General features: G+C 32.4%; 20 protein-coding genes, 1 non-coding gene and 2 pseudogenes across 50 annotated transcripts; 12 read left to right on the forward strand and 11 right to left on the reverse strand.

The window, feature by feature from the left end:
• Nucleotides 1–8,523: 8,523 nt before the first annotated feature.
• Nucleotides 8,524–11,894, reverse strand: LOC101257626 (uncharacterized). 18 transcript variants are annotated; one of them, XM_069293677.1, is made up of 4 exons: nucleotides 11,528–11,868; nucleotides 10,187–10,288; nucleotides 9,014–10,087; nucleotides 8,524–8,721 (listed from the first exon to the last, which is right to left on the reverse strand). In XM_069293677.1, exons 3-4 carry the CDS (start codon nucleotides 9,926–9,928, stop codon nucleotides 8,716–8,718), a joined length of 921 nt encoding a protein of 306 aa, XP_069149778.1. In that variant the 5' UTR covers nucleotides 9,929–10,087; nucleotides 10,187–10,288; nucleotides 11,528–11,868; the 3' UTR covers nucleotides 8,524–8,715. The 18 variants fall into 18 exon arrangements, with proteins under 18 accessions (XP_069149778.1, XP_010316696.1, XP_010316694.1 ...); XM_010318394.4 differs by having other exon boundaries at nucleotides 9,026–10,087; nucleotides 10,187–10,292; nucleotides 11,528–11,857; XM_010318392.4 differs by having other exon boundaries at nucleotides 10,187–10,292; nucleotides 11,528–11,857.
• Nucleotides 11,895–13,967: 2,073 nt separating this feature from the next.
• On the forward strand, nucleotides 13,968–26,553 carry MST2 (thiosulfate sulfurtransferase). Of its 2 annotated transcripts, none has more exons than NM_001320009.1 (12): nucleotides 13,968–14,045; nucleotides 14,679–14,866; nucleotides 15,187–15,246; nucleotides 15,432–15,494; nucleotides 15,740–15,864; nucleotides 15,946–16,102; nucleotides 16,942–17,001; nucleotides 17,683–17,741; nucleotides 22,521–22,602; nucleotides 25,418–25,481; nucleotides 25,987–26,054; nucleotides 26,187–26,553. In NM_001320009.1, the coding sequence occupies exons 2-12, from the start codon at nucleotides 14,750–14,752 to the stop codon at nucleotides 26,286–26,288; spliced, it is 957 nt and encodes a 318-aa protein (NP_001306938.1). In that variant the 5' UTR covers nucleotides 13,968–14,045; nucleotides 14,679–14,749; the 3' UTR covers nucleotides 26,289–26,553. The 2 variants fall into 2 exon arrangements, with proteins under 2 accessions (NP_001306938.1, NP_001306937.1); NM_001320008.1 differs by lacking the exon at nucleotides 13,968–14,045 and adding an exon at nucleotides 14,092–14,417.
• A 1,573-nt stretch (nucleotides 26,554–28,126) lies between these two features.
• On the forward strand, nucleotides 28,127–43,985 carry LOC101256833 (ATP-dependent zinc metalloprotease FTSH 12, chloroplastic). Its single transcript, XM_004232762.5, has 19 exons — nucleotides 28,127–28,729; nucleotides 28,805–28,989; nucleotides 29,821–30,041; nucleotides 30,943–31,220; nucleotides 31,595–31,672; nucleotides 31,763–32,005; nucleotides 32,099–32,239; nucleotides 32,324–32,491; nucleotides 33,709–33,821; nucleotides 34,484–34,700; nucleotides 36,055–36,126; nucleotides 37,140–37,259; nucleotides 37,342–37,458; nucleotides 37,553–37,729; nucleotides 38,469–38,588; nucleotides 38,697–38,771; nucleotides 39,449–39,556; nucleotides 43,138–43,218; nucleotides 43,570–43,985. Exons 1-19 carry the CDS (start codon nucleotides 28,328–28,330, stop codon nucleotides 43,645–43,647), a joined length of 2,994 nt encoding a protein of 997 aa, XP_004232810.1. The 5' UTR covers nucleotides 28,127–28,327; the 3' UTR covers nucleotides 43,648–43,985.
• Nucleotides 35,249–35,707, reverse strand: LOC104645988 (histone H2B.3-like; annotated as a pseudogene).
• A 10,961-nt stretch (nucleotides 43,986–54,946) lies between the features above and the next one.
• Nucleotides 54,947–56,431, forward strand: LOC101267966 (uncharacterized; annotated as a pseudogene).
• A 1,343-nt stretch (nucleotides 56,432–57,774) lies between these two features.
• On the reverse strand, nucleotides 57,775–68,850 carry LOC101256546 (B3 domain-containing protein Os07g0563300). Of its 4 annotated transcripts, none has more exons than XM_004232761.5 (13): nucleotides 68,417–68,850; nucleotides 66,362–66,443; nucleotides 66,097–66,195; nucleotides 64,626–64,953; nucleotides 64,155–64,500; nucleotides 63,858–63,954; nucleotides 61,949–62,123; nucleotides 61,610–61,689; nucleotides 60,914–61,297; nucleotides 60,330–60,385; nucleotides 60,112–60,225; nucleotides 59,173–59,243; nucleotides 57,775–59,045 (listed from the first exon to the last, which is right to left on the reverse strand). In XM_004232761.5, the coding sequence occupies exons 1-13, from the start codon at nucleotides 68,542–68,544 to the stop codon at nucleotides 58,012–58,014; spliced, it is 2,994 nt and encodes a 997-aa protein (XP_004232809.1). In that variant the 5' UTR covers nucleotides 68,545–68,850; the 3' UTR covers nucleotides 57,775–58,011. The 4 variants fall into 4 exon arrangements, with proteins under 4 accessions (XP_004232809.1, XP_069149789.1, XP_010316688.1 ...); XM_069293688.1 differs by having other exon boundaries at nucleotides 60,330–60,382; nucleotides 64,626–64,905; nucleotides 68,417–68,847; XM_010318386.4 differs by having other exon boundaries at nucleotides 64,626–64,905; nucleotides 68,417–68,846.
• Nucleotides 68,851–72,235: 3,385 nt separating this feature from the next.
• Nucleotides 72,236–79,313, reverse strand: LOC101256244 (sphingosine kinase 2). 2 transcript variants are annotated; one of them, XM_004232760.5, is made up of 10 exons: nucleotides 78,799–79,313; nucleotides 77,652–77,774; nucleotides 77,455–77,555; nucleotides 76,521–76,593; nucleotides 76,008–76,094; nucleotides 75,817–75,894; nucleotides 75,616–75,686; nucleotides 74,825–75,091; nucleotides 73,095–73,217; nucleotides 72,236–72,640 (listed from the first exon to the last, which is right to left on the reverse strand). In XM_004232760.5, the coding sequence occupies exons 1-10, from the start codon at nucleotides 79,112–79,114 to the stop codon at nucleotides 72,446–72,448; spliced, it is 1,434 nt and encodes a 477-aa protein (XP_004232808.1). In that variant the 5' UTR covers nucleotides 79,115–79,313; the 3' UTR covers nucleotides 72,236–72,445. The 2 variants fall into 2 exon arrangements, with proteins under 2 accessions (XP_004232808.1, XP_010316686.1); XM_010318384.4 differs by having other exon boundaries at nucleotides 76,521–76,596; nucleotides 78,799–79,307.
• Nucleotides 79,314–82,556: 3,243 nt separating this feature from the next.
• On the forward strand, nucleotides 82,557–89,740 carry LOC101255950 (calmodulin-binding protein 60 B). Its single transcript, XM_004232759.5, has 8 exons — nucleotides 82,557–82,978; nucleotides 84,102–84,177; nucleotides 85,023–85,081; nucleotides 85,962–86,455; nucleotides 86,542–86,702; nucleotides 86,798–87,001; nucleotides 87,809–88,046; nucleotides 88,645–89,740. The coding sequence occupies exons 1-8, from the start codon at nucleotides 82,890–82,892 to the stop codon at nucleotides 89,187–89,189; spliced, it is 1,866 nt and encodes a 621-aa protein (XP_004232807.1). The 5' UTR covers nucleotides 82,557–82,889; the 3' UTR covers nucleotides 89,190–89,740.
• A 217-nt stretch (nucleotides 89,741–89,957) lies between these two features.
• On the reverse strand, nucleotides 89,958–103,783 carry LOC101255653 (anaphase-promoting complex subunit 4). Of its 2 annotated transcripts, XM_004232758.5 has the most exons (19): nucleotides 103,592–103,783; nucleotides 103,396–103,507; nucleotides 102,857–102,948; nucleotides 101,887–101,964; nucleotides 100,903–101,142; nucleotides 100,693–100,773; nucleotides 100,098–100,240; nucleotides 97,766–97,926; nucleotides 97,578–97,678; nucleotides 97,421–97,495; nucleotides 96,343–96,522; nucleotides 95,596–95,675; nucleotides 95,377–95,475; nucleotides 94,208–94,312; nucleotides 91,955–92,093; nucleotides 91,248–91,472; nucleotides 91,002–91,154; nucleotides 90,699–90,780; nucleotides 89,958–90,249 (listed from the first exon to the last, which is right to left on the reverse strand). In XM_004232758.5, the coding sequence occupies exons 1-19, from the start codon at nucleotides 103,658–103,660 to the stop codon at nucleotides 90,155–90,157; spliced, it is 2,310 nt and encodes a 769-aa protein (XP_004232806.1). In that variant the 5' UTR covers nucleotides 103,661–103,783; the 3' UTR covers nucleotides 89,958–90,154. The 2 variants fall into 2 exon arrangements, with proteins under 2 accessions (XP_004232806.1, XP_019067862.1); XM_019212317.3 differs by having other exon boundaries at nucleotides 97,578–97,926; nucleotides 103,592–103,762.
• Nucleotides 103,784–104,774: 991 nt separating this feature from the next.
• On the reverse strand, nucleotides 104,775–111,447 carry LOC101255357 (uncharacterized). Its single transcript, XM_004232757.5, has 7 exons — nucleotides 111,231–111,447; nucleotides 109,965–110,025; nucleotides 108,202–108,320; nucleotides 105,848–105,981; nucleotides 105,558–105,708; nucleotides 105,304–105,463; nucleotides 104,775–105,228 (listed from the first exon to the last, which is right to left on the reverse strand). Exons 2-7 carry the CDS (start codon nucleotides 109,975–109,977, stop codon nucleotides 105,137–105,139), a joined length of 669 nt encoding a protein of 222 aa, XP_004232805.1. The 5' UTR covers nucleotides 109,978–110,025; nucleotides 111,231–111,447; the 3' UTR covers nucleotides 104,775–105,136.
• Nucleotides 111,448–119,080: 7,633 nt separating this feature from the next.
• On the forward strand, nucleotides 119,081–121,734 carry LOC101267679 (myosin-3-like). 2 transcript variants are annotated; one of them, XM_004233771.5, is made up of 6 exons: nucleotides 119,081–119,702; nucleotides 120,119–120,251; nucleotides 120,379–120,522; nucleotides 120,606–120,721; nucleotides 120,812–121,000; nucleotides 121,095–121,734. In XM_004233771.5, exons 1-6 carry the CDS (start codon nucleotides 119,436–119,438, stop codon nucleotides 121,518–121,520), a joined length of 1,275 nt encoding a protein of 424 aa, XP_004233819.1. In that variant the 5' UTR covers nucleotides 119,081–119,435; the 3' UTR covers nucleotides 121,521–121,734. The 2 variants fall into 2 exon arrangements, with proteins under 2 accessions (XP_004233819.1, XP_010316685.1); XM_010318383.4 differs by having other exon boundaries at nucleotides 119,272–119,702; nucleotides 120,140–120,251.
• A 158-nt stretch (nucleotides 121,735–121,892) lies between these two features.
• TRNAD-GUC (transfer RNA aspartic acid (anticodon GUC)) lies at nucleotides 121,893–121,964 on the reverse strand. The gene has a single exon. It is a non-coding gene; the product is annotated as a tRNA-Asp (tRNA).
• Nucleotides 121,965–126,882: 4,918 nt separating this feature from the next.
• Nucleotides 126,883–130,413, forward strand: LOC101255054 (F-box protein At5g03100-like). Its single transcript, XM_004232756.4, has 3 exons — nucleotides 126,883–128,019; nucleotides 129,485–129,655; nucleotides 129,909–130,413. Exons 1-3 carry the CDS (start codon nucleotides 127,000–127,002, stop codon nucleotides 130,224–130,226), a joined length of 1,509 nt encoding a protein of 502 aa, XP_004232804.2. The 5' UTR covers nucleotides 126,883–126,999; the 3' UTR covers nucleotides 130,227–130,413.
• Nucleotides 130,414–131,073: 660 nt separating this feature from the next.
• On the forward strand, nucleotides 131,074–134,004 carry LOC101254556 (putative F-box protein At1g49610). Of its 2 annotated transcripts, XM_069293689.1 has the most exons (3): nucleotides 131,074–132,172; nucleotides 132,836–133,012; nucleotides 133,559–134,004. In XM_069293689.1, the coding sequence occupies exons 1-3, from the start codon at nucleotides 131,270–131,272 to the stop codon at nucleotides 133,871–133,873; spliced, it is 1,395 nt and encodes a 464-aa protein (XP_069149790.1). In that variant the 5' UTR covers nucleotides 131,074–131,269; the 3' UTR covers nucleotides 133,874–134,004. The 2 variants fall into 2 exon arrangements, with proteins under 2 accessions (XP_069149790.1, XP_010316683.1); XM_010318381.4 differs by lacking the exon at nucleotides 132,836–133,012 and having other exon boundaries at nucleotides 131,166–132,172.
• A 1,929-nt stretch (nucleotides 134,005–135,933) lies between these two features.
• Nucleotides 135,934–140,988, forward strand: LOC101254050 (bifunctional riboflavin kinase/FMN phosphatase). Of its 2 annotated transcripts, none has more exons than XM_004232752.5 (11): nucleotides 135,934–136,084; nucleotides 136,723–136,811; nucleotides 137,409–137,595; nucleotides 138,508–138,638; nucleotides 138,766–138,835; nucleotides 138,927–138,992; nucleotides 139,541–139,695; nucleotides 139,781–139,876; nucleotides 140,155–140,306; nucleotides 140,384–140,467; nucleotides 140,543–140,988. In XM_004232752.5, the coding sequence occupies exons 2-11, from the start codon at nucleotides 136,736–136,738 to the stop codon at nucleotides 140,681–140,683; spliced, it is 1,158 nt and encodes a 385-aa protein (XP_004232800.1). In that variant the 5' UTR covers nucleotides 135,934–136,084; nucleotides 136,723–136,735; the 3' UTR covers nucleotides 140,684–140,988. The 2 variants fall into 2 exon arrangements, with proteins under 2 accessions (XP_004232800.1, XP_004232801.1); XM_004232753.5 differs by having other exon boundaries at nucleotides 135,947–136,084; nucleotides 136,702–136,811.
• Nucleotides 140,989–141,038: 50 nt separating this feature from the next.
• On the forward strand, nucleotides 141,039–148,100 carry LOC101253742 (uncharacterized). The gene is made up of 14 exons (XM_004232751.5): nucleotides 141,039–141,658; nucleotides 141,761–141,823; nucleotides 142,311–142,366; nucleotides 142,547–142,627; nucleotides 142,709–142,782; nucleotides 142,936–143,018; nucleotides 143,486–143,592; nucleotides 143,866–144,008; nucleotides 144,103–144,150; nucleotides 146,452–146,504; nucleotides 146,918–147,002; nucleotides 147,087–147,153; nucleotides 147,239–147,349; nucleotides 147,670–148,100. Exons 1-14 carry the CDS (start codon nucleotides 141,435–141,437, stop codon nucleotides 147,801–147,803), a joined length of 1,329 nt encoding a protein of 442 aa, XP_004232799.1. The 5' UTR covers nucleotides 141,039–141,434; the 3' UTR covers nucleotides 147,804–148,100.
• An 8,737-nt stretch (nucleotides 148,101–156,837) lies between these two features.
• Nucleotides 156,838–161,916, reverse strand: LOC101253444 (uncharacterized). Its single transcript, XM_004232750.5, has 5 exons — nucleotides 161,567–161,916; nucleotides 161,295–161,443; nucleotides 158,359–158,520; nucleotides 157,515–157,630; nucleotides 156,838–157,161 (listed from the first exon to the last, which is right to left on the reverse strand). The coding sequence occupies exons 1-5, from the start codon at nucleotides 161,748–161,750 to the stop codon at nucleotides 157,134–157,136; spliced, it is 639 nt and encodes a 212-aa protein (XP_004232798.1). The 5' UTR covers nucleotides 161,751–161,916; the 3' UTR covers nucleotides 156,838–157,133.
• Nucleotides 161,917–166,198: 4,282 nt separating this feature from the next.
• On the reverse strand, nucleotides 166,199–172,132 carry LOC104645815 (uncharacterized). 2 transcript variants are annotated; one of them, XM_069293691.1, is made up of 8 exons: nucleotides 171,892–172,132; nucleotides 169,423–170,192; nucleotides 169,104–169,292; nucleotides 168,867–168,975; nucleotides 168,699–168,757; nucleotides 168,408–168,609; nucleotides 167,187–168,317; nucleotides 166,199–166,581 (listed from the first exon to the last, which is right to left on the reverse strand). In XM_069293691.1, the coding sequence occupies exons 1-8, from the start codon at nucleotides 172,037–172,039 to the stop codon at nucleotides 166,400–166,402; spliced, it is 2,790 nt and encodes a 929-aa protein (XP_069149792.1). In that variant the 5' UTR covers nucleotides 172,040–172,132; the 3' UTR covers nucleotides 166,199–166,399. The 2 variants fall into 2 exon arrangements, with proteins under 2 accessions (XP_069149792.1, XP_010316679.1); XM_010318377.4 differs by having other exon boundaries at nucleotides 166,199–166,602; nucleotides 171,892–172,126.
• A 4,126-nt stretch (nucleotides 172,133–176,258) lies between these two features.
• Nucleotides 176,259–177,521, reverse strand: LOC101267089 (F-box protein At1g61340). The gene is made up of 4 exons (XM_004233769.5): nucleotides 177,349–177,521; nucleotides 176,990–177,214; nucleotides 176,818–176,892; nucleotides 176,259–176,736 (listed from the first exon to the last, which is right to left on the reverse strand). Exons 2-4 carry the CDS (start codon nucleotides 177,173–177,175, stop codon nucleotides 176,500–176,502), a joined length of 498 nt encoding a protein of 165 aa, XP_004233817.1. The 5' UTR covers nucleotides 177,176–177,214; nucleotides 177,349–177,521; the 3' UTR covers nucleotides 176,259–176,499.
• Nucleotides 177,522–190,980: 13,459 nt separating this feature from the next.
• Nucleotides 190,981–194,052, forward strand: LOC101253150 (uncharacterized). Of its 3 annotated transcripts, none has more exons than XM_004232749.5 (3): nucleotides 190,981–191,490; nucleotides 191,659–192,545; nucleotides 193,937–194,052. In XM_004232749.5, the coding sequence occupies exons 2-3, from the start codon at nucleotides 191,775–191,777 to the stop codon at nucleotides 193,961–193,963; spliced, it is 798 nt and encodes a 265-aa protein (XP_004232797.2). In that variant the 5' UTR covers nucleotides 190,981–191,490; nucleotides 191,659–191,774; the 3' UTR covers nucleotides 193,964–194,052. The 3 variants fall into 3 exon arrangements, with proteins under 3 accessions (XP_004232797.2, XP_019067863.1, XP_025885183.1); XM_019212318.3 differs by having other exon boundaries at nucleotides 191,903–192,545; XM_026029398.2 differs by lacking the exon at nucleotides 190,981–191,490 and having other exon boundaries at nucleotides 191,497–192,545.
• A 482-nt stretch (nucleotides 194,053–194,534) lies between these two features.
• Nucleotides 194,535–195,659, forward strand: LOC104645814 (uncharacterized). The gene is made up of 2 exons (XM_010318374.4): nucleotides 194,535–195,180; nucleotides 195,528–195,659. The coding sequence occupies exons 1-2, from the start codon at nucleotides 194,535–194,537 to the stop codon at nucleotides 195,560–195,562; spliced, it is 681 nt and encodes a 226-aa protein (XP_010316676.1). The 3' UTR covers nucleotides 195,563–195,659.
• A 4,744-nt stretch (nucleotides 195,660–200,403) lies between these two features.
• On the forward strand, nucleotides 200,404–206,872 carry LOC101252838 (external alternative NAD(P)H-ubiquinone oxidoreductase B2, mitochondrial). Its single transcript, XM_004232748.5, has 11 exons — nucleotides 200,404–201,019; nucleotides 201,171–201,304; nucleotides 202,544–202,823; nucleotides 203,082–203,288; nucleotides 203,431–203,681; nucleotides 204,586–204,805; nucleotides 204,899–205,003; nucleotides 205,434–205,706; nucleotides 205,806–205,927; nucleotides 206,213–206,332; nucleotides 206,426–206,872. Exons 2-11 carry the CDS (start codon nucleotides 201,216–201,218, stop codon nucleotides 206,511–206,513), a joined length of 1,755 nt encoding a protein of 584 aa, XP_004232796.1. The 5' UTR covers nucleotides 200,404–201,019; nucleotides 201,171–201,215; the 3' UTR covers nucleotides 206,514–206,872.
• A 379-nt stretch (nucleotides 206,873–207,251) lies between these two features.
• On the reverse strand, nucleotides 207,252–208,938 carry LOC104645813 (heat stress transcription factor A-6a-like). The gene is made up of 2 exons (XM_010318373.4): nucleotides 208,386–208,938; nucleotides 207,252–208,294 (listed from the first exon to the last, which is right to left on the reverse strand). The coding sequence occupies exons 1-2, from the start codon at nucleotides 208,836–208,838 to the stop codon at nucleotides 207,503–207,505; spliced, it is 1,245 nt and encodes a 414-aa protein (XP_010316675.1). The 5' UTR covers nucleotides 208,839–208,938; the 3' UTR covers nucleotides 207,252–207,502.
• Nucleotides 208,939–217,469: the final 8,531 nt, after the last annotated feature.

Raw genomic sequence — 217,469 nt, forward strand, 5'->3', positions numbered from 1 at the left:
CCTCAATCATCACATTGTGTAGTATAATACATGTAGTCATTATATCAGGTTGCACTTTCTTTCTCTGAAAACGTGACGGTCTTGCAATAATTGCAAAACTCCGAATGCACGTTCCACATCTTTTCGACATGGTTCTTATTTCATTGCGAATACAATGGTGGTAGATGAAAATCTTCGATTTGAACATTTTTAGCTAGACATAAAAAATTACGGAAAAAAATGTTCATTTTAAACTCCAAAACGCGTTAATGGAGCATTTATGTGAACAACGTAATAATCTTGAAAGTTGGTATTTATGTAATGTTTGTATAATTATATTTCATTAATGATTTCACTTTTATTTGAATGGCTCATTAATTTGTATATTATATAATATTTATTTTTAATTTATGTTACTTAAAAATTCATAATAAAAAAGAATTTGATTTTTTTTTATATTACTTGAAAATTTTATGAAAGTGATTATTTTGGGGGAAAAAAAAGAATGAATGGATTTATATTATGAAATAAGAAAAATAAGAATGAAATAGAAATAATAATAAAATATTGAGAGAGAGAAATTCTTTTTAGAGAGTACATAAAAAATTGGGTTGAAATTGGTTGTCTAAAAAAATACAGAACTCTAAATTTAGAGAGTGAAACAAAGTGCAGTGTTGGAGATACCCACAATCCAATTCTCTATTTTACTCTCTAAAAAAGAATCATCTTGTTTCTCCTCAATATTATATTATTATTGTTCTTTTTTTCCCCCAAAGTAATCACCCTATATAATTTTCATGTAATACAAAATTATTATTTTTTTAAAAAAAATTTTATTTAGTATAAAATTATATTTATTTTGAATTTTAAAGAACAATTACGAAAAATTGAAAAAAAAATCAACAAGCACAACCGCAATTACAAACACAACACATTTCTCTAGATCATACACATAATTTTTTCTGAATATTGTTAAATTTGAAAAACCTATCGGATTACTAAATTATTGTTGTGATTTTAAAAATCATTTTGTTATGTATTGTATTGTTATCTTGTATTTAAATTATTATGTTATGTATTGTACTTTTAAATTAAAATTTTCATTCTAGCATTTAAATTTTGTGCATTCTTCATGGTGAAAATCAATAATGATAATAATATCAAATTATCTCTTAAAGTGACGAAAATTGAATATAAAATGTATTTAAAATATTGTTAATTCGGGATGAAAGTAGTATATACTAAATTATATATTTTTTAAACTGTTATATTATATTTAAAAAAGTTACAAACATTAGAAATCTAAATAATAGCTTTATACGAAAAATAATATGTTAGTTACAAATAATATAAATAATATTAAAATAATGAAAAAGTGAAATAGAGGGGTGAATATTCTTCAAATTTGAAGAACTACTATTCACCTCTTTATAAAATAAAAAAAATAGAATAGAGGCTTTTTAGAGAGTGGTTGGAGACCCAATTCTTTATTTTACTCTTCAAATATAGAAAATGGAGACTAAAATAGAGTGAGTTTGGAGATGGTCAAGTTCTTAAAACCTCTCAGACATTATAAGTCTTAGCTCGTTTCTATTTGTCTTGGTGTTGGATGAGTTGACGCATCATATCCTTAGAGAGGTGTCATGGTGAATGTTATTTGCAAATGACATGGTAGTGATTGACGAGACTCGCGGTGGAGTTGACGTTGCTCAAAGTTTGGACACGAATCGTAGAGTCTAATGAGTACGGATTGAGTGAGACCCAAATAAAGGGCTTATAGTGCAAGTTCAGTGATACGACACGAGATTGGCATAGATTTGAGACTTATTTTGATGTAAAACATTGATAAGTTATTTTATTTAATTGCTCTGATGAATGATGATAGACTAGGGTCATGTTCCCGGTCAGGGACAGAAACTAGGGTTAGGGATGGTAAGCAGGTTATGGGTTCTTCTGGGCTGAGAGAGAATGTTTGAGCTTTTGAATAATTTTATAATAGTTATGTTATTTCCTTTTAGTTATATCATACTTTTATTTTTATTTTATTTCTATTAGTTCTATCTTTTGTTATTCTTTTTTTAAGAAATGTTATTCGATTTATAAATTATGTTGAAAAGAAATTAAAGCTAAATTATATTATTTGATAAAAAATATTTATTCGAATTATGGAAAGATGCATTTAACATCTCAAAAAGAAGTATCTAAATTCATTCTTTCAATAAATTTGAGTTATTTCTTTTCAAAGCATATCAAGTAGACTTGATATATTTTCTTTATTAGTTTCCCTAATTTAAATACTAGAAAACCACTTAACGTAGATTTTTTTTAAAAGTTACTCATAAAACAACCATAATAATTTTAAGTAATCAGAAATCTTCTTTTTAAAGACTTTAAATTGCAAATCTAATATTGAGATTAACTAGTTAAAATTGCACTGACAATTTTTATCTTTGGAAATGTTATAGAGTATCTTCATATATTATTAGTATTTAAATAAAAAACAAATATAGTAATACGATAAGTTAAGTCGGTCCGTACAGTTGCAATGCGAAGATTAACCAATTTTTTAATATTTTAAATTTATTTTTAGTACTAAATACATATCATATTAAAAAAAAAAAAGGCAACTTTCACATATAGCAAACAAAAAATTCATATTTGTATGTTATAACAAACTTTTGTGTAATTGCGCTCCATAGCAAACATAAAACTGTTTAATTTGCTATACATATACAATTGTATAATTCGCTGGCCTATTTCGCTGCAATTGTATAATTTGTTTTGCATATAGTTGAATCGAATTAAAATGTATGTATATTGCATAATTATAAGTGTATAGCAAGAAGATATATGTTTTTTTCTCGCTTTATACAAAAACATAAACACAATATATACACTTCTGTTGTATAGAGCTAGAGAAAATTGTATTTCACTGCAATCGTATAATTCGCAATTGTATAATTCGTTGGCTTTTTTTGGCAATATTTGAAGTAAAATGTTTGTAAATTGTATAATTAAATTGTATAAAAGCGAGAGAGACGAGCGAGAATGGAGAGTGGCGAGCGAGATTTTTGGGAGAGAGACGCTGGCAAATTTTAGCTAATGTTTGCTATGGAGCACAATTAAATCAAACCCTAGCTATTCCATTTAATTTAGGTTATTAGTTTGCTATTATATACAATTTTCCCTAAAAAAATAAGGCAAATAAATTAAAACGAATAAAAAACGCTCTACGTAGGCAAAGGAAGTTGAACTGTGGAAGGAGGGCGGCAAACTGGCCCATTCACCGACTGACCTTAATTCCTCAACCTTCTTACTTCTAATAATACTTTATTCGTTCTGTTATAAAAGAACTTACTAAAATTAATATACTTAAAGAAGGAAAATTTAGGAAGTAATATATTTCATAAAAATGTATATATTGTATCAACATGTATAATGGCTATTTATAGCCATGACTTTTATTTACACATGTATCACTTTGTCCATTATTGGCCAAGTGATGTATTCTTTGGCCTATTATTGGCCAAGTGATGAGTTGCACAAGTGATGCAACTCATTCACTTGTTTGGAGCCCACGTGGCATGTTTTACAACACTCCCCCTTGTATGTCTATGTAAGTATATAGACATACATAATACGCATTACCTGCTGCCTCATTAAAAACCTTTCTAGGAAAACCCAGTGGGATAAAACCTAGACTAAGGAAAAAAGAGTACAGTGCGTATTTTACTCCCCCTAATAAAAATCACGATTTAGATGGTTAAGTTTTCGCATTCCAATTTTGTGAATCATCTTCTCAAGAGTTGAGGCTGGTAAAGATTTGGTAAATAAATCTGCTAGATTATCACTTGAACGAATTTGTCGCACATCAATAGCACCATTCTTCTGGAGATCATGTGTGAAGAACAATTTTGGTGAAATGTGTTTCGTTCTATCTCCTTTTATAAAGTCTCCTCTTAATTGAGCTATGCATGCAACATTGTCTTCAAAGAGTATTGTGGGTATCTTGACGTCACACTTCAAACCACATCTTTCTTTGATAAAATGTATTACTGATCTTAACCATACACATTCTCTACTTGCTTCATGAATGGCTATTATCTCAGCATGATTTGAAGAAGTAGCGACAATAGACTGTTTCGTAGATCGCCATGATATAGCAGTACCTCCGTATGTGAACAGATAGCCTGTTTGTGATCGAGCTTTATGTGGGTCAGATAAATAACCTGCATCTGCATGACCAAAAAGATCTGCACTACCTTTGTTAGAATAAAACAGACCCATATCACTAGTACCCCTTAGATGTCGCAACATATGTTTAACTCCATTCCAATGTCTTTGTGTAGGGGAAAAACTATATCTTGCTAATAAATTAACAGAAAATGCTATGTCGGGTCTCGTAGCATTAGCAAGATACATAAGTGCCCCAATTGCACTGAGATAAGGTACTTCTGGACCAAGAGGTTCCTCTTAAGGTCGAAATGGATCCTTACTCACTTCAAGTGATCGGATAACCATTGGAGTACTTGATGGATGTGCTTTGTCCATGTAAAGTCGTTTCAAGATTTTCTCAGTATAGGCAGATTGATGGATGAAGACCCTGTCTACTAAATATTCTATTTGTAGTCCAAGACAAATTTTTGTCTTTCCAAGGTCTTTCATCTCAAATTCTTTCTTTAGATATTCAATTGCCTTTTGAACCTTTTCTGGAGTTTTAATGAGATTAATGTCATCAACATAAACAACAAGAATAACACACCCCAATGTTGTTTTCTTAATAAATATACAATGACAAATGACATCGTTTATATAACCTTGTTTTATTAAGTACTCACTAAGGCGATTATACCACATGCACCCTGATTATTTTAAGTCATATAATGACTTTTGTAATCTGATTGAATACATTTCACGAGATTTTGAACTATATGCTTCAGGCATTTTAAGTCATTCCAGAACTTTCATATAAATTTCATTATCAAGTGAACCGTAAAGGTAAGTTGTAACCACATCCATTAGATGAATCTCAAGATTTTCATATACAACTAAGCCGATGAGATATCGAAAAGTTATTGCATCCATAACAGGTGAATATGTTTCTTCATAGTCGACACCGGGTCGTTGAGAGAATCCTTGTGCAACAAGGCGTGCCTTGTATCTTACATTCTCATTTCTCTCATTCCTTTTTCGTACAAAGACCCATTTATAGCCAATTGATTTAACATCACTAGGCGTTTGGACTACTGGTCCAAAAACCTCACGCTTAGCAAGTGAATTTAATTCTGATTGAATTGCTTCTTGCCATTTTGGCCAGTCACATCTTTGTCGACATTCTTTGACAGATAGAGGTTCAAGATTCTCATTTTCTTTCATAATGTTAAGTGCAACATCATATGCGAAAACATTATCCACTATGATTATCGATCTAAACTTATCTCATCACCTGTAGAACTTATTGAGAGTTCGTCATTTACTTGAGTCTCGGTTTCACTGATCTCTTCAGGAATATCAGGATTAATCAGATCTTGAATTTCTTCGTGAGATTCTTTTGTAGTGTCATTTTTTGTACTTCTTTTTCTAGGATTTTTATCTTTTGAACCCAATGGTCTACCACGCTTCAGGCGTATTTGTGATTTAGAAGCTACGATACTTGTAGATGGTCCTTTTGGGACGTCGATTCGGATAGGCACATTAACTGCAGGAATATGCGATTTTGTTATCCTTTTTGAATCAGTAAATGCGTCTGGCATTTGATTTGCTATGTTTTGCAAATGGATGATCTTCTGGACCTCTTGCTCACACACAAGTGAGCGTGGATCAAAATGAGATAATGATGAAACTTTCCATGCAATTTCACTTTTAAGTTTCTTTTTCTCTCCCCCTAATTGCAGAAAATTTGTTTCATCAAATCGACAATCTGCAAATCTTGCAGTGAATAAATCTCCCATCAATGGCTCAAGGTAGCGAATTATGGAGGGTGAATCGAACCCAACATATATGCCTAACCTTCTTTGAGGGCCCATCTTGGTGCGCTGAGGTGGTGCTACAGGCACATATACAACACATTCAAAAATTCGAAGATGAGCAATATTTGGTTCATGACCAAACACCAATTGTGATGGGGAGTATTTATTATAATGAGTCGGTCTGAGACGAACAAGTGATGCTGCATGTAAGATAGCATGACCCCAAACAGTAGTAGGCAACTCACTTTTCATAAGTAGAGTCTTGCTATCAATTGTAAGCATTTAATAAATGACTCAGCAAGGCCATTTTGAGTATGAACATGAGCTACAGGATGTTCAACTTTTATCCCTACCGATATGCAATAAGCATCAAAAGCTTGGGATGTAAATTCGCCAGCATTATCGAGGCGAATTGTCTTAATGGGATAATCTGGAAATTGCGCTCTTAATCGTATTATTTATGTCAATAATTTTGCAAACACCAGGTTGCGAGATGATAAGAGGCACACATGAGACCATCTTGAAGATGCGTTATATAGGTGAATAGGTCCACAAATATCCCCATGTATTCGTTCTAAAAATTGAGCGGATTCAATGTTAACCTTCATTGGTGATGACCTAGTAATCAATTTACCTTTGCAACAAGCAGCACATGAAAACTCATCATTTGTAAGAATCTCCAGGTTCTTTAATGGATGTCCATTTGAGTTTTCAATTATTTGTCTCATCATTATTGATCCAGGATGACCTATTCGGTCATGCCAAAGCACAAAAGTCTTTAAGTCAATAAACTTCTGGTTTACGATAGAATGTGCTTCAATCGTACTTATTTTTGCATAATATAGGCCAGAAGACGAAGTTGATAATTTCTCAAACACATATTTCTGGTCTGAGACAATCTTGGTAATACCAAGGTATTCAACATTCATTTCATTTATTGTCTCAACATGATATCCATTTCGGCGAAAATCTTTAAAACTTAACAGCTTTCTTGGGGATTTAGAAGAGAACAAAGCATCTTCTATGACGAATTTTGTTCCCTTAGGAAGAAATGTAGTAGCTCTTCCGGAGCCTTCTATTAAGTTTGAATTACCATAAATTGTAGTAACATTTGCTTTCTTCTAAGCAAGTAGGAGAAGTATTTCTCATCTTTGAATATGGCGTGCGTTGTTCCACCATCAATTACACAAATATCTTCATGATTGATCATTGAGGTATCCATATACTCTTCAAGATAAAAGATATAAACGAAATAAACATTATAATATTATTACTAAACAAAAACATTACACAACCTTTTAGTTATTTACAAGTCTAGGAAAACATATTCATGCTAGTTCATACAAACGACGAAAATGAAATATATTTACATTATCACAGATCCATTACCTATCAGGTGATCTATCTTTCCTTCGGGATTCTCAAAGAAATCCGCTACATCTAGATGCATGGGTTCAACAGTATCTTCCGAGATAAAGTTGGCTTCTGCGTTATTTTTCACCTCCTTCAGAGAAGCTTGATATAGCTCAACCATGTGCCTTGGTGTACGACAGGTACGTGACCAATGTCCTTTTCCTCCACATCGATAACATTTGTTGTCTGAATTTTTCTTCTGCACTACATCATGTTTTTCATTCTTCTTTTTACACTGCTGGTGTTGAAGGTTATTATTTAGTGCAAGACGATCACCATGATTGAAATTTCTTCCTCGACCACGACCACGACCACGACTGGGGTTACGACCCTTTTCACGCCTAGATTGGTGAAAATTTGTCGTATTTACTTCAGGAAATGACATAGAACCAGTAGGTCGACTTTCATGGTTTTTCATCAGTAAGTCATTATGTTGTTCAGCAACAAGGAAATGTGAAATTAATTCGAAATATTTTTTAAATCCCATTTCACAGTATTACTGCTGCAGAAGCATACTCGAGACAGGAAAAATGGAAAACGTTTTCTCCAGCATATCATGATCAGTTTGCACATGATCAATTTGGGGCCCACATGGCATGTGATGAGTTTGCACATGATCTCCAGACAAGTGAATGAGTTGCATCACTTGTGCAACTCATCACTTGGCCAATAATAGGCCAAAGGTGCACATCACTTGGCCAATAATGGCCAAAGTGATACATGTGTAAATAAAAGTCAAGGCTATAAATAGCCATTATGCATGTTGATACAATATATACATTTTTATGAAATATATTATTTCTTAAATTTTCCTTCTTTAAGTACATTAATTTTAGTAAGTTCTTTTATAACAAAAATAAAATTTTGAACTGTGAATTATTTACTTCATTATTCTACAATATAGATGTGCTAGAAACTGACAACTTTACTTTTACTACTCTATGAAAGTAACTTGAAATTGAATTGTTTGTTTCTAGTCTAAACAAGTTAGAGATGATTGTATGAATTCTTAGCGACCACATTCATAACAAATTTCAGGCCAACATCCAAGTTGAAGAAAGAATTGAATGTTTTGAACAAGGTTGAAGGTAAAAAAGAAGAAGATGATGTTCACCTATAGAGAGAACAAAATAATGTTGGTAGAAATTGTGAAGTGATGGTGTTAGAGAATTCCCAAGTTAGTACTACTGTTTATTCAAAATGAAACAGCTTCAAATGCAATGATTGTGGGCAGTTTAAGCCAAGAAGTTTGGTGTACTGATACAATGTTTTAACATAAAGTTAGCCCAAATGTCAAAAGATTAACAATGTTTTTGGCTGTGATGCTTATTGACAATTTTCAATTCCTGCCTCCTCACAACTGTTGCAGAAGATAGAGGACATATGGTTAGAAAAAATATACTTATGAATCAATGAAGCATTTGAGAATGAATTATAGTAGTTGAGTCATGATACACAGGAACTAATTGAAGTATAACTAGCAGATATCAAAACTAAAGCAGCATTTCTTCTTAGGAAACCAATAGTCATGTCATGGCACATCATTTTAAGACCTGCAGAGGACAATTTAGTGTGACATAAGACCGGTACCTAAAAAAGGAATACTGAGCATGTAGCACAATTGTCAACTGCATGTCATAGACAAGTTTTACCTCTTGCAGTACCTTTGAACCTTCATAAGAAAATAGCCGAGAAGCATTTGCGAAGCTTATCTCAGCAAGTTCTTCTTTTGTCAGCTCAAGTAATGATGCAACATAGGAGAGTACATGGTGAATGTTTGCAGGATGGTTATAGATTTCTTCTGCCTGTCGTTCATTGCCTTTGTCCTCCTCGGATGGATTTCCATCATTGATTCCTCCACTTGATGTTCCATCAGCTGATGAAGCTTCCTTCTCGATTAAATACAGAGAATCTGGATTGCTTAATTTTGGCAAAGCATCTGGTGCATCTGTCTCCAACAAGATCCTGTCCTTAGGAATTGACTTCAACATTTTCTTCGCCTTGCTTTCCTTCATGGACATAAGGAACCCAGAAAAGGAGAAGTAAGCACCAAGCTTAGCAAATTCAGGAACCATTTCAGCAGAGCCGAGGTAAGAGTGCAGGATGAAACCAGCAGGAACAGGCCCCGCAGATTTTAATAATTCAAGAAGATCCCCGAAAGCACGAACACAGTGTATGGATGCTGGTCTTTCCAACTCTTTGGCAAGTTGAAGCTGCTGTCGACAGACATCCACCTGATCAGCGAAATCAATCTTCCTTCCAAATGAACCTTTATCTAAACCAATCTCTCCAACTGCAGCAGCAGGAGTAGACTCCAAAAATCCTCTCAAGGTTTTCAGCCAATCAGGAGTTCTCTCAGTTATAAACCAGGGATGGAGCCCAAAATTTGGAACAATAGAAGGGTAGCGTTCACTCATTTCCTTTACCAAACGCCAATCTTTCTCTGACACGCCATTGACCGCAAAATGGACAACTCCTGTTTCAGTCGTGGTTTTGATAATTTTTGGGACCATATTAAAGATCCTTGGATCTTGGAGGTGACAATGAGAATCAAAGAGTTTCAGCATTATGGGTCTTAAAACTGCCAGACTCTTCTCTTCTTTTCTCTTGATACACTCTAAGTCGGTATTATACTGCTTATTCCTTGAACGAACCCTTAATGAAAGCTCACATGCTGGAGAAAGATAATGGTAACTGGAAGATGCTAGTGCAACACGGTCTCACAACTGTATGATAGATTAAGGTGTAACTAGCTTGTGTATGTATGAGAAGCAAATGACTTAAAGGAATCTGCACAAATCAAACGCTGAAATAAAATGAAGTACCTGTAACCACTCAGAACTCCAACAATTTCATAATACAACTCAAAAATCCAAATCCGTAAACCCATAAGAACACCACATTAAAGTTGGTCAGCCTTGTTAAACCTGACTGCATGCACGCAGCAAAATGAGAGTAACGCTTTGAGTTAAAGAAAAATACTTTCAAACAGGATAAGTGTTGCTTGGGAATTCTAATGTCTAACCAAGTCACTCTCTTGGCTATTTAGAGTCTTCTTAACAACCTAAAGTTGAACTGAAACAAATATGATTATGCCAAAAATGGAAGTTCATACACAAGGCTACACTCAACGTACATCTCTACAACCAATTTTTAGTCTTGAACCTCAAATAAGGAGCGTACACAATAAAACCAGTGAAATCGCAGTATGGTGAACCTGCAACTCAGGTGCTCATACTATTAGACATTGGGTATCAGCTTGAAGTAAATTATCTGAATGTTACCACTGGGTGGGCGGAATCAAAACGAAAAACATGACGAAACTATTTGATTTTCCAATTCCGATGGTCTTAAATTCATCATCAATAAATCAGGCTCGATTCTGAAACGACTCTTCCTCTTTCTTTAAACCAAAGTAGCCATTCTTCCTATTTCTAATTCCCGATAAAGTAAAAGTAATTCTTATTGATCTAAACACCAGAAAGAAGAAAACAAACCAATGAGAACAAGCAGAAAGAAGTAAGCAAGTTACAAACTGGATAAATAAACAGATAATATAAGTAGGAAAACAACATAAAGAGGACCAACAGATAAGCAATTTTCGCTAAAAGTTTACTCAACCACTATAAAAATGTCACTAGATGCAGCTCCCATTTTTTTGTATTTATTTATTTATGTTACTAACAAAGACACACATTTGTGGCAGAAGAGTTTCACGGATATCTAAGGATTACTAAACAGAGAACATAAGTCATACATTCACTCTATTTATCATCAGTTCATCACTAGTTTCAAGGATCTATCATAAACTGTCTCTCTACGTAGGGTGAGGTTTGCATGCATCCTACCCTCACCAGTGTATTAGTATGTTTTTGTTGTTGTAGTATTGTTAATCTTGAAAATCACGTTAAGCAAATCAGCTAGTCTCAATTTCCCTCTTATTTAGGGTTTAAGTGGAAGCTTAAAGCTGTGTTTACAACTTCTCAAACACCATCCTCCAAAGACATAATTTTGCAAAAAGCTACGCAACAAAGGCTTTCTTATCCCCATCACCATCTTCCTATCTGTTACATATGTCTGAGTAATAAAGATTGAATTTTTCAAACACCCATTAACTCCAATTACAAGAAATTTAAGAAATTTTCTTGGAATGAACAATTAAGTACCTGGAATATGAGCTCTGAAATTTGAGGGGTAATATACCAAAAAGAAAAGCTTCTCAATCCCCTTCACACTAAAATTCTCAGCGACAGCTCGAACCACATCTATTTCCTAGGGTTAACAAGGCTTTCGTGAATGTGCACCAATCGGTTTTGTACGATCTTATTTTAGCTGCTAATTTTTAATTTTCCCGATGGCAAGGAGATATTGGATATGATGTATCAAGAAATTGCCGATAGAATTTAAAAAAAATACAAGAAGATTCGATATCAAATATGATTTTACTATAGAGGAAGAAAAGAAGATTCGTAAAGACAACTCCTGGGCTTTTGAATGATTTTATTACATTAGTGTTATTTTTAATTTTTGTTCATTTTTTTCATTATTTTTTAATTAGATCAATATACTTAGATATATCCTATTTTATTTAATTATATCTTCTACTTTTTCTTTTATAGAATTGTTGTTTGATTTTATGAATTTATAAATTTGTTATGAGCAATTTTCACATATAGCAAACATAAAAGAATTATATTTATATGTTGTAGCTATAGTTTGCATAATTGTTTTTCATACCAATAGCCTCATCAATATGGGCTAAGACCTGTTGGGCCGATTTGGCCTAACTCGAGAATTAATAGGGTCGGACTAAGATTTTTGAAATTCATTTTAAAAAGGACAACTTTCACGTATAGCAAATAAAAAATTCATATTTGTATAATATAGCAAACTTTGCATAATTGCGCTCCATAGCAAACATAAAAACTGTATAATTCGCTATACATATACAAGTGTATAATTCGCTGGCCTAAATTGTATAATTCGCTGGCCTATTTCGCTGCAATTGTATAATTTGCTTTGCATATAGTTGAATCGAATTAAAATATATATATATTGCATAATTATAAGTGTATAGCAAGAAGATATATGTTTTTCTCGCTTTATACAAAAACAAAAACACAATATATACACTTCTGTTGTATAAAGCTAGAGAAAATTGTATAATTCGCAATTGTATAATTCGTTGGCCTTTTTCTCTGCAATTTTTGAAGTAAAATGTTTGTAAATTGTATAATTAAGTGTATAACACGAAGATATATATTTTTGCATGTGTATATACAATTTTCTCTCGCTTTATACAAAACAGAAACAGAATTATACACTTCTGTGTATAAAGCGAGAGAGGCGAGCGAGATTTCTGGGAGAGAGACGCTGGCAAATTTTTAGATAATGTTTGCTATGGAGCACAATTAAATCAAACCCTAGCTATTCCATTTAATTTAGGTTATTAGTTTGCTATTTTATACAATTTCCCCTTTTAAAAAAGGGCTTTTTAGCCCGCCCTGAATAAGTCTATTGATTTGTGAGGATTGAGAAATATCGGTAGGGCCACCCCGTAAATATAACATGATATTAAAATTTAAAATTAAAAAGAGTTCAAACTCAAAACAATTAGGTTAATATTTCTATTTAGATATTTATACTCTTACTTGAAAAAAAATTAATAAATATTATAAAAATAATTTATTTGTAAATTTGATTAAGTAATAACATATATATTATGTAATATTGTTTTGTTGATATTTATGATTTATTTTTAATTTAATTTAATAATTATATAAAAATAGTATTTTTTAAAAAATGAGCTGACTTGTGGGTTGGGCCGATCGTTTTCTGACCCACACCAAAAATGGTCTAGACCAGCCTGACCCGTAAATGTCAAAGTCTTTATGGGTTAGCTTGGATGGGATGAGTTAACCCATATTGACAGCTCTAATACCAAATTTTATGTTTGTCATAACTATTAATATGTATATTTCGCTATATATATATACACAAAAAAAGCAATTGTATAATCTGTTTTAATATACACATACAAAAGAATCAATTTGTATAATTTGTGTTTGTATAAAGTAAGAAAAAGAGAAAGACAAAAAAAAACTAGATAGTGAAAGACTGTATTCGTATAATATACGCATTTATATTTGTATATATAATTTTCTTTGACTTTATACAAACAAAACGCAATGTATACATTTTTGTTTGAATAAAGTGAGAGACGAGTAACAGTGGCGAACGAAATCTGGAAGAGTGGAGAGCGAGATCTTGGAAAGTGGCGAACAAGATATGGGAGAGAGGGAAAATAGATTCGTTTAATGGTCTTATAGATTCATGTCATGTGTACTATTTAATAATTTATGGTTGAGATTCTTTTTAATCATATACTCGTTAATTATAATAATAAAAACAGCAAAGCAATCAACTTTTTTATTTTTTAAAACTATCAAATAAAGTGATCCTTTTCAATTTTTTTATTTTTTTAACATATAAAATGAGACTGAGAAAGTATGTTTAGAAAAATCATAAATAGTAAAATTTATTTTACTAATATACCCTTTAAGAAACTTGCTTAAATCTTTACGAATTCATTTTTTTTAAAGAATTAATTGTAAGAATAAAAAGGGAATTGTAAAATATTAATTCTTTTTTTTCACTCCTCAATTTCTTCTCTCTGCTATCACCGTAAGTTCCCTATATCTCCTCCTTGATTTCCTTTCTCTGATTTCTATTCATTTTGATTTTGATTTGCATTTTTCTTCAATTATTTGAAACCAGATTTTACTGAAGTTGCAGATTTTGATTTTGTTGGATATTTTTGTTTCTCAATGCACAGTTCATTTGTTCTTGCTATCTCTCTTCTTACTATAAAAAATTTGTTACTTGTATACTTTCATGGCTTATCAAAGATTTAACTAACAATTTGATTGTTTGATTTTGACTTTGACACTGAGTTTAAGAAAACAAAGAGATTTTTGAATGTTGTGGGATCTTGTGGTTATGTGGGAAGTTCCAAAAAGGAAAATTGAAACTACACAAACAAATACGAATGGAGGGGTACATGTATTTGTTAATTTTTCATCTTTTGCAAGTTACAGTTTCATTAGTGGATAAAGCTTAAAATTTAAGATGTGGGTTTATTCCTCTTACTGGAAAGATTAAGATTAAGAGTTATTGGAATTTTAATGCATGGCAAAATTGTGATTTCTATGTGAAAACTCTTTATTAGCAGCATCAATTTCTGGGCTTGTATATTCTTGAATTTCATTTTCCTTGGGAAGTTGGCAAGAATGTTCATCATTTGCTTAATCCTTGCAGAGGAAACCATTTCGCTCGCTAGCAGCTCCAACTTACTAATCTACAAAGTTAAGGGTTATTTTACTCGTTGTATGGCTTCCTCAATGGTTGGGGCACAACCATCATTCTCAACACTAGCAATATCAACCAACGAACCTGTTGTTTCAGTTGACTGGCTCCATGCAAACATCAGAGACCCCGACTTAAAGGTTTCTGATCTTTTCAGTCTTAGCAGTCAAAATACTTGATAAAGAATAAGATGGTGATAGTATGGCCGTTATTACAACTGTCTAAACTACATTTGCTGCTCTAAATATTAAATCTGAAGTTGCATTTTTTGTTCACTCAACTCATGCCTATAAAAAGGACAATTCTTTTCCTTTTCTGTTCATTTCTATTTAGCAACACATTTGCACATGTTTTCTTTCTCTTCCAATTTTTCGGGTGGGGTGTGTGGTGCTGGTTGTATTATGTGAGGCATCTGTCAAATAGTACTGAGATTTTGTTTCTTTTTCCTATTCTTCTAAAGGTGTTAGATGCATCTTGGTACATGCCAGATGAGCAGAGAAATCCACTCCAGGAGTATCAGGTGCTGACTCCTGAGAAATTCTTTTCTGAATGACACTGCTTTATCTTGAATCACTGATTGCTTTCTAGAAAATATGTTCACAGATAAGCAATTTTCTTTTTCTCAGTCGCATTTATGGTAATTTTGTTCAACAGTCACTTTCATTCTGTTTTTCTGGTAGAATTTTCTAACTTCAACTAGAGCAGGTCGCTTGCATTCCTGGAGCACTATTCTTTGATATAGACGGAATAACTGATCGGACTACAAATGTGAGATATCTTCCCTGCTAAATTATTTCTCCTCTAGAAAGAGTGATTTTGCTCGACATAATCTTTGCAAATTACTAAACCTTCTCTGGTTTCAGTTTCTCTTCTTTGCAAATTATTTCTGTTTCATTTTTGTCCCATATATGTTTCTCCCTGTACTGTAATAGATGCTTCAGCTAGCCATCCTGCATGCTTTTGAGATAGATTTCATCATCTTTTATGATATAAAAGCTTTATTGATTTATCAGTTGCCACATATGTTGCCGTCTGAAGAAGCATTTGCAGCTGCTGTGTCTGCTCTTGGTATCAAGAACAAAGATGGGGTTGTTATATACGATGGCAAGGGCATTTTCAGTGCTGCCCGTGTTTGGTGGTGAGTTATTCAATTGATGATAAAAGGCGGTTAAGTTCATATTATGCAAAAGTGTCTAATCAATGGAATATGGGTAATCAGGATGTTTCGAGCTTTTGGACATGACAAAGTTTGGGTTTTGGATGGTGGCTTGCCAAGATGGCGTGCTTCAGGTTATGATGTCGAGTCACCTGGTGATGCCATTCTGAAAGCTAGTGTTGCCACTGAGGCAATTGAGAAAGTATACCAAGGACAGATGGTAAGATGAACATTTCTCAATTTCCTTTATCTCACTAAGCTTGTAGCCTTGTACATCTTTAAATAAAACAAGATTCCACAAGAATAGCACCTTTTGAAGCAATAGGGTGAGGTTCTCTAAGTTTTATTGTCTTCTCGGGACTTTTGCTGCATCGTTCCAAATAATGCTTAAGTAATGACTCTGTTGGTGCTTCTTGAATATCCGGAGGGCTCCACAGACTCATCTTGTTCATGTTATAACCGTTCATTATGTAAGGATGAACAACTTTTGTTTTTACCTCAAGTCAGACTATCTTAGATTCTTTTTCCCCTTAACCGATTTAAGAAATAATTCTCTCATTATGTTACTTAAATGAAAATCTATCCTTTTTATAAGTAAATTTACTGAAAAGTGAAAACAGTACCCAGGTGATGCAAAAATTACAGAGATGGACTTAAGAACTCCTAGTATATGCTTGAAGAGTCAATCAAGTCCATCATATTTGCTTGCTCCTTAATTGTATCCCCTCTGTTCCAAAAATACAAGTATTAAAGATAACTATACTTTACAAAAGTTTCAAGGAACTGTAGTTGTCTTCCATAGGATGCAGTGAATGATTTGATGTTTGACAAGTTCCCAATTCCTTAATTCTTTTTTTATTGGGGATGTATATGATGAAAATACCTTTTCAATCACACTTTGTCCACTTGGAATTTATGAATATAAAGTTGAAACATTAGTTTTTCTTGCTGTGTAGAACTTCTAGGTACATTTTCTTTCTCCCTCTCTTCGTATGTTCTGACGTTGTGCATTTAATGTTATATTGTTCAAATGTTTCTCTTAGAACCTTTAATGTGCAGGTTGGACCTTCTACCTTCCAGACCAAGTTTCAGCCTCATCTTGTCTGGAGTCTTGATCAGGTTGGTTTCCTTGATTGCTTTCTGCCGTACAACACTTGGTGGTGGTTGCATCTAGCCATGTATCATGAAGCTGATGGTAATGGCAAGGACTTTTTTTGGATTATTGACATTCAGGCGGTATTCAAAATCCAACTATTTAAAATTAGATTTTTTTTAAGAGAAAGGTAAGAGTAGTATTATGAAGTCTCCAGCACAAAGACTATGCTAGGAACAATATCTACTGTTCAAAAAGCAAAACAAAAGGTAAAACATGAACGACACTACAAGTGGACTGCAATTTAGTGGGTATTAGATTGTAAGTTTGTTGGTTGATATTTGTTACCCTTAGTGCAACTTTGTTCTGCAAAAATCTACCTCCGTTTCCCTGATTGACTGGTACAACTCTATGAAGTTTGTGAAGAAAATCTAGGAGGACTAGAACTATGACAATTGGAGGATGTTTTCTACAGAATATTTTGATCTGTTCGTGGATTCTGGTAATAGCTGCTCTTTGTGAAGGTTAATAGTTTGATGATTGTATGATAGTCCAATACTGGAAAAAAATGTGAACACAATCTTGTCACTTGACATAGGTCAGAAAGATTGGATCTTTCAATATATTCTCCATAAATGTATGTATTCTTATCAGAATACTTCTAGCTTGGCTATAGAAATGGAGATATGATTTCTGTATATTTTCAGGTTAAAAGGAACATTCAAGACCAGACATATCAGCATATAGATGCTCGATCCAAAGCTAGGTACTTCATCATGTCTGCAAACCCATATTTTAAAATGTGATTGACTAATATGCTAAGCTATTTGTTCAACAACACTCACATGATGAGGAGAGTAGATTTTATTTGTCAATTATCTTTTGAAGCAGTTATAACCCTTGTGAATTTACTTTTTAGATTTTACTTCTCCCTCCTAATTTATGCGACACATTAAGTCAGAAAATGTTTGGCACATGTTATGAATAATAGTGATGTTCAATTTGACCATTCTATACTCTTAAGAGTTCAACTTCAAACTCAAATAATGAGGTTATGCTTTCCTTTGCAACAGTTAGCTCTATAGCAAGTCAAATTGTCTTTGTGCCTTGTTAAATATGTCGTTTGATTAGAGAGTAATATCTTTTGGCATGTCTTGTCATCTATAGGGCCTTGTTGGATGCTTTCCTTACAAACAATTAGTTCAATATGCTAGTCAAAGAGAGGCTGCTGTCTTGTTGTATGGTTAGAAAGGTCGGAGTAATAAATTTTGGCACATCTTGGGATTTAGATAGTTAGATTGCCGTTATATGAATATGTATTTCTTTCTTATGCTACATTATCTTTAGGACATGTAGACAGAAACTTCTTCTCCTAAAGTGAAATGTTGGCATAGCCAACTTTAACATTTTGTAATGGCTGCAATTGATGTGCCTTAGTGAGCAGGAAAACTTAGATAAACATTATTAGTGGTTACCATCGAGAAAGGATGGAATCTGAAAATGTTGCAATTATATCTTTCCTGACAACTCTCAAGTTTACCACAGTCATGAAGTCATGAGTTATTAGGGACCACTCATTACATAATGTGTGAAAGGCTAATTGGGGTGCTTATATATTTTTTCTTTATACAACATAACGTGTGATCTGGAGAGGGTAGAGTGCACACAGACTTTATCCCTGCCTTGAGAAGGTAGATATGTTGTTTCCGATAGACCCTCGACTCATGTAAAACATTTCAAAGCAGTTTAAAAAGGGAAAACAATAGTAAAGTAGACATATCAAATAGGGAAAGCATTACTTAACATTCAAAAAAAGGAAAAGTAGCAATAGCAAAATAATGTGACAAACAAGGTACTAGAAATAACAGGCAGCAGTAGAAGTCACAGGGCTAGGAACTACGAGAACAGATACTAATACTACTAGAATGAGAGGAGAACAAGTACACTTCTCTACACTACCACCAAGCCTTTCCTGCAGGAATGCGAGACAATACTTAATTACCTACTAATATCTACCCTAATCCATGATTTCCATAATTTCTATTTAAAGTCATTCCTCGGTGAGCTAAAGATGCATCATGTTATGTCCAATAACCTCTCTCTAATACTTTTTTGGTCTACTTCTTCTTGAACCCAACATTGCCAACCTTTCACACCTCCTAAATAGAGTATTTGTGCATTTCCTCTTCACATGTCTTCATCATTTTAGCCTCGTTTCTCTTATCTTATCCACACGGGCCACTCCCATCTTGTTTTAGATGTTCTCATTCCTAATCTTATCTCTCTAAATATGCCCACACATCAAGCACAACATCTTCATTTTCGCACCTCACATCTTCTGGACACGTGAGTTCTTAACTGACCAACAATCTGCCCCATAAAACAGTAGGCCTAACTACCGCTCGATAGAACTTGCCTTTAAGTTTTGGTGGTGTATTTTTATCACACAAGACTCTAGAAGCGAGCCTCTATTTTGTCATTCAACACCAATACGAAGTGTGAGATCATCGTTGATGTCTCATTCTTTTGGATTAAACAACAATAACAACACACCCATTGTAATCCCATAAAGTAGGGTCAGGTAGAGTGTACGAAAACTTTACCCCTACCTTGGAGGTAGAGAATCTATTTCCAATAGATCCTCAGCTCAAGAAAAAATGGTTCAAAGTAGTATGAAATAGTAAATGACAGAAGTGAGAAACTATGACAAATCATTCTAAACAGTGGCTACAATTGAATAATACAACAATTGTTGAAGAGTCCCACATCAGATTAAAAAAGGACATGTGGTCTCTTTATAGGCTTGAGCAATCCTTCCTTTGAGCTAGCTTTTGGGGTTTGAGTTAAGCCCAAAACTTAATTTAACATGGTATCAAATCAGAATCCATCTCAATTAATGTTTACTGATGATAAGCCTATAAATTAGATTGTCCACACACCAGATGTCCAATCCTAGGCGAAGAGTCCCAAGAGCTATTCTTCATTTTCTTCCAGATCTCTAAATGTATTACCAAAACTAGGAGCTTATGTTGGTTCATAAGCGTCTCACCCGGGATGACTTTGTAGTCTTTACAAAGACCTTTATCAACTTTCTTAGGGGGAAAAATAGTCTATTTGTCTTGCCCAATGTACTGTGGAACTTACCAAGTTCTCCTCCTTATTTGAGAAACTCAAACTGGCTACCCCAACCTAAAGGCTCCTGCATAATCTAGAAGTGAGCCTTTTCTTTTTCCTGTTCCCGGAACCGAAACCTCTATGCACTTGTCATAGCCCCGTGGAGTTGACCCGATTTGTCCATTAAAATCTCCTCATACGGATAACTTCTCAGTGAACGATATATCTTCCATTACCTTGTCAAAATCAGTTCTTGTCCGTTTTGCCCAAGCCCGCTTGTGGTGTGCATGGACTAACGATGTTCAAAGTGGACCCTCCAATGACTAATTTAATCGTTATCATCTTGTCGTTGATTCTCCAAACCTCTACCACTTGCTCCCTTATTTCTCTATCTATTAAGAATCCTACTCCATTTGTATTACTCAAGACTACTAAGTACCAAAATTTGTACTTGTCCACATCTAACGCCTTAGTACCTACCCATATGGTCTCCTAGGCACTAGCTACACATCTTCCTCTTTTTGAGAATCTTCATTAGTTTATGGACTTCCCCATTAAAGTCCCTATGTTCCAAGACCCCAATCTCAGCCTAGAAGATCCCATAACCCACTTACCATCCCTGACCCTAGCCTCTGTCCCCGACTGAGAAAATAACTAATCAAGGGCTTACATCAAAATGAGCAGGAATCAATACTCAAGAGTAAAGACAGAGTAAGAATCCAAGGACCAAAGTCAATAAGGCAGGAGCTGAAGCACAATTGAGCAAGAATTTAAAGACGAGTACAACTAATAAGACAAGAATGGTAGCACTAACGGCTGAGAGAATTGTACACAAGAATTACTAGGGCAGGATCAAAGCACAAGCAAGCAAGGATCTAAAGGCAAGAATTTCTATAAGACAAGGATGATTTCACCCGAATACAAACCTTTGATATTTGGAACTTCTTCTCTTGGGGATGACCTGCTTATCAAGCCTCACTTCTACGCCAACCTCTTGTGTCTCATCACTGAACTTGCAGTATAAGCACTCCTTTGGGGTCCCACTCAACCTGGACCCTTTAGACTCTAAGATTCGTGTCCAAACTTCCAGCCTACTGTTAACTCCATTGCGTGTCTGGTCAATCAGTACTATGTCATTTGCCAATAACATTCACAATGGCACCTTTCCTTGGATATGACGTGTCAACTCATCCAACACCAACAACACAAATAGAAACAGGCTTAGAGCGGATCTCTGGTGCAACCCCATTATGACTTAGAAGTGTTCTAAGTCTTCTTCCAGTGTTCTTACCGGCTTGGCTATTGTACATGTTCTGAATCACTCTACTGTATGCCACCGATACACTTCTAACCTCCAAACACCTCCATAGAACCTCTCTTGGGACTTCATCATAAGTCTTTTCTAGGTCAATGAACACCACAGGTATGTCCTTATCCAAATGAGCCCATTAACTCTACAAAATGCAAAACCTCAACTTTTTCATGTAAGAAACTAAGATGCCTATGATGCCAAGTATAATCAGAATTTTTTACTATACTCTTCCAGATGTCACAGCTTGCGGACCCAGTTAAGAGCCATTTGATTGCTTGATATGCATTGACATGTATGTGCATAAGATTTAGAAAGAAAAACCACTTCTCTTTATATTTTAAGAATATTACTAGTTTCGTTCTTTGTGTGATGTCAAGGAGCAATTCTCACATTAACTTCTTTGTAGGATTTCTTCCCTTTGTGGTGTCAGTTCCTTGTTTACGAATAAATAAGGATTGATATATTCTGTTCATAGGTACTTGTATGATGATGGTCTAGGAAAAAATCATCTGTTCTAGAATAGTGTTTACAGGGTAGGGCATATTTACATTTTCAAGTTGTTTTGGTGAAGTTACGCTCTTAGTCATTATTATTTCAAGAACTGCAATTGTTTTGTATAGTCATTCCCGTTACGAGTGGCTTCTGTCCAAGAACGAGTAGTTGTGCATATCTTCTTTTCCCAATAAATTACAATACAAACACTGCTCTCTGCAGGTTTTGAGTTTAAAAAGCTATGTAAATGTGGTACCTATACTCTACATACTTAAGATATGATGTTGAGGAGAAATAGTTTTTTAATTTGGATATTTAAAGATGGGCGTAATCTTCCTCTATGAGCGAGACGCCATCCAAATCTTCCACTCCTTGGGCGAGGCCTTCTGTTCTATGAACACCCCATCACTGAATGATTCACTTTCAAATTCTCGCTGTAAATACCCGGTCGTAAAATTAGGAAAAAACTTTGACTAAGAAGAGGTAATAGAGGGAATAAATTTATCAACTGCAGCAAACTGAAGCAACTGTAATTGGTTAATGTGTAAATTTTCTAGAGTTCAAATGCAAGCTTAATTTTTTTCATAGAGTTAAGTTATCTGGATTTTTGTTTTGCAACTGTTTTAGGTTTGATGGTGTTGCACCAGAGCCTCGAAAAGGAATTAACAGTGGACATGTACCCGGGAGCAAGTGTATTCCTTTTCCACAGGTGAGGATCTGTGCATTGAAGAAAAAAAACGATTTTTCAATATTCTATGGCAGTTTTCCTGTTTCATCTCCTGTATAAAAACATTTCCTGCTTTCAAATGAAGATATGGTGAAGTATTTCTGTTTGAATAGGTTAAACTATTTGTCTCATATTTCCACTGTGCTTGATGCTCCTTGACCATGGATAATTTACTTCCAGTCATTGATATCATCTGGACTACCGAGTGCATGACAATATAAGTTTCTAACAGTTGACAATGATCAAAACCATGAGCTTGTACTAAGTTTGATGCATTTTGCTTAAAACCTTGTAACAGAATGTTAAGGCCCAAATTATGAAATTTCAATACTATGCCTCTCAGAGATGCAAGTCACAAAAATGAATGTGAAAATGCTCTCAGGCACAGTTATTGAGGTCAGAAAAGACTTGTTCTTTTCCAGCCGTTTGTAAAGTTTCTGGCATCTTTACAGTTATTCGTTAATCACATTCATCAGTTATTACTACAAAAATTGGTATAGATTCAACATGTGTGGGGAAGGTTTGGTTTGAATGGGTGGAATAAAACAGAAGGTTGATGTGCGGAGCTACTTTTAGTAGAAAAACCATGGAGTTATTGTGCTTTGTTTTATGGGAGGTATCAAGACATTCTGATATGCATGGCCGGAGATGGAAACTAAACGAACATCATTCAAGTTACTTTGTATACACTATTAAACGAATCTGGTTTAAGATTGATCCAACAGCCTATGCCAGTTAAAGTGATGGGGTAACAAATATTTCAATTAGGCTCAGTTTTATTTACCGAGTCCCAGCTCTTTAAACCAAACCATTTTACTATGGTCGGTTTATAATAAAATGGGACCAATCTTTGTGGAGATTGAAGCAAATAAATCAGTCCTTGGTAACTCCAAATGCAGCTCTGGAAAGAGAAAAACAGCAGGAGTTTTGAAAATTGGCATAATAGCTTACAGAAGATCAAGATGGATGCTTAGCTCTTTTCTATTTTTGGTGTAAACAAGATATTAACTAGGACAGAAAATATCTTTGATGTGCTAGATTGTTCATAGGTAGCAGTTTAGACTAAGACTATTTTATTCGAGAAAATGGTTTAGAACCCCCCTAATTTATATCTGAAATCTCAACTACACACTTATTCATTACGAAAGTCCCATTACACTATTTTAAAGTAGAATTATTTGCTCCCTGGATGATAATGTGGCAAGGTAAGTGTAGGACACTCTCTCAAAGAGAGTGAGAGGTAAAAATACTAATTAAAACTTTAGATTTTAAAAATATTTCTTAAATTTATATTATAATTTTTTTATTCTTCAAAAATCTTTTGTTTCTTTTTTTAAAAAAATTATTTTTTATGGTCTTTCTTCTTCTCTTTACCAAAGCTACATCGGCGGCGGTTCTGCTCCACCACCAAGTCGGCGCCCTCACCGACTCTAATCATTAAGTTAACTCTTTTTTTTCAAATCACAAATTTCTCACAGTTAGTGTGAAAAATTGACAAGAACTGAAAATCGAAATCGAAAGTCAAGAGGATCGAACTTTAAAGTTATTAATGGAGAAAAATTCATCAAGTTACAGATCCATCGATGGAGAAGAACTCATCAACAAAATCATTAGGTAACAAACCCATTTATGAAAAAGACCCAATAATCGAAATGAGTTGCTGAACATTGTTAAATTCTAGCTTCAATACAAATCATCAAAAATTTTCTTGTGCTCATAACTCCAATGAGGCTCGAAGAAGATGGTGGCAGTCATATAAAGTATCTCCAAATCTGAAAAATTTGTTGTCGAGATTAAAGAAAAAGATGAATGGAAAAGGAAAGTGAATCAAAGAAGAAGAGGAATGGAAAAAGGAAAGTGAAAGAGAAAGATGAAAATATAGATGAAAAAATATTGCAGCATAAAGTTTTTTTGTTTTTTTTTAAAAAATGGTTAGATTACGTGGCTGAGCGCATGAGATTCATTATTTCATATAAATCTGGTTGTGTTTTTAAGGGGTATATATTTTACTTTTAAAATGTTCTGGGGGGTAATAGAACTCCCGTAATGAATAAGTGTGTAGTTGGAATATCGGGTATAGTAGATTAGGGGGGTTTTAGACCATTTTCTCATTTTATTCTGTTATTTGTAAAACTTTTGAAGGGGAACTACACTGTTGTTATAGTATACCTGTGGATATATAGACTAAAGTTATCAGTTTAAAAAAAAAAAAGATTCCTTGTAAGAGAAGCAAGGATGGTAGTTATTTTTGGGTCCTTAGATGTAACACTCATATATTTGGTTTCCAGAACAATCTTTGATGATTTATATACTGATCTTGTTATATTCTCAAAAAAGAAAAAAAATCAACTCTTCTCTGGTCTTCCAAGAATCATTTTGGGCATATTGGCTCTTGGATCCTACACTGATGCCTTCGTCTGCCTGCAAAGATTCTTGAAAACTGAGGCATTCTCATCTCTTTGTCCCCTTATGCTTGACTTTGCGCCTAAGCCCTGGAAAACCTAGTGTGTGTAGTACCTGTTCAGTTTATTAGCTTCTATCTACTCTTTGATGATTTATGTAGAGACTATCTGGTTGAAGCTCTGAAATAACCTTGGGTAGTCATCATCATCAGTATGAGAGTGTGAAACAATAAATGAGCTTTACATGTTTTGCCTGTATTTCCTTGTTTCAAAGCTTAATCCCTACTGAGTAATTCCTAGATCAAGTTCTGTAGCTGTGATAGATTCAAATCTATTTTTTTTTTTTAAAAAAAATCAAATATTCAAATCTATATGTTTGTGGTGATTCTTATCAGATGTTGGATGGCTCACAGACACTCTTATCCCGTGAAGAGCTCGAGAAAAAATTTGGTCAAGAAGGTTAGAACTAGTCTCATTTTCTGAGCTAGAGTTTGGGCATGCTGCATTTCTGTGGTTTTGCTTTCCTGCTACCCCTAGCTTTGCTGAATGTTAGACTTCATAAAAACAGTGAGCCATGTGTTAAAAAGGTATGTTGTATGTGGCACGTTTAGGCCTGAAGCTACCATGGAGCTCAGGTTGGGAACTTAAGTGCAAGATCGTCATTGCAAAACATCCATGTCATTGCCTATAGGCAATTAGAGACCCCCTTTAAAAGGACAACACTAGGCAATAAATATAGTCAGCAAAGTGGAGGCTTAATTATTAACAAAATGTTTTCTGTAGTGATTTGGGTGCTCTTTAATCCCCAAATCACTACAGAAAACATTTTGTTAATAATTAAATCTCCACTTTGCTGACAATATTTATTGCTTGAATAATTCTTGTATAACCATGGAATGTATGTTATTTGAAAATGTCCTTGCTCTTTAGGTAACTAATCTAACAGTACATGGTTCTTTCGCAGGTATCTCTTTGGACAAGCCTATAGTTGCCTCTTGTGGCACAGGTGTAACTGCTTGCGTACTTGTCTTGGTCAGTTGAATCCTCTCTCTCTCTCATACAGCTTTCGCTTGTACTGTTGTACATTAATCTATGCCCAGTATTCATATGGCTATTCCATCGTCTCAAAAGAGGGATGAATTCAAAGTTCATTTATCTTTTTAGGGCCTCCATCGACTGGGGAAGACTGACATTCCAGTCTATGATGGTTCATGGACAGAATGGGCAACACAGCCAGATACACCTCTCTGCACATCTGAAAGATGAAGACGTTTGTATGGCCTGCCTAGTTTTTATGGGTGAGCAATGATGATTGTGAATCTAGATCTGGTTCCTTTTCTTAATGGTTAGTGCAACAACTTACATTGTATTGTTGAATGATAACAACGGAAAAATTTCTTCTCTGTTGTACAAAATGCCTTAATTTTACCTTCATTATATTTTTGGTTAGTGCAACAACTTCCATTAACTATACTTTGTACTAAAAAACACTCTTATGCTTGGATAAGTGAACTTAGAAAGGCCCCTGAAATCAAATGTATTCATGCGTTGTCCAGTTGGAGTTTATATTTGATGTGTCATTGAACATAAAACTACGCTATGCGTGATTATAAATATTTAGCGAAATAGATATTTGTATTTATACATATAATCATTTTTGGAACTTATAAATTGGCTGGTTGCACTTTTAAAACATTACAGATTATAACTATCTGTTATATTGTATTGTTCATTTAAATGTATGATTGTCTTCGTTTCTTTATACTGCTGATATATGTACTACTCGTAAAAATGCATACAACGAACCCAATATAATAAGTTACTTATGCATTATAGTTATGATAGATATATTTTCAAGATTAATTAACTATTCTATCAAGGGTATAATAGATAAAATGAAAAAGGGCTTAAAATAACCCTTAAAGTATTGGAAATCCATTTATTGGTTCCAAAATATCTTCTCGCCCATTTATTGGATTTAAAATACCCATGTCATTTACATTTTGGTTTAAAATTGACAATTTATGTAATGATTTTATATTTAAATTATTTAAATATTTTTTTTAAATACATGATGTTCAACTATTTGTTATAATTTAACTTATTAGTATAATTTATAAAACAACAGAAAAGCTACAACCAATGAAAAGCTACAACCAATTGAGTGTTTTTAGAATTTTGAGGTGAAAATATCTATAGTACTAAATTATCATATATTTAAGTGTCTAAATAAAAATTTACCGATAAAAAGTCTGACTATGTTCATCTTAATTATTCTTACGTCTCAATTATGTGATGTTACTTCATCGGTAACTTTTTTCTCAAAATAATATATTAAATGTTTTAAAACAAATCATAAATATTTATAAAATTATATTTTAAAAAAGTGCATGAATTATTTCGGGATGTATTACTTCTTTATTTTTAATCATAAATTTCTAATTCAATCTTGAAAGAGAATCGTATTGAAAGTCTCATCCTAAATAAGTGGCTCAACCTAAATTTAATTGGGGCTTAAATTCGGACTCGAATAATTTCGGATGTTATTTTTCAGAAATCTATATTTTCATCGTGTTTTAGTAGTGTTTATGAAGATTTTGATATTATAATTGGATTATTAGTTGGGTGGGGTTTAGTTAGCAATGAATGGGTAGTGTGTTGATTTATAAATTAAATTATAACCAATAATTGAACGTCAAGGATCTTAAAAAATATTTAAAGAGTTTAATTTTAAAACAATTAAATAAGTGGTCAATTTTGAACAAAAAAGTGTATAGGTATGAGAAGAGCATTTTGGAGCCAATAGGTAAATGAAGGGTAATTTTGTACCATTTTCAATACTTCAATGGTATTTTAGGCCATTTTTCGTAGATAAAATATGATAAGTTATGTATAAATTTTATAAAATGACAACTATTGTTGTTCAGCTATTTATAGAAAGAAATGACGTATAAAATGAGACGGAGGGAATAATATTTTGATAAAATTAAAAAGTGTTACTTATTATATGACAAAATAATAATAAAGTGTTACTTATTATATGACAAATAATAAATAAACGTAGAAGTTAAAATTTATAAAATTCATGATTTTAACTTGTAATTGGAACTGCTTTTAGCCGTAAGGAAAAAAAAAAGGTTTAAGAAAATCAAAGCCTGCAGATAAACCTCTATATAAAAAAAATTAACAAAACCCCAAAGCCCCATTCGGTTTTTCCGACGACCAAGACCGGCGACAATTCAGTTTTTCCGACGAGCAAGAGAGCCGAAACCGAAGCATTATCTTCGTATTCTCTAAGCTTCTCAATGCATCTAACCACTACTCCTCCTCCTCAACAGCTGAATTCAATACAATTATCTTCAAAACCCCTTTTACTCACATTGCCATTCAAATGCAGAAGGAAGTTTTCCCGTATAAGAAGACCTACCATTGTAGCTTCTTCTTCCAATACTAATAACAGTCCTGAAGGGTTTTCTTGGCTGCAACTTTCACAGTCCATTCGCCGTGGTTCCGAACGTTTCTTGAATCAATTGGAAGACTCTGTGAAGCAAGAGACGGGTTTTGATTTTAAGGATGTTAAAGTTAAAGTTGGGGAATTTTCAGGTCGAGCTGTTGATTCAGCCAAGAATGGCCAAGTTTTGCTGCAACGTTTTCAGTCTGAGTTGTTTCCTGAGTTCTTGAATTGGAACAAATTCGAGTCCTGGAAGGTGAATTTTCCCATTTCTTATTTGAGTTATTTGTATAACTTTGTGCTCACATTATCCTTTTTCCCCTTCCCCCAGGACGTCAAGAAATGGGATTCCAAAAGAGTTGGTGTATTCATTCTCTATATTATAGTTACGGTATGTTCTTGTCAAAAAATATATATGGCAATTCGAGCTCCTATTATTAATAGGGAAAGAAAAGAACTTACTGAGGCATACATGGAAGCATTGATTCCTGAACCTACTCCTGTTAATGTCAAAAGGTAAAACACAAATCAAACTGCTAACTGTTTTTATTTTTATTTTATGAATACTTGATACTCGGAGATTGATATGATGTCATTTTTTGATCAGTTTGAGGTGCATCTTGAATTGTCTACCTTTTCTTTTGATGATAAAGGTTTTTATTAATAAAAAACGAATAAAAAACTAAACCAGTTCCAAGGAAGTATTTGAGAAACATAAGATAGGAAACAGATTATGGCTGCAATGTCTTTGGAAATTCTTAAGTCACTTCGTAAGCATCCTTTAGTTTACCTAAAAAACTTGTAGGAATACTTATACCTATGAATGGTTTCAGCTTTTCTTTCAATACACCTACCATTTCATTTTTACATAACATCCACATGATACAAGCCGGGATAGTGTCTCGAATCTCCTTTGCTCCTTTCAGAGTCCTTACAGAAACAATCATGACCCCACTAATCCCCAGTGCACTGTACTTCCGACCTTTTCCAAAGTTTTTATATCTTGTGATGGATTGGGGGAATTTAAGAGGAGCAGTCTTTTCATATGACAAGACTTTTCCAAAGCACGTCCCATGATGGAGACAAATGATTCTCTGATATTTTAAGGATTTGATCAGACTCTTACTTGACCATTGAACTTTTCTTAGCTGGGGTAAAAGCTCAATATTTCTAGATTTTAGTTTGATCTGCACCATTATCCTAAAATCAAATCAATGCAGTTTTATGAGTAGGAGGAAACATTTACCCATGCCACCTTATGCAAGTATGTCTTGTTGCTTGATCCAATTAGTGATCTAAGATGTTTTGTAATCTCTCAACTCCTTTCTTGGACATGTATTCTTATAGATTCAAGAAAGGTTTGTGGAGGAAGACGACCCCCAAAGGTCTAAAGTTAAAGAAGTTCATTGAAGCAGCAGATGGAACTCTTATTCATGACAGTTCCTATGTTGGTGAAGATGCTTGGGCAGATGATTCTGGCAGTCATAATATGAAAGAGGTGATAGACCATGATAGTAGATTGAGAGTAGAGGATAAAGAGACTCTGAAAGAGAATCTTGGAATTTCAGGTGAGTTTTGTTATTAACCTTGCATTATTTTTAAGTACGTAACGATCCTCCTCCATCATTTTTCCTTCATTCTAAAAAAAAAAAAGACGCATGAGAATTTTATAGTAGTATCTTATCATCTTCGAATTTATTTTTATTTTAAAATGAATAAGCTGCACTCTGCAAGCTCATTTTTTATATTTTCTTGCTCCCCCTAGTAATGGTAAAACTTTTGAACGGGTGGACTTCTCCCCTTTTTTGGTTTGGGTGAAGGGGAGGGAGGATGTATATTTACCAGTATTCTAAAAGGTGAGTGAAATTGGTCGCTGTCCCATGTTTTTTCATAAGCAGGTTGAAAAGTTACTGCAAAGTCATGATACAAGTAGATGTGATGCCGTGTATCAGTTTGAGGGCATTTTGTTTTTCTGGTTTTCTAATAGCAGCTGGACAAAAGAACGCTCTTTGTTGTCACCGTTTAAGAAAACACGAGTTAGAAATTTTAAACTTCTATATATTAAATATGAAAACTATATTAAAAGTTAAAATTTTATTATATAGACTATCACATAAATAATTCAATAAGTTTACACTAACAAAATAATTTCATATATTATGTTAATGATAAGTTCCTTTCTGCTGCCTATTCCACTTTTATAGTTCTTGCATCCACTGGATGCTTTGTTATTAATAGTTTATTACAACTCTTACTTCATAAAAAAAATGATATATTACGTTAATTTTTTAAAAATGAATTTTGTTAAAAGTAAAAAATTAACAATTTTTTTACATAATTTACTTGCATCCACTGCAAAAAAATGAATTTTGTTAAATTATGTAAAAGAAAATCATTTTAAGTTGCCAAGTGAATCCAAATTATGTTAGTAGTCTATTTAAGCATTTCTTATCCTTTTTCTTTTTGCAGCTGAAAATCAGGATACGGGAGGAACATGGCGTGCAAGACTTCAAGAATGGCACAAAATTCTTAGGAAGGAGAAGATGGCAGAACAATTAGATTCAGTAAATGCGAGGTATGTGGTTGAATTTGACATGAAGGAAGTTGAGAACAGCCTTCGCAAAGATGTTGTTGAGAAGACAAGAGAAACTCAAGGAACCAGGGCATTGTGGATCTCGAAAAGATGGTGGAGATATCGCCCGAAACTTCCCTATACCTATTTTCTTCAAAAACTTGATACTTCTGAGGTAAATGTTTATCTTCTCACTTCTGTATCTCTTCATACTCAGATATGGTTGGTCCCTTCTGGTTCTAATGCTTCCAAGTGGAAATAAGTGTGGATGCTTTTAAATCTACAGTATTAATGAATACATGGTACATTTTAAGGATTGTACTTCAAGTTGTGGCATGGGTGACTTGATGCCACCCTATTCTTCATTCTTTTGAATGATGTTATAAGGGAAAATAGCAAAAGATAGATTTCTTAAAGAAAACAGTTTCCTTTTCTTGAACTCTAGCTGGAAACTAAAATTATCTTTTACATGTGGATCAAACTAATTTATTTTCTTTACTTGGATATGGACGCACTTCCAACTAGATTTACTGACTTAGTGTTCTGCAGGTGGCTGCTATAGTCTTCACAGAGGATCTGAAGAGAGTGTTTGTCACAATGAAAGAAGGATTCCCTCTTGAATATATTGTGCGTAAGACATATTAACCTTTCCAGAATAAAGTCATCACTGTTCCTGAACTCCTGACCTTTATACTGATTAATGTATTCTCTTCTCAGGTTGATATTCCACTAGATCCTTTCTTATTTGAGATGATATCAAGTTCTGGAGCTGAAGTAGATCTACTTCAGAAGCGGCAGATTCATTACTTTTTCAAAGTTCTTTTTGCTTTATTGCCTGGAATACTGATTTTGTGGTTTATAAGAGAATCTATGATGCTTCTGAACATCACGACAAATCGCCTCCTCTATAAGAAATATAAACAACTCTTCGATATGGCTTATGCTGAAAATTTTATTTTGGTAACTTTTCATCATCTAATACTAGTCTCTTTTATTTTTCTGAATATTTTGAATCTACAGTCACCTTTTAACTCCTATTCCTTGCCTACTTAGCCAGTTGGAGAAGTTGGTGAGACGAAATCGATGTATAAAGAAATAGTATTGGGAGGAGATGTTTGGGATCTTTTGGATGAATTGATGATTTATATGGGAAATCCAATGCAATATTATGAGAAAGATGTCAAATTTGTGCGGGTAAACTCAATGATCCTTTCCAGACGTGCTAAAACTATATACTATGTAAATCTTGTTCAGTATGATTCATTTAATGCACTGCAGGGTGTGCTTCTGTCTGGCCCCCCTGGAACAGGTAAAACACTGTTTGCTCGGACACTTGCAAAGGAAAGTGGGATGCCTTTTGTATTTGCTTCTGGTGCAGAGTTTACTGATAGTGAAAAGAGTGGTGCTGCACGAATCAATGAAATGTTTTCTGTTGCTAGGAGAAATGTAAGTCTACTTCTTCTAATAAAAAAATTGACATCATATAGGGATGGGAATGTTCCTCAAAGTAAAAAAATTGCATCTTATGATTTCTATACCGAAAGCAGCTACCAGTCAAATGTTAAAGGGGGTGGGGGGGGGGGGGGGGTAAGTCTCCAAGGAAACTTCTAAACCAGTAACAAATATTCAGTCTAACTCAAAACCAGAAACTTATTTTTGTCTAGTGTGCTTTTACGATGCATTAAGCATAAGTTACTTTAGCTGTTAGTCTTTTTTCAATTTATGTTAAACTCTTGGTCTCACTATTTGAAGTTTGAACCAAACACGAATAACCAGGTCTTGAGCATGCTGAGTAACTACTGGGGATGAAGTACAACAACAACAATCCAGTATATTCCCTCATGTGGAGTCTGTGGAGGGTCAGGTGTACGCAGATTCCTACCTTGAGGGGGTATAGAGGTTGTTTTCCGATATACCCTTGGTTCGAGAATAGTTTTGAAAGAAGAACAAGAGTAAAAATCAATGATGAGGATAATGAAGAAAGTAAAGCACTGAGAGTAAAATAGTGTAGATAACCAAAGTAAATGAAACATCACCAGTGTTTTGGAGAGTGAGAAGCGGAAAAGAGCGACAAGGGCTCGGCGTGAAGCAAAGCACACTTCTTTCAACTGAACTGCTATTCAATACAAAAATAAAGAAATATCAAATATGTTTTACTATCTTACCTAATTTGGCCCACTTCGTGCCCCAGAAGGTAGCACTTAATACGAAAATATTAGCCATGTGGGTGCATATACTGGCTGGTACTTCTTGCGGTAGCGGAAGCTATTTGTGTCTACTAAGATCGTAGATGTTTTGATACCATGTGAAAATAATTAAAAAACTTCTCATGAACTTGATTAACAAGGTACAAGAGGTGGTCCTTATAGGAGTATTAGGTTACATATAGTAAGAAGGTAATCGATCTCTATGCTGATAAGGTTAATAAATTCTATTTATTAAATACAATATATGCTAAGGTACCTTATAAATTTTTTAAAATGAATTTCCTTGGGTTGAGGCCCTTTTCCCAACCCTACTGCATTTATGACCGGTCTGCCTTTTTTTTTTAATGTACAAGAAACAAGATTATATGAATCTAGACACATATTTACTCGTAATTCAACAATTTACTTTTGCTAATTCAAGGGGATAAAATTTACATTCAGTTGTCCTCTTTGTAGGCTCCAGCTTTTGTATTTATAGATGAGATTGATGCTATTGCTGGAAGGCATGCAAGAAAGGATCCACGCAGGAAGGCAACATTTGAGGCTCTGATTTCTCAGCTTGACGGGGAGTGAGTATCGTAATCTCATTTCATGGATATAATACTCTTCTTTGCAATGAAAATTTCATATTGGAGAACACTATAGTACAGCTGTTTTTGATGAGATCTGATTCTAGAATCTTATTCTGCAGTCTGGTTGATATGGCTTCTCAAAGAAGAACATTTCCCTTTCTTCCCTACCCTGTCTACAATCTTTAGCCAGTGAAATCTTTTGCTGTTGAATTATGCATTTTTATATTATGAGGCAATGAAAAATCTTGTGAACTTTGGAGTCTTTTGCTCTTTTTGTCGAACTATGAACAAATATGAGTTAATGTGTCTTGGCAAATTGACTAACTTGCAGCACCTAACAGTTTAATTAATATGTGGACATCACTTTATAATGTCCTTTAAGTGTTGTTTCAAAGAAGAGAAAATATGACGCATGTTCTGTTTGCATCTTCTGTTACGAGTTAGCAATATTTTCTCATACTGGAAACGCCAAGATTTCTGTGATTATTTATTTTGGTATGTTTATCAAGTGTACTGCTAGAGATAGAAATTACAGTAACATGCCTAGCAAAAAAGATTACTCTAATATTCTAGAGAAGTATTGAAGGCAAAGCCATTTTTTCTCTCCTATATCCCTGTATGGTTGTGCAGCCAAGATAATAAAGGACTTGTTTGTGCAGGAAAGAAAAAACTGGTGTTGATAGGTTTTCACTAAGACAAGCTGTCATATTCATTTGTGCAACCAATCGGCCAGATGAACTGGACTTAGAATTTGTCCGCCCTGGACGTATTGACAGACGTGTGTATATTGGTTTACCAGATGCAAAGCAACGAGTGCAAATTTTTGGAGTTCACAGTGCTGGGAAACAGCTTTCCGAGGATATTGCCTTTGAGAAAGTAAATCACTTGCTTCATTACCCCTTTTTTTCCACTAATCCATTCATTCTTATTCATTACTGAGTCATTAAGTAATAAAAGCTACAAATGTAACATTTTTTTCAACCCAACAAAAGCACTACCCTTTAACTTGCCCAAAATCCAAACAACCCCAAACACCTGTCTAAGAACTAGTAAATTCGGCAACAGCCTTAGAGCGTGTTTGGTTTGACTTATTTTAGGTGCTTTTAAGATAAAATAGTTTTATAGCAGTTTTGGAGTGTTTGGATAAAATAAAAAAATGGTTTGGACTTGGGACTTCCATGTTGGATGTCTCAAGTTCGAAACCCCTTGCTAGCGAAAGAAAGGGGTTTGCCTTCTGGGTCGAGCTCGTCGCATCGGGCTTGCCTAGTGCTGGTTACCTCTCCTATGTAGTTTATTGCATAGGAGCGGGAGTTTTACCTTGTGCGGACCCAAAGGGTAGCGGCTGCGGGTTTCCCTTGTCATTAGAAAAAAAAAGTGCTTATAAGCACCTGTTTTAAGCCAAAATAACATAAATAACTTATGGCTTATAAGTCATAAGCCAAAAGCCAATCCAAACAGGCTCTTTGTCCTCTTAGTTCAGAAACATCATGTTTAGCCAACTCACCGGACAACAAAAGCCTAACAGCAGTCTGAATTTCCCTAGAAGTGATAGTAGGCTTCTTATTATACCTAGCCAATCTTGAAGACTCCTGAGCAAGCTTCTCAACTATATCATTGATGAAATTGTTCATGTTCCCCATAGTCTTGCTTGAAATATCAATATCTGGGTGAACTTGATTCAGCACCTTGAAAATGTAGATGTAAGTCTCAACAGTCAACACTCTTTTCATTGTCAGCACCACCAGCACCTGATTTCTTTGGTAACTTCTTCCCTGCCCTTGGATTCTTCTCTGCTGGTGCTTTTTCAGCCTTTCCTCCTCTGTTGCTGCTGGTTTCCTCTCTGCTGGATTTTTATCTGCTTTTTGTGCCAATGAAACAGAAATTCAGAATCTGAAAATGGGTTACTAAGAAAAGGGAAGTAAAAGATTCTTGGCTTGTGAAATGAGTTTGTCTTGGTGCTTCATTAGTTCTCATTGTTGGCTTGGGATCTCCTCTTCCAGTTGATTTGCTTGAATGTAAAATTACTTTCACGTTATATACAGCTTCTTTCAAGGGTTAGCAGCAACACTACTGCAGTGTAGTAACTGCACATGCCAAAAGCTAGTTGTTCCTTTCTTGTACTTAGTTGCTAGAAGACAATGATGTTCTTTTTGTTAGACTTAATGTATGCTCCATTTGGGCTCAGGTTTAGGAATTTGATTGTTGAACTGTATTCCTTGCACTTCTGCAGCTTGTCTTTCGTACAGTTGGATATTCTGGGGCAGACATAAGAAATCTAGTCAATGAAGCTGGAATAATGTCTGTAAGTTTGTTCTTTGTATTTTCCGTTGATATATAACGTCTCTACTCACTTTTGGAGCTTCATATTAGTTGACGGTTGACCTATTGTTTTCTTGACAAGTTCTGTTATCTTAAACAATGTATGTTATTGACAATTGACTTCAAATAATTAACATTGAGACTTGTAGAACACAACATACATTTTTTTCTTGTAAAAATGTATATTAGATTGCATATTTGAGATCATGTAATTAGCTTTTTGCTGTAACGGTAGACTTCACAGCATGATTTTCTTGGGAAAAAAAAAAGAAAATTTAATGGTGGATAGCGAGGAGTTTACCTTTTGGATCGAGCTCGTCGCATTGGGCCTGCCTAGTGCGGGTTAACTCTCTTGTGTGGTTTGCGAGTATTGCATAGGAGCAAGAGTTTTACCTTGTGTGCACCCAAAGAGTAGCGAGTGTAAGTTTCCCTTGACATCAAAAAATTAGGTGGTGGATAGGAAAACATAGAATATTTTAAGAGAAGTAAATGAGGCAAGCTTAGGTGGCTCCGACTGAAAGTTGTTGAGCAGATTCCTGGAAAGTAAACCAACGAGCTGTCACCACAAGTGCCTTTTAAAATCACCTTTCTTAATGATCAATTTATCTATAGCAGGGGAAAACACAAACCATAAAATTGATTAAAACATCTTCTCAGGCACCCTTATAACTTAAGTGCATGCATCGCCTAACCTCCACCTTAACTCCTCCATCACATACCAATATCAAACAGACACTGATAAATCCAAACTTCGACGACTGATTAAACTAATTAAAACTTAAAATATATGTGATATATGCTAACTACTGTCCTCATTAGGAATCATTATTATAAGATTAAGGCTCGGTTAATCCAAGTTGAAATAGGGTGTCTTTCCAGTTTCACTCTTTTTAAATAGGGTGTCTTATCACTTATGTATGGAGGGAAGATGTTTTCCTCAAGGACAATCATGTTTTCTGGCTTTCCATTTTCTTGAGAGTGGTAGCTTACATGCAGGTAAGAAAAGGACATTCTAAGATCAACCAGCAGGATATCGTCGATGTTTTGGACAAGCAATTGCTTGAGGGTATGGGTGTTCTACTGACAGAGGAAGAGCAGCAGAAGTGTGAGCAAAGTGTATGCAATCTTACCCTGTTGCTCCTAAAAAGAACAAGATGTATTGGTTTATTGTTTTGATCGATTTGAAAATTTGTAATAGGTATCTCGCGAAAAAAGACAACTGTTGGCAGTACATGAAGCTGGTCACATTGTGTTGGCGCACTTGTTCCCTCAGTTTGATTGGCATGCTTTTTCTCAGCTTCTACCTGGGGGCAAGGTGTATTATGTTTTCTGTGAACATAAGTTGTGTCATATTCATTCCAAGCTTTTGTTGACTCCAGTACTCAACTGTTGCTCGTTTGTCTGACCAGGAAACTGCTGTATCAGTTTTCTACCCTAGAGAAGATGTGGTTGATCAAGGTTATACAACCTTTGGCTACATGAAAATGCAAATGGTAGTAGCTCATGGCGGGCGCTGTGCCGAACGTATTGTATTTGGTGATGACATTACTGATGGAGGAGTAGATGATCTAGAAAAGATTACCAAGGTAGACACCATTTCTTCAAATGTTGCAACATCCAGTAGTGACCGATGAAGTACTCTTGATTTTACCCTTTGTTGTGTTGGTTGTGCTGGTAGCAAAACTATAGGGTGGTGGGGTAGTACATTTTATTGGCACATGAATGTTGTTGAATCTCACGTCAATGGTGGGATTGGGTACTTGGCCTCCTTATATGGTCTTGCAATCCACACCTCTTGAACTAGCTTATTGTGTTGAGTTAGGCCTAAGGTCAATTTCTTATCTTGGTATCAAATTCAGACCTATCCAAATTCTTGGTTTACATGATGTCGAGCACCCATTTATATTGTTTACGCTCCAGTTGGCAGGTCTGAGCATCGCAGTGGGTGGGGGGTGGGGATGTTGAATCCCACATAGGCGGTGGGATGGGGACTTGATCTACTTATATGGTCTTGGGAAATTCTCAGATCTTTAGCTAGTTTTTCGGGGTTGAATCACGCCGAAAGTCCATTTTGTACAAATGTTCTTGAGGTGTGGAGGAAGATAAAATTTAAGGTATTGAGGAAATTACAACATCATGAATGTGGATTATTATTAACAAAATCTTTGCTGGCCTTTTACATACCTACATATCTGTATGTTAGTACAAATGTGTGTATATATGCTAACTTTGCCTTGGCTGGCGTTAGTAGTGGGGAGGTGAAGAAGGGACAATTTTTGAGTATGTGATTGCTGTGAACTCAAATTTTTACTACTTCTATGCCAGATTGCTCGGGAAATGGTGATAAGTCCTAGAAACTCTAGGTTGGGCCTCACTTCTTTGACAAAAAAAATAGGATTGGGTGATCGACCTGACAATCCTGATGGTGAGATTATAAAATATAAGGTATGATTCCTTTGTGAAGCATGAACTGGCTTGGTTTAATGCTTTATATTTATTTTTCACAACATATTCTCGATTCACTAACTTGTTCACCTCCTTGGATGAATTCAGTGGGATGATCCTCATATAGTTCCTGCTGATATGACAGTTGAAGTTGCTGAGCTATTTACTCGTGAATTGACAAGGGTAACTCAAATGTCTTCTCTTATGGTTATATTTGGTTATTCCGGACAACAGATTTTGTTTCTACATTTGTAATCTTTCAAAGCATGAATTTTGCTTGCGGATATACTACTTGTACCACTTGTTAAATACATCAACAATTTACAGCTGTCTAGGTGTATGCAACCAGCCACCACCCTAGCCTCTCCGCACCATTTTTTAATTAACCAGAGTGTCTGGCCCAGCTAACTCTCCACTCCGACCTAAATAGGAAAGAAATAGAATCAAACCAGGCTTCTTGATTATACAATGCAAGTTTTGAAATTTCAAGTGCCATTGGCCTTCTTCCTATGTTCTTTGGTAATAACTTGTGGAAAGGTCATCTCAAATGGTTAATGATTGCGGTACTTCTTTTACATTAATCTAGTTTTCCTTTTTCTTTTTCTTTTTGCTTTATGGCTGATTTAAATCACACAATCTAAAGCTGTAGGTCTAACTTCAGTTTCATTCTATTGCCATCAAAATACTATTAACTGCCACAAAAAAAATTGAAAACTGGAGAGCACTACAAATTCAGAAGGAAGATAGCTGCTAGCTTATTTAGTTCCATGATGCAACTTTGAGTCATCAATCTGTTACAAGTAGTTCATCTTCTACTCTTTTGCAATATAAAAGATAATCTAACTTAATTTATATCACAGTATATTGATGAGACGGAAGAACTTGCAATGAGGGGGTTATTGGCCAACAGACATATACTGGACTTGATTTCCAATGAGCTTCTTGAACACTCAAGAATAACTGGATTGGTAAGATGAACCTGCAGTTGTATTCTCTACTCCGTTAAAAATATATATGGTTAGAAATGGAAATTTATGTTTTCACCTGCTTTTCACAAATCAACTTTTTATCTCACAACAAGCAATGTTCTTCAACCAAGTGCAATTACTTTGCCTATTCTTTTCATTATTATGAATGCACAGAGTTGTATGAGTTGAGGCCTCACCAACAAGTCAATTGTATGAGTCGTTACATGCTACTTATTTTCTGATTAGTTGAGGCCTTTACTTTCAACAGTTGCTGATATGCTAGATGTATCCAATCTTTAAAGCTTAGTTTCAGGAATAGTTCTCAAAATAATAAAAGACAATATAAAAATGGTGCATCTATAAAAACTTCAAACAGTAGAAATGGTGAAAAAAATTTAATGGAAATGTTATTTTTTTTTGTGAAATAAATGGTTTCAGAAATATTCTGTGAGCCTGCAAGCAGATTTTCACATGCAATCACGCCAGAATAGGATAAAAATAGGATGGTTGAAATGGAGAAAATCTACTGCAGAGTCATGCGACCAAAGGCTACCTACCAAATTGAAAGGTAGTTCTATAAACAGTACAAGACTACAATAATAACATACACATTGTAATTCCACAAGTGGGGTAGGGTAAATGTACACAGACCTTCCACCTACCTTTGTTGGGATAGAACAGTATAAGACTAACAATATCATATGGGAGCGAGTGTTGTGCTGCTAAAGTTTAAAATATTCACAAGATGAGTATTGCGAGATGCGTATGATAAGATAGATGAGCGGCATACAAGATTAGAAATCATAAACTTACCTAGATATATTGATGTCAAGGGGGTGAGGTTCCTCAGTGGTGAACATTGGCAAAATTGAGATGGGTGGAGTTGGCCAAATGGTGGATTAAGAGTGTTTGGGTGAAGAGAAAGACCAATTTGGTGGTTGGGGCTTATTTTCTGTTTTTTTTGCTTTTGGGAAGGAGAATAATGTTTTGGGGTGGATAAGCTAGAGAATTCTTATTTCAATAGATGGTATATCCAGGGAGGGTTACCTTTTTTGGCATTACTTGTGTTCAATAGGCACATTTTGCACATAAAGCGGTCTTCAATAGGTTACACCCTTAGTTGACGTGTCTAATTAAAAACATTTGACAAGTTCAGGGGGCTGTATATGTCATCTGCCTAAATAATATTTGAACTAGCATGAGTAGTCCAACAACTAGAAGGTATATTTTGATGCTGAAATTTCTGACTATGTTCATTGTAATTCAAATGTTTTATGATTGATGGTTGGTTTCGGGATTGAAATGTTAGATTTGAGGATGAAAATATCTGGCAGAAAAAGTTGGGAGTTGATTTCCTACTTGAGACACAAAAAATTTGACTGGACTTGGAAGTGCATATAGAATGATATCGCAAGCACAAGAAAATGTATATCACATTACCTCATGATAAAGTTTTAATGGACTCTGTCACTCGTGGTATACTTAGGGAGACAATTTATGGTGTCAAAAACAATTTGCTCAACTTTGTACCCCTTAGGGGTCGTTTGGTAGAGTGTATAAGAATAATGCAAAATAGAGTGCATTAGTAATGCTTGCATTAGTAGTGCTTGCATTATTAATACTTGCATTAGTTATACAAGCATTATTTCTTATACATGTTTAGTTTGATGTACTAGAATAACAAATCTTGCATAATTACTATTTGAAAATATATGTTTACAAAAATACCCTTCACACTTTATTTATTTATACACTTTCTTGCAAGCTGCAACAAAGTCATTTGCTAAAACATCATTAACTCCTCCTCTTCTTCTTCTTCTTCTTTTTCAAAAATAATATTAAATAGTTGTACTATTGAGTCATAATATTTTTGTGAAAAGTTGGAAAAGAATTTCTTTTATCAAATTTATCGCCACAATAGTAATTTTTCTTATTAAATTATGTTGAAATTAGATTATTATTTTTTTACAAAAAATATATCTAAGAGGCCATAAAGTCTATTAAAACACCAACAAATTAAAAGACAGAAAAATAGATGAAAATGAAAACACATAACAAAGAAATTAAAAGAAAAGAAAATGTTGGGAAATGTTTCAAAAAGGCTTTGAGGGTAGTTTTGTAATTATTAATTTAATGCAAGTTTTAAATATAATGCATTGCATAATATTTTTAGAAAAAAAAAATTGTTTAAAAAATACCCTCCTTAAATATGGTGGAAAGGATAAAAAAAGTTTTTAAGGCCAATTGTGTCTTTTATAATGTTAATGCATGCATTAGAACCCATTGCATTACTAATGCATAGAAATAGATGGCATTAGTAATACACTCTTTAATACACAATAGAGTGTATTACTAACACAAGCATTAGTTATGCATTGGCTAGAAAAGTGTACCAAACAAAGTACTACTAATACATCAAACTAATGCATGCATTATTTTCTCTAATACACTCTATCAAACGACCCCTTAGAGTATTGTCAGGCTTAGAAACTCCCCAATTCCCTAATGTAAACCATATTTACTGAAAAAAAACCTATTATAAACTATTTGTATGTTCATTTTTACAAAGGGAATCTCACATAGAATTTCTTGAAAAGAATGCGTAGTGGAGCAGTATATGAGCTACACAGGTTAGTTATAATTGAACTAGCAGAGAGAAGAACCTATGTAATACCTATCATTCACGACAGAATCAAATAAGAGATATGTGTATACACCAAATGCCACTTTTAACCAAACTTTCAAGGGCTCATGGACTTAATTTGGTTCAGAAGGATTTACTTGGAACGTCAAACGAAATGGTTCCTTTATATCTTGCTATATGTAGGAAGCTGTCAAGTGCCAGAGCATTGACAAATACTAGAGAGGATCTTCTTGATAGTTAGAAAAAGAGGATGCTATGACACAAAAGGAGCCTTAGTTGAGCGAACTCTTCATTGTTGATGCCGCACCCATCTCGGATTCTTCAAAAATACACTACTTTTGGCGAATTTGACACGCACCTATTCGCATTTTTGAAGAGTCCGAGCAACATAGAAAGGAGCTCATTGTAGTACTGATACTGAAACATACATGCCAATTAACATTCTTCATTGTCGCTCCTCAAGCTGTCAGACAGTGATAAATTCAAGATTGATAATAAATTTGAAACTTGAACAGGAGATTTAAAATGACTTGCAGACTTCGTTTAATTATCACTTGGTACCTCCACAGATGTTTAGAGTGGATAACCACCTTTTGATGAGCTAATATCAATTAGTTTAAGCCTTGATAAACTGTTTCAAATGCATATTTCAATTTGTTTCCACATTACCAAGATTCAGGAAACTGGTAGTTTTTCCAAGCAAAACATTGAACATTTTAACTCTTATCCTCTGGCAGCTTTATTTGGGCAATACTGCCTGGAATGGTAAAAATTTAACCATTTTGCCACCCGTAACCTATACTTATAGGTTTTTTTAGAACAGAGAATACCTGATAATTTTCATCAAAATCTCCAAGTGTACTCCCAGTTTGTTTAGCTTGTCTACATCTTTTGTTTGCATCCTTATTTCTGTTGACACCCTCTGTTGCTTCTTCAGGAAGTAGAAGACAAAATGAGAGGGTTACAGCCTGCCATGTTCGAAGATTTTGTGAAGCCTTTCCAAATAAACATGGAGGAGGTAATATAATATTTTCAGATTCTCAATCTTCATATTTACTTTCAAGAGATAATGTGAAGTCTTTATAACAATACCATTCTCTTTAGAAACGTGAGAATAGGGATAATATAGAATGTGTACAATGCAACCCAGTAATATGTCTGCTGTTATTTTTGTTTTAAACATCCTGTTGCTTTGCATGACGGGGATGGGGCTCTCAAAGTAGATTGTACGAGGCTTGTCGCGTGCTTTTGCTTAATGATCTGAGTCAGGGGCAACCTTCTTCCTTGTGAATATTTTTAGCTCGCAATCTCATGCAGATTTTGATTTTCTCAATTGTACTGTGCCTATAAAAATGTTTTAAATTCTCAGGAAGGACCATTGCCTCATAATGACCGTTTGAGTTATCAACCGCTGGACATTTATCCTGCGCCCCTCCACAGAAGTTAACATCAATGGTGGTTGTTTGAGTTTTCTGGTCAGACCGACATCGGAAGTTGCCTAGTAGTGAATGTTGAGGTTTAGAGACAATGTCCTTTTTCACATCAACTCTGACCAAAACCTTTGCAAACCAACAGAAAGGCTGCTTAGTAGATAGTAAGGTTGGGTTGCAAATGTTCCATTTTTTATTATTTAGGCACATTTTTGTTTCTTCTTTCCTTCTTTTGCTCTCTTTTCTTTTCCCTTAATTTATTTCATGGTTTAAATAGAGCAACTTTGTACAAGAAAGACCAATGAGAATCGAAAATGTAAAATTTGGCTATTTATATAAGTTAATGTTAAGTATATATTCATCCTCTCGATGTTCTCAAATGGAGTAGTAAATGTACAATACTATGACTTGTTTGAGTTATTCTCAATATTCTTATATCTATAGGTAAAAAGAAAAAAAAAACAAACTATTAAGCACATATGAGAGTCAACAAAGCTTAACTAACGAATTTGACACAACTTTGTGTAAAATCGGCTAGGTGAGCCACATGCATAGAATTTAAGTCCCACATGTAATTTCAGGGCATTTGTACGCCTTTCAAAACTTTCTTAAAATACACTACAAATAACTATCGAATAGTGAACCCATCAAATGAAGACATATTTATAAATAGAAATAATAATCAAGCAATATTAATGTTTGGTAAGAAAATATTAAGATCCATTGATAACGCTCAACTACGCACACATCATATAACCCAACATATGAGGTCGGGATTGTATCCCATGAGGAACATAAGTACATTTGTTTCTATAATAATATCTTACAAGTTATATTTGTGTCTTTAAAAAAACAAATTTCTGTTCTGCGTAAATTTGATTTCTAAGAATAAAAATTATAGATCAACTCGACAAAAATTTAAAGAGCAACTTTCACATATAGCAAACACAAAATTTATATTTGTATGCTATAGCAAAGTTTGCATAATTGCGCTTCATAACAAACATAAATATGTATATTTTGCTATACATATACAAAAAAAAAACAGTTGTATAATTCGTTATACATATACAAAGAAACCAATCGTATAATTCGTCATACATATACAAAGAAAGCAGTTGTATACAAATTAATTGTAAAATTTGTGTATGTAAAAAACGAGAAAGAGAGGAAAACAAAAGAAAATTAGGCAGAAGAATATTTGTATTGAATAATTATAAGTGTATAGGACAAAGATATATGTATTTGCATGTGTATATACAATTTTCTCTCGCTTTATACAAACGGAAACACAATTTATACACTTCGTTTCTGTTTGTATAAGCGATAGAGGTGAGGATGGAGATCAAGACATGGGAGAGTGGCGAGCTATATCTGGGAGAGGGGAGAGAGAGTAACGAAAATATATGTATATATACAATTTTTTTCTCTCTTTATACAAACATAAACACATGTTATACATTTGTGTTTATATAAAAGTAAGCAAGAGATGGAGCGAGAGAGGGAGAGTGGCGAGCGAGAGTTTGAGGGAGAGAAGTGACTGACAAACAGTTTGCTAAAAGGTACAATTAAATCAAAGTGTAGTTATAAAATTTAATTTAATTTATTAGTTTGTTATTATATATAATTTTCCGATATTAAAAAGCACAAACTCATTTGAAGGTCATACCTCAAAAGGCCGGCCCAAATGCTTTACAAGTGTCAACTCAAGCCCAAAGGTACACCGAGCCTCACAAAACGGCCCACTTTCAATATAGGCCCACATGCCTCTATCTCTTATTAAACTTTTATAATTCAGTATATATTACCAATTACACGAGATACTTTATCCATGAAACTGTATTTACTCTTTTTTTTCAAGATTTTTCATAGATTTGTAAGGTCTTTTTACTTGAATATTCGCAAAGAAATCTATTGATATTTGTAAGATTTTTTTACTTGAATAACTCAAATACTTTATATTTTTTTAAAATTTAATCCGATTAATGAAATTTGAGATGAAATTTATAATCTCAATAAGATGGATATATATCTCTATCACCCCCAACGCCACTATCTTCTTTTGTGACACATAGGGACCAAAAATTTTTAAAATAATTATTTTCATTTGGTAAAATTCGGTGAAACTTTTTCAAAACATTAACTTGGATAAAATTTTAAAAGTTTTGTTGTGAATTAAGTTATTGTAGTTCTCAAATTATCCTCCTTTGGGTCAAGGTCTTCAACACATGAGAAATAATATAATTAAAGCTACGTGATCGTATAGATGTTATAAAACATACATTAATTAAAATATTTAAAGAGTAAAGTATTCCGGAAATAATAGAATATAATTATGCAGCTACTTTGAATTTGATCTAAATGTTTACACTTTTAATTATGAATTTATTCAAGTATTATTGTTTGTTAGTCTGTCTTAATCCTCTTGTTGATTAAGTTTGACTCCAAATTAATCAAAAGAATGTTAACTAATTAAACTACACCCTTAATGATGCACTTATTTTATTCTTTTTTTCATTATTATGTATTCGCAATTCACTTGTTTAATTAATTCGAATTAGTTATACGACTAAGCATTTTCTTATTAAGAAGTACTCCATTCATTGTAGCTAATTTTATTTTATGTGCATGTCTTTAAATGATCGATAATTTAAGATCTTTCATGATTTGAAATTGTATAATATATGCTTCACATAAAGATACTTTGTGCACCAATGATATAAAAATTAGATATGCCATCAAATTATTTAGAAATTAATTTCTATTATAACATAGTTACGTAACAATAATTTGGTCAGAAAAAAAAATAAAATAAAATATATATATATATATATATATATATATATATTGTGTAAATAAATTAAATCATTTTTTTCAAATAGATTGCCTTTTTTGTTTTCTGTTAAGCTACTTCCACAATGTCACTTATGTGTAGTACATAATATACATGTATTTTTTAATTAATTTTTAGATCATTTTCCTCCCACTGCATTTAAAAATAATTATACTCTAAAAAGGAAATAGATGAATGAAAATAATTAAAATACGATCATTTAATTACTTCACCTAGTAGAGATAAATGACACAAATATTAATCAGCTTAGTCTACATTTTTTGAAGATAATGTGAATAAAAGTGAAATAAATTAATAGAGAGAACTAGAAGTTTACACGTAATTTCTCTTAAATTTCATTTATGAAATATCTTCAATAATCCCATAAAAATCAGCCAAAACCCAACTGTATTGTTATTCTCAGCAATTAATAAGAAATTGATGGTCTTGCTATTTTGACGTACGTTACATGACATGCATGGAGAAGAAACTAGAACCTGATATTTTAGTAACACTTTCGGAATAAAATAAGTAAGAATATTTTATGAGATTGTCTTATTTTGAGATAAAATAAATTTAGAGATTAATCAATATCTTAAATCAACTATGAGATAAAATTAATTTCAGAGTTTAATTATTTGACTTATTATTATCCTTATCTCACGTACCAGACGACTTCTACTCCATTGGGTCTGGCATAAATTTAGATTGTTTTTATTAATTTTTTAAATTTATTTCTTTTTTAAATGGTGGAATTGAAGTGGGAACATGGAGAAATAGAAAATTCCATTAAAAGATGGTCGTTATGTTAGTTGGCAATTATATAACTGACTAACTAATCCTCTTCATATTTTCTATCGTATCGTTATCTAACTTTTTTGTTTTTTTTTTCATTATCTAAACACAAATAAAGTCCACTAATGTGGCCCCAACAGTAAAACAAATCCACAATATCTTAACTCTTTCTTAATTTTTTTTAAAAAAAGAAAGAAATTACGTTGTAAAAATGAATAAATTAGTGTCAATATTCGATAGATAAAAGGACTCGTTATGATAAAAGATCGAGGTATAATATAATATAATATAAATAATCTAGTCATTCAAACAAGCATTAATAATTAATTTTGGAATTGAATTTGAAGATGATTAAACAGAGATCGAAAGATGGAATAGATTTTTATTGAAAAATTATATCATGAAAATAGAATAAAAATGATTTAATGTTTTATTTATATATTAGACGTTATGAGTAGTCAAAATGAGATATGTTAAGCCACAATTTATTGTCAACTATATATGTGGACTATATAATTGACATTTTAGTGTAACGTAAAAAGATTTGATAGTTATGTGTGTTGACATTTTTGGTTCACTCCACCGTCCACAAATTTACTATAATTATAAAAAAAGATAATAAAGGGGGGGATTTTTATTATCTTTTTGAAAAAGAAAACTCAAGGTAACAATATATCATTTACTTAGCTAATAAGTAACAAAAATCTATTTTTGATTTGTTATTTTAGAAAAAGTACTGGTACATGTGTAGATTTTTCAAACATCTCTTAACGGTCAATTGAGCCAAATACTTAATCTTAATGCAACTATGGAAGAATTTTAATTAGTAAATATATGAAAATTTTAACATAACACCTTCAAAATCCTTTTTTTCTTAATATATTATAATAAAATGATTAAATCAGCAACACAACAGCCACAACCACGTCCAAATGTGGGAAGTTTTCATTTTTCCTTTTAATTCTTCTAATAGTAAAATACCAATTACTTATTCCATCCGTTCAGTTTTACTTGTCACTTATTCTTAAAATATATTTTTTTATTTAATATTTTTGACATTTAAAAAAAGATAATTGCTTTTTTTCATATTTTATCCTTAGCATTAATTACTATTCTACATATCATTTTTTGAGACGCAATACTAAACATTAACTAGTACTTTAGTGGGATGATGTGGTAAAATAGAGGGAACCACATTATAAGACCACGGAAGTTCGAGCATTCGTTAATCTCGTATATATTTATATAAAAAAATTGAAATAATAATATAAAATTAAACAGCAAAAATCCAAACAAATAAAAATAAACAAAATAACAAATAAAAATAAACAGAAGCAGAAGCGTATATGCTATGGCACACATTAATTGAGGTGCAATTAAAAGGCATAAATCACGGCACTATAGTTTCAACATCAGCTTAGTCTACAATATAGAGATAAACTTTTTGGAACTTTAGAACTTTATGACATGAAAATTAAATAAATAGTCACAGCTAGAGAATATCTAGCTTTCACGGACGTGCATGGTACATTTTTCATTTATGATAGTTTCTTATTTTAGCCTAGTTTAAAACATACTACGTATATTAAATTCACAGTTAATAACTTTGATTTAAACTTTTGTATATATATATTTAAGAATAATTAAAAGAGTAGAGATACATGAGCTCGAACCTAATAAATCAAATGGTTATGAAGTTGTGAGTAAAAAATATTTCTAAAATAAGTTAATTGGGGAAAAGACTTTTATATTTAATAATAAGTAACTTTTTAAGATAAATAATTTTGTCAATTCAAATAATTCCATGTGAACAAAAATATAGAACAGAATTAATTAAGACTAATTTTGTCATGATTTCTATTTTTAGAGTCAAATAATAAAAATTTTGACTATTATTTTAAGATATATTTTTTCATCATATTAATATGCAAAAAATTGTAATGTATAGTACTTTTCATATAATTTTAGAATATCTAATTTTTTTATTTAAAATATCAAATTAATGTGATCTAATTTACCTTTAAAAATTAGTCAAATTAACTTTCGATAAGCGCAATATAAAAAATAATTCTGGACGGAGGGAGTACTATATTTGTCCTTTAATCTTCAATTCATATTATTGTCGTAGTGTCTTTTATTTATGCTACACTTATATATATAGTTCTTTTCACATTAGTTATTGTTTCATTTATGAATATTACATAAAGTAACATTATTATCTTGTCTCGCCAAATTATTGAAGAAGTCACATATTTGTTTGATGATCTTTTTATTGGTTAAATCAAAAAATTGAACTAGTAAGGACCAAAAATTAAAATATCTTATCAATTTGATTATTAGTTTGAGGTACCCTTCGGAGCAACCCAGTGATTTAGGCTTGGGACTTCCAGGTTGGAGGTCTCGATTCGAAATTCCATGCCAACAAAAGTAAAAATTTACCTATTGATCAAGCTCATCGCATCAGACTTGCCTAATACATGTTACTTCTCTTATGTGATTCAAATATTTTACTTTAAGAATTGATAGATGGGAGCTAGGTGGTCGTTATGTTAGTTGTGAAATTGGGATAATAAGTATATTCATTATCCATTAACACGTAAAAGTCTACAATAATATTTGGTGCTTCCCAACTGTAAAATAAAATTTATAATTAGACTCCTACTTCGTCTCCTTCCTAAGCTTTAAATAATTATATGAGCTATAGTTGAGATAATTATAAATACTTGAAGTTCAAATCTAACTCTCGTTCATAATAATGAGAAGAAAGAAAATAAATTTTACGTGTTTGGCTAATAAAAGAAATGACGTAACTTTTCTTTACCTCTCCCTCTTGTTTGTTTCGGAAATAAATGATTATACAAGTTATAGTTGAAATAGTTATAAAGATCTCAAGTTTAAATTCAATTACCGTTCATAATAATAAAGAAAATATTTTTTTACTATTAGATAGTAAAAGAGATAATGATAGTCTGAACGTATAAAGATGAACTACAATCTATTTGAATAATTAAATAAATAAAGTACATAATTTCAAAGAAATATAAATAATCAAACCGATTAGTTTAAAGCTCATATTGTCAAAGAAACTCGATAAATAAGCTCTTGTAAAATAAGTAACAAGATATTATACATAATTATGCCCCACCTAATTTTAATATGCTTTTATATTTACTGGTCACAATCTTCAGGGACCCAATATTAATTAAAATTACTATGTAACAAAAATATTACAGGTAGTTTTTCAGAATACCATTTATCTTCATTTTTTTTTTCAAAAAAAAAAAAGTTGAAAAAAAAGCTGTGGATTAAAGTAGAGGGAAAATTATCTGAATTATTATGTCAATCAACTTCAATTGTAGGTTCATGCATTTATTTATTTCTCCATTACTATAATTGCATTTCGAAACTTGTGGGACATTAGCAAAATCCTAATTAAGTATATTAGGAAATATAATTCTATCACCAACGAAATTGTATATCTTCTTTTTTTTTCTCGGTACATATAACTCAATTAGTTGGCTAGACTTTAAACTTTTGATTTTATGATTCTTTTTTTTATTATTATTATAATAAAAAAAATTATGTGACTAGGTGGCAGTTCCTGATTAAATGGACGGTACTAATTAATAAGGTGTGTTTTTTTTTCCTCAGCCAAATAATAAATGAAACTTCCTACTTTGCTTCTTTCGTATTTCCTCTATCGTCATAAGACAAAGCAAGATGAGTGATATATTTGACTAGTGTTTGTGAAGAACGCAAGCAAAGTTAAAGTTCAAGTTTATATAATAATATTTTTCTCATAGATATAAATATTTATAAATAATATTATACTTATTAATTATTTACGTCAAATAAAGCAACACATAATAATTGCAAATTAAAGTAAACCTAAATATTATTGAGGAATTTTCATAAATGATTTACAGCTTGGGCTTTATTAACATTGTTAAGTAAGTGATAAAAGTCTAACTGTTTAAGTAGACACGCATTATGAATATATATTTATTTGTTTCGTGCAAATATTGAATTTTTTCCCTAATAATTCATGTGTTAGAAATTTGAATCTAAAAGATATTGAACTATTCATGACCCCAACTCAACACGAACATCATTTTAATAAATTAATTTTATGAGTGAAAATAACATAAGAAATAAAATAACAAGGAATTTTTAGGTCATTTCTAATGCATTAAAGATATTTTTATCCAACTAGTAAAAGATAAATTTAAACCAATAAATCATTTCATATATATTACGAATATTTTTTTACTTTATTTTGTATATGATTTATCGATTAGGTGAAGTCTGCTCTATTTTAACCTTTGGCATAGAGTCATAGACGTAGAGTACGTAATCAGTACTGGCAAGGGGTAATTAATCATCAAATGATAATAATTAATGCATAAGACTTAGTACTAATGCTACATGTGTACATGTCTTAAGCATAAATTTGGTAAACTATATTTTGATTAGAGACTCTACACCTACTAATTATTCAGAAAAATCAAATATATGATAATTAATAAGATTCCTTGAGGAATTGATTATATGTATTGACTGGTTGATAGTCTAAATCAACACCTAATAATTCCTATTTTAACTTATAATGTATGTGCACTTTTAATATCTATCTTGTCGCTTATGTGATGTCAAATAATTATAAAATAATATTATCGGGGAAAGATTCTTTATTCTCGTACAATAATAAAAAAAAAATTAAAATCGAATAATTTAAATGTACATAATATATATTTGTGTGATTATATAATTTTAAAAACTTGTAATTATAAATATCTTTTAACATGATATTGTGTGGCTATAAAAATATATCTCACTAAGAAAAGATAAAAATTGTTATTTTCTTTGAATAGACTATTGGAAAAAAAAACAGTGTTAAATAAAAGAAACAAATACTAGTTAATCAATTCTCAACTGGACCCAAAAAAAATTCTTGCCACCTTAAAAATAGAATAAAGAACAGAGTAATTAAGCAATTAATCTTTGTAGGACCAAAAAGGTCATTTTCACTCTCTAGAGGGATAAGTTGTATATTTTATGTTATTTCCCTTCCCTTTTTGACAATCCTACACTTGGTGTAGGGCATATGAATAATTATTAATTAAAGGGATAATTTAGCAATTAAATTTTAATTTAACTATAGGTGAATTAATTAAAGGCTAACGACCCACGATTAATTAGATTCCCTAAATAAAACAATTAGTAACATGCTTTTATATTAAAAAATTTTACAATGAGATAATGATATTTCACATTCACTTACAATTCAAAATATGAACTTGCCTCCTACTAAACCCTCCATGGAAGTTTAGGATAAGGCAATCGTCACTCCATTCCAATCCCAAATTGAGGAAATTTGATGATCGAAGAAAAGTAGCAATCTTAGGAAAAAGGTAAATTGGTCGGCTATGAGGGTGTACCCCATTTATCGGGTCCACAATCCTAGTTGTGTTCGTGAATAGAAGGTACTCATAGGGTTAGACAAAACAGAAACAAAAATAAGATGAAATAGATAGAAAATAAAATTATTTGAGTTCATAAGAATTATTGTGTCCTCTTAAGAAATTTAATCCCCTCACTTGATCTGAGGTTATGGATTAATATTAATTTTTCTCAAGATAAAATGGATTAATCCTGTTAAAGAAATAGTGATATCTTAAACTTCAGCGAACTTAAAAACAACAACAAGTCAATATATGCAAAACGAAAAATGACTTCCTTTTATAGTCATTTTCAGCAAGAAATGTATCTGTTCAGAAAAATCTGCGTCTTTTGAAAAAAATAACAATTTTCACACAGACCCACCGAAGGGGTGACGATGACGACGCGAGGGAGCACCTAATTCTTAGCTCTTTAAGTAGTAAAGGAAGTATTTATGTATATAATGACAACAATTTACCTTTCTTTTGCCGATATGAGATAAATAACTTTTCATTTGCACTTTGCAAATGACCTTTTATTTTCTCTCCAAATTGGTTCCTTCACTTTTTCATATTCTCTCTTTTTTTTTCCATTCGCACTTTGCTAAACGCAACAATAATTTTAGCTCTAAAATTTAAACTTTTGAAATGTGAAATGTTACATCTCCCTCTAATTCAGGCTCACAACCAAATGATGTATGAATGGAGCTAGCGTGTAGTTCAACTGAACTTAATAGTTTTAATTCAAATTCTATATTTATCTTAACATATCTATTAAATATGTATGAAATATCAAATTAAAAACCTAACAATTTCATAAATTTAAAATTTAGATTTTAAAATTTTAAATTCTGACTTCATCTTCGCGACTGAGATAGAGATCGAAAGGGTCGGCAGATAGTGGATACAATGAGAGAATGTAGCCAACAGCGCAGCCATAGGGCCGGGCACGCTACAAAAGTTCCGCTACTAACGGTACTTAAATAGACCGTTATAAAGTGTGTATGTATGGCTGGCTGTCACTATTTTTTCCTAAATATTCAAAAAGTTGTTGACCCCTCAAAGAATAATAGTGTACCCTCAACTAAATTTACCTCACTTTTCCAGCAACTTTATATTTCTAGAAAGATTTTCTGCCACATCTGAGTTATATATATATACACTCGCATTCAGTTCACGCCAACACCACACAAACATTCAATTTATCTTAAATTATCGAATAAATGAAAAAAAATTTGATAGATATTATTTGAAGTTGAGCAAATCAATACTCAAATCGCAGGAGTAAATTAAAAAAAATCTAATATGTACGAGTTGTAGCCTTATGAGCTTTATTGAACTTAGACTAAAGAAAATCTCATCTAGGAAGAAAAATTAATTAAAATTATTCCTGGGATGCAATTTGCATCTTTTAAAAAATCCATTTATGTTGGAGTGATTTGGAAATGTGGCTTACTTATTTATTGTTTTCACACGAAACAATTCTAAAGTTGATTTTTGACCTTGAAAAGACTCGTCTACACTAATTTTTCTATTTTCTTTTTCACTAAAAAGCAATTATATTGACATTAAAAAGAAAGTCCAAATAAGTAACTCACCTTCATATAATGTTCAAGAAAAAAACGACCTAATAGGTATGATAATAGAAAATATATTTTAAGGGCAATGCTAAATGACAATAGAATTTGGCTAGAAAATTAATATTTTTTTAATTTAAAATAAATTAATTTTTTTAAAATTAAAAGACATTAATGATAAAAGGATATAAGTAAAATGTTATTCTGGCCATATTTCGTGGTCAAAAGAATTTTTTCTATACTTAAATACATGCATTAATTATTAATTTTACAGTTCAAACTCGAATTTATCTCACAGAAAAATAATTTTATTATTCTCTCTTTCAATAATTTGATATATTCTTTTGATTAATTAATAATAATTCAATTTTCAAACATCATTATCACTTTAAACTCAACCTAAAGATATCTAAAAGCTCATTATCAATACAAAAATTGACTGTTTTGTTAACCAAAAATATTTTTTTTTAAAATAATTTTCTGGGACATAAATATCATTTAAGTAACAGAGCGATTACTAAATACCTGTATATCAGCCAACACGTGGGCCAGCCCCCATCCTTCATAAGTGGCAACTCTTGCTCCAGCTCAGTTCAGAGATCAACGGTCCAGATTGCATCATAGCCTACAAACCGCGTCCCTTACCTTCCCACACTATTTATACTCCTCAATCCCCAACGCACTTTTCCATAACCAATCCACTTCACCTGATTCTTCCTTTACAGTACATCACTCACCGGAAAAAGCAAAGGTTATCGGAGAAAATGGCGAACAGTTTAATTCTATCCATTAAGGTTGTGCTAATATCAATTGGTGCAATTTCCTTAGCGATGGTAGCGAAAGCGTCGATTCCATTAATTTATCATGAGCTACCAGCAATTTGGAGTGTACTTATAGCTTGGCTTAAGCCTCCGTATCTCTACTTTGTTATCAATGCTATAATCCTCATAATTTTCGCCACTTCTCGCTCGTCCAACCATAAGGAGTACTCCAGCTCCGACGAACAATTACAACCGCTGATTACCGCTAGAACACCTCCGCAGTCAGATTTGATAGCGATTACTCAATCGGAGCTTCATTCAGTCCAAAGTGAAGTGAAGGTGTTTGAGGTGAAGCCTGTAGTGGTGGATGAACCGCAGGTGTTTGAGGTTAAGCCAGTACTGGTGAACGGCTCCGTCGTGGTTATGAATCATGAAGATGAAGATCACGATGATCCCGATGAAAGCGAAGCGATCGTGATTCCGAAATCAGTTGTTTCTCCGTTGCCGGAAATTGAATCTAAAAATGAGCTGCTTCTAATACCGGCGACGGAGAAACCTCTGGTTTCTTCCAGATTCGGTAACAGAAAACCTGCTGTGAAAATGAGTCCGGAAGGTACGTGAAAAGTATACACATTGTTACTACTTTCTTCGTCTCAATTTATGTTTGCACATTTAAAATTCAGTTCGAAACGGAGGCATCCATCACGCATTTTTCATCTTATTTCAATCGGTATAAGTTTTAAAACTAGATATTTTACAATTTCAGGGGTGAAGTCACTGAAAGTGTCCCGGTCGAAAAAGCCAGAGACATATGAAGAAATCAGACACCTTTCACATTCACGGGCGGCACGTGGCGGCCGTGGACGACGACGCTCCGGAGGAAAACGAAAATTCCACCACCTTTCCACCGCAGCACCACCACCAGAGGCGCGTGCTTAAGTCGGAGACTTTCAAGGACCGGACAAACTACGTCTCGCCGTCGTATTCACCGTCGCCGACGGCAGTGAAGATCCGGAAGGATCCGTCGCTGAGCTCCGACGACTTGAATCGGAAAGTGGAGGCGTTTATTAAGAAGTTTAATGAAGATATGAGATTACAGAGGCAACAGTCTATGCAGCAGTACATGGAGATGATTAACCGTGGAGTCTAAATTACTTAGTTTTACTAATTTTATTTTTAAAAAAATATTTTTTTTTCCTTTCAAGAAAAAAGGTTGACTAGAAAAAAAGAAAATCAATTTGTGACTTGTTTTTTTGTTTGATTTTTATAGTAAATAGCAAGTATAGGAAAGTTTTTATTGTATAGGAAGTATAGGAAAGCTTTAAATACAGAGAATTGTTCTTTTATTTGTTATAGTTTATTAAATGAAAAATATAGCAGTTACAGTTGTTATGAAAGGTGTATTTATTACTCTTTTCGTTTCACAAATAATGTCCTAGTTTGATTTGATACAGAGTTTAAAATATAAATAAGACATTTGATATTGTGGTCTTAAATTAAAGTTATTTCAAATATACAAAATTATCCTTTAATCTTGTGCTCTTAAACATGTCACATGGAAAGTCGAATTTAAAATGTTATTTAAAAAAAAAGTCATTTCTTTTTTAAATAGATTAAAAAAAATCATTCTTTTCTGAAATAGAAAAATAATATACAAAAGATATTTTTAAACTTCGTGATTTCATTATTGATATAAATTAACATGCGAAGACCATAATGGTATACAATTTAATTTATGACAATAAGTAGGGTATTTTTGTAATCAAAGTTACCCATTTACTTTTTTACCATAAAAATATATTTATACAACTAATTGTATACCACGATACATGAAAATAAAGCGCTAACAGATCTTGGATTTAAGTCTCTTCAGATAAAAAATTGCTTTTGTTAGGGAGCACTTTATCCTCAATTGAGATTTTTTAGAGTGAATTCAATTTTTTAAACAGACTTCTATATAGATATCGGACATCGTACATCGCATCATCAAGAAAAGGGGGACCAAAATGTATGACAAGTTACAACTAACATACTTGATTTAGTTTTCACAAAATAGAATTGTCGGTAGATTTGGATTAACCCTGGATTTTCCAACTTGCATATTGTCTCTAAAATCTTGGAGAGTCAAATTTTCCGGCACAGCTAAATAAAAAGAATATGGATAATAAAGTTAATGTCACGTTACATCACACACATATATGTAAAGAAAAAAAAAATTCTAATAAGAAAGAAAGAATTTGATGTATTTATCCTCACTTGTCATAATTATATTTTGAGGTAAAATCACATGATTAGACACACAAGTTGTAAGCTCAATTGGTTTACCTACTAATTTTGTGCTTCTTGTGTATTATAGGGATAGAAAATGCAACTATGCCATCATTATTATTTTTCCTTTGCAAAGTGATAGTAACTGACTGAATAATTTTATTTTAAAAAAAGTATTATATTGATGAAAACAGTCTTATATAATACGAATTCTAGTTTCTTGTAAGGCTTGAACAATACTTCTACCTTTTTTTATCTCTGTAGTTCTAATCAAGTCCTACAAGCTTTGAATCCCAAATGAGGTCCAACAAGCTTACAACCATATACACAATTGACAATACTCTTCTTTCTGTCACAAGGGGTTGCTCTTCAAGCACAATTTCAAGATTCAAATCCCCATTACTCTCCCAGAACTTGTGAGTCTCAGACATACTAAAACATAAAAAAGAAACAATCATATTTCTCACGAAGATTTAACTCCAAAACCTTTCCAGCCATTTATATAATAAATATGTAAGGCACCTCGCGGCCATTGCAAAATGCAACCTGTGGATTGCAGAAAGATTACATCAGTTGCTACTTGCTACGTCTATCTATGTACAATGCATGACGCCAGCAAAGCCAAAATGTACAAATTTCCATACACTGCGGAGTACCTCTGGTTTTTAATATAGCACAGCTAATTTAGGTGCCTCATGTAGGGAGCAACTTACTGGTCATTAGGTGCCAAAGATGCAGCAGCGCTTATGGGTAAAGGCCTATTATGATCTACATCAGCTTGATGACTACCACTAACAATAACACAATTACCCGGATTTGTCTCCCCAGCACCATCTCCATCTCTTTGGTTACCCACGGAACTTCCATTATCACAGTGCCTGACATATTGCTCAGCAGCACGTTTGATCATGCGCATCATGCTACCAGAATCAGAGCCTGGTGAAAGCTCGTCGTCCCTATCTGGCTTAGCATTCAGGTCAAATTCACCTTTAAATGGTGAAGCAGAAGATTTCTTCTCCTTAAGGCAATTGGGATCATCAACAGAAGATTTCCTCTCATCCACGTAGTTGGGATCATCAACAGCAGATTTCTTCTCATTCAGGCAGTTAGGATCATCAACAGAAGATTTCTTCTCATTCAGGATGTTGGGATCATCAACAGAAGATTCCTTCTCATTAAGGTAGCTGGGGTCATCAACAGAAGATATCTTCTCACTAAGGTAATTTGTGTCATCAACTGAAGATTTCTTCTCATCAAGGTAATTGGGATCCTCAACAGAAGATTTCTTCTCATTAAGGTAATTGGGATCAACAGAACCTTCAATGTTCAGCTCTTCATGCTGAGGGCTTGAATGCACTGCATCATCAATAGGTTCTTGAATGTCATCAGCATCAAGCAATTGCCCAGCTGATTGCGGCTGCAGCTTTTGACAAGTAGCTTCTGCTTCTTTCTCTGATAACTTTTTTTCACGCTTCATCATCAATGTTTTGAAACGACGCTTTACTGATTTACAGACGTTACAATCACATGATTGCTTGTGCTTAGGACCTTTTCCACTAGGGGGCTGGATGCAGACAATGCATGTACACCCAGGTCTATGACGTGGATGCTTAGTTGTGGCCTGTGGTGATGCTGGAAGGGTCTCTCCCTCTTCTAGGATAGCTAGATGAGCAAGGGCATCAAGCCCATCCAGAGTTTCAACCAAGTCCATTTCCTGTTTAGAAGCCTTCCTTTTCTTGGAAGCTGCAAAAGAATCATATAACTTCAGTAAACCTGAAGGACTTGCAATTCATTGTCAAGATGAGGCAGACACATAAGCACCGGTTCAATAGTGTAGAAATTTATGACCTACACGAGCAAGCACTTTTACCTTTATTAATATGAGGTAGTAGGTCCCTCAGATGATCTGCTGTTAATTCTTGAACTGCTGAGCACACAGACCTAAAAAGAAGAAAGATCATAACCCAAATACTCAAACTGCAATTGAATACTTGACTGAATTTCAGGAATTGTCAATACTTTTTTTTAAAAAAAGATTGATAACTTTGTGTATTTCTATCTATGATAAAGATCATTCAGGAATTGTCAATACTATTTTGGAGACAAACTTTTTTTTTTATCAGGATGGAAATGAACAGACGTTAGTTTATTTCTATTAAAGCAAAAGACAGCCAGATGTAACTTAAAGAAAACGAGAATCGTAGAAAATGGAAACTGACGAAGTTTTTTTTTTTCTAATGATGGAAACTCATATAATGCAGGCACAGGTGATGAAGGTGGTTCAAAGTTAACTTTCTGAAAGAATAGAAAATTGGAGAGAGAAGAAGAATGCTACAGAGTTGATTAAAGGGACAAACTGCTAAAAGAAAAGGGGAGAAACCAACCATAGAAAACCTCATCAGGTTGCCAATTCCAAATAGCAAGGTTCAGTTAGACTTTGGAAAGAAAAAGGATAAATTTGTGTCTGCAGGACAATTTTTAAAATGATTTTCAATATCTAATATCAGAAGCACATTTCAACAACAACAACCACATCTCCGGTGTAATCCCACAAGTAGGACTGGGGAGAGTAGAATGTTGCAGACCTTACTCCTACCTATGAAGCACATTTCATGAGGAGTAATTCACCAGTACAACCTTTTCTTCCACTGACAAGCTTGATTATTGAAGTTAGAGGTTTTGGCTTGTCCAGATTGCTTAATGCAATCCACTTCAGCATTTACACTAACAAAAGCATGTGCGCTTTCCTTCATGTATTCTATTGACATTTTAACTGCATCTTAGGTAGGTTAAAGAATTTCCATCATACCTCTCGGGGTCGCATGAGTTGTCTGAACAAGTCCATCTCGATGGAAGGTCAACATTGTCAGGAACTTTTCGCCACTTGAAACAGTCCTCACATTGTACCCACTGTATTTTTTCACTGATTCAATAAATAAGGCATCAGTAATTCATATTCAATGCATAATTTAACACATACCATATAGAGCTAGCTAGCTGTTAATAGTCAAGAGTATAACAGTTTACCCCAACTGATCCATATGAGGGATTGTGGGCCTTCCAATAATTGGCGCATCTTCCTGCTAAAGTGGAATAAGCGAGGATAAATAGAACGGAGTAATATCAGTAAAAAATATTACAAGGACTACCAACACTAACTGACAAGTCCTGAAAGAAGATTGAACACAATTCCCATGTTTCGGATATAGGCTAGAAAAGAGTTGCTGAGATATTTACAACCACTGAGAAAAGAATTTGCCAACAATAATCTCTCAAGAAAATTTAGATGGTAAAACAAGTTTGAAGATTAAAACTTAATTACAACTCAACTAAAGAAAAAAAGGCATCTTTATTTGAAAATGGAACTCATTGCTTAGTAAGAAGCGCGTCCTCATTGGAGATCCCATCCAATTGGTGCCATAATGGAACCTTCTAACGAGATGTGATTTACATTTCTGGTGGAAAGTTACAGCTACACATCTTCTGAATTGAAAAATTAAGGGTCCGCTAATGTACACCATAAATAATGCAATAATAAAGAAAACTGCTCTCACAATAAACTATATATCAGCAAGAATTGGTAGACAATAAAATGCTAAAGAGCATGATACCTCGTATTCTTCAAATTCACAGCCTTCTATCACAATTACTGTTGGAGCACCACTCGAAGGTGGACGCATCAACCCTTGGGCTTGCACCACTGTGACCTTCAGCTCTACCAAGTTGTCATTATCAATCCGCATGCGTTTCCTTTTCGAACCCATTGTGCTACCCTTCCTCTTACAACGAATAGGACGATTAGTTCCTAACGATTCATTAACCAAATCATCAGACATTTTAATTTCAGCCCTGGCACTTGTTGCGGCAACAAGAGTGGTTGATGAAGAGCCCTTTTTAGTAGAATTTGCCAGAACTTCTTCAGAGGACTTGGTATGTTTAGTACTGGCATTCCCATTTGTAGCAACACCATTACCGTTGCTGCAAGCTTCACTTCCCTGTTAATAGAAAACCAAGTAAGAAAAAAGGGAAGCCTGAATTCAACAGCTTTTTACAAAAGACGTGAGAACTTATACCTAATGAGCACCATGACTAATTGAGATGCAAAAAAGTGTTGAAATCAGAGAGAAACTACAGAAACAATTCCTATTGTTTTGTTATACCAATTTTGACATGCTTTTCTTGTAAGCCAAGATATACTATTCTCAGCGTATAGTTCTTAACTTATATTTCCAGATGACCCCATAGCTTGTAAATTAAGCAGTAAACTGGGTGCAAGGAAGCAACTACTTAGAAATGGGCAGGCAAACCTGATCTGCGGTAAGAATATTTGAGGCCTTTCTGCAACCCATGACCAACTTTCCTTCTGGTTCTATCCTACTGAATGTTACTGACAAAAAAAGAAATGCATCTAGTCAGCTTATAGAAAATTAAGAGAAAAAATAAAAGCCGACGATGTCTTACTGATATTACAAGACATGAAAGGTAGTTCAATAATTAGCTACCCAAACAATCGAAATATCAAATACGCCACTATGCTCTATTGAAAAAATCTCTCTCTAACGGTAATATTTTCCATCACCTTCCACACCAGATCCATTAAGGAAAATAAGCTGGAAAAGAACTAGCTAGGGAACAGATGAAATTACCTGTATCACCTGCTTGCAATTGCATAGACTGTATGCATGGAGTCACCCCTTCCAACACATACATACGACTGTTATTATTAGGCCAAAACCTAAACTGGAACATCCATTCCTTCCCTTTCAGATCTTGCATCTTGAGAGGCAACCCTTCTGGATTAGAAATTGGTGGAAAATAGGCCTTCATCACAGTAAAACTTCATTAGAATATAAAAGAAACATGTGAAATACCTTTCAATTAAAAGAGGGCAAATAAGCATAGATTACCCAATTATGAGATAATCCTCCAACAAATTTGATTAGTGAATTGTTAACTTGACCAGTTTATGAAAGGAGACACCAGAACTCCAACAGAGAATTGGTATTACGAGAGAATATCAAAAGGTAGGTACCCTCACCAACAATAATGAACTTTATTAGATTTATAAACTACAAATACATCTTATACCAACGCTAGCCCAAAGTGGATAAAAGTATTTCTTATTTCAAAGGCATGTTCCCAGGAGCCCTTCCTAGATTTTATTTTAATTTATTAAGAAATAAGATTTTATAAGCAACGATAAGGAAAATCACCTGCTTACACGTATACTGAGAAGTAGAAAACCTTACAAAACGATATTGGTTCTCTACGAATAATACCCTAGCTTCTATTCCTTCTGGGACCTCATGGTACACCAAAAGAAATAAAGAATAAGATGTTATCCCTCAAAATAAAGAATAAAATGTTATCCCTCAAGTGTATAAAATCTTCCTCTATAGATAAAAGGCTCTCGTGTTTTGATTTCTCTCCATACAAGTGCTAGGTGGAGTAACATCACATGGACTGCGTCTTAACTTCCGTCTTCTGAAGGCCCAGCCACATGATACTTCTTTGGCTGTACCTAGTTAAAAATCTTTAAATGCAAGCCCATCCCAGCACATTGGGATCATGAAAGACCCAATTTATCGATTTCTCCCCAGATTGCTTAAGTTAGAGGCTTAGAGCTATTGTGTCGCTATCCTTCTTTACTCTCTTAAGGCAAACCATAGAAAATCTCATTGAAAAGTTTCTCCTTCAGCTCTTCCTCCCTTCACTCACTACCCCTTTTACCTCTACTTAATCAATGTGATATATTTTTCTATTTGTCATGACCACCCCGTGAAAAGAAGTTGTACTCGGGTCCTCCTTTTCCAATCATTATTTTTTATTTTTTTGAAACCGGTAACTTGTATTCCTCAGCATTAAGGGCTATGCTGGCCAACAACACCCACGATTTTTATCTCCAACTAATCTCTTCAGCTAATGCAAAAGCAGGTAGCTCGCTTTTCAACTCTTCCTTCCCCTACTTTTCCCCCTTCCTCCAACTTCATTTTCTAGGTTATAGAGACACACAAGTTAACTAGATGTATTCACTATCACACCCTTCTTACAAGAGGAAAGCAGCATTAAGGCATTTGGACATATATATTATTTGGACATATATATTATTTGAATAATATTTGTAAATTAATTTTTGTTTTACAGATTTGTTGATTATTTCAAATTAAATTTAAAATAAAGAATTTGAAGTTGAAAAACTGGTCCGTGTATTTCAAGTGAAATAATTGTTTTTCGCTACCAAAACTTACTTTTTACCTAATGAATCCATGTCCAAAAATACAATTTAAACTGCCATAAACCTTTTTCTCCATTTCAACTTCAAATACTCAATGCTTCAAATTCAGCAATAATTTTCCAAATGGGTCCTATAACATTTGATAAAACACTTGTAATTTTTAACCCCTATTGAATACAAAAGAATTTATTAAATGTTCAAACCCTCTGAAGTAATTAATGTTCTACCGTTTCAAACAACCAAATCTTTTATTGAATTTGTTCTATCCTAAAGGCATTAGAGACCTGAAAAGAAAAATGTATATTAGCAAAGGAGCTCACCTCAGCACATTTCTTTGGCAATACTAGCCGTCCTATCCTGCCAGCATCACTTGCACTTAGCATCTTTTCAAACAAAGGAGTAATCACAGAATTTGAACTTAAACACTGTCAAGGTTGTAAACAATTAGCTGACTTGCACCCAAGCCACATTGCAAATAGAAAATGTCCTTGTAATTCTAGCAAAGAAGCACACCAGATGCAAACAAATTTTACTTCGTAAAACCCAAGCATAATATAACCACAGGAATTTATTGACATATACATTATTTCAATAGGTCCTTAAAAAACAAAGGATACTCTTCAGATAAACGGCGTAGCTCTTGATCCGTTATGCGAGGCCAGTAACGAGGCAGTAATTGATTTTTTCCTCTCCCATCTCCACGAATCTTCGAACTCTTCACTTGCGTCTCTCCAGCAGAATCCACTGTAGCATGACCACCAAGCTGCTTCCCCAAAGGCAAAGGAATAGAAAGTGTAGTTTTTTGTGGCACACTAACAGAGACCTTACTGTGAACAGTTGGTTCATTTTTGCTAGCAGAACCTACTGTCAAACAAAAGCTGGGTGCAGAAAGTTCACTGTTTGCATAAGATGATTGCCATGGAGCACTTAAACAAGATTTATGTGCCTCATCACGATTGGAACCTGTAAGACAATGTTTACACCATATTAAGAACAGCATCAACTGTAGTAGAACATCTAAGATATGATTAAATCAAGAATATTTACAGTAGAAAAATTCTTTATATGTGGCAAGTAAATATCAGTACCAGCATATCCATCTTCAGGTGTTCCTGGTACACCAATCTTCAGCTTCCCATTCATCAATTTTTCACAAGAGTCCTTCCTGTTGTTGTCAGACAACAAGGCAAATGGTCTCTCACCAAGACTAAGCCTGTCGATGCTAACTGTGGCTTCAGGAAAGGGTGCCTTGTGCTGCAACTCATTTTGATTGGTGGAACCATTAAATAAACTTGGTGCTTGACGCCATGGAACAGGACCAGAACCAGCTATAGGATTCCAATTGTTGACGTCTTTAATTCTTTCAGGCTGCAGAGGAAGGAAAAGTGAAGGTGGTGGCCAGGCAGGATTTGGTGTCTGATCAAAATATGAATATGAAGTCAAAATTCAAAAAACTATTTATTCAATGATAAAATGTGATGCAGTTAAAAAACTCTTAAGCAGACACAAAAATTAAACCAATGATACTATCATAATTGTGAAAAGATTTATCTGCTAAATATTTTTTTGAGGTTTACTCAGATAAATATAAAAATGTAAAAACTGAAAATTCTGATGGTTTTGACAGTATCATAGGCTTACTTCCTATGTCTGGATAAGTGATTTTTAAATTGCATCACATTCTTCAAAAGGTTGTCAAACATGCAATCAAAATTAGATTGAAGTCTCTCAAAACTTGTTTGGCTGGAAGTTCAATCTCTGTACAGAACAGCAGATCCAACTGTTGATTTGGCTGTAAAGCTATGGAATTAAATCCAAAAACAGAAGAATGCATAAGAAAGATAGCCATCGCATGGGAGAAGCTTTTCTTAATGCTGGATCAATGGTCCTTTAGCACAGCCTTGACTGGGCTGTACAAGAAGAATGTTGGAAGATTACAGTAGATGGGGTTCATTATACAAACTGATCATTTATGCAAATTTACCATTGACATAACAGTCAACAGTTAAACAGTAATCAAGAACATAGATGGGTCAAGTTTTGCTCTAGTTGAAGATGGATTGGTGTGCTATAAGATAGGGATTTCAAATGGACTTACCCTAACAAATTAAAAATACTAGCCTTGGTTTAAGTCAAGGTTCAAGTTGTAAATGCAGCTTCACGAATGTGGTTTAAATTTTATAGTAGGTTGGTAGAAATCCTAACTTCGGTTTTGAGTTAAGATATGATCTATGAAAATTTCTTTTTTATCAAAAGTTTTCAGATAAGACCAGATGAAGGTGAGCAGGGTCATAGTTTTTCTTTTTACGATTTGTGCTTGCTATTGTAGGAAGATATATAGCACTTCCTTTAGATTGATTTGGCCGAGTTATAAATCTAAGCACAGAGCAGCCAAGACGGTCCAAGATCGTTTCACTGAATGGGACGAACTAGGGGTTTGTTGTACCTTACCTCCATAAGTTGCTACATCTTGGTAAAGTTTAACATAATTATTATTCCAAAAAAGAAAAAACTAACATCACATCCACTAGATCAAAGGAAGAAAAGATCTTTTCTTACCAAAATAAAGCTTTTCCTAGCGCAGGCTATGCACTCAATACCTCCAGCATCCAACAGAACGAATGTATGGAAAGAGACAATGCATCCACAATGGATTTGCTGCATGAAGAAAACAAATCCTATCAAGACTCAGAGAAATTATTGTAGCAGGAGAAGCATGAACTACAAAGTGTAGCATGTACATGTCTAATATAAAGGTTAAAAAAGTCCCAACAACATAGGAACTTCACATCAGCAACAAGGAAAAAGAAAATGTGCTCCTCACCTTTCCGCAAGACTCACAAGATCTCCATCCAGAAGAGTTGAGGTGAAAAGCGTCACAAAATTTGCCATCGTCATAAGCAGAACTGCATGAAACATTAATAAACATCAGCTCCAATCAAAGCTATCAAATATTGAGATATTCAATGAACTATCGTTTGCATAAGGTAATGTATAATAGATTTTGTTGATCAAAAGATCTAATTCCATCATAAAATAATCAGTTAGGATATTCAGCCAGGTTCTCAACAGTTGTGTTTTCTTCAACACTCAACAGCTAGGTCGAGTACTACTAAATATATAATAATATGATTTCCTAGAGAACTTATTAAGTATTCTCAACTCCTCTAAGTTAAATGAATCTGGACAAATTCTAAAATATTCCTTCTGTGCATGAGTTGTTTGGTGATTACATGCAAGTCTTGTTGATTTTTATGATGTTTTGTTCCTTTGGCCATAACTTATGTTGCTCAAACCTTTCAAAATCCTTGTCCCATTCATATCGATCCAACACGATTTGGGTGTGGGTGGGATCCACAGTGAATTTGGTTCGCCAAACAAGGGTGCTTTGATGACACCCATGACCAAAAGTACAGATTGATCGGGTATTTGGTTTGGTTATGGGTTTGACTTCATTTTTTAAGTACTAGAACAAGTTGTTGAATGAAATATCACGTTTTATAATATAATTGGATTATACTAGTTAATAACTTCAATAAATTGTCAAAATACTTATATTTGTCATAATTTACACTTATTGTCTGTATCTTAGACTCTTGTATCCATACCCAAACTCGAGCAACATAGGTCAAACTATCCAAGAAACTTGCTATTGCTCTAGTAACCGCCAAATTTTGGGTCAATCTATTTCCGAAAAGATAAAGAAGACATTGAAAATATTATCTAGATACATGTGTTCTATCCCTTAAATTTAAAATTTTCAATGCCTCTGTATCCCTGGTTTGCTACTTACTCCAATATATCCTCACACATATTTTCAAAAATTCTTGTTCTTATTTTGCCAGGAAAAAAAACATGAAAATGTCAATGATCTTCATCAACCAAAACAGAAGCAGAATGTCATATTCATACATCAGCATCCTCATAATTGTATAACATGAAACATAATAAAGATACCATAGACCTGCAGTCCAAGTGACATTAGCTATATTAAATGTTACGACAAAATACTTAAAGCATAACTTACAGACTCACTCTACATTCTCGATAACCATGGAAAAAAGGGTAGAAGGATCCAAATAGAAACCCCAAGAAAATTAAATCTTTGTAATTAATAAAACCAAAGTTATATTTTCTTACTCTTCACATATACTGTAAGAAATAGTCAAATACTACTCAGCCTCAATTCCAAACTAGTTGGGATCAATTATATGAACTCTCAATGGCCATTTATCTCCATTTAAGCATATTCATTCAACTACTCAATAATTCACAAACTTGTTTAAAAAATTGGTCAAAAATAGATTGCTGGAGTGTAAATTGCATCAATCAACTTACAATGGGTGTATTCTATGTAAAAATGGGTGTATACTATGTGCTTGCTCAAAAAAAAAAAATGGGTGTATTCTATGTAAAAATATCACCTTTTTAGTAGATACATTCCATCTAAACTGTTTATATGCAATAAAAGGAAAAAATCCTGATCTTGTGACACATATCCTAGGTCAATTAACCACGCAGAAGTAGAATGTTACATTCTTTCGTCAACATTCGTAAACCTAAAGCAGAGCTGTACAAGTAACATTAGCTAAACTAAGTGTTACGATAAAATACTTCACACAGACTCACTCAACATTCTCGATAACCACGAGGAAAAATTGGTCAAAAAATTATACTTAAAAACCAAAGATATAAACTTTTTATCCTTCACATTCACAAACAACTAATCAGGTATCAATTCCAGTCAGTTACATGAAGTCTCTATAACCATTCATCTCCATTCACAAATTCATTAATGATATGCCTTTCAGAAACCATCAAACAAAACAAAAAATCAAAATTCAAAACTTGAATAGAGCCAAAAAAAAAAAAAAATTACCCGCAACGATCACATAGCTCAGCGAACTCGCCGGTACGACGACGCCAACCTTTCCTTGTCTTTTCAACAAATTCCTTGCAGTTGCTGTTGAAGCAAACATTCCCTGAAGCCGCGGCGGACGACGACATATCGGAGTTCACCAAACTCACACACAAAAAAAAAAAAAACACTTACAAACGGTGTGAATAAAACCAAACAAAAAAAAAAGGAACGAAAAGGAAAAGTTTTTTTGGTTCAACAGGGAAAATTCTCGTTAGAGATAGCGAAAGAAAGGAAAGTGAAAACTGAAACCCTAGAGAGATGAACAAATTCTAGAGAGAGAAAATGAAGTGACGGAGTGATTGATAAATTTTAGCCATTAGAGAGAGCAAAAGAGGGTTTAATTTGCAGAGACTGAAAGATTTTAGAGAGAGAGAGTGAGGTGAAAGAGAAACATTGACGTGTGTATTGTGTTATATATATATACACACAGTTCACTGTGTGTGTGTTTTTTTTTTAACTCATTGGAAGAAAATTCCACGTTATCTTAAAGAGAGATGTGAATTTACAATAATAGACACACTTTTCACCTGAGTCCATGTTGACTTGACTAGAGGATTATTACCCTTTTAGTTTGAAATTTGAAAATTAAAAATTTGAGTTTTTAAAATAATGTTTGAATATATATATTTTTTTATTTTGTTCAAAATTAGAAAAAACTTTAAAGATTGACTTATTAAATATCTAATTAACTAAATATTTGAAATTTTGAATTTTTAAAATTATGTCTAAATAGATCTTTTGTATAAATTTATTTTGTATTTGGTCAAAATAAGAAAAAAAATTAAAGATGGACTTTTAAAATATATGGTGAAATAAATATTTGAAGATTTGAGTTTTTAAAATTATGTCTAAATACATATTTTGTAATAAAAAGAATTATTTGGTAAAAATTAGAAAAAAATTTAAAGATTGACTTTTAAAAAATATTTGGTCAAATGAATATTTGAAAATTTGAGTTTTAAAATTATATATGAATATGTATTTTGTGTTTTTTTATATCGGGTCAAAATTAGAAAAAAAAAATTAAAGATTGACTTTTAAAATATCTGGTTAAATAAATATTTGAAGATTTGAGTTTTTAAAATTATGTCTAAATATATATTTTGTATAATTTTTTTGTATCTGGTAAAAATTAGAAAAAAAATCATTTTAAAAATATCTGATCAAATAAATATTCGAAGATTTGAGCTTTTAAAATTATGCCTAAATATGTATTTTGTATAATTTTTTTGTATCTGGTCAAAATTAGAAAAAAAAAATATACTTTTACAATATTTGGTCAAATAAATATTTAAAGGTATATATATTTGATAAAAAATATGCCTGATTTAAACTTGGAATAAATTAAAGATAAAATTAATTCAAGATATTTTGGTCAAGTAAATTTTTGAAGATATTTATTTATGGTAAAAATAATAAAGTTTTGTATCTGGTCAAAACTTGAAATAAACTAAAGATAGAATTTTTAAATTGATTCAAGATATTTGGTTAAATAAATTTTAAAGATAATTCTATAAAATATACGACATAACGAAAGATAAATGAAAGGGTATTTTGGAAATTTATGTTGTGTTTGGGCGAATATTAGAGTTAATTTATATGCACTAATATAATATTATTAACTACTCTTGTAATATAATTGAATAATTACCTAATAAAGCCTTATAGCTTCAATGATTTTCGAAAAATGAAATTTTGTGTGTTTTTTACTAAATAATATGCACAAATAGTATATGAACCATGTATGACCAATTTTTTATATTATTATTTTTCTGGGTATATTCTCAATATAGCAGCTTTTTCAATTAAGTATTTTGTAAATATTGTTTTTTTCTAAAATAATCATATTCCTATAACTTATCAATTGGTATGTTTTCCAAATTTTATTTGGAACGAAGTTAAAACTTCTTCCATTTTCTATTTATATAAAATAAAAAATAATCCTTTTAGATATCACACACACATATATATATATATATATATATATATGATTATCGAGTTTTTATTTATTTATATTAGACCTTATATTTATGTTCAATAAATATTTATTGGTTGCTAGTATGGCTTATTCCAATTTAAAAAATATAGTTATTTTTCATCCTATTTTTGTTGATGATTAGTTAGCTCTATTTATAATTATCGAGTTTTTATTTATATTGAATCTTATATTTATGTTCAATATGTTAGTAGGTTTTTATATATATATTATATTACATGTCGAAAGTTATGAATTTGAGTAAACTCGTTGCTGAAAAATTACGTTCGTCATGTTAAAAGTTATGAATTTCATATGATTGCATTTTGCCAAAAAAATTATATTCACCTCTAGTAATATTAATTCTATAACTCTAAAGTATAATTATTTTTTGAAAAATTTAAGATTTTGACATAACGAAAATAACATGCAAATGCAAATACAAATTATCATGAAAGTAAAATTTATCTAAAAACGTTTTGGATATAAAGTTAAATTTTAAATATATCTCTATTCTTCATTGGCATATGATCCCAATTTAATTACTACCACTCTTTAAGCTATCAAGTTTACTAATCAATTCTTGGGACGACCATCGTCGAAAGTAATTTTTAGCTAGGGGTGAAATCAAAATGTGTGTATATATATGTACTATGGACATTAATTAATTAAATATAAAAGTTATAAAATCTTAAAACTAACATATTTCTACGTACGTCCTCACTATATTAAATTACAAATAAATGATAATAAGTCAACATAATTGATAAAACTTTATGTGCGTCACCAGGGACTAATTTCATGATTTTAATATGAATAATAAGTACCTGAGATTTATTACTTTTGAGAATTAGTAGATTCAATAGATGACTAATAAGAAGCAAGGAGATTCAATATTTTTATATATATATTTAATAATTTTAATTATATATAAATAATATAATTTTTCATCAATCGACTCTATACCTGTTTAGCTGAGAGCTTCAAGAATCTTATTCTTTTCTTTATATATCTCATCCATTTTTTTTCTAAAATCCGTAAAATCAAAACTTTTTCTCTTCTTTTCCCTTCTCCTTTTTGTTCTTTGCAATTTTTGTCTCTCTCTATATATAGCCTCTCTTCTCGAGTAAATTTTCATTTTTTATGATCGTGATATTTAGATTAGGTTTCATGCGTCTTAATTAATTCCGTTTCTTATTTTAAGGATGCCCTGCTACGTACAATATCTATGTATACATTCGAGTTATTTTAATGCCCCCTAAATGCTAAACAGGGAAAAAGATACTTTTAATTGTGTTTGTTGATGATAACAAATAACACTATTAATTATGTTACCGTACTAAGTAGTTCATGGGAGAATGATTGCTACATGGAATTAATGGAAATAGAAAATTATAGGAAGAAATAATGTCAGTGGCCCTATAATATTGTCGTTAAATAAAAAAGTACTTGTTCGTTGCCATTTAATCATAATTCGTGATTATTCTTTAGCTAATGTGCAAAAAGTGTTATATTTTATAGATGGTCCATATGCAAGCATAACAAGGAACATGATTCTTTTTTGGAATTTTAATTTTGATGTTTTTTTGTTCTTCCTACCATTTGTTTTTTCTTTCCATTGTCTTATAATTTTAAATACACTACTAAGTGACTATTAAGCTACAAACATCTCTTCATGTCAACAACGTTACGTTATATATACCATAATGAATCATTTTTTCCCTTGTATAAATTGACAAAGATACTCCCTCTAACCAAAACTTTTATATTCATGACCAAAAAATCTAAAGACGAAAGATCAATAAAAACGAGCAAACAACAGATCATTTAACTATTTCTTCTCAAAGGTTAACGACCAAAAGCCATCAGAACAAAGTTCAGAAGCAATAACTATGAAGAATGTTGGTATATATTCTTATAATAAATCCTTCATTTTACTGACATCTTTCTATACAGAATCCACCAGTCAGAATTAGTTTCTCTCCGTATGAATACACTGAACCACATAAAAGTTAGTTGATAGGAGAAAATACAGTAGCCAACCCTTGATCTACTTTGATATGGAGTTTGTCGTAGTTCATCAACGTTTTCTGATCACACTTGTAAGTTCCTTTACCTCTAGCAAGAACCTCACCGTCTACATCAATAATCCCTTCCTTGTTTGGGTCGTCTGCTCGTGGACCAGGCTCTAAAGCGAAAGCCTTTACCTGTGGTTGTTTTAGATCAATGAGAAGCATTGAGGTTAAATCCTAACGAATTCATGCAACTAGTCTTTGCGTTTCAAAGGTTGACTTCTTTCAAATTTTAACACATCAATGTGAAATATGCATGGGGTTAAGGTTAGGGTATTGGGGTATCGTATTGCTGATTGTTCAGACAAAGGGGTGCCAATGTGTGATTCATCTGCTACAGAACCAAAACCTATTTGGTCAAGGAAACACACTAGAATTTGATTGTACTACTAACAAGCAGGGAGACAAAACAAACAACATTGGATTTAGAAACTTTTAAAACAATGAAAAGGAAAATTTAGGTCTTATTATAATAAGCAACAGCAAAATGCATTTCAAGAATTGTTTCAGATATTTTCTTTTATATAAAAAAATGAGACAAGAACTTGCATAACGGAGCTGATTTAGAAAGCTAGGACAATAAATCTACCTTCAAGTACAAGACATGCGGTGATCTAACATGACCACCTTTGTTCATCTCGCTCATCAGTGTTGCCAAGGACATTTTTGGGCAATCCTTCATCACAATCAAGTCCAAGTAACCATCTGAAAACTGTATATGAATCGCAGAAGAAGTGAGATTTCAAAATATGACAAACCCAGGACAGTTGCAGTTGAAGCATCCACAGCTTAGAGCTTCTAAAGAGAGAACAAATGGAAAGTAACAGATCAGTACATGGATCTGCAAGTGTTGGCCTTTTATAGTAAGGGATTGGACTTCAAGTTAAAAAAAGATAAAATTGTAAGGTTTGAGACATGTTCCTTCGGCAATAACACTATAATGAAACCATTTATTACAGAAGATCCTACACATAAATGTGTTTATGTTTAGGAGAGACTAAAAGAAGAAAACTACATAAATCAAGTTATAACCAGCAAGAGTCTTAGTCTAAGAAGAGGATCTTCACCTTTAGAATATAAAATCATTTAAGCAGAGAAGTCTACCCCGTATTTTGGCCTGTGTCTTAGGAAATAAGGAGCCTACTTTTAGCATACAGAAAGAAACTTGCCTTTGGCTATTAAGTCAACATTTCTCTTTGTAATTATATCCAAAATGTAGCAAGCAACTGACTGATGAACTCCTTTGCTTACTTATACTAAGAAACAGCCTAATAGAGTTAAGATACCCCAAGAATTCAGTGGAAGCAGGAAAGCTTTAACATGTAGCATATGCACATTCGGAAGCTTTTGCATCAGTTTATACATTTTTAAAGCTCCAAAATTAGTGGCTTTTTTGCACAGGTCATTGACCAAGATCCAGAAAGGATAGTTAGCGTTTCTATTTCCCTTGTGATAAATTCAAGTTCTTTATCCATATTCTAGAGTAAAATGTTTGTACCAGATTTTGCACATGATTTCCTTACTTGTTTCTCTAGAAAATCTAAATCTGCTAGGCTAGGCTCCAAGTTTGTAAGCTTTTATAGAAGTACAGACAGTCTGTGGGAAGTTTTGAAAAGTAGGATCAGCTTGAAAACTAGCTACTAAAAAGTAAAAACTGTAATTTTCTGAGAAGAGAGGGATATCTTTTTTGGCTAGCTTACCCAGGTAAAGAAATAAGGAAATCAAAAGATAACAGTCTAAGAAGAAAATACATACAACCAATCCTTTCCACGGCTTTTAAAGATCAACTCTCTTTCTTAGCAAGAAAAAGCATTTTCTAATCTTATTTACCTTCCATTTTCTGTTTATAAATTCAAGATCTAGACAAAGTAAAGTACACCTTCACAATTATTATTCAATCTATTCCTGACCAAGGATATCATTACTTTCTCCCTGGGAAAAAAATAGAACTGAAAAGCTATGCTGCACTGTTCAGTGATTATTTTTTGTAAGTATCACATTGCTAATCAAGCAGAAAAATAGTAAAAGCAAGTAACTTTAGGATCAGAAATTCAGAAACAGGAAACGTTGGTGGCATGGAAGAAGCAGACACACACGGTTAAAAATCAGCATTTTAAAGTTAACTCCTGTCTTCAAGTACTTAGAAATAAGCCCTAAACGTTGTATATGGTCACAACAAAAAGAGAGATCTGCTCCAAATTCAAACTACAAATTACAGAAGCCATTCGATCTGGTATACTTTGAAAGTAGCACCAAGAGAAGTTAGATCAAATTTAATGAGGCAACCTTCACATTGTGTCCAAAGAAACTCAAACCAACCTTGGCATCAGGTGCTGCCAGAACATCTTCACCTCCCCAAGGTACATTATGAAGCCAGATTGAGACAAAAGGCCCCTCAATCTTGCGGTTGAAACCCTTCATGTCAAAAGTGGGACCACAATAGCCATCTTGCATAACCAAATTCGAGTTAAGCTCATCAATTTCACCTCCAAGTTCATTTGGTTCTCCAAAATTTTCAAACCCTGGTGCAGCCACAAATTTGATACAGCCATGATACTTTCTAAGACAAAATATCCGCTGTATTGCCTGGACCAATAACAAAAGACTAGCAATTAAAAAGCAAGCCATGATGCTTCAATAGCCATATATTAGATTCCCTCTGTATCTTAGAACCATGAATCATGCAATCAACTGAAGAGACATTCAACTTTGTCTTTTTCTTTCTTTCATTTTTTTTTTCTCCTGGAAAAAGATAGGATGGAAGGGGGGTGGAACTATTGTCCATGAAGAACGGTTCAGGTACACAAAATACTGGCAAATTTCTGGGTCAGTGAATCTCGAATATTGTAATGAGACCAAACCTTCCAAAAAACGAGAAGGAGCAAGGTGCAAAAAGAGAGGAGGGAGAGAGAGAGAGAGAGATCAAGGAATGAAGTTCTACAGCAAGCAGAAAATTTGTAAATAAATCCAGTGAGGAAATATGGAGGTACAGCGTTTTTTTGAAACAGGTAACATATTTGTATATTCATAACAAACTACACAAAGGGTGTAAGTTCTGATACTGAAATCTAAGAAAAATATATATTAGAGGAAATAGATTTAGAACATACATAAAAATCCATTCGAGCACTACCCATCCACCTATACTTCTCAGACTCTATATCTATATCAGCTATAAGACCTGAAAAACAACGAATCCTGTCAGATAGTTTAGTATGATATTTCAATTTGCAACAATAAGTGCATCACATTGCATTAAATGAAACAAAAAAGGTATCAAAACCACCAGAGACAATGTCAGATATACATACCCCAGGCAAGCATCAGCACACTGAAATATTTTTTCTGCCCCTGTAAAACTGTAGCTACATCTAGTGATCTCTTGTGGCCTGCCATAGACCAAACATGCATAGATATAAAAGTCTTCTTTCATTCAACAAGAATAGTAATTCAATTAAAACTCCAGTTCAGGAATACACATTTTTGTTAAAAGGATATTTACCTCTGATTATAGCAAGAGTTGCATTAAATGCAGTACAAGATTCACCAACAGAATCTAGAAGAGACTTGGCCATCCCATTTGAAGTTCCTGCATTAGCATACACAAAAATGCAATTATAGAACAGTAGAAGAAAGTAAATAATAGCTTCCATGTGCAAAAATGTTTGTAAGAAGTTACAAACCAAAATATGTACATTATACTGTATAAGAAGTTACAGATCAAACTATGTATAATGTATATAAGAAACCAGATCAGCATTTCAGTCTAATTTCTGAAAGTTGTGTCAAGTTACATGTGTTTCACCACCTCGTTCCCTTGACCACCTTTTAGAAATTAGATGGAAGTGCTTATCTGGTGGTTTAACATACTATATAGGTATAACAATGTGATTAAAAGCTTAATGTGACAAAACCAAAATAATGTATATCAAGCTCCACAATAAAAGCTAAGCAAAATATACAGACCCGCTTAGTGTTTACTAAAGGCAAGCACCAGCAAGAGAAGAAAATATACCTGCGGGTATTACTCCAAGAGGCATCTTTATTGCAGTACTCCAATCCTCCCTTTCAAGCAGTCCATTCACTACCTACTAAAAATTGTAAAAACATGAAAGTAAGAGGATCACTGGTTGGTTATCATCCATTTCTCTTATTGATCAGGAAACTTTTATCACAAGTGCGCAAGAGGAGTCGGACCCTCTGATTATCATCCATTTACGACAATAAATAATAAGCCAAAAATCTTAAAGATAGATCCCTCAGGGAACAGACCTTCTAGAATACAGGATTAGTGAAGAACAGAGATTTTGTACCCATGTTGTGGCTACCATCAATATCACTGGAGCAACTTTGAAGTTGTTCCAGGACTGACCTCTAAGAAATGTCAAGTTCTCAACTACATCAGTGCAATATACTTACTCTGTTTTTTTCCTTGTGGGGGGGGGGGGGGGGGGAGGGGGGGATAAGCCTCTGTGCTTCTCTTTTTGTATGCATTTCAGAAGTTGAAGCACGAGAATAAGATACCTACATATAAGCCCTCTAAAGTTTTGGAATAAACACAATCAGTTTATCTTTCAATTGTTTTTCATTTAACCATGATACTACAAATTTATTCCTTCGCATTCAGCAACTCCTTTCAGCAGTTTCATGTTTGAAGTGAAGCTGGGTAAAAGTCAGGAAAAACCGCTGGTGAAGGAATAAGTTTTATATAGCAGTTATCCCACTGTAGGTTCATCTTTGATATCTTTAAATCAGAACAATATATAAACTGAAATATCTTGAGTTTTTCATCAGGAAAGCATAACATGCCAGTCAACAATTAAGTTAGGTATTCCATGATCAAATATATGACAAAAAGTAGTTGTTATAGCGTAATTGTTCAAGTGAAAGGCAAACAACAATAGGTCATACAGAAGATATCAAAAACAAGAATAGACATGCCAACTTACCTCAACCAAAATTCCATCACCACTGACACAAAGAACTCCATCATATCGCAAAAGATCCAACGAATGAGCAACTTCCTTTGCATGTAACCGATATTTAGTTTCTGAGAGGGGAAGATTAAAAGGCAAGATTAATGACACAAAAAGAATCACTGAAAAACCAACTGTTACACATGAATAAGATATTTAATATTGCAAACCTTGCAGTGTATAGTGAATATTTGCATCCTCTAGCAGGGGCTTTACATCGTCACTAAATACTTTGGGTGCAGATCGGCTTCCTCCATATGGATTCAGAAGTACAAGAAGTCTCTTAGGACGACCTAAAATTCCATGATGTCAAGTATCCCATGTGGTTAAAAGCACAACATCATTTTAAGCAAGAAATGAAGCAAAGCATACCATATATCAAAAGTGCTTCTTACTTCCAAGTCAAAGCAGCTTATCTCAAGAAAAATTAGGCTTAAGGACAAAAAAAAGCAAGAAGCACTCATTTGCTTTAACATTTCTTCTCTGTTACACAATATATGCTTGTAAGACATGTCATATTCATGTTCTATCACACATCGGATCAAGATTTGACACAAAATGAGATCAAAATTCTTTACTTTAGAAGAAAGAACTTTCTAACTGATTAACTTGTTGAATTTCTGATGCTAAATTATTGTATTCACATTTACCAGAAAATCCTTTTTTTTCCTCACATAAAGCCACATGTGCCTTTTAATCTGTATCGTGTACTTCCCTCTCAAGATAAATGTATCACAGAACAAAAAGACAATGACTACGTATTGCGAAAGAGAAGATGACAACAACATCCTAAGAAGAACAAACCAAAAAAATCTTGCTATTATTACAACTTGATATTATCAGGAAGTCTAACAAAAAATTACCTCAAATAAACGCGCACCACCTAACAGACACGCAAAATGGTATGATTTAGGAAAGCAAAAGAAAAATTATTACAAAAAACAAATAAAACAAGAAGCAAGTATCTGGTCATACATTCCAACATAAATAAAGTACTATATGCTTTTCATTCCATTTTATCTGTTCCCAAAAACACAGCTTCAGGCTGTGCGCTAGACATTACTATCCCCCGGTGAAGACTGCCATACCAGACTTTTAAGTACCCCAAATCTTGTAGAAAAGATGTTTGACTTGCATCATAGTTCCATCAAATCACTATTCACACATTATAAAAAAATCGGTGTAATTAAAAAACATGAATTAATATCATCATGTTTCCTATTAAAAGGAAATGGTGGTGAAATCCATATTCAACAGTTCAGAATCTTTGCATATATAGTAGTACAGCATTCCTCGAAAACAAAATGAAATAGTTACCGAGCGAATCGATGACTGATTGGAGTCGTTGATTCCAAAGCCGAAGAGAATCCTCAGACAATGGCTCAAAAGTGAAATTCTTCCTCATCGAAGCTCCTACATTACCGGGGCAGCAAATTCCAGGTCCACTCTCAATGACGGCATTGATTTTGATCCGACAACCTTCGACGGTAAAACCGAGGACATCTTTCGCAATTGACAAACACCGGTCAAGCCATCGGAGTTTTCCTCCAGTTGTCAGAGTCATCGGAACTACATTGCCGCTGATTTGAACCCGGTCGGATAGAAGAGGAGCTCCGGCGTCCGTCGGGTCCATTGTTTATACCTCGGTTTCCGTCAGGCGCAGCGATTTATTATAAGGCGAAAAAAACGGTTCAATAACGTAGCGAGAAACAAGTAAGGAATGTCGTTATCTTTGTATTCCGTGAACGGCAAATATTAGTTGCTGCAACTTCAAGTCAACCCAAAAATCTGACGCTGGATGCGTACACGATCATCAGATTAACGGTAGGTTTAGACATGCGATATGAAGTTAACGTTTATATATAAAATTTTATGTTGATTTTATTTCATAATTTCATATTATTTGACGAAATCTTAAATTCTTTAAAACTATGATTTCAGAATCTCAAAAAAAATTGACCATAAATTTTGTATTTTATAAAAATAGCCTTATGTATATATATACTAATAATTTATTTTATGTAAATAAAATTTATTCTTCATATTATTACTTTTAAAATTATTTATATCTCGTAAAATGATTATTCTCACAAAAATAAAATGTATTATTACTTTGGTGTGTTATCGCAATCCGTGAAAGTAGCTTCTATTGAGTTCTTATTTCAGATTAAATCTCACGATATTATTTATTGATTGTCCTGTGGTTAGAATACGTTTTTTCGCTTGGTTATCGTTGAAAGGTTAGCTATGTCTCGTTGGAACAATGAAACAATGGATGTCCTCTTTAAATCATTTGTTGGTCAATTTGTTTGGTAAACATATTTAATAGAAGATAATGAATATAAATGGTAAGAAATTGAACATCTTGAAATAGATTGGAGCTGGACTGAATAGTGAATTGCAATTCTCACTTCATATCACATTGTCAAACAACCCTAGATGTTTTCTAAAACTATGAATTTTCGCGATATCAAATTATTCATAGGGAAAATTACATAAATGGGTCATAAAACTCTAAATAATTATGTGTTCTATTCAAGCCTAAATCAATTCAAGAAATAACATTCTCTCATTAATAATTTTAACCCCCAAACCCCCTCCCCCTCTCATTTAGGCTAATAATTTTCGCTTAATAATACTAAATCAGTATCATTCATTGTATTGCTATCATTTATGTTGATAATTTTACCTAATTAATACTAAATCAATATATATGTACTGTATTGATATCTTGTTTACAAATTCTTCATTAGTCATCAATACCTAATTGAAATATATGTATATTATTGCGGTATACAATATACATAATAATAATCTAAAATAAATTTAAGCTTTAAAATGACTTTAAAAAGTTAAAGACTAAAAAGTAGGACTCTCCTTACTATTTATTTTTTTTCGATTTCAATAATTTTTTTTGTTTTTTCAAACCAATCCAAACGAGCTCTTACAAGTATGTACCTGGAGTTTAACAAATCGACATCCAAAACTCTAGCGGCGTATATGAGGGTCATCATGTTCACATGAACTCATGCTTCCATTCCGAAATCATATATATTAGTGTTAAGTTTTTTTAATAAGATATTAAAATATAAATGTGTGAACCAACACTCAGACTATCATATAATGCGATGATGATTAGGCGCAACTTTCTATGCGAGGTTAAAAATTTGAATTTTATATTAAAATTTTAACAATTCTCAATTATAAAAAAACTAATTGTCGCATCAAATTTACATCTTAGATCAATAATAATGTATTCATCAATTTAGTATATACTATTATTTTTTAAAAATAAATGAGAGAAATCAAAAGAAACATTAATCGCATTAATCATGTATCTTTTAGCAAAATCTGCATCTAAGAGTGTTACACAAATTAAACAGGAGATATGAACAAAATAATTATGGCAAGCTTAATGATGAAGTAAAATTGTCTTTACGTGGAACTGGAAAATTTGAGGAGACCAAAAGCTTATTTTTTCAGTTGGGAACATGTGTAGCAAACAATTATTTATTTAATTTTTTTAAAGAAGGAAGTGGGAAAAAAATAGTATTCATACATGACAATATATATAAAATTGAAATTGCCATGTAATATCAATGTATCTGTTTGTTTAATTTAATACAAGTTCAAATATCTATTTATGCACAATTAAAGTTAAAAATCATAAATATTATTTTCTCCGATTAAAAAAAATAATCTAGTTTGACTTGAAACGGAGTTAAAAAAAAAAAGACTTCCTAATTTTGTAGTTTTAAATTACAGTTATGTCAAATGTACCAAAATACCCTTTAATCTTGTGGTATTAAACATGTCAAATGAAAAGTTAAAGTTAACGTGTTTTCAAAAAATAAAATGAGTCATTCTTTTTGAATCTTTTTTAAACGGACTAAAGATGAAATAAAGTCATTATTTTTTAAACGAAAAAAATAAGTAAAGTCATATTTATAAATTATGCCGCAAAATGTACCTCTTTATAATTTTTTTTTAATATAAATTCAAATAATCGACTAATAATTGCGCGTGGGGATAGTGAGATTGGCAACTGCTGCCAGGCTGCTTAAGCTAACTGTAGTAATATAACTAACTAATAATTGTATGTATATATTCCACGTCACATTTTATTTATTTATTTATTTGACACCAATTGGAATATATAGACTATAGTGTGTGAGGAGAAAAGGAATCTTTAATACAGAAAAATAAAATGCAATAATTAAAAAGGTAAATCACGTGGGTGGGATCCTATAATTATGACTAATTGTCTGTTTAGTCATTAAACCAACGACCACGATCAACCCTTACCGCCGTCCACTCCTTAATTAATTATACTTAATACATTACCACTGCTTAACCATGTGCATACTTTCTCCGTTTTGCCCTTTTTCTTTTTTATTCACGTAATAACAATAAGATATGCGTATAATTTTATTTTTATCAGATTGTATTGTAATTTAAAATGTATCTTTTATTAAAAGTAAAGTATTTTCTTTTTAATTTAAAACCTTGTATGTTTTTTTCTTTAATTTTTTAAAACATCTAAAAGTTTAAAATAAAAGGATAAACTCAATTTAAGTATCGCTATTTATCATAACCGACAACCAGATATTTCACTATTTATCGATACTTCCTAACCTAGCTCAAGCCTTGCTTTAAATTTAATATTATCACTATACTACTATATTATATTAGACACACTAACTCTAATTAATTGACCACAATTATTTATTATTATTTCTAGTTTCATTTCTTCAGTTTAGATGGTGGACTAATGCAGTACCATTAATGCATAAATTGCTCCAATTATTCTTAAAAAAATTAGGACATAACTATGATTAAAATCTCAAAATTATATATTAACTAAATTAAAGCTCTATTAATTTTCTTTTTAAAAAAATAAATTTATACACCTTTTTAACTTATATGATACTCAAATATTTTCCTCAATTACTTAGAGTCATAAAATATATCACGTAAACCAAAATATATATAAAATTATTGAAAAAATGAGTTCAAATTTAATATAATCTTAACTTATGCGCGTGAATAAAAGACGCGCGTGGTAATATATATATATAATAGTATAGATATAGATATAGATTCAGTGTACAAAGACAAAAAGGAAAAAACGAGGAAGCCATCAAAATAGAAACATTCATAGAATGATAGTTCCATGAACTTTCCGAGAAACATCTCTTCATCTTCTTTCTTCTTTCAATTTTTTTCCCGCTTTCCCCTTTTTTCGCTCCTTTTTCTCACTTTCTTCTATCCACTGAGAAAAAAAGAAGAAAATTTTGAGTCTCACTATACGAAACAGACTGTTGAATAATCAAACAAAGAAAAAAGAAAGAAACTTTAGATCAGATCTGAAAATTTGAACAAGAGGAGTGTTTTAATAGTCAAAGAAAATGCAGACAAGGTATATGGAGAAACGTGTTTTGGATCCAAGTAGTAGTGAGGAAGGTCAACCTGATAGGAAAAGACCTGCTCTTGCAAGGTAATTTGATTTTTAAAAAAATGTTTTTTTTTTAGACTTTTTGTTGAGGGGTATTTTTTCTTTTGGTCTTGTTTTATGTATTATAGCAAATTTTAGTACTGAACAATGCAGTTGGTTTGTTTGAATGATTGGTTATTATGAAAGGTTTTGCTGGGAATATTTGTTGGTTTGAAGAAATTGTAGAGTTTGGGTATTGCAAAAATTATTGTGGAAAGGGGAGAATGGTGATTCTGTTTTGTTGGGGTGGTGGTGAATTAAAATTTTTAGTAAGAAAAATGTGATCTTGATGAATTATGTGTGACGAATGAGGTATTATTATCAAGATCCTTGGAGAGAAGAGAGTGGGAAGCTTTATTGTCTGGTTGTTTGGTGTTGACTGCAAGTGAAGGAAGTTTTTTGATTGAATCTGGCTTGATAACTAGCTTGCTCTTTGTTTTGGTTTATGAGAGAAAAATGAGTATTTTGCTTTGTCATAACTACAAACAATCTACTATTTGATCAGCTGTGGCACTGAAAGAAGAGATTTATAGTGGTTAATTCATGATTCCTTTTTAAGATTTGTGTCATTCGAGGAGGTGATTTGAAGGATTTTGATCATGTTGCAAATAACTTACAATGAATAACATTACATGACTGCCCCTGTCACAGCCCCACAGGACAGAAAGTGGTCCACTAGATCAACTTTTAAATGGGATCTTCACTGTTGGTTGCCAATAAGATTATCCACATTTCATATTCTCAATCATCATTCAGAGGGGAAGTTGTCTCGGTATCCTGCCGGGGACATACTTGAGATTTCTAAGGGAAGTCATTACCAGGTGTTTGTAATCCTGCAAACACTTGTAGCTTTCTCTGAGTGTCTAAGTGATAGATTGATGGTCCACTCTACCCTTTTCTTTTTCTCTTAGCAAGTGATCAGAAAAAAGCTTTTCATTTTAGAGGTTTTTATTTCTGTTGATTGTTTGTTGTGGTATCATCTGACCTGACATCATGTGACCTGGATGTCTTATATTTTCTTAGAGAAGCTGAAATTCAGTGCCCTGTTATAGCTTTACTCATCTTTCTGTGCACTGTTCATGTTAACTGTTGCACACCCTTATTGAAAAGTACATGGTTACTGCAGTGTCATTGTTGAAGCGCTAAAGGTGGACAGTCTGCAAAAACTCTGCTCATCACTGGAGCCAATTCTTCGAAGAGTTGTAAGATTATTAGGCCCCCTTTAGAACTCTCATCCTATTCATTGGGCATTACTTATGTGAAATTTCATTTAACCAACCAACCACTCCATGGTAACTTGTGAAAGTTTGGTTTTCAATTACATAACTACTGTGGCATGATACATATTTCCAGAAGACTCAGCATGACAGATATTTTACTTCTGAAGGAATACAATGAAATAATCGTAACTGCAAGCTTTGTGACTATACAGGCCAAGTAAAGCCACTGCCAGATATTTGAAATGGATATGTCATTGTTTTGTGTAAAACCATTTATTTCATATGCTGAAATATTTTTTCAAACTATTTGTGCTTTGATCATTGTAGCAGTTACACTGAGAAACCCCTCCCCCCTCCCTCTCTCTCACCAGCGAGAGCTGTCTCCATATCCTGCTTATATGCATAGTTTCTGGAGATAAGTAGCTTTAAATTTTCCTGTCAAGAGCTTACTGAGTGCAGAAATTTACTTCTGTCTTTATTTTTGATGTGAACAACATATTTTAAGCATGTCTGCGCTCCAGGTGACCTTTTAGCAGTTCTTCTCTTGGACTCAAAATGTATTTGAGTTGGTAGTAAAAAGACTTTTGCGTGTTACCATGGCTTTATTCAACTTTTAGCTGTAAGAGCTAAGATATTAATGTCTTATGTACATTTACTTGAAACATTTGGATTCGATGGGCTTGTCACCAGCCCATCGAATGCTAATATTTTATGTGATTGGGATGACTAGACTATGCAAACATGTCCATTCGTGTTTTATTTGTACAAGGTTTCTTCTATAGTGGCTTTTGTTTACTTATTTATGAATGTCCATTTTTGTTTACCAGGTTAGTGAAGAAGTGGAGCGTGCTTTGGCTAAACTTGGACCTGCTAAACTTAATGCAAGGTATGGTTTCACATATCATCACTCAAACCTTTCAGAGCACAAATCTGATTCCCATATTTTGTCAGGATATTTGCATGTATGGGAAATATCCCATCACTCATCAGAGTCATTTGGTATATCCAATTGTGAACTGGTCAATGTTTAACTGAATTAGAGTGGGATATGAATTGTAGATGTTGGAAACACTTGAGGGGAGGTTTCCCTGGTCTTGTGCAATTATATATTTAGATTTAGGTAAGGTCAATATTTGTTACAGCAGTCAATCCCTATGATTAATGGGAGTGTGGGAGGGTTTGAGCACTTGCTGCAGCCAGAGTCAAAGGTAGATTAGTGAAACTAGTTACAGATGCAGGAAGTCAATTTAGGAAAGAACTAAATCTTAATAATGCTTTTAGAGTTTTGAAAAAGAGTTTTGCTAACATGAACCACAGACTACTAAAACCATTTACATGGACATGGTCCTATGTGTCTATCAGATTGTAATTGACTATTTATTTTGTTTGATATGCTTCTTATTATATAAGTTCCATGGTATTAAACCTTCTCACAGGGAATATCCTTCTGCTTCAGCGGTTTGTATGAGTCATTCTGACTTCTAGTTCATTTCAGTGCTAGAGCAGATTGATTTTCCCAATACTATGTGTGAAATGTGAAAAGACTTTTAGCAAGTCTCCTTCCCATTGGATACTGATCAAAGAATTGACCTAATATGCCAAACATTAGCATGACTATGAAGTGCAGTGTGAGGATGTGACCCCTAATTCAATTTTGCATCAAAGATCAATCTATGCCTATGCTTGCTTGAGCTGTTCATGTACTCCATTTTCTATAATTGAATGTTCACCCTGTTCCGGGATTGAATTTTGTGATAATTATGCAGGGTTTCGCCAAAAAGAATTGAAGGACCTGATGGGAGAAATTTGCAGCTTCAGTTTCGGTCCAAACTGTCACTACCTCTCTTCACTGGAGGAAAAGTAGAAGGAGAGCAGGGTTCCGCAATACATATTGTCTTGATTGATGGAAATACAAACCATGTTGTAACATCAGGTCCCGAGTCCTTGGTTAAGTTAGATGTTGTTGTGCTTGAAGGAGATTTTAACAATGAGGATGATGATGGCTGGACTCAAGAAGAATTTGAGTCTCATATCGTCAAGGAGCGTGAAGGCAAGAGGCCTCTCCTTACTGGAGAATTGCAAGTGATATTGAAGGAAGGTGTTGGCACCCTTGGCGAGTTGACATTTACTGACAACTCCAGCTGGATCAGAAGCAGAAAGTTCAGGCTAGGCTTAAAGGTGGCATCAGGTTGCTGTGAGGGAATCCGCATTCGTGAGGCAAAAACAGATGCCTTCACTGTCAAGGATCATAGAGGAGAATGTAAGCCCATATAATGTGTCTTTTGTATAGAAATGACAATTATGTTTGTTGAGGTTTGTAGTAACTCCAATCTTGTTTCCTTGCAGTGTACAAGAAACATTATCCACCTGCATTAGATGATGAAGTTTGGAGATTGGAAAAGATAGGGAAAGATGGATCCTTCCACAAGAGGCTAAATAAAGCTGGCATACATAAAGTGGAAGACTTTCTGCGTCTTGTTGTGAGAGACTCGCAGAGGCTCCGAAATGTAAAATTTCAAACTTGACATGTTGGAGAAAAAGAACTATAATTGTTAGTTGTAACTATATGATTAGTTTTTTGTTAATCATCTTGTTATCTCAGGTCCTGGGAAGTGGAATGTCAAATAAAATGTGGGATGCTCTTCTGGACCATGCAAAAACCTGTGTACTAAGTGGGAAGCTATATGTCTACTATCCTGATGATATGAGAAATGTCGGTGTTGTTTTTAATAATATCTATGAATTATGTGGTTTAATCTCTGGCGGACAGTATCATTCAATGGATTCTCTTTCAGACAATCAGAAGGTTTGTAATCTGTAATTATTTTCTCTCTTTTGTATAATTTGGTATTGTGGATTCATCTAGACATGCTTAAGGGAAAATGAAGAAGGAAGACATGGGGGCTATGGTTTCCCATGCTTACCCAACCATCTTTTACAATGGATTACCAAGAGCTTTTTTTTCTCCTATCTGTGGCGTTTTGTGAAGTGACTACTCTTCAAGAAGCAAAACACATTCATTTTCATGTTTGTCTCCTCCCAGATCACATCTAGAAGAGATTTACTAACAAAAGTCCCTCAGAACAAACTTTCCTGCTTGCTACAGTTCGAAAAAACTTTTTCTTAGAAATTTAGCTGTTTGTAACTTAGAGATATATCTGCCAAGTTCTTATGGGATATTATCCAGAAATTAGTTGCTGAAGCAATGAAATGCCTTTGATTTAGCTTCTCTGTTCTTTTTCTACCTTTTACAGGCAATAGTTAGAAGGATACAAACTGCTGATTCTGTAAAAATTGATTACAATGAAATTTCCGAAGGCAATGTTGTACCCTTCGAGTTGCTTTGTATATATAGAATATTCAACCCTTTTGACCATATCCAAACAATATTTACAACTAATTTTATTTGATACTGCTAGAATTGCCACACTAGTTAGATGCGGTTTGCACTTTCTCCTTTGTCCCTGTGACATTTCGATACTTCACATAATAGTGGTCAATGGAGTTGTGAGAGTTGCTATCATTTGCATAAATCGACCTTTTTTGGATGATAGTTCTTTTTTTCCCGAGTTTATGATGAAGTTATTAAGCAAACATCAAACAAAATTTGCAGATATATGTGGATACTTTAGTTAAGAAGGCGTATGACAACTGGATGCAAGTTGTTGAGTATGATGGAAAATCTCTCCTAAGCCTGGGCCAGAATAAAGCCGCAGTTTCGTCTCAAAATGATCCTACAATTGGCTCTCAGAACCATACAATCTCTTTTGATCAACAAACTAATCTACCAAGTCTTCCAGCTTCAATATCATCAGAGCAGCCTTCTATGAATTCAGGACTGAACATGGGAGGTATAAATATGTCTTGGTGCCTAAGATATGTTCCTGCTAAAGTGTGAATTTTGCCCTCTCTGCTTTTACTGCTGTTTGGGACGGTTTCTGGGTGATTGGAACAAGAATTCTTCACAAAGATACATTCTTCATGAACTGTGTTGGATTCTGCTCACTCCTCTTTTTGCAGTTTTGGCTTCTTGGTGTGATTTCTTGTTGATTGGAATATAATTCCTCACTATAATAGTGTCTTAACAAGTTTCCAAAGTGAAAAAAGCATAAACACAAGCAGTGTCTGTCAGCGTCAAGCGTTGGATATACTATGACATGTTCCTTTTGTTCTTGAATTTGATACCAGCAAGGTCGTTTTTCCAAATCTTTTTGATATTTCTGTAAATAAAGTAATGTATATCTTGGCAAATTTTTTCGCACAGAAGTAGGTCTCTCAACCTGCATTGTTTACTGCTTTGCATGACGTGAAGGATACCTAGTATAAGGCTTAAAACCTGCAATTACCTGTTTAGTGAGCAGTTGACCATTATACTATGACCTCATTGGTTTGTTGGATTGTTATAAGTTCTTATTTGTAACTTTCAATGAGATATCTTTCTGTTACCAGGGTATAATGATAGCCTCAGTGGCAGATACACTATGCAGCCTCAGAACATGAATCTAAATGGCAACATGCAGTTAAATGGTGCTTCGTTTCCTCAGAACCATTTGCTCGGCACGTCACAACAAGCTCAGCCGCATGGGAGTGATAGCATGCTGGCCCTTCGCCCACCACAGCCATCAATGTCTAGCTATTTTGCTGCTAGCACGCCTAATCCTTATAAGGGAGCTGAGGACTTCTTAACAGAGGAAGAGATACGTATGAAAAGTCATGAGATGCTCGAAAATGAAGACATGCAACATTTGCTACGTATGTTCAGCATGGGACAGGGTCATGCGTCTTCTAGTGTTGCAGAAGAGAATTACCAGTATGGATCAGCATACATGCCCAGCATGTCTTCTAATTTTGGTTTTGATGAGGAACGTACACGTTCTTCAGGTAAGGCTGTTGTAGGGTGGCTCAAACTCAAAGCTGCCTTGAGATGGGGCATTTTCATAAGGAAGAAAGCTGCAGAAAGAAGAGCACAAATTACTGAACTGGATGACTCTTAGATTTGATTTTCCCCTTAGCAACCACTTGGATATGATGTGTAAGGGCTTTCCTCTAAGAAGCATATTATCGATCTTGGAATTTGGTTTGACAATCCATATGCATCTGGTGCTGGGTTGGGCTCAATCTGAACCTAGGAGCCTCTTATAATGTACAGTTATGCCTGTCCATGGAGATTGCTCTCTCTCCATTAACAGAATAACATAAGCTTATGATAGTTCTCTCAGCATATTATATGCAGTTCAAAGACTGGAGCAGTTTTCATGGCTCTAGCTGAAGGGAAATTCCCATGGTTTAGACCTGATTTCTTCTACTAGGGACTGAAGGAAGTGACTTCATTTGCCTTGTGCTAACTCAAGATTGTAGCAAGTATGTTTTGATGAGTTATGTTTGACTGATGCTGTAATTTTTAGTGTTTTGTTGTAATGAGTTTATCAAAAGAAAACATAATATTTGTCTCATAGAAACATTTGTTGTGAACATATCATTAAAATGTGATGTGGTAAACCTTCAAAAATTTGTTATATTGAACGAATAATCTTGTTTCTTATTACTTTGAATATTTGAGGATATGTTGAGTCATACAATTTCCGATCCAATTAGCTTGTCACAGTACAAAATGTTTTATGATTAGTTGAGAAACATGTGGTGGTATATTGACCTTTTTGTTGTGGAAGGGTATGATAAATCTACAAACAAAACAATGAGACCAATGATACTTTCTTTGTGAAGGCTTGAATTTTCTTTTTTTCAGACAAATAGGAACGGGATTATTGTTTCATGCAATTCAAATTAAATATATGTGAAGTAGAATTTTGTTGATTCTTCAGCTTTAACATCATCCAACTAATAACTATTAACTAGAAGTGTACAAAGAGTCTACAATTTAGTAAAAAGGGATAGACACTGGCTTATCTGCCCAAAATTGATAGATCCTGCAAAAGACCCAGCGAACAGCAAGGTACTGTCACTCTGTATCAGAAACTTCATCTTCATCTTCGTCCAAGATGTAAACCAAAGCACGCTTTCTTGCAGCAAAAACACAAGCTACACCTCTTGATGCTGATAGAGAAAATCATATTGAAAATGTCAAATCTCTTGGTAAGTAAGTGTCTAGCATTAGTCATCCATATTACAAGAAAACTGTTAACAACAATATCATGTGTATTTGGATGAAATTCCATCTGTCATTACGGGATTCTAGTTTTAAGTGCATTTCAAATTCACACTGGCTCTATTAGCTATCCCGGGGGTGGGGGGGAGATAAAGATTTTAGATTCTCTAAATACCATTAGCTTAGCTTAGCTTGAAACTGAAGTTCTAATCGACAAAGAAATAGGTGTTTCGGCCTTCAAATGAGTAGGAACAATGGTGTTCAGATGTATTCATTTTTGGTATCAAGCGATTAAACATTTTAGGTTCTTGGTTAGTTCTCATGAATGTGTTAGCCTCTTTTCCTATAGATACTAACAACAGTTGGCACCCAAAAAAGTACAAATATAACCACTCACCACTAACTGCCAAGGGAGAGACCACAGAATGAGGAATGCTTCGAACCTTTTCACTCTCCAGTTGCAGGTATATAGCAGAATCCTAGATATCATGCAGATAAAAAGGTCAATTAGTTTCTGACGTTCAGACTTCAGAATAACAAACCATGTAGCACGTGTATATACACCTTCATCTATTTCAAACTCAGTGACGCAATGGACAATCCGTCCAACATAACAAACTAGAATGCATGTCATTGGATACAGAATTTCCAAGAGAAATTTACGCAGATTATTTCCTGGTAGAGTAATGATGTCATATACCTGAAGTTCGTGAAGCTTCCAAGAATTGGGGGCGGTAGATCTTGAAAGAGATACAAATGAAAGGTCACCAGCTTGTAGAATCATCATGAAAGCATTTCCAGAGCTCTCCGAAGTGGTTGCAGTTTCGTTTAATAGTAAAACAATTTGACCCTCCTGCTTTGAATGATGAAATGTTAAATAGCAGTTCAAGGGTTAGAAAGCTGTAGGTTATAGAAAATTAACATCAGGTGGGAATTTTCCACTTACTTTATAAAGCGAGAGATCAATACAGTGATATCCATCAGGAATACATAAGAGGGCCGCTTCTATGGGATCACGTATACTGTCCACTTTGCTCAAATCACGTGCAAGGCCCCTGACAATACCTATGCAGTTTGTGACTGAAAGAGAATCATCTGGTAATTTGAAGGATATGTAGCTAGTGAGCGTATGTTGATGTATCTCACTATCTGAAGCATCATGCAACATGTCCTGAACGAATGGAAAGTGATCATAAGGTTATGTCTCAATTCTCATCCATTATAGATTACCGACTCTCAACAACTCCAAGAATAATCAGGTATAACTAATGCAATTTAAGTTTAAGCTACAGCGAAAAAAAGCTTTCAGAACTTCTACCAAGAATTAGACAACGATCACCATAATTTTGTGAACATATATCTTTTTAGACTTTGTGGACCACCACCACATAGCCAGATCTTGATGAGGTCATTTTGAAGCTCTAAAAAAAGTTTCATGATTCATTATTATACACAGCACGAGAACAAATTATGTTCATAACTATTCCATTCAAATTGCTTTTTTTTCTTTTGAGAACTTAGTTTTTAATACCAAATAACCTAATTACACCAAATAGTGAAAACGAAAACCATAAAAGAAAAAAAATCTTAGGAAGATCAAAGAGGAGTGGCTTACTCGACAAGGTTATTCATAGATTATGATCGAACACGTACCTCATAGTAGGACACTGATGCAGGAACCTTGTAAGGCTTTAGTTTTGAAGAGGATGCAAATGGAAAAAGTGGCAGCAGATCCTCACAAAGTAGTTTTTCCGAAATAGTAGAAAATGGCATCTCAAAAGCATCTTTGAAACTGCAATTCAGATATCAGATAACCAATTGAACCACAGATGAAGGAAACAATACAAGATTTGAGTTTATTTAGTCATGCCAAACAAGAAATGCCTTCAAGAGGTTATGTCAAGCTTTCAAACTTTAGTAATAAGACGTTAACTACAGTCATATTACCATTACAATTAAGGATACTTTTTCACACGTCACATTGGAAACTAAGTTATTCAACAAAAAATGCATCTAATTAAGGAGAATCATTGTATTAGTTGGATATTCATATATATACCATCAAAAGCTTCATGCCTTCATCATTGGCAGGCCTACATCTCCTTTCTATTGTTAATACTTTCTTCAAGAGACACAGTTTTTTCTTTTACACCCCTATGGCTTTTGGATCTTACACTTCCTTATGCTGAGATGTGAGCTGCTAAATCCCCAGTGTTTCTGAGAATCTGAAAATGACCTTGCAAAATCAGCTTAAGGTATAATGTCTTCTACATTTCTGCCTGAAACTATGTTTCCTGGAAAGAAGTTGGGAGGGCAATGAGACAAACCTATATGATTACTTCCTCGAGTTGAACTACTATAATTCACTTCAGGTTGCTTGGTCCGTTGGAAAGAAGTAAAACTACCACAATTCCTCATTTCTATCCAGTTTTGGGTGGATTGAGAAAGCAAAATGGAGCAGAACACAGCCCCTCTACTTCATTTCACCTCCTCTTGTACTTCCTTACCAAACAAGTTAAATGACCCTGCTCCTTTTTTTTTCTGAAAAAAAGTTAGATGTCCCATATTCTTCGCCTTACTTCCATCCCTTCACCCCCTTCTCTTTTCATCAAAGACCAAACATGGCATAAATGATGGCGGCCTTCATTGACAATTGACAATTCCTCTATCAGGAGAACTCGAATAAAAATAGGATAGCCAGTTCATGGAGGACATTTTGTGCATTCTTCAAGCCAATAATTTCGGAAGAAACAAAAAAATGTAAGATCATCATACCAAACCTGATTGTAGCAAAATTGAAAAGAAAAGAGGATCAAAACAGTGTTCTAGATGTGCAATCCCTTACTTCCTCCTGATCAATGATAATGACAACAGAGGGGGAGCAAGAGACATATAAGTTAAGTGGTCCAAATCAAGATCCTTTCCAAGTTACCACCACTCATACACGACGACAGGGAGTTAAAAAAAGAAAAGAAAATGTAAACATAGAAACGACCAATGTTAAACAAGAAAGCCAAAATAGCCAAGATTGCAAGCTCAATTTATTTTAATAACTCCATATGTAGAGCAGATTAACATTCATCAATAGTGAACAGAATTTTCTCTATTCATAATCTGATCAAGACAAAGAAGATGAAGTAATGTGCACAAAGAAGGAGATACAAATCTTTACTGTTGATGGTCTCTAACAGAAAATACCATTTCTAGATCCTCAATGAAACCTCCAATTAAAAAGATAAATTCCTGAAGTAATAGAAAGTTGATTTTTTTTTCTGCACTAAATGGAGATGAATTTTGTTTCTTTATTTCTTACTACTGCTATTGTGGCATTCAACCATTAAAGCTTCATGCTGATCAGTGGGCGTTATATTAATAAATCACCAACAAGCAGAAATTAAGGTAGACAGAAATTGACCTCCCCATTGTTTGGATCAGCAGTTGGACAAATGATGTCCAAACGCAGAAAAAAGCCCCATGCTGGGCAATGGGCACTCCACATTAATAAATAGCAAGTAAGTTAGACAAAAACTGAATTCCCATCTATTTGGACCAACAGTTAGGCACATGATATCTAAACAGTAAACACGGATACCGGACAGCAAGCAACTACTAAGAATGCAACAAAAAAAACATGAATCTGGGATGTATACACACAAGAGCATCCACTAATTCTTCCCAAATTCTTGGTCTGTTGGCTCTATAGGAGTATCAAAATCCAGCTAAACAATTATCCACTGCATGCCCATACAGCCAATATTTGAACAGGAAAAGTAACAAATAATTTTTTTAAAATATGGTCCAAGCCTCACGTGCAGTCGGGATCCAGCCATTACTACCACACATAGAATATTCTAACAAAGATTATGCACAAATCTAGGAAAGAAAATAAATAAGGAGAAGATGTACCAAGCCTCCATTTGTTGAAATTCTTGTGAAAGCGTCCTTTTCAAATATTCTAGATCTGAAAACCCTCCAAAATGTGCTAGTTGTTTAATTCTTTCCATCGTTTCCCTAATTCAGAAAGAACATAAATTTTAGAATTACAACATTAATACAAGAGAAGAATAGGCTCTTGCACAATAATAATGCGAAAAAAAAGTAGGTGAAACTAGTTTATTCTGATTCTGGAGTTAGTTCAAGAGAGTATAATAGCCTTCTATTTATTTTATAACCATAACAGCTTCCAAATCATCCACACACAAAAAAGTTAATATTGCTAATTAAGCAGTGATCTTCAAATAAATCCCCAAAATTAAAATTTCAGCTGCAAGAGTTTGGAGTATTGGAATAATTTAACATGAATTTGGGCTAGCCAAATCCTACGAATAATCAAATTCGGGACTGTTTGACGCTTAAGATAATTGACATTTCTAAGAGTGATAAAACAGGATCCTAGTTATTCCAACAAGCTCTATTGACCACATCTTCATATTAAGTACAGCTGCATCAAACTTATCATGGAACTTACAAGTTCTCAACATAAAAGTAGTAGAGAAGCCAAATATATACCATTTTGGATTTGATTCAGTTGCAAAATAGAACAAAACACAAAAACAAAAAAGAAACATTTCACACATTCAATATTTGTAAACTTCTTTTCATATTTAATCCAGTTCAAGAACTTTCAGCAGTCAATGTTACTTAAGAAGGGTCTTGATCCAATCTGGGACATTTGGACCATTCTGAAACTTCTTCAGCCCCCATGACTTCTCTTTCCATGCTCTCCTACTTCTCATAGACCATAACTGCCAGTCCTTTTTCAAGTGCCTTGACCTTTTTTTTCAGTCAATAATCATGGAAAAGAAGCCAACAACCTATATTTATAGTAATGAGTTTAAGCAACTTCGCCTTAGGAAAAACGAAAAATTTGCAGTGAGGCTTTAGTTTTTCCTCAGCCCCCACAGACAAGGAAAAGAAAAATGGAAAGAGGTAGTGAACATAGTAAAGTGTTTCTTCTACTATACTACCTTACTAAAGGTCAAACCTTAAAATAACATAAACATAGTAATGACTGGAGAATAAAACATAATAACTTGTCTCGTACACAAACTTATTTTGGCTGGAGTACAACTTACAAGTCTACTTCGACACTGCTATCTACCTCAGAAAGCTCCAGTAACTGCCTTACAGGATCTTGATCATACAGGAATTTCAAGAATATAATAACAAGTTCACTGTCAAAACAAAGAAGCACAGAGCAAGACCATTTAGCATTAGAACCAACAGATACCATTTGTAAGTTGATAAAAAGATTGATACTGGTGGAGAAAATAAAGAAGGTATGAAAGTTAAACCTATTAAATGGTAGCTGATCACTTGGTTCAGCCATTAGAATCTTCACAGATTTCAGAAGCCAGCTGAAAAAATTTGAAAACTGAAAACAAGACTAATTAGAACCACCATGATAATCAGACCAACAATGTTATATGGGAGTGAATGTTGGGCTGTTAAAGTCCAGCACACCCTCAAGATGAGTGTCACAGTCGAGGATGCTAAGACGGATATACGGTCATAAAAGGTCAAAATTATCACATTCACCAGAAAGTGCAAGTAGCACACATTATGCTTACTTGAAATTCTTTTTATTCATTGCTGCTTTGGGTTGAGGGACATACTTACTATTTTAAGTAGCACTATTATTCTCAATCACGAGTAAACGGCAGGCACCTAAACATATTTACCTTAAAACCAGGGATGCAAAAATAAAAAGTGTATAACAAGCATTTGTTAGCACTTCTATGAAGTAGGTAAAAAAAAAAAGCCTAGCTCTGTCAATATACTATCATGAAAATTCACGTGGAAGGAGATCATTAAGATTGAAATCTAGAATAGGAAAATTAGCATTTCATATTTCTTTTCAAATAAAGTAACAAACATTCCAAGCTAAAAAGAAAACATTTCTCCTAAATATCTTGTAAAGCCAACTCAGAAATATAAAGACCAAATATATAGTCCCTTACTGGCAGAAATAAATCAGAACTGTTTTTTAGCACAAAAGATATAGGAGAAAATTGTACAACGAGTAGTAAATAAAAATTTACCTGCTGTACAACAGAAGCTAAAACCCTCATAAAACGTTCAACCTGTACGAGTAACATGCCAGCCCTTTCTGTAGCATTATCCATCAACTTCTCGTCCAGGCCGATACCTTTATAGCGTGCACGCCATTTTGAAAGCCCTCTCAATTCTCCAATTCTGAATCCAATAATTTCTGCAGCAGGCTGGAAACAGAAGCTAAGTTCTCAAAGCATCAAAGAACTTGACAAAAGTAAATATTAATAAGAAAGTAGGAGTACTCAAGTGATAATTTCAATATTATCACCAACCACCATCAATTACTAAGTTGAGTAAATGGAGATAGATTTCCATTTACTTCATATCAGTTAGAGAAGTTCCTCTAAATACAAGTAGAGTCAGTGCTTTGAAAAAGAAAAAGAAAAAGAGCAAGCACCCAAGGGTGTGACCGAGTGGTTAATGAAGTGGTTGATAGCCATGAGGTCTCAGGTTCAAATCCCAGGAGAGACGAAAAAATTAAGTCCTCCTTCCCATCTGTCCTAGCCTTGGTGCTGACAGGTATCCCGTGGAATTAGTCGACGTGCACCAAAAGCTGGCCTGGACACCACGGTCATCAAAAAAAGAAAAGAGCAAAAGAACCTCATCTTCTTACACAACCAGTAACCATTTTAAAATTTACCCATTAAAATCAACAACATTTTTTTCATAAAAAAGTGGCAAGCACATCAAATAACTACACTATGGTTAACCTTTAACTCTAAAAAACGGACAACCAGATTTTATTTTTAAAGAAAGTCAACTATAGTAAAACCAAGAACAGTTCTGCATTCAGATTTTGAGCTGTATCCCGAGGGAAAAAACAGGCAATCAAACATCTACTAGGCCAATAAGAGTTGGTTAACCTTGTAAACTGGTTAAACATGTGATACTCTATGTGACTATAAGGCACTTTTAGAATGAGTATCATCTGAAAAGTATTCTATGAAATATTATAGATCGGAGACAGCCTTGCCTTAGGATAAATGACAATTTTGTGCAGTTCTGGCACCATGAAAAAAATTATCTTTGTTTTACAAATTTAAAACAGAGAAAAAACAAGGACACCTGGAGATGATCAAGAACAATTAACTGAAGCTCTTTCCCCGCACCATTAACTGCCTTTGCTACCCGCTTCAGACCCTGGCAATAGTAGTTAACAAATTAAAAAATTAAACCAGTAATTCCTCTCCTTAATTAAATGCTCCTGTGGAAGAGGTCATACCGCCTCACCAAGAGAATTTTCTAAAAACTGATGAAGCGGAGGACTGGCTCTGGCGCCACCTAAAAGGCTTAGAAACTCATCCTGAGGAGTAGAGTCAAGTCCTAGGCGAAAAATGGAAAACAGAAGTTTAACATCAACGCAGAAGAGAAGGAAACCATTAAGGTTGAGTTTTGGATTTTGAGCATTACCATGATCAGCGATCAATGTGGATACAGCATTGAACTTCTCGTGAAATGTATGCATAGCATCGGACCATATTTTAGACATGACTGATAGTGATGTCCGGATGACTTCACTCAGATCTTCAATGTTGGAAGCCTGTTGGGCAACCTGGTGAAGTTCAGTTTTCCTGAGGTTGGTTGGTTACAGCAGTTAACATACATGCCAAATAAACTCGAATCAATAGAACACAGTTCAAGCAGTTTAAGGGAAAATCAAAACCATGTCTGTATCCAAGTATGATTGTAAGAATCTTTGTTAGCATGAAAACATATATTGCAATTGTGATTATGAATGGTCAAATGCAAATCACAGTAATAAAGAGTTTGCAGGTGCTAAGCCTGAATTTGCCTGATAAATTTGCACACCTTCATGGCAACACACTATAGCTCCATATTAAGTGCTTTGCCCAACCCTTCCAACATCCTCTGCTAAATAAGGATAAGATTCGGCTGCTTCATATTTATACATGCAACTAGCTCCACCAAAAGGACACTTTTCATCTTAATGTAAAAAGGAGTAGATCCACAGAAAATCCTCAACTGAAAGCCCCGACCTGAAGGAGCTAAGTCCTCTTATCCAACAAGGACCAGCAATTGGTGAGAGAAAATAATAAGGCACTCAATCTCATTTCCAGGAAACCCAAGAAACTTTTGGAGCACTACTGTGAGAAAAAATGTTGGAGAAGTCCATTATTTAAAATGAAGGGATCAAACCAAACCTGGGATATATTCTCCAGTCTTCATATTACTATACTTATGTAAACTACTCTCCATGAGATAGTGGTAAGGTCTTCGTGCACTCTACCCTCCCACACCCCACTTGTGGAATTTCACTAGGTATGTTGTTGATGTGAACTACTCTGCTGGGAGCCAGGAGTCATAGACAGAGGCATGTCCTTTCAGGCCCTACACCACCCTATCTTGACCTACTTAGCAAGGTGAGTGTAGGTATGTTCGAATCCATCAAATAGCCCATCAAATCCACAACTTTGCTTCCTCTTGACAGAGAGCCATAAGCCTCTAAGCATGTCTGAATATTCTAACTCCATGTTGGAAAGGTCTATGCGCCAAATGTAGCCAAGTCCCACGGAAAGTAATAATGTTTTGATTACTATCAACATCACCCCAACAAACGTTATCACGCCCCAATGGATGAGCAGCACATGAACGGCATCCGATGCCTTCAACTTCCATCAAGCAAACCAACGACATACTATTCGCAACCAATACTCAGTACATACAATAACTATATATTACTCTCATACAATTTCTCTTTCTTGTTTTTATATGACTGTGGTGTCCAGGTCAACTTTCATGCACCTGAACTGATTCCACGGGATACCGCCACCTCCCACCAGCAAAAGGTTCAGATAACTCTATCCACCAAGGCTAGATAGATGGGAAGAATCACCTAGTTCTTTTGCCTCCGCTGAATTCTCTTTGTTTTTGCTTCTCTCCAAGGACAGGAAATTCTAAATTAACTACTTATATTTTTTCTTCTTTAAGGATTTCTATTATTAAATCAAATCAAGATAATCAAAACAAAAGTACTTGGCTATCTTTGGCTTTAACAAAAATACAAGACTCATTCATGAATGCCGTATGAGTACCCATACTAATATCAAAAAGACCCATCCAACTAACATCTATGAAGCCTTAATGAAAGACTGAAAGAGAAACAAATTCTAATTGTTGTAGCAAAGCCCATTCTTTCTGGAGAGTGTCCCTCTTCTTCCAAGTAGCTTCCCTCCAATCAACCAACTTCTATATATGTACCTCTCAGATACCCTTTAACTTCATGGGTCATAGCTATCAAAACTTATTAGCTCAAGGCGCTCTCTAAATTGATTTTACTTTTCTCCCTAATCTCTCTTTTGCGTCGGACTACTTTTTCTGCCTAATCTCACTGAACTGGAAGCCTATGCTCCTTGTACAAATTAATGACGCCTAATATCCCTTTTAGCAGTGACACACTGAGCCACTCGTAGAAAATCTAAGCACATCGTACCCTCAAAAACACGTGTCACATATATGCTACATTCTACCCTGTCAAATTTCCCTTTTTGTTCTATTTATTTTAATCCTTGAAACAATATTTTCCAGCACTTCTATCTCCAATATTCAAGTCCTTCATTTTTAATTTCCCATAAAGTCGATCCAAGTAAAATTCAAATCATCTCTATAATCATCATCTATGACGATTGTCTCAGAAACAACAATTGCTGGTTGCTGCAAAATAGAGAATATTCACATCTTAAAACAGGAGATGAAAATTCATAAAGTTTCGCTTTACAATTACCTTTTGGAAAATATTGAAGTATTGAGGACTAAGCAGTGAAAGCCAAGTAACCCATGATGTCCTTCACCTTGATCAACCTCATCTGTGATCAGCTCCCCATTGCACAAAACTACTAAATGGCAAAGATCTTTGGACAAGGCCACCTTCAATGACATCATACATAGTGAGAACAATGAATAGGAATAAGGCATGAATTTGGCACAATCTATGCAAAAAAATTCTCCTGACAAGTCACATGAAAAGTGCCAATACCTGATTCCTAAAGGTGTCATCATTTTTTGGAATGTGTTACACACTTACACTAAATCTTTTGAGCAACAAAAGCTGATTCTGCATAAGCATCTTTTATCTTTATCGCTATTTTTCTTTTTAAATTACTATTACTACTTTTATCACTATTGTTTTGTGATGTTTGAGACTGTTCTGTGACCTTCCAGGTATCAATTCCAACGAAATTATTTGAAATGGAAACTAAAAGAAAATATTGATGTGAATAAGCAGGATATAGCAAAATGCATCGTTGAACAAGACATCAATACTTCAACCTTTGGACTACTAAGATATCATAAGACCGTTGACAACAAAGTAAACATACCTTACAAATGGAAGCATTCAGAAGTCGGCTAGCAACATTGCTGCTTGAGAGTGAACTGGAGACAACAAGGTTGTGTATATTCTAGCGAGTAAGTCCAAGTAATCCACATAATAGAAATAAATATCAGACAATTAGTCAAAGAGACAGGTGAAATGAAAATATATTTTTTTTAAAAAACCAAAACATCTTTAATGAAGACAAACAACTTACAACTGTCCCTATTGGAAATATGCCAAAGATATTGAAGCAGATACTTCCATCCTTGTCCCCGCTACATAAAATGTTATATCTTTGATGTGAAGAATTTGATAGCTCCTGGAAAGAATCCTCTCCATCATCCATGAAGCCACTATCCCCAGGTACAAGTCCAGGCATCTTAGGAACTCTAGGGGGAGGAGGAAAGAACCGTGAAGTTCGATCTTCATAACTGGAGGTATTACTGTTCATGTCCTAAATTCCAGGAGATAAGAGTTACAAGGTCAGGAAAGGTGAAACAAAAGTATCAAGATTTAAGAAGGCACAGAAAGCAAAGCACCCAAAACATATCCAGAACCCTCCGAACTAATAAGTATCATAGCATAAAGTTTCAGGCTCTACATAAGGCAGCAACTCCCTGCAAGTCATCTGTTCCACCGTAAAATTTGCTACGACACCTTAACAGAGATAACAAAGATCAAAACATGCAGTTCCCCAACAGAATTATACTGCACACTAACAGTCTGAGACAATTCGTTTGATCTTGGAACTAGAGATACAACTAGCGGAAGTTCAATCCAGCAAGAAGGCTAAACAACTCTTTAAGCTTCTTTGAGTTAATTAGAGATTAAAACAAATCAAGAATGGCTTCATCATGGAGCATAAACTGAATCTGCAGGTGGACGCTAAATGACTTTTCACTTTCAGATTTAAAAAATGGATGTTAACTGGCTGCTGTGGTAGAAATGGATTTTCTCAATACGAGAAAGAGAGGGCAGTTTGGCTTTAATTTTCAATATATTTTCACATAAGGAACTATTTTCCTTTACTCAATGTAATTGAAATAGTGCAGTTTAGTTCACAAATGAACAAGTCAGACCTCAACTGGCTGACGTTTAATCCTTGCATGATAAATAACTTGCATTAAACTTGAATAAACTTGCACTACTATTAACCATGGAAAAGTAGTCTGTCAGAAGTTTGAACAAAAAGTAAAACCTTCTTCCCATCCTCCTCCCAATGGAGACACACGACATCAGCCGAGTGGGATTTTATGTTTCGCAGCAGCTTTCCATTCTGCAAGGGAACAGACTAATGAGAAAACAGTATGTACAGAAAACATACAGGAGAATGAACCAATAATGTTCTAATTGACAGGGACAAATCTTAACTTAAAGGCTCAAGCCAACAAAATGGAATTCTTCTCACTCAACCTAATCCTAATGAAATCCACCAAGCTCTTGAAAAAAAATATTTTTTAGCAAATTACTCAGTGTCACCATAGTGGATTTTTTCTAATTTGCAGCTAAATAAACAAAGTAGTTTTAGGCTCTTCATCAAATATAATGCTCAAGAGATAACTAGTGCTGTATTCTTCTGTAGAATACAAAACAAGTAATGCACATTGAAGTTACATATATAAGATCCTCAAATAAGTTTTTATCACATCATTGCAAGATGCAATATCTTATAAGATATGTTTAATGAACACTTATAGTGGTGTACCTTCACTAAAAGCTTTTAAAAGGTTTACAGGGAAAGAACAATCTATAAGTTTTCTAAAAGGAGAAGAAATATCTTCTGCATTACAAATTCCAAAGTAGGGTAGTACAACTTCTTTCAGGGAAGACAGCAGGTGTAGGTATCTAGCAAATAGTGACAAGGATGCAAATATTGCAGATGGAAAATGGCAACAACTTAGACCGAGCAAGAGAAGTTTGAAAACCATTGGATAAATTTATCTTATCAAGTGATTTATTTTCAAATAATTATTTGCTACCTCATGGCATAACTTACTTCTTTGTTTTTATGAGTAAGAAATGAAATAATCCAAGGAATTTATAAGATCATCGAACGGTAAATATCTTTGATCCTGCAACTATCATATTTTGCTTAAACAGATTCATGACATACTTAAACCAACAGCTACATGCACTAAGAAAAGCATCGTTTATATGATCAAACTCACTTCTACATCATGCAAGGAGATGGTCCCATCTTCAAGCCCAACTGCAATTGCTTTCCCATCAGGACGCCAACATATGGAAGTTATGTTCTTTCCTAAAAGATAGATATTTCATTAGTGGAGAATTAAGATTAGGAGATTGATGTTGCAAATTAACATCTTTGGCACTGAAAAAGGACCAAACGTGTTGAATTGAACATGGGATAGGATCAATTTTCTAGATTATGATAGCAGTCTAATTTTCCCCTCTTATGAGGAATATATCAAATCAGTCCCTACCTTTCACAAGAAAATCATCCAAGCAGCCAAACGATAAAACATCTATTACTGAATTTTACTTACTATAGAAACAATTCACACAAACAAAAAAAAAAACTTCTATATGGTCAGTTTGCACGAAGTTCAACTAGTACATCAGCCAACCATAAGTACAGATGTCAGAAAATAAGTATTATTCAACCATTCCTAGGAGAAAAATAATCTTTACAAATTTTACGAGCTCTGGCATCGCATGTTGAGGGATGAATGTAAAAAAAGGGTACCGGGAGTAACAGTCCAGAGCCTTTGCCAATTGAAACGATGAAGTAGAACCTTGGAGTCTTCTGTAACCATAGCAAGTAAATCTTTTTCTGGATTCCATTCAGCAATTTTAATCTGCAAAATACATACACCCAAAACAAATTTGAAAACAATCATCATTTAAGCAATTTTACAATACATAAGTGAATACAGTCGGACCTGAGAAGCAATGGGTTTGTCGAACTGAAGCTGAAATGGAAGAATCCGCTGGTTTTCATCAGTTTCCATCGCTGCTACTCAGCTGAAGAGGGCGGGGTTTTGGGTTTTTCTTCCTCCTGATTTGAATTGGGCCACCAAATTTAAAATATTTCAACTTGTTTTTTTCTTTTTGTCTTCCAAACATTTTTCTAATTTAACTATTTAAAAGAAAATTTTTCTAAAGAAAAACAACATGATTTTCTTTAAATAGTAGGTATTTTTCAAAGCGGGCGTTATAACGGTTAGGGACATTATAACGGTTAGGTGTTTTCAAAGCGAGCATTATAACAGTTAAGGGCATTATAACGATTAGGTGTTTTTGAAAGCGGGCATTATAATGATGACGTCTTCTATTTGAGCCCTGGAGATAATCAATATCGAAAGCATCGCCTCAAATGGGCCTACAGAGAAAATTAGTGCAGGAAACATCACTCCAAATGGGCCTACAATGAGCCATCCGAATCTCCAATACGGAGTCCGGAGAAACCAAAAGAATATTATGGAAAGCCAAATCTGAAGAAAAACAAACTATTGCAACTTCAATGGTGAAATTGTCACACCCTGACCAAAACGTTTCTTATTTGAGCTATAGATATGGAGAAAATCAATATTGAGAGCATCGCCTGGAATGAGCCTACAATGAGTATGGAGAAAATCAGCACTGAAAAAAATCGCTCCAAATGGGCCTACAATGAACCATCCAAATTTCCAATAAAGAGTCCGGAGAAACCAAAAGAATATTATGGAGAGCCAAATCTGAAGAAAAACAAACTATCGCAACTTCAATTCATAATGCCTGCTGCTTGTTTATTCTTTATAATTATAACGTCTTGCATCGAACCTCTAAAAATAGAGTTAAATTTTTTGAATGTGTTGCAATATTAGCTAATGAGGTAAAATTCTCAAAAAACAAAGCCACAGTATAGAGAATTAAGCACTGAGATGAATAAGAGTTGCCTGAGGTTCGTGCACTCACGCAAAGGCTGAATTTGGCAATCAAAGTAGAATTACGTATCAACAATTCGAACAAAGGTTGCATCCAATCTCAAGTCACTGTGTTTGATTTCCGCAACAATTTTAAGAATTACTAACTGTAATTTATAGACACACATTGGCAAATGGTCAGCATCAAGGAGAACGCATATGAAAAGAAAGGATCAAATAGTTTTGAATAAGACAGTTACATGAAATCTATAGGTCCAAAATCTGAGATCTGAATCATACAAGAGAATGCAGATCAACCGACAAATCATTTACCAACGGATCTCCAACCAGTAACTGACCACAAAATGTAAACAAAACAAAGGATACTTTCTTATTTGACCCGACGGAACAGAAAGAAAAAGATATGACACACTCAATAAGACTCCAGAATAGGGAGGTAACATGGCCCCAAGATCTTCCTCGTAGTTGTCACTAGTAGATTCAAAAGATCTCCAGACTGATGTAGCTAGAAAGGTGAAAAAAACGGCCTAACATGCCTGTCTTTGCTAAGTTTCCCCCTCTTCACATGAAATCATAATCATCATAACCATCATATGCATTTACTACTGCATCATCATCTGCCTTATCAACATGTAGCTGCTTCTTCTTTGCACCTGTACGGAAAAAAGTCACAAACCCTACCAATAGATGACACAATTATCATAGAAAGAAAGCAAGCACAGCGCTACCTGTCTTCTTTTTACTCGCAGTGGCTTCCTTTTCTGCTTTAATCTTCTCATTTGCAAATGCAGTAATAGAAGAACCAATGTCTTTAGCATCTTGCCCTTTCAACGAGGTCATCGACAATCTCATAACAGCCTTGAGCAACCCAATGTAGTGGTAGCTTTTCTAAAAAAATGGCAGACAAACATTTAATGCCCAGTCAAGTTAACCCCGACAATTAAGATATTAGAAAAGACTGAAAAGATTAAATTTGCCAAACCTCAAACGGTCGCAGCTTATGAGATATCAGCTCAGCATATTCCAAGAAGTCACTCTCACTTTTTGGGATAAAATTTTCTAGGGTCTTGTCATCACCACCTTTCTTGGCAAACAATTCAGCCGTGGACTTATAATCAGCTTCTTCTACAAGCCTGTAAAGAGAAATGTGATAAGAATTTGAATATCTCCTGATGTCAATAGCCATATTGTATTATCTTAGTTCAACTTATTAACTATAATCCTCTATTTCTCAATCAAAACTACTCCATATGAGGCATGTAAGATCCTAACCTTTGCTGGCGAAGTTTTTCTGCTACTGGATCTAGAGGCTCTTCATTAGTATGAACTTCCTTGCCTTTCTTTTCACCAGCCTTTGCAGCAGACTTCTTGGGGGCCTTCTCAGCAGGAGGTTCTGGTTTAGGTGCCTGATTAATCCACCACACCTTGAGTTAATTAGACCAAGAAGTAGGATGCAGAGACGGTACTTGACATGGGGGACATATCACCAGGAAATGAGAATCACAGAGGAGGCGGCATGACGCAAGAGCACATCGAATAGAAAAATATAGGTGTGAAACAAATATGATTACAGAAGACAAGAAGGATAATAATTAAGTTATATTACAAAATAATACTCCATGGAAGAGAATCACCCTACTGTTAGGCATTGGTTCTATAAATAGCTGATGAAACAAATAAAGAGGTCATTCAATAATGTTCTTTACGATTCCTCCCCATGGATCAATAACTTTCCAATCATGCAAGAAAAACCTTTAGTTTAACATTGTTAAAAGTAAAATTTAAAATGGACAATTAATATGAGCATCTTATAATTACATCCCAGAAATGACTTTTAAGAAATCTAAGTCTTGTGATTACAAAGCTAAAAGAAAGGCTACAACACTACTATATGAATCTCCATTCATCATATTTATCTATTTAAGTTCAACTCATGTCATCATCATGCCAAAATAAAAACAGAAGTGAAGAATTAATCTAAAATGTAAATATACAAATAAATAGCAGCAGTAGTAACAAATAAATTATAATAGAAGTTTCTTAAGTTTTTCCTGCCGTATAAATCTATTACAAGTTCAAAATACTCCCGGAAAAGCAATAGGTCAAAAACAATTTACAAACAAGACTAAAACCTATTTTCAGCTAGTACATATCTCCTACTTAATGTTTCCTTCCATTGTGCCCTATCTATAGCTGAGCCTATAGTAATTCGAGGTATTGTAGATCTTTCAAGACAACTACCTTTTCATGTGATCCCACCCACCCCCGACCCCACAAACCCCCTTTTAAAACCTTAAGCTCATCATTGTTTCACCAACAATACATTTGATTGACAAAGGACATGACAAAACCACCTAAAGCAGCATTTGCTCCTTCTGTCCTCATTACGTGCTACTTGCACCTTACGGTGAATATGGTCAGTTCTAAACTTACTTAATCTCACATTACCTATGAACTTTCCTCATCAATATACACAACCTTCTCATAAATATTAATGTACACATCTCTATTAGTAATATATTCATTCATCCATCATTCCATTCTCTTGAAAAGACGAACCTAGATATCTTCATTGTTTGCACTTGGCACCGCAATCCTGTCTAGTCTTACCTCAACTCCACTCGCTTCATATTTGCAAACTAGTAGAGCACATAGTCAGCTTATATAACTAAACAAAAAAAAACTAAAATAGGTTTTTTTTTTGAGAATGATAACTAAAAAAAAAATAACAAAACAAAATAGCTTTTTTATTATGAGTCATTCGTTTCTACTACATTAAACGACAAAAACCGCATAATATCTTGATCAGGCTTATATCATTGTTCTCAGTATTAGACACAAAGTGAGGATTCCTAGTCTATGAACTCATATGCAAACACTAACACAAGTATCATCCCATAGGTTTCTACACACACAGCAAACAATGACAAGATATGGAGGCATATAAACCTGTATTTATGATTAGATGATTGGATATACGAGTGTTTTACTTGACTCCACAAAATGAAATTCACATGACAAGATCCATGGTTATTGTGTTGTGTTTCATCCCAATCTACATAGCTTTACTTATCTATTAGTAGTATGATAACTAAATAATTATGTGCATAACAACCTACTCAAACAAGTGGAATTCACCTAGAATGAGAAGCATCTGATGTATTAGAGAAAATCAACTGGATCCAAAGATATCCAGATATTAGAATACACTTCTTGGTTGGCATGAAAAACATGACAAAATGTCTTCTTTTTTTATTAAAAAAAATGACAAAATATCTAATCAGGTATAAACACTTCACCAGCCGATTAAAATATCTGTCAAACCTACTAATGCAGATGTGCTAAGACATAAGCAAAACACAGAAATATGATCCGCAACGACATGAAAATTCCTCAGATGATTCATGGATAAGTCACTCCAAGTAAATATTCTCAATGCAAAAGAATAATTTCCACTTTTCAAGATACTAATGAACAACACTAGCAGGTATGAGGCAACTAACTGCATTATCAGAACAAGATAGTTTAATTAAGATGATTTTTTTGTTGGAGGTGGGGGAATTGGTGAATGGTAAAAAGAGTGTTCTCGAAACAGACACAGGAAACCAATAAGTTGTCTACTATACCGGAGCAGGCTCCTCTTCATCTTCCCAAGATTCTTTTACATCATCATCATCTGCATCTTCATCATCCCATTTACTTGTTGGCTGATCCTTCTTAAGTAGATCTGGAACTGGTATATCCTCTGAAATAAAACATGCATGTTATAGACTATCTTGCATATCAAATGTGGCTTAAAACTAAAAGATTTGTCAAGTGAATCAAACTCAGAGGTCGCTACCAAATAACAAAACTTAGGCAATTATGTCAATAAGATTATGGTACATCCCTTTTTCTGCATGCACAATAAACCATGTCAATGTCCCATGGAGAGGGAATCCAAGTCTTCTCAGAAAGACAAATGAATCAAACCCAAAAATAAACTGGTTTGAACAAGCAAAATCTCCAGAAATAGGGAACCAACATCTATGGTTTTATTCCAATTACTGTGAACAGTCAACCAGTTACAATGGTAGTTGCTTCTTGTAAATGCTATGCTAAAAAATGAACCAGTGAGTTCAAGTGAATAGGCTGAGCACTTAGACAATCCAGAAGCAAGTATTATTAAACGCTTACCACAATAGAGACAGCATAAGCAGCTTACCATTGATTAGTGAGATGAATTCTTAGATTATTGTTTATTCCGTTTCATTTCTGCCACACACAAAACCCTGTTGTGGTGTGAGTGATGACAAAGCATATATAAGGCTAAAACAAAATTGTTGCTGACTTGAGGAATCGTTCTACTCTATTTTGAAGTCAATAGGGTCATACCACAGAGAGTCACAGAAGTCTATGAATCTTGGAGTTGATGAAGTTTTAAAGTCAGAGGAGATCCGGATTATGATCCCTGTGAATATCTTTTGGTGTACTTACACAGTTAGAACCGTATATGTTTTGATGGAATCTCAAATCCGTCCACTCTTCAAAAGCTAGATGCCTGGTTAATTAGTTGGAGCACCTCAAATTGCACTGGTCTGTTTTGGACTTTAGCTCCCTAAATCTAATATAGTTTCTTTGGATGCATCTCTCTTTTGTACCTTTTGCATCTTCTTGACACCTATTAATGAAACATCTTACTTCATCCAAAAGAAAATGAACTGCGCGCACCAAGTACAAAATATGGAACAAGGACTCTTGTGTTAATGTTGTCCTGCAGTCATACAAGACATTGTCCCCAAAGAAGAGAAACATTATTTACATTGTACACCTAGTTAGACTGAGATTTTCCGTAGCAATGGGGAATTGCAGGGAGCGATTACACACCTCAAACACCTGGAATCCTACATGATCATGATTGCTATGCTACATTTCAAAACTTCTTTTGAATAGAAAGGATCACAAATGAACACGGTGATTGTATCTTCGGTGAATTTGGCAAAAGAGAAGCTACAACACTAAATATATTTTAAATCTTCAAATTAGATTTATGGTACAGAACTTTGTCTACCAGACCACAGCCTTCAGGACAGTAGTTGAAAAATATCAATGTTGAGGAACATACAGCACAAGGAAAAACCATACCAGTCTTGCACTAAGTACTCAGCAAGGGACATTTTACTCCAATATAAAAGTTACACAGAGTTTATAAATGAATACTCTATCATTAAATAGCAAGGGAATACATAAACAATCATGTTTTAATGCTTTCCATTTCAGTAAGAACAATTAAGTATGAAGGGAAATGAATTGAATCCTAAGTAAAGCAAGATGTATTAGCATCACAAGTAATTGAATTAGTTTTCCTTAGGAAGATAGTTACAAAAACAGTTAGAAATATCAACATTACCCCAATCCTCCATCTCCAGTTAATTCTCTTCCGTCCACAAAAACTTGTTAAGTTCGAGTATCTGAATAAGCAGTAGACAAAAGTCAGTTCTTTTTCCAGAGAAACCAAAATATCAGCAACAGAAACCTTTTTAATCAAATCATTAATATACAGGAAAATCAAATCATTCAATTATGCAAATAGAACTCCAAGATTAATCAAGAACATCGCCTCGCTCCCAAGATTCTATTAATACCCACACATACAAAATAATCAAAAACCATAACAAAGTGTCAATATAACTCCAATATTAATCAAGAAAATAACCTAACCTAACTCCCAGGATTCTATTAATACCCACACATACAGACTTGCCAAAACTCATAACAAAATGTCAATGGAACCCCAATACTAATCAAGAAAATCACCTTGCTCCCAAGATTCTATTAATACCCACACACACAAACTTGTCAAAAACCATAACACAAAGTCAATGGAACTCCAATATTAATCAAGAAAATCACCTCAATCCCAAGATTCTATTAATACCCACACATACAAAATAGTCAAAAACCATAACAAAGTGTCAATAAAACTCCAATATTAATCAAGAAAATAACCTAACCTAACTCCCAGGATTCTATTATTATCCACACATACAGACTTGCCAAAAAACATAACACAATGTCAATGGAACCCCAATACTAATCAAGAAAATCACCTCGCTCCCAAGATTCTATTAATACCCACACATACAAACTTGTCAAAAACCATAACACAATGTCAATGGAACTCCAATATTAATCAAGAAATTCACCTCACTCCCAAGATTCTATCAATACCCACACATACAAAATTGTCAAAAACCATAACACAGTGTCAATAAAACGCCAATATTAATCAAGAACATCACCTCGCTGCCCAAATTATATCAATACCTACACACACAGAGACTTGTCAAAAACCATAAAACAGTGGAAGAAAAAAGTGTCAATTAACATCAGTGTTCGAGTCGGTCGGACATTGTATAAAAGGTCGGCAAAGGCGGCTGAACCCTAAAACCGCCACTAAATCAGTTCTCAAAAGTTACAAATCCGAAAGCCCTAATTTCCGTTCATAGACACAAGAATATATGATATGATGCGTGCGACTCAAATACTGACGCATATATATACCTCCGAAGACGCCAATCGCAGAGAAAAACAATAAATTGAACCAAGAAACAAGATTGAACGAATAAACCAAAAACAGAGCAATAACCCAATAGATGAAGAAGGAGAAACTTACATGGGAAGAGAGATAACCAGAGGTGAACAAATCTGATGAAAAATGGTTAAGCAATAGCAGAATGTGAAGCAGCGTTTCTGATGACCAAAATGCCCTTGGCTCAAGCAGTCCAAGATGGAGAAAGAAAAACAAGCAGTCAAGACGCCTTTACTTTTATAGCAAGTAAAATATAAAAATGGAAAACTGTGTTCCATATCACGCACTTATTTATGCTTTTATGCTGTGAGATAAAAGTTTGGTTTATTTATATCGTTATTACTAAAGAAAAGGTTTATTCATTATCGTTAAATAAAAAGTATGTTTATGTCATTATTTTTTAACAGTGATTTTGCAAAGTCATTTTTATTCAGAATTTTTGATTTTTTATTTAAAATTTTTGATGACGTGGTCAATTATAATTCGACCACATCATTAATTTTTTTATTAAAAAGAATTTAATTTTTTTTAGAATTATGATTTTTTTTATTTAAAGAATTGATGATGTGGCCGAATTACAATTGGCTATGTGTCAAAAATAATGGCATAAATGAGCCTTTTCTGAAAGTTCGATGACATATTTGAGTCTTTTCCCTTTTTAAAATAAACTTTTATTATTATTCTACCTTTTTTACCTATCAAGAAAAAAAAATAACAACTTTAACATATAGCAAACACAAAATTCAAATATGTGTGTTATAGCAAAGTTTGTATAATTGTCTTCCATAGTAAATATATATATGTATAATCCGCTATACATATACAACTGAAAGCTATGTCTATTTCGCTATGCATATATACAAACAATTGTATAATTCGTTGTCTCCTCTTCAGATTTGTATAATTTCGCTGGTAGGCCATTTATATAAATTGTTGGTAGCCTCTCATTTGTATAAATTGAATTATATAAAATGAGAAAAGGGATAAATTATATACAATTTGAATTTATATAAAAAATCTCAACCCTAGGTGAGGCGGACAAGTATCTTATGAACACATGTTTTACAAGTAATCTATGATGAGAAGTATACTACTATGCAAATTACTGGTGAGAAGCTTCATATACAACACATTTTGACTAGTTGAACCGCCATATGTGACAAGTGAAATTATGAATACAGATGATAGCTTTACAATGTCTACAAAGCCTCTACTGGAATCCATGATGGTATCACTATGAAAATACGCATAGTAAAGACTCGGCAAAGCCCCGAATCAACCTGGAGATAACCAACATCCGTTGAGTATAATATGTTTTCATTGGGAAGACCTACTAGTTGAGTACTTGTACCTGCAACATGAAATGCAGCGTCCCAATAAGGGACGTCAGTACGAAAAAATATACTGAATATGTAAGGCATAATACAACCATATTTAACATGAGAGCTCAAGTGAAACTAAATACCAATAGATACTGATTGAAGACCACCTTTGCTTTGTACTTGTGAAATCGTGCATGTTACTTTCTTTTCTTTACTTTTCTGTACTTTATAATCTTTATACAACATATGATACAAATGACCAGCTGATCAGTGGTAGGAAAGGATGACTTATGCTAGGAAAATATTTGTATTGTATAATTATAAGTGTATAGGACGGAGATATATGTATTTGCATGTGTATACACAATTTCTCTCGCTTTATACAAATAGAAACACAATTTATACATTTCTTTTGTATAAAGTGAGAGAGGCGAACGACAGGAGCAAGCGAGAGAGGGAGAGTGGCGTGCGAGAATATGAGGGAGAGAGGCGACTGACAAACAGTTTGCTATGGAACACAAATAAATTAACTGATAGCTATTGTATTTATTTTACATAATTAGTTTGTCATTTTATACAATTATTCAAAAAAAAATCTAATATTTTATATCTTTATGCTTTATATTGTCATAATTAAATATTTATTTTTTTAAATTATTTTTAAGTCATTATTTAATAGATTGGTGGCTTGGTAAATTACTTATACCATTAATTTTTCTATTAGGTGTGTAAGTCAAATTATGTAAGGTTGCTCATGGTTATGGTTAAAAATCAAACTGAATCGCAACTCAAATCAAACCGATGAAAAATCTGATATTTGGTTTGGTTTGGTAAGGTTTGATTTTAAATTTTGAAGACCGATACTATTTGGTTTGATTTTGATTTTACTAAGAAACAACCACAAAAATAACCAAATCGAACCGAGAAATTAGATATATATTATTCATAAATAAAATGTAAATATTTTGTTAAATTTTTATTACCTTGAGTCTTTAACTTTACCATTTTTTCAAGCCAACACTTAAATTTTAGCTCAACTATTATAACCCTAAGTCAAAGTCCATCAAACTTCGTTACTTTAGTCGATAGCTATCCTACCTCACATAAGATAGTCACACTTTTTTTAGTTGAGTCACTTTGTTCGTATGATAATAACTCTTGTATTGTTAATTGTTTAATCAAACTCATGTTAAATTTCTGTAAGACCCCGAAAATGACTTAGGTGAACTAGAGCCTAACATGTTGGTTTTGATGGTCTGAGGTCCTAAATAAGTCTATTACATGGTGTAGAGGCAGTAGATAAAGTATTAGGTGCATTGGAAGTCAAACGTCAAGGGACAACTAAGACGTTCGACAACTATGTCACTTAGGTGTCTCATATGTGATTCTATGTGTTATTCATGAGGTTGTAAGGTCCTTAAATGAGTTATTATAGCACGTATAGGCAGTGTGTTGAGTCTCGTGGAGTTCGGAGGTCAAACGTCCAAGAATGTCCATGACATTCAAAAGATGTGCCTTGAAATAACCTTGTGTGTCTAGGCATGTTTCGTCGAGTTTTACGTGTTCGTTTTGGGTGAAATTCATGTGAGAGGTGATAGACTTATAGACGATCACGTTTGGTTGGAAATTTCAAGGAAAACATCTCCAAGGACCAACCAAGGGACCTTTAAAAAGGACCCATGTAATAGACTATGTATTTCTATATTCGTATTTTGAAGTATGGGTCGTGTCCCAAGTGTTCATGTGTCTTAAGATGATGAGATTGAGACTTAGTATTTTTTATTGCTCTATATGAAAGAGTTTTTAAAGACTATGATATGTTTAGTGAAAAGTTTTGATTCCACATTACTTTTCACTATGTTTATGCGATGAATGATATGTAAGGGCTTGTACAAGACCTCCGAGAGGTCAAGTACGCTAGTTGCAATTCGAGATTGCCCCTAACTTCTAGGGTGTGGTCTTGGGATGTGACAATTTCTCAATAGATTGTTCATGTAGTAGGTATCCATGTCTATCAAAATACATATGTTTTCAAAATTTTTATTGCTCTCAAACTGACAAAAAATAGAAAAATTGAATCAAACTGAATCAAAATTGACAATAATCAAACCCACAATTATTTTTTTGGTTTAGTTTTAGAAATTTAAAAATCAACTTAGATTGGTTTTATTTTGGTTTTAATCAATAACTGATTCAAATCGAACCATGAACACCCCTAAAACTATGACAGGTAGAATTGAATTTTTCTAAAAGAAACTTTAAGGGGTGAATTAGTAAAACTATCTTTTTAATTATGATTTCTTAATATACATATAAAAAAAAAGATCAATTAATATAGGACGGATATATTACAAACTTCAAGTAAAAATACATGATGTTTAACCTCTATAAGGCTAAATATATTTTCTATCCATTTCATATTAAGTTAGTTTTTGAGGCATTTTTTATTTTTACAAATTAACTTAATTATTTAAATTTAAAAACTGTTTTAGAATGTTTTTCAAATTTTACCTTCATTACTTAACATTGAAATTAGTGATTAATTAAAATTAAAATTATTTTAGTCAAAAATTTGATAATAATTAATAAAGATGAAATAGAAAACTAATTTATGTCTTAATCTACTTTTCATAAAGGGCATGAAACACTTCAAAAATTAGCTTATATGGAATAAAAGGAGTACATCCAAAGTCAAACATGAACTAAAATTATGTCTAAAGAAGGAAAACTTGCAAAAATAATTTAACAAATGGTATAAATTTTACTTCGAATCCAAAAACGAATATTTGTACACTTCGCCTAGAAAGGTTTTAATTAATAAGTAGATAAATAAATTGATACCATATATTTAATTTAAACGTGAACATATTTTACTTCAACTTCTTGTAATATGAGGGGTTTGAGGCATAAATTTGAGGAAACTTACGTAAATATACTATAGTAAAGATATATTTACCATTTGTAACAATAACTTTTTCTTTTACTTGATCACTTTTAATTTATTTATGATACAAATTTAATACATATTACAAAAAATAATTTATCATTCACATATAATTCAAGTTTAACTTTTAATGATGGATAACATATTTACCACACATTTTAATACACGTATAACACAATGAGTCAAATTTTTACATATATTTCAAAAAAACAATTATAATACATATATTTTGCATACATAATTCACTTTTAACATAGTATTGATAAATAAAAAATATCGCTAAAATCAGTAATTATTTATTAAAATGTACCCGCTTTTGTAAATTTAGTATTAAGGATAACTGCGATTCAATAGGTGGAATTACAAGAATAATTTTAAGATATTCTTAATATTTTAAAAACATTTTTTAATCTTTTTTCTTATATATATATATATATATATATATATATATATATATATATATATATATATATATATATAATAATAAAATTATGAAACTTAATTTTCAAACTGCTCTTCTTCACAATACATTTTATTGTTAAATCTGAAAATTCCTAATATTCCAGTCCTATTGGGTGGGGGGCACAAATCATGTTTTTTTCCAACTTTATTGGGTGGCCAGGGTCCAACTTAACTAACTGCATCTCAAATTGGATTGGTCTATCGATAGTTTATTTTATTTCGCTTTTTATCGCTTTTTCTTTAATTAAAAGTATGAAATTTGAGTTTTGTATTTAAATTTTTTAATAGAAAGTATTTTCTTTCAAACGAGGCCTTACATAGCATGATTATTAAATCAAATTAAATATTATTATTGTTAAATGAATTGGGATTTCATGTAAGTTGTTAAAAGTAAACGGTTTAAATTACCAGCTAATCCTTGGAGTACAATTGCTTTCTTCATTTGTGGATGTAACTTGTCTTTTCCATTTATTTTCAAATGGAAACTCTATTAACAATTGGTAAACTTTTTTTTTCTTCATATTATTATTAATTTATTATATACAAAGTGAAAAATGTCCAATTAAAAACACTAATCTCATGGGTATGAACTCATGTACATCACTTTTTTCTATTAGGGATCGTTTGGTATAAAGATGCACAATGCAGGGATTATTAATAGATGAATTAGTAATGCATGGATTAGTAATATAGAGATTAATTTTTATCAAGTGTCTGATTTATTATTTCCTAATTTGTCTTATATTTGATTTATAACTCTAGAAAAAATATATTTCCTACTATACTCTTGAGTTATTGTGAGATTTTTGTATTTCATTTAACTAGTCAAGTTAAATACTAATATATATATATATATATATATATATATATATATAAAAAATTAATTTTGAGGTGTGATATGTCACACAGTATATTTCTAATTTTTTAAAGATCAAATATACCTTGAACTTAAACATGGATTCAAGGCTATTTAAATTGTTCAAATACACGAATCTTATTTTTTTTTAAAAATAAAGTGATCAATCGATGAACTACATTTATATATATATATATGTATATGTATATATATATATATATATATATATATATATATATATATATATATATATATATATATATATATAAACAATCAACCAATATAACAACTCAAACATGGAGAAAAAAATTTAGTTTATAAAATCATCAAATTACATGGAACAAATTTGGAGAATTTAAATGAATATTTACAAATATTTTCATGTAAATAAAGAAAACATTAATTACAAAAAATAATAGAAAAAAAGATTTGGGATATTTTAGTCATTTAGGAATCTTATCCAAGGATTGCTAAACCTTGGATTAGCTATCCCTGAGGTATAACTAATTCATGGATTAGGTTAAATAAAGTAACCAAAGAATGTTTTTGTTGGACTAAATTTTAATCCATGGATTCTTTGAATTAATACCTCCTACCAAACGGGTCCTTGATGATAATAGTATATAATAGTTGTATTAAGATTCTGGACGAAGCTAGGTAGGATCGAGCAAGGTCAATTAAATTACGTTTACACAGGATTTATGTGATATATTTCGTTTTTCTAGAGTCAAATAGCTTGATCAAATTTTTGCTTATGGAATCTTTAATTTTTTTAAAAATGAAATTTATATATTCGTAAAGTACATAAAAAGTACTACAAGTCACACTAATTAACAATTCAAGATATTTAAAAGATATATGAAAAATTTACAATAAAAAATAAACTCGTTTGAATCTCAAAATTCGAAATATGTCCCATAAATTACAACAAAGAAAATATTATTTATATATGATTAAAGCTAATTTTAATGTATATATAAGTACGCTGAAATCTCTTCAACTTATTCATATGCTTATTTTTTTCCTTAAAATAAAACCTTTAATAAAAATCTCAATTCTATCACCGAACTAGCTAGCAGATAATTTTATTCATCAAAACATTGAACCATCCCAACTTTTTGGCATGACAAAATTTTAGAGATATTTAAATTAGTGGGGTACATCTTTCCATGTATTTCTTTAACCAATTAGCTTTTGTGTCTCATGATATGAAACCAATGCTTAAAAATGAATAATATCCAAGTACCTAAGTATAATATTAGTCCAATTTTAATAGACAAAATTCAGGAGCTCGAGGCACATTGATCATAACCCTTAATCATTTCCCCCACTTCCTTCTTCAAACTCTCATTACACATATAACATGCAATAGAAACCCTAAATAATTAAAATTTTAGTAGTTTCTTCATATCACATTTAATAATTCCATCTAATTAACCATGCATTGGATCTAATCATCTAATAAATTCTAAATTCACTTGATAGGATTAGGTAATGAAATCTTGTTTAATTTAATCATATACTATAATTTGAGATCTTGCTAAGATTTTCTGTAAATAATAACAAAAAAAAAGAAGATTTCTTTTGAAAATCTAAGCTTTTGAGTAGTCCAATTTTTAGAGAGGAAATGATTGAACTAACATAATTAAGAAAATGTATAAATTGCTTACTATAAGTTCTCTAAATTTTGGAGACTGATGCCAAATATTACTTTGAAGTCAATTTAGGTCACTTTAAAGTGAGGAAAAAGGAAGTACTTTTAAGCTATAGTAGCTGTTTAGAATGTGACAAATTATGAGAGAATTCTCAGAAAGAAAAACACAAAATTAATTTTTTTTTAGATTATATGTACAATCACTATAACATTTCACCTAGTAACTTGTGTCATATTAACAAATTTACATATATAGCTTCAATAAATACGGTAGACAGAGTTACCTGATATCTATTGTTGATGAAAGGGTGATATGAATCTGGTAAAACAAATCGAAGTGCGTGCAAACCTAGTAATTTGTGTTATATTAACAAATTTACATATATAACTTTAATAAATACATTAGACAAAGTTATCTGATACTTGTTGTTGATGAGAGGGTGACATGTATCTGGTAAAACAAATCGAAGTGCGTGCAAATCTAGTAACTTGTGTCATATTAACAAATTTACATATATAGCTTCAATAAATTCAGTGGACAAAGTTATCTTATATCTATTATTGATGAGAGAGTGACATGCATATTGTAAAATAAATTAAAATGCGTGCAAACTGATCTGGGCACCTAATTAAATTACAAATATATAATGTATAAGCTCTTTATAAATCAATATTGGGATGTCCCAAGAAGTAATTATACCAACCATTCTTTTTTTCCATTTCTTCATCATACAGCAACACCAATGAGTTCATATTTTGTGGCCTCCAATCAATTTTTAAAGTATCCATTTTGTTTTCCAAGAATTGCTACAAAATTATAAATATATAAATGGACCTACTTGAACCTTCAAGTACTTCTTTCAAACAAAGCAAAAAAGCTGTGAAAAAAAAAAGCAAATCTTTCTGACAATTTACACATGCAACCTCTTATTATTCTTCAAACATGCTTAAATTTTTGGCATCTCAAGTAAAGCCAAACAACAACAAGAACAGTTGACAAACTCTCAGTTCTTGTTTTGTTTTATATATTTGTTTGTTTGTGTCTTGTGTGATGGTGACAACTTATCAGATGAAGAATCTTAGTACATTAGAGCTTATGTTAGAGGAACTTCAGCAAGAAGATGAAGAAACAAATGATTTGCCACCACCTTTGCCTGTTAGGCCTGTTATTAAGGCTAGGTTGCCTAAGGGGAGAAGGAAATTGGCATTTGGTAAAGAAAAGAGCAATCTTGAAGATATTAGGGTTCAAGAAAATGTATTTGTTGATCAATGGAGTACTTCAGCAGCAGAGAGGGACTCTGTAGCCATGACAGATAAGGTATTAATTTTGTTAACTTGTTCGCGTCTCGACTGTTCCATACTTTCTTCACTGGGTACCTGCTACCTCCCGTCAGCACTCGTACTGCTTAACTCTAAGGTTTAGGTAGAATGGAAGGAAAATAACCTAGCTGTTTTATTTTTTTTGACCTTTTGGTAGAATTTGAATCATTGGATACCTGCTACCTCCCGTCAACACTCGTTTATTAATTTCTTTTAATTGTATTAGTTGATGAGATTTACTGTATGATCATTACCTAAGTGTCGAAAGGATTATCTTCACCGATTGGCAAATGTTAAGTATTTATTAATTAGATGACAGAATGTACAAAGGAAAATTCACATTGCATCTTATTTAGACTGAATCATAGTCATAATTTGAACAAAAATTTTGATGGTGTGTGGTTTATTTCATAGATTTGTTTGATGGTTGATCAGAGAGAAGGAGCTGAACTAAGTGGAGTTCTGCAAATTCAGAGATGCTTTCGCGGCTATCAAGCCCGCCAGTACTATCATGAGCTTAAAACAGGAGCAGTAGCTCTACAATCATGTAATTCACAAAACTTCATATTCTATAATACTAAGTCCAACCTTCAGTAAATCATATAACAGTACTTTGTATTTTCCTTTGTAATTTTGATGCTTGAAGCTCAACCATAGTCCATCCATTCTTGCAGTTGTGCGCGGTGAAATCACAAGGAAGTGTTATCAGGATCTCACTAGGAGGTTAACAGCAGTTATCATTATACAGAAACACATAAAGAAGTATCTACATAAAAGAACAGAACGACAGCGAACTGCAGCCTTATGTTTGCAATCTGGTAAGATTATAGAATGTTTAATCCAAAGATTCGAATATATAGTTTTTGAAATGGCCCTCAACTCTTCTCTTTACATTTTGTAGTTATTCGAGGTTGCTTAACTCGAAAGCAGTTCAATCTCTCGGGTGATGGAAAACGATCTTGTGTTCAGAACATTAGAGAAAAGAATGACCTTGACAATAAGGAACCAGAAACTAAGGTGTGCTTTATTTCTTTGATCAATGTGCTGAAAAACATCAACAATGACATATCTTAATCAGTTTAGCTGCTTGAATGAAACGCCCTTCAGGTACCGCGTTCAGTTCTACTTGATCTTCAGAGGCATATTTTGAAGACAGAGGCTGCTCTGGAGAGAAAGAAAGAGGAAAATGCAGCTTTGAGGCTACATATTCAGCATTATGAGATTAAGTGGAATCAGTATGAATCAAAGATGAAAGCAATGGAGAAGATGTGGCAAGATCAGTTAACGTCTATACAAGTGAGTGTGCTGCAGATTACTTCTTATATAACATCGGTGAGATTGCTTAGCATTATTATTTGCTTTAACCAAAAGAGATTTGTGTATCTTGCAGATAAGTCTGGCTGCAGAAAGGGAAAAACACGGGGACGAAAAGACTAAGGGAAAACTCAGACTACTGATACTTCAAGATCAAGATGAAAATGTGCATAATGGATTCCCAAGTGCATTGAATCATCCTGATGAGGTACATGATACACAACCACAACCAAGTGGGAGATTAAATCCCAAGAACAAGTGTAATAACCATCATGTGATGGACATGGTCAATCACTATCAAAATTTTGTCGTCCACGATCAATGTAATACAGGAGAGGAGGCTTCCGCCCTCAGGCCTAACGATGAGCTCCAGAAGCTGAAGATTAGATTTGAAGCATGGAAGAAGGATTACAAGAATAAATTGCGCGAGGCCAAAGCAACAATGAAGCAACTAGGACACTCTGAAAGAGGGAAGGGTTCAAAAATATGGTGCGGAAGATGAAAAAGTTATTGTCTTATGTTAGATCCTCCAATTGGAGAGGATCTGACACCGATGCAACAACAACATATTTGGAGAGGCCGATGATCAACGTAGCCTCTCAGTATCATTTATTCTTCATACTTCATATTTACATGTACAGAACAAGCATATAAATTGTCAAATCTCATACAACTATTGAAGAAATATAACGGAATATGTTGAGGAAAATCGAAAAGACTAGCAACGTCCAACCTTGCCTCTATTTCATATTAACTGAATTTGTAAGGCAATGCGATCCTATTGAAACAAATATTTAAATACATAATTTAAAAACCATATTTTCCATTATTACCCTTTATGAAATTATAATTTAAATATCTTTTAAAAAAAATTCGCCGTTGCCGGGGATCGAACCCGGGTCACCCGCGTGACAGGCGGGAATACTTACCACTATACTACAACGACTTAGATGTTTGGTAATTTGACAAAATTTAAATTATACTATCTTTATTCTTCTTCATTAAAAGAATTTATTATTTTTTTTTTGTTTTTTTAGGCCCGATTATTCCAAATTCTCACCATTAAGGTTTCATTAGGAGAGAAACGATCCCTATCAAAAGATTTCCAATACCCTAGGACTCGTAAGTAATTGTTTCTTATCAATACTTACATATTTTTGTTGGTTAAGTTAATTTTCTTTGCAAGTTTATTTTAGAAAACAGCTATTTAGTAAGTGCAGAGTAAATATTTAGAGATGACTTCAAAAAAATTCCTTTAGTTTAATAACACAATATCCCTAGTTATTTGACATATTATATTCATCACCATTATTTTAATTTGCTTGTAACAAAACTAATTTTAGGTAATGTAATTGCTAAAAATTATATATCATCTAAATTAAATTTGCAACAAGCAAAATGAAAGCAATATTGGTAAATATAATAATTTTCATATTACAAGAGGGATATATACTATTGAGATAAAGTCTAGAAGGAGGTTTCTAAAATCATTACAAAATTTAAGAGGGTTTTAATTTTTTTTTTATATATATTTTATTATGTATGTATTATTATAGATGAACACAAATCATCGAAGATCGATTTATTGAATTGAAGTTTAATTATCGTACCACAAAAAACTTTGAAATTTTAGTATTTTTCTTTAAATACTAGTTACGGAGTCATAAAAATCAAATACTTGACGCCTACCTTAATTGATTACTCTATATATGAGTAACATAAATGAGTGACCTAGATATCTTGATTGATCTATGCTTGATAAGTTAATAATAATAGGGTTTGAGAAGTCTTCCATGAATAATATATGAGGTAAACATAAGGTTTGCGTATGTTTTTATCCTCACATACCTTACTCAGTGAAATTACACTGAATATATATTGTTATAGGGTTACGTTTGAGAGTGAAAATATAACCTCTATACATGAGTTTTCTAAAACCTAACATATGGCTTAAAAAATACCAACATATCAAATATTACACTACCAAAAAGTGTGAATTATATCGGGATTTTTCTGGAGATTAGTATGAAAATCCGTAGGAAACTTATTTTCCTGCAATAATTTCTCTAGATAGTCTCACCCATGTTTGGGAAATTACCTGAAAATAGCACTTATGTTTATTTTAGGACCAGAATATCACCCAACTTTACCTCTTTTCCCCAAAATATACTTAAACCAAAAAAAAACATTATTTGTTGCCTAATAAGATACCATTTCACTTTTTTTTTTTATTATTATTAACATTTTATTACTTCCTTTTTATTATTAACATTTTTAAAAAAAATTTAGTGAAATTTTCTACCCTAGTTTTGGGAGATTTGGCGGCAAATTCAAATATGAGCTCCTCTGATTCCTCAAGAAAATATATGATTTTCTTCGATTCTTCAAAGAATAAATTAACAAATTTGCATAAGGAACAATTTTCTTAGTCCCTGCATAACTTTGATATCAACCAAAGAAATCACCATAAGGTAAAATTCAAGTTTTCTTTGATTCTTTTATCTTTAAAGTGCAAAGTGTGAAATAATTTGAATACTTAACATGATATATTGGGGTATTTTTCTTAAAATTTAGGAATTTTTTGCTTGCTTGTTTTTCAATAGTATATTTCTATTGTTTGAATCTGCCCAAGCTTTGAATAGAGGTTTACAGTTTGTATAAAAACAATTTTTTTTTAATCATGAACAAGAAACCTTTGATTGTTTTAACCGTGAACAAGCAACATATGTTTATAATTTGTGTATGAAGATTAGTGCAACAGGACATGGCCCTAATTACATACATATGCATATATTGGAAATCCCTCAATATAGTGACATGTTGTTTGGACTTTTTAAAAATGTCAATGAGTATATCAGATTCTTCAAAATAGTGTTTTATTGAGAATCCGACATATCTTATTTCGCTAAAACTTTTGTGGTAACATTATGGTCCGCTACAGTGTGTTGTTGCCACTTGTCTATAAAAATGAAATAACTAAATTTTCATAGAGAATTGTTAGGTTATTAACATTTTAATATTAATATTTAACATATTAACTTGCTTTATTTTGGAGTTATAAGAATTACCATTGGTAGGCATTTGTGTTTTAAACTATCACTTTAATCATGCTATTCATCTTTGACTTGGTAGCCATGTATTCATTGTGAGATAAAAACATTCCAGTAAACATTGGAATGGATAACTTCTACATCATCCATTAACATTGGTTATCCATCACTTTATTTCATTCTTAATTCCTCCATTACTCTTTGTAACTCCTATTGTAAACTATGTAACCTATGAAACTCCTAAGACCATTATCTTCACTGTTTACTACCTTCATTAACTTCCTATTCATTGCTAGGAAGACTTCTTGTAATATTAATAGTGGTGATCTTCATTTGGTTTGGGATACACATAAAACACAAGAGAAAACAAATAGTGAAAAAGTTAGTCTAAAAGAGAGTTCTTATTAGTTGAAGGGAGGTGTTTTTTTTTTATGGAGCTTTGGACTCAACTCTTGTCCAGAGTTGTTGAGTTATACTTTGTGAAGGCTGTTGTATCCTGGAGGGGACAAGTCAAAAAGAGCAAGATATCCGGTGAAAACATTTGCTGCAGTGGACTTGAATCTCCTTAAAGAGAGCAAGATATCCGCGCCTCAGCCTAAAGAGATAAATTTCTTCATTTTTTTTTCAATTGTAATCTTGCAATTTTATTATGTTGTAAGTTTTTTCACTAACAAGAATGAATTAATAATCTCTTATAGACACATTAAACAAGCAGTCATTTAAAGAATTAAAAAAAATGTTCATAATAATAAAAAGAATAATGTGACATAGAAAATGTTAATAATAAAATGTGACATGACATCCTATTAGGAGCGAGACAATATTTTTTTTTGTCAAGTATATTTTGAGGAAAAGAGGTAAAGTTGAGTGATATTGTGGTCCTAAAAACAACATAAGTGATATTCCTGGATAATTTCCCAAACATGAGTCACTATATAAGGAAAATACTTAAATTTTTATACTAATCCCAAGAAAATCCTCATGTAATTCACAACTTTAATGTAGTGTTAGATAAACTATGAACATATATATAAAAAAATACTTGTTGAATACATAATTAGCGAATTACTTTACTCAAGTTTGATTTATCATACTAAATTTTGATTTATCAAACCAAATTTAGAAATCGATATATTTAATATCTATTTCTATCTTTTTCTAAATAAAACATTAAAAATATTGATTCGAATATCAAACATACTTAATATCTATTTCTATCTTTTTCTAAATAAAACATTAAAAATATTGATTCGAATATCAAACATACCCACCATATAATTTGTTAAGAGAATGCATTTGTTGATCATTGGAGTAATTCATTTGGGAGGGATTCTGCAGTCATTAAAGATAAGGTAAATGGGAAAGAATTAAAGCTTCTTTTACGGATTATCGTTATCCATTATTTCATAATGTATTGTATTGTATTGTATGGTAGATACAATGTTTGGTTAGACCGTATTGTTTGTTGTTGTTTAATAATATTTTGATTATTTGGCTTGATTGTATCGTACTATATTGTAATTTATAAATTTATTAAAATATCCTTAATTATTCTAAGGTAGAAAGTTTGACTAGAGTTAAATAATTAAGGTAAAAGGTAAAGTAGTATTTTAAAATATTATGTAAAGATATAATTGGAAAAAAAAATTAAGTAACAATGGGAACACACCAAATTAGTTGTTCCATAAAATAAGAGTTTTCATTGTTATGTAACAACAAAATTTAACAATACAGTACAATAAATTTTAAGTAACAATCAAAACAAACATTATAGGTATAATAACGATACAATACAAATATAATGAATAACAATGATCCAAACATAGTGAATAATGTGCTTAGAATTTAGAGGGAAAACTATCCTTTTAAATTTTATTTTGAATTAGAAAAAATTAATAAAGTGTTTTTTATTTTTTGAAACTATCCTTATTTAATAAGCAACGTAAATATTTAAGATAGTTTCAGAGATTTTCCTATTGATTCGTCTCAATAACATGACAATATTCCTTGTGAGTTGAGTATTTTAATTTGCTCATAACAAAGCAAATTTAAGTAAATATGATTATTTAGCAAAACCCAAAAAATGAGTACCTAAATTTAATTCTAATATATGCAAATGAAAATAAGAATGTTAAATATAATATTTCAAATTATAAGAGAGATACAGTATATGTTATTGAGGCAAGCTCGAAGAAAGATTTTTCAAAAATCATTTCAAATTTTATAAATTAAAGAAGGCCTTTTAACCTTCTTTATACTTTCTTATGCATGTATGATCATAATGTATAATTAGGGATGAATATTAATCGCTCGAAAATTGATTCGTCAAATCAAAATTTAATTATTGTGTCTTATCAAATTTTAAAAGTTTGATATTTGATGTTTACTTTTAATATAAGTATTAAATTATCAAATTTGAATATCAAACATGCACTTCAATGATTGTTTTTAACATATATAAGAGTAACATAAATAAGCGATATGGATTCCTTAACTGACCTACACCAAATTAATGATGTTAGGGTTTTTGAGGTTAGTCGATTTCCATTTTCATATTAATGCAATGTGATAAGGTTAAAATGATATAACAATTTCATGTGGCATTTAAGGAAATAAAAATGAGTTGGATATGTCTAATATACCCACTAACGCCATATTTTTTCGAATAGTTTAGAGGCATATTTGATTCTTTTCCCTTGTTGTAAGATTTGAAATATGATATTCAACTTTATACGTAATTTCTCTAAAAACTAACGTATCAAATATTAAACAAACCTTTCATAACACTTTCTTAGATCACTCACCAAGATTGGAGGGTAAATTTTGAGTGTATATATTTCATTCCTGATATATCCGAGTTTCTTGTTGAAACTTAAAACCCTGCGCCCCAGTTTTTGTTCAACTGATCAATTCAGTTCTTCAATTTTCACCATGTCTGATTCTTCACATGGACGAGAAATCGATGATGATTCTCCACAAATCTCTCCACATTACTGTTCTAATACTTGTGATCAATCCGATGATGAACCCATTAGCTGGAAAATTCGTAAAATCGAAAGACCAGATCGACTTAGCGCCTTGACGGATCCTTTGGTACTTCACATCCTCTCTTACTTGCGGATGGATGAAGTTAGGCGAACTGCAATTCTCTCAAAAAGATGGCGCCTTTTATGGACCTCAGCACATAATCTGGTTTTCAGGTGCACTGGAAAATCTCATTACTCTGTAACTGCATTCATAACTTTGGTTGATGATACATTGCTTCTATCTAAGCCTAATAAGTTGAACAAGTTTTCGGTTGAATTTCGTTACAGTAAAAAACTTGTTAAGTGTGTTAATAAATGGATGTTATTTGTACACAATAAATATGTTGAAGAACTGGAGTTGTATCTGATGACAAGGGGTGCAGACAATTTTTACAATTTACCCCAGATTTTGTACTCCAACGCCTGTTTTCGAGAAATGAGTTTGTGCAATTGTAACCTTGTACCAAAGGAGGGGATAAATTGGCCTTCTCTAAAGATTTTGGTTATTAGGAAAGCTGAGTTGAACAGTGATATCGTTGACGCCATATGTTCTGGATGTCCTTCTTTGGAGTCTCTCAAGTTTAGCATGTGTTATGGGGTTAATTTATTTAAAATTAACTCCGAAAGTGTGAAGAAGTTGGTGATCAGTGGATATTGGCAACAAGTACATGACGAGCTTGATGACGACGATGATGCAGAGCTGATAATAGATGCTAGGAATATTACTTCGCTGGAGATTGAAGGATGTTTTCATAAAAAAATTGTTCTTCTTGAGAACGTATCAGCTCTAGTCCATGCTAAGCTAGATTTCTTTAGGACGACAGATGATTATGAAAGTTATCATAGTGATTTCAAGATTGACGAGGATATATTAAGAGATCTCGGGGACGTTGAAAAACTCTCGGTTGGGTCATGGTGCCTGCAGGTTTGACCAATACCTCCCTACTTCATCTGGTCATTAAAATTAACTATTATTGATGTGTTTGTACTTCTCTGAGTGATGATGGTGAATTATTTACTCAATCATATCATTTATTAGGTAATCATAGGAAAATCTATATGATAAACATTGATTGATAAAAATGATGACCAACCTATTATGGCAAGCTAAATTACAGTCATACTATTAAAAATGTGTATACTGTCAGTTGTTATGCATATATCCCTTGTAATAGTCTACCATTTTTATAAAAAAAATTGTTACTACAGAATGCAAAATGTCTAAAGTTGCATTACTTATCAAAAAAAGATATGTTTTTGAAGTTGCATAAAATATAGCAATGCCTTTATGTCAGTGTTACTACTCTTCTTTTGAGTCAGAAGCATTATTCTCTATTTGTACCTCTACATTCATGGATTTCTGCAGGTATGTAGCGCCATATATATATATATAATATATATATATATATATACGGACCTTCAAACAACTCCTTTGTCATGACTTAAACCTGCTTGAATAATTAAAATGTTCTTGCAAATATAATAATGTTTAAAATTTTGACAATCGGTGAATTCTTATGAATATGGGCATAGTGGAGGACATATATGAGAAGTTAAACAAATTACATTTGTAGCCTATTACATTGTGACCGTGGCTATTAAGGGGCACGTATGTGTTAGGGACTAGAAAGTTTCAGGGATTAATGGTTAAAGAAGGTGTGGGCTGCATTGTGTGGTTTAGCGCTTTAGGCTATGTTGTTGCTACAGTTGCTTCATCTCTCATATCATACCAGTGGACAATCTGGTTCATTTAGTAGGATAGATGCTCATTAAGTGCCGGTCACGGTCCTCGGGATTTAGGACATAGCATGGCTAACTCTTTTAACTATACGAAGAGGGGAAAGGGTAAAAAAGTGGCACTTTAATTGCTTTGCATCTATGGTGACTTTACTGGTTTAAAATAGGAAGAACAGATTAATCAGGAATAGGGTCATGAAACCACTAGAAAGATTCCTGATCCAACAGTGTTTTACTAGGAAATTTTGTGAAATATCTCATTTGATTATGTTCTTATATTATTCTAGCTTTAAGTTAAACCTTGTTTAGTTAAACTAGTGACCATGTTCTCATTTAAAAGCTTAGATTGGGCCGGTTCGATGGCTCTGTAAGAATTAGTGGTTTTTGATACTTCTGATCCTGTCCTTATGGTTAGAAAGAACTCACTTTTATTTACTTAGTTAATTATATCTTCAACACGCCCCTTTACGTATGGTATGTGGTGTATCTGATTGTTTGAGATAACTAATGATCTTTCTTTGTTATGATACCATGTTGAATTGTGTGATATCTCATCTAAAGTTTATGTTGTTTGAGAAAACAAATTTTATTTACTTAGTTATATCTTCAACGCACAAACCTCTAACCTATCTTCTGATAATTAATTGTCCCAGGTCCTTCATATGATAGAGACTAAAAACTCGTCATGCCCGAGAATGAGATGCAAAGAGTTGACCTTGAACTCTCGTTTGACTAACATGGAGTTTCCTGGGTTAGCAATCCTTCTACAAAGTTGTCCTCTAGTCGAGGTCTTGAACATAAGTGACGAATCTGCTTTCGAAGAGGTATGCAAATGCCCCTACTCCTATTGTTCTAATCTCTCGATTTGATTCTTTGTTGCTCAATCATCACCTATGTAGAGTCAATGAGTTCAGAATGGGCATGATATTATTATATACATACTTCTCTTTTTTTGTGCCCATGCATACATATTCCGAGTCTTGAAAACATTGTTTGAGTTAAACTTCCTGTTCTAAATTAGCCTCTGCTGCATTTTGTTAATTGATCAGTTAATCACCTTGAAACATTATATTACAGTACAGTGTTGGGTGGTCATTCACGTGGCGCACTGATGAATTTTCTGCAAAAAAATACTGGATAACAAGACCTTGTTGGGTGCTGAATCTCAAAACTTTAAGGATTGACAGCCCCTGGATATATGAGATTCTGTATTTTGAGTACATCTCTACATTTCTGCAAGCTGTTCTAAAGAATGGGTTAGTGCTTCAGAAAGTTATCCTTCCCTCCTTCACTGACAGAACATGGATATCCCCCAGGCGCCATACCATCGTTGCAGAAATGTTTGTAAGCTTTCCAAGGTCTTCAAAGGATGCTGTTATTTTGTTCTCAGGTTGAGAAGCAAAAGTAAATTGTTAGTATTTATTAAAACGTGCTTCAGAAACATATACTGTGTTTTTTTTTCTTTAGACTCGATGCTTGCGTACATTCTTCTTTTCTTGAGTCAGTCAACCAAGGCTCAATTTTTGAGCTAGCTATAGTTGAGATGGATTCTAATATATATTATATTACTGGTGCTTTAATGCTTGATGTTTATACATACTCTCTCTTGAGTCTTACTAATTTCAGTTGTTTATATCCCCTTTTTATGTATTGTTTATCATAGGATGTGAGAAAATTGATACCACAGTGACACACTCCCATCCTTCGGGGTCACCCAGTAGTTTGAGCTCGGGAATTTTATGTTGGAGGTTTCAAGGTCGAAACTCCTTTTCAAACAAACGCGAAGGATTTGCCTTGAGTTTATTTAGTGTGGGTTACCTTTCATAGGTTTACAAGCTAAGTGTTTTATCCTGTGCACATTAAGAAATAGTAATTACGTGAAAGCTATTGTGATAGCGTATATCATGTGCTGCTTTTAGTTTCTGCAAAAACACTTGAACTTTAATCATGTCAAGCTCATAATTTCAAGTAAAGTATTTGAAGTTAAGCCTTGTGAAGCATATCTAATGATAAAAAAATTTCAAGTTTGATCTTGATAAGTCATTATAATTTTTTGATATGTCATTATAATTTTTTGATGTCTTATTAAGGTCCTAACGCGTAAAAGATATTTGAAGTTTGACTGTGCCAAGTTCATAATTTTAATTTTTAAAAAAAACAAAATTAAAGTTCATAATTTTAATTTATACAAAATTAAAATTGACTTTGTTATATTATTGTCCATGAAAGATGTTTGAATATTGAGGTCACAATTCATACGAGTGGATCAGATTTTACGCATACAAATAATAATTTAGAGGGAAAAAAATGATAATGAATATGGAATAGTAGCTCAATTAGTTAGTTAATTTACGTAAATATATTAATGAATCTTATGTTATAATCCAAAACAAATTATAGAATAAGTAGTTCTGAAAAGCAAAACTGGAAAACGAAAAATGGGAGTTGCTTCAGACCGATTATCTTCCTTACCGGATTCAATTCTGTTTCACATACTCTCCTTTCTTCCCTTCGACGACGTCGTTCGGACCAGCCGTCTCTGCCGCCAATGGAGAACTCTCTGGTCCTTCTCTTCCACCCTCAATTTCATTCACCGTTCCAAGGACTTCTTTTCTGTACGAAAGTTCGTTTCATTTGTTGACAAATCCCTCATAAACTTGCACCGTAACTGCAACACTCTATTAAAGTTTCACGTTGATTTCCCCTTTAAGCGTTGTTTTACATCCGATGTTACTGTTTGGGTTCTTTTTGCTATCACCCATCAAGTCAAAGAACTCAATTTGGTTCTCTCCAATGATGATGGTGATTGCTATAATCTCCCTAAGAGATTATTGTTCAACCCTTTTCTTCGAAAAGCGAATTGGGTTTCTTGTAGATTTTACAGAGTTCCAGCTGTTCGATGGGATTCTTTAAGGGAATTGAGGATTGGGTCGATGGGATTTGGTGATGATATAGTCAGGAAAATTGTTGCTGGTAGTCCGTGTTTGGATTTGTTGGAGTTGGATAATTGTTGGGGTTTTAGGTGTTTGGATTTGTTTGGTGGAAAGGTGAGTAAGTTGGTGGTTAATGGGTATAAGGAGGAAGTGAACAAGTTCTTGGATCTTGAACTGGAAATTAAAGCACCTTGTGTTAAGGTATTGGAATTAAAGGGGTGTATTAGAATGAATATTAAGTTGAACAATGTGAGGAACTGTGTCTCTGTGAAATTTGATTTTCACTCAAAGAACCCTAAGGATGAGGAGTGTGACTACTTTTATGAACAGCGAGGAGTTATGTTGATGGCCATGTTTGAGAGTTTAATTCATGTCAAAGATGTTATGTTAGGGACATGGTGCATTGAGGTTTGTGCTATTTGCTTGATTGACTTGATCTTATCTGTATGTTTTGTTCCTTGATTGAATGATTCTCAAATATGGTATATTTGTGTGTTTTTGAGTTTATGATCACTTCCCCCACCCCATCTTGATGATTTCACAATTAGCAAGTTTAACCTCTAAGACCTTAGGTAGGAAGTATATTATTTGGTTCATATATCTGAAGCCATATTGATTGAATGATTCTCAAATATGGTATATTTGAGTGTTTTTTTGAGTTTATGATCACTTTCCCCACCCCATCTCGATGGTTTCGCAATTAGCAAGTTTAACCTCTTAAGACCTTAGGTAGGAAGTATATTATTTGGTTCATATATCTGACGCCATATTGATTGAATGATTCTCAAAATCAAATATGGTATATTTTGTGTGTTTTTGAGTTTATGATCACTTATGTGTTTTGCTTGTAAGTATCTTTTGTGTTGCAAAATCCTTTAGGGACAGGTCTAATATTATGTTCTTTGGTAATAAGCTACAAATTAGTGGGACACTCTGGTATAGTAGAAGGTTGAATACATATTGTTTAATTTTGTGCTTGGAGAATGGAGTTATTGGAGGATTGTTATATTTTTGTGGGATGGTTGGATATGTAGCTGATTGGATTTTTTCCGTTTTTCTTCCATCTTGAAGGTTATGGCATTTTTGAACTCGCCATGGGTGTTGTTTCCCATGATCGGCTGTGAGTGTTTAACAGTGCATACTCCCATACAGAAGCGATATCTCCCTGGCATTATACGCTTATTACAAAATTTACTCAAGCTTCAGACACTAATCATACATATGGCCCTACCCTATTTTGAGTTTGAGGTTTGTTTTCTGTCTGAAACATTGCTATTCACTTGTTAAGCAATGTTCCGGTTCAATCTATAAGTAGTAACAGATATATCCAAATCCTCTCTCTTTATTTATACACGGAGCATATGTTTGTGGTTTTCCATGTTGAAAATAATCAGGCAGGGCAGGGGTAGACTTATTATACTGAATATGTGTTCAATTAAACCAACCACTTTTGGCCTTATGCCATGAATATATATATGTTGAGTTCCTTGGTATATATATATTGAACTCATAATCTCAAAGAAATCTGACCCTTGAACTCTCATTAAGATTTAAGCTTGATTCCGCCAATGAACTCTAGTAGTTGCAAGTAGGGTTGTTCTTGATCTTGAGTTCCCACATTCCTTTGGCCAAAATGTATGGATGGGTAAATAAAGTACTTATGGTATGAATCTAAACATTAGAAGATATTTCCTTAACTGAACAATAAAAAAACATCATTTTTCTTAACCCGCGCATGCTCTTAATCTCAACTCATCATCTTTTCTCTCTGTTCTAATAGAGTTCCATTTGCAGGCTTGCCTTATTCCAGATGTAAATGATGTTTACTTTGTTGAAGGAAAGCTTCAACTGTCTGTGCTTCCTCAAGGTTGCGGTCATCAACTTAAAAAGATCATAGTTTGTGGCTTTGAAGGAACGCAATCTGGCCTAGAAGTTTTATTTCTGCGCGATCTTCTTTTGATATCTGCTAACATTGAGATGATGGTTATTAAATGGAAATCTGGACTCCGGAACTTAATTCGTGATGCATCAGATGAGTTTGTGACTAAAACTTTATCAAACGCTCGTAAACGCTCAAAGAAAGCTGTGGTTTTGTTCAGAAACTCTTGATAGTATGTTGATGCAGCATGTCAGTAAGAACTGAATTAGCTAATTGTACTCAAAAAGTTTTTTCATCCGTTTCCTTTCATGTTGTACACTATTGAATCATTTAGTAGATTAATTCAGATTCGTTGTATTCATTTTATGTCTTTTTTAACAAAAAGGGTAATGATATAATTTCAACAGTAAATGGAAAGAGATTGAAATTTGCTCGTAAATCACATTCGTTGAATGTGTTTTATGTCTTTTTTAGTGGAAGGGGTAATAACGTACTTTCATCAACAAATGGGAAGAGGCTGAAACTTACACATAAATCGCATTCGTTGGATGCGTTCTGTGCATTTCTTTCTCAGATGCGTATAAAATGAAAAAATAAGTATCTTTCTCGATAAGATAACAATAATAAATAATAGAAATAAATATGTTTTAGATATACTTGACAAATAAAATTAAACGGAATGGATAATAACGTAATTTCAATAATAAATGGAAAGAGACTGAAATTTACACATAAATCACATTCTTTGAATGCAATTTATGCTTTAATGGAAGGGGTAATAACATAATTTCATCAATAAATGGAAAAATACAAAAATTTACACATAAACCACATTCTTGGAATTTGTTTTATGTTCTTTGTTTCTCAACTTAATTTGTTGTGTATAAAATGATTTTTTTTTATATATATAACAAAAGTAATAAATAGAACAAGTAAATATGTTTTTAAAATATTAGACAAATTAAATTAACAGGAGTAATAACATCATTTTATCGACTTAAACTTACACATAAAGCGTATTCGTTGAATGCGTTTTATGTATTTCTTAAAAGAAGCGGTAATGACATAATTTTATCAATAAATGGGAAGACACTCAAATTTACACATAAATCACATTTGTTGGATGCATTTTATGTTTGTCTTTCTCAGATTAATTAATGTTGAGTACAAAATGAAAAACTAATTATCTTTTCTCGATTTAATATAAGTATTAAATAAAACAAATAAATATATTTCAAAATTTGTATAAAGTTTTAAATATTACAATTTAAATATAAATTTTGCTTATAAAATATATACTATATATATATATAAATATATATAAGGAATCACTACATAGGCCATAGCCCATGGAATATGTCATAATTTTTGTATTTTATTACGATAATCGGAAAACAATTATTTTAATATTTCTATTTAGCTATATATATATTTTTACTTGATATCATATTTAAAAAATATTATAAAGATAATTTTATTTGTTTAGCTAGTAGTAACACTAACCCCTGATATATTATGTTGTTGATATTTATGATAATATTTTTTTATTATAATTTAATTAAAAAATTCATAAAAATATTATTTTTAAAAAAAGAGTTGACCCTGCAAAGCCCGTAACCCACATACTTTTGGGCTGGACCGACTATATTCTGATTCGCACAAAAAATGAGTTAGGTCGAATTAGAATTTTGATAGGGGGACTTACATAAACATACTACAATACAAAAAATATTTATCATTTATATCAATAACATTTTTTTTTCACTTGATCACTTTTAATTCATTTATAATACAAGTTTAATAATTATTACAATGAACAATTTGCTATTCACATATAATACAAGTTTTAAAAATAGATAATACATTTATCACACATTTTAATACACTTATAATAGAATATGTCAAATTTTTACCAAACAAACGTAATATATTTCAAAATAACAATTATAATTCATATATATTGTATACATAATTCATTTTTAGTATATATTTGAAGATATAACATAATATTACTGTAAATGGTAATAAACAAAAAGTATACTAAAATATGTAATCATTTATTAAAATGTACTAATTTATGTAATTTTTTCATTTTGATACCTTAAGAATTTAAATATTTTTTAATTGAATTTTACGAAGATATAAAAAGTGAAAACAAAAGGATGGATATACTTTCCTTGAGAGAATATTCAATTCGTAAAAGCAATGGATTCGTGGGCCGGCCTTTTCGGGGCAGAAAATAAGCCCATATTAGAAGATGAAATTTTGACCCGTCCGATATATTCAACCCGGATTAAGACATTCAATGATTGATGGCGATGGCTGCCAATAAAAAAACAGGACAATCTTGGGTTTCTCAGTCCCCATTTCCCCATAACAACCAAGAAAAAGTTGAAGTGCTTCATCTTCTCAGTTCAATAATCAATTGGTGAAGTTGGATTGTGAGTATTTACATCATTTAGCTTATTTTATTGATTGGTGATGCAAATTAGCTGATCGTATGTAGAATTTTGTTATTTCAATGTTCAATAATCAATTTGGTTGTTATCCTTGTCACTTCCTGTTTTAAGTTCATTCAGTGATCATTTAATCAAGTTCCCTAAAATTTTTCATGCTTCTCTTGTTTGTTTGAGGCTTTATTTTCTCATGTTATCTCAACCACATAGACAGTAAACGTATTTCTAGAAACTTCCGATCATAGTCCTTAGCGCCCTCTATGGAAGAGCTAAAAGTCTGGCTATGAGAGCGAAAAACTAATACAATTATACAGTTTTGATGACCAGGAAAGTTAAAATGAAATCCAAGTAATAGTAGTTTTGGTTCTGTTGTAATCCATATTAATCGGTTTCATTCCGACAATCTTAGGTGGTTAGCTTGGGCGTTAATGGTATTTTATATTCATAATACATTGTCTAATGACAATCTTCCTTACTTGAATCATGATAAATTGATATTGTATATTGATTTTTATGGTTTACATTTGACTTCAAGATTAAATTCATGTATTTGGATTAATTATTGTGCAAGTATATCTCATATTCACATAACATGAACATAGGTATCTGTTTCTGTGTGGCAGATAATTGCTCTCCATGTCTGTTGAACGAACTTTCAAGAAGCTAGTTTCTGGTGTCATCCTTGATTTGGATGGTACACTTCTTAATACAGGTCAGTAGTACTCTTCGTGTTTTGACTTTACACTTCTCAAATTATATTCTTGGCCGTTCACCTAAATCATTCATGGTATTAGTTCTTGATATATGAACTACTACTTTTAATATTCAAAAGCATTTTCTAGAGTTCCTTTCATTTCCTTCCAACTTTTACATATCCAATAGAACTATGAAATTACCAGAATTTTTTGAATATTTGGATGCATATATTTACAATTTGATTTTTGTTACTGCTGTAATCTTTATTCTAAGTGTAGGTTATATCATTGCAGTATAATTGTTTTATCCTTTCAAATTTCTCTAATCAAACTCTATTGTCTGAGGACATACTTAATATGAGGTCTCTGTAAGCTTAGTGGGCCTGCAGCTATTTCGAAATTCGATTCCGAAACTTGAGAAGTACTCTGGCAATCAAGTCTCAAGTATGAACAACTTACAACTATGAAGTCCTCTTTATGCAAAAGAAATTTGGATCTAGGCATTCTGTTATAGAGTTAACTGCAGCACAGTGTCAATCCTTATATTACCAATGTCTTGCGTTTCTTTATAGTTTCAGGTTTCCAATGTTAATTTGATCTCTTTGTTCTGACAGATGGCATTGTGAGTGAGATTTTAAAGGTTTTCTTAGTTAAGTATGGAAAGCAATGGGATGGGAGAGAAGCTCCCCACATAGTAGGGAAAACCCCAACAGAAGCTGCTGCTGCCGTTGTTGAAGATTATGGGCTGCCACTGTCAAGAGATGAATTTCTTTCGCAATTTTACCCAATGCTGTCTGATCAGTAATAAACCAGCAAACATAGTTTCATTTCCTTTCTGTTTATTGATAAGGCTTATACAAACTGAAATTGAATAACCCATGGGAAGATTATTCGACTTAAAATATTAGTAGGCGGATTCTTTTCGTCATATCCTATTTATGGATGTTAAAGGATAAAGTTACAAATTAAAAACCTTCTGCTCTTTTATAGCTGGAGCATGGATGATAAATTGCAAGCGAGTTAGTAGATAAAAGAGTTGTGGACAACATAGTCCTGCAGTGTTTGTTCTGCTTAAAACCCTTACAAAAAAGTATGTAGGTACTGGATAGTAATTAATATTGTGGAGAATTACTAAACGGGGAACCACTCATTTTGTTCTCCAATTTAGAAAATGCAAATATTCTTGTTTCTTTCTTTCATTTATCTTCTTTGCTTTTGGTGATAAAAATAGATATCCAATGAAGAGCAAAGAAAAAAAGAGGCAAGCAAGAACGGAACAACTACATTAACTTATCAAAAAGAGATAACTACATTTTGTTTATTAGTTGATCATCTGTGTCTTGTATGTCAAACTTGTTTTTTAAAATTTAAATGGAGTGAATTTCCCTTTTTTTCTTTTGTTCATCTGTTTCATTTTGGGGTAGGGGGAGAGGAGGGGAAGGGGTAGAAGCTCTGGAAGGACTAAGAGTGATATACTCATCTATGGCCTTGTTGGTTTAAGGAAGATGATTTCATTCAATCTTGCTGAGAGTGGAAGCAATGTTGGATTGGTGTTACCTTTTTCTTTTCTTTGAGCTAGTAAAACTCTGATTATCTTTTGACTGTTTGCGAGATCTTGTGATGTACAATTATGTAACTTGTATATCTATTCTCTTCTGCATATACATTCCAGTTCAAAGTTCTTATAAAATTTTGTCAATCAATTTGGTATAGGTGGCGCAATATCAAAGCTCTTCCAGGGGCCAATCGATTGATTAACCATTTGAGCGGTCATGGTGTACCCATGGCATTGGCGTCAAATTCTTCTAAATCTAACATTGAGGCCAAAATTTTTCATCATGCAGGTAGAGTTCTAACATGTATTGCTAGAGAGGTATTTCTTTCCTTAGGAAGGTATTTTGTGCCAGTCCAGCATGTAAGATGGCATTTATGCTTGGTGCTTTGATTGGGATAGTCTTTATTTTTTTTCAGGATGGAAAGAGTCCTTCTCAGCTATTGTTGGAGGAGATGAAGTGAAAGCTGGAAAGCCGTCTCCGGAAATGTAAAACTTGATGAATTGATTATCTTTGTCCTCCACATTTCATAATCTGGTATTCTGGATGTTAAATTAACTTAATATCTTCTTTTGTAAGATTTCTTGAAGCAGCTAAAAGACTCAACATGGATCCATCCAGCTTTCTTGTCATTGAAGATTCAATGTGAGTTTTTATCTTCAAAACTTTTGTAGCGGTATGTAGGAAAATCTAACTACTGGTCAAAAGAAGAAAAAAAGAAATGTGCCTGTCGGCTAGATAAGCAGCATGGTTGACTCTAGCTACTAACTTGTGACATCATAATTTACAATTCGGAAAAGGGCCAAAAATACCCTTAGACTATTTGAAAAGGTTCAATGTTACCCCTCATCCACCTATTGGGTTAAAAATACCCCTCAATCCACCTATTTGGTTTGTTTCTACCCTTAAAACTAACAACCTTTTAAAAAAAATTATTATTATTATCACTTATTATTTTTCTTTTTTATTGGATAAATCAAATCCCAACCTATTTAATTTTTTCCTACCCACCCATTTTAGTGTCCATGACCCAAACTCAATTAGAAGAGTTAAAATAACTTGTCATTGCTTTTGCATTTTCTAGGCTGAATATGAACTTTTTTTCTCTCCCAAGAGCATATTATTTTGAATTGGATGTAAATTATTTTATCTCATAACTTAGTGAGAGTAACTCGACCAGATACATATGTTAGACCAGGTGTTACTGCTGGTAAAGATGCTGGAATGGCAGTAGTTGCTGTACCATCTCTTGCAAAGCAGTCTCATCTTTATACCTCTGCTGATGAAGTGATCAATTCTCTTCTAGATTTGCAACTAGAAAAGTGGGGACTACCTGCATTTCAAGATAGTAAGTCTTTATGACTGCTTTACTTGTATGACGTGTAGTCATGTACTTGATTTCTCTTCCAATTTTTGACTGGAAGCATATGCAGGGATAGAAGGTACTTTGCCTTTAGAACCTTGGTATATAGGTGGTCCTGTCATTAAGGGATTTGGGCGCGGCTCAAAGGTTCTCGGGATCCCCACAGGTATGCGGTCTTCTTTATTCCTTCTGCTGAATGGCTAAAATAAATGCTTGACTCGTTATCTGTGTATACTTGAAATGACTTGAGAATTTCTCAGAAGTTTGTTATTGGAATTTCAGTTTCTTGTGAGCCTGTCATATCAGAGATATTGATTTTTATGTCAAATTATTATCTGGATTCGAACTCCAATTGTTGGAGGGGCATGGAAGATTAGTATCTTGCCTCGTATGACTTAACAGTGATGTGTTTTTCTATTCTTATGGGGTCAATATTCTTTTCAGCTAATTTATCCCCACAAGGTTATTCAGCCATTCTTTCAGAACATCCAGCGGGTGTATATTTTGGATGGGCAGGACTATCAGGTCGAGGTGTCTACAAGATGGTCATGAGCATTGGTTGGAATCCTTTCTTCAACAATACAGAGAAGACGGTTGTAAGTGTGTCGTGACATATGTTTCTTCTGTATTCTTGACTTCTTTGGTGTTTGTTGAAAGACAACTTTACTTTTAGGAACCATGGTTGCTTCATGACTTCAATGAGGACTTCTATGGTGAGGAATTGCATCTAGTTGTTGTGGGCTACATACGGCCGGAGGTATTGTGGCCTAGTTACTCTTATTTTTCCCTTTCCTTTCTTACATCACTTGCTGATATTACTGTCTATTTGCAGGCCAACTTTTCGTCACTTGAAGCCTTGATAGCAAAAATTCACGAGGACAGGAAGATTGCAGAAAGAGCTCTCGAACTTCCTCAATACTTGAAGTACAAGGACGATCCATACCTTAAAAGTTCTCTGCATCAACAAAATTGATCATTGAAGTGTTGAAGTTCATTATTGTTCTGATTGGGATTGTATCTGTTTATTCTGTCCTAATTCCTCAGACTACAATAGTCTCCCCATCAAAATGCTCTATACAATAAAAAGATAAAAAGAATTTGAATGTATAGCTATTCAGAAGTTAAAGAACCTTCCAGGGGGTATTAGTGAATGGCAAAGGGTTCAAGTGCAGGATCTTTGTACTGAGAATTTCAAGTTCCTGTGTAAATGTTGATTAATGTAACTTGTTTTCTATCTGTTTATAATATGGAAACATGCAAGCTGATGCAGATTGTAAATTGCTTCCTTTTATTCATCCTTTTTGGTCCGGGAAATTTCATTGATTTTCACTTCGACTCTTGCAAACACCACATGCTTAAAAGATTATTAATCAAATAAGTGAAAATTATATGAGATAATAATTTAAAATTTTTCGTACAAATATAAATATTATTTAATTTCTTTTTTACATATTTCTATCTTTACTTAAGTAACATTAAATTAGTTGGGCAATAAAATGAACAAGTAAATTATCAAATAACTACGACACTAAGAAATAACAAGTTCTTGGTAAAATAATCGAAAAAATTGACTAAATAATAATAAGGTATTTAATAATTATACTGTGAGAAATAATAGATATAACACGTAGTTATAATTTTGACCATTTTGATTTTTAGCTAAGCTAAAACCGAAAAAAAACCCAACACTTGTTTTTGGCGCTAACACCGTTCACAGTGAATCCATGGGGGAAGAAGCTTCAGAGCAGCAGCTTGTTATAGAATCCATGGATGAAGATGCTGTAGAGCTACCGGAAACCCCTATTGAAGCTGTAGAAGAGAAACCATCGGAAGAACCTTACCCTTGGCCGGTTATTCAGTATGATGTTCCGCCGTATCTAACCTATCATTTCTTCAATCAGTTCAGGACGCCTTCAAACCCTAATAATTTCTTAAAGGGTGTCAAATGGTATGCTTTTCTCCTCTTTTTGATTCTCCATTTCTTATGCCGTGTTTTCTCTGTTTTTTCCCTATGTAGTCTAATGGCTATTTTTTTTTCCTGGAATTATAGGTCTCCTGATGGTTCTGGTTTCCTCACTTGCTCTGATGATAATACCTTTTGTTTATATAACTTGTAAGTTTCTTCCCAGTTTCTGATGATAAATGATAAATTTCTTTGTAGGAGCAAATTAGAAATATATGAATTCGAAGTCTCGAATAACTGTTAAGCTTATATGAGTAGCTTCTCTTGTAACTTTTTGGTGATTGGATCTGCTGGGATTAAAATTTATTGACAGATAGAGTTTCATTTAACTCTGCCTGTGTGATCTTAGCTTTCCGGTCAAAGCCTGGATATCGTGAGAAAGGTTGTGGTAGGTTGATAACTAGCATTAAAAATAGTCATGATATGATGAATCATCTAAACATAGAGGGGAATGGATATAGATAATTCATATAGACAGACTCAAGGAGTTTGTGATTGAGATACATTAATTCATTGACCAGATAGTGTTTGCTGGGCTGACTATGAGGCACAATGCTGATAGTAGAAAATGGTAGTTATTCTTGCATTTCCATTGTCCTTGAGTTGCTTTGTTAATTTGGCTCTGGTTCATTGATAGGCCATATGATGAAAGTGGACAGCTTGCTGATTTTTCCTCATCAGCTGCTGATACAGGTAATATATGCTACTAGTTTATATAGGTTTGAATGTGAAGTAACATTGTGGAAGTATGCTATAGTAGATTGCTTTCAGTGTTGGAATTTGTTGATCATGTGTGTTCAATATTGAACTTGATATGATTTTCTTTCTCCTGTTTTTGTTTATTTTGATTAAACACTGACTGTTTTTTTGCAGATTCGTATGCTGCAAGTCTTGTCATGAGTGACGGGGAGTCTGTATATGACTATTGCTGGTATCCCTATATGTCTTCTTCAAGTATGTCACTCGTCTTGTTATTTTGTTATAACGCTGATGGTGATTAGAAAAAAATAACTAGAATTTGCTTTAATGCCTTAGGTCCAGAGACATGTGTTTTTGCAAGTACTACCCGTGATCACCCTATTCATCTCTGGGATGCTACTACTGGACAGGTGTGTCATTGTCTTTAAAGCTGTTGCTAAAGATGCTTTTTCCTCTCACTGCTCTTTGAAAGGTGGCTAGCAGCCCACGACTTGTGACACTGCTCAATGAGCTTTGCTAGGAAGATATTCTTCCCTACATTATCTTTTCTTGGGTGATTGCAGTTACGTTGTACATACCGTGCTTATGATGCCATGGACGAGATCACTGCTGCCTTTTCAATTGCCTTCAATCCCGCAGGGACTAAGTAAACATTCTTCTTTATCAAAGTGCTCATCTCCTTCCTTGCTCTTGTGGTCACTGTTCATGTAGAGGCACCTGTTTCATCTTTCTTTAATATTTATTTGTAGTTTTTTAAAGAGAGGAAAAAATGAGTTCTTTTGATTTATTGAGAAAGTAATCTATCCATAATTTCTGGCAGTGTGATTAGATTGACAGTAATGAGGCCTAGTTGTTAATTTAGGTGGTTGCAAGTTTTGATACTCTGTCCTCACAAAGGATCATTTTCCTATTTTGTTTTTTCATTATATTGTTTAGACTTAAAGACATGCATTTTCAGTTTTTCTTCTAGTATCTTCTTACTTCATATGCTCTATACTAACTTCTTATGTGTTATTGTGATTTGCTTCACTTTCTTTATTTATGTACTTACAGTTGTTAATATGCTAAGTTTAAACGAAAGTTTTCATTGTTACTTCATTCTTCTCGAATTAGGATATTTGCTGGTTACAACAAATCCATAAGAATATTTGATATTCATCGGCCTGGCAGAGATTTTACCCAGCACTCCACCCTTCAAGGAAATAAAGAAGGGCAATCAGGTATGTTCAGCTAGCTGCTTTTCTTTATGATCACGTTTTTAGCATTTGACTTTATAAATAAGACAATTAGCTAACAATATCTGTGTTAAACACATCAATCTGATAGTTATCTCAAAGAGAAACTATTAAGTCCTCTTGAGGCTAATTAATTTTACCACTTTTGATGCCTCCATTATTATTCATTAAACATTTATTACTCTGGCACCTTTTCTCTAATCTGTTAAGGCATTATTCCTCATTTATTATTCCAACTCCTTTTCTCTTATCTGTTAGGAATTATATCCTCAATGGCTTTCTGTCCAAGCCATTCAGGGTTATTGGCAACTGGCTCATATAGCCAAACTACTGCCATACATAGGGAAGATAACATGGAACTTCTCTATGTCTTGCATGGTCAAGAAGGTGGGGTTACACATGTAAGTTGGCCGAGCTATCATTCGTATTTTTTTTACTATACTGTACTCAGATACTTCAAATGATTCATCAACCGTTAACATATTCACTTATTAGGTCCAATTCTCAAAAGACGGAAACTACTTGTACACTGGTGGCCGGAAGGTTAGAACGATGATACATTACTGTTCATTACTTTCAATGCCTATTTATCATTGAATTGTACTGTTATTTGGTCCTTCCTTTGCAAAGAGAATGCTGGATCTATAATTTCGTCATATCCGTCACAGATAATGGAGAGGTGCACTTGCCACCTCAAACAGTTTCTGATTTTCTAAGCTCTAACAGATAAGAAACCAGAATGAATAGACAGTCAAAACAAGGGAACACAGAGCATTATACATTTGAGTCGATTTCATTTTCCTGTGCTAGCTTTTAATTCTGAGTTTTCTTATTTGGTTGGGATAGGGTTGGGACAGTGGAACCCAGGATCTGTTTCAGTGCTAAGTAGGAGTGGTAATCGAGCGAGTCGAGTCGAATATGAGTCGATCAAAAAACGAGTTAAATAAAAATGGGTAAGTTACCTGACTCGCCTCATATTTTAAATGGGTAAAAACGAGTTACCCATTGGATAATATGGGTAACCATATTTACCCATATTGTATTAGAGATTTTTTTTTTAATGACTTCACTCCACCCCTACCAGTCCCCGGCCACCCCCACAAACCACCCACCCACCCCACCCTAAAAAAATTAACAAAATTTAAAAAAAAATCATTAATTTTTTTTAAAAAAATTATTACCCCACCCCCTAAAAGCCCCCTCCACAACCCCATCCAAAAAAAGTTTAACCCCCCCCCCCCCAACACCCCATCCCAAAAAGAAATTAACAATTTTTTCATTAATACTTTAATTTTTTTTTGAAAAAAATTACCACCCCACCCCCTACCACTACCAACCCCTATCCATAATTAAATGTAAAAAAAAGTTTCATTTTTTTTATAGATTTTTTTTTTTAAAACTTTCTTACTACCCAACCCTTTATCACTTTTTTCTTTTTTTGCTTCTATCCATTTGACTACCCATTTTTAAATGGGTAATATGGGTATTACTCGTTTTTTACCCATTTTTTAAATGAGTTGGATACTCAATTCATTTAGAATGGGTAATATGAATGGATACCCAATTCATTTAAAATGTGTAATATGAATGGATACCCATATTATTTACCTATTTTGCCACCCCTAGTGCTATGAAATTGACTAAAAGTAGAACAGAAATATCTTTGGCTTAACAAAGTAATACATAAATCACTGTATCTTCCTTAATTTTTTCGAGCAAGTCTTTGAGCTTGGGACTTCCATGTTGGAGGTCTCAAGTTCGAAACCCCTTGTCAGCGAAAGCAAGGGGTTTGCCTTCTGGGTCGAGCAAGCTTGGTGCGGTTTACCTCTCCTATGTGGTTTGCGAGGTATTGCATAGGAGGAGGGGTTTTACCCTGTGCGCACCCAAAGGGTAGCAGCTGCGGGTTTCCCTTGTCGTCAACAAAATAATATAAAACGATTCTGCACTGGAAAAAGACAATCAAGAATAGCTCAAGGTCGATTACTGATCAATGATTTTGCAAAATTATTAAAAGTTCAGTTACCTTTTTCAACTATGCCCTAGTAAAAGTATAATATTACAATCTCATTAACTTTTTTTTGCAAATTATTACTAAACAGAGAAATGCTTTCCTCACGATCAATGTTAATGGAAGAGATTATTCATCAATATTTAATGGTAACCATATTTCAGACTTGGATTCCTGTTTATTAATGATCCTAGCACCTTCTCTTCTTTTACCTTTGTTTATCCTTTAATTTTTCTCCTATTCTATTAAGGGTTAGATGAGGTGAGATCAGGAAAGCAGTTTATGACTTTAGTGTTACCATAGAATTAGTGCCAGAAGATGTTTATGGGGAGATGCAGAACAAAGTTGGCGAGCATTTGAAGTTCATTTATTTTTCACCCGTTCCTCCAAACCCACTACATTAGCCTTATAGGATACCTATAAATGAACTCTGAACAGCCTTGAATCCAGTCGAATGTATAATTGACCACTTGGCCTCATAAAGAGGTTTAAAATATACTTTAACATCTCTACCAACTCGAAAGGCTCAAGTATCAATCTTTTCAATTTCTATCTTGACATTTTAGTGTATAGTTTGTAAACTTGAGTAATAATTTTAAAATAAGATCTGTTTTCATTTCCTTCATCCAAAGAAATATAAACTTTGTGCCCGTTCCTCTGTAAGGCATGCTTGCTACTTGTTGATTTCCTTCACTTTTCTATTTATGATCTAAAATTTGACCCTTTCTTCTTCGGACTCAATTCTTGTCTATTGTCACGTGTATGCTAGTATCCTGTCATGCATGCATGTTGTGTTAAACATATGTTTGACCAAGTTCATCTCAAACTTCTTTTAGGACCCTTACATACTGTGCTGGGACATTCGGAAGACTGCTGAAATTGTTTACAAGTAAGTTTCTTTTTACTGATTGGACACTTGACTTGGGGAACTGGAGCATTGGAATGATTGTCTTGATAACTCTGTTTTTGTTCAGTAAAGAAGCTAATGAGATGCATCCCTCTTCCAAATTAATTGCATTTTACAAGTCGGAGACGTCTCACACTCCTGCTAGAAATGTGAATTGTTTAGCAGTTACTTTGTCCTATAAAATAACACTATATATGTTCACATGATTTTTTTTCCTGGAAAGTAACTTTCATAGTCTATATTCACAGTTTTTTGAATTATCCATGTCGAAAATAACAATTTGCATGAATTAAGTAATTTGCTATGCACAACGATAACTTTTGTAAGTTTGAATTTATTATGACCTAGTGCTTCAGTGATCAACTAAAGTTCCCCTTTTGGCTTCATTTAATTAGGATGTACAGATCATCAGAAACTACCAATCAGCGGATATATTTTGATATTGAACCTCGAGGTCAGCATCTCGGCTCCGGAGGACAGGTAATGTTTTGCTTAGCTCAAAATTACATTCCTTGTCAGAATGAAATACAAGATCTTATCTTCCATTCTTGTTCGTCTCTCTAGGATGGCTCAGTTCACATTTATAATCTTCAAACCGGACAGTGGGTATCCAGCTTCCGAGCTGCATCAGGTATTTCGTTGTGTTCATTGAAGAATAAGTTGGGAGAAGGTCCACCTAGTTTCCTTTATTTCTTACTCAGTGTATCCTGTTACAGACACGGTTAATGGCTTTTCATTTCATCCTTTCCTGCCGATGGCTGCCTCTTCATCAGGCCAACGGAGATTTGGAGTTATAGATGACTCCCACGAGGATATGCTCCTTACAGGTAAATTCGTTCAACCTACATTGTTTGAATAATTCCCAAGTACTGTGAATTAAAGCTTTTGTAGTTGTCTGGAGTCAATTATTTTCAATGTTCATTTCATATCTTCTCCTTCTATGCTTTGTTCTGTCAATTCCTCATTCCCATTTGCCTTTTTAGGAAAACAAATTTGTTGCCATACTTCTTAGTCCTATTTCCTTCCATTCCTTAACACTAAAATGCTTAAATCATCTTCTTTGTCAAGTCAAGCATCACATTTTTTCTACAAAATGACCTTTTAAGATGAAAAGTTCTTAAAATATGGTTGTGTTTTCCTTGTTTAGGTGATGAAAATTGTGTTTCTGTGTGGAGCTTCGCCTATTCAGCATCTGTAGAAAATGATGTTAGTCCCATTTCCGGGGTCTCAAATGGTAAATCTGAGCTCGATGAGGACCTTCACGTTCTTCAAGAACCTTGATCCATTTAGGGACTTGTGTATAAACTTATCGTTGCATGGGCTAACATCACCTCCATTTACCACAACTAATCCATGCTTAACAAACTCTATTTATGAATGTATGCACATTAGCTCTGCTGCTTTAAATATTCTTCCAGTTGTTTTATTAGCTCATAGATGTTACTTTCTGTATTTGCCTCATTTGAACTTATTTTACCAGTTTTGATAGATGTGACAACTGAAGAATAGGTTGGATAGCTTAAATTATGCAAGAAGAAATTTACTACATGCAAGTTCTATAGAATATATATTTCTCAATGCTTCTTGTGACTTGTAGTAATAGATGATTCGTCTATAAAAATACATCTTTCAATATTATATCATGTTAATTGTTTCAGGCTAAGTGTAGATTCTGAGCAATACTCCATAAAACTCGTAATTAATCAATGTAAATAATTGAATTAGGAATCTTTGTTTGATTTTAATCTATTATATAATGATTTAATAGGTTTATCTGATCTTTGGATTATTGCATACAATGTTTTAAAAGACTCTTCTGGGACTCGCTTCGAGGCTCGCCCTGGGGCGGGGCTCTAGCAAAACGTCTTGAGACTTAAGTTTGGGACTTAGTTCTGCGAGACTTACGCCCTAAGCGCCCGACTGTACGCCCTAAGCACGCTCAACGCCCGGGACTCGCCTAGCAAATCTTATTCAAATTATGTGTTGAAATCTTTAATTAACATTGTTGATCCTCATAATTCTTGAATAAACGAATGATACACAATTTTTTAATCTATAAAAGATAACAAGATCGAGAGTAACCTAAACAAAAAATATAGTATCACATATTTACTATTTGGTAACTTTGAAGGTAATTATATATTACTAAGATTTCTCTTAAAAATAGTAGCGAAATTTTACTTGTTCACTTATCATTGGTCTTTATGGTTTTGTCATATGTCTCAAAATTATCATATTTTATTTAATTATTTGAAAGTAATTTTATTTTTATTCATGAAACAGTGATGTTTATACTATAATACTTGTAAGTTTATTGATTATTTTCTTTTAGGGCTTTGGGGAAGGGGGAGGGGATGAATTGTATAGTACGATAGAAATAATGATTCTTTTATTATTAAAAAGTTAAGATATTAGATAATTTATATTTGTATAGTTATGTTTTATTGTTATTGGTGTAATGATATTTCACAAATAGTAATTATGATACTTTTTTTCTTTATTATAGATTATATATTATAGGTTTTTAATAAAAAATTATATGTAAAATCATTGAAAGAAATTTAATTAGTAATAAAACTATAAAATTAAATATACATGAGAGTACGCCCCATAATTCCATGGAACTTATGCTCCGTATCTCGGAGTTTACGCCTCGCCCAATACTATATAAAACGCCTCATTTCACGCCCTCGCCTTTTAAAACACCGTTGCATAGCTTGAATAATTGGAATATATAATATCCTTTTATTAGGATTTACTAAAGTTTCAAATAGTTTTTAAATTTTCTTTTTTCAAAAAAGAACTATTGAGAGAAAATCAACATACTATTTGTTGTCTAGACAGAGTTACTACTATTACATATGCCTTTTATTTGTGTATTGGTTTCCATACAAGTTATGTTAAATGCATATTAGAGAACTTAATAATGTAACCAAATGCTTTATCAATACTAAAAAAAAAGTGGTATAAAAGCTCAGCTACATTATTAGTTATAGAGTTATTAATAATATAAGTATTTTTACCTTCTGAAGAAAAAGTATTATCGGAGATTATATGAAATATTATGTTAAAATTATTTTTTATTATATAGTCAGAGCTCATAAAAAATTTATTTTATTTTTGGTTCATATGTCAAATCATGTGAATTTTACATTTTTGGTCCTTGTGAATTAATTTTGAAGAAATTTTGAAGGAATGAAATTCGTATTACGATAAAATTTAAAATTTGAACAAACTAATAATAACAAATAGCTTTTATTAAACTATATTTTTCTTTTATGTTATTTTAATATTTTGTATTAAACTATAAAATTACTTATTTTTTGGATTTTGAATCCAAGAAAAATTTCAGCAGATCCTTTAATGTAATTATGAATGAATAAAATTCATATTACATATAACTTTTATCAAATTATATTTATCTTTTATATTATTTTAAAGTTTTGTAGTAAACTATAAAATTTATTTATTTTGGGTTTTGAATCCAATTTTTTTTCATCAGATCCTTTTTAATTAATTTTGAATGAATGAAACTCATATTACATTCAAATTTCAAATTTGAAAGAACTAATAATAGCAAATAACTTTTATTGAACTATATTTGTCTTTATGTTATTTTAAAATTTTGTATTAAACTATAAAATTTATTTATTTTTTGGGTTCTGAATCCAAGAAAATTTCATCAGACTCTGATTAATTAATTTTGAATAAATTAAACTCATATTACATTCAAATTTCAAATTTGAAAGAACTAATAATAGCAAATAACTTTTATTAAATTATATTTGTCTTTTATGTTATTTTATAATTTTGTCTTGAACTATAAAATTTATTTATTTTTGGATTCTGAATCCAATTTTTCTTCTCATCAGATCCTTTTTAATTAATTTTGAATGAACAAAACTCATATTACATTTAAATTTCAAAGAAGTAATAATAACAATTGACTTTTCTGAATTATTTTTATCTTTTCTATCATTTTAAAATTTGGTGAGTATCAAACTGTAAAATATATTTATTTTTGGATACTGAATCCAAGAAAAATGTCATTCAACATAAATTTTATTCTTTTATTTAAAAATATAGTTTGCACTATAAATGCAATTTGATTGTATTTTTATTTACTTGCCAAAGTCAAAGTATTTTAAACAAGTTGAATGCATTTGCATTTAATTTCTCTTACTATCTTTACAATTCTCACTCTATAAATATAAAGTTTCTCTTCCATTCTCATGCCTTTCGATTAATACTTTCTCTTTAATACATACTGTCATCTTCTGTCATATTATTTAGTTATCTTCTGTCATATTATTTTTCTTTTAATTTAGAAGAAAAATAATGACGAAAGCTTCAGGATCAAAAAGAAAACGTCAGTCGAATCATTCTGTTTATCTTCCTAATCATATAATTGATAGGATTTTTACCTTTTTACCTATTAAGGATGTTGTTTCTTATTCTGCTGTAGCTATTCCATTTTTAAATACATGGATGTATGCCCGTAATCTGCGTTTTGATAGTTTATTTAAGAGCAATTGTGTTACGAAAGATATCTCAATAATCAATAAAATCTTACATAGTCATTTAGGCAAGAAAATTTACAATTTTCATTTGTACATTCCTTCACCAAAAGACTACTCATTTTTTCTTAAGGATTGGATTCAAATTCTTGCATCAAAAGGCCTAGAAGAGCTTGAGATAGATCTATGGTTTACATCTAATGATAAAAATACTTACTATATGGATTCTGATTTTATTGATCATATTGAAACTCTTAGAAGGGTAAAATTAACTAATTGTGAGTTGCGTATATCGCCAAATTTAAAAAGCTTACGATTTTTAAAATCGCTTAGTCTAACTAAGGCCCCAATCACACCTCATTTTATTCAAGAGTTATTTAGAAATTGTGTGGTTCTTGAGTCTCTGTCATTGGTTTTTTGTTCTTCTACTACTAATGTTATAATCAAAGGTTCAAAACAACTTAGAACTATTTTGATTAGAGCTTGTGGTAAAATTTGTTTGATCATTATTGATGATCCCAATATTCACACTTTTCATTATGAGGGTGAAATTGACAAAATCAAGTTGATTGGTCCAACAAAATTAGAAGATGTGATATTCAATTTCAATACTATTACATGGGTTCAACATATAAGTGGAATGGGTAATTTGATTGATATCTTAAGAAATGTGCAAACTCTTACAATTAACAATATTTTTCTTGAGGTAATGTAATGATTTAATTTTAATTTTTTTGAGTTTTAGTTTTATATATTGACAATGTAAATATTTTATTTTACGTTTATATTTTTATTTAGGGAATTTCTCCTAGATATGAGGATTTTGAATATAAAGATATGGAGCTTTATCTTCCAAATCTAAAGGAGCTACAAATTGTGCTACATGGATCAACCTATGTGAACCCATGGGACATTATTTCCTTTGTCAAGAATTGTCCCCAAATTGAAAGACTCTTTATCAATGTAAGTATAAAAAAAATTGAATTTTTAAAAGTATTTTCTTTTTACTATTTTTAATTATATATGAAGTAATTAATAATTAATTTAAATTATATAGTTAGGTGATTATTATGCAATGGAAGGAGGAAGTTATTGGAATTTTGTGGCAAAGGAAAAATTCGAGAATTGCCAAGTAGGATTTTCCAAGCTGAAGCTCTTAAAAGTGAAAGGATACAAGAAAGGGGAGTTGGAAGAGAAATTGGTGAATTTCATTATGATGCGGGCAAAGATGATGGAGTCTTTGATTTTAGTTTCAAAGAATAAACATTTAGAAATTAGGTCGAAAGATATTGTTACGGTCTCAAAGCTAGTTACTATTTCTACGTATTATAATAATAGGGACAAAAGCTCTGTATTTCCTAAACATACAATTTTATCAATGCAGAATTAGAAAAAGAAAAAAAAATCATAGGAAAAGAGTTGGAGAAGAGTGAAGACATGTATTTTCTAAGAATTACAAAAGAATATTAGTTATTATATTTATTTCCTATTTTGTTCATCAGTTATAATAATGCAATGTTGTTTTGGTTGGAGAATATATATTTATTGCTGATTTTAAGTAGTATTTATAATGTTGAATTTTAATTTATGTTTTTTTCTATTATAGTCAAATATAAATTTTGATCAGTATTTTATAAGTTACTTTATATAAATACATTATACTATATTTAGGACTTCTCGGTTTTTAATATATATTGGTCTTTTATCATATTTTTAAAACTCCTTAATTATTAATTTTCCTAATACATTTTATCATATATTTTTGTTCTCTTTAATAATTAATTGTCCTAATACCTCTTACCATATATTTTTTCATCTTACAATATATTTTAAGACTCCTTAATATTTAAAATCTATTTTCTTCTTACCATATATTTTAAGGATTGTTTAATGATTAGTTTTCTTAATATTTCTTACCATACAATTTCAGACTCTTTGATTTTAAATTTTATAAAAATATTAATACGCCCATTCATAAAAGAATATACCTAATATAATATTTATTTATCTTAGTCTTCATCATATATATATAAGATATCGAGACACGCAGATTTAATAATTAATTGTCTCTAAAAATATATATAATGATGCAATGATCTCTATTGTTAACCATATATAAGACTGGTCAACGGATCGGAATGAACCGATACCGGACCGGACCGGAATCCGTTGACCAGAATTTTGACCGGTACCGGGATGAACCGGATCGGAATTACCGGGATGGTTCATCGGTTCCGTCCCGTTCCACTATATACCGGGACGGAACCGGAATGAACCGGAACGAACCGAGATGGAACGGGACGGGATTAACGGGACGATATTTTTTGAAATTACGAAAATATAATTTTTTTTAAAGTATAAATTAATAGTTTTTAAATTTATACTATAATTTTTAACTTAAGTTTATTTTAAAGATATTTTATTAATTTTTTTGATTATTGTTAAGTTTGCAAGTAATCTAATAAAGTTTTCAAAATTTAAATCTTTTGAAGTTTATACATTATAAGTTATTACTTATATTCATTAATATTTATTTTATAAGTTATATTTATAACTTGTATCTTGTAAATATTAAATAAATAAAATTTGTAATTTTAAAAAAGTAAATTAAAATAAGGATAAAACAATTACAAAAATTAAAAAAATATCAATTTAATTTATTTAAATTTGTAATAAATTACAATTTCAATTTACAACTATTAGTAGAGTACATAGCTTACGCAGCCACCTTCTAGGAAGGGTTCTGTTTCAACTATGTCTCGAATGTAATATTAATAGTTGTATAGTCCCGTAAATCCTCTTTCTAACTCAGCTATGGATTGATTGTGATCAACTTCTGGTCTTGGTAAAGCTCGTTGACGATCTTGAATTTCGATGCCATCATCACTACCATATCCAATAGCTGAATCTATGAAAAGTTCAAATTGACTATCTAACTTTGGAAGTCCTTGATTTCTACGCTCAGCATTTATCCAGTCTCTAAATAACACTGATATCTCCAGGGTGTGTTCTGCTAACGAATATCTGTGGTCTCCAATTTGAAATCTTGTCGCGCTGAAAGCTGCCTCCGAAGCTACTGATGATCCTTGAATTGCAAGCACATCCTTCACCATCCTACTAAGTTTTGGATATTGAGCTCCACGATTCCTCCACCAGTTCAATAGTTCCGATATACCATTATCGTTTGTAATATCATCTGTACCCTGTTCAAGATATTTAACAAATTCACATTTATTAGAAGAGTCAAGACCAAGTTTATGTTTCACTCGTCCATGAGCACCTACTTGATTCGTAGACGTTTGAGGATTTTCAACATTATCTAAGAATGAATATTTATCATACATTTCTTTTGCAAAGTATTTTATACTATTTTGACATGTTACCAAATCAGGTTCTTCTTCAGGTTGAATATCTAAATTCTGATAAATGCATTCAACTAAAGCTTTTGCACCATATTCTTTATATTCGGGGTTGAAAAGAAGTGCAGTTAAATAAATTTGAGGAATAGGAAAAAAATATTTTTTAAATTTTGTAATCATAACTTCAATAGCAGAGGTGAATAAAGTATTTGTTTTATATTCAGAAAAAATAGATGAAATCTCACATATGTGTATTAAAATTTCAGAAATAGTAGGATAATATATTCCAGAAAATTTTTTATTAGCATCATAAAATGATTTCAAAAATATTCTAAGTTCATTTACTTCATCCCAATCACTATCATTAATTTTAAATTCAGGATAAGCATTATGATTATTAAATAGCGTAGTAATAGGTTGCCTATATGCATAAGCAACTTCAAGCATATCATAAAAGGAATTCCATCTAGTTTTTACATGCTTCGGAACTTTTTTAAACGGAAGTTTAAATGCCTTACAAAGTTCTTTAAATTGATTAATTCTACTACTACTATTCATATGAAAAATGTAAAAACAAGCATTATCAATTTTATCACAACTATTTTCAAATAATTTCACACCGTCACTACCAACCAAATTTAATATATGCGCGGCACATCTAACATGAAAAACATATTTACTAATAGGACAAAGTCTAGGTTCTAGCATATTAATAGCATTTAAATTAGCAGAGGCATTATCTAAAGTAATACTAACAACTTTATCACAAAGACCAAAAAAATCTAAAATTTCCAACATAGTAGTAGCAATATAAATTCCGGTTTTTTTCTTTTGACAAATTTTATAACCAATAATTCTTTTTTGTAAATTCCAATTATAATCGATCCAATGCGCAGTAACAGTTAAATAATCAAAACCATTAGGACTACGACCCATATCAGTAGTAATAGCAACTCTACAATCCATTAGTTCAAAATAGGCACGTAAATATTGACAATGTTTTTCTTGAAATTCAAAAATATCTCTTTTTACCATGCTTCTTGATAAACCTTGAAAACTAGGATTATATGTTTCACGAATATAAGCAATAAAACCCGGATGTTCTCCAAAACTAAAAGGTAAACCACAAACAACAACCATTTTAGCAAAGTTTTCACGATCACGATCCTTGTTATAGGTTCGATGTGTAAGAGGACCACTTGGGTTCGAAGTATTTAACTCACTTTGAACCATATTTGATCCTCTAACCGATTCTTCAACATTACAATTTCCAACAACTTCAAGAGAAGACATATATGCAAACCGCTCTTTACTATGCTTGTTAATCAAATGTTTTTTTAATCCCCCCGTTGAACCTCCCGTCCCACCAGATGTATATTTAAAATGTTGCTTACAAAGATTACATATACTAAAAGTTTTTTCTTCATTCAAATAACAAAATTTCCACACATGTGATTTTAAAGAACGTTGTACCTTGGTCTTACCTCTAGTTGGAATAATAGGGGGACGAGTAGTTCCAACCGGAGGTGGAGCTTCAATACCTATACTATTGACTGTATTGAGGTCGGCGGCGGGGCTAGTCGGTGTATCATCTAAATCTACTTCTTCATCTAAATTTAATTGTTCATCCGTTTCCACTTCTTCATTTTCTTGATTAATACCATAATGTCTTTCATAGTATCTAAATTAACTTGAAACAATATTTCAAACATAATTATCATCTTAGAAATTCATGACTAAAATTAACAATTATCAATGAACTACCTCAAGTATCTAAATAGATAAATCCATTATACGAGTCCTCATTATTGCTCTATTAGATCTAAATATTGTAGGTATTTTTAATATGCAACTTTTGACGATGTAATTTAGGTATGTCGTGTTCAATTATTAACACTTTCAGTTCTCATAATGTAATATCTAGGATATAATCAAACCATATATTATCATCACTCTTATAATTGTTTTATAAAACCTACATATAACATGTCTCTTCTTCTTGCATAGTATAACCCTATTAGAATATATAGATGTAACTTTTTGGGGTTAGAAAACCTTGAGTATGCCTTTTGAAACCATGTAATATGTACCATAACGGTTTAACAAAAAATAACAAAGATATTGTATTGGACTATAAATAAAATTAGTAACGCACTCAAAAATAAATGTGGTCTTGTGGCCAATAACAAAGTCGAGAACCATGAGAAATACCAATACAGTCAAGTTAACAAACATTAAAGTTATAATTTTTATATTTGCTATACGGTGAAAGTTATTAATCTTGTGTCGGGTACAAACATTATTATTGATACATAACCTCAATTATTTCAAACCTAAATCAATATGAATCTGATTTTATAGTTATGTGTCTAATACTTTTAATTTATATATTTGATACATAACTTATGTATCATGCGAAAGAGTATTGCATCCACGAGATCTGAAAAATACGAAATTATTGTAATTTAAAAAACTTTCAAGAATGTAATGAGCACCTGGTTTATTGAGGTCTCTGTACTTAGTAACTTTTTTTAATCACAAACACAGCAGCTAATACTAATCTAGTTTTGATGTGCATTAACCATCAGATTTTACTCCATTGATGTTATTAAACGACACAACAATTGAGATTCACTTTAGATAAAGGAAAAATGTCATCTGACCATACAAGAATTTCTTGTTTTGGACAATGCCTGCTCTTCATCTTTAGCTATTTGTTGATTAAACCTCTCCTTTTAAAACGTTGAATCCTTTCCGCAACACCTACATATACCACAATACCAAGACAATAAGCACAAAACGGTGGGGACGTAACACAAAAAAAAGAGAGGAAAAGACCGATCACAGCAGATCTAGAGAGAACGGAGAACATAATTATATATGGTCAAATACTAATTATATACACAATCCATAGAAAATGTCAGCAAGCATATTCATAGATAGTTTGTAGTCATTTGTCTACATGATTGATCATATAGCTTTTTTTGTTTGGAAAATAGAGTTTGTTAAGTTGGGTAGTATTTAATAAAAACATCTCATTTCCTTTCCTTTTCTAAGGAATTCAAAACATCGAGAAATGGCTATTCATGTTCAACAATAAGAAAAAGTTGAAGTACCTTTTGTATCTCTTCTTGGAACCACAAGGACAGAATGCATTCCTACTAATTTGCCCACTCTTAGCCATGTTTGATCGTGCAACATCCAGCGGGGATGAACCCATCAACTTTTGAACCTATATATCAGAAGAACCTAATTTAAGTATGTCAAACATCATATAACCATGGAAAAGGAAGCACCAACAGCAGAACATATTATGTGTTCTTTTCGCATGTTCTATAGAGACTCTGCAGAATCCAAGTATCGGAAGAGGAGTGTCTTAACTACTGCTTAATTTACAGGACATCCCATAACTCCGACATGGACCAGAGAGAACAAAAACACACACTTCACAATGATACACATGCACCTAAATTACAGGCACTACAGCTGAAAATTTCTTTTCATATTATACACATAGCATATTGCATATCTGTACAATGCAAACAAAAATCTCACCCAGAAATTAAAGAATCTATATAGAAGATCTAAAATATAAAAAGGTAAAAAACAAAAATATTACTCCTTTTGTCACATTTTATGCAAAGAAGTTTGACTGGTCATGAAGTTATAAGTGAAGTACCATATGTGCTCTTTTTACCAACAATAAAACTAGAGACGGTAAGAATTCCATGTGTCTTTTTATCTTTCTCTCTCCCTATAATAATGTCATATCTTATATCAAGTGGAGTCCCGATAAATCATGCCATTAAAGTTGACATGATTCCAAGATTAAATAGTTTTCAAGCATAGATAATGCACCAATCTTTTTAAACATTCTAAAAAAGAAGGTTCTTGAAGGAAGCTAAGAAAAAAAGTGAAAAAATGCCACAGAACAGCAATCTGAAATGCAATAACCAGTACCTCAGCCATGCTCTTTGGCAATGGCTTCCCTTCTTCCTTCATCTTCTCAAGTTTCATTTGTGCTTCTTTTGCCCAAGTAAACTTTGCCAACATATTCTCGACATCAACTATTGTGCACTTGCAATGTTTTGCTGCCTGTTGCTTTTGATGTGTTTGAAGATTCTATTAAAAAAGAATAAAAAATTAATGACAAAAAGGGATTCAATAGTTTATCCAAATCTATTCACATTAACAGTTTATTTTCATCTCTCATACACATGACTACTAGCTTACTAAGATAGTCTTTCACATTATTTACTAACCTTTTTTTTTTCTTTTTTTCAAAATTGGTTGCCTTGGTATTGAAAGCACTAGGACAGTGCGGAAGCCATATTTACATAGAACACATCATCACAAGTCCACAACCGAACAAACCCCTAGAAACAATTACAGCTACCCTATCAAATCTACTAAAGAAATCTCCTCCTCTAACAACCATTCTTTACACCAAATTAAAAGTGGAACTATATCCTGCATATGACTGCCCCTATCTTCAAAAAGTCTGGAGTTTCTCTTTCCATACTGTCCACCATATTCAAGCATTTACTAATATATTCTATTTGTAACAAAAGGAGTTTCTTTTATTTCTTGGGGTTATGTGATGTGAAATTTCATTTAAATGCACAAAGAAGGAGCACAATATTTTGCATTAAAGGACTTCGAATTCCCTTTTTCCACTGTAGGGAATCTATAAATCCTCCACAGTTGCATAAATAATTAAAGTCATGTAACACTATAAGTTCGGACTTCGTAAAAAATTTAATCTAAAAAAAGGCGGTTATTTCTCTTCAAACATTTATTATTTCTTTCCCTCCCGACCGTTCATCAAAAAATACATGCTTTTTTTGTCATGTCTTCATCTTTCAACTTTTTGCCCTTGCTAGCTTTCAGCTGCTGCCCTAACTGATCCTGGCAAGACCTAATATGCTCCAATATGTTTAGGAACAACCTGAATTCCCAAGCATAACCGCAGTGCAAAGTGACCAGGGGTTTCTGTAGTCCTCAAGCACAGAAAACAACTCTTACAACAATTACCCTTCAATCCCAAACAAGTTGGGATTAGCTACTATGAATCCTCACTGTCCATGATATTCCATTTAAACTCTTCTCATGCCTATATTACGTAAATACAAATAAAATCCTCTTCTCTACACATTCTAGGTAAGACAAGCTTCATGCGTAACTTTTCACTCAAAACATATTGCTTTAGCGTGGAAAAGGGCTTTTGACCTCCATTCCATTTTCCATGGCCGACACTGTTCCATTTTATCTATTCTATCTAAGCTGTTGTAACATGATTAAGCAGAAAATATAGCATTTTTGTTTGGTCTGCTTCTACGAATCGGAGCTATCGTGCAGCTCCTTCTATTTCTCAATTATGCATATTAGTTGAGTGGCAGTCTACCTTGCAGTCATTAGACAGCTCCTGACGTAATTTAGGTCCCCATCTTCCAATATGCATACAATAGTTGCATTCTGATTCATCACAATTGTGTAGAGATATGAGAAGCTTTGCCTAACGGATTTCTCTTCATTCCATTCATCTTGCCACATCCTAATCTTACCATCTAAGAAAAAATTGATTAAATGTTGGAACTCCTTCCAGGTGCTTCCTTATATTTTAACGAGTCCTTTCCAAGTGCTTGGTTGTTGACATTTATGAAGTCCTTACCTGTTTAGGAAACACTTCTCTTACATCTCTCCTACACAAGACTACTAATTTAATAAGATAAAATGTGATAGGTTACATCTCAGTTTATAAAAATACTTCATGATGACTCATTATTTCTGGACAAGTATCGCAAAACTCTATTTCAGTGCACCAAGAAAGTGAAAAACATCTACCTAGAAAAGAGCTCTGAATTCACTTTTAGCACTACAATGAATCTATTCAACCCACAAAAGAATTACACAATGAATAAAAGACATGGTACACCAATTAAACATTACAACATCTATACTTTGAGCAAAAAATAGTCATGACTTTGTATTCAAAAGATCTATGAATTCTTTCTTTGGACATTTTGCAAAAACTATTTGTTGGTGTACTGTGACTTTCATGCGTGTCTGCTTCTCCTTTCAACTTGCGGCATTTGCCAGCTTTCAACTGTGTAATTAGCTGATCCTGTCATAACCAGCTGCACTCCAAATATGCTTAAGAACATACCAGATGTCCCAATTATAATTGCAGTAATATGAATAGGTGATATGGGCTTTCATATTTCTCGAGCGCAATAGAAACCCGTTGGACAAACTAACCTATTTCTACAGGTTGCACTGAGTGACAAAGGCCGCAGACCTAGCAATTCATTGTAACCATGCTGCTCCAGGAGAAGCTTTTGACATCCATTTCATTTTACATGGATAACGTTTTTCATTTACTCTGTTTGCATAACTGTTGTAATATCATTTAAGTTTGTCATGTAAATTAATAGAAACTATTATCCATTTCTTCTGGTCCCCACTTCAAAGAATTAGGTCTATCGCCTAGCACCTTCAATTTTTCAATTCTGCATAAAGGATGAGCAGCTTTATCTACTTCCTGATCATTTTCCTCCTCCCAACTGCACTTAACAATACTTTATTATGTGCGTAGAGGAACTAAAGCTTTAAAACAGACCAAGAAAAACATCAACGGTTACCCCTAAACTCCATCATTCAACTCAACACTCCTAGTCAATCGCTTCGTAGGTATGTTTATAACGAATCCAACTGCTTTATGAATCTATAACGGATATAAGCATTCCACTTAGCTAGAATCCAAAGAGACAAAAAGAAACCAGAGGGAACAGTACAATAACTACATAAAGTATTTGTTAATACACTTGGCATTTAATCAGAATACTACAGGATTAACCACATTAAAATAGAGAGAGCTAAAGTAAATGGGTATAAACCTCTCCAGTGGGATCCAATGCACCAAGATATTGAAGAATAGCTTGCTGCTTCTCAAAAGCTTCAGCAAATGTAACTTCACTACCTCTCCCCACAACATACTGCTTCAGAGTCCCCAACTTCTTTGCTCTGCCCAATTCATCCGCAAATCCTAAATTCAAACAGAGTTATAACACAATAACTTAAGAAAACTAGAATAAACTCATAAACTTTAAATCTTGGCTCCACCTCTAATCTACATTTACTAATAGTTAAAGTGGTGCATAAAACTTACGAAGGAGAGTGAATGACTCGGAAATGGGTACTTTGGCGGCATCGGTGGAGGTTTTTTGGCCGGTGAATACACCTTTAATCTTGTTGATCCATGAAGCATGGAGTTGTGTTGTGGAAGAAACCCATCTGTGTGAAATGTGAGAGATTGATGATGAGTAAAACAGTAGGGTTCGAGGACGAATCATATATGAATTACTGTGAGTTCGTCTCTTTGATTTGCTTCTGTTTTTGAATCGGAAGGACAAGAGACTTGACGACTGAGAGGGGTTTAGTTAGGGATTTATGTCGCTCCGATTAAAAAAGAATAGATTGCTATTTCATCTCTCTCACCGGTTCTCTCTAGCTTTTTATACAAACGCATAGATATAATGTGTTTATATTTGTATAAAGCGAGAGAAAATTATATATATTTATATTTTTGTTTCCCTTTTCCAAATCTTGCTCGTCACTCTCTCAGATCTCGCTCGTTATCCTTGTCTCTCTTGCTTATATAAACAGAAAAGAAATGTATAAATTATGCTTCTATTTATAAAAAGCGAGAGAAAATTATATATACACATGCAAGTACATATATTTTTATGTTATACACTCATAATTATAAAAAACAAATATTTCCCTACCCAACTTTCTTTTGTCTTTCTCTCTTTTTCGTTTTATATAAATACTGATTATACGATTGATTTTTTGTATATATATACTGAAACATAAACAATTTATATGTAACTGTTTCTTTCGTATGTATATAGCAAAATATATACATACTTATGTTTATTATGAGCGCAATTATGCAAACTATAACTATAACATACAAATATAATTTTTGTGTTTGCTATATGTGAAAATTACTTAAATTACAATAATTAAAAGTGGACGGAAGATGTATAACTCACCAAACTAAAAAAGATAAAAATAGTAAGAGTAAGAGATAATGGAAATCAATAGTTCAGTCTGGAACTATTAGAATAGATCTAAAATAATTCTATTAGCGTAGATTTATTAGATTAAGGACAATTTTCACATATAACAAATACAAAATTCATATTTATATGTTATAGTAAAGTTTGCATAATTGTGCTCCATAGGAAACATAGAAACTGTATAATTCTCTATATATATACAGTTGAAGCGAATTATATAAAAACGAAGTGTATAAAATGAGAAAGAGAAAGACACTTGAGCAGAGAATTGTACAAACGAAGTGTATAAAACGAATTGTATGATTATAAGTGTATAGAACGAAGAGAAGGATAAAAGAGACTTGGACAGGGAATATACAATTGAATCGATTTGTATAAAACAAGATAGAGAGAAAATAGATACATTTTGAATTTGTATAACACGAGAAAGAGAGAGAGGCAAAAAAAAACTGGGCATGGGAGTATTTTTATTGTATAATTATAAGTGGATAGGACGAAAATATATGTACTTGCATGTGTATATACAATTTTCTCACGCTTTACACAAACAGAAACGCAACTATACATTTCGCTTCTGTTTGTATAAGTGAGAAAGGCGAGGGTTGCGAGCGAGATCTAGAAGAGGGGAGAAAGGGGAACAAAAATATATGTATTTATACAATTTTCTCTGCTTTATACAAATAGAAACAGTTTTTATACACTTGTGTTTGTATAAAAAGTGAGGAAGCGAGCGAGAGATTCGAGCGAGAATGGGAGAGTGGCGAGAAAGATTTTTGAGAGAGAGGCGACTGACAAATTTTGGCAAACGTTTGCTATGGAGCACAATTAAATCAGACCCTAGCTACTCCATTTATTTTAGATTATTAGTTTGCTATTATATATAATTATACCTTAGATTAATTAGTACTTTAATTATTCAAAACGATATCAAATTTGATCCCGAAACTACACACATGCATGCTGATTTTAGTTCTTTTAGGTATTATACACTCACTACCGTTCAGCCAACATAACAATTCATTTCTGTCGCTATACCTTGAATCACTCCATCTGTTTTCGAATGACTGTAGAATTCAAAATCAACTTGCTCACTTATTTCGATCAAGATTTATATAAAATTGTAACTTTTCTGCCGTTCAACTAAGGCACATAACAGATGTATTGGATCGATCTTTTTTAATAAGTAGATGTGATCGCAAACACCCCCAAGAAAGAAAGAATATATTTGGAATACCTAAATGATGATATTTATTTAAAAAGTATCCATAAATAGATACACGACAAAGAAGTTATTTAGCTCCGTGAAAATCAGATATTCAGATATAATAGTGATAACAACTGCTAGCTCTCATACGACAATTGATTGTAATACATTCTCAACCATCAAACAAACCAGCAGTTTCATACTAATAAGTTGTACTCTCACTTTTTTACCTTATTCTCTAAAACGTATCAAGGAACGCACAATTAATGAGGCGATTCAACATTCAAAACTTTATGAATTCAACTTCTAAAGATTCTAAGTAATGATTTATTTATTTTTTTACTGAGAACAACTCTCTAAAAACAAGCCCTAGCACAAATTCAATAATAAATATCTTAAGACTCACACACACGTTCCCAACACCAAAACAATTATTAGATAATAAATGCCAACAAAAAATTCACCTTATCATTGAAGGCTCAAATCATATAATTAAAGATCTTGGGCAGTTTAGGTTCATAAAAACTAATGGATTTATGTGATATCGACTTTGCTACTCAATGTGAGAAGCACTGTCAAAACTCATCGCTAAGTTATTTTATGTATTAGTCCTTTTGAAACAAATCTTAAATTGATATTTGCATTATGGAGGTCAAGGAAACAAAAACACCATCAAATATAAGCATCCGATGTAGTAAATGCTAACCAAATATTAGTTTTTCATTTTCTTTGTTTAGAAAAATATACTGAAATAAGTGGATACACAAAATATTGAAACTTCTTACAAAAGTAAATAGTAAGAAATTTTTTATGAAGACGTTGGGAAAGCGTTACAAGTCAACTTTTAGAAATTACGTGACTTTCTTGATTTTTCGCGTGTATTAGCTTATGGAGTTGACGTCTTAAATCACCCAAATAATAATTTTAAAAACTTTATGAGGATCTCCATAATAATTGTTCAAATGCAAAATCGTCATCATACCAATCATTTTAATTTTAACACTCACATAGTGTAAATTGTAGAAATGAAACAAGAGGGGTGAAAATGAACAATGTATATGTGTTTGCAACACTATGTTAAATAGAAGATAAAAGTAACACAATCAAAATCTTTTAGTTTAAATTACTTTGTATATAAACAAAAACATATTGCACAAACTATCAAGTATTATCTAGTTCATCATACGTATATGTTAATAGAAGTTCTATCAATTAAATAGCACTTAAAAAAATAAATAAAACAAAAATAAAGAATTATTTCAAGTGAAATTGATTATCTTTTCACCTATCAAAATTCAAAGAGTCACTGAATTAGAAGAGTTTCATACATTATTTTATCTTCTACACAGTGAACTTAACCTAATCAATAATTATAATGTGGTAACTAAAAAATCAAAGTGTAGTTATTGGACTTCATATTTCACCATTATGTAATTAAAATATTACTAATATTTAATAAATAAATTATTTTTATTTTTACTCAGCGAAAGAACTAAAATAATAATGCAACTTTAAAGATCTGAACTATATATTATCCTTTTTTTTTCTGCCTTCACAGACATATAAGCAAAACGGTACGGTAAAAGACAAGGTTAGAGCACATTAACATTCATTTACTTCATCTAGTCAAAAAGTATACGTAGAACTTTTGGCAAGTAATTTTCTGTACTGCTATTGATTCCCATACCCAGTAATTTTTTTTTAAAAGGATTGTAAGCCTTTTACAATAGAAAAAGATATAAATATTAAAAATTTATACAAGGTTCGAGTCGGAATGAGTATGGAGAAATTCTGTTAGAAGTTCTATCCTCAGAAAGTACTGTATAGTGCACGATTTAAATTTAGTCAATACGAAATATATTCGTACAACTGTAGCCATTATTGTTGTTAAAACACCAGGGAAAAAAGTGAGAGAGAAACAAGATATAGATAATTAATGAAGGATGGGGAGAAGTGAAGAATAGGACTTTTTTTCTATACCTGCAACTCTTGTCGCCTCAGATTAAAAAAAAAAAACTATATACTAAAACAGATTGCACCAATACTAAAGTTTGGACCTACTATTTTATTTCCATGATATTTATTAAAAGAAAAAAAAAAGGTTTTTGGGACAAGTTCACGGTAGGTATATAATAGGTCATCCGATTAGTTTGAGTGTGAAATCGACTCCTTGAGACAAGTTCAAAATGCTAATGAAAATCAACTCACATACATCTAAGGATACGATGTAGGAGTCAATGAAATAGTTAAAAATTATGACAAACTAAAGTTCAAATCGGAGGAGAAAACTCTGTTACTCAGTATCTGTGTCGATATGAAGTAGACATGTATTCAGTAGTATACTCGAGGTATTCACAAGCTCGACATAAGCACTACCATTATCACAAAAAGGGCGCAGCCCTGTGCACAAAGCACTCCCGCGTTAGTGGGGCCCATGGAAGGGCCGCACCCGAGGGGTGTGATGTAGCTGCATTATCTCAAGAAAGATAAAAATAGAAAAACACAAGAGATAGAACTTGAGATGGTAATAATCTACATTTTCTCAATAGAACTCCAAATTTCCTAAAGTTAACCTCCATATCATACACAAACTATATGATCCAGTTATGAAATCCAAACTAACCTCTCTATATGCTAACACCAATTGGTTCTTTAGTAAATTAAAAACAAGCAATCATATTCAGTGTTTCTGAATTCCATGCAGTTTCCGCAATCAGTAGAATCTGGGACCAGGTGGAGCATATACCCCAGGATGCTGTGCTCCAGAGGGATAATTTTCATGTGGTGGCCACGGAGCTGGAACCCCTTGTGGAGCGGATACCCCAGGATGTTGTGCTCCAGAGGGATAATTTTCATGTTGTGGCCTCGGAGCTGGAACCTCTTGAGAAAAGCCTGCTGGAAAGACAGAACGAAAGCCTAATGGAAAGACAGAACAAGTAAAATTAGAACTTGTTTGTTCTCCTTAACAACAATGATTATGCCAGAAATACATGGTGAGCCTCTGTATACATGAAAAATCACAGTCCAATAAGCCAAATAATAGTTTGAATAGTTCTCTCCAATAACTGGTACTATCTGTTATTTACTTTATTTTCCATTACTATTTTTTCTGAACTCTTTTTATCTTGAGCCGCGAGTCTATCAGAAACAACCGCTCTACCTCTGACTACAATTGTTTTCTACATTCGACCAGACACTACTAATTAGAGCCCAAGGTCTTATACTCTATTATCACATTTGAAAATTTGCAAACAAAGTCAACGTTCAAACAGTCTAGGAATATAATGCAATGCATCACACGTTGTTACCCCCCCTTATACAATCATGCGAACTACTGTGTGTCTGTCACCAAAAGTTATGTGAAGCTTAAAAAGTCATACTACCAAATGTACTCCAATGGTTTTCTCTTTCCTAGATTTTTTCCATTTTTATCAGGGATAAGCTATTAAAATGCAAGTAATATGAAAATGGAGTCGGAAAAAGGGCAATAGATCAGTTACCATATGGTGTAGCCATCCCCGATTCAAACGATCCTCTTGAATCAGGTGGTAGATATCCAGAACCACCGGACATCCTCAGGTAGGGATCATTCATGCTGCTCTGGTGTAACTCAGCTGCATTCTGAGCTCCAGAACCACCAAACAGCTCCCTCAGGTTGGGATCATTCATGCTGCTCTGGTGTAACTCAGCTGCATTCTGAGCTCCGAAACCACCAGACATACTCAGGTTGGGATCATTCGTGCTGCTCTGGTGTAACTCAGCTGCATTCCAAGCTCCGAAACCACCTGACATGCTCAGGTTGGGATCATTCATGCTGCTCTGGTGTAACTCAGCTGCATTCCAAGCTCCGAAACCACCAGACATGCTCAGGTTGGTATCATTCATGCTGCTATGATGTAACTCAGCTGCACTTTGAGCTCCAAAACCACCAGACATGCTCAGGTTGGGATCATTCATGCTGCTCTGGAGTAACTCAGCTGCATTCCAAGCTCCGAAACCACCAGACATGCTCAGGTTGGGATCATTCATGCTGCTCTGGTGTAATTCAGCTGCATTCCAAGCTCCGAAACCACCAGACATCCTCAGGTTGGGATCATTCATGCTGCTCTGGTGTAACTCAGCTGCATTCTGAGCTCCAGAACCACCAAACATCTCCCTCAGGTTGGGATCATTCATGCTGCTCTGGTGTAACTCAGCTGCATTCTGAGCTCCGAAACCACCAGACCTCCTCAGGTTGGGATCATTCATGCTGCTCTGGTGTAACTCAGCTGCATTCCAAGCTCCGAAACCACCAGACATCCTCAGGTTGGGATCATTCATGCTGCTCTGGTGCAACTCAGCTGCATTCTGAGCTCCAGAACCACCAGACACGTTCCTCAGGTTGGGATCATTCATGATGCTCTGGTGTAACTCAGCTGCATTCTGAGCTCCAGAACCCACATGAGGCTCATAGATCTCTCCATGGATAGCTGATCTGGCTTCCATGTCATTGCCCCTTGAATCACCGTAAGCACTGCGACTTCCATGGTGACCGAAATCACCTATGGGGTTGTAACTGGAAGGGATCGCGTAGAAGGATTCATGAGGTGCTTGAAGTTGAGGCTGAGCATACGAACTATTTAGACGTCCACCTATCCAAAGGTAAAATAGATAAGCATGGGTTTTCCAAGAAATACAAGCAAAACAGTGATACAAGTTTCACAAAGAAGAAGCAAAAAAACCTGGTACATTTCTGAGACTCTGTGATGATGAACCACCGTACGACTGCTGGTATTCCAAAGGGTACTGCATCGACAGGCTATTATGTGACTGCATTGAACTTTCACGAGAATAAGGGGTAACTTCCTTTTCTGAATTCAAGTTTGCTTTCATCTCATCCAAGCATCTCTGAGCCTCCGCCCTGCCAAGTTCTTCAAATCGTACCTATGACAAGAAAAATAGAGAACAGCATGAATGAGAAACATGAAGACAAAAATTTACAGGACTGGTATTGCTGTTCTGAAATCATTCACCTCATCAAAGTACTCATCTGCTTGATGCATGTCTTTGCTCATAGGTAAAACAAAATTCACTGCAAGGAAAATATTATAGGTTACACGAGAAAACGGGAAATCATATAAGACAACAGATTAGAGAGCTATAAAGTGTGTGCAAACACAGAACACCAATCTCTGTGGTACCTAACATCTGATTTACTGCTTCAGCAGAAACTTTTTTCCCCATTTCTTTGAACAGCTTTTCACCACGGAACTTGAGCTCGTCAGGTGTTGGAACAATCACAACAGCTATCTGATTTAGAGGCAAAACAAACAGAGATATTAGGATGCTTCATTAAAGGCCTATTGAAGAGAAGTCAGCACAAACTCTTATCATCCTAAAAGTGCTCCCTTAGTGAGAACTGGGAACAACTTCTGTACCTTCTTATAGTTTGCAAAGGGCTTCAATTTGCGCTTCCGGGCATTTTTGTGGACATTTGTCTGATCAATTATGAAATTACGAGGAATCTTGGAAGCCCTAGACAAAAGAGTGTTGAATATACCAGTAGCACGGTCCATTAAATGTTCAAATCTTCCAAAATAGTTTTGTTTGCGCAGAAAACCGGGAACCTGTCAAGGAGATGAATTACTTTTTTATGGAAATAGCAACTGAAGCACAAGTCTTCCTGTTGCTAATAAATGAAAAAACACCAGCTTCACTCTATTTTAAAAGCAAAAAAGGCGCAGTAAAATATAATACCTTCATTAGATCCAAAGCTAAATTAGTTCCAAGCAGAACATATCGCTTTTCTGGATGTTCCTTAATCCATTTCTCAGCCCAGGTACTCTTACCGGAAGCAGGTAGTCCTACCATCATCATAGCTTCACAATCGCACAGATTCGCAAAACTAGGGCCTGGAATGGCTTTCCCATCTTCCATGGCACAAGACCACGGTTTATATCCTTCTACAGGAGCTAGTCCGTCATTTATGCTAAACTGCATGTTCACAACTACATTTTTAAGCAACACATGAGGGAAAAGAGCTGAATGCCAATATAGATTTTTCATTGGACAATCCACCACTTCAAGACCAGTTGGACCTGGTCCTGCATTAAATTGCTTTGATGTTCCCAGCCACTTTCCATTTTTAGAGAAACCTATGGAAGCCATAGGGCTAGACTCAAGGTCAACACAACAAATTATTGTGTCACCAACCCCAAATCTTTCGCCATAATTAGAAATTCTTCCTTGACTAGAAAATTTTCCAGTACCCCCAAACCCAAAACTGTGCAGGGTTTCCCCAAGGTTTCCTACTGCATCATCTCCCCTTGAGATGCCAACACGACAGATCTGTTGTTGGTCTAGTGGTGTATCGTCCATCTTTACGGGCTGCTCTGCAACAATTTTGCAACCAAAGCAGTACTTTCCTCCAGTGATTCCCATATTGGCTCGAGCACCTGACCAACAATACGAAAATCCATGTTCATAAAGCCCTGAACCTAGTAGTCCATTTCCTTCAACATTGAAATCTGAAAGATAAAACAATCCACATCAAAACACAATACAATGATGAATAGACCAATAAATAACACTTTCAAATAAAAACACAGCCAACAGATATGCCACTCAGCCACTGGCTAATTGGCTCTCTAATATTTTCTAGTTCTCCCAATCCCAAAGTCCAGTCTCAAGTTTGAAAAAGTAGTCCAACTATATTTCAGCAGAAGAGAACTATGCACAAGCAACATATACTCACCAAAACATGGACAATTGTTATACCTACTACCAAACAAAAATCACAGTTTTGTTCAACGATAAAAAGTTAAGTCACAAGGAAGCGCCATACACCAATATATAGGCTATGATTCCAGGAACAGCTAACTAAAATGAAGACAAAGTAAGTGTGGAGAAACTGCCGAGCCAGATATTCATGCACAACATATATTACATGGTAGCAACAAAATCTCCGGATTTAATAAAGTAACTTTCATGTCCTCGTAATAGGAGTGTCATTGAACTGCTGGCACAAGCTAAAGGAACCGCCCATGAGACCTGGGTTCAAACTGGGTAGAGGTGCTACTTTAAATTATTATTGTTGTTTCAAAAAAGAAAAAACTTTCATGTCCTCAGAATTGGCCTTGGAAATGTAAGCTGCAATAAATCTAGTATAGTCCATTTACTCAAACACACATGCTAACGGCTAACCCCCCACCATCCAGGATTATTTGATCACTATATCGAATACTCGTGAAAATTTTCTTTTCAGCTCACTTATTCCCATAAAAGAATGCTCATAAAACCTATCCTGCCCTTCCTATTCCAATACCCAATATGACTCAACAACTAATAGTACAATCTACCTAAGACAAACCTGAGTTCCATAAATGCAAGTCTACATGAACTAAACGTTGTTGGGAAATTAATCATAAACATAATTCAACATAGTATCTTCTCGTGAAAATTTAAAATCCAAACAGGAATTATTATGATCTTTTCTATTCAGCAATTATGCACCTTGCTATCCAATATACCCCATCCATTACAAAAGAGGAAATATTGATTATGGTTATGCACAGTTTAAACGTTGGCACCGACCTTCAAGCACTAGCGTTGATCCACATTAAACAATTGTACTGATGCCCTTAAAGGTGACTTGTCGAACCAAAGAAAAATTTCATCTTTCATCTTTGATTGTCATTTGGGATTCATTCCACAATTCTACTACAGGATGTCATATTCAAACCTCCTCACACATGTCCCAGATACAGGAAAACCAAAGAGGAGACTAATGACACCATAATTTGATATTGTCAATTGTCATACCAATAAAATTAGTACAACAAGATGAGACTGAAAAAACGAAAAATCACCCATTCTTATGACAAAATCAGGGATAAAGGCTGCGTTTTGTTAGACGAAATTTAAGTGACTTGCTGATAAGCTGTTTCAGATTATTGATAACAGTTTTCTTAGTTGAAAATATTTATAGCTCAGTTTGATATCTTCCACTTCTAGTACTACCCTAAGTCATCTATCTTTTCACATTAGGGTTAGGGTTTACCATCCATATCAAAGAAAAAAAAATTTAATCATACCAAACGCACAAAGCATTAAACAAAAAACACATACAGGGGGTTCTAAAATTTGTCATTTGTAAAGGATATCCACAAAATGTAAGTCAGAATTCAAAATGAAAACGATGCAAAAAGGGGAATGTGATGTTCTTGCCTAAATCACAATCGGCAGCGTTAAGAAGTACCCTCCATGGAACTACTGGAAGCTGTGATGTATCTTCTTCTTCAGCTTCATCAACCTTCGCTTTTTTCTTGGCACCAACTTCATCAATCATAAAAAAATCACGTCTCCTCGACGCCATTGAAGAGATTTTTCAGTTTTCTGATTCTTGAAAATTTTTAGTCTTAATGGAATCGTCTTATACTAAGAACAATTTAAGACTAATGAAAATGCCTCATTATTGATATATAACTGCATTTGTCTTGTTTAAGCAAAATCATTAACACGTGTAATCTCTCTTTTTCTTTTTCTTTTTCTATTTTTTTTTCTCATGTGTAACGTATGACTTTTGTCACTACTATAACTTGGGATTTGTGCATAATAACGCCTCGTTAATATCGAGGTTTGAATTCTAAACCTCTGTAACGGAAGAAATATTATATTAATATTATTATAATTTTCAATAAATATTTTAGTTAAGGGTACTTAGTATCAATTAAATTGAAATCGATAGGTAAAATTATTTTAAAAAATAAAGTCTATAAAAAAAATCTCGCTTCATGCTCTCGAATCTAAGAATTTAAAGACAAATAAACCATATTCATCCCAACTAATCTAAATTGGTATGAGTTATTCACGTAAATATGTATATTTTTAAAGTAATTTTCAATTTATTTCTTTAAATTTGATGGATTTTAAATTTATGTATCACAAATATGTCACAAGTTCTTTTCTATAAAACATAAAAATTGGTTATGCTATATCAGTTAATCCTAGAGAATTTGTGTCGTAATAGGCAAAAAACTTATTTTACAATCTACAAAGTTATATCGTAAAAAAATAATTTAATTCTAACAAAACTTATATCGTAAGAGCAAAAAAGTTTCCAATCTTATGTTTAGCGGATTAATAATATTATAAAAATGCTACACAATTGATTATATCTTATAACTTAATTCGTACTAAACTTATATTGTGCAACACTTACTTTGAGCAAATTAAGTCATAAATAAGTATATTTAATTTGCAATCTTTTTTAAATAAGATTAAAAGTTAAAGACCATTGTGATTCATGCAATAAATTTTTAGTTGAATTTATAAATTTATTAAAGAAGAAAATGCTTCCCATTAAAATTTATATACATTATTTTGAAGGTGAAAGTGTCACGCAAATTTACGATCTTAAATTAATGATATAGAATTAAAATTCAATAGCAATTTTCATAAGTGAAGTCTGGAAAAAAAGAGTGTCAAGAGGCCTTATCAATATATTGTAGAAATAAAAAAGTTATCTCAACTAGATCCTTAACTTAAAATAAAGTATATTCAAATAATTAGGAAAAGAAAATGCATAAATGAAGTAACAGCAACAACGAAATAATGTGAAATAATAATAAAAGCAACATATAGAAAAAAGAATCATATGATAAATAATACAATTATCGAAACATATACGCGCACCAAAAATAAAATAATCATCAAATTTTTTTAAAAAAATTGATATCGCTCATAATATAGAATATCGAAGTACGATGACAATTTAACCTTTCTGGTCAGTCTTATTTAATTGGGTATAACCTTATTTAATTTCTAGTCAAGGTACCTTGGACACCAAGTAAATAAGTCAATACAACAAATTTGTACTCTCTATACAATAATAGTTGTTATCTGTTAACTTTAAATATTTCTTAAGAAATTATAAATAAAAATAATTTTACTACATCATTTTTTACTATAATAAGTACAATGTCTTAAAAAATATAATAAGAAAAATGACCATAATTAATGATAAAATTATATATATATATATATATAAAGGAGGACCATAGATAAGGTGACGTGACACCTCTCTATGGCCTCCATTTGCATTAAGCTTTTAATTTTTTTTAATAATTTTTTTACAAATAAATATTTTATTAATTAAGGATTATTTATAACAAAAAAAATTTATATTTTTTATTTATTTATCTTACTTATAATAAAAGGAGAACATAATTTATTGATTTTTATTTTTTTTAATTTAAATCATTTGTTTTATAATAAAAAATATATTACTTTATTTATACAAATAAATATTTTACTAATGTAGGAACATTTATTTAAAAAAACACTCTCTATAAATTGTTTATTTGTTTATCTCATTTCTAATCATGAAATTAGAATAATTTTTTTTTTACATTTTAAGTATTTTTATTTTTATTGTTTAATTTATTCACTAGGCGTTATAATCCATGACTTGCCCCTTTTTAATTTTTACTTTTAATAATATTCATAACTTTCATAATTTTTATATCCATAACCTCCAAATTAAATTTGAAAGTTTATTATGTCTTATGGTATTCCTTTATTTTGCCTATAAATTCATATTAGTTTCATGAAGATTCACATTTACAATTATGCTTTCTCTTTTCATCTTATAGGTTTGGTTTGTAATAAAAAAGAAGTACATGGTAAGAAATATTTCATTGCAAATTTTTATTTTTTATTTTTTCTATTTTTGTCTATATAAATTCGTATTTGGTTTGTGAATGAAACTAAAATGTAACAAAAAAAAAGTACATGAAGTTTATAAATATATCATTCTCAAGTCCTTGTTTTTTCATTTCATTATTTTATCTATATAAATTCATATTTATTTTCATGAAGATTCACATACAAAGTTATAATTTATCTTCTTCATCATACTTGTTTGTGAATTTACTAACATGTAACCAAAAAAAGTATATGAATGTAAGAAATATGTCATTCTAAAGTCTTTCTTTTATTTTTATGTACTTAGACATGCTTTCTTGATATATATATATATTTATTTATATTTGTATTATAATTTATCAAGTAAGTATGATAAAAAAATCTTTGTAATTCTTAACAATGTGTTGTCCGTATGCAATTGTTCTTTCTAATAGTTAGTTTTTCGGATATAATATAGTTTAATTATAATATTTGTTAGAGTTCAAGAAATGATTATTATTTAGTATTGTCAGTACTATTGAAAAGATAATATACAAATATATTAAATATTTATATTTCGTTCTTTCTTTTGACATAATTATTTTAATCGGTATGTGAATTCAGTTGGTTGCATAAAATGAAGAGTTTGACATGTGGATCAAACCACGATGGCGAATCTCTTTGCAAAGGAAGATGGTAGAAGGAAAAAAACATGAAGGCATAATTAGAGATTATTTTTTCACTTTGAATTGTATTAACAACTTAGTTACTTTTATAGAGTTTTTTTAATTTTGATTTATATAAATAATTTAGCTAAATATATTATATTGTCAATGCTAATAATTTGATCCTTTATTATTCTACTTTCTCTTTGTTATGAAAAAATAATATAATTATTTTATTTTAGCAATAACAACAAAATTTATGATGATTAGTTTCACTTTTATTATAATAATAAAAAATAATTAAAAATAAAATATTATTTTCATGATGTCTTTTTTTGCGTATCTAATAATCTGTCACCGTTCTTTTTTGCTTTGAAATGAATTTATGATTTTTATGTAGTCACCAACATTTTTTGTATTTTCACTCCTTATTTTTATTTATTTATTTTGCAAATAAAATCAACACATAATTAGTAACACATTTATCATCTAATAAAATTATACATTTAAATTATTTATAACTCATATCTCTTCATCTTATTTGTAACGTTTGATATTACACATTATTCATAACTTTTGTATGTTCATTTTTCGTAAATCTTATAAATATTTAATTAATGCTTAAAAATTATAATAACCAAATGTAATAATAAAATAAAATAAATCAATTTTATTTTGACGAAATCAAGGTTTGAACAGAACATTAGTACTCCTACAAAAAATAGAGAAAATTTAAACATATCAAATATTTCAACTAATACAATATATTATTATTTCAACATATTAACTCTTATTTCACTTACTTCACCACGATATATATTTTATTCTAATATATACGTATACAAAATAAATAAATATTTTTTATATGCTCAAAAAAAAATCTATGACATCACAAACAGGTAAAATATTAATATTATTTATATATTCGATACTATCTATAAATTATAAATTTTATAAGATAAACAAGTATTATTAGACATCTATTTGTAACGTAGTAAATAAATATTATTAAACAAAAGGAGTAGCCAAGTATCACTACATTTTGTATTCAAAATTCAATCATTACTAAAGTATTTGAAGTCTATATAATTTCACACACACTCAACAGTCTCTAATAATGATTTTTTTAAAAAAAAAAAAACCCATCACTATACACTTGATTAATGGAATAATTCTTCCCCATATTTTACCAAATACATTAAGATGCATAACATCACAAAACTATAAAGCAATTACAAGTTTAAATTAAAAGTGGAAAGACAATTGTCATTTAAATTAACTAAATGATACACAACAATTACTATATATTGTTATGTACACAACCTAATTTTTATGACATAAGAAGCGCCAAAAAAGAAAGGCCTTCAAACAGAATCCCCAAAATGAACTAACTAATCTTCAATGAAAGGATTGAAGAAATAACACTGGCAACTATTTCTTCTAACTAGAGACTAAAAAACCTATGATTTCTACAACAACAATACCTCTAAAACTCAGCATTCATCGCCATCCAATTATCATCATCGTCTTCTGATGCAAACAACGCAACAGAAATATCAGCAATTTTCTTCTTGCTTAACCTCAACTTGCGAACTTTCAATTGCCTCGGAGTATTTGGTGCTTCAATGTCATTGAATTCGCCTGAATCATCAATTGCATTTTTGAAACCAACCGTCTTTCTGGGTGTTGCATACTCAAAATGCAGCTTTTTTGCAATCACAGTCTGTTCATTCCACCAAAAAAAAAGCATTAATGGTATTAAATTCAATACCTTTTCTGTAAAACAAAAAAAACCCTAACTTACCGCCTCTCGAATTGCCCTTGATACATGATACAGCCTCTTCAAATCATCATGATCAACTCCACACAATACCCTAATCTGCCAAATTAAGTAAAATTATTATAACAATAAAACAGAGCAAAATAAGCTGGTCATCAACAATTACAATACACTCAAAATAGAATTAATTACTTACCAAAATATCTTGAGGCAAGTCTTCAATTGGAGACTTTTCGTGATTAAAAAACGAATTATGACTGCACACTTTCTTCATATGTATTGTAGAACTGAAATCAACATCCACTATAACTCTCTTCCTCCCAAACGAACTACTTCTCACTAGACCCGACCCGTAACTTCCACATTTTTTCCCCAATGCCATTGCACTTCCTCTTAATCAAAATCGAAAAATCCGCAAAACCTGATTATTATTTTTTCACAACAAAACCAATCAGAATCACCCAAATCCAACCAAAAACTCTTGAAATATAGCAATTAAATTTAGCAATTAGTTGCAACTCAGTGTATATATATATATATACATAGAAACATTACCTTGAAATGAAGCCCTAATTTGCGCCGCCCGATTGAAATAACGTATATTCTTCTGCCGCCTTTTACTTTCTTCAAACTTGTACACCAACTTCCTTATATACAAATGTTCCTTTTTTTTCAAAATAAATAAAAAAATAATTTGATCTTTGCCTAGAAGGCACTCGAATATTCCCATTAAAATATCTCTTGGGGTTGTGTTTTTGAATCTGATGAAGAGGGAAATGAAAATTAGCCGTTTTGAAAAAGGACACGTGGTAGTACATGATTGGTTGAAGGAGAGAGAAAAGGTAGTTTGAATGACGAGGAGTGTTGGTCGGTTCCATGTCAGCAGATCAGTAACTTATCTAACACGTTTCAGTGGATGTTACTATAATCACCTGACACGTGTTTTAGGGTGAATGAGATGCTTATACGTCATTGGATGTAGAGATAAACGGTGAGGATTTTATTGACAAGTACATTGGAATAATTTATAGTGAATGGTCTACTAGATCCTTCTTAGAGAAGTAGTCTTAAAAGGCGGCTGCTGCTGTGTTAAATTGTGATGACGAGATTATTTTATTTTTTAATTAAGTATTAAGAAGATAAATTTTAAATATGAACTTTTTTATGTGATGTTGTTGTTTTGGTAAAGAATATATTGTTGTTCGGTTGTGTATTAATTGATTTGATTTGATTTGAAATTTATCAATTTATTTAATGGTTATTGGTTTATAGAAATGTTAATCCGCTATAGAATTATTAATATATTGATTTGTCGATAATTTTTTGTTACGGGCGGGTTAATTGTTGAGATTAGACAATAATTTTTTTTTTATTGAAAATCACTTTAAAATAAAGTAAAGAATCAAATAAAACATGCAAATGAGTTCACAAATTACATTTTCTAAAAAACAACCATTTTTTTACATTGTTGAACAATCAAGAGTTTGAGGCAAAGACCAATAAAAGTAGAAACAAATTTTAAGTCAAGGAATTTATATACAAATGCTATAAATATAATTATTTAATTTATTATCAAATTATCGTTAATCCAATTAAGAAAAAACTTCAATTCTTAAGAATAGATGACTTGATAACAAAAAAATTAAAAATGTTATTAAAATCACTATACTATCAAGTAACAACCCGTTATTAATACAACAATATTTTTTTTCAATTTTGAATTATCAATTTTGATTTGATTTTCAACCAATCATGTTTGATTAGATATTATATTATGTAGCTGCACAAATTGATTTGGTTTGTAAATTGTTTGGTATTAATGCAGGTCGTCTTCAGTAAAATGTAGTCTTTAATTTTACCACAAATCTCTCTCGTAAAAATTATTCAAGTAGCTTCAAAATACTAATAAAAATAACTTAATACTGAATAAATTTATATAAGGCAGATGAAATAAAGGCTCTCATTCAAATTCTAACCATAAATATGATAGATTTTCAGCACCCACAAATATATTCAAAATTTAAAGCTAAGTTTCAGTTTTTTAAATGTCCTCTTGCCTCAATTATTGTTGTAAATTTAGTTCTTCTCTGACTCTTTGAGAACTTTATATCTATTACTTATATATAAGGGATAATAAACACATAGCTGAAGGTTAATATGTCTGCTTCAATTTTATGCTTGTTTATATACCTAGCTATTTGGCTTGGTGGATTAAGTTTCATATTTCAACCTTAAAGGTATGGGGTTCAAACCTTGTCAATATCATTTTTTATTTTTGTTTTAATTTCAGGTATTTTCCGCATGCCCAACTATTTGGCCTACTAGATTAGGCTTCATATTTACAAGACCTTAAGTTTTAATTTCAGGTATTTTTTCCCATGCCCAACACATTATTTTTTATTTCTGTTTTAATTTCAGCTTTTTTTCCCCGTAAATCAATTACTCCATCCGTTCGCTTTTTATTTGTTACGTTACGCTTTTCGAAAATCAATTTGATTAATTTTTAAAGTTAAATTAGACTACATTAATTTGATATTTTAATAAAAAATTTAGATACTCAAAACTATATTGCAATTTTTTGTATATCAATATGAGGAAAAATATACTGTGAAATGTTAGTCAAATTTTTTATGACTTGACTTTTAAAATGAAAAGTATGACAATTAATAGTGGACGAAGGGAGTATTATTTCTATAATTAAAGGCCTCTACATCTACTAATTGATTTACAAGATCTTCACATTGAAAATTTGTGTTTTAATTAGTAGATATCTTTGATTAATTTCAGCTTATTTATTGATATGAGTCTTTTGACATTTCGTATACGTAAATATATTTCTTATTCATATTTTAGTTGTTCCATCATAACAACACAAGAGACAACCAATATGTCTGCTTCACATGTGTGGTTCCACACGATAATTGACAACATATTGACTTTTGAAATTTTATTTGTGTCATATATATTGGGACAAGAAAAATAATATATATTATTTATATTACATAAGATACTATAAATTACAATAATTAATAACTTAAAGTATTTAAAATCATACTATAATTTAATTAACTTTCTAAATTTTATTTGTATCACATAAAATAGAACAAAAAATAACAGATATTGGGCCCATGCTGGCACGGGCGCATGTGTCTAGTAGTACTTACAAGTCTGAAAGAACAATTTCTCCATCACTAAAATTATCGACTTCTCCAACTAAAATAACATACATATCAACGTGATAAAAAATTTTGATATATTATTTAAAAGATGATTTTTAAATGATTCTCTAGAAACTTTAAGAACATAAGAATACATCTCACTCATAAGAATACGAGAATGCTCTATTTATCTTTTAGCCCGTCGAACACACAATCAAGATGGTGAAACTAAAATGTCTAACCAACTAAGTTAAGTGCACGTTTATGTCAACGAGTGAGATTTAATATATAATATATGTTGGTGTGATATTTTAATATTAATAAAAATATATTATATGTTAGATTATATATCATAGTATGTCAATTGGTAGACATTATATTTGTGTCTCTTTATCTCATCAATTGTGGAAGAAAGTGACCATTATAGTTTTTAGTAACTTATGCAACTACGAACTCCTTATTTCACTCCTCACTCTATCTTTATGTCTCGTAATTTATATAAAATTTGAGTAATTCATTTGATAAATTTACTACTCACTATTTTCCATATTCATCCTATAAATAGTGTGGTATTCCTTTGTGTTAGGAAGAAGTAGAAGAAGCAAGAGATGCACCAGAAAATATGGAGTACTGAAAAAGATGAATATTATTATATTGTGTATATTGAGTTAGTTTAGTGAAAGAGTGAGTTGACACAAAGAAAAACGGGAAATTTTTCAAAATGTCAATATTTTAGCATTTAAGAGGACTCATTAGCAACACTTTCAATATTTAGTAAAAATGTCATATTTTAGTTTGTTATGTATCTTATTTATATTTTTATTATTTGTTTTTATTTAAAGAATATAATTATTTAATAACAAAAGGAAGAAAATCAAGGAAGAGAATATTTCAAAAAAAGGTAAGCCATCCTTAATTTTCTCATCGGTTAATTTTCAAATAAAATTTAAATTTGTTTTTTTTTTCTCCGGAATTTTTACCTTTTTAAAATTATATTCATTCCACAATATATTCTATTTATATTTATTATATGCCAAATTTTTCTATATAGTCATTTAAGAAATATATTTGTATTTTCATATATTTTTTCCCTATATAGTTATTTTTTTTCTTCAAAAATCTTGTATGTATTTATTTCAATATGTATTTTATTTGTATTTCTATTTGTTCGACTTTTTATATAGAATTTTGTATAATAACATATAAAATACAAAAATTAGTATAATGAAAAAGTGAATAAAGTATATAATTGAAAAGAAATAATTGAATATTTAGTGTACTCATTCTTAAATAAAATACATAACTAGTTGACATACCTTTAGAATAAATCCAAATTAAATTAGAAAAAAATGTCAAATTCAGAAACAATGCAACATAATTTTTGAATGAATACAACTATTAATTGTAAAAATACATACTGACTAAAACATTATCAAAATTCAATATATACTTCCAAATTTATGAATACAAAAAACAATAAAACTATGAAATACAAAAATAAATACTAACTGTGGTACATTGACATAATTATCACACAAAAAAACAGAATACAAAATGAATTAAATAAATGAAATACGATTCCAAATCTATGGATACAAAATACAATAAAACAATGAAATACAAAAATATATAATGACTAAAACAACAACAAAATTCAATATACACTTCCAAATCTATGAATACAAAAAACATCAAAACTATAAAATATACACAATCAAACTCATATAATGTGTTACATTGACATAACTAACACACAAAAAAAAAGAACACAAAATACAATAAATATATGAAATACACAAATAAATACTAACTATAACATAATAAAAATTTCATATACACTTTCAAACGCATTGTAACATGAATTTTTTTGAATTTTAAAAATTACTAAACAAATTAAACTAAACATGCAAGACACAGAACATGCAAAAAAAAAAATCACTTCTCCAACAAATTGGTCTTCTTCAGCTTCATTATTATTAATTTGTGTGTGATTTTGCACATTGACGGATTCAGACATTTTCCCCCATCGTATATCTTTCTTAGATTTAGAAGCGGCACCTACATTGTTGTTTAATTCTTGAGTGAAAAAAAATTAAATGATGGAAAATTGGAAGAACTTTGATTATTTTGTGTCATACCTCTAGTAATTCTCTTGAAAACGTCCATTGAAGAGAGAATTATGTAGTCTCAAACCCTAAAAAATGTTTTAAGAACAACAATAAAATAAAAAAAATTAAAAAAACACTGAAATCAGTAAGTAAATAAATAAGGAATCTGAAAAACATAATACCCAAATCAATGTTAATCTTCAAATCAAATCTTGCAACGAAATTAAATAAGAATAATAGAAAATATATGTTAGAGAGAGAAATTAAAAAGAAGAATAAGGAAAGAGAGAAAAATCAGGAGATTTGATTAGGAAGAAAGTAAGAGAGAGAAATTGATAAGCTTAAGAAAAGAGAGAGAAAAATTAAAATAATATTAATATCTATCCAATTACATAAATATAGGAAAATGTGTAATCTATGAGAGAGAGAAAAAGGGTGTAAATATGAGAGAGAAAAAAAGAGTGTAAATAATGAGAGAGAAAATATTAATAATATCAGAATAATTATTTATTTTTAAAATAATGACATTTTTGACATGTTTACTAATATTATTAAAATATGAATATTATCACTAAATAAGTTAATTTTTTTGACTAGTTAGCTAAATTTCCCAAGAAAATATTCTAAGTTTTAAACTATATTCACTAAGCAAAGAGAGTAATTATATTTTAAAGGAAGGTGTTCTTGTTGTGGAGATTTGAACTCTTCAATTAATCTGGAGTTGTTTGAGTTATACAACGTTGTTGGACTGCTATATCAAGGAGGGGACAAGTCAAGAGTGATACTGCTATCGGTGAAATTGAATCTCCTTAAAGAGAATGAGATAGTCACGGCTCAGCCTAAAAATTTATTTTATTCAATTTATTTATATTATTTGTGGTATATTACACCAATAATTTTAAGTTGGCTCATGTTTGTTACCATTTGAAAGAGTTCGGATATCAAGATAAGAGTATCAATTTTTTTTATTAAAAATAGTATAACTTTTGAATATCTTTCATACATAATAATCATCGAAAATTCACCTATTCAATATAGAAAATTGAAATAACTCTTAATCGGTAAAATATACAAAAATAAAAATAATTCTTTGACCAAGAATCACAATTATCCTTTTTCTCCTTTTCTTTTAAATATTTTATATTAAGAAAATTCAAAAGAAATTATAAAATAATATTTTAATTTTAAGAAGTTGTGATATGTAGTATTTTGATTTTTGTGAACGCCTTCACTGGTCATTTTCCCTTTACACGGGCTAGACTTTTTTTTACTTTTGTTGTTCCTTAAAAGTGATAAAATTGTGCCATATATGAGAAGTGGAAATTGTATGGTTCATCCATTATGATTTTGTTACCAATTCTAACAAAGTGTAATGCTGCTCCATTCCACTACTCATGATAATTTTTTTCTTGTCCATATCTGGAACCTTTGGCTTGGTGGACTACACAAATTATGAAGGCATGAAGTGTGCTGTAAGTTTCTTATTTGCCTCATTATCTGATGGGTTTGGAACATTCATATTGTTGTTGAGGAGTGACCCTATCGTATCCTTGAGTTTCTTGGTCCATTAACCATTGGAAGTAATGGTTATTTTTCGTTTTAATTAATATCCTCCGCAAGTAGTTATTGTGTTTTGCAAGTTTCATTACTCATGTATGTTTCTTGTGTTTAGGCTAATGTTTGTTGAATCCATCACATTTTTTAGTCTATTCAATTGGTACAAGCAATTGCTAAAAAAGAATAATAATTGGAGTTGAAAATAAAAGATTTGGTAGTTGGCAAATTGGTAAGATTTGCGACCATTCTTGACTTTGCTATGTTTATATATATCATTAGTGACATAAGCATGGTTTCATCCTTCTATAAATAGAGTATTCTTGCGCATTTGTAGAACACACCAAGTTAGAGAGAAAAACCATTTTGAGAGCAAAGTGAGGTATTCGATAGACTATACAAGAAAATAGTATGTGAAAAAAAATAGAGTGTGAGCGATATTTTAGTAAGACGGAAATCAAAAGAGTGTGTGTAAAATTCCTTAGTATAGTAATATCAATTGCTCCTCTTGGCCCGTCTTATTCAGAAGGGTTTACACGTAAAATTCTTGATATCGTTATTTTCCCATTTTATTTCCATTACTTTTACCATATATATTTTTATGCTTGTCCACGTTTTCCCAACAATGTTTGCATATCATGGTCTTATTTCAGGCACGATCTAATCTAGGTCTGTCCTGGAATGTGTTGTTTTATCTTCTCTCGGCTGTCATTATTAGTCATCGGCCAATCAAACATGTAGTTTGCACAGCGCTTGTTTCATAATAGGGGGCTGTTGAAGTGCGCATTGGGAAAACGGGAAGTAAGTATTACTAATTTCCACTTCCACTACTTTTTATCTTTTTGCTAAATTTTAGACCTGCTGTATTTGATGCTGCTTGCTGTACATAGTTTCATAACTTTGCAATGCTTGTTTTATCTGTATTATTACTCTGGTTGGGGAAAATGGGTCAAACCTGGTGAGTCCTAAAAAGGGCTTGAGAAAGATCAACTCGGTTCAGTTTTGGCGATTGCGTCGGCTTAAATTGGCTTTGCCCAGCTTCCATAACTAATTACAAAGGTTCTTATAAAAGTTTTTTCAAAAATTTGTTTTAGAGTTGTTAGATTCACGAGCTATAACATACACAAAAAGTCAAGAAAATCGTGCAATTCTAAAAGTTAGCTTTTGAATGAAAACATATGCCTAAATAAAAATGGTGGAACTATATGTAATGTTCCTCACCTCATTACATAAGTCCTCAAAAAGTTTTTCGAGAATATTTCTTTGGGGTGCTCCAAGGTATAGGTTACACACGAAAAATCAAGAAAGATTTGTAATTTTTAGTGTAAATGCGAAAAATATTATGGTACTATACGTAATGCTTTCCCAATTTATTACGGAGGTTTTCATAAAGTTTTTTCAAAAAAAAAAAAATTAGTGGCCTGAAGTGCAGAATTCATGAGCTAATATATAAGAAAAACAAAGTAAGCTGTGTGACTCCTTAAAGTTGGCTTGTCAATGTGAAAATATGACTGAAAAAAAGATGGGATGGTATTAACACTTCACCCAACTCAATGACCCACATAAATTCTTTTAGAATATTTTTTGGGTGCTCTAAGGAAAATTATGAGCTGATGCATACGAAAAAATAAAAAATTGTAAATGCGAAAATATGTTTTAAAAAAATGATGGGACAATACGTAATGCTTTCCCAACATACTAAGGAGGTACTCATAAACTTTGTTTTAAAAAAAAATTGATGCTTCGAATAGTCAGATCCATGGTCTAGTATAAACGAAAAATAAAGAAAGTAGAAATATTTCTAAAAATTTTCTTGTAAATGTGAAAATATGGTTGAAAAAATAGTGAGATTGTGTACGTAACGTTTTCCCAACTTATTACGGAGATTTTTATAAAGTTTCTAGATATTTCTTTTATGTGTTCTGAGGCACTAGATCTATGGGCTAAAAATCAAGAAAGTCATTTAATTCCTAAGAATTTTGTGACGTCCCGTCACAATTCCAGCCAGATTTAGCAACCGAATGGGGCAGAAGGATCTAGAGTTGTGAAGAGGTTTATAGAGAACTCTAGAACCTTCTAGATCTCTGGAGAAGATTAGAGAATTCCCTAGAATACTTTAGATCATTTTGGAAGAGTTTGGCATATTCTAGAGAGTGTAGAATTCTCTAAAATATGGACTAAAGTGTAATTACTTTAGGGACTTCTAGAATAGTATTTATTTACTCTTAGATTCTTACGAAGTAGTATAAATAGGAGGGCCTCTCATTTGTAACTCATCCAACAATCCAACCAAAGTTGTAAGCAAAGCTCCCAAGCTTAATACAAATCATCTTCCAAAGTTCTTTCTAAATCTTTCTTTACATTCTCTTAGCGTTCCTAGTCTTAAAGGCTTACTTGAGCTTACAGGATCGTGAAAGATTCGTGAGTAAGTTGTCGAGTGCCGCACGCAGTCTTAGCAAATACTCTAAATCCGTGACAATTAGCTTGTAAATGTCAATATATGTCTGGAAAAAATAAGGAACCATATGTAACATTTCTCGAAAATCAACACGGATGTCCTCGTTAAAAATTTTAGAATTTTTTTGGTTGTTCCAATGCGCCATATCTATAGGCTAATAGACACGAAAATCAAGAAAGTTATATAATTTATAAAAGTTATTTTGTAAATGCAAAAATATGCATGAAAATGATAGAAATGTACAATATGCTTCTTTGTTGTTACTTTATGAATTTCTTCGACCTTAATTTTTACTACTTAAAAAAAAATCATATTAAAATCATGTAAACGAGTATTATAAGAATGGAGTTATTAAGCTTCATTTTCTTTAGGTTTTACTAATAAAAATCAACAAGATCATTCTGTTCTATTAAAAGTGCAAAAAGTCTAAATCAAAAGTTAAAATTATTAAAATATCTTAGTATATTTATCATTTTTTTTAAAAAAAAAATGGATTGTCTATAAAAATCTTTCATCTACCTTTAAATCTCTATGAACTTTTTATTTACAAGTTTAATATGTATCATGTATTTTTTCTTCATCTTTAGCTTCCAACCGTTTAAATATATCATATTCTTAATCAAAGTATATATATATATATATATATATATATATATATATATATATATATATATATATATATATATATATATATATATATATATATATATATATATATATATATTAGGTAAAGTTATACTTTATAATTTTCCTTTTATAGTCTTAATCGAATTCACAAAAAAAAAATTAAAAATACACATAAAAACATAATTACACCAAAGATAATTTTTGGTTGGTTAGGCTTGTTTCTACTTTGAGTATTGATATTTAAAAATGTTATCTTTGCCAAATCAATAGGTAAGAAGAGATTGTACATTATATCAAAAGAAACAGGATCTAATAACTTGAGATAATGAATAAATATCCCTTCGATCTATGTTCAAAATTTCAGAAACACACTTATATTATACTAAAGTTTTATTATTCTTCTGAACTTATTTTATAAATAATTTTCTTTCCCTTTTCGTTCTACGTGACAATATCTTGTGGTTCCAGCGTGTGCTAACATTTTTTTTCAAACTAATGTCACGTAGGCCGAAAAAGGGTATTTATAAAATAAATTTAGGGGGTAATAGAACTTTAGTATAATATAAGTGTGTCTTTGAGATTTCAGACATAAATTGAAGGGGTACTTATACATTTTTTCAATAACTTTGCTAATTAAAAGCGAAATTAGAAAATAAAGTAAGAAAATCGAGAATTTCTTTGAAGAGATATTTCTTCTTTTTAAAGAGAGCTTCCCAAGTAGAATTAAGTTATTACTTTAAGAATTTGCACTTTTACTTTAGTATATACTCAATGTTTTTTAATTTAATATTTATGTAATTTTTTGAAATTTTATAATCTATAAAATTGAGCTACATAGTCCAAACTAATAAGTATAAAATATTGTGAATGTTACGATAACACTTAATTACGTATAGGTAGAAAGTTGACAGTTAGAGGTGGATAACTGGAAACAGCAACAAATTCACTGTATCGTCCAATAATAATTAAATTAACAAAAGAATAAAGCAATATAAGTTGTGGTGCCAGTATTGGTAGACCCCAAATTAAAAGCAATTTTCTAGACATAAATATTAGCAATTCTTCTTCAGCTCAATTTTACTTGTTATAATTGCTGTAAATAATGGTCCAAAATACTTTTTTACTATAGTTTAGAAAATTAAGTCGAGAAGAATTATTGTGTCTATTTTAATTTATTTATCTGGCTAATTTATTGAAAATTTGGTTTGGAAAAAGATATATTCGTTCTTTTATGGTTATGCAAATCACGTGCATGGCTACAAATATAATCCAACTTTGTCGTTTCGATATTGGTATACAGCTTGACGCTTTTCCTAATCCAAATTATTTGGATGTATTATTTATTCAATTTATATGTTTCGTTCGTTCATTTTTATTTATTTGTTATATAAAAAAGTATCAACGAAAAGAACTAATGACTATATAATAAGTAGCGAAAGTCGTAATATTTTATATTTCACTAACTTAAAAATTTCTCCATGAAGTTGATAAAATGTGTCCTTTAGGCTTATTGGTTTATTAAAAATATATAAAGTGAGATCTTTTTGTCAACAATTAACGGATTCAAGATTCGGGATTTTTCTTCGAGAGGTTTGAAAAATAAAAATAAAAATTAAATTATAAAGAAAAATAAATAAATGTTGTTGCAGGATTCAAATCTGGGACATGCATCTTAATATTCAAAAGTATTACCATTGAACCATCTATTTTTATTTGTTATCAAGAAAGTTTAACATTTATTCATCTATAAAAATACAGGAAATTTACCTTGTATATATTGTGTATTTTTTTGTCGAGAGTGTTCGGATAAACACTCGACCCAACGTGGGTCGGCCCCTGGGTAACAAGATGTATTCTTTTCCCCAGGGACACCTTACCTATTTATGTTTATGAAAATCACGTGCACTGCAACAACTATTATTTTTTCTATTAGTTTTGACATGTTCTTTAAGAAATAATAATTTATATTGATATGATTACTTTACCATATTAATTACGCCTAACGTTTAGTGCTTGAAAAGTGATTTGAGAACAAAAAATTAATGGTAGGATTAAAACATGGAAAAGAATTACTACTCTCTTCGTTTCTTTTTAGTTATCATAATAAGATCTGACACAATTCTTAAAAAAAATAAAATTAATAAAAGTATTGTTTGATCAACATCTTCCTTATTAATTCTTTATTATGTATCGATATATATGTCTCTCTTAATTCTAAAATAATTAATGTTAAAGACAAAGTTGAAAAATGATAATTAATTTTGTCTTGGTTTAAATTGACAACTAGTATTTGATAATTTATATAACAGTGATAAATGCCTACTGCTCTATATTACATGCACCTTTTCTTTGTCTAAATTTGTATAATGTAAATGATTGATGAATTTAGATGCACAATTAGTTAAGAAAATTAGTCTACATTATATAAAAACCTATATCTTATTTGGATATATTTGACAAGGGTATATTTTAATTAATTTTATTACTGTTATCATATTATCAAAACCATTGACCATTCCTTCCATAGTCATTGACATTTTAGGAGGTAATTAACTTATTCCAAATCCAAATCTTGACGGGCTTTTAATAGAAATCTTTTTAGGATTAAGAGTGAAGACCATAAAGACATATTTTGATTTCCTACCATTACCATCAAAGTAATTAATTAGTAATTGTTTTAGAATACAAATCAAATAGTTGTGGGTGTTTTTGTATTCATGTTCGCCACCGTATTTCACTTTCGTAGAGTTTTGCTTGATTGCATATTAAATGTTTTTCGAGTAATATTAATTTGCTTACTTATCGATCAAACACTAAAAAGGAGAAACTATGTGATTATTAGATATATACTGCACTTCATATATATTATTGTTATCTATAATTTTAAAATGTTACGTATTTTATCACTAATTAAGAGTTTCATACTGTGTATTGAGAAAGACACACTTAGATGCATATATTTTTGCTACTAGATGCACTAAAATAAAGAAGGAAGCGAGCGATATATGGAGAAAGAGGGGTCGAGATTTTGTTATATATGTATCTCATGTACATGCAAATCACACTAGATACATGTATTTATATGTATCTAGGATCTCAAATACATACGAAAATGATAAGCGAAATAAAAATAAAACAAACGAGATTTATAATATATCCCAAATACATTTGAATCCACTTAAATATAAATATCTTATGATTTTCAAGATGACACCTTGCCTACTCTATGATAAAATGTAACAAGCATTATACATTGTATAATGAATACTTTTTACAAAGTTATCATTGGCTTTTTGGAAGTCGAAATCAAGAAAGTAACAACTCTAATTTCCCATAATTTTAAGGAGATGAGAACAAATTGATTAAACAGGGGGATGTACTGTATCAACCATAGATTAATTAGTTGCATGCATGTTTGTATAGTAATTAAGTAATAATATTATAACAAAAAACAATTTAGGCTTCTAAAAGCATGATGAAACATTGAATTAAGTAATCAATCTCAATATATCATCTCAATTAAAGTTTAATTAACATGATTAAGAAAGGCACCTAACTCTTACTATTAGATATTAGTATTTCATGCCTAACTCTCTCTTCCCCACAGACAGAGACACCCCTCACTTTACAAAGAGTCCATAATCTTCACTCATTTTTTCTTGAAAATCAAATCCACACTTCCCACTAACCCCATACCCACAAAGCTACTTCCTGCCTTTTCCCTTTTTATCTCACTTCGGCTTCTCAAGCGATACTGAAACTTACATTAAAATTTTGACAAAATCAAATTCGCATTAAGAGTCAAAAGTTCTTCTAACAAATTGTTATATCAACATCTTGAGTCAAAGATCTCAAATTAAGAGTAAAAAGATCTTACTCGTTTTAATACAGACTAATTTATTAATCTTTTCTAAGTCACTTACATGTACCTTTGTACTCTCGAGTTAAGCAAATTTAATGTTTTGGACTTCATTTTTTATATTACCTTAAAATATTATGAAATATATATCAATACTAAGTTTAGATTTAGTGTTACAAAAATGTAAGGGTTATCATTGTACGTAACTACATCCATCATATTTGACTTGACTTGTACATGTATAATATTAAAATAATAGAGTCAGAAATTTCATTTTAATAATAATGAAAGTATGCATTATTTGATGCGATGTTTATACAATATAATGTTCATCAAACAAATAAAGTGTATATATATAAAAAATTATTTTAATATATATTTAATTGATGACTATAATTATTCTTTTGTGGCACAACCTATGTTTTTTTTTTTGTTTTTTTTTTTGCGCAACCTATGTTCAAAGCCCTTATTGTTGGGGTGCATTTTCGATTAGTTAAAATAAATTTCTTTAGAAAAATAAATTCTTTAAAAATAAAAAATAATAATTTCCTTAATAAAATATAGAAAAAAATAAGTTATCTAACTTTCAATTCAATCTACTCAACGTCTCAATCGTCATCCCTGGACTATTTTACCTCCATGAACCAACCGTCACTCCTCACCTAATATTCGTAACATTTTGCTAGCTTACATAATAATGCTCTTGAAGTATTTATTACTTATTTTTTTTTTAAAAAAAAAACTCATTAATTCTTGAAAAAATTATTTATGCTCCTACCAAACACATCCCCCAAGTAAAGTCTTCAAAATCTGACTACCGTAAAGACAAATTAGTATGGATGCTGAATTATTAATGAGAATAGACGAATCCGATCCGTTACATTATATCTTCCTTAAATATAATACGGCACCACATAGAAGCAAGTATTTATAGTAAGTGCATTGGAATTTTTTTATTTCTCGTTCGGTGTTTCGAATCGATTATATAGAAGCATATATATATTTATAGTGTGTGCATTGCATTCAATCCCTCCACTGGAATCCCCATTCTCTTTTGTCCATCTTCTTCCCAAATTCACTTTAATTTCGTATTAAATGCAGGAAATTATAAGGTCGAAAACAAAATTATATCAAATCCTCCATATTCAGTGAATGCAAATTCATCTTAAATTAAAAAAAAAAAGCGCCATTTTTTCACTGAACCACTACACAACACCATGGAATCTCAATATCCTTTATTCTCCACCATTGTTACTCTCTACACTATTATTTTCATATATTTTCCAACGATTGCTGCTTCTCCACTCATCATTTCAACCTCTCTTCTGTTACTTTCTCTGCTCAGACTCGGTGCAGCTCAGAGAATTTCACAGAAGAACAACAAAAAACCCGAATTCGAGATGTTATGTATACAAAATCCGCCTGATTTTGGTGATAGTATCAAGTGTGAGAATGATTTGGTGCTTGACCCGGATCCGGACCTGGACCCAGTTGATTCTGATGTGGATTCATCCAATTGTGAAAAGGATTCGGTGTTTGAACCGAATTTGGAACAGAGAAACGAATCCAGTGTGGACACAAGTTGTGAAAAGGATTCGGTTCTAGAACCGGAATCGAGACGGTTTTATGGGGATTGCTTTGTGGAGTGGAATGTGAGGGCGCCATTGGAGGTGATATACGAAGCCTATGAAGGAGAAGAAGAAGAAGACGGGGAATATACAGAGGAGAAGAGAGACGAAGAGTTGAGGGTTATTGAGAAGTATGCTTCGTTGTCGATGTACTACCCGGAAACGGATACGGATACGGATAGTTCGTCGGGCGGGGATTCACCGGTTATCGGAAACTGGGATTCGCCGGAGAATGTATGTTTCCAGTGGGACGATGAAGATAGAGAAGAGTTGATAGAGATTGAATTGGATTGCAAGAGAAATAGCGAATTCGAGGAAGAGAATCTAATCGAGATTGATCTAAGTCCGGCGAATTTCCCGGTGAGTTAACCCGCCGACGGGAATATAGTGTTGGGTTTTTAGTTAACTGTAATTAACTAATTTTAACGATATTAAAAAAAGGCTTTTTTTGGGATTTTCTATTTTTTACTTCTTTTCCGATTTTAGAAAAAAGCCTGTTTTGCGTAATTAAAGTGTGTATTAATCCCTTAACCCAATGATATATTGATGTGATAAATGAAATGACGAAAAAGACCTTGCGAGTTTGCTTTTTTCTACAAATCAAATCTCTAATTTTACCTTTTTATTCAATTGGAGAAGATTCGTTTAAAGTTGTGTTATCTTTTTCTCTCTCATACAGTTGGACTTTGCAGAAAGTAATGGCATGTGAATTTTCAAAAGTTTCAACTTTAAGAAAGTTCATGAGATTTTTGAATGAAAGGGATTTGACTAGAAAAAGGTTACTTTAATTCATTTTCTTCGTTTTTGCTTTTCCATTTTATGGTTAGGAATAGAATTGAGTAAAGTAGTTTTCTAAAGGGTATATATATATATATATATATATATATATATATATATATATGAATTTAATATTTTAGTTAACATATTCAAAGAATTAATTATTATTTCTTAGAATATATGTCAAATCAATAATTAATACTTTCTCCATTTGATATTATTTGTCATGATTTTTTTTTAGAGTTAAACTATAAAAATTTTGACTAACATTCTAAGATATATATATATTTTTATCATATTAATATAAAAAAAATATAATTTATTGTAATTTTAAATAGTTTTAGGATTTTTTTGTTTAAAATATCAAATTAATGTAATCTAATTTAAATTAGTTAAATTAATTTTCGAAAAATGCAACATGACAAAACAATGTTGGACGTATGGAGTAACTATTATTGGAGAAAAAAAATATTAATCAACAGGGAGATTTGCCAGTAAAATCCAAACAAAACATATCTCAAAATAATACTCAGGTATTTGATGCAAAAGAGAAAGATATTATTAACAATATAATTATGATTAGTTTGTTAGTTATGTTAGTTATGTTAGTTAGAGTGTTAGTTGGATGTCACATCAAGTTAGTTAGATTTTTGAAAGTTAGTTAGTCACACATTTTGTATTTCATATCTTTTGTATTTGTTGGATATGTGATTACAATTCTCTTGTATATAAATGAGAATCAATACATGAAGATAGCAGTTTTGCATCTTCTACAATTCAACACAAACGATGCCTCCTTTTTCTTCTTCTTCTTCTTCTTCTTCCTAAATCGATTGTTATGGTTCCTTTCTGTTTTGGTGTAAATCACCATTGTTGATCAGTTTAATATGGTATCAGAGCAAGGCTGTTCTTGCTACTTTTGATTTGAATCTGCTGTTGATTCTTCTTGTTTAATTGTTTTTCCTGTGATCCAGTCGATCCTTCATCATGACAGGACCTGAAAGTGCTCCTTCAGCACAAGGAACCTCTGTTAATGGTGATGCACACAACACTCTCTACATACACCCTTCGGATAGCCTTGGTATGGTGTTGGTACCAACTCAATTCGATGGAACAGGATATAGATCCTGGAGAAGGGGAGTTATGCGAGCTTTGTCAGTAAAGAACAAGCTTGGATTCATTGATGGTAGTTGTGTTAAACCAACTGCAAGCTCAAATCAGTTGCATCAATGGCAGAGATGCGATGACATGGTGACTTCCTGGATTTTAAACTCTCTTACTAAGGAAATTGCAGATAGTGTAGAGTATGTTAGTGATTCAGTGGAACTTTGGAAGGAACTTGAAGATAGATATGACCAAACAAATGGAGCAAAGCTGTATCAAATTCAAAAAGAGATTAATGATCTCACACAGGGAAATTTGGATATAACAGTCTACTACACCAGGATGTAAAAACTTTGGGAAGAATTGAGCACTTTGAATGTAAAGAATCAGTGCTCTTGTGCTTGTAGTTGTGGAGCCAAAGATGGATTATACAAAGCAGAACAAGACAGACGCTTGATACAATTCTTAATGGGGATGAATGAGGTGTATACTGTGATAAGAGGCAACATTCTTATGATGAATCCCCTTCCAACAATGGCACAAGCCTTTTCCTTGATGATTCAAGAGGAGAAACAAAGGGAGTTTAAACCTGCTAATCAAACCCTTATAGAATCGATTTCCTTGAATGTGAACTCTTCTAACAATAGTGGAAAGGGATCAACAGGAAGAAACTACAAAACATCATTCTCTAGTGAAAACTGCTCTGGCAATACTTCAAGTAACAACAATTATGGAGGATCCAACCATTTTTCAGCTAACAGTAACAATAGAAGTGCTATGGTTTGTAGTTATTGCAAAAAGACAGAACATGTCAGGGAGAGATGCTATAAGTTGATTGGATATCCTAGCCAGGTTAATAGGAACAATGGACCTCATGCAAGGCAGAACAGTAATAATGAATATAGAGGAAGGAGAGTTGTAGCCAATGTTCATGGATCATATGATAATGTGGCATCTGCACAAAGAGAAGAATGCATGCAGAATAATCAGAATCAAATGGTTACATTCACTAAAGATCAATATGATAACATGATGAAACTTTTGCAGAATTTTCGAGTTGAAGGAACTGATTTGAACAACTCAAACATGGAAGTTGGTTCTGTGAACTTTGCAGGTACTATAATATGTTCTTCATCTATTGATTTTGGCAATCCTTCATGTGAATGTTTTAAATCAAGTGCTGACCTATGGATCATTGATTCGGAAGCATCAAACCATATAACCTTTAACAAATCTTCTCTTACCAATGTTCAAACCATGTCTTACCCTGTGCTTGTCTCTTTACCCAATGGATACAAAGTCAAGGTGATAGAATTTGGAGATGTAGTAATCACATCTGGAATTGTTTTACACAATGTGCTATATGTGCCTTCTTTTAAATACAATCTGGTGTCAGTTCACTCATTAACTCTTTCAATGAGAAGTGTTGTCCTGTTTACTAGTGTTTCTTGTTTACTGCAGGCCCCTTCAGTGAAGAGGCCTCAGGTGCTTGGTAGTAGCAGAGAAGGACTCTATTTTCTTTGTTCAAGATGTCTGAGGAACCCTGCTAACTTCACCACATGCTGCTGCATATCTCACAACAATCACAATTCTTCTTTGTCTAGCAATAATGGTCAAGCCACAAACAAAACTTTACATGATAACAACAAATGTAATAGTCATACTGTCTGTTCTTCTACTTCTGATACTATATCTACTAAACATAGTGTAGACCTATTGTGGAATAATAGACTTGGCCATGTGCCTTTTGTGAAAATGAGGAAAATATCTACCATCCCAGCCAATTTCTCAAACAAGCAACCTTTTATGTGTACAATCTGTCCTATGGCAAAACAAGAAAGATTGCCTTTTAGCCAAAGTGTTACACACTCTAATTCCATTTTTGAGCTTATTCATGTTGATATATGGGGTCCTTATCATACACCTACACATGATAATTACAGATATTTTATCACCATAGTAGATGATTTTAGTAGATCAACTTGGACTCATCTGTTAAGCACCAAGAGCAACGCCTTACAAGTTCTCAAAAACTTTGTAAATATGATAGAGAATCAATTTCAAACCACAGTCAAAACTGTTAGATCAGATAATGGACTTGAGTTTAATAACAATGAAACCAAATCCTTCTTTCAATCCAAAGGTATAATTCATCAAAAGAGTTGTCCATATACACCTCAACAAAACAGTATAGTGGAAAGAAAACATAAGTATTTGTTAGAGACAGCAAGAGCCCTTCTATTTCAATCAAAACTTCCCATAAAATACTGGGGGGAATGTATACTTACAGCAACACATCTTATAAACAGACTTCCTTCAGTCTATTTGAAGAACAAATGTCCTTATGAAATCCTATACAAAACAAAACCAGACTACAACAAACTTAGATCTTTTGGTTGTTTGTGCTACCCAACATTACCCAAAGTTCAGAGGGATAAACTACAACCTAGAACCACTCCTCATGTGTTTGTAGGTTACCCCTTTGGAACAAAAGGATACAAAGTAATGAGTCTTGCCACAAAAAGGATACATGTGTCTAGGGATGTAGTGTTCCATGAACATCTATTCCCTTTTACATTAACTTCAGATAAATGTGTTTTTCCTTCTATTCCTAGTACAGAATCTACAAATAACAGGACTGTTTCTTTAGATATTTTTGATGATTGTATTGATTCAATGCTTGATAGCACTTTGGTAAATCAAAATACAGATGTGCTTCCTACTTTTCAAACCTTATCACCTAGTTCCCCATATCATAACAGAAATCAATCACATTCTCCCCCCACATTACCACACAGAAGATCACAAAGAGAAAGCAAGATTCCTTCACATTTGAAAGTTTACATCTACTCAATTCCTACCCTAAAGACTCATATTCCTACCACACAGTCCATTCCCATTGATAAAAACTTATCTTTGAATGCCATGTTCACTAAACACCATCACATTACTCCCAATGATATTGCATCTAATAGTAAAGCACTGGTTCAAAAAATTTGCCATGATAGTGAGCCTTTATCTTATGAAAAGGCAGCCTTAAGTCCTGCATGGCAAAATGCCATGGTGCAAGAGTTTGATGCACTTTATGCAAATAATACTTGGAATCTTGTAAAGTTACCTACAGGAAAACAGGCAGTTGGATGTAGATGGGTGTATAAAGTAAAGCACAAGTCTGATGGCAGCATTGAAAGGTTTAAAGCTAGACTAGTAGTTAAGGGCTATACTCAACAGGCTGGTGTGGATTATACAGAGACCTATTCTCCAGTGGTTAAAATGACCACTGTAAGAACCTTAATTGCTTGTGCTGTTAAAAGGGGTTGGGAGATGTCTCAGCTTGATGTGAACAATGCCTTCCTTCATGGTGATCTCCATGAAGAAGTATACATGAAACTACCACAAAGGCTTGCTGTGGATGACTTGAACTTAGTGTGCAAGCTAAACAAGTCTCTTTATGGTTTGAAACAGGCTAGTTGACAATGGTATGCCAAGTTAACTGAAGCTCTATCACTCAGAGGATATGTACATTCTCATCATGATTACTCACTTTTCCATAGAAAGGTTGGTGCCTTAGTTGTCTTTGTTGCAGTCTATGTTGATGATATTATTCTCACAGGAACAGACACTGCTGAGATTACACAGTTAAAGGCCTACTTGGATGATACTTTTAAGATTAAAGATCTTGATCGATTGCATTACTTTCTAGGGATGGAGATACTTGACATACCAGGAGGGGTACTTATCTCCCAAAGAAAGTTTGTATTGGATTTACTAAAAGAATATGATTGTTATAGTCAGAGTTCACTTACATCTCCTCTTGATCCAAACATCAAACTAAGGGCCAAAGAAGGAACTCCATTACCTGATCCTACATACTACAGAAAACTAGTAGGAAAATTGAATTTCCTTACTAACACTAGACTGGATATAGCATTCAGTGTTCAACTCTAGGCCTTCATCTTTCCAAAGATTCTGATTGCTAAATCAGAGCATATTGTGATTCAGATTGGGCATCCTGTCCAGACTCAAGAAGATCAGTTAGTGGATATTTGGTTCTACTTGGGAACAGCCCAATCAGCTGGAAATCAAAGAAACAATAAACCATTTCATTGTCTTCTGCAAAAGCAGAATATAGATCCATCAGGAAGGTAGTAGGTGAGCTGGTTTGGCTTCACAGGTTGACAAAGGAGTTAACTATATCTGATTCTTCACCTATTCCTGTCTTTTGTGATAGTCAGTCTGCCATCCACATAGCTCACAATCCTGTTTTCCATGAGAGAACCAAGCATATTGAAGTCGATTGTCACTTTGTACGCAACAAACTTCAGGAGGGGCTCATTTCACTACATCACATCTCTACCACTGAGCAGCTAGCAGATATACTCACAAAGGCACTTACTGGAGTTAAACATTCAGCATTACTCAACAAGTTGGCTGTAAGATCATCACTGCCAACTTGAGGAGGGATATTAACAATATAATTATGATTAGTTTGTTAGTTATGTTAGTTATGTTAGTTAGAGTGTTAGTTGGATGTCACATCAAGTTAGTTAGATTTTTGAAAGTTAGTTAGTCACACATTTTGTATTTCATATCTTTTGTATTTGTTGGATATGTGATTACAATTCTCTTGTATATAAATGAGAATCAATACATGAAGATAGCAGTTTTGCATCTTCTACAATTCAATACATACGATGCCTCCTCCTCCTTCTTCTTCTTCTTCCTAAATCGATTGTTATGGTTCCTTTCTGTTTTGGTGTAAATCACCATTGTTGATCAGTTTAATAGATATTATTAATATGATTATTTTTTTTTGGTTTTTTTTAAAGTAAGTCAAATCATTGAAACTTAACTCAGATCATTATATGGTTATTTTTATTACAGTATTAATATTAATTAATAATAGTATCATATGCAATAATATATTGCTTGATTAAACACTCCTAGCGATCACTATCAAATGATGGCATGTCTGCCTAATTCTTACAATGATTGTTATTTAATTCTCAAGAAAATATAACTCGCAATAGGCTAAAGTACTAAGTTCACTTTTATTTGTGGTATTATATTTTTTAAAAATTAATTTCACTAATTTTTAAAATTAAATTAAATTATATTAAATTAATATTTTAAATAAAAAATTTAAATATTTAAAAATTATACATAAAATACTATAAATTATTTTATTTCTTTTTCATATCAGTCGATAGGTCTCCGATCCATGAGCTTCTTTTGTTCTCCAAGCCCAAGTTTCCTTATTCAGTTGGGCCGGGTTGACTTGTTTGCACAGTATATTCAATTTAGATCAACTTGGACAACTCTAACTCCTTCCATGAAGCTTAAAAAATTATTATAACACTTGGAGTTTGGACTCATAGCTAAAATATTTTTTGAAAAGTTAATGATCAAGAATATATTTGAGTTATTATTTTTCCAATTTTGTAATTTAATTATCAACAATTCACTTAGTGGTTAAATAGAAAAACGAAACAACAAATAATTAAGGTGTGAAACATGCAAAAATATAATATTTCTAAGCGTATCATTGATTTTTTTTAAAAATCTTATTATCTTTAATGCGTCATGACTATTTAGAAAATGTAATATTTTTAATTAATGATAAATTGAAAATGATAAATTTGAGAGTCTCTAAACGTACAAATTCACCAAATCTTTTTTGGAATGATTTAAAAAAAGAAGTGTGTGACACAAAATAAAATAGAAAGAATATGGTACTTAACGAGGGAATAACAATTTTGTCCTTTTTATCGAATAAAGTTGAAGAAGCAAATACATTAACTTACATTTTTTTTCTTTTGTTTTAATTTGATTTGATCAAGAATTCTTTCGTAAATCATTATCCATCCTATGCCCTTCTTTGGAAATGTTTAAAATAATCTGTCAGATCTAATACTCTCTTACTCTAATAATAGTTATTCACTATTGACTTGATATATTTTTAAAAAATATTAAATAGTAGTAATAATATTACTGACTTTATTAAATTTAAGATTTTAAAAAATATGTTAAATGACGAATAGTATTTAATAGTACAAGTAAAATAGACATAAAATATAAAAAAAAAATTCTAATTTTTTAAATTAAACAAATATTATTGGAGGGAGTATTGAATTAGACCATCATTAGGAAAACCCAAAGTTTCTTCTTTCTAGAACATGACTATAATCACTTCATCACCTAGATCTTAGGAACCCCAAATCTGATTTTGCCTTTTATTAAACTTTGAATCTAAAATTCTCCAAGCTGGCGTCATAACTCATGATACATGTACCTAACTTTATTTTATTTAAATAATTAAGAAAAAAAAAAGAGCTTCACTCAAATAAGAAATTAATTAAAAGTAGTATTAGCCGTCAAATGAGACGAGGAGCCAACCTAACCGAACCCGTCGGTGATATTCGCATTCTTCACGGCTTTTCCTTTCCAAATCAAATCTCTAAACCATGCCAATTAAACGCCGCTCCCAATGATTCAACGCTATGCTCTGTATTCGTTGCTTATAATATAATCATATCAATTATCATTCGTATAAAATTAAAATATAACAAATAATATTATACGAATAAATAATATTATAGGAACAAATAATTTGAAATAAAAAGAAAATAGTGATTAAGAATAACGTCGAGAGAAGGACGGAAGGTGCAAGTTGGAATGTGCTGACTTTTGACGGAGACAACAGAGCAAAAATGCGCTTAACCTTCCAAAACACATGTGCCTAATTCTTGGGCGACACGTTAAGCAAAGACCAGCGCTGCTCTAAGCTGGAAAGTATTAGAACTTACATGACTCATTTTAACTCTTCACATTCCCATTTCATAGGGAAAAAAAAAAGAAGCCTCAACCACGTTCCCTTCTTCTCATTGATTCTTCTCCATCTTCACGTTCTCTTTCAACAACTCACACCACGTTCGCAACAGCAACTCTCTCAGGTACATATTTTTTTTGATTATTTTGATTTCTATTGCTCCTGAAGTGAATTTAAGGTGATGTTTATGAAAATTTTGTAGCAGTAGTGGTTAAACTGTTTAAGTTTTTGAAGAATTAATGGATGTTTTTTTTTTGTTTAATTTCTATTTACAGGTGAAGAGAAGGTTGCTAGGTGAGATCGCGTAAGTTGAACGCAAAATGCAGAGAGTAACGGTGATTGAGAGATTTTCTAAAACTTTCCGTGATAATCCTTCCCTTTCTAAGCTCCTCATTGTTTTCACTGTCAGGTATCTCTTTCGTTAATTTTGGTATGGTTACACGTTTCAATTTGATGAATTACTAGTTTGTTTTATTTAGTTTTCTGATTTTTAGCTACTGTGAAAAAAAAATACATATAGATGCTTGTTGTTGATGATAGGAAAGCTATGTTGAATTTGTATGTGAAGGAATAAGGTGTTGGTTACTTATGACTCGCAGTTGTAGTATGATCAAGTAGTTTCTAGATATAACTATTTTCAGATCTGCTAACTAAAATTGTAAATGATCGCGATGTTGACGAAATGTTCTATCTGCTAAGGGCATTGATATTTTGTACAGTAATTCGATATGGTTCTACATATTAATTCTTATTTAATAGTTTTATACTCTACTATTTACTCATAATCGTATTACTGGGCATGGATTGCAGAGCAAGAATTCCTCCACCTTTGCTCTGTTTCTACTTCTAGTTTTCAGTTATTGATGATCGAATTAGAAGTAAGAATAGTCGTGCAATCCTAATTCCTATGTACAAGTTTAATGTAACTTAATTATGGGTTTAATTCAATAGTAAAAGCATTTTGAATCAGGATTGCTGGAAGATCAGATGATTAATACTTCATGATCAGGCTACAAAATGTTGTTGTCGTGTAGTTCTTTTCGTATGGGGAATGCTAAATGTTTTACCGTAGAGATCTTAAAGTCAAGATAAGAGACTTGTAAATCAAAGATGAATATAGGATATAGAGTGGGGAAGTGGCAGTGAAATGCAGATAGCTGAGAACTGAGGCTGCAAGGGTATATAAGATGAGATATATGCTAGGCTTAAGCTCCCTCCGTACCGTACTAAAATCAGTAAATATGGCATGTCTCTTTAGTACATCCATTTGAAATCCTTTAGTATAGAAGTGCTAAAAATTGCACTATTTGATTATTCTCTACTTATTTCACCTTATATATGAAATATTTCTAAGCATGTTTTCTTGTCATCTATGCTCGAGTAGAGAATATGTCTTTGGGAGCAATATGATGATGCAATTAGTGCATGTAGAGTAGAAAACTTCATTACTAGTGCTTCATAGGCGTGTTTCATTGTCATTGTTATTTCTTTTTGAACTTGGTATGGCTTCTTGTTTTTTCTCCCAAAAATCACCAAGGGGCGTTATTTTTTTCCATTCTACTACCTTCATGGATACTTTTCTACGCAGCCCATGATGTTATCTGTGCAGTGAGTTAGCTCTATTCTGACCCTTTCATATAAATGATAGTGGTGGAGGTCTTGTGGCATACTCCGAGGCAGGAAAATCGAATGACAATTCAAATGCTGGAGCATTGGTTGAGGCCAACAACAGAAAAAAGAAAGTTGTTGTCCTTGGAACTGGTTGGGCTGGAACCAGTTTCTTGAAGAATCTGAAGGATCCTTCATATGATGTCCAAGTAATATCTCCAAGAAATTACTTTGCATTCACCCCTTTGCTTCCAAGTGTTACATGTGGCACGGTAGAAAGTCGCAGTGTTGTTGAACCAATTCGTAACATTATCAGAAAGGTTGGAAACAGTAATTTTTTTATTATAGCATTTTGTTTGTTTCATTTTGATTCTTCAATAAAAAGCCTATATAAGCACCTTCACATAATTGTTCCATTGGATAAACCCACACTGAAGCACAATTTATTCATTCAACCATGCGGACATTCTACAAATATAATTATTCCATTCGACTTTTCTATCCATATTATGATTATTAAGGCTAAGTTACTGAAATATCACGTTTCCTCTGATATTAAGTTTACATCCTCCTTGCAGAGATATGCAGAGGCCTATTACTGGGAAGCTGAATGTATCAAAATTGATCCAGAAAACAAGAAGGTATATTGTCGATCAAATCTAAGCACCAACGGAAATGGGAAGGAAGAGTTTGCAGTAGATTATGACTATCTTGTCATTGCCACTGGAGCCCGTGTAAATACATTCAACATTCCTGGTGTTGAAGAGAACACCTTCTTCTTGAAGGTAATCCCCGTTATACCATCTGCAAGTTTGTGATACCAAAAGATTAGGAGTTCGACATAATTTATTTAAGATTAGCTTGGTGACACATTTAGCTCATGCAATACATTGGTCTTGACATTTACATTGGATGCTGTTTGTTCAGGAAGTAGAAGATGCTCAAAAGATCCGTAGAACTGTTATTGACTGTTTTGAGAAAGCAAGTCTGCCTACCCTCAGTGATGAGGAGAGAAAGAGGCTGCTTCACTTTGTTATTGTTGGTGGTGGACCAACTGGTGTGGAGTTTGCAGCGCAGCTTCATGACTTTGTCAATGAAGATATAGTTAGGCTGTACCCTAAGGTCAAAGATCTGGTGAAGATAACACTTCTTGAGGCAACAGATCATATTTTGAACATGTAAGACCACACTTCTTTTAAGCATTCCTCTAAAGGATATTTCATATGCATGCTCATACATCATTACTTGAACTACCACCTACTGGAACTTGGAAATATATAGTAGTATATACGTTTACTATCCCGTAAATAGAAGTTCTGGTGGAGTAATACCTCTTTGAGATGCAAGTTTAAGGATGTGATAGAAGTGATTCTTCATGTTTGGCTTTCCAATGATGCCTAGTGATGGATGTTGTCTTCTCTACAGTTTCAGTTTCTGGCTCTTGATTGAGCTTATTGTAAATACAGACTTTGAACCCAAAGGATAGTTTCTTCTCTCGACATTAGGATGTGATACCTGGCATAGGACATTATGCTGTTGAAAGACACGCCAAGCAAAGGACATTTTGGCTGCTAGCCCTTGTTTAACAGTGCTGGGTTTATTGAAAATAATTTTCAGAATGAGCAAAACAGAAAATCATCCAGTTCTGTTCCTTTTCGTCTTCTCTTTTTTCTTTCTTTCTTTTATTTGGAGATAGGTGAAGTAAATCAGGCTGCTTCTCAGTGGTATGCCTTCAAAGAACTGACTAATAATGACATACTAAAATGGGTAATATAACTTTGTAAAGAGGTTGAAACAGAGCAGATTCACCATTTTATTCCAAAATCTAGTAGTTTATGCAGATCTTTTCAGTAGATGCCTTTTTGTTGTTTGGTAGTAAAAATTTTGCAAAAAAAATTGGTGATTTATTAGCTCAGAGACATCTAAAGTCGTAAGTGCTGCTATGTGATTGGTGATGCCTGAGCAGATTCAAGTATTTCTAGTTATACTGCAACCGTTTTAACTTGAGACATGCATCTTCTATTATGAGCTCATTTTTCAATATCACTTGTGTTCTGATATTAATCTGTTTATCATTTATAGGTTTGACAAAAGAATTACTGCTTTTGCTGAAGAAAAATTCCACAGAGATGGTATTGATGTGAAAACAGGGTCAATGGTTGTGAAGGTAGGAGAAAAAGAAATTTCTACCAAGGATGTTAAGCGTGGAGAAATAACTTCTATGCCTTATGGAATGGCTGTCTGGTCTACTGGTATTGGAACTCGTCCAGTAATTATGGAGTTTATGAAGCACATTGGTCAGGTATTTTGTCTTGTTTAGTGGAGCTAATTTAATGCCTCTGTCAAGCTTTTGTTGGTATTTTTGTCAGTTATATGTAATACTATTTGCTAACAGGGAAGCAGACGAGTGTTAGCAACCGATGAGTGGCTGCGTGTTGAGGGACAGGAGAACGTATATGCACTTGGTGACTGTGCAACAATCAACCAGCGCAAAGTCATGGTAATCTCACTCACTTCCTGATCACATTTCTTTCCTTGTACATATTGGGTAGTCATTCTATCCAGCATTCCACTAGAATGTGCTATTTGTGTTCATCTATTATGTTAACCAGTTTGAGTAGATAGTAACATTCAATTTCATCTTCTTTTTTCCCTTGATGGCAATACATTTGAAGCTTAGCTAGGAAATATATACAATCCACACTACACACCGGAATATTTCTCACTTTACTTCATTTGATTAAGAAGTGGTATGGAGCAGACAGTGATTTTCAGGGTACTTGTTTGATATTAGCAGTACTCTTTGGTTAATTAACATAGGGGACAGTCAGCTTCTGACAAAGTAGAACTTCTTTGAACTTTGAATTGACATTAGATATTAAATTGTGCAAATACTGATCTTTGTTTCACAAAATGTTCTCATTGTTCAGGAAGATATTGCTGCTATATTTCAAAAAGCAGACAAAGATAACTCTGGAACACTTACAGTCAAAGAATTTCAGGAAGTCCTTAATGACATATGTGAAAGATACCCGCAGGTGGAGCTTTACTTGAAAAATAAAAAAATGAGTAATCTTGTCGATCTCTTGAAAGAATCGAAAGGTAATGGTGTTAAAGAGTCGATTGAGGTGGACATTGAAGAATTTAAATCTGCTCTGTCCCAAGTGGATACTGATATGAAGAATCTTCCAGCAACAGCTCAGGTATTATGCAGACAAGATTACCTGTGTAGCTTCTATGTGTTTGTACTGGATGGACAAATGTTTAAATATCTTATGTCGTATGTGCAACGACTATTTCAGGTTGCATCTCAGCAAGGTGTCTACTTAGCTAAATGCTTTAATCGTATGGAGGAATGTGAAAAAAATCCGGAAGGTCCTCTTCGGTTTAGAGGAGAAGGCCGCCATCGCTTTCACCCATTCAGGTAGAAGTTGGATTTGTCTGATCATTTTGCACCATCTCTCTATGGGATCATGTTCCTCAGACCAACATGAATGAAGTGGGATAAAGTAACACAATTTTGCTAATGGTCTCATGCAGTATATTAATTTTTGAAACAAGTATGCTTAGAAAGCTTGTCTTGAGTATGCACACAATCATTAATGGGAAGGAAGTATAAACAGGATGAATGGGACAAAAGCTCTGGATTGTGATTTTGGCTTGAAAAAGTTTCTATATTTTTTAACAGCTGTTTAAATGCTTGTTCCAGGTACCGACATTTGGGACAGTTTGCACCTTTGGGAGGAGAGCAAACAGCAGCACAACTTCCAGGAGATTGGGTTTCAATTGGTCATAGCAGTCAGTGGCTATGGTATTCTGTGTATGCTAGGTAATTTATTCCAAGCTTCTGTCTTGTTGCTTCTCCATCAACCTTCATTTGATCTTTTGGATATATCTGATAACCATGTTTTTGATTCTCCAGCAAACAAGTCAGTTGGCGTACAAGGGCATTGGTTGTCTCTGACTGGGTAAGACGGTTCATATTTGGAAGAGACTCGAGCCAGATTTAAGGTGTTACGCCCCAGTGGATTTATCTTGAAATTCCATTAGGCTGTTACCAAAAGTTTTTTGATGTGAATCCTAACGGATTTGTTTGTTTAATTCTTTTACCAAACAACTTGGCATTGGTCGTTTGTGGGTTTCCTGCCATCACAATTTTGCAGCTACACGAACATAGAGAACCCAATTTTCTATAATTGCATCATAATAAAGGTGAAATGAACATCTATAGGAGGGATGTTAAATTGTAATTTGAATTATTCCATATATTGCTCAGGTGTTCTATTTTGAATAACATCCGGCTAAGCCTTTAATGTCACAATGTTTAATGGAGTATAAGTTTTGGTATTTTTTGGATGAAGTAACTAAATCATTGCTGCTAAATGAATGTCTAAATGTGTTTTCTTGTTGCTTTAGGTGTGTGTAAATATTGCATGAGCATTTTTAGTAGCATGATTTCCTTCAACCCATGAAACTTGGTAAGTCTTTTTCTTGAAGGTTCTGTCCATGTATGGTGTGTCTTGTTAGTGAAAGTCATCCATCCGTGAGCATTTGCATTGATTATGTTTATTTATGATCTTTGCTTCTTTGAACCCTAGATGTCCAATAAAGCAAGTATCGTCTTGCAATGCCAGACTACAGAGTCGGTTATTATAGATAAGAAAGTATATAGACAAGAAAACATTCATGAGTACTGAGAATTGCGTAGAAGTATATATTATGCACCGGAAATCTGAGTGTCTCAAGTATTAATAGAGTAAAAGGTCATTTGTCCCATAACTAAAACAAACTCGTGAAAGCACAAAACGTGCAGCAATCAAAGTTAGGAGCTATAACAGACTGGTAACAACTACAATGATAAGAAAACAAAGTTTTGTGACATCTTCTTCTTGGTGTCCATAGCATGCTATTAGTAACCTCATGATTTCTTATTCCTGCACAACGAATTAAATCAGAAACACAAACACACACAAAAAAAAAGCATATATATTGTAAGGGTTCAAAGTGGGATTTCCTGCGACTGTGATAAGGCAGGATCAACTCCACGGATGGCCTTGTGATCCATCTTTTCCACATAATCAGTCCAAAAAGTTGAACTTCCGGCCAGCTCCTCCGACTCCAGGAAATTATCAGGTTGCTCTTGATCCAAATTATTCAAGTTCATCTCATCCATGAGCATTCTCCCCAAATATGAACCAGTCTTAAAATCTGCAGCATCGGCGATCTTCTTCCTCCCTTCATTATCTCCCTCTAACTCTTCTATTACTTGCATTTTCCTTTCTTTGCCTGGATTCCCCTTCTTCCTCCCTTCATTAACTCCCTCCAACTCTTCTACTACTAGCATTTTCCTTTTTTTGCCTCGATTGCCCTTTCCACTGTTTTCAACACCATCTTCTACCTCACCACCCTGTTCCTCTGCAACTTCAGTGCTGTCTATCCCTCGTGTACATGCAAATAAAGAGTTGAACAAGATCATGCAAATTTTGGCTTTCTTAGAGGACATATTACTCCCAGCTTGATTAATGTCTTCCATCTCCTTCTCTAATACGTCTAGTTGCCGTTGCAGCATCATAATTTCTTCCCTCATTGTAACTTGCTCTGCTCTAATTTCTTCAATCTCCTTCTCCATTGTAAATGCAACTGTTTCATCTATAGCCTGTCGTTCCGTTGACTGCTCATTCATCTGGGACTTACTAATCTTCCTCTTTATATTCCTCAACCACTGTCCTTTCCCTCTCTGAAAACAATCATGCCGAAACTCAAATTTATCCCAACTCACTTTCTTGAATCCCTATTTGTTAAAAAAAAAAAAACTGTAAATAACAATCTCAATAATAACTTGTAACTTAGCAATGTTACATCGATAGATTCACTATACTCACATAGCTGTTGAGCTGACAGACGAAGCTAGAGATATTGTTGTGTCGAAAGAAACGGGGAAGAACATCCACAGCAAATTTATGATTATCATGGATAATGAAACTGGTCCCATTATTGCTCCATGAAATCAAGGACTTGAACTGAATATCAGCAAGCATTTCATAAATCTTCAATACGAAGGGAGATGCTCTTCTTTGAAAATTTCGACGATTCGATGAAGACGAAAACAACTCTCTAGGAGTAGTAGGAGTAGCAGCAACAGCAGCAGCATTGCCATGATTTACTTCATTGCTTCTATTGTCACATTGATTATCATCGTCGTTGTCGTCACCATACTCTAGCATTGAAATATCTATGTGAACATCTTCTAATCCTTCGTAACTTTCTCCCAATGCTTCAACAATATCATCAATTTCTGTCATTTTCCCTTTGCCTTTTCCTCCTTCTGTTTCCATATTTGATATCTTTGATCAATGTTACGTTTGGCTCAGTTTAATGAAATTTTACTACTGGCAGTATTATTCTGTCTGTATAAGTAGTACAAATTCCCCCTAACTTTTAATTTTGGGTTAATAGCACTTTTGGTCCTCTGTTATCGGTGAATTTAAATTTTAGTCCTTAATACTTTCATTTACTTGAAACGTAGTTCATTTGCTTATGAATATTCACATATTTCTAGAACCACGTGTATTATGAAGGTTATATTGTTCAAAGTAGTTTAAAATTACTACTAAAGGAAATAATAATGTGCATCTAAACTGAAGGTTAATTATATATTTATGAGATCAAAATAAATTTAGGAATTAATTCAGGGACCAAAAGTGTTTAAACTATTTATTATTGTAACAGAAGGACAAACAACTGGACATAAGGAAACTAGGGTGTAGATTAATCCATGTTATTAGTAATCAAATAGGAATAGGTTAAATATTTTAGAAAAAGAATATATACTTTGGAGTATTTTGTACTTACAATGATGAAATGGTACTAACACATGAGAAAAACAAATGCATCATGCAGGACTTCCTGTTGAAAGAAGAAAATTAAAATGTGTTTACTTCTAAAGACAAATAAATTGATCTGCTAACCATTTTGTACTTTGGAAACTTTGTAATTAGTTTTCAACTCTAAATTATTGTGTTGTATATTATATCATTAAATATAAAATTTCATAAAGTAACAAAAAAAGGTTCAAGATATTAACAAAAAAATTTTAAAAGAGAAACATGAGAACTCATCATCACACTTATAGTTATAGACCAAATTTTATAACTAATATCAAAAGTCAAAATTATATTATTATTATTATTCAGCAGTATTATCATATATTTTTTCTCTTACCATATACTTTATAATTTTTAAAATATTTTTTTTTACTTACCATATGTTTTAGGATTACTTAATTATTAATTCTCCTAATATGTTGTATCATAGATTTTATAACTTCTTTATTCTCCTAATACCCTTATCATATATATAAGATTTCTTAATTATAATTCTCCTAAACCTCTTACCATATATTTTATGACTTCTTAATTATCAAATCTACCATATATTTTTCTCTTATCATATATTTTAGGAGAAATTAATACTATATATTACTAGGACAAAAAAGACTCAAAGCTCAACTGAGTCAAACAAAAGATAAACACAAACTTTTCAAGTTCAACATAGAAAGCAACAAGATGACTCTTATAATAACAACTCAAAGACCCAAAGGAGCCACAATAAATGAAAGTAAAGTTTTTCATGAAATCTTCATCATCGAAACAATTAAGAGAGTTTGCAATTAAATACACTTGAAGGATATATTAGAAGAAAAACTAATAGTTTGAATCTAACAAAACTTGTTAACCTAAGTATTTTGAACTTCTTTGTAGTTATATAGATGTTAGTATATGATTGAACACCTAATAGTAAAAGGTGCTAACAATTCATTTGTAATGGTTCACTTAGTTTGTTAAATAAATAAATAAATATCCTTTGCAACGAAAAAAAGAAGATATAACCAAAATTTGAAGTTCAAAAAAATGGATGATATAATTGATTAAAAATAACAAAAGCTCATACATGAAATTCAAAGTTCACACAACAATAATATTGCACCATCAACCAATTAAAAAAAAATACATAGGAGAAATTAAAATACATGCATTTTCTCCAACCCCCCCTCCTACAACTATTTAAATTAAATTTTGCATTTTATAATTCTCCATGCTCAGGAAACACACAACTATTGTCAAAATACTGACGGTACGTAGAAAGAATTGTTGTGTTTGAAACTGTAATAACATCACTCAATTCAATTTCTGGACAGTTGTTCTTTAAAACAATAATCTAGCGATTTTGAACGCGACGAAAAGAAATTCACCAATTTCTTGAACCTCATCACCTTTAATAGCTTTAGTTGTGGAAATTCAATATGACAATTCTCAAATTTTTCCTTTGCAATTAAATTCCAGTAGCTTCCAGCTTCCATAGCATAATCACCCAACTGCATAATTTTATTTCATTAATTATATCACAAATCAAATAATAAACAATAGTTTAAAAAAAATAATACTTACGTCAAGAAATAATCTTTCAATTTGAGGGCAATTCTTAACAAATAAAATAAAGTCACATGGGTTAATGTTTAACTATTTGAAGCTAAGCCCATGTTTAACTATTTGAAGCTCCTTCAAATTTGGAAGGTACAACTCCATATTAATGTACTCAAAATCCACATATTTAGGAGAAAGTCCCTAAATCATAAATATTTACGTTGTCAATATGTAGAAATAAAAATTCATAAATAATAACAAAAATGTTAACCATTAGATAATTACCTCAAGAACAATATTGTTAATCGAGAGAATTTGCACATTTCTTAAGACTCCGATTAAATCATTCGTTAGACATTTAGTAAATACACCAAGATTTAATATCACATCTTTTGATATGATTGGATTAACAAATTTAATTTTGTTAATTTGACCATCATAATGAAATGTGTTGAGATTTTGATTATCTACGGTGATCAAAATTATGTCACAACAATTACTAATCAAAAGAGTACGAAACTTGTTCGAACCTTTGATTGTAAGATCATCATTTGAAGAACAATTATACAAATGCTAAGGAGTCAAGAACCACACAATGTATAAATAAATTTTTAATAAAAAGAGGTACGACTTGAACTCTAGTAAGACTAAGAGATTTTAAGGATCGTAAGCTTTTTGAATTTGGAGTTAGAGATAAGCCACAACCAGCCAATTTTAAAACGTGAAGAGTAAGTGGTTCGATTAATATAGCTAGACACTTCTAGCTCGAGCTCTTCTAGGCCCTTTGATGCCAGAATTTGTATCCACTTTTTTAAATCGTATTTTGACTGGGCGGAAATGAAAAGATGAAAAGTATATACTTTTTCGCCCAAATGACTTTTTATGATGTTATCAATAATCGAAATCTCGTCTCTACCTGTCAGGTAACACTTCCATTTAAAAATTTTGTCAAAACAAATATTACGAGAATACAACCACGAATTTAGAAAGGGTTTTGCTACAATAGAAGAAGAAATAGCATCCTTGATTGGTAAAAAAATGAAAATTTTCTCAATAAGATGAGTAGGAAGAGAAACAGTAAGATTAGATACTAAAACTTGTCTTCTTTTATTTCTTGGACCTTTCATCGCTATTTTTTCTAGAGAGTATTAAGGCCAAATGTGAGAAATGTATGTATTTATAGACTAAAAATTGTAAATATGCTTTTAAAAAAAATCTGAAGGCACTTAATAAATTACCTTAAATGTACTTTTTGTTGTTGGAAAGTAAATTACAAAAAAAAAAAATGTGTAAGATTCCTTGCTTTATGGCATATTTCTCGGATTTGAAATCCAAAAAAATGTATTATATAACTAAATGTAAAATTCATATACAATATAAGAGGCAAAATAATGAAAATATGTAATTTTTTACCAGATATTGTGAGGCTTATTAATTATTATTTTTCCTAAGATGTCTCATTATATATTTTCTATTACCATATTAAGATTTCTTGTTTTTTTTAAGAATATATATTTTTTTATCATATATTTTATTACTTCTTAAGTAATTCTTTTAATACCTCTTATCAGATATGGTAAGAGAAAAATATACATTAAGATATATAAAGAGATTTATTAATTAATAAGTCTTAAAATATATGGTAAGATAAAACTATATGGTGATTGGTGACTGGTGAGACATATTAGGATAATTATTAATTAATGAATCTTAATATATATTGTAAGAGGAAATTATTTTTTTAAATATTAAGTAGTCTTACAATTAAATATTAATTTTAGGGAAATAATATATGACAATTTTGTATATTATTTAATGTTTTAATTGATTATATAAATTTTAATTTAATAATTATAAAACCTTCGTACTTCTAAAGTGATATAGATAGAGCACCCTAACACAAAAATAATATAAAAGTTAAGTTTTAATACCAACTAACTCATGTCATTTGTAGATCAATTAATTTTAATTAATTGTGTTCTATATTTAGTTTAAGTATGCATATTATCTTCAGAAATTATAGATTTGAAATTTTGTTTAGTATTAACACATTTAGTCATCACAATGTCTCGTTTATAGAGCGTATTAGATGCCTATACATATATAGGATATGATGAAATCATAATATATTAAACAATATTTTGTTATTTTATGTTTATAATATTGTTATTACTAATATTCTCGACATTGATCTATTTCTCTTTTTGCTATTGTCTTGTAGGATCATATATAATGATTTAGTTTCAAACAGTATATATGATACATTATAATTTTATCATGCATAGTGTATCGTGTTCAAATGTTATTTTGATACATAACTTTAATTTATTGAAACACAAATTAGTATGTACGATATTCATTGTTATACATAACTATTACAAATTTTATTATCTTTTACTACCAGCTACATACACAAAAACTTATTCTAACTAAAATGCTATGTAACTATAGACATTATCAAATATTATTGTTGACACATACACATTAATGTTTTATAACTTATAGTTATTTGTATGACATAAAATTGATAGAATAACCGTTGATTTTTTTTGTTTAAACTTTTTGTTGTTAATTTTTTCCCGATATATATGAGTTCTAGTCTATTTTCATATCTAAATATCTCAACAAAATAGATATATTTATCACGTATTATTTGTGGAATTCACATTTTATTTTACAATTATTTTTCCTTTTTAATTTCAATAGACAAGTTGTCTAATATATCAAAAATGCTATGTATCCAGATGAATGAGATAGATCACGATGACACAAATTTGAATAGATTTTTAAAAACTAAAAAAAGATAAGAATCTAATTTGAGTGCTTACACTGTGAGATTCCTAAAAATTATACAAAATCTAATACATGTTTCAAAAGTCAGATTATTATTATTTTCACAACAATTGAAATGCCTTTTTCTTTTTGTATTTAGTTGGAAGAAAAGTTCAAACAACGAAAAAGTTTGTCAGACAAAATATTTCAACACATTAAAGAAAAAAAAAATTAAAACAAGCATAAAAAAAAAAATCAATATGTTTTAAGAAGAAATTCAGAATCTAGCATCAAGAGATTCCCAATAACAATATCAATGAATTACACTTAGATGTCAAATAAATTGAAATCATCAATACAATACGTGATTATCATGATTTTATTACTACAAAAATATAAATTCAAAAAATCAAATTAATACATGAAGATAATTAGCTAATAAATAAATTTATATTACGTGTCAAAACCCCAATAATAGAAAATTAAATGTAGTAGCAAAAAGAAAAGAGGATATTGAAGGAGACATGAAAATATAAATGAAGGTAGGTAGTAACATGGGGTTCTTGAAGTTAGGGAGACAATTGCTTTTAAAAGGTCTATTCTAATTCTATAGAGAAAGCTACATTACATTTTATTTAAAAATATATAAAAAAAAATAAAAAATAAACCTCCTATCAAATCATCATCTTTAGTGATGTCCATTCCCCAAAATTGCTCTACAATTTTGTTTCTTTCATCTTATCCATCTCTTATGGCTACAATTTGGAATAATTTCTTCTTTAATTTTCTTGTGGATTTGTAACTCCATTTGTCACTCCTAATTAGTTGTGGTGATACTTCAATTGTTAGGTCAACCAGGAATTAAAGTGGCGATGCTAAAGTAAAAGCATATGCTATAAATTATTAGGACGATTAAATAGGACGAGTTTTCGAGAATATCAACCATGAATATAATTTTATTATACATCGTTTGAGTTGATAGATAAACATTTAACATTGTTTTTTTTGGTTTAGATATTAAAATATTTAATATAAATAGTTGTACTTTTTTTTTTGTATGAACCAATTATTTTTTTAATTACACATGTTCAAATTATATGTTTTGAAGAAGAGATAGTATGCTTAGGGATAAAAACATAAAATGCTCGGTCAACTCAAATCATGTGTAAATAAATTGTAAAACTATAACTTAAGAGTCATCAATTTATGACTGATTTGACTTATATATAAATATTTTTTTGTGTTTATGAATAGATAGATAAATAAAAACAAAAAATATTTTTATATATTGATTTGATCAGCTTATAAGTTTAATCGAATATGTTATTACATTAACTTTATTTTGAGACTCTTCTTCTATTTTCTTCTTTTTTAAAAAAAATAAAATAAAAAATCTCATTTCTAATATTTAAGCATTTTATTCTTTTGACAAATCTAATTTATTCATATCATATCTTAATGTTTAAAAAAGCCATAATCATTTTGAAACAATTTATGGTTGACAATACTTCCCACAAATTTTATGAAGTGAATTAAGCACGTAGCCTAGCTAGCTAGTAATGGTATAATAATTGATTTTTTCAGCCGTAGATAATAATGATTGAAGAATTTTAAGCCTCCATCTTTAATCGCATGATATTTTTGAGTGGCATTAATTTCTTTATTTTTAATTTGCATCACTAGTTGTCAATGTTTGGTGAGCTTTCATATACCTACACTACATATATTAGATGTAAATTACTATTATTTAAATCTAGAAATGTTGACTTCATCAATAAGGACTTTTTAGTACAATTTTTTATAACAATGACGATTTTTCTTTCCTATAAGTATTGATGTCATACACAATTACACACAAAAAAATTTAGAAGTTATTAAGCTATAGTAAATATTTTTTAATTCTTAATTAAGATTTTTTTTAATGTGAATTTCAATAAATTGACACTGAATACCAAAAATGAGAATAAATTACATATTACAAACATACATCTCAACCACATATCTTTGAACTTGCTATGGAATGTCAACATATAGTTTAATCCTAAATTATATATGATGAACAAATCTTAATTAACACATTTATAAAATAGATAATTTGCCTTTGTACTTCGAAGCTATCTGATAGATTTTTGGTGTATTTATTTGTTATTAGTAAATCATCTCATATTTATTATTGACTCAACATGATTTAACTAAACTATACGTGTTCAAATTATTTAAAAAAGGACATTTAAAAAAAAAGATGTTTCAAATTACTTTTAGATTCGATATTAGGATTAAAAAGAAAGATCAAATTTTTTTCGAAAGTCGAAAATAAAATTAGACTAAGCATTTGATAGAAGGAAAACTTAGTTGGTTATCTAGCTACAGAACTCTTACCTTATCGGTTAAGATTCGATTCCCTACATCGTAATTCCTTCTCTATTTCCCCTTGCCCCACCCCTACCCCCAATTTAAAAAGAAAAAAAAAAAGGTAAACTTGCTAAATTTAAAACAATACATGAATAAATTGTGCCCTTTACTATATAAGATATACTGTATGGACGAGAAACAAGAAACCAAAAAAATAAATTGAAATGTAACTCCTTGTATAGAGAGACCAAAATTATTATTATTTTTCTTTTAGGAAAATGGAGGTCATGCCTTCTTCATTTGGAGAGAGACATATAACCTTAAGTTAGTGAGAAAAATAGTAATAGCCCATGGGGAAGAACTTAATATAACTTTTAGTACTACAATTACAATCATATATTCACGGTAATTTCACAGGCGAAAGTTTAATTTAGAAACGATATGACATGTATGCGATTTTATTATTCCTACTTCGTGAAAGTAAAAATGTTATTTCTAAAAGTCCTACGCTCAAGTATAAAATGCAAGTACAATAATATATATTTAAAATCGTTAGAAAAAAATAATGACGATAATAAATAATACGAGAAAAAAGATCGAAATAATGATAAATAATAATAGGAAAGCCTAACTTTTAGCATCTGGGGAAAATCTCAATCTCAATCTTAATCATTGTTTAGAAATTTAATTGAAGAAAGAAAGAAGAGTTATAGTATAACAGACACAAGGTTGGATGCATGTGCTTTCAATATATAACCAAACCCTTTTTGCACAATGAGTAACTCAACTACACAGTTCTTATATACAATTTTATTTTATTAAGTATTCTTTCTTTTGAGTTTGTTGGGGGGGGGGGGGGGGGTTCTGGGGGGTGGGGGGGACCCAAAGGCTTTACACTCACATGTATGCTTTGTCAATATACCACTATTTTGCATTGATTAGAAAAGACACTTTACTATTATATTAATCCTATATACAATATTGGTATTGATTTACAGCCATCACAATAACATATTTATTGTAGTTTTATAATTGGAATGGTTAGAAAATTATGAGTACGTAATTTTATTTTTATTTTATATTGTGTAAGTAAAGTATCTGTTTTCAATATCATTCTTCGGATATATAGCTAGGTCTAATAAGTTATTGTTTTATTTTTATATAACTATATCAACTCAGAGTTGCATTTTTTTTTTTTTGGTAAGTAAGTATTTTATTACCAAAGAAAAGTTTACCGTTTAAAAAAAAGAAATCGAACTCAACTAATAACCTTTCATCTCCTAACCATCTATTGACTACTTTAACATGGATTGTAGTTCAATATTGTCAAGTATTTAGTTAATTTCACTTTGAGGTAACCTCTAAAATACGTTTGAATTATTCTCTTCACGAAGTCCGATATTTCTCTTCTTTTGCCTT

The sequence above is a fragment of the Solanum lycopersicum genome, chromosome 2 (genome assembly GCF_036512215.1).
Source record: "Solanum lycopersicum chromosome 2, SLM_r2.1".
NCBI classification, from domain to species: domain Eukaryota; kingdom Viridiplantae; phylum Streptophyta; class Magnoliopsida; order Solanales; family Solanaceae; genus Solanum; species Solanum lycopersicum.

What these genes read in the sequence shown, in the direction of transcription:
- LOC101257626 (XM_069293674.1), bottom strand. Translation starts at nt 9,928, where the DNA reads ATGCTGAAACTCTTTGATTCTCATTGTCACCTCCAAGATCCAAGGATC.
- MST2 (NM_001320009.1), top strand. Translation starts at nt 14,750, where the DNA reads ATGGCTTCCTCAATGGTTGGGGCACAACCATCATTCTCAACACTAGCA. An exon ending in AGTGTATTCCTTTTCCACAG is followed by an intron (nt 22,603 to 25,417) that starts GTGAGGATCTGT and finishes GATTCTTATCAG; the next exon opens with ATGTTGGATGGCTCACAGAC. An exon ending in GAAAAAATTTGGTCAAGAAG is followed by an intron (nt 25,482 to 25,986) that starts GTTAGAACTAGT and finishes GTTCTTTCGCAG; the next exon opens with GTATCTCTTTGGACAAGCCT.
- LOC101256833 (XM_004232762.5), top strand. Translation starts at nt 28,328, where the DNA reads ATGCATCTAACCACTACTCCTCCTCCTCAACAGCTGAATTCAATACAA. An exon ending in AAAAACTTGATACTTCTGAG is followed by an intron (nt 31,221 to 31,594) that starts GTAAATGTTTAT and finishes AGTGTTCTGCAG; the next exon opens with GTGGCTGCTATAGTCTTCAC. An exon ending in TCCAAATAAACATGGAGGAG is followed by an intron (nt 43,219 to 43,569) that starts GTAATATAATAT and finishes TTAAATTCTCAG; the next exon opens with GAAGGACCATTGCCTCATAA.
- LOC101256546 (XM_004232761.5), bottom strand. Translation starts at nt 68,544, where the DNA reads ATGTCGTCGTCCGCCGCGGCTTCAGGGAATGTTTGCTTCAACAGCAAC. An exon ending in ACCTGAAGATGGATATGCTG is followed by an intron (nt 64,501 to 64,625) that starts GTACTGATATTT and finishes ATTGTCTTACAG; the next exon opens with GTTCCAATCGTGATGAGGCA. An exon ending in ACTACCTCATATTAATAAAG is followed by an intron (nt 59,046 to 59,172) that starts GTAAAAGTGCTT and finishes ATTCTTTTGCAG; the next exon opens with CTTCCAAGAAAAGGAAGGCT.
- LOC101256244 (XM_004232760.5), bottom strand. Translation starts at nt 79,114, where the DNA reads ATGGACCCGACGGACGCCGGAGCTCCTCTTCTATCCGACCGGGTTCAA. An exon ending in TCTTGGAGTAATACCCGCAG is followed by an intron (nt 76,095 to 76,520) that starts GTATATTTTCTT and finishes ATGCTAATGCAG; the next exon opens with GAACTTCAAATGGGATGGCC. An exon ending in GTGCTCGAATGGATTTTTAT is followed by an intron (nt 75,092 to 75,615) that starts GTATGTTCTAAA and finishes TTATTGGTCCAG; the next exon opens with GCAATACAGCGGATATTTTG.
- LOC101255950 (XM_004232759.5), top strand. Translation starts at nt 82,890, where the DNA reads ATGCAGACAAGGTATATGGAGAAACGTGTTTTGGATCCAAGTAGTAGT. An exon ending in CCTGCTAAACTTAATGCAAG is followed by an intron (nt 85,082 to 85,961) that starts GTATGGTTTCAC and finishes ATAATTATGCAG; the next exon opens with GGTTTCGCCAAAAAGAATTG. An exon ending in CTCTTTCAGACAATCAGAAG is followed by an intron (nt 87,002 to 87,808) that starts GTTTGTAATCTG and finishes CAAAATTTGCAG; the next exon opens with ATATATGTGGATACTTTAGT.
- LOC101255653 (XM_019212317.3), bottom strand. Translation starts at nt 103,660, where the DNA reads ATGGAAACTGATGAAAACCAGCGGATTCTTCCATTTCAGCTTCAGTTC. An exon ending in TATTTCCAATAGGGACAGTT is followed by an intron (nt 100,774 to 100,902) that starts GTAAGTTGTTTG and finishes CTTACTCGCTAG; the next exon opens with AATATACACAACCTTGTTGT. An exon ending in TTGATCTCTCGCTTTATAAA is followed by an intron (nt 91,155 to 91,247) that starts GTAAGTGGAAAA and finishes CATTCAAAGCAG; the next exon opens with GAGGGTCAAATTGTTTTACT.
- LOC101255357 (XM_004232757.5), bottom strand. An exon ending in GAAAAACTTCGCCAGCAAAG is followed by an intron (nt 105,709 to 105,847) that starts GTTAGGATCTTA and finishes TTCTCTTTACAG; the next exon opens with GCTTGTAGAAGAAGCTGATT. An exon ending in TGCGAGTAAAAAGAAGACAG is followed by an intron (nt 105,229 to 105,303) that starts GTAGCGCTGTGC and finishes TTTTCCGTACAG; the next exon opens with GTGCAAAGAAGAAGCAGCTA.
- LOC101267679 (XM_004233771.5), top strand. Translation starts at nt 119,436, where the DNA reads ATGGTGACAACTTATCAGATGAAGAATCTTAGTACATTAGAGCTTATG. An exon ending in CTGTAGCCATGACAGATAAG is followed by an intron (nt 119,703 to 120,118) that starts GTATTAATTTTG and finishes TTTATTTCATAG; the next exon opens with ATTTGTTTGATGGTTGATCA. An exon ending in ATAAGGAACCAGAAACTAAG is followed by an intron (nt 120,722 to 120,811) that starts GTGTGCTTTATT and finishes AACGCCCTTCAG; the next exon opens with GTACCGCGTTCAGTTCTACT.
- LOC101255054 (XM_004232756.4), top strand. Translation starts at nt 127,000, where the DNA reads ATGTCTGATTCTTCACATGGACGAGAAATCGATGATGATTCTCCACAA. An exon ending in TTGGGTCATGGTGCCTGCAG is followed by an intron (nt 128,020 to 129,484) that starts GTTTGACCAATA and finishes TAATTGTCCCAG; the next exon opens with GTCCTTCATATGATAGAGAC. An exon ending in ACGAATCTGCTTTCGAAGAG is followed by an intron (nt 129,656 to 129,908) that starts GTATGCAAATGC and finishes ATTATATTACAG; the next exon opens with TACAGTGTTGGGTGGTCATT.
- LOC101254556 (XM_069293689.1), top strand. Translation starts at nt 131,270, where the DNA reads ATGGGAGTTGCTTCAGACCGATTATCTTCCTTACCGGATTCAATTCTG. An exon ending in TAGGGACATGGTGCATTGAG is followed by an intron (nt 132,173 to 132,835) that starts GTTTGTGCTATT and finishes TCCATCTTGAAG; the next exon opens with GTTATGGCATTTTTGAACTC. An exon ending in TACCCTATTTTGAGTTTGAG is followed by an intron (nt 133,013 to 133,558) that starts GTTTGTTTTCTG and finishes TTCCATTTGCAG; the next exon opens with GCTTGCCTTATTCCAGATGT.
- LOC101254050 (XM_004232752.5), top strand. Translation starts at nt 136,736, where the DNA reads ATGTCTGTTGAACGAACTTTCAAGAAGCTAGTTTCTGGTGTCATCCTT. An exon ending in GGAAAGCCGTCTCCGGAAAT is followed by an intron (nt 138,836 to 138,926) that starts GTAAAACTTGAT and finishes TTCTTTTGTAAG; the next exon opens with ATTTCTTGAAGCAGCTAAAA. An exon ending in CTTGTCATTGAAGATTCAAT is followed by an intron (nt 138,993 to 139,540) that starts GTGAGTTTTTAT and finishes TACATATGTTAG; the next exon opens with ACCAGGTGTTACTGCTGGTA.
- LOC101253742 (XM_004232751.5), top strand. Translation starts at nt 141,435, where the DNA reads ATGGGGGAAGAAGCTTCAGAGCAGCAGCTTGTTATAGAATCCATGGAT. An exon ending in TGTACACTGGTGGCCGGAAG is followed by an intron (nt 144,151 to 146,451) that starts GTTAGAACGATG and finishes AACTTCTTTTAG; the next exon opens with GACCCTTACATACTGTGCTG. An exon ending in ATCTCGGCTCCGGAGGACAG is followed by an intron (nt 147,003 to 147,086) that starts GTAATGTTTTGC and finishes TCGTCTCTCTAG; the next exon opens with GATGGCTCAGTTCACATTTA.
- LOC101253444 (XM_004232750.5), bottom strand. Translation starts at nt 161,750, where the DNA reads ATGATTCGTCCTCGAACCCTACTGTTTTACTCATCATCAATCTCTCAC. An exon ending in CGAGTCATTCACTCTCCTTC is followed by an intron (nt 161,444 to 161,566) that starts GTAAGTTTTATG and finishes GTTTGAATTTAG; the next exon opens with GATTTGCGGATGAATTGGGC. An exon ending in TGCCAAAGAGCATGGCTGAG is followed by an intron (nt 157,631 to 158,358) that starts GTACTGGTTATT and finishes TCTGATATATAG; the next exon opens with GTTCAAAAGTTGATGGGTTC.
- LOC104645815 (XM_010318377.4), bottom strand. Translation starts at nt 172,039, where the DNA reads ATGGCGTCGAGGAGACGTGATTTTTTTATGATTGATGAAGTTGGTGCC. An exon ending in CCTTTGCAAACTATAAGAAG is followed by an intron (nt 168,976 to 169,103) that starts GTACAGAAGTTG and finishes CCTCTAAATCAG; the next exon opens with ATAGCTGTTGTGATTGTTCC. An exon ending in GGGGATGGCTACACCATATG is followed by an intron (nt 166,603 to 167,186) that starts GTAACTGATCTA and finishes TCTTTCCATTAG; the next exon opens with GCTTTCGTTCTGTCTTTCCA.
- LOC101267089 (XM_004233769.5), bottom strand. Translation starts at nt 177,175, where the DNA reads ATGGCATTGGGGAAAAAATGTGGAAGTTACGGGTCGGGTCTAGTGAGA. An exon ending in ACTTGCCTCAAGATATTTTG is followed by an intron (nt 176,893 to 176,989) that starts GTAAGTAATTAA and finishes TTAATTTGGCAG; the next exon opens with ATTAGGGTATTGTGTGGAGT. An exon ending in CAAGGGCAATTCGAGAGGCG is followed by an intron (nt 176,737 to 176,817) that starts GTAAGTTAGGGT and finishes TGGAATGAACAG; the next exon opens with ACTGTGATTGCAAAAAAGCT.
- LOC101253150 (XM_004232749.5), top strand. Translation starts at nt 191,775, where the DNA reads ATGGAATCTCAATATCCTTTATTCTCCACCATTGTTACTCTCTACACT. An exon ending in TAAGTCCGGCGAATTTCCCG is followed by an intron (nt 192,546 to 193,936) that starts GTGAGTTAACCC and finishes CCTGTGATCCAG; the next exon opens with TCGATCCTTCATCATGACAG.
- LOC104645814 (XM_010318374.4), top strand. Translation starts at nt 194,535, where the DNA reads ATGGGGATGAATGAGGTGTATACTGTGATAAGAGGCAACATTCTTATG. An exon ending in TGGTTCTGTGAACTTTGCAG is followed by an intron (nt 195,181 to 195,527) that starts GTACTATAATAT and finishes TGTTTACTGCAG; the next exon opens with GCCCCTTCAGTGAAGAGGCC.
- LOC101252838 (XM_004232748.5), top strand. Translation starts at nt 201,216, where the DNA reads ATGCAGAGAGTAACGGTGATTGAGAGATTTTCTAAAACTTTCCGTGAT. An exon ending in TCAACCAGCGCAAAGTCATG is followed by an intron (nt 205,004 to 205,433) that starts GTAATCTCACTC and finishes CTCATTGTTCAG; the next exon opens with GAAGATATTGCTGCTATATT. An exon ending in TGGTATTCTGTGTATGCTAG is followed by an intron (nt 206,333 to 206,425) that starts GTAATTTATTCC and finishes TTGATTCTCCAG; the next exon opens with CAAACAAGTCAGTTGGCGTA.
- LOC104645813 (XM_010318373.4), bottom strand. Translation starts at nt 208,838, where the DNA reads ATGGAAACAGAAGGAGGAAAAGGCAAAGGGAAAATGACAGAAATTGAT. An exon ending in TCTGTCAGCTCAACAGCTAT is followed by an intron (nt 208,295 to 208,385) that starts GTGAGTATAGTG and finishes TTTAACAAATAG; the next exon opens with GGATTCAAGAAAGTGAGTTG.